A 288,358-nucleotide genomic window follows, 5' to 3' on the forward strand; every position below is an offset into this window, starting at 1 on the left:
TGTGCAAATGCAATTCCAGATACTGAGTGCAGCATTGGAAAACATTTTAAAACTCAGATTATATTATTCATAGTGTTTGTGAAATAATTAAAGCTAAAATATGAAAACCTATTTATGTGCATAAGTTAAAATATTTTGTTATACATAGAGGCATCAAAGAATTTCACCATATAAAAACATTGCTAGATTTTAATAACATAACTTAAAATTCAAGATTCAAGTTTGTTTATCATATTTACATCGAAACATACAGGGAAATGCATCATCTGCATTAACAGACAAAACACCCAGGCATATGCTGGGTGCAGCTTACAAGTGTTGCCACGCATTCTGGCACCAATGTGACATGCGAACAATGCCCAGCAGAACAACACAAAACGTAACAAAACACAACATAACAAGCAACAAAACAACAACAGTAAAACAAGCCCCATTTCGCCCTCCTACCCACACACATACATAGTGCTCTAACTCCAAGACAGACCTTGAAGCAGTAGTATATAGGAAATGCCTTTCACCATATTTTCTATGCACAGAAAGTCAGGAAGTACACACATTCATAAGTTTCTTATTAAGCTTCCATATCAACGACCACTGTCCATTGAGGGCTACATGAATCTACAAACAGACCATACCTGTAACTGCAGGCAACACACAAAATGGTGGAGGAACTCAGCAGGCCAGGCAGAACCTATGGAAAAAAATTATAGTTGACATTTCATGCCGAGACCCTTCAGCAATCCTTTTTTTCCATAGGTGCTGTCTGCCCTGCTGAGTTCTTCTAGCATTTTGTGTGTTGCATCTGCAGATTTTCTCCTGTTAGTGATTTATACCTGTAATTGAGTTATTCTTTCACAAAAAGCCAGGCATAGCGTACTTGTGCTTGTCCAGGTGGACTTGTTAGAGAGTTCACGAGCAGCATGAATGTCCACATATTTCCCATTCTCAGCTTGAAAAACGTGTTTGTGGAATCTCATGTCACGTTAAGCCAGTGCAAGAACAAGGCACCCATTGAAATGAATGGAGAAAATGATTGCTGAAGTAAAGATAAATAATGCTTTTATTTTCACCTATTAAGTTGATTTAAATGATTTTAAGTGTACACTTTTTGAAATGTTAAGAACTCTTTAAAGCATTTTTTAAAAAACTTTTTAAAATCCAGGTCCTAAATGATTTTTGAATGAACATCCAAGTTTAGGGTTGATTCTTACCAGCTTCCAAGCCATTATCCAGCCACTCACTTGCACTGTGTGAAGTCCAGAACTACCATGGGCTACAGCAGTGAGGTGTTAGTCAGCATTTCAGATGATGATTGCACCCTTCAATGTGTTGGAGAAGACCCAACGCACAGGTAAATAGCAATCTCAGAGGTGCAGAAGATATTCCCAAAATATTTTCCATATTTTTATTTATAAATTGCATTCACATGACAACCAAATTCTTCCAAATGGAGCTTTTGCAAATAAATTTTCCTTTATTGTCCTGCCAATTTCCAAGCACAGGAGAACATTCATCAAAAGGAAATTTTGGTTGAAGCCCAACATTACTTCATCTTTCCAGAAAGACCTCAGAAAGACTCTCTTCATTAATTCTGGGAATAGAAACATGATTGTTTTATCTGCTATCTCACCACATGTAACTGTCAGCAGGTGTTTCTTTTCGTTCACTGAATGAATGATTGATCCTTGCCTCCATACTTGAAGCCAATAAGTAGCTGGGTAAATCTCTTTAACATGACTAAGGAGTATTTAACAAATAGTATGTAGTTCAAGGTTAACAAGGTCCTATCATACATATTTATCATAAAGAAACTCAACTCAGTTTCTTGCTAATATTGAGCTTACCCTTCATTTTAGAAATCATGCTGCTAGTAATGCATGCAGGCATTAATTGTCTTGTCCAGGAATGAAATTAGCTGAATTTCTTGCCACTGTAAGAGGCAACTTAACCCACTGCATCAACTATGTTACCCACTTTCTTACTGATGCACAATACTGGCCTGTACCAACTTACTTTCACCTCTGCTTTGAACAAAGTATCACAAATTTGTTGGAGCACACTCAGTAAAAAACAAAATAGCTAATAAATACTAAAAGTGTTGGTCCACCGCATATTTATATACTTGATGATATTAGCTGGTGTATAAGATTGTTTAGGAACATACAGTAATTTGCTAGTTTCAATTGAAAGCATCATGTTAAGATTACTTAATATACAGAAATATAAAAAGGAATAGAACGTCTTGGCCCCTCAAGCCCTGACTTCCACTCAGTGATTGATCCTCAGTCCCACTTTTCTACCCATTCCCAATTAAATGTCAATTCATCAGTAGACCAAAAGAAAGTTGACTCTACTGTCCACCACTGACCACCTTTCTCATCTCCAGATGGTATCAGAAGCAATCTCCACTGTGTGCGAGTGTCCTTAATTTTTCCAAGTGCCCACTTTTGATAACCTTTGCGGTTTTACCAGGACTGCTTGTCCAGGATTGTAACATTGAACCTCCTTGTTTAAGGACCCCTCAATTTGTCTCAGCTGTTTGTCCTGCACACATTTTTTGGGATAGGGTTTGAAGAGATCCGAGCATAAATGCAAGGGATGAGCCAGGAACAGCATAACTGGCATGTTGTTGGTCGTGGAAGTGCGTTGTATTGCAATATGTAATGTGTAAATTGGTGAGCTTCTGATTCAGTGTCAGTGTAGTGTGTTCTGCTGACATTACTCTCAGTGCGTTCTTTAGACTCTGGCCAAACATTTCTGCCAAGTGATTGTGGGTGTGTGGTACAGTGCAGATGTAATATGTCATATCCCATTTCAGGAATGATTGAAATGGTTCCATAACGGTGCTCCATTGTCACTGACCAAGTGTTCTGGAATACCAGACCTTGAAGAGGCTTCTCAACACATCAACAGTGTAGATCAATGGTTGCAGAAGAGACCATTGGGAACACTTCTAGCTATTTTGTAACTGCATCCACTGCTACCAAGAAATTTGTGCCCATTACTGATTCAGCAAAATCAACATGAATCCTCTGTCAGGGCAATGCAGGCCATTCCTAGGAATGAAGAGGTGCTGCTTTTGACATCTTCTGGATGTGCTGGCATTCTGAACAGTGTATGGCAAGCTGCTCAATGTGTTGATTTATCCCAGGCCACCAGACAAAACTTCTAACCAATGTTTTCTTTATGACTATTCCCTGATGACTGGCATATAACTCCCCAACACTTTAGCTCTCAGCTTGGATGGTGCAACAACTGTCAATCCCCACATAAGGCAACTTCTGTCAAGGACAAGTTAATCATGGCGCTGGCATAAATGGGGGAATTGGGATCTCTACTGCTAGTTCTAGCCATTTTGGGTTGCTATATAGACCTGAGACAGTGTGTTTCTTTTTCAAGTTTCCCTTTGGATCATCTCTATAATAGGGAGACTTCCAATTTGCATTAGGGTGAGTGCATCAAAAGGAGTGTTCTCTTTTGTATAATTTTCATGTATTTTCTCTTCCAAGGGTAAATGGGACAATCCATCAGTATTTCCATGATTAGTTGTCCTCTTGAATTCAAACTTGTAATTGTGTCCTCCAAGAAACAGAGCCCATCACAGCATTTGTGCAGCTGCTGTTAGTGGAACATACTACTGTGGATTGAAAATGGACACTAATGACGAGTGTAAACTGTCTCCCATACAAGTTCTGGTTGAAACATTTTACACCCTATTAAGTCCTTTCTGTCAATCTGTGCACATTTTTTCTTTGCAGCTATAAGAGAACATGATGTGAAGGCTATGGGGCTTTCACTTCCATCACTCATAACATGTGAGATGACTGCACCTCTACCATAAGGCAAAGTGTCACAGGCAAGCTTCACTGGTAGATGTGGATCATAATGTGTGGGTGCAGTACCTAACGCCATCACTAACTTTACCTTTTTGAAAGAAACTTCACACTGCTTTGTCCATTGCCATTTCTTCTCGATCTGCAGTAATGAGTTCAAGGGGTGGAGCACAGTAGCCAGGTTTGGTTGGAACCTGTTATGGTAATTGACAAATCCTAACAAGGATTACGACTGTGACACATTCTTTAACCTGAGGGCATCCACCACTGTTTGAATTTTCTCAGCATGCTTTTGTAGTGCCTGGACATGAATGATGTAACCACAGTCAGTAATGCTTGATGTAAAACATTCACACTGGATGCATTTTGTTCTCAGCCCATAATCTTCTAATCTTTTTAACACAGTCTTGAGATTTTGGAGATGTTCCTTGTCATCCTTACCAATGACAATGATGTCATCTGGTTACACTGAGTGCCTGGGCAGCCTTGCAGCACCTGGGCTATGGCTTCCTGCCAGAGTGCAGTCGCAGATGCTACTCCAAAAATAAGCCTATTAAAATGATAAAAGCTTTTTGTGCATGTTTACGTTAAGATGCATTTAAGACTCTTCCATTGGCGTATGTCAGTGGGCCATAGCTAAATCCATTTTGCTGAAGCATTTCTCAATAGAAAGGTTGCAAAGGTATCGTCTATCCTGGGCAGAGGGTATTGATCTACTATAGGTTCTGGGTTGATGGTGACCTTAAAATCACTACCGATCTTGACAGACCCTTTCTTCTTAGCAGTTGGGACCACTGGCATTGCCCATGGGCTTCAACCTTGGAAAGAATTCCTTCAGCCTCCATACAATCTAGTTCACTGGCTACATTATCATGGATGGTATAAGGAACCAGGTGGACTTTGCAAAACTTGGGTGCGGCATTTTCATTTGACAATATTTTACCCTTGATATGTTTGAGTTTTCCAGTGCCATCCTTGAACACTGCTGTGGCATCATCCTGTACCTTTGTTAATTTGCTTTCAGTTGATGCTATCACAGGGGATGTGGCATGTAAATGATGGCTTGATCTCTAAACAAGTTGTAATTGTCTCAGTTAATCATGACCCGGAAATGCTGACCATCCTGCTTTTACTACATACAAATCCAATATGGCTTGTTGTTTGTCATATTTCACTGTTACAAATGTCATTCCCACAGGAGTTATCTTTTCTCCAGTATAAATTCTTAGTTGAATTTCTGCAGGCTTCAGTTTAGTATCTTTGAAATGATGTTCAAACTCATTTTGGGGAATGACTGAACCAACTGAGCTGGTGTTCAATTGCATTTTAATTAATTTGCCATTCACTTCTCATTTACCCATATTGCTTGTCCATTGTTACTTTTCATATTGTAAAATCTCAAGGCTACCCAGTCCTTTTCATCAACAGCCTGCAGATTAGTGCTATTTTCGACATTTTATCTTTTACTCTACCCCGTGCAGGCCATTTATTCCTGTCTGCCCAACATGCTCTTTGTATATGTCCTTTTTTTTTGCATATTTTGCAAGTTTCAACTTTAAATCTGCATTTGTGTGGTGTCACAACTGCCATAACAATAACACAATTTGTTTGGCCAGGCCGGTTTCTGTTCAGATGTTGGCAATTTTGTTCATGATCACTGTCATTACTGACTGCATCATCTATTGGCTCTCTGTCTGCTGTTTCCATTGAGACAGGTATTTCAACTGCTCTTTTAAATGTAGGTTGTGCTTCAGTTAGGAGGCATTTTGAATTCTTTCTTGTAAGATTCCACAAACTAAATGATCTCTCAATGCATTATTAAGCCCATCACTGAGCTGACAACACACAATCAATTCAATTCAGCCATGTACACTGAAATGGACTCCCCTTCCTTTTCTCTCCACTTATGAAACCTAAAGTGTTCTGCAGTCAGCAATGGTTTCAGTTCTAAATGTTCCTGCATTACTTTCACAATATCAGCGAAGCTCATTTCATCTGGTTTGTCAAACTTATAAGCAAATTGTATTTCTTTAAATCCAAAGCATTCAGCAAAATTGGCACTTGTTTCTCATTGTATATCCCTACTTACATACTGCCTGTTATGCTGGTAGGGCAGCAATGAAGGTTCTCCATCTCTGGTGGTGTTCAGGGCTTCCTTCATCATGTCAGTAGCTTCCACTCGGTTTTCAGTCCTGTCAGTCATGCAAGTCCCGGGGGGGGGGGGGGGGGGGGGTAGACTCAGGAGTACTGTTGCACTCGGATGTAGAAGAATTCTTCATTGCTGTTTCCATAACAATTTTGTTTTACCAGTCAGGATTGTTAGCCCTGAGCTGAACCCACAAACCTGGAGGACCAGTGGACCATCCTAAGTTTGGCCTCTACCCTTTGACCTGTTTGGCATGGGTAAACCTACCAAGAGCCCTGACTCCAGCCAATATGGCTCTTTGGATCATTGAGCCACACAAGCTTCCAAACCACGACAAGGTCGTGGTCCTCTTGTAGAATTGGATATTCCATTTACTTTAAAGCACTACTCAATCCACTCCGTATACAAAATCCAGTTATCTCACATGCAATCAAATATATCAACCATTCTGGTGTAGCCAATTATTTCTGCTCTTTTTTATGATTACATATTATCACCCAGTACTCACTGTTTATGAACCTGTGAATTATTCTGTTTTCTTCCACTTTTTTTTAACCCAGTCATCTCTATCTCCTTTTCTGAAAAGATGCATGCTGCTTTGTTTTACTCATCCATTTTGCTGCACTTTTTAAAAACTCGAATGACTCGCTGTGTTTCAACAGGTCAGCAGTCGTCTCGGTTCATTTTAAAAACGTTGCATCACCATTGTTACGATTTGAAACTCCAAAACATTAACATAATTGCAAAAAAAACACATGAGTCTGAGAGAATGGATCTTTATTTCATTTTTACTTTGAGCGATGCAGGCATGTATCACGTATTGGTGTGATTTACGTACTTTTACAGTTAACCGGCAATGCATTATATAAATAACAAAGAATGTTTAATCAAACAATATATTTACAATATTTTTCAAATATTACTAAATTATTTAATTCACAACAAGAACAATGAGTGAATGATTTATTGAAACATATAAGATCCTAAGAGGCATGACGAGGTAGATATTGAGATGTTTCCATGAGTGGGATTTTCTCAAGCATGGTGACATTGTTACAAGACAAAGGGGTAGTTATCTAAAAGTGAGATGCACAGGAATTTCTTCTCACAGAGAATGCTGAATAGCTACAATTCCCAAACCTGGATGGTTATGGAGACATGGTCATTGAAGACATTTAAAGAGGAGGTAGATACTTTCCTTCTGAAAGACTGGGGAATTCAGTGCTATGGAACAGAAGATATCTTTAGCACACAGCCATGAATGATATTGCATGGTTCAGCTTGCCTGAAGGGTCAGGTGGTTTAAATTTTACTCCTATTTTCTTGTGTTCATACATCAAAAATTACTTTTTGTTAGTTTTCAATGTTTTACTTAACACATCATGGCAGGAGAGGAGGCCATTTAAATTTTATTACAAAGAATTCTCAAAGAACTCAACAAATCAGGCAGCATCTGTGGAGGGGAATAAATATTTGATGTTTTTGGCCAAGACCCTTCATCAGAGCTGAAAAGCTAGGGGCAGAAGCCAGAATAAGAAGTGTGGGAGGGTTCGAGTACAGCTGGCAGGTAATAGGTGAGACCAGGAAGGTGGGTGGATGGGTGAGGGGTTATGAAGTTAGAAGCTGGGAGGTGATAATTGGAAGAGGTAAAAAGCTGAAAAAGAAGAAATCTCTTAGGAGAGGACAGTGGACCATAGAAGAAAAGGAAGGAGGACAGGAACTTTCATCAGTGTGTGGAAAGTCCCAATGAGAGAGCTTGTGATATTGGATCTGCTATTAGAGAATGAGACAGGACAGACAACTTAAGTTTGTGTAGGGGAATACTTGCATCCAGTGAACACAATGCCATTTATTATAAAGTAAATATGCAAAGAAGATAGGTCTGGTCCACGGGTGGTTATTCTAAATTGGGGAAAGGCCAATTTTGATGGTATCAGAAAGGATCTGGCAAGTGTGGAAAGGGACAGGCTGTTTTCTGGAAAATGTGTGCTTGGCTAATGGGAGACCTTCAAAAATAGAATTTTGAGAATTTTATTTTCAAAATATATGCTTTTATGTGCCTGTCAGAATAAAAGGTAAAGTTAACAAGTGTAGGAGCCTTGATTTTCATGAGATATTTAGACACTGGTTAAGAGAAAAAAGGAGGCACATAGCACATGTAGGAAAGTAGGAACAAATGAGGTGCTTATAGAGTACAAGAAATACAAGAGAACACTTAAGAAAGAAATCAGGTAGGCTAAAAGAAGGCATGAAGTTGTTCTAGCAGACAAGGTGAAGGAGAATCCTAAAGGATTCTACAGATTTGTTAAGAGCAAAAGGATTGTAAGCGACAAAATTGGTCCTCTGGAAGACCAGAATGGTAATCCATGTGTGAAGCCAAAGCAGATAGGGGAGATCTTAAATGAATTCTTTGCATCTGTATTTACTCAGGAGAAGGATACAGAGTCTATAGAAGTGAGGCAAAGTGGCATCAACTTCATGACCCTGTACAGATTACAGAGGAGGAGGTGTTTGCTACTCTGAGGCAAATCAGAGTAGATAAATCCCCAGGGCATGACAAGCAGTTCCCTCGGACCTGAAGGGAGACAAATGCTGAAACTGCTGGGGTCCTAAAAGAGATATTGAAATCATCCTTGGTGACAGGAGAGGTGCTGAGAACTGCAGGATAGCCAATGTTGTTCTGCTGTTTAAAAAAGGGCTCTAAACATAAACCAGGAAATTATACGCTAGTGAGTCTGATATCAGTTGTGGGAAAGTGATTGGAAGGTATTCTAAGGGACCAAAAATATAATTTTTTGGATAAACATGGACTGATTAAGGATAGTCAGCATGGCTTCATTTGTGGTAGGTCATGTCTAACCAATCTTGTACAGTTTTTCAAGGAAGTTACTAGGAAAGTGGTTGAAGGCAAATCAGTGGATGTTATCCACATGGACTTTAGTGAGGCATTTGACCAGGTCCTACATGGGAGGCTTGTCAAGAAGGTTCATTCGCTCGGCATTCAGGATGAGGTAGAAAATTGGACTAGACATTGGCTTTGTGGGAGAAGCCAGAGAGTGGTAGTAGAGGGTTGCCTCTCTGACTGGAGGCCTGTGACTAGTGGTGTGCCACAGGGACTGGTGCTGGGTCCTTTGTTGTTAAATGATCTGGATGATAATGTGGTTAACTGGATCAGCAAATTTGTGGATGTCAGTGAGGTGCTGCTTTTGGCATCAGCTGGAAAAAGAGGCTGAAAAATAGCAGATGGAATTTAATGCAGACAAGTATGAGGTTTTGCACTTTGGTAGAACTAACCAGGGTAGATCTTACGCAGTGAATGGTAGGGCACTGAGTTCTGTGGTAGAACAAAGGGATTTGGGAATATAGATCCCAAAGTTAATAAATTTCATGACACATGCCAGTGATAATAAACCTGATTCTGATTCCATTGTTCATTGAAAGTGGTGTCACAGGTAGATAGTGTCGTAAAGAAAGCTTTTAGCGCATTGTCTTTCATAAATCAATGTATTGAGTACAGGAGATGGGATGTTATGTTGAATACATAAGATCTTGCTGAGGCCTAATTTGGATTATCATATGCAGCTTTGGTCACCTATCTACGGAAGAGATGTAAACAAGGTTGAAAGAGTACAGAAGATGTTGCCGGGTCTGGAGGACTTGACTTATAAGGGAAGATTGAATAGGGCAGGACTGTATTCTTTAGAAAGTAGAAGAATGAAAGGAGATTTGATAGAGGTATTCAAAATTATGAGGGGTAGAGATAGAGTAAATGCAAGCATGCTTTTTCCACTGAGTTTGGCTGGGACCACAACCAGTGATCATGGGTTAAGGGTGAAAAGTGAGAAGGTTAAGGGGAACTTGAAGGGAAACTTCTTCAATCAGAGGGACGTGAGAGTGTGGAATGAGCTACCAGCATAATTTAAATGTTTAAGAGAAGTTTAGATAGGTACGTACATGGATAGTAGGAGTATGGAAGGCTATGGTCCCGGTGCAGGTTGATGGATGCAGGCAGTTTAAATGGTTTTGGCATGGACTAGATTGGCTGAAGGGCCTATTTCTGTGCTGTACTTTTATATAACTCTGTAACCAAAGGGACAAGAGAGAAGAAATGGACAGAGAGGGTAATCAGAATGGGAATGGGAAAAGAGAGAAGAAAGGAGGGGAGGCGTAATTACCAGAAGGTAAAGAAATTGATGTTCATGCTATCAGTTTGTAGGCTACCTATACGGAATATGAGGTATTGTTCTTCCAACTTGAATATGGCCTCATCATGGCAATAGAGGAGACCATGGTCAGACATGTCAGAATGGGAATGGGAAGGCAAATTGAAATGGGTAGCCACTGGGAAGTCTGCTTTTTGCAGCAGACAACATGAAGGTTCTTGATGTAGAGGTCTGCAAAACTGCATCAGTTCTCAACAATATAGAGAAGGCTGTACCAGAAGCATTGGATACAATAGTGGTGCCTGGCAGTCCTGATGAAGGATTTTGGCCTGAAACATTGACTGTTTATTCCCCTCCATAGATGCTGCCTGACTTGATGAGTTCCTCCAGCATTCTGTGTGTGTTGCTCAAGATTTCCAGCATCTGCAGAATTTCTTTTTATATTTTTACCTAAATATCTTGGAACTTAATTAGAAGTAGCATTTGAAATTTCAAATAAAGGATGTAAAAATCCTTAAAATTAATCATTGAACAAAATTAAATTTCTTCTTATCCTCAGATTACAGTAAATATGTCAGGACATAACTTATTGCCGATTTCAATTTGCTCAGAGAAGATGTCGTGATGGAACCACTTAGACCTTTGTAGTGATGTCACTCCCATTGCTGTTTAGCAGGGACAGCCAAGCTATTGATCAAATGAATTTGAAGGAATGCCAACATACATTCTGCATTAAAATTGTCTAATACTTGGAGGAGAATTTTAAAGTGTCAACGAACATATTGTTCTATTTTACTGGAAGGGGTGTAGACAGGGTTTGCTTGTCAAAGTAACCTGAATCCTATAAAACTAATATGTTGCAAAAATAGTGGGAGGGGTGGACGATAAATCTTGCCACACTTTGCTCATGTACTCAGATGGAATGTCATCAAATAATATAGTTAGACACTAAGAAGTTTAGGATGTAATTATAGAACTTAGAGCCTAAACAGGTGAATGACAGAGCTATTAAAATTCTGAATGCAGAGGAGGCGTAATTGGATGAACACTGTTATTTTGGAGGATTGTTCAGCTTGTAGAGGTTATGAGATATGAAAGGATAGGATTTAATGGATAAATTTGAATATTTCTTAATTATAAAATCAAGGCAGGAGTGTGATGACACTGGGATGATGTTGTTAAATATATTTAAAAAGAAGGTAGATGTATATGTTTTATGAGTGTTACTGTGGCTACAGCTCGAAACAAAGCCATAGAAAATAGAAGCAGAAGCAGGAGCAGGCAATCTGTACCTGTGGGCTTGTCCTATCATTCAATATTGTTATGGCTGTTCATGATTTATTTTCTTATTCTCCCCATAATTTGATCCCTTTAGCGTTAAGAAATAATGGGGAAGTTGAGGGAACACACAGCAGTTTTCATCAAGGGATCAGCAGTGGAAAGGGTAAGCAGTTCAAAGTTCCTGGGTATCAACATCTCTGAAGATCTATCCTGCGGATAACATATTAGTGCAATTACAACGAAGGCATGACAGTGCCTATATTTCATTAGAGGTTTGAGGAGACTTGGTATGTCATCAAAGACTCTTGCAAATTTCTACAGATGTACCGTGGAGAGCATTCTATCTGGCTGCTTTACTGTCTGGTATGGAGAGGCAGTGGCACATGATTGGAAAAAGCTTTAGAAATTGTAAACTCAACCAGCAGCATCATGCCTCCTCAGCATTTAGGACACCATCAAAAGGCGACGCTTCAAAAAGGTGGCATCTATTATTAAGGGCTCCCATTGCCCAGGATATGCCTTTTTCTCATTGCTACCATCAAGGAGGTGGTACAGGAGCCTGAAGGCACATGCCCAGCATTTCATGAACCGCTTCTTCCCCCACTGCTATAAGATTTCTGAATGGACGAAAAACTTCTGAACATGAACTCAGTATTTTAGTTCTCTTTTTACATTGCTTATTTTTTTTGATAATGGGTATATTCTTATTGTAATTTATCTTTTTTGTTATTATGTATTTCAATGTACTGCTACCATAAAATACATATGCTAGTAATATTAAATATTATCTTGATTCCAATTTTGAATCTGATAAATCTAGACCCTAGAGAGTGCAGATACTGCAATTTGGAGTAAAAAGAAACTGCTAGAGGAACTTAGTGGGTCAGGCAGCGTCTATAGAGGTTTCAGGTTGAGTTCTTGCTTCAGAAAAATAACTAGCTCCTGCTTTTGATGTTAATTGGTAGGAGACACAGTGTGGTAGAGACAAAATGATAGAGAATGTGTCCTTTTCAGATCTTTACTGTTAGAACTAGCATTTTCATAAGATTCAATGGTGGAATTAGTTGTGATGTGGAGCTTGGTCTCCTAATGTACACATGTACATGCTAATCTATGTGCTGTAATTTGAAGTTGGGGTGATCGTACTTCTGGAGCAGAGAAATACTTCTGATCTGAATTCATGATTTCAATTCCATCATTTGGAAAGAGAATATCTTGCAGGGGAACTTAGATGCTTTAATCATGCTCATTTTGAAGAAAGACGGCATCTGACTGTGATGATGATTGTAGAGGGAGTTTTCTTCTTGTCCATTACAGGAACAGTTGTAGCATGAATCCTCCTCATCTGCTTTCTATTATGAGCCAACAAGGTTCTTCCATTGAAACACACACTAAATGTTGGGAGGAACTCAGCACATCCAGCAGCATCTACGGAAATGAATAAACAGTTGAATTCTCGAGCTGAGACCCTTCATCAGGACTGGAAAGGAAAGGGGAAGATGACAGAATAAAAAAGTGGGGAGAGGGGAAGGAGGTCAAGCTAGAAGGTGATGGGAGAAGCGAGGTGAGGGGGAAAGGTAAAGGGCTGGGGTTGAAGGTTCTTCCATTGATCAAGAGGCTGAACTGAGCTTATCTTCACAGCACAATAAAACCAAGAGAATATAGGTCTTTAGTGAATTCACAAGCGCCTTTAACTCATTCAACCAAGGCAGATTATGGAGAATCCTTCTTCAATTTGGTTGTCTTCAAAGTCATTACCATCCAACATGTGTGACATGATGGTCCTAACCAACCCATCTACAAAAGACCCAGTGCCAGTGTTGTCTGAGATCAAGTAAGACTGTATCCCTGCATCAACATTCTCAATATTTAATCTTACCTCCAACAAAATCTCCACAGGTAAGGAATTAATCTGCAGGGTGAATGAAAAACTTTGTCCGCAATGACCAATCTTGATATAAAATATCTTTTAGTCTCGTCTCAACACGCCGGCAGTTGTACTTGTTCAACAAAGCTTCCTGACTCGGTGTATTATATGTAGATATTGCAAACACGCAGTTGTATCAGCAGGTAAAATAAAAGAACCTGTTCGGGAAAGTAGAAGCAGCAGCATCGAAAGGCAGCCAGTCTCGATTGCAGAGGGGAAATCTGGGCTGGCTGATGGGCTCCAGCTGGTACGAGGGTTGGTGGATGATCACATGATAACAATCCAGTGGGCAGGAGCCTGGTTCAAACCCGCCATTTTCCTGCAACTCCTGCTCCCTTTCAGCGGAGGGAAAGAAAGGAAGAGGATTTGAACCCTGGGTGGCGACAGCTGCCCAAACGCTGCCTTGCATGTTGTTTTAGAAAAGCCTGAGGCAGGCGTCTCTTCTTGTTCCTCCTTCCGGGGTTTTCAGTTTACTTTTTGTTGGTCGGGGGGTGGGTGGATGGGGGGGGGAGGGTTAGGGAGGGTGGTGTTTGTTTTTCTTCATCTGCCTGGCCGGATTGATCAGTGAGAGGGATTTAAAGCCCTTCCTCTCTGTGTGTGTTTGTGTGAGAGGAAAGAGAGAGAGTGTGTGAGAGGAAAGAGAGAGAGTGTGTGAGAGAGAGAGAGGGAGGGGAAAGACAGACAGAAAGAAAAAAGGGACAGGGAATCTGCTGTTGATAAGATGTCGGGCCAGAGTATCACGGACCGTATCGCCGCCGCTCAGCACAGTGTCACCGGCTCTGCTGTTTCCAAAACCGTCTGCAAAGCCACAACACACGAGATCATGGGCCCTAAGAAGAAACATCTGGACTGTAAGCGCTTCCTTTCACTTTGGCACTATGCAGCATGAAGCCGCGGCTGCTTTTTTAAAAATTCGGTTTGATGTTAACACCAGCCGCCTGCCGGGGCCTGTGCGTTGTCGGGGGAATGTTTCCGTGTTTTTTTGCGGCAACAGGCCCCTGATAACGCCCTTGGCCTTGATTTTGTTCCGTGGATGCACGGCATTTTGATGTAGAGTTTGATAGTCTTTTGTCTTTGTTGTATAGTAACTCGTTTTTGTGTGTGTAGTGCAGTAAGATTCGCTGCGAACTTGTGTGGGGAGTTGGTGTGTATTTCAGGGGTGGGGGAGATGTTTAAGTCTCAATACATTTCTGTGGTTTCATGTGATGTGGTAGTTGTGGTTACATTTCTGAAAGCTACCATTGAGAATGGAACTTAGAACTCACCTCAAAAACACGTTATAGTGAATCAGCAATATTCTATACTCTTGCATGACACTGATTTTTTTCTATTGTCAGAGACAATAAATTATTTTTGATTAAAGGCGTGGGATCTCGAGGACTAAACCGATAACTGCTGAAGTATTTTTAATTATATGTAATTTGTTATCGTTTAATGAGTGGAACGGAGAACAAAAGTTTCTCAGATTAATTCCTTCCGATTTAGAAAATCTGACTCCCGTGTTCTGAGTCAGTGTTCAGTCTTGTGGACCCTGTACCAATTCACGGTTCTGGAATTTGTGATGGGTTCACGCGTAGCGCTGGATGTAATATTTATGATTAAGGGAGTAATATATTCTAATTCACAAAGTTGTAATTATTAAATGTTTAATGAGCTTTTTGATTATTTACACATAGTACAGTAAAAAAAAATGCTTATTTTCTTTTTTATGGGAAAATACACCACTGTGCCACAACCAAATAAATGTGGTTATGTGGTACTTTTTACCATGGGGAAACTGAATATCCCAAAGCTTAATGTTACTATTTCAGAAATATTAATGTGTCAATAGAGATCTTTTAAACCATGGTACTCCTGAGAGCTGGTTGAATGGGCTCATGCTTTCATATGAAAGCACAATATGAAATAATGACTAGTTTTGTAAAAGTGAATTTAAATTGTATTAAATCAAGCAACGATTCTTTGACCATTGTAGAATCAGAATTAGAGTCAGGTTCAATGTCACTGGCATACATCATGACATTTGTTGGCAGCAGTACATTCCAATACCTAAACTACAAATTAAATCAGGAGTGCACAAAGAGCAAAAAAAAAGTGAAGTAGTGTGTATAGAAGAGAAAATAGAAAAAAATGGTGTGAAACTTGACATTTTTAAATAGGTTTGAGATATAAATCATATCTTGGATCTTCTAGTGGTGTACTTGTGACTTTAGAGATTGAGATCTAAATTCTTTCTCCATTCCTCAAGTGTACATTTCAGGATGACGCTGTTGTAGAACTAAGAGAAGACGGTCTCACTGCAATTATCAATTTCTTTTTCAAATTACATATAAAACCAATGTCCTCAATCCTTAACAGTCAAAAACTTTAATAATTCTGGATGGACTGTGGAGTATTTCTTCAGCCAACAACAACAAAATTGTTTTACTGATCATTGATTTAATTTGCTTTGTGCAAATTTGATATGTTAGCATAAGATTTTGACACTTCTGGTGATGTTGAAGACGTGAATTGTTTCAACTACCATGGGAAGTTCTTTCAGAATTGAGCTTAATATTACCGGCAGATGTCATGAAATTTGTTAACTTAGTGGTAACAGTACAATGCAATACATGATAATATTAAAAAAAAAGTAAATCAGTTACTCTATACGTATAAATTAAACAGTTAAATTGGAAAATAGTGCAAAAACAAATAAGTGTATTTAAAAAAAAAAGTGAGGTAGTGTTCATGGGTTCAATGTCTATTTAGGAATTGGATGACAGAGGGAAAGAAGCTCTTCCTGAATCTCTGAGTGTGTGCCTTCAGGCTTCTGTACATCCTTCCTAATGGTAACAATGAGAAAAGGGCATGTCTTGGGTGATAGGGGTCCTTAATAATGGATGCTGCCTTTCTGAAGCACTGCTCCCTAAGGATGTCTTGGATAATATGGAGGCTAGTACCCAAGATAGAGTTGATTAATTTTACAACTTGCTGAAGTTTCTTTCAATTCTGTGCAGTGGCTCCCCTCACCCCTTACCAGACAGTAATGCAACCTTTCAGAATGCTCTCCATGGTACATCTGTAAAAGTTTGAGTGTTTTAGGTGACAGACTAAATCTCTGAAATATAGCCACTGATTTTTCCTCCTTTATTGCTGCATCAATTTGTTGGGATGAGGTCAGTTCTTCAAAGATTTTGAACACCCAGGAACTTGAAGTTGCTGCTGACTCATTCCACTTCTGATCTCTCTGAGGATTGGTTCATGTTCTCATGTCTTGCCCTTCTTGAAGTCCACAATCAGCGTATTGTTGATGATGAGTGCATGGTTGTTGCTGCAAAACCACTCAACTAGCTGGTAAATCTCGTTCCTGTACACCCTATTTTCTCTGTGATTCTGCCAACAATGGTTGTATCATCAGCAAGTTTATAGATGGCATTTGACCTATACCTAGAGTCACAGTCATGGGTAGAGCAGTGGGCTAAGCACGCATCCCTGAGGTGCGCTAGTGTTGATCGTCAATGAGAAGGAGGTATTATTACCTATATGTGCAGATTGCAGTCTTTCGGTTAGGAAGTATAAGATCTAATTGCAGAGGGAAGTACAGAGAACCAATGGCAAGTCTTCTAATTCCTACCTCAAAATCAGTATTTTTGTTTTCATAAGTATCATTGTGTGTAAAGCTAAAATATTATTTAACTTTTGTAAATGCGTTCTTCCAAATTGGAAAGCGTCCTCATTGGGAAAAAAACTGAGGATGATTTCCACTTTATCCCATTCCTTTCATCCACATGTTCTCTTCATTCACAGTGGACTACTGCAGTCACCATAATAGTTCCAGTAGTTGTCTTCATTCCTTTTCTGCCACTCCTCTGTTTAAGTGCTTCAATTTTTCTAACCAATTTTTACTAGTTTTTTGCCAGTTCTTTCAAATGTTATGTATTCACCCAATTGAGTATATAAATGACAATGTGATTTGCAGTAAAAGTCATATTGAAAACTACCTCATTAATAGAGCATCAGAATCAATAGGAATTAATTTGTATACTGTATATAAGAAATTAAAATCATTGCAATGTAACTTCTGGTAGCTGCCTTTGCTCTGAACATGAGTGCTCATATCTAAGGTTAAATTTTGTGCAGAACATTGAACAGACTTCATCCAATGCAAATAAATTCTTATTGGGCTTTCAGCTGGGTACACATATCAGGGATGAAGATGGCAAGAGTTCGTCATCGAAATGTTGGTTAAAGTTGATACCTGTACCTGGCTGAAAGCCTTAAAAGAGTTTATTTATCATATATGCTGGGAAAGCACTAAATCCTCTTCTTCATCCAATACACATTTATCTTTTAGATACAATGATATATTTGGAGAAGTGTCACTTTCAGCAATTTGATGCCCCTTTGCAAGAGCTCTTTAACTGGTCTTGTGTTGAGATGTCTCTCATAATTTGCATGTGATGAGATAGCATGCTGCAATTTGCCTTTACAGTACTCGTTTTTTTTTTAACCTTTTCAGTTACTATTTAACATGCAGGTACCAGTTTAGCAAGATTAAGCATTGGTCTCACTTTTGATTTCTTGTCCGTGTATTTAGTGCTACCAGAGATGAGCAATCAGGTTAACCTAAATGACAATACTTCTGATGTCATTAAAACTTTCAAGATGGGAATTTGGCAGGTTGTTCTAAATTTCCCACCTTGATACAGAAACAACATTATACGAGAAGTATGTCTTGGAAACTGCAGGATGGTTTCCAGGTATGTTTGTTAAAGTTTTTGCTATTTATAAACATGCTTAATATAACTAGACTTTGTGTTGCTCCTGCAAAACCACAAATTTCATGGGATACAGGTAAATCCTTAAACTAGCCAATGGTATTGTGACATCAACAATAGATTTCAAGGCGAGTGGTCCTGGGTTCATAACCGGCTGGCTCTTTGCATGCTTTCCATCTGTGCTGGGTTGAGTATTGAGCAAGCAACTTGGCCTTGTAAAAAAAAAACACACCAGACAAAATACTAAAGAAATAGCAAGGTGCCCCCATTGTGCCACAGGGTGCAGAAAGGAATAACAACATAAGTAAGTGTTAATAATTCTGAAAGAGAGTGGGTGAATGATTTGACTTGGAACATGAATTGGAATTGAGATTCAAAAAGCTTCTGCTTTTTATTTGACTATTGGTGTCCATGTGTTCTTTTGTCTATTCTTCTCTGACTTGCTTTTGTGTTCAACTGAATCAAGGATTCAATATGTATTTTAGGATTTGGTTTTACTTGTTTTGCTGTTGGTCTGTGTATCTTTTATTCCTATGGTCAGATTTTGCTTTGATTAACTGTTTCCTGGCTTGTATATTGTAATAGTGTGAAGAAGCATGACTCTTGATTGAAGCCTCTGATTGGCAATATCATTAATAAACAAGATCTTCGTGCAAGTCATAGATAATCACAGCTGGGTCAGAAAAAAATCCTTTTTCTCTCAGTCCTTCAGTATTATACTTTATTATTATACTTACTCAGTATTATACTTTGAAATCCTCAGCCAGGGTGAGTTGATCTCTAGAATTTACAGGAAATGCCTTCCTTATGAACATATCCTTAAAACAGAAAGCAAGCTGCCTGTTTTGTTTTAAGTGGAGGGAAGAGCAATCTGTATCTAGTTGCTTGTTTGCTATTAAGCTGTCCCCACCCTTCCTATCTGAAGTTCTTTAATAGCAGCTAGTTAGCAAGCTCCAGGAATGCTCTCTTATGTTTATAAATGGAAATTGTTCTTTGGTAAATAAGCTACTTGTAGGACTTAAACTCTGTTTTTGATCTGGTGTTTATCCATTTCACCATATGGAGCATAGGAGATGCATTCCATTAACTGGTGTTGACTGAATGTTCCTCATTATGATGTCTGATGTTTGTGACATGAGATCTGGGAGTTGCCTATTCCCTTGCACGCTTACTACTCCTTCAGGCTAAACCTGAGTGTGCAGTCTAATCTTCCTTAAAAGAACCGTAAATTTCATTGTCTTGCACATAGAATGATCACTAATGTTAGTACAGTGTTGCCAACATATCTTGCATCACATGCCAACTGCTGCTAAAATAGTACTTGGACTTTTTGTCATCGTCATCTGAGTTCTGCAACGTAAACTACATGGCTTTTACTCTTGGTGGCATCTAACCTTTTTAGAAAATACTGCTCCAATATCTTTGGTATACAGAAGTCTGGCACCAGGCCCTACAAACTATGAAATTAACTACTTTCTTTTGCCATCTGCATTCTGTAAACTAATCCAAATCACTTGCTTGACGTTTACCTCTTTTTCTCAGTTATACTTCGACCTTTTGTATCTGAAATGATCAGCATTGACCTGGTTTTTAAGTAACCTTCACATCTCCTTTGCTTTGGTGATTTTTTTTTTTCCTTAACAACTCTCCCTTGAAGGCATTGGATCATTTAACCAACATTAAAAATCCTGTTCAAGCTCATTCTTTTTTTTTTTTGCAAGGAATATTGATTTTTCCACTATTGCTGGATTTTATCTGTTCCTTAATTGAAAATTTCATTGTGTGAATCTCATTCTGTCACAATAGAGTTGATTTATCTATCACAAATATGGAATGTGATGTTGCTATTAAATTGTTACGTTTACCTTCTAGCAAGGCCTTGGAATCTTTAGGTTACTGCGCTAGTAATTATGGAAGGCAGATTAAAACATAGTTGTCAACCATTGTACATGACTTCTAGGAGTTTGGATATCTTAATCTGGAAATAAATTGTTTATTTTGCATGTTTTAAAATGTTTGAAATTCTTGAATTTGTAGGATGATTACTACAAATTAGAAAAAGTATTTAAAAGCAATTTGATTTTGTGCATAAGATTTACTATTGTTCTGTAAATTATTTAAATTGATATGTAAATTAAAAATTTATCTAACTAAATCTTCTTGCCCAAATAGAGAGTGATCTCGAGACCAACCTGTTCATATTCTAGCCAAGCAATTGGCTCAAAGTCCCGCTTGTCATCTTGGTATAAAAATCAGAAAGCAAAGCTATTTTAATCAACCTTAATTCAGAAAATTATGACAACCAGAAAATTGAGGGAACCCAGTCTATTATCAATGTGGTGTCTGAACCTGGAGTACTGTTTGGTCCCAGTTGAACTGGACTTGGACTAACCATAACTGCCATTGGAAGGCTAATAATCAGAAAGACCCACATACACAAACACCACTTTATGTATTCTGAAAACAAAGCAGTTTTTATTTTAAACAAAAATATTGTGTACATTCCCAGTAGAAAGTGATACTTGTCCTTTCTCTTCAGATCCTGATAAACCTGCTGTGTATTATCAGTATTTATACTTTTTTCCATTTTGTAGGTTATTAGTGCAAAAATGCAAGATCTAAATGTGGAATTTGTTTTGTCTTTTATCTTTTGGACTTTGCTCAGAGTTGTGATCTATCTAACCTCTGAAAAGCACATTTTGTTGACAATGATGGTACAGGAACTGATGATAGGTACTGGTCTTCCTAATTAGAACATGCTCTATGCAGGCTAACTGTACTGAGCTTCAAGGACTGAAGTAGATATTTTCAGTATTGAAACATTTTTCCCGCTAAATTTATTTTCAGCATGGTCTTGCAGCGACTTTTGACCAGGTTAAATTCTCCACAGTCGATGACTTAATTTATAGGATATTGTGTGTAATGTAAATTAATTGGCTTTCCTGTACAATCATTTTATACTTTAATACTTTTAACGTGTGTATTTAGCTGTAAGAGGCATGTGTGCTGTTTTCTTAGCTTTTATGTTTTCTGAGAGAACGTAATAAGTTTTCATTTTACAGTGGACAAAAGTGTAAATTTATCTCTTCGGAAATTTGAGACTGAAGAATTCCATTCAATTAATAATGAATTTAGCACCTCAAGTCTGTTCCAACACTTAATACAATCAAAGCTGCCCAATTAAAACTTCAAATCTGCATTCTTATGTACCATTAGGATGAGAGTCCATTTTTACCTAAATGCATAAAATAGTGGGCTCAACCCACAAGCTGCTCTAAAAAGTTATCTCGTCGTCATTCCCTCTCCAGCACCAACCTAATTTCCCAATCTACCTGCATTTTGAAATTGCTCATCACTACTGTAGCATTGCCCTTGTGACATGCCTTTTCTATCTCCTGTTATAATTTGTATCCCATATCCTGACCGTTCAGGGGCCTGTGTATAACTCCCATCAGCGTCTTTTATCATTGCAGTTTAATTCTACTCACAAGAATTATACATCTTCCAAACCTATGTCACCTTTTTCTAAGGATTTTATTTCCTTTTTTTAAACCGACAGAGCCACCCCATCCGCTCTGTCCACTTGTATGTCCTTTTGATACAAGGTGTATCCTAGCTCCCAACTATGATCTTTCAGCCATGACTTAGTGAATACCCACAACATCATACTTGTCAATCTCCAACTGTGCTACAAGATCATCTACCTTGTTCTGTATACCGTGTGCGTACAAACATAATACCTTCAGTCCTGTATTCATCACCCTTTGATTTTTTTCCCCCATGTAACACTTTAAATCAGGGGTCGGCAACCTTTTTGCCTCTGTGGGCCGGATTGCGTATTATTGAGCGGACGGTGGGCCAGATAAATGCCATAAAAAAACTTGAAATATGGGAATTATCCATTTAAATACATCTAGTTATGTTTTGCTTCAAATTAATGAATAACGCATGCTAGAAAATCAGTTGTGCTTAAGCTGGCTACCCCCACTTTAAATCACACAGACTGCAATTTTGATGTCATCTGCTTGTCTTCCTTCACAATCTCACTACACACTGCATTTATTTGTATACCAATTGCCCCATCCTCAACACTATCACTCCCGTTCCCATCCCCTGCCAAATTAGTTTTAACCCCTCCCCTTCAACAGCTCTAGCAAGCCTGCTAGCAAGGACATTGATCCCCCTCAGGTTCAGCTATAACCTGTCCTTTTTGTACAGGTCATACCTTTCCCAAAAGAGATTGCAGTCATCCGGTAATCTGAAATCCTGCCCCCTGTACTAATTCCTCAGCCATACATTCATCTGCAAAATCGTCCTGTTCTTGATCATCACTGGCCATTGCAAGGTTACTACCTTGTAGATCCTGCTTTTTAGCTTTCTACCCAAGTTTCTACTTTTCTTTCTATCTTCTCTATTATATTGAACTATGACAGGATTGTCATCTTTGCTGATTTCATTATTCTTATTAATGACCTCTCGTATGTGAACTGTAATATAGCTGAATTCATGAACTTACCAGACAGCCTAGATCTTGTTCAGCATGTCCTGAGCCCACCCATTGACTTGGAACTACACTTGACTTAGTAATGACAAAAACATTAAATATTATTAGTATAACCAAGAGAAAATCTGCAGTTGCTGGAAATCCAAGCAACACACACTAAATGCTGGAGGAACTCAGCAGGCCAGGCAGCATCTATGGAAAAGAGTACAGTCGACGTTTTGGACGGACACCCTTTGGCAGGACTGCAGAAAAAAAGCTGAGGAGTAGATTTGAAAGGTGGGGGGATGGGAGAGAGAAATGCTAAGCGAAAGGTGAAACGGAGTGGGGAGGGTTGAAGCAAAGAGCTAGGAAGTTGATTGGTGAAAGAGACAGAAGGCCATGGAAGAAAGAAAGGGGGAGGGAGCAGTAGAGGGAAGCGAGTGGATGGGTAAGGAGATAACATGAGAGAGGGACAAAGGGATTGGAAATGGTGAAGGGGGAGTGGAAGTTTGAGAAATTGTGTTATTTATTATTAATACCTCTGTCTGATACCACTACCCCTCATAATTTTTGTGTACTTCTTGATGCCCTCCTGCCTGTAACCACAAAATGAATTACAGCTGAAAAAAATTTTTTTTGATACCGCAATGCAGCTTAAATTCTGAGTTGGCTAGTTTATCAAACCTATGTGACTTAAACTGCTCAGTAAATGGAATTGGTTGATTTTTTTTCAACAATAACTAGACATTTATTAAACACTCAAGGTTAAAAAGAAATCACATAGTTAAACAATTCCATCTGTGTGATCGAGTGATCTTGCAGAGTGTTGAGAGAAGATAGAGGAAGACAGGACTAGAAGTCTGCCATAAGTCTCCTTTAATGCTGCTAAAACTTCTGCAAGAAGAGCTGATTTCTCGCCCCCCCCCCATTGCTCTCAACAATAAACCATTTGTTGAACCCTGCCCTAACCTATAATGAATGTCCTCAGCCAAGCACCTGCCACAAAATGTGAGGAATTCAGTTTTTTTAATGAACAAAATTACTTCAATTGGGAATAGTATAGCTAGTTACTGGTAACCTCTATAGCAATCTCCTAAAAAGTCAGCAAACATCAAAATTTATTCATATTTCTGATTCAGAAGTCTTAGATGGTAACAGAAAGTAAACCGTTTACTGGTCTTGACCCTGTCCCTACCATACTTGAAGAACTCTTTAATAGTCTTTTCAATTCTGTTAGAAAAAGTTGTTAACATATACTTTGAAAATTGAGTTTTTCCAGATGCCTTCAAGATTACAGTTGTCACATCCCTATTTAAAAAGCCAAACTTTGATAGTGGGGTACTAACTATAGGCCTATATCAAATCTTCCCTTCCTAGGCAAAACTCTTGAGAACATCATTTTCAACCAACTCCCCAATATTCAAGAAAGGTTTCAGTCAGGTTTTAGAGCAAACCACAGCACGGAGACGACCTTTACTAAAATTGTCAGCGACTTTGGGCTCAGCACTGATGCCAACAGGATTCATTTCTAATTCTCCATGATCTAAGTGCTGCCTTTGACACAATTGACCACAACACTCTCCTAGATTGCCTTGGGACCTGGGTTGGCTTCTCTGGTAGTGTCTTTAATTGGTTTCTTTCATATATCTTGGAAAGAAAATCTTTTGTCTGTTTTGGAGACCAATTTTCTAAGAGATATGATGTACCATTTGATGTTGCTTAGGGAAGCTGTCTTGGATCCCTACTCTTTATGCATGCTCCCCTTGGGAGACATAAACTTGATTTCCTTGCTAATGTATATGATACACAATTGTTTCATCTTGGTTGAGCCTGCTGATGAAAACACCCCATCTTTGACTTCTAGTATGGCTGCAATAAACAAATGGATGAGCAATAATTTCCTAAAACTAAATAAAAATAAAACTAATACTTCTGGTTGGTCCCCAAGTCAAGAGAATAAACTTCTTTATAAACTTGGGAACTTGGCTCCCGTTGTAAAATCAAAAGTATCAAGCCTGGATGTTATCCTTGATTCAGATTTGAATTTGAATTGCCACATACAGAAAGTGATCAAAGCAGCTTTTCGACACACAAATATTGCAAAGATATGTCTGTTTCTGTCAAATAATGCTGAAAATCTAGTCAACGTCTTCATATTGAATAGACTCGATTACTATAATGCTCTTTTTACTGGCCTTCCAAAGTGACCTATTGACCAACTTCAACTCATTCAGAATGCCACTGATAGACTTTTAACTAAAGCACATCACTCCTATCAAATAACTCTGCTTTGGCTTCCTTTATCTTTTAGAATTGATTTTAAAGTTGTCTGGCTTGTTTTTAAGCTCTTAGTAGTCTGGAAGTGGAGTACATCGCAGAATCATGTTCATTTTACAATCCTGCTTGAACACGCAGGTAGTCTTCAAAGATTTCTAAAGGTGCATTTAATGTCAGAGAAATGTATACAATATACATCCTGAAATACTTTTTCTTTGCAAACATCTACAAAACAGAGGAGTGCTCTCAAAGAAGGAATGACAGTTAAATGTTAGAATCCTAAAGCCCCCCCCCCAGCTCCCCTCTCCTACTTGTAAGCATCAGCAAAACAAAGATCCCTCCCTCCCCCACCAGCAAAAAAAAGTATCATCACCCACTACCGAGCACTCAAGTGTGTAGCAAAGCAACAGCAAAGACACAGACTTGCAGTACCCCAAAGGCTACTTGTTCACCTGATATTCAATGTACCACAGGCTCTCTCTCTCCCTAATAAGGGAGAAAGGTGTCTCCATTTCACAGCAAGATGGGAGACATAAGAAACAGCACGCTGATTCATGATGTTAAAAGTCCATTGCGTTGCTTTTTTCCAAGCTCTGTGCCCAAAGAACTCTAGTCTCTGGGCCCACAACCAGCAGGCAGCTTGCTGCTTTTGATCTTCTGTCTCCCACAACACACCAGATTCCTGCAGAGGCACTGACCTTCGGTCCTCCTGTCTCCAGAGCCACGAGATCCTGGAACTCCGGAGGCAAGTTAATCTCCTTGGCCGCATCCCTGGCATACCCAATAATGGCCAGTTGTGAAACCCCGAGAGTGGGTCCTATTCCCGCAAAGAACCAAAGTCAACGTCTAACTCCAGGTTAGGGTCTTCAAAAGAACCCTGAAAGGGAAAAATAGAGATATTAAAGATAGAAATAAAGCTATTTCCGAAGATGCCAGTAAAAGAGTCACCATTAGGTGCCATTGACTCTCCTAAGCTGCTGCTCCTCCTGGTCTCTTAAATTTAAACAATCTCTTAAAAGATCATTGGCATAACAACATAAGAAATAGGAGCAGCAGTAGGCCATCTGGCCCATCGAGCCTGCCCCGCCATTCAATAAGATCATGGCAGGTCAGCATTTTTTCTGAACTTTTCTCTGAAACTTGGGAAATGCATACCTATATGGGATACAGACTCAGTTGACACTTTTGAACATGAGCTCAAAAACGATTTATTTAACCTTGCTTTTAACTAACGTCTTTTGGTCTTTTATTTATACTTTTTCAATTTATCCTGCTGTGAAGCACTTTGAACTACATAGCTTATGAAAAGTGCTCTTTAAATATTATTATATGGCATGCTTCCCTTTATTATTTGATGCATTTTGTTCATGAGCCAGGAAATTACATTGCAGTTTTATAAAATTTTAGATCGGCCATATTTGAAGTATTGCATTTACTTCTGGCCAATAAGAAGGGATTTGGATGCTTTGGAGAGAGTGCGGAATATGTTTACCAGATTGCTGCCTGGATTAGAGAGCATTTGCTAAAAGGAGAGGTTGAATAAAGTTGGGTTGTTCTCTCTGCAATGGCAGAGGCCAACTGGTTATTTGACATAAATTTCATAAAATTATGTGAAGCATTGATAGAAGAGACAGGTGTTATCTTTTTCCCAGAGATTAGACATTTTAGGGGAATGGAGTCATTCAATGAAGATATGCAAAGCAATTTCTTTTAACACCGAATGGTGGCACCTGGAATGTGCTGCCATGGGTGGTGGTGGAAGCAGATATAAAATAACATTTAATAGGCTCTTTGATGCATGCACATGCAGAGAACGGAAGGGTTTGGACCGTGTAGAGCAGGCGGGATTAGTTTAATTAGATGTCATTATCTTGATTAGTTCAAAACAACATAGTGGGCTGAGGAGCTTTTTCTCATGCTGTACAGTTCTGTTTATAATTCATCTTGTAAAGAACCCTGGGTGCTGGTATGTATCAATTAAGACCTTCCTAACTCTTCTGAATCCAGTGGATACAGCCTAGGTTATCTAACGTTTTCATAAATGTGTTCCTTCCAGGTACTAGTCTGGTAGAACGTGTGAAGTGTTTTCAATTGTACTCTATGGTAGTGTTTTGCCAGACGTTATTTCCTCATTGTCCTATGTACTGGAAATTGCCTTCCTAATTTATTGTTCATTTCTCCTTGCAATAAACGCTATCTTGCGCTTTGTCTACAGATACACCATTGACTGATTTGGGAACTGAAATATTGAATACAGTTGAAAGTGCTTCTTTTTCTCATTTATTTTCTGTTTCTCTTTCCTATGTTTATCCAATCTATTCTTGCACTACACACATTTGAGTGGAAGAGGTCATAAGTTCCAGCCAAATGTCATGAACGTTCAATGTGATAAGCGACAGATATCAGTTTTAGAATTTGCTCAGTGGTAAGTATACTGGAACCTATGATCTAGGATGGGTATAGCATTACATTGCTATACCCATCTTAAAGAAATGATATAATGGGGTCTTGCCTGTTGTTTCTGAATGCAAAAGACCTTATGGCAATATTTGAAGAGTAGAAAAGGATAACTGGCATAACGTTGTGGCTAAAATTGATAGCTTAATTCAGGTTATCTGTTCATTTATCTCATTGCTGTTTGAAACCTTGATATACACACCAGCATTGGCATCTTTCCCTCCAAATGTGTGAAGTCCTAAAGAGATGTCATGAGAGACCTGATCCTTTGTCTAGAGACCTTTTTTTTAGAAAGTAGCCACAAATCTTTTACAATAAATCTTTGTTGTACATTGTACAATTGAAAAGAAGTATAATAGAACAGTGGTTCTGAAGTGTACAAAATGGCCCTAGAGATGGGCAAGGATCTATTGATGACAAATGAAAATAAAACAAACTTAAACGTATCGGAGCCAACAGTAAATCTGCAATTTGTACATTACCATGTGGTTGTGCAAAGTAATTGCACCATTGGTCCTTTCTACTGTGTATACACTACACAATCATATTTTCTTCTAGCCCCCTCCCCATACAACTTTCTCCTTCATGTCTGTGACTTCCTTTCACGTTTGTTCTTGTAGTAAGTTCCTGTTCTAACCACCCCAATGGTAAAAAAAATTCTTCTTATTTTCCAATTTATTATATTCATGACATTCTTCAAAATCAATATCTTAGTTTTCTGAACAAATACATTGGCATATGATTCTCAATTGATACAGTAGCCTGAAGGATAAGACTTTTAAAGCAAAATGTGGTGTCTGCCTCAGTAAACAAAATTCAGATTCTAAAACTCTTTAATGATTCAGAGGAAGTTTGGGATACCCAGAAACTGAAACTACAGCTGCTGAAGACCACTCTTCATCATAAAAGGTCAGACCTAGGGATGTTATTAAGAATTTTTCTTTCCTTTCCATTGGCAGAAACTTTCCCCCTCTATGATGGAAATCATTGTGTTATTGAAGTATTTAAAGCCTGTGATTAACAAAATAAAATATTGCTAGCTTTTCATCTTGAGATGGAACATAATAATGTTCTTTGAATGCTGTTGTCAAGAAAAATAAATTAACTGAGTTGATGTGTCAGTGTGGGACCTCAACGTTCTCTGTCTAATAAAATTTGTAGGATTAAAAAGTCCATTATAGTTGGATTTGGTAAAATTGCTGAATTGTCATTTCTATTTCTTTTGAGTAATTAAGAATAATCTAATGATTGGAAAGCATTTATAGGAAATGCTGTAACTACATGGCATAACTAAAGTAATGTATGATGTATTTTGGTACTGAAGTGCTTTAACAATAGTGAGGTAATGCATAAATTATCATTCTATTAGATTTGACTGTGGCATTAACCTTGATGCCTGAACTTTGTAGACAGTTGTGCATTTGCATGTGTATATGTTTGCCTTTATGCGTCCAAATAAAAGGGCCTGTAAAATTCTCTTAATTATGTAATGCCATGCCAATTGTTTGCAATTTAGTAGACGGTAAACTAAATGTGGGGGAAAAAGAATGAAAAGTTTTTGTTCCATCTTGGAGGGGCTTCAGCTTGGGTGCTGGGGTGGGAATGTGATTTTTTTTTTGTTTTGGAGTTGGAAATTAGGGCTAGAATTTTTAATATGCTATTTAATTGATTTCTGCTTCATCTTAAAATAGTCCTTAAAATAATTGAACCTTTGACCTGCAGTTAATAAGACGTGATAAACATTTTTTTAATGTGCAGATACAAAGATTAATCTTACTGGTAATAAAATTATCAGACCTGTGAAGTTGACCTCTGAAGTTAACCTTTAGTCACATTCAGTGACTCCTTCAATTCAATTTGAAAGCAAATTTTGTTGGCTGTATTTTTTTAGGGTATGATGCCAGATCAACAATCAACCAATTGATACAAGTGCCCCAGCTGCCAACTCAAATGCCAGCAACAGTACAGATAGACATTGTTTGGCTTATCTAAAAATGGCCTTGTGAACCCAAACAACAGTATCTCAACTGGAAAATGTGCCAGTTAACAAAATGACGTAGCAGCATTTTAATGTGAGAAAATGTGCCAGTTATTCATGTGGTTAGCACTGACAGCTATTTACTTTTACACTGTAGAGATCATTCATTTCACATTAACAGGACAGGCTTTTTTCTTGATGGGGATAGAGTTGATCCAAATCTAACATTGGTATAAGTATACAGTTTCAATGCACCATTTCATGGGTCTTCCAATGTATAGAACAGGTGCAAAAGAGTAGAATTGCTAGTTGTTTATCTGCCAACAGTGCCTTCACAGCAGAAGTTGTTGAAGTCGCAATGTAAACTGAATGCAGATACTGCTGTGAAGAATACTGCGGGATCGAGATTAAATAGTCACTGTATCCTCTTTTTGTCATCTGTCAAAAGTTTTTTTTTGTATGGAAGAAAGCAATTGAAGATTGTACAGCCTCTTGACTAGGATTGCCGTCTTTAGTTTTATAAATGCTTGCTTGTTCTTCAATGAATGTGTCTTTCTCCTTTTTTGTTGCTGCAATTAAGTGATTGTCATATCTCATTTCATAAAATGTAATATTTTCTTTGAGCACAAGATGTTGTTATGTGATATGTCTTAATGTATTAATATTTAATTCATTGAAACATTTTAAAATCAGTTTTCAGAATGTATAGTGTCTAATAGTGTCTAATTTGCTGTTGATTTTATAATCATTAGCAATTGCATGCACATATTCCTGTCTTCTGCAAGTGACCCCCGGCAGACAACTTAATTTCACAAACTACAATAATGCTTGTACCTTGATGATTGATTTCATAAAAGATGAAGGAAATTTTCTGAAGACTCAAGATTTCACTTTAAACCCATCCTACTCATATTTAGAAATGCTGATTGAACTTTGGCCATGGTGGATTTCTTCCGGTAAGAAAGAAGGTGGTGGGGGGGTTAATTTCAGATTGTGAAGCATATTTTACTAATAGTTACACATGTTTTCCACTCATACGTTATTTGTATCCTTGACAATTTTTGTGAAAAAGTCAGGTTTAACTTGATAAGGAAGTTGTAATGATTTGGGTGGGGTTGGTTGGATGAACACATGACAACCCAAACAATCCATGTAGTATTTGCATTCCACATGAGAAAATTTGTAATCGTTTCCTCATTTGTCTTTATTACTTCCTCATTGATCCACATTACAAATCTATCTTGAATATTGATAGTTTCTTCCTTGGCCAGTGATCTTCAAAGTGAATGTCATGGCAACATAACTGAAGCACTTTCATATACTCTCAGATCCAAATCTCTTGTATCTGTGGTACTTGTCCCATTTGGTTAGTCTCTTGTCATACTTTCATCAAAGTAAATATGCCCCTGACCTCTTTTATCTATGCAATTGTCTCTATTAATAAATCCCCACTAAAATTTTACATTAATTATTCCCTTCATCTCTTGGCCTTTAAGCAGACATACAATTTGTTACCAGAATTGTTTGGAGCTATTCAGCCCTACTCTTATTTCACAAAGTGTCAGACTGTCCCATTTTTCCAGTTTCTTCTGGAATATGAATGTTATCCTAGCTAGTTTTTTCCACAACATACTATCTTAATCCCATTGTCTGTGCCCTTTCCACTTTCTAGAAACAACTGTGAAGAATCCATGATGGACAATAAGAATAAGATCATTTTCTACTCCTTCACCATGACCACCAACCTGCATTCTTGGTTTAAAGTTGAATATTTCTCTAATTTTTCTCCCATCTCTGCACGTCTGCACAGCCCAAACTGTCTTTTTGGCTGTACACTGGAATTTCTTGATTTTATGAAAGTATTTAATTTTTTTTTCCAAATGCAGTTTTAAGCTGAATCTTGTAAATAGCAAAGACTGGGAAAAAATGGATTTTGAACATAGTGTTCCTGTGGGCAGAGAGTTGTGTGCTATTCATCATAATGAAAAATAGTTCCTTAAATTGAAGCATGTATTCTATGGAATCATTCTGCGGTGAAAATTCATTAATGTTTTTTGTATATTAAAGAATACCATACTAAACTACTGACTGTCCCCCAGATTTTCTTCCAGGGTCTGATGTCAACTGAGATTAACTTCTCTTTGATTACTGTTCTGTTCCTCCACGCCATCTTTTCTAACTATTGTCCAAACTTCAAATTTGCTTTTCTCTTGACTGTGAATGTTTGTTGCATATTAAATTTGTTTCATGTATCACAAAACCCTTCAGAATCCTTCCAATCCAGCTCCCAGACACTTCTCTCCAGTTCCTTCCTTAGCTATAATACCAAAATGATTCTCATTAAAACCACCATTGTTACCATGTAATTATGAAAAATAGAAATTGCCTTATTCACCCTTAAATTGTCTTAGGCCTTACATAGTTAACCCTGCCAATGTCCCTTCCTTGATGTCTGGCTGGTGGGACTACATCCAATGTTAATGTTATGTTTGGAGTCCTGCAAAGAACTAATCTTGGCTCTCCTAATTTCCATGAGTTGGCCCATCAGGAATGTCATGAAACAATTGTATCTGTTTGCAGATTCTACCTAGTATTTCTTCACTTTTCTTTTCACATTCCATTCTGGCTACTGAAATGAATCTGACATCCAATACTGGAAGAACAGGGGAATAACTTTCCAAAAATGTCAGAAAGGCCAAAGCCATAATATTGGCTTCAAGCTTCTTTCCTTGACTACCCATTCTGTTCTTCTGCCAGGCACTGAATTGGACATTTTCTTACCTTGCAGTAATTTCTTGACTTCACAACAAACTTCAGACCATGTTTCCACCTTGTCAAATCAGATTATTTTAATCTTTGTAATGCTGTATACTGTCTGACCTTAAGACCTCTGTCTGCTGCTGGTGCCCTCGTCTGTCTTATTATTTCTAGGCTTGACAATTTCAATGGATTACTGTTTCTCGGTGTTTTGCCTCTTGTGTATCTGAAGTTATCGTAACTATTTATGTACTAACTTGCAACAAAATTTATATACCATCTTGTAATTAGGTTTGACATTTACTTGAGAAATTTTTCAATAATGCCTCTGGTCTTTGTGGCTAAGCACAACTCAAACATTTATGAATTTATCCATACTATCCCTTGGCCTTAACAGTCACATATTTACAAGTACTGTTTGTAAACCTGATCGTCTTCCTCAGGCACAAGTTAGTCAATGACATGTCCCCTCTTGAGACACCTCTTTATATCCCCTCTCAAGTGAGCAGGGAATGGGCGGAGCTTAATGCTCAGTCCTGATTGGCTGGATCTAAATTGCCTGTTCCTGATTGGTTTGTTTGAATGAATTGCTAATTTTTAAGGCCAAACCCTCTTTGGGAAGGTGTGGTCCCAGTCTGGAGCTATCTTTACCATAGAACATTACAACACAGCTCTTAGGACCTACAGTTAGGTCCCCCACGTGCTCCATCACAAGTGATTGATTCCCTAATCTATCTCTTGTAGGCATTTATCCTGTGCAAACATGGTCAGGAAAAATCAGAGGCATTTTTAACACATTTAAACAATCAGAACAAGCCCATACAGTTTACCATGGAAGTAGAAAGTGAGGGTTCTTCACCATTTTCAGATGTTATGGTAAAACAGATGGTAGACAAGCTGGAGTTAAATGTTACAGGAAGATTTGCACAGACCCGTACCTGAATTTCCAGTTAAATCATCCAAAGAAGATATTGCTTGGCATTGTGTGAGGCATGGCACTAAGAACCTTGTGCACAACTAGAGCTGCAAAGGAGGAAGCGTACAAGAAGATCAGAAAAGCATTCAAGAAAAATGGCTACGCAAATGCACATACTGAGAAAGGAATGGGGTGCAACACAACACCACAACAAAAAACCTCCAGATAAAATGGTTATTGTGCCATAGAGTGGCAGCTTAACTGAAAAGCTGAGACGAATTTGCCGAAAATATGGTGTCCAGTTAATAGCAAAAAGTGAGGACACAATTAAAAAAAGGCTAATCAAAGTGCCACCTAAAAGACCTTTTTTAAAAAAAAAACTGTGTCAGGGAATTATGTACTGTACTCCATATTTCTATCACCATGCCAAGAAGTACATAATGGTGAGACTGGAAGGCCATTGAAGACCAGGATAGCAGAACATAACTGGAATTGCTGAACAGTACCTATTGTGCTCATGTCGACCAAGGTTTGATGAGGCCGATATCCTTGGCAAGGAAGAGAATGCCTACAAAAGAAAGAAAGATCAGGAGAAATGGAGCATGTGGGGGACCTAAATGTAGGTTACAAGATTGGAGAGATAGCTCCAGTCTGGGACTACACATTCCAAAAGAGGGTATGGCCCTTAAAAAAGACCAATCAGAACAAGGTCAATTCAAATTAACCAATCAGGAATGGGCAATTCAGATCCAGCCAATCAAGATTGAGCATTAATCCCTGCCCATGCCCTGATCACTCAAGAAGTGTCTCCAGAGGACTGGTCTTTACTGTTGAAATGTTGCAATCAGTATTTGTAAGTATGTGACTGTTAAAGCCAAAGGATAGTATGGATAGATTTGATAACCAGTCACAAAGCTTCCATAGTCAGTTATTTATAAATTCACAGAAGACATGAGGCATACAGGACTGAGATAGAACAGCTAATTGAGTGGTGTTGCTGCAACAGCCTAGCACTAAATGTCATCAAGAGCAAGAAAATGATTGTGGACTTCAGAAAGGGGAAGTTGGGAGAACACACACCAGTCTTTGTCAAGGGGTCGGTGGTAGAAAGAATGAGCAGCTTCAAGTTATTGGATGTCAAAATCTCTTGTGATCTATCCTGAGCCTAACACGTTGATGCAATCACAGAGAGGAAAACTGGCATATCACCAAAGACTCTTGCATAGTTCTACAATTGTACAGTGGAGAGCTTTTAGACTAGTTGCATCACAGCCTGTATGGAGGCTCCTATGCCTATGGTTGCGAGAGGCTGCAGAGGGCTGTAGACTTGGAATCATGGCCACAACACTCCTCTTCAAGATGCAATACCTCAGAAAGGCAACATCCATCATTAAGAACCCTTGCTATCCAAGACCCAACCTCTTCTCGTTGCTACAGTCAGGGAAGAAGCATTGAAGAGCAATATTCAGTGATTCAGGAACAGCTTCTACCTCTGTCAGGTTTCTGAGTGAGCCATGAATCTATGAACACTACCTCATTATCCCTTTTTATTGCACTAGTTACTTATTTCTTTGGATTGTGATGTTGATAAGGCCCCTGTTGGTCAGGGTCAACCATGGATGTTGCATCCTAGCTATCTAGATACGCAAGCAAGGACACTATGATATGGAGAAAAAGCCACTGCCCATGTTGCAAATTCCCCTTCTCCATGCATCTGATGAGCCCAAAGGAACATCAGAGTCCGATACAGTTTGGTACCAACAGCATCGCAGGAGTTGCCAGTCAGTGTAGAACTCAATGTAGGACTGCCTTAGGGACTGCAGGTCCAGATTTTTCCCTCAAGGTTTACTCCTGAAACCTTCTCCATGAGTAGGTATAGCCGCAAGGCAGCAAAGGTTTGAGATCAGAGTTTTTCTTTTGGGTGAGCTGCCAGTCCCAGCCTTCTGCCTAAAATGACTGGTTAAGCTGCCAGTAGCTTGCCTTTACACCTTGCTCTGTCAGTAGAAACATTTCCACGGAGCTTAGTAGCTAAGCCACATGTGAAGACCAGGAGCTGGATTGGTTGTCAGAGGCTATTTGAGGCATATGCAATTGGAAGCAATGGCAAAGTGTGAGCTTCTACCCACTACCAACCCCAGCTATAAGCAACCTTAGGGAACCAAATGTGCTGCTACTACAAAACAACAAATTTCACATCATATAAGACAGTGATAATAGACTTCATTGATTTGGAGTGTGACTATTAACTTGCAAGGAATGAAGTGTGAAGCCCAACACGTGCTGCAGTTGCTGCTGTAAGTTGCTCATGGCAATTGTTTTCTAGTTCATTAGCAGTTGGTGTCTCAGACCAAGAATTGCGAATTAATTAATTGGCTAGATATCAAAATAAACCTTGTGCATTGCCAGCAGATGACTGTATAGTTTATTTTTAATTATCTGACCACTGTTTACCTTTATAATTTTGAAGAGGCCTGAAAGAAGGAAATAATATATTTTGTTTGTGGATGGAAATCCATAATATACAATCCATGGCCATTTTATTAGGTACAGGAGTGGAACTCCTGTCTTCTGCTGTTGTTGGCCATCCATTTCAAAGTTCAACATGTCTGTTCAGAGATTTTCTTCTGTACATCACTGTTGTAACACATGGTTATGAGTTACTGATGCCTTTTTGTCAGCTTGAACCAGTCTGGCCATTCTCTTCTGACCTCATTAACAAAGTGATACTCATTTATAGCACTGATTCTCACAGGATTTATTGTTTTTTTGCACCATTCTCTGGAGACTTGTGCACAAAAATCTCAGGAGATCAGTTTGAGATATCAAAACCTAATCATAAGACAATAAATGCAGGAGCAGAATTAGGCCATTTGGCCCATTGAGTTTGTTCTGCCATTTTAACATGTTTGATTCAATTTTCTACTCAGCCCCAATATTCTGTGTTCTCCCTGTATCCCTTCATGCCGTGACCGATCAAGAATATATCAACCTTTGCCTTAAATGTACTAAAAGACTTTGACTCCACAGCTGCCTGTGGCAAAGAATTCCACAGATTCAGCACTCTCTGACCAAAGAAATTCCTCCTCGCCTTTGTTCTTAAATGACACCCCTCTATTCTGAGGCTGTGTCCTCTGGTCTTGGACTCTCCCACCAGAGGAAACATCCTCTCCACATCCACTCTATCAAGGCCTTCACCATTTGATAGATTTCAATGAGGTTACCCCTCATTCTTCTGAATTCTGTTGAATATATGCTTAGAGCCATCAAATACTCTTCAGTTGACGAGGCATTCAGTCATGGAATTTATTTTCATGAACATCCTTTGAATCCTCTCTAGTTTCAGCACATCCTTTCTCAGCTAAGGGTCCCAAAACTGCTCTCAGTACTCAAAGTGAGGCCTCACCAGCTTTATAAAGCTTCAAAATTACATCCTTGCTTTTATGTTCTAGTCCTCTTGAAATTAATGCTAATATTACATTTGCCTTCCTCACCACAGACTCAGCAAATTAACCTTTAGGGAATCCTGCACAAGGATTTCCAAGTCCCTTTGCCCATCAGTTTTTGTATTTTCTCTCCATTTAGAAAATAGTCAACCCTTTCATTTCCTCTACCACAGTGCATGACCATGCACTTTCCAACAGTGTTCCATCAGCCACTTCTTTGCTCCTTCTACTAATCTAAGTCCTTCCGTAGCCTCTCTACTTCCTCAAAACTACCTGCCCCTCCACCTATCTTCATATTGTCTACAGACTTGGTAACAAAACCATCAATTCCATCATCCAAATCATTGACATAAAATGTAAAAAGAATTGGTCCCAACACAGACCCCTACAGAAGACCACTAGTCACCCGCAGCCAGTCAGAAAAGGCTCCCTTTATTCCCACACTTTACCTCCTGCCAATCAGCCACTGCTTTATCCATGCTAGAATCTTTCCTGTAATGCCATTTACTTTGGTAGCTTGTTAAATAGCCTCGTGTGGCATCTTGTCAAAGGCCTTCTGAAAATCCAAGTACACAACATCAACCAATTCTTCTTTGTCTATCCTGCTTGTTACTACTTCAAAGAATTCCTTTCTTTTTAAATCTTTTTATTAATTTTTAAACAAACATAAATGAAACATGAATACAGAGAGTTTGAGAGTACATAATTGTTTAAAGTATAAATACAAATAGATGATAATCCATATATAATAACCTCCCAAACTCATAGTAGTTATGAAAAATGGAGTATCTAAAAAAATGAGTTTTAGGCAAATTATATTTATTAGATAGCTGTTCAAAGGACATAAAACTGTTATCTAAAAATAGATCACGAAAACATGTTGTACCTTTTGTTTTCCATAATACAAAGGCTTGATCCATAAAAGAGGGCCGTAAAAAAAAAAAAGTTAGATATAATAGAGCTTGATAAGATAAACTTATTCAAGCCAAAGAATTTACGAAATTGAAACCATATTCGTAATGTATGTTTAACTATAGGATTAGTTATTTGTTTATTTAATTTAGATAAAGCAAAAGGAAGCAAAGATCCTAAAATAGAAAATAATGAAAAGTTTTGTACAGATTTATATTCTAAATTTACCCATTGTGGGCAAGATGCTATAATCGATTCTTGTGTCCAAAATATTAAATATCGAATATTAACTGCCCAATAGTAAAATCTCAGGTTTGGCAAAGTCAAACCACCCTCCTTCTTAGGTGTCTGTAAATATTTTTTACTTAATCTAGGATTTTTATTCTGCCACACATATGAGGTTATTTTGGAGTCAATAATACCAAAAAAGATTTAGGAATAAAAATTGGTAATGCTTGAAATAAATATAAAATATTTAATATAAAAATATAAAATATAAAAATACTATCCAAAGAATTCCAACAGATTTATCAGGCAAGATTTTCCCTTGAGGAAACCATGCTGGCTATATCCTATTTTATTATGTGCTTCCAAGTATCCTGAGAGCTAATCCTTAATAATGGACTCAATTCTTCCCAACCACTGAGGTCAGACTAACTGGGCTATAGTTTCCTTTCTTCCTTTCTCCCTTCTTGAAGAGTGGAGTAACATTTACAATTTTTCAGTCTTTTGGAATCATTCCAGAATGTAGTAATTCTTGAAACAACATTACTAGTGCCTCTGCGGTCTCTTCAGCCACCACTTTCAGAACTCGTACACCATCTGGTCCAGTTGACTTGTCTACCTTCAGACCATTCAGTTTCCCAAGACCCTTCATTCTAGTTATGGTAATTACACACTTCATGTCCCCTGACAACTGAAACTTCCACCATACCACTAGTGTCATCCACATAGAAGACTGATGCAAGATACTCATTCATTTCATCTGCTATTTCCTTGTCCCCCATTTCTACCTCTCCGGCATTGTTTTTCCAGCAGCTGATATCTAATCTTGCCTCTTTTACACTAAGTTTCTGAAGGAACTTTTCACATCCTCCAATATTACTGTCTGGCTTACTTTATTATTCCATCTTTACCTTAATGACTTTTTAGTTGCCTTCCATTGGATTTTAAAAGCTTCCCAGTCCTCTAACTTCCCACTAATTTTTGCCTTGTTTGGCTTTTACGTTGGCCTTGACTTCTCTTGTTATCCACTGTTATGTCATCTTGCCCTTCGAATACTTCCTCTTTGGGAGGTATATATCCTGTGCCTTCTGAATTGCTTCCAGAAATTCCAGTCATTGCTGCTCTGCTGTCATTCCTGCCAGTGTTCTTTTCCAGTCAATTCTGGGCAACTCCTCTCTCATGCCTCTGTAATTCCCTTTTATTCCACTGTAATACTGATACATCTGACTTTAGCTTCTCAAATTTCGGAGTGAATTTGATCATATGATTACTTGCTCCGATGGATTCTTTTACCTTAAGCTCTCTAATAATTTCTGGTTCATTACACAACATCCAATCCGGAATAGCTGATCTCCTAGTAGGCTCAAACACAAGCTGCTCTAAAAAGCCAACTCACAGGCATCCCATCCTGGAATCCAGCACTAATCTGATTTTCCCAAATTACCTTCATATTGAAATGACTATTGCAACATTGCTCTTTTGATGTGTTTTTAAATTTCCCATTGTAATTTGTAGATTACTACTGTTTTGGGTCTGTCTACAACTCCCATCAGGGTCTTTTTGCCCTTGCAATTCTTTCGCTCCATCTACAATGATTCATCTCCAAACTCTAGGTCACTCTTTCAGATGATTTGATTTCATGTTTTACCAACAGAGCAACGCCACCCCCTCTTGAATTTCTGCCTGTCTTCTCAATACAATGTATATCTCTGGACATTAAGCTCCCAGCTGCAATCTTCTTTCAGCCATGATTCAGTGATGCCTACATCATCTTACATGCCAGTCTGCAACTGTACTACAAGTCGTCTACCTTATTTCATGTACTGTACACATTCAAATATTACTCCTTCAGTTCTGTATTCACTGTTTTTGATTTTGTCTGCCATTTACATTGAAACTCATCCTACTGACTGCAATTACGCCCCTTCATCAGCCTCTCCTCACCACACATGGCCTCTGTAAACCAACCACCTCATTTTCAGCACAATCATCAGCCCTTCCTGCAATACTACTTACATTGAAATATATGCAGCTCAGGACACGTCGCACCATGCTGACCCTTTTGATTCCTGACTTTATCTGAGGTCTTACCAACATCTGCCTCCACAACCTCTCCACTAACTGCTCTGGCACTCAGGTTACCATTCCCTTATAACTCTAGTTTAAACCCCACCATGCAGCATTGACAGACCTTCATGCTAGGATATTATTCCCTTCCCATTAGTATATTAATTCCCCAGTGATCCAAAAGTCATATGCCCTCCCTCCTACACCAACTCCATAGCCACCTATTAAACTGAATAACCTTTCTAGCTCTGGGTTCACTAGTACGTGCCTCAAGTAGCAATCCTGAGATACAACCCTGGAGGTCCTGCCCTTTAACTTAGCACCTAACTCATTGAGCTCCCTCTGTAGAACCTCATCACCTGTCATACCCATGTCATTGGTACCTACATGGACCATGACTTCTGGTTGTTACCCCTCCCACTTAAGAATGCTGAGGACTCGATCCAAGGTATCCCGGACCCAGCACCCAGGAGGCAACATACTATCAGAATCTCATTCTTGCCCACAGATCATCCTGTCTGTTCCTCTAATTAACAGATCCCCTAACACCATGGCATGCCTCTTTCTTCCTGCCCCCCCCCCCCCCCCCCCCCCCACTCCTTCTGAGTCGCAGAGCCAGGCTCAGTGCCAGAGACCTGACCAACTGGCTCCTTAACCCCTTTCCTCCTCTTGACTGTTACCCAGTCTTGGGTCCTGCATCTTGGGGTGTAACTACTTCTCAATTTCTCCCATCTATTACCCCCACAGAGTGTTAAAAGTTGCAGCTGGATGCACTTCATGCAATTTCAGTCATCTGGGACACTGGAGGTCTGCTTTCCTTCCCGCATTCCACTGTTCTGCCTGGCAACTTTGCTGCTGTAATTAAGCAGATATAAAGGAAGAAAGGAGAAAAAGAAATTTAACCTTGTGCATTTTTTCCTGCCTTTTCTGATTGAAGCCTCAAGATCACCACTGACTCTTTATCGAGTAATTACTCCATGGTAAAAGTCACTTGGATCACATTTCTTCCCCCATTCTAAATCAAAATCAAAAAACATAGGATAAGATATTAATATCCTTTATGCCAATGGGTCATGAGCACTTACTCGAGACTGCCTTGATGTTGGGAGTGTCACAAAGTTAACATGCAGGGGTTTTCAAACGGGCACCCTCTTTCCTCGAAGTTTCATCGATTAGCCCAGTACATCTGAGGGCTTCTGTTGTCCCAGAGTCACCCCCCTCCCGATGTGTTTTCTCACTCTCTTAATCCTGTCTTGGAGCCCAGGAGAGATCTCTTCGCTTGATCCAAAGCCGATGACTGCTTCTTTCCACAGCCTCTGATGGTTTGCCGTAGAGCCTGACTTTGGATCCCTAGTCCTTCAGCAATTTGATGGTGCATGTGGCTCTCAGTCCCCTACAACCCACTTCCACAGTGGAAACATTGATTTTCCAGTCCCGTTGCTGAGCTTCAGCTGCTAGATCTGCATAGCATAGCCTCTGAATCCTCCCACAGGACTGAACAATAATTCTTGACCGTGTCTGTATGCTTTTATGCATTGAGTTGCTGCTACATGATTGGGTAATAAGATGTTTGCATGTAACTAGCAGGTGTACCTAATAAAGTGGCCACTGCTTTTTGACTAGTTGCTAGCTTTTTGACTATTAATAGTCTGACTGTTGTGCAGTGACTTGGTCTGTGAGATGTGTCTATCTTTAGCAAGGAAAAAGCTTGCAAATATTGAGTGCTTTATCGTAACTGCAAGGTCATGCAAACCACTTAACATACAATGAATTACTGAGGAGTAGAGTCATCAAGGAGGTTAGCTAGGTTTATTAAATAGTTCTTGTTTTGCAATTGCTTTTTTCAACAGCAGAAATAGATCACCATACACAGAGGGCTGGGATGAGATTTCATCTGCCTGAACCTGCTCTGAATCAACTTTGCATTCCTATGTATGTGCATTTATTGATAAATGGGTGCAATTGGTTCATAGATTGTTTCTACATTTTAAATCGTTGCGTTTTTGTGTGCTGCAATGAATTTTTGCAATATTTGTCAAATTCACTGATATTAAATTGTTCCCTTAAGCAGGTTGTCATCTTGGTTTAAGCATACTCTCCTTCCTATAAATCTACTTGTAGTTGTAATGAAGATGTGCCTTTTTTCCTTTTTTAGTTTAGTATCTTGCAGCCTGCGATCTGATGTTTTAGTCTCGTCAGATCTATCTCGCCAGAATAGCCAAGTTTGTCTAAACTGGTTGTAAATCATGATTCTGCGATACCGTTCTTCATCATAAGATGTATTTCTTGTTTATTCGTCTTATTTTCTTTGTCTTGACTTTGCCTTGTATTGTTGCTCTAAGTTCTACACCGTTGGTGCTTTTTTTGGTTACTTTCTTCTTTCTGTTATTCTGTATTTGCTGCTGCTTTAAAAATTTTTTTTGGTGTGTTCAGATAAAACTGTGAACCGATGATCTTTTAATGGTGCTTTCCATAGATCAGGGGTCACCAACCTTTTTTGCACCGCTGTCCGGTTTAATATTGACAATATTCTTGCGGACCGGCCGGTGGGGTGGGGGGGGGGGTTGTTAAAGATGACCGGAATACAGCGATAAGGAGGTTCCTTATGTCCAGTCTATTCCGCAATTTAGTTTATGTGGCTTTCAGCACTTGCTTCTGTCCCGCTTGTTCATGTTTTTTTCCGCTCAAAAAACTCAACGGGTTTGTCTTCAAGTGCAGGGTGCTTGGACTCAAGGTACCGAAGCAGTTTTGAGGGCTTCATTGCCTCATTAGACAGCCTCCAGGCCCGAACTCCAGCTTCCTGCCGACCTGCCGCCAGACGCCTTGACCAGGTGCGGCTGGTCATGGGTGGGGTGAGAGGACAATGTCAGGGTTGGAGGTCCCTGTGTCGAGGCTGCGGCGGTCACAATTCGGAGAGAGTGACCGACCGAGTGAGGAATGCAACAGGGCGCGTGCCTGCCCCCCCCCCCCCCCCCCCGGTAGGTAGGTAGGATCTATCGGTGGACAAAAGTTTGGCTCGAGGGATGATTTTCAGTAGATCGCAGCGAGGTAGCTGCTCTGCTACTTACGAAACCCTGAGCCCAACTTAGGTTGTCTGTGAATATTTTAGCACCGGGTTCCCCATGAACATTCGGTGTGCTAAACAGGTTTAGAGGCGGTGTCCATCTGTCCGCGCTCCAGGCTAGTAGCAACGGCTCTTCCCGCCGGCTGCGCGATGCCAACCAGTGATCCCTGGTGCAAGGGTATCACTGCGTTTAGGGGATTGATGACCTTGTGTGCATTCAAGTTCAACAGTGGGTGTGACAGGGAATGAGGAAAGGTGCAGCGGACACATAACGTTTCATATCGCCAAATCATATCGTTTCCTTGCGGGCCAGTAGCACATGCTTTGCGGCCCGGTGGTTGGGGACCACTGCCATAGATGATGCTGAAGAGTTTCACATTTATGAGATTGGATGCAAAATTTTATCCATCTGGTTCTATTAATATTGTGGGTGAAGAGATAATGAAGCTGGTGGCAAGGGTTTGTAGATTGTGGCAGGAGCTGAAAATGTTGCATGTGATGTTTTCAAAATTGAATTGGGCCATCTTTGAAAGAAAGTCAGATGAGTGGTCAGGTGGAGAATGTGAGGTGGGAGAAGAACTGTGTCATCAGCATAGAGGTTTTTATATGTCTGTTGCTAAGGATGTTGCATAAGTGAGCAACTAGAAATTCTGAGGAATAATCCCAGGATGTTAGTAGTACAGCAGTTATATTTTGAACAGTTTAGATTATTTGATGCAATGAGTTAAGAAAGAATGGAGCCAAGCAACTTTTGTGAAGCTTTGGAGGAATTTGGTGCGGGAGGAATATGGGGTGTTGATCCCTGTTTTTTAAAAACCCAGATGTCACCGTTACAAGGAATTTGATTAGAGCCATTTTAGTATTCTGGTGTTTGCTTGGACTTTATAATGTGTAAATATTATAAACTAATGGCTTGTCTTTCATGACATAACAATACAGTAGTTTTATTCGCAGTTGCAATATGTGAAGTGAGGTAACCAGTTTATCCATTATCATGACTCTCTCAAGTTGCAATTAAATAAATGGCCAAATAATTAGATTTCCTTTTACATTAATGTTGCTTCTCTTTGGGTATTGCCAAGGGATCTTTCAATTTGGTAAGGTGGTCAATATTTTCCACAGTTAGTATATTTATGTAAAGATGTCTTTGTTTTATGTTATTCATTCCAAGTATCATCTCATGATTTATGCTGATGCAAATAAGCGGTAATACCTTGAAAAAGTAGGTCAGGCCTGTCGTAAGATTTGCTGTAGCTGATATAAAATCTGGGAAGTTGTGTTTCTGCATTTTGTTTCCCAATTTCTTAAAATTTTTAGACCTATCAAGTGACACACATGAAACTTGGCTAAACTGATAGTTCCTTTCCTATGGTATACCTGTAACATTGACATTCCGATATAAGCATAAATGAGCTATTGCATTTTCTGTTCAAATAGTGATTACAGTCAGTGTTCCATTGAATTGCTGGAAAGTTTGTTGACTTAGTTTAGAATAATCCTTAAATATTGGATAATATTTTAGACAAGGAGATCTTAAATATTCTTTTATCTTAGGCTTGTTTATGGTTCATAATGTATAATTTTCACTTTGGGAAACTAATAATCTATTTATGCTGTACACTGTAAACTGCTGCAAATGTTTAACTATAATTTGTATCTTAATGCCATATTAGAAACTAAGCAATTATAATTCACAAGTATAATAGACAGTTAGTGATTTTTAAAAAATGGGACTGTGATGTATTGCAGATTTTATCTTTTTATTTATTGAGAGACAGCACAGAATGTGTCTTTCTGGCCCTTTGAACCATGCCACCTAGCAATCCCCCAATTTAATCCTAGCCTAATCACGGGACAATTTACAATGACCAATTAACCTACCAGCCAGAAAGTGTTTGGAGTGTGGGAGAAAACCAGAGCGCCAAGAGGAAACCCACATGGCCATGGGAAGAACATACAAACCCCTTTTAGACAGCAGCTGGAATTGAACTGGGTTTGTTTGTGCTATAAAGTATTGTGCTAACCACTATGCTACAGCACCGCCTCAGTTACAGGGTATTGGAGTTGCATTTTATCCTACTGAGCTCTTTGCCCTCAGTGAACTTGGGCTTAGTGAACTTGGGCTTGGAGTTAACAAGTTGGAATCTTAAAAGTTTGGGTATTACAGGATATTGGTAAGAAGGGGAAGTTGCTCAAAACTATCTTCCAAGAAGACCTTGTGTATCTGACATAAAACCGCTGCAAAGTTGGTTAATGGAGCAGAGTATGACGATGAGGAAGCCATTGTATGGGGGTGTAGGAGCTGGTGTTGGATGGGCCTCCATATTTATGTAGGCTGTCTTAGCAAAAGCTAGAACTGCAGGCATAGCTGCCAAATATTATCTGTTTGGAAATGGCAAAAAGCAGAATACTTTAATAGCTGAAGGATTTTAAGTGTTGAGTTGTCCTTGTGCACAAATCATTGAATTCTAACATGCAGGTACTGCAAAAATACTAGGAAGATAAAAGATACGTGATTTTAATTGCAGGAAGATGTTTACATTCAAAATGGAATAGCAGATTTTTGGATCAGAAAATCGCGGTATGTGGATTTTACTAGAAAGTGAAACAGACAGAAGATCAGTTTCACGATCTTAGCGAATGGCTCACCACGTGTGAGTGGGTGAATAGCCATTTCTTCTGTTTTTGTATCCTATTTTACGTGGAAGCTATAACCTGAGTAAATGTGATGAAGAAACTTAAATTTTAGAGTAATTTTGGCTTATATTGTACTACTAGAGTGTAATCTCAGACCATAAAATAACGCATTATGTCCAGATGATATCACAGAAGTAATCGGTGTTCATACTTGTTAATCAGGGAAGTGTCATTAACACTTTGGTTGAACTAGCCATGCAATAGAATTGAGCTATTGCCAATGTTTCTTGAGAATGCAGTTATTATCCTCCACCAAACGACCTAAATTTCTTGGTGATCTTTCAGAATGATTGTCTATGGCATGTAGAAGCTGTATATAGAGTTGTACTGGGAGTAAGCGATGTATAGAGTTGAACTGGATTCTTTCCTGGAAGGGTTAGCCTGCTTTCACAAGTGGGATAAGTATGCATAATTAGCAATTGATTTTCCTACATTTGCAAGAAATTGGGTTAAGTAGTGCCATACTTTTGTGCACTAATTAGTTTTTCATTAAAAATTAATGGTGATGTAAAATCATGGGTTTGGGTTGCAGTCTTCAATGTTCCTTCTGGATCTTGGCCTTGCATGGAAATGTGAAGTGACATCTGTAATCTTCAATTGTGCCTGTGTGGCATGCAGACAGCATGGACCACTTCCGTAAAGCACTTGACTTCTGCTTTAATGTTAGTCGAATCCCAGTCAATGTATTCAAGTACATATGACAAATAAAATATTTTGGCCAATTGTGACCAATGCTAGTTTCTTTCTCCCACTTCATACAATCAGTCCTCATTTGCTGTACTTCTGATTGCTGATACCCACCCTACATTTCATCTCATCACTATTCAGAGGAGAGTATGGTCAGGGTTTAATCTGTGCAGTCCATTCCCTGTGAATGTACTGTGTAATTGGATAGCATAGAATGAGCTTTGTTTTGCATCTAAAACATGTTGCAGGGTTGGGTGAAACAGCTAAAATTGAGTTTTTCCCTGAATTGAACCATTTGTACTTGGTAGTGCTTGAGGGGGTCGGTTGGAGGGAAATTTGCCCTTCATTTCACATGTGCTAGGCATGTTGTTGACAAAACATTTAGAGAAGTAGCTGTCAAATATCGTAAACCCCCCCCCCCGGGGGGGGAGGGGCAGTAGGAATTACTAAAGGGTGATAAACATAAAGGCGATGGGAGTGCTTGGTATCAAGGAGGCAGCTGAGGTGTTACAGACTTAATTTAAGAAATTAATTACTTATAAGCGTTTGGTCCGCAGTGCCTGAAAATTGATTACAATGATCATGTAATCACCTCATCTCTTTCAGAACCAGAAAACACTTCAAAACATGTTTTCTAGCACTTCATAACAAAACAGTGATTGTTGTTTGCCTGCTTCATACAGCATTTCATTGTTAAACCTGGAAGACCCCCTACAGTTGGCGGAGAACTGATTTTGTCACAGTAAAGGAGGTTCTGAGTATGGTTTTGCACAAGTTACTGTATCAAATAATTAAAGCAATCTGCTCAGCAACAACTCTGATCAAAGACAAATGGTTGAAATGTCTGAGAATATGGAAGGCACATTGTGCAACATATTTAGAACAATAGATTTTGCTCTGCTGGTGGATGGGTCAACTTTGCAGGCAATGAATCTTCGCTTCTTGGTTATATTCGCAAGGGGACTAGAAATAGATATGAAAGGTGAGTCAATAGTTTAGGTTGTTGAGTAACTTTTCAAAGAGAAGGATATTCTGCTCATCACCATCCGTGCAGCAGATGAGGCAGGGGCAATGACAGTTTGCCACCATGGGTTTATTTCTCTCATGAAAAAGCTGTACCTAACATACTGTTAAAAGAAAAAGTTTGTGAACCCTCTACAATTACCTGGTTTTCTGCATTATTTTCTCATAAAATGTGGTCTGTTCTTTATCTGGGTCACAATAATAGACAAACAATTTGCCTAAACTAATAACACACAATCAATTGTACTACTTCTCGTTAAAACTGAGTACGCAATTTAAACAAATCAGAGTTTTTGTTTAAAAAAGTATGTGAACCTGTGGGGTAACATCTTCTACAGAAGCTATTTAGAGTCAGATATTCCGATCAATGAGATGAGATTGAAGCTGTGGGTTGAAGAGGTGCCCTGCCCTATTTTTAAAAAAAAAAGACGCACAGTGCCAGGTTATGGACAGAGCCTGCTCTTCCCAAGAAAGATCTGTTTACGTGCACCATGCCTTGATCAAAACCAAGTTCAGAGGACCTTAGAAGAATTGTAGAGATGCATGAAGCTGGAAAAAGCTACTAAAGCTTAGATAGATAGATAGATAGATACTTTATTCATCCCCATGGGGAAATTCAACTTTTTTTTCCAATGTCCCTTACACTTGTTGTAGCAAAACTAATTACATACAATACTTAACTCAGTAAAAAATATGATATGCATCTAAATCACTATCTCAAAAAGCATTAATAATAGCTTTTAAAGATCTGAGTGTTTATCAGTCCACAGTAAGAGAAATTGTCTACAAATGGAGGAAATGCAGTACTGTTGCTACTCTCTCTAGGATTGGGTATCCTGTAAAGATCACACCAAGAGCACAACATGCAATGCTGAAGGAGGTGAAAAAAAAGCCCAAGGGTAACAGCAAAAGATCTGCAGAAATCTCCAGAACTTGCTAAAGTCTCTGTTCATTGGTGCACTATAAGAAAAACACTGAAGAAGAATGGTGTTCATGGAAGCACACCACAGAGGAAACCACTACTCTGCACACCTCAAGTTTCAAGAGACCACCTTGGATGTTCCATAATACTTCTGGGACAATGTTCTGTGGACAGAGGAGACAAAAGTTGAACTTTTCACCACTTTTTTTGAGGAAAAGACACTGCACACCAACATGAAAACCTCATCCCAGCTGTGAAGCATGGTGGAAGGAGCATCGTGGTTTGAGGCTGTTTTTCTGCCTGGGCTTGGACAGCTTGCGATCGCTGAGGGAACAAAGAATTCAAAATTGTAACAAGACATTTTACAAGAGAATGTCAGGGTAGTGGTCTGTCACCTGAAGCTTAACAGAAGTTGGATAATGCGACAAGACAATGATCTGAAAGACAAGAATAAATCAACAACAGAATGGTTTAAAAAGAAAAGTTGTTGTATTTTGCAATGGCCAAGTTAAGAGTGCAGGCCTTAACTGAATTAAGATGCTGTGACATGACCTTGAAGGCTGTTTGTGCAAGGTATCCCAAAAATATTGATGAACTGAAACAGTTTTGTATGGAAGCATGGTCTAAAATTCCTCCTTGCTGTTGTGCAAGTCTGACCAGCAGCCATAGGAAATGTTTTGTGGAGGTTATTGCTGCTAAAGGAAGTTCTTCCAGTTATTAAATACAAGGGTTCACATACTTTTTCCAGCCTGGTCTGTGAATGATTAAACAGTACGTTCATTAAAGACCTGAAAAGTACAATTGTGTGTAATTAGTTTAGGCAGTTTGTGTTTGTCTATTATTGTGACTTGGATGAAGATCAGACTACATTTTGTGAGTAATTAACGTAGAAAACCAGGTAAAGGCAAGGGGTTCACAAACTTTTTTCCTGCAGTTGTATGTTATAGGCTCACTACCATCAATATCTATTGCTATTTCAATCTATTCAACCTGGTTTCTACCTCCCTACAGCATCACAATGACAAAAATTACTGATGGAATCATACATCCTCTTTTTTCCCGACTTTCTACAGTCCTTACACAATTGATAGTTTCTTCTCATGCCTTTGCACCTCTTTGACCCAGCTTAATGGAATTAGTCGCACTGGTACTATCCATCATGATTTCCATATCTGCACTAGTGAGGGTGGTACAGTAGCATAGTGTAGGATAGCAATCTCTTTATAGTGCCAGTGATCACTGATCAGGGTTCAGTTGTCCGTAAGAAATCTGTATGTTCTTCTTTGACAGTGTGGGTTTCCTCCCACATTCCAATGTGTGTAGCTTCAGTTAGAGTTGTGGCTGTGCTCTGTTGATGCCAGAAGCTTGGTGACACTTGCAGGCTGTCCCCCAGTACAGTCTCCGGAATACATTGGACACGTAAACAAAACTTGTGACAAATAAAGCAAATCTAGTGGCTTGCTGTGGCCCAACTCCTTTGGAGCCATACTCGTATCTTGATCTCTGTCAATGTGTTTCCAAGGGCAAGAATTGCATTTTGAATCATGGATCAGTTTTTGCATGTTACCAGTGACACCCATTTCTACCTCTCTCTTTTGAAAAGCATAAAATTGCAGATGTTGAACATCAAAATAAAGGCAGCAAAAATAAAAACTAGGTACTGAGCAGATCTGGAAGCATTTGTGGTGAGAGAATGTTAATGTTCTGTGTTGCTTCTACAAGTACTGCATCTGATATGGCATGAACAATAGTTTCCTTTGGCTAATCACTGGGAAGAGCAAAGACAAAATTTAATGTAAATTCTATGTGCTTGCTGCAGAACTCCACTGACCTTCATGCCCACAGTCTCGGGTTGAACTACAGTAAAAAAAAACTCAGCTGTTCTTCTATCCTATATGGTAATCCTAATGTTTTGGCTCATTGCATGCTGATTTCAGTACTCCCTTGAAACTTAATGGGCTTGTAGGAAACTTTATTCTTCAGCAGTGGAAAATATGTTGGTTATTCCTGTTAATACCCTGAAAGTCCAGAAAATCAGTCAATTTGTCATTACCAGAGTCCTCAGCTTGATGGACTAGCAAACTTTTGCTATAGTTTGAGACTTTGGGATCCTACAAAATTAAGCTCTCAATCCAAAAGGGCTGTCTCTTGCTACTTAGTTCAGGCTCTTGCTTATCTTCGCACAGTTTTCTTTCATCTCAGTTTTTAAATGCTTGACTACTTTCTTAGATGACTACTTGTTCAATACTCTAATTCACAGTTTGCTGAAAATTCTGCTTTAAAAAGTAATTCTTCTACAAACATTGTTATCATTTGCCTTGCAGATCTTGATTGACTCTTGATCCTTCAAGCCTAGCAGTGTTCTTAAAATTTTGTCCTCCTTTCTCATGGACTTGCTTTGGTATTTTCTTTTCCAGATCTTTTCCATTTCTACCATCACCCAGAGTTCATTAAGCTTTGAATGCACACCTCTGTCTTTCACTTTACATTGGCAGTTCTACTATTACTCACTTAAGCCGCAGGTTTAGGAAGTTCATTCCAGAATTCATCAACAGCTTCCTCTTTTTCATGACCTGTCTTAAACATCCATTTTGTATTTTAGTTGCCCGTTTCTTTTTTGACTCTGAAGTACTTGCAGACTGTTAAAGGTAGGGAACAGATTTAAGTTATGTCTAGTAATTCTCATGTAACTCAAAAGCACACTTGAAACTTGAACGGAAATGTAGCATAATTTAATGCCTTTTGCTTAAAACGCTATCCGATAATAAATTTACTTTGATTTATTTCTTTAGAAGTACTTTTCCTATTTAAAAGTGTATATTGCCTAAATTTGGTGTGCTTCCTTGCCAGACAGATAAAGATTCAAATTTATAAAATTTCGTAATTTTCTAATTAAGTGAAGGCTGTGATATTCACAGTTGTATGATAATATCCACCTTGCATCCCTTCAGTAATGGTGTGAAAGTCTGTTAAACATTCTGAAGAAAAAAGCTTAGAGAGCAAATTATGCTCCTTAGTCAACATGAGTTAGGTTTTCATGTGCTGTTAATAGTGATTATATTTTACAAAAAAAAGTTGTTGGTAGTACTTTCTCTGCAGTCCTTAACGTATAGATGTGCCTGCATTTGGCTGCTTGAGAATTCTTGATTTTAACTTTTACTAGGCTGTGTTCTTCACCTTAGTTTTTCAAAATTTACTTTCCTTACCTTTTGTAACCTTTACCTTCTGTGGTTTAGTCTGTAATCTGAAGCCGTGACAGGTGGAACAAGGTGAGATGGGAAGTGTGAAGTATATAGCTGTTTTTATTTATATGTATGTGTGTGTGTGTGTGTGATATATTTAATATGCATGTGTGTGTATAACCAGATAAGGGATTGAAACTGGGTCCTTTTTACTTCCCCTTCCCTGTTGGGCTTCATCTGCCCATCATAATCTCTGTTTACCTGATTCCTCCTATTACCTGCTAGCTCCTGCCTCACCCTTCCCCCTTGCTTCTTGATGATGGCTATCGCCCCTTTCCTCCCAAGTCCTGAGGTAGTGTCTATTCTTGAGAGCCTCCAGTATTTTAATGGTTAAAGTGCAGAAATTTGTTAAGCAAAACACCTTTTGAAGTTTATTGCCTTCTAGAATGATTTTTTTTTCTGTAACAGTCTTGTTGGATTAAGTTTATATTCTCATTGCTTCTCATTCTCTCTTTACCACTACACCCCCTTCCTGACCACTTATGTGGTTGCAAGAGTTGAACTGTGCAAATGTAAAATTTGGCATCTGTATGTAGACTCCAGTTAACTTGTCTAAATGAATATTATTTGTATGTGAGCTTGAACCACTGAGTTAAATAGAAGAGAGGTAACACTAAGGTTGATCAGTTTGACATTTACTCTGAGGATTTCTGATTTGGTTTATTCCCCTTGCAAATGTGCTTTCTAGCTAATGTAACTTTGCTGGTCTTGCCAGTCAATTGAAGAGATCTTCATCTTGGGTTCTGTACCTTTAAAGAGCCAAGCTATAATTAGATTGTTTAGTTTTCATCATCCTCTTAATCTTATGCATTTAACTGTTCTGAAAGTGTTCTTGCTGTGTTTGTGGTCTTTATACATCCAGAATTCTTTGGTACAAAGTTCAATTTGATGTGAAGCTTTTCTAGAAGCAGGTTGTATTGTTTTCCAGTTATATTGTCAGAGTTACAAATTACACACTGTGTGCCTTTATGTACCGACTTTAAGCTGTTTCTAAAAAAAAACACGGTTATACAAACCATTCAATTTTGTTGTGTAAATCATTGGCTTTCAAATTGAGGTTTTTAAATCCTATCTTACAAATTTTGTATGTTTTCTTTGGGTTGCCAGACTTTCGATGGGGGGGGGGGGGGGAAGAACCTTGAAAAATATTTTTCTTTTGGGGTACCTAGGGTTGCCTTTCTCCTTATAATCTGGGACAATTCTTGTACTTTGGTCACTGTCAGATTTTCTACATTTGTGTGCGAGTCTGAATAATGAGTTGATAAATCATTATATAAACATATAAAATCTAAACTAAAAAAGGTGTAAATTTTGGTGGGGGGGAACTTCTTTCTATGCTTGTCATGGAGTCACACAGCACAGAACCAGCCCCTTTGGCCCAACTAGTCCATTCCAACCAAAGTTCCCATTTAAGATGGTCCTATTTGCCTGGTTGGCAGAAAACAGTGGGAATAAAGGGATCCTATTCTGGCTGGCTGCCCGTTACCAGTGGAGTCCCACAGGGGTCAGTGTTGGGACCGCTGCTTTTTACGATGCATGTCAATAATTTGGATTACGGTATTAATGGATTTGTGGCTAAATTTGCCGACGATATGAAGATAGGTGGAGGAGTGGGTTGTGTTGAGGAAACAGAGAGCCGGCAGAGAGACTTAGATAGTTTAGGGGAATGGGTAAGGAAGTGGTAAATGAATGTGTATGGTCATGCACTTTGGTGGAAGAAATAAACAGGCAGACCATTATTTAGAAGGGGAGAGAATTCAAAATGCAGAGTTGTTAAGGGACTCGGGAGTCCTTGTGCAAGATACCCTAAAGGTTAACCTCCAGGTTGAGTCGGTTGTGAAGAAGGCAAATGCAATGTTGGCATTCACTTCTAGAGGTATAGAATATAAGAGCAGGGATGTGATGTTGAGGCTCTATAAGGCACTTGTGAGACCACATTTGGAGTATTGTGTGCAGTTTTGGGCTCCTTATTTTAGAAAGGATATACTAACATTGGAGAGGGTTCAGAGAAGATTCATGAGAATGATTCCAGGAATGAAAGGTTACCGTATGAGGAATGTCTGGCAGCTTTTGGGCTGTATTCCCTGGAGTTCAGGAGAATGAGGGGGGATCTCATAGAAGCATTCTGAATGTTAAAAGGCCTGAACAGATTAGATATGGCAAAGCTATTTCCTATGGTAGGGGATTCTAGGACAAGAGGGCACGACTTCAGGATTGAAGGATGTTCTTTTAGAACTGAGATATAGAGAAATTACTTGAGTCAGAGGGTGGTAAATCTGTGGAATTTGTTGCCACAAGCAGCTGTGGAGGCCAAGACATTGGGTGTATTTAAGGCAGAGATAGAAAGGTTCTTGATAAGGGTATCAAAGGGTATGGGGTGAAAGCAGGGGAGTGGGGTTGACTGGAAGAATTGGATCAGCCCATGATTGAATGGTGAAGCAGACTCGATGGGCGGAATGACCTATCTTATGGTCTACATTTGGCCATATCCCTCCAAACCTTTACCATCCATGTACTTGTTTATATGTCTTTTAAATATTGTTAATATACTCATCACTTTTGGCAGCTCATTTCAACTACAGACCATCCTCTTTGGGTGAAAAGTTTGCCTCTTGGGTTCCCATTAAATCTCTCTCCCTTTACACCTTAAACCTATGCTGTCTGGTTCTTGATATCCCCCAACTCTGCGAGAAAGGGTAAGTTTTCACCGTCTCTGCTCCTCATGATTATGATTGTTGGAAGAGCTGTTTCTGCTTAAAGAAAACAAAAGTGGCAATGTTTGTCTTGACTTTATCTCAATAAATTTCCCCATGACGATTTATTAGGAAGGAGAATTAAGATTCCATAGATTCCAAATGTTCTCTTTTTAAAAATGTCTATTTACAAGATTGGTACAAGATTTAAAAGTACTAATGTGGAAGATTAGAGTGGTTTGGAGGAATTTTGAAGATTTTTATTAATACTGTTACACTTGCAGTGGATAGTCTATATTCATATGGTCACAAAAATGTTGAATATTGAGTCCCAATCACTATTTTCTTTGTCACTGTCAGAAAGCTAAACGCTCAGTTTTATCATTGTAAGTAATTACCCCTTTTCCGATCTTTCTGAAGGAGTTTACCATCTTCCTCAAAACAAAATCAGGCTCTTCCTTTCAGACTAAAAATGGCATTGAAACTTCCACTCAAGATCATGTTGATAATCATCATTTGCATCTATTTTGGCATACCTTTGTTATAAGATTATAAAAAATAGGAGCAGGATTAGGCTTTTTGACCTATCAAGTTTGCTCTGCCACTTGATCATGGCTGATCCATTTCCCTCTTATCCCCAATCTCCTGCCTTTCCCCCATTACCCTTTATGTCATGACTAATCAAGAATCTGTCATCCTCTTCCTAAATATACTCAATGATTTGGTGTACAGTCACCTCTGGCAATGAATTTCACAGATTCACGAAACTGCCTAAAGAAAATGGACATCCCTCTATTCTGAGACTGTGCTCTCTGGTCCTCGACTCACCTATCATAGGAAACATCTCCACATCCACTCTATTGAGGCCTTACAATATTCGATAGGTTTCAACGAGTTCCCACCTTATTCTTCTGAATTCCAGTGAGTAGAGGCTCAGAGTCATTAAACTCTCCTCAAATGACAAACCTTTTTATCCTGGAATAATTTTCCGGAACCTCCTTTGAACCCTCTCCATGTTAGCACATCCCTTCTTGGATAAGGAGCCAAAGTTGCTCACAATACTCCAAATGATGCCTCACAAGATCCTTATAGAAACTCAACATTATATCCTTTTATATTCGAGTCCTCTTGAAATGAATACTAACATTGCATTTATGTCCCTTGCTAATGACTCAACCTGTGAGTTAGCCTTTAAGGAATCCTGCACGAGGGCTCCCAAGTCTCTTTGCAACTCAGATTTTTTATTTTTCTCTCCATTTAGAAAATAGTCTATGCTTTTATTTCTTCTACTATACATTTCCTGACACTGTATTCCATCTGCCACTCTTTTGCCCATTCTCCTAATCTGTCCAAATCCTTCTGTAGCCTCCCTGCTTCTTCAACACTCTCTGCTTCCTCAACACTACCAAGCTTCGTATCATCCGCAAATTTGGCCTTAAAGCCATCAATTCCGTCATCAAAATCACTGACATACAATGTAAAAGAAGTGGTTCTAACACAGACCCTCATGGAACACCACTCGTCACTGGCAGTCAATTGGAAAAGGCTCCTTTTATTCCTACTCTTTGCATCCTGCTAATCAACTAATATTCTATTCATGCTGGTATCTTTCCTGAAATACCATAGGTTCTTGTTAAGCAGCTTCATGTATGGCACCTTTTTAAAGGACTTCTGAAAATCCAAGTACACAACATCTACTGATTCTCATTTGTCTATCCTGCTTGTTATTTCTTCAAAGAATTCCAACAGATTTTCCTTTAAGAAAACCATGCTGACTTTAGCCTATTTTATTATGTGCTTCCAAGCACCCTGAAACCACATCCTTCACAATCAACTTCAATGTCTTCTCAACCACTGAGATCAGACCAACTGGCCTATAACTTCCTTTCTTCTGCCTCTCTCCCTTGAAGAGTGGAGTGACATTTGCAATTGTCCAGTCCTCTGAAACCATGACAGAATCTATTGATTCTTGAAAGATCATTACTAATGCCTTCACAATCTCTTTAGCCTCCTCTTTGAGAACCCTTGGGTGTAGTCCATCTGGTCCTGATAATCTGGTCTATCATCTTGACATCGACACTACTTACATTCTGTCAGTTTGGCCTTTATTTATTTCAAAGGTTACCAATTTATTATAAATTCTAACTGTACCCTAGTTTGTCATTAAAATAAAACTCCAATTTCTGCATTTGCCACTTTGGTTTAACTATTTTAATATTATCTTGGCAGTCCTTAAACACCGTTCTTAAGAAGCCCAAGGTCTCTCAAAATACAATGTTTCAAGTTTCATTTACCCATTACCCTGTATGTGCTGATTTTTATTTCTTTCAGATACCACTGTGACTTATATTCAACATTGCCAACTTACTTAACCTTCATCCTGCTATTGGTTAATGGAGCAGTAGAATTTGGAGTTTCACTGACCGAATACAAATTTTCATCTGGACAGATTTTATTGTTTTGAAAAAATTCCATTGGAAAGGTCATTAGGGAAAGCTGAAAATTTCAGAACATATTTATCAAAAACAGTATTTACCTCTTTGTATTTTGCTTCCTCACCATTTCATACTCCTATTCTGACTTTTCAATGGCTTGCTTTAATACTCTACTGAACTAGGAATTCTCTTGAAGCAGTGTCAGGTGAGCATGATTTGCAATTTTGTGCCTTGTGAGCTGGGTAATGAGACCAGTGAAACAAAAAAATACATTTCAGAGAAGCTCAAATTGCGTATCAATTAGCATCTATGGAGGCAAAAGGATAGTTAACATTTCAGCCGAGACCCAGCACTGTATCTAAGAATGTAGGGAGAAGATGGCCAGTGTAAAGAGATAGGGAGGAGGGCTAGGTGGAGGATGATGGACAGATGGAGCAAGGCTGGGAGGATGGAGTTTATTGACGGAGGCTGGTGAGTAACAAGTAAAAACAATGGAGGCGAAGATGGGAAGATATAGGGCCTGGAAGGGAATGGGAAGCTAGAAATAAGGTTGGAGTAGCACCAGTGTTCTTTGTTCTTTGATCTGCTTCCATTTATCACCCGCCAGCCTCTATCTCTACCTTTCCCCTCCTCTCCCCTCCGTGCACTTGGTTCCAGGCACCCTGAAACCACGTCCTTTACAATTAACTTCAACGTTTTCTCAACCACTGAGGTCAGACTAACTGGTCTATAACTTCCCTTCTTTTGCTTCTCTCCCTTGAAGAGTTGAGTGACATTTGCAATTTTCCAGTCCTCTGGAACCATGACATTTGCTCTTCATCCCTTGTCTGATTCCACCTATTGCCAACCAGCCTCTGTGTCGCCCCCCACCTTCTCATTTCAACTTTATACTATTATCTCCATATGATCTGTTCTGATACAAGATCTCTATTCAAAATGTTAGCCATCCCGTTGCTTCCACAGATGCTGCTTGATCTGTTGAATCTTCCAGCTATTTTGATTTTTTGCTCCTGATTCCAGTATCTCTAGTGCTTGAGTCTCCAATGAAACTAGACTCCCTCACAGATGTGGTCAGGCAATGTCTAACAGAACAGACATCTGTGTGGTTTGTGAGGTCATAGATACTTCCACTGCGCATTCAGGGCTTCTTTGGTCTATATTCTGAGGCTGAATGTTTGTCATGTTGAGTCATGGGTAAAGGTTCCAAAGAGCCAGTGGAGATAAAAACGTAGAAAACCTACAGCACAATACAAGCCCTTTGGCCCAGACGCTGTGCCAAATGTGTACTTACTTTAGAAATTGTCTAGGGTTACCCATAGCCCTCTATTTTTCTAAGCTCCATGCACCTATCCAGGAGTCTCTTAAAGTACCCTATTGTATCCACTTCCACCACTGTTGCCCGGCAGCCCATTCCACGCATTCACTACTCTCTGCATTTAAAAAAAAACTTAACCCCTGACATCTCTTTTGTATCTACTTTCAAGCACCTTAAAACTGTGCCTTCTCATGCTAGCCATTTCAGCCCTGGGAAAAACCTCTGACTATCCACATGATTAATGCCTGTCATCATCTTATATAGCTCTGTCAGGTCACCTCTCATCCTCTGTCGCTGGTGTAATGCTATTTTAAAATACATCATGGCTGCACTTGGAGAGGACATCTTGGAGGGTTCACTTGTGAATAGAAAGGTGCATCACTATGAAGTAGGCCTGGAGAATGAGCCTGGCTGGGTGATTGAAGTTTCAGTGGGGAAAGCATGTTTAGAAGAGTCATCATAAGTTTTCAGATAGTCACAGATGAAAATAAGATTAAACCTTGCTTGGGTTAGGGGAGTTCTAGACTGGAGGAAGGCTAATTACAACAATATTAAGCAGAAGTTGGGAAGATTAAAACTACATCTTTAGAGACAAGTCCATGTCTGATGTGGAAAGCCAGCTGGTTAAAATCTGAGACCAGTGTGTTTCTGTGAGAATGAAAGATGAGGATGACAAACTTCGGTAACCCTCGATGATAGATGCTCTTAAGTTCAGACAAAAAGGAAAAGGAAGCCATCTGTGAGGTTTAGGATGCTGAAATCGGGCAAGGCTCATTAGGGAAAATAAAGGAAGCAGGAAAGAAATTGAATGGTACTGGGAGGCTTTAAAGGAACCATGAAATATACTTGCAGCTGGAATTAAGGAAATCCCAATAGGGAGCAAGAGGATACCTAAGAGAAGGGCAGGACTTCTGAAGGACAAAGATGGGAGTTTGTGCATGGAACCAGAGAAAGTGGGTAAACTCCTTTTGAGTAGTTTGCATAGGCATTTATTAAAGGCATAGATGATGAGATAAGGAGGTGTATATGTTAATACAGGTAGTCCCCGAGTTACGAACGTCCGACTTACGGACAACTCGTACTTACGAACCGAGGAAGGAGAACGCTGTCCACCATTTCAAGTCAGATCGTGACGTTGTCCACCATTTTAAGTCGGATTGCGATGCCGTCCGCCATTTTAAGTTGTTGCCGTTGACACTGTTGAGTGTGTAACTTTGTATTTGGCTTAAATTTTTCTTAGTAAGGTTCACCCTGACCCTGCCCCCCCCCCCCCCCCCCCCCCCATTCCGGTAGGCTGGTGGTGCAGTGAGATCAGGGCCGGGCTGGAGAATGGAGGTTTCCGAGTTCGATCTAGTGACAGACTGCTCCAGTGCCAGGTTGATGTCGAGCTCGCAACTTGACCTCGTTTAAAATTAACATACTGCCACCTCCAGTTTAAATTCCCATGTGGAATATTGTGGAGGATCAAATACCCAAACCCAGTACAGCCCCCACTTGTCCCATTTAGCCTGCCTCAGTGCGGTGCTCCTTAGGACCCAGCGGACCTCGGGACCCACCGCCAGCATGTTTCTGTTCCTTTGATGGGAAGCGATCGTGATTGAAAATAAAGTGGAAATAATAAAAGTTTGGAAAGAGGTGAAATGCCATCGGTCATTGGAAAAGCGTTAGGCTACAGTCGGTCAACGATTGGAACAATTTTAAAGGATAATGGATAAAGTGAGAATAATGGAGCATTTGAAGGCCCTGCCCTGATGAAAGCTACAATTATTACTAAGCAACCCAGTGGTTAAATTATTGGAATACATATGTTTTTTAAGTGTTTTATATGCATAGAAAGGTAAAATATATACTATATACTAAGACAAACGTTGGACTAACTGACGCTAAATAATACCGGATGTACTTGTTCTGACATACGTACAAATCCGACTTAAAGACAGACTCAGGAATAGAACTCGTATGTAACCCGGGACTGCCTGTATTCTACAGTATGTTGATATTAAGAACAAGGTGGTGTTCGGTCTCTAATTCCCTTCCCCTCCCCCCAAAAAAGTATGGATAAGACTTAAGGGCCTGATGGGGTCTATTCCACAATGCTGATGGAGGGAAAGGAGATTACTAGGGTCATGACAATCTTGTTAAGACCTGGGGATTTATCCATCCTAATTTGCCTCAAGACTGCAAACATCTCCTCCCCTGTAATTTTTATAGGGTCCATGACCTCACAGCTGTGTTGCCTCAGTTCTAAAGACTCTGTGTCTGTCACCAAAGTAAGTACAAATGCACAAAAAGAAGTCCATTTAAGATCTCCCCCCATCTCCTTTGGTTCCACCTCATGGATTATGATTCTTATTTTTCAGAGGACCAATTTTGTCCCTTGCAATCCTTTTGCTTTTGCAGATTTATTTTTTGATTTTGGAGGTTAAACCAAGAACAAAGTACATAGTAAATGCCAAGGCCCATAGGAACATTGTTGAACAGAGGGTTCTTGTGCAATCCATAGTTCCCTAAACAAGGCAACACATGATAAGGTGGTTTAAAAATGGCATGTGGCATGATTGCATTGATCAGTTGTAGCACTGAATGTAAAAATTAAGAAGTCATGTTGTTGCTACTTTTTGGACACATTTGAAGTATTGAGTACCAATCTGGTTGCCACAGTAGTAAATATATGGAGGCTTTGGCAATGGTGCAAAAGTAGTTTACTAGGATGTTGCATGGACTGGAGTGTATAAGGAGCTAATTAGCTGTAAGGGCATCTTTAGGGGGTGGTGTCTCAGAAAGGCAGCGTCCATTATTAAGGACCTCCAGCACCCAGGGCATGCCTTTTCTCACTATTACCATCAGGCAGGAGGTACAGAAGCCTGAAGGTACACACTCAGCGATTCAGGAATAGCTCTTCCTCATCTGCCATTCGATTCCTAAATGGACATTGAATCTTTGGACACTACCTCACTTTTTCTTTCCGTTTACAGTGTTTCTGTTTTTGCACATTAATCAATCAATTAATTATTAATTAATCAATTTATTAATTTAATAAATCTATTCAATATACGCAATTGATTTACTTTATTTTGTTTTCCTCTGCTAGATTATGTATTGCATTGAACTTCTGTTAAGTTAACAAATTTCACGTCACATGCCGGTGATAATAAGCCTGATTCTGATTCTGAGGAGAGGTTGAAAAAAGATGGATTGTTTTGGCTGGAGTGTCAGAAGCTGAGAGGACAAATGTGTATAAATTATGAGAGACATGGGGTGAATAGCCAGGATCTTTCTCAAAGGAGGTAAAAGTCAAATATTAGAGAGTATAGCTTTAAGGTGAAAGGGAAAACAATTTAAGAAGATTTTTGTGTTTTAAAAAATATATATATATTTATAGAATAACTGGTGCCTGGGATATGCTGCCACTGAAGGATGGATGTAGAAGCTGTTATGGTGATAGTTAAAGCATTTACATAGACACAGGGACAGGCAAGGAATAAAGGATATGGACCATGTGCAGACATGTAGAATTGGTTTAAATTGGCATCATGGTCAGTGCAGACATGGTGGGGCTGAAGAACATGATCAATGTTCTGTTGCTTATATTTGAAGCATCATTCAGTTATTGCTGCACAAGCATTAGCGCTCATGTGTTTTTAAAGTTAGAATTCTCAATTTTAAGTTGTTACTTTATAGTTAGATGCATAAGCGTTTGTTAAATAGCACAGATTTCAGTAACAGTTGAAAATTTTTGTTAACTACAACTATTTGAAATTTTGTGCTCTCCTTGAATTCTGCAGTGAGTGGCTTTTTCCTTAAAGGTAAAAACATTGTGTTTTGTTTTATTGGGATCATAACCAAAATTTTAACAAGTTCTATTTTAAACTTGAAAATGACTGGTGTAAGTCTTTAATTGTGAATTTGATTTCAATGTGGCATTGTGATATGATTGCTAAGGCCACAGCTCCCTTCAAGTGGCTGCACAGGTTGATAAGGTTCTAAAAGATAGCATGCTTGACTTTATTAGGCGATGCATTGAGTTCAAGAGTCAGGAAGTTATGTTGGAACTTTATACAACTTTGGTTAGGCCACATCTGGAGTATGACGTTCAGTTCTGCTCGCTCTATATAGGAAGGATGTGGAGATTTCGGAAAGGATGCAGAAGAGGTTTACCTTGATTCTGCCTGGATTAAATGGCATGTGCTATGTGGAGATGTTGGACAAACTTTGGTTATTTTCTCAATGAAGTGATGGAAGCCAGGTGGAGACCTGATAGAAATTCATAAGATTATCAGAGGCATCAATATACAGCTGGTGTATTTTTTTCCCCCAAGGTTATAATGATTAATACTGGAGGGCATGCATTTAAGGTGAGATAGGGTAAGTTTAAAGGAGATGTGTGGGGCAACTGTAATTACACATAGTGCTAAGTATTTTGAATGCACTGGAAGCAAATACAAAAGAGGCATTAAAAGGTTTGTAGATAGGCACATCAATATGCAGAGAATGGAGGGATATTGACCTTGTATAGGCAGAAGGGACATTTTAGTTAGATGTTTAATTAGTTCAGTACAACATTGTGGGCCAAAGAGCCGGTTCGTGTACTGTTCTAATCTTAAACCTATTGAAAATGCATTTGGGTGTCCACTGTTTGGCATTAATGTTATGACATTATTTTGCTTTGAGATGCTCTTCAATAACCGCTCTGTTCTTTTACAGATCTGATTCAGTGTACAAATGAAATGAATGTAAACATACCTCAGCTGGCGGATAGCCTTTTTGAAAGAACTACTAATAGCAGCTGGGTGGTGGTATTCAAGTCTCTCATCACAACCCATCAAATGATGGTTTATGGAAACGAGGCAAGGTTTTTAGAAAATGCTGTGGTTATAAAGCAAAATAGATATATGCTGAAATCTTCAGTTTTAATTTCTATGTTGTGTAATTAAAATTCAGTCTATTTTTGACTCATTAAACATCAGAAACATTATACTCTGGAAATGTTTATTTTTTGCACATTTCACGTCCTATCAAATATATCGCCTTTCATGTCTGAGATAATACAAAGCATAGACAAACTCATTAATTTTATTTGAAGATTTTGCTTTTTGTGGAAATCACATTAGCCCTAAATGAGGGAGATTTATTTTTGCTGAAGCTATTCAACCTCAAACCTTTTATGAAATGCCTCCAAAGTGAATATATTGTCTCTTGAAATTATATGCAGAAGTGTTGTCACCCCAGATTGTACAATTGTGGGCAAGTTTTCCCTACTGTTTACATTCCAATCACCTTGCCTTCTAAGTAATACAGATGCCCTGCCCTGTATTTTGGCCATTAAAATAATGGAAATTTGCAATTACAGAATTCACAAATCACTACAGAATAAAAGTTGGGATACAGGATAAACTTCACTCTTTTTTTTCAACATGTGTTTCTTGATGCAAACACAGGTGACACAGAAAATTGTGATGTAGAGTGATTAAATGGTTCTTGCCTCCCTCCTCGAGCCATAACATGGGGTTGCTTGTAACTGAAGTTCGAAGTAAATTTATTAAAGTACATTTGTCACCATATACTACACTGAAGTTAATTTTCTTGTGGGCATTTACAGTAAATACAAAGAAACACAATAGAATCAATGAATTACTACACTCAAAGACGAGCACACAACCAATATACAAAAGATAACAATTGTGCAAATACCAAAATTTAAAATAAAACAATAATAAGTAAAAATTGTTGAGAGCGAGTTGTAAAGTCCTTGAATGTGAGTCCATAGGTTGTGGAATCAGTTCAGCGTTGGGGTGAATGAAGTTACCCACTATATCTATGCCAATATGCTTTTCCTCTACATTGCCTGGATCTGTGTACTGCAAAACAGTTTCTCTGTTTAACTAATACTTTGCTTTTCTGTTCTTCTCTCCAAAGTAAATGTTAGTTTATCCTCATTCTCTGTTCTCTGTCCAGATTTTAGTCTGCTTATTTGTATCCTTTTTCAACTTCTCTCAACTTGCCTTTTTACTTTGCTTCATTTCATCAGATTTGTGTAAAATATTCACTTGTTTGATTTTAAAATAGATTGTGAATAGCTAAGGGTTCCAACACTGAGTATAGATGTTTGTAAAATCATTAAGGGAAATTGTGTAATAATTTCATAACTTGTAAACTTGCAACAATATGAAGAGATTTTTATGCATGTCCCTCTTTATAGAAAGTTATTAATGCAGTATTTTTTTTATTTGTTTAGCGTTTTATCCAGTACCTAGCTTCAAGAAACACCTTGTTCAACTTGAACAACTTTTTAGATAAAAGTGGATTGCAAGGTGAGTGAATTTCACTTTAGAATTCTCTTTTTTTTTCCTGTTTTCTTTGTATTTGTAAACAGAAATGTGCAATTAAACCCTGATAATCTGTCAACACTCTGGACTCTAATGTTGAATTGGCAGATTTTCTAGAATTTCTATCAATATCACAATGCTTTTAATTGATTTTTTAATTTAATAACTTTTCAAATGAACAAGGTATGCTTCAGAAAGATCATGGGGCCCTGAAAAGAAAGCATGTCTAACATCACTCAGTGATCTGAATTTGAGTAATCGGCTGCAACAAATAATCTACTGGAGGAACATAAGGAGTTAAGTAGCATCCTTATAGGGGAGAAGGAAGAGGGGCGGCGAAGAATTGTTGATAATTCAAGTCGAAATACAGGTAGTCCCTGAGTTACGAACGTCTGACTTACGAACGTCTGACTTACGGACAACTCATACTTACGAACTGAGGAAGGAGGACGCCATCTGCCATTTTAAGTCGGATTGCGACACCGTCTGCCATTTTAAGTTGTTGCCATTGACACTGTGTTGAGTGTTTAACTTTGTATTTGGCTTACATTTTTCTTAGTAAGATTCACCCTGACCCCCCCCCCCCCCCCCCCAGTTCTGGTCAGCTGGTGGCGCAGTGAGATCAGCGCCAGACTCGAGAACGGAGGTTTCCGAGTTTGATGCAGTGACGGACCGCTCCCGTGCTGGGTTGATGTCGATCCAGTGACTCCCGTACCATCCGTGCCGGGTTGATATTGAGCTTGCAACTCCACATCGTTTAAAAAAAACAGTGCCGCCACCAATTTAAATTCCCACACGGAATATTGTGGAGGATCAAATACCCAACCCCAGCACAGCCCCCACTTGTCCCATTTAACCTATCTCAGTGCGTGGTCCTTAAGACCTAGCAGACCTCGGGAGCCGGTGCAGCTCAGGACCCACCGCCCGCTGTGTTTCTGCTTCGTTGACGGGAAGCAATCACGATTGACAGTAAAGTGGAAATAATAAAGCATTTGGAAAGAGGTGAAACTCAGTCAGTCATTGGAAAAGCGTGAGGCTACAGTTGGTCAATGATCGGAACAATTTTAAAGGATAACGAATAAAGTGAGAATAATGGAGCATGTGAAAGACTCTGTCCTGATGAAAGCTACAATTATTACTAAGCAATGCAGTGGTTTAATTATTGGAATACATACGTTTCTTAAGTGTTTTATATGCATAGAAAGATAAAATATATACTATATACTAAGACAAACGTTGGACTAACTGACGCTAAATAATACCGGATGTACTTATTCCGATTTACGTACAAATCTGACTTAACTCAGGAACGGAACTCATGTAACCCGGGGACTGCCTGTACTGCATTAGGACTGAGGACTGACTTCCTCCAGCTGATTGTATGTTACTCCAGATTCCTGCTCCTTTAGTCTCTTGTATCTCTTTGAATACGTAATCAGCCAGTAGGGTAGAGTTTCACTCTTGGTGAATTTGTTTTAAACACGGTGAAGAAATAACTGTCTAAAGATGATTTTCCAGTTTTAATTAAACTGGTAAGCTATTATGCAAGAACATTTGATTCTTCTTTTTTTTCAATCTTTTTATTGATTTAAAAAAAAATGTATACAAAGAGGAGAATATCCCTGGTATTTATGTCAATAACAGTACATACAGAAGGTAAAATAAACAATATCAGAATAACACATAGTGTTGATCTACAAAGTATAAATTTGATATAGAATGTATAATTCTCATCAATTTATGAAGAAAGGAAGGTCTATTAGAAATTTTTATATAAAAGAAAAGAGGAAAAAAAAACACTGTTCTGAACAGGGGAAAAAGGACTGGGCAGTCTATCCTGAGAGAAAAACCAAGAGAAGAGAGACTCCCTGATCAAATCCAAGGTTCTGAAAAAATAGCTGGAAGAGAATCAGTACAAAAATCAGATCATATGAAAATATTGAATAAAAGGTCACTGGATTCCTTCAAATTTAAAGGATGTATCCAGTGTCAGACTTATTTTCTCTAGATTTAAACAGGACATGATAGAGGAAAGCCAATAAAAAGCGGTAGGAGGGTTAGGGTCCTTCCATTTAAGTAAAATGGCTTTCCTAGCCAATAAGGTTGAAAAGGCTATCATCTGCTGAGCGGAAGCAGGAATATATCCTGCTTCCAATGGAATAATCCCAAAAATAGCTGTAAATAAATTTGGTTGTAAATCTAGATCCAGTACTTCTGATAAGGTTTTAAAAACTTTCCAAAAATTCTTCAACTTTATGCAAGACCAAAACATGTGAGTTAAAGTGGCCACCTGAGTGTTACATTTGATTTTTCATTAGTTGTCTAATTTTGTCAAATTGTACAACCTACAAGAATTTTTTTGGTATTATTGAGGTACAAAGTTTTAGGATTCAATACGTAATTTGTTATGCACATGCATGCAACAGATTCAATCCACTGTAAATTAAACAACCATTATCTCGCTCCCTCACCCACAAACTTATATTAACTACTTGGTGTATTACATTCTGGTGTCACAATGTATATTTACAGAGGTGTTGCATTCCTAGAAAACTATCTTAATCATGATTTTCCATAATTTAAACCAATTTTTCCACTGAATCTCATATTAAATGTGGAGGTGCAACCTGACACAAGCTTTTCTCTCAACTATAATGCTGCTGTGGTTGTGTAGTGTATAGGCAAGGGAATTCTGATTGTAGAAGTGAAATTTGGTAGGCAGAAGAGAAAGAACAGTTTTAATTAAGTAGAAGCAAATGTTACATAGTTTGATTACAGTACAGTTGTAGAAGCATCAATAGAAGAAACTGTATTGTCACTTTCTAAAGTAGTTCTTTTAATGACCTCTGTTTTTTGTTTTAATCATGCATTTTCTATGTCAAATTATTTGGTAGTGATTTATGAATCACCTGCACTTCTGTAACAAGAGGATACACTGTATTTGAGAAAGAAAAGGACAGATTCTTTAGGATTCTACAGGCAGGCAACTGGTTCATGGAGGGAACATAATTTATCGCAAGCAAAGTTTTAGGCTGCAGTGAAACAACTAGAATGGAACTGTGCAGAAGGATTTACAAAATGCTAAATAACAATCGGAAGAGAATGATGTCAGTTGTGCTCTGAGGATGCAGAGGAAATGATGGATAATGCTGATGGATAAGGCATTGTATTGTTTGCAGTTTTAGGTAAGCTTGCTAAAATACTTCATGAAAGACAGTTCCATTTTTTTGTCTCTTTGAAGCTAATTTCAGAAAGAATGTTTCATTCATTACCTCTATTGCTTTATTTTGTGTTGCTGGCTGTAGTCTGATTTCCAACTGCAGATCTATTTATTTTATGCACCGGGGGTGGTGGGGGGGGGGGGTGAACTTGCACATCAGTATTTGGCAATTATTTAGTCAAGAAATAAATAGTCAAGAAAGTAAAGATTTTGCATTAGGTGCTATTTATTTCATAACATTGTGTTCTTGTGTTTAAGGTTATGATATGTCTACATTCATCCGGCGCTATAGTAGATACCTGAACGAAAAGGCAGTTTCGTATAGGCAGGTTGCTTTTGACTTCACGAAGGTGAAACGAGGGTAAGGACTAATAACAATCATGAATTGTTATGATATCACCCAACTTTTTATAATGTATATAGAGGTAGATGTTGTTCACTAAGGACTAACATGAATCATATTTCATTTGATCAATATCCACTTGGATGATTCTAATTGAATATCATACATAAATGATAGCAAACAAATCTTGTACTACTTAGCTGCTAGATTTCTCCCATTAATTGTTTCTTTTGCTTGCTAAAAGTCCTGGTTATTGCAGTGATTTGTCATCCCAACAGTTTGCTTGTGGGTGCTGGAGACAATGCATTTGCTGTTTCCACATCCATCCAAATAGAACACTGCTGTACTATGTTTATGGCTTTGAGAATCTTTTAAGAAAATTATAAGATTCAAGAAACACTTGTTCCAGAGGATTTTGGAGGACCTTGTCATCAGTGCCAGACTACACTCTCAGATGAAGTACACATTGAGATTTTTTTTTTCAGAGAGCCAGTCAGGTTCAGTTATGCATAGAAAATTGATGGCAGTAATTAAAATCAGTGCAGAATCTGGAACATGAGTCATTAATTGAATTTCTGATCTTGAAGACAAATAACTTTTCCACTGTTTTCAGCCAAGGTCAATGGGTAATGATCAGTATTCAAATATATGTATAGCTTGCACTCCCTATATTCCATCCCAGACTCCTAGGGATGCAAAGGTTATAAACAAACACCTCATGAATCAAAGATTGTTTTTATTAATCAAAAGGCATGTCTAGAGTGATGGGGGTCCTTAATGGGAGATGCCACATTTTGGAGGCATTGCCTTTTGAACATACTCTCAATGTTGGGGAGACTAGTGCCTATGCTGGAGCTGGCTGACTTTCAGACTTCATACACTTTTTTTCTGATCCTGTGCAGTGGTCTCTCCATACCAGACAGTGATGTAACCAGTTAGACTGCTCTCCACAGTATATCTGTAGAACTTTGCACACATCTTTGATTATATACCAAGTCTCCTCAAACTTCTAATGAAATATAGCAGCTGTTATGCCTCCTTTGTAATTGCAGCAATATGTTGGGCCCATGATAGATCCTCAGAGATAATGACACCCAGGAATTTTTAACTGCTCATCCTTTCCATTGCTGATCCCTCAATGAGGACTGGTGTGTACTCCTTCGTTTTTTTTTTCTCTCCCCACCCCCCTCTTCAGAAGTCGTTCCGGAAGACGCCCCTCTATCCTGAGGCTGTGTCCTCTTGTCCTAGCCTCCCCAACCATGGGAAACATACTTTCCACATCTACTGTCTAGGCCTTTCAACATTCGAAAGGTTTCAGTGTGATCCGCCATCATCCTTAAAATTCCAGCGAGTACAGACCCAGAGCCATCAAACATTCCTCATATGATAACCCTTTCAATTCTGGAATCATCCTTGTGAGCCTCCTGTGGACCCTCTCCAATACCAGCACATCTCTGCTAAGATGAGTCCAAAACTGTTCACAATTCTCAAGGTGAGGCCTCACCTGTGCTTTGTAAAACCTCAGCATCACATCCCCGCTCTTCTATTCTAGACCCCTTGAAATGAATGCTAACGTTGCATTTGCCTTCCTCATCACCGACTCAACCTGCAAGTTAACCTTCTGGGTGTTCTGCACAAGGACTCACAAGTCCCTCTGCATCTTAGATTTTTGGATTGTCTCCCCATTTAGAAAATAGTCTGCACATTTATTTCTACCCTCAAAAGTGCATGACCATGCATTTTCCAACACTATATTTCATTTGCCACTTTCTTGCTCATTCTCCTAATCGAAGTCCTTCTGCAACATACCTGTTTCCTCAACACTACCTGCCCCTCCACCAATCTTCGTATCATCTGCAAACTTGGCAACAAAGCCATCTATTTCATCTAAATCATTTATATACAGCATAAAAAAAATTGGTCCCAACACTGACCCCTACGGAACACCACTAGTCACTGGCAGCCAACCAGATGAGGATCCTTTTATCCCCACTTGCTACCTTCTCCAACCAGCCAATGCTTTAACCATGTTAGTAACTTTCCTGTAATACCACTGGCTCTTAATTTGGTAAGCAGCCTCATGTGTGGCACCTTGTCAAAGGCCTTCTGAACGTCCAAATATACAACATCCACTGCATCCCTATGATCTATCCTACTTGTAATCTCAAAGAATTCTAACAGGTTAATCAGGCAGGATTTTCCATTAAGGAAACCATGCTGACTTTGTCCTATCTTGTCCTGTGTCACCAAGTACTCCATCACATCATCCTTAACAATTGACTCTTTACATCTTCCCAACCACTGAGGTCAGGCTAACTGGTCTATAATTTCCTTTCTGCTGCCTTCCTCTTAGAGTGGAGTGACATTTGCAATTTTCCAGTTCTCTGGCCCCATGCCAGAGTCCCGATTTTTGAAAGATCATTGCCAATGCTGCCACAATCTGTAATGCTACCTCTTTCAGAACCCTAGGGTGCAGTTCATCTGGTCCGGGTGACTTATGTACCTTTTATGTTTTTCAGCTTTTTGAGCACCTTCTCCCTTGTAATAGTAACTGCACACCCACTTCCCTTCCTTCACACACCAGAACATCTGGCACACTGCTAGTGTCTTCCACAGTGAAGACTGATGCAAAATACTCAGTTAATCAACCATCTCCTTGTCCCGTTATTATTTCTCTTGCCTCATTTTCTAGCAGTCCTATGTCCACTCCTATCTTTTTTTTTTACATACTTGAAAAAGCTTTTACTATTCACTTTGATATTATTTGCTAGCTTGCTTTTATTCATCTTTTCCCTTCCAATGATTCTTTCAGTTGCTCTCTGGAGGTTTTAAAAACTTCCCAATCCTCGATCTTCCCACTAATTTTTGCTTTGTTGTATGCACTGTCTTTTGTATGAGCATTGTAAAGAGTTGACCAGTTCATAAACCACCTGCTCACCTGCCGTCTCTGTACTATTTCCTCTGTGGTTTTCTTGTTGGCCATATTTGCCACTTTGGAGCCAATAAAACAGAAGTGGAAGCACGTCGTCTTCAATACTGAGGGATATAATAGTTACTTAATAGTTTTGTGCAACTGGAGAGTAGAAGTTCCATAAATAAGTCACTAAAGCTGAACAATGTATGCAAGTTCACAATCACTCAAGCTCCAAGGAAAGAATAACTAAAAAAAATTCTGTATTTTATTTACTGGATTTGGAGAGAACAGAATATTTTGAATATAGTAAGTTTCTTCTATTACTGCCCTTTATGCTGTAAAAAGTGAAAGAGACATGCAGTTTGACAATAATTACTTGGAATTTTTGTATCCTGAAATGTTTGACCTGTTTTTGCCTTTGGCAATACTATATCAGTTTCGTACTGCAGAAGCAGCTTGTTTTCGGCAAATAAGTCCTCCTGGGGTCTTGTAACAGTGTGTTAGAAGATTGCCTATTATTTCTTAAAGAATTGGTTGGCTTAACCACAGCAGTAATATAGAAGCTTTAGCTATATTTCTTCAGGGGATTCCAGCTTGCACTGATTTTTATCGGATTAGTTAGTGTGCTCTTATTATTTTCTGCTATTTGGTCAAATGTGCTGAAGTACAGTGACCATCTTGTCTCCAGACTGTTCATACAGATGAAATCATTACATGGTGCATTGATATAGTACAAGGTAAAACAGTAACAGAAGGACGAATTAAGTACATAGTCTACAGAGTAAATGAACTCCGTGTACACAATAAAGTGCCAGGTCGTAACAATGTAAGATTGTGAGGTGAAGGGTCCATCTTGTCATGTGAGGTAACCCTTGAATGTCTTATTATAATTGGGTAGAAGTTGTCCTTCACCATGGTAGTGTGTGCTTTCAGGCTTTTGTATTTTCTGCTTGTGCGACAGGAGAGAAGAGAAATTTCAGGAGGAATGGGGTCTTTGATTATGCTGGCTACTTTGCTGAGTCCATGGAGGGGAGGCTGGTTTCCATGATGTGCTGAGTTATGTCTCTGCATTTTCTTTTGGTCACAGGCAGAACAGTTGCCAATCCAAGCCATGATGCATCTAGATAGGATGTTTTCTAGGTGCATTGGTAAAAATTGATGGGGACATGCCAAATTTCTTGAGGCTGCCGAGGAAGTAAAGGCATTGGTCATGGCATCTGAGTGGATGGACCAGAACCAACTATTTGTAATGTTCACTCCTAGGAACTTAAAGCTCTCAGTGCTCTTGACCACAGATTCAGTGATGAAGACAGGAGCCTGTACACTCCTCCTCTTCCCCCTCCCCGCCCTCCGGTCCATTTCCTGAAGTCAAGGACCTGTCCTTTTGTTTTGATGACATTGAGGGAAAGGTTGCTGTTATGACATCATGTTACTTGCAAACTTGTAGATGGAATTAAAGAAGAATTTGGCTGCACAATTATGAGTGGAAGGAGCAGAGTAGGGGCTCAGGATGCACCCTTGTAGAGCACCAGTGTTTAGAATATCTGTGATGGTGGTGTTGCTGCTTATCCTTATTGTGATCTGTTGGTCAAGAAGTTATGGATCCAATTGCAGAAAGTGGTGTTGACTCCCGGGGTGCACAGTTCTCCGTTAAATTTGCTTTGAATAATAATATTGAAGGTGGAAATGTAGTCAATAAACAATAGTCTAATGTGAATAACATACAAAAATTGCAGGAAGAACTCAGCAGGCTGGGCCCACTGAGATCCTCCAGCATTTTGTGTGTGTTGCTTGGATATCCGGCATCTGCAGATTTTCTCTTGTTCGTAATTAGTCTAATGTAGATGTCTTTATTGTCCAGATGCTCTAAAGATGAACATATGGCGAGGGAGGTGGCTTCATCCACAGGCTTGTTTCAGTGTTGTGCTACTTGCAGCAGTGGTTTGAGGCTGTCTGGGAGGCTGGAGCTGATGTGTGCCCTGACCAGTCTCTCAAAGTACTTCATGATGGTTGATGTCAGAGTCACTGGGTGATAGTTAAGGCACATTACCACCTTTTCCTTGGGTACTGGGATGATAGTGGTGGTCTTAAAGCAAGTAGGGACCTCGGATTGAAGTAATGAGAGATCTAAAAACATCTGCAAATACCCCTCACAGACAAGAGAAAATCTGTAAATGTTGGAAATCCACGCAACACACACACACACACACACACGCACACGCACGCGCGAATGCACGCACACACGGGGCTCTTTTCCATAGATGCTACCTGGCCTGCTGAGTTTCTCCAGCATTTTGTGTGTGTTGCAAATGCCCCTGGTGGCTGATCTGTACAGGACCTAAGGACATGATCAGGAACACCATTGTGGCCAGCTGCTTCCACAGGTTCACTGACTGGAAGACTGATCTTATGTCTGCAGTGATGATTGTGGGTTCAGATGCATTAGTGATATACCTATCCCCTTTTGTTCAAAGTATACATAAAATGTATTATGTTCATTGGGAAGATGTGTGGTGTTGCAGGCGATGCTCCCTGACTTTGTAGCCCATTATAGCATGTAAACCCTGCCTCAACTGTTGGCTGGTCTGGGACTCTGTTTTTGGATTGGTGCAGTATATCTGATAGCTTTACAGATAGTATATCTCAATTTTTTATACAGGCTCGGGTCATCTGATTTGAATGCTGCAGTCCTAGACTTCAGGAGGAAGTGGGTCTCCTGGTTCGTCTGTGGTTTCTGGTTTGAGAACACATGGATTGTCCTATTTAGTACACAGTCCTCAACACATCTGCTGATAAAGTCTGTGATGGTGTAACACACTTATCCGGGTCTGCTGATGAGTGTTAGAACATGGACTAATCCAGTGACTCAAAGCAGTCATGTGAAGCTCATCTATTTGACTATCAATGTACAATTTTAATTACTAGATCCTCACATTTCACCTTCTGTTTGTGTGCATTGATCCAGTTTGGAAGTCAGACTAGGTTGCTGCTTCACAACCTGATGAGCTTCGATGCCTTTTATCCATGCTTTGAAAGAGAGAATAACATTATACCTGTGCAAACCCTTATGGCATCCAGCTACCATGTGACCTCTGTTTTGGAGGCTGATGTCAGAACATCCTTCACGAGGGTGAATTCTCATTGGGTGTCAGATCTTGACAATGTTCCTGACTGGGAACTGAAAACCTGTGCTGACAAACTGGCAGTAGTGTTTAAGGACATCTTCAACCTCTCATTGCTGCAGTATGAGGTTCCCATGCATATCAGTGCCCAAGAAATGCAGGGTGAGCTGCCTCAATGACTATCATTGTAGCATTGAAGTTTACCATAACAAAGTGCTTTGAGAGATTGGTTCTGGGTAGAATTAAACTCCTGTCTGGTTAAGGACCTGGACCCACTCCAATTTGCCTACCATTTCAAAATTTGTACAGTGGATGCAATTTCAATGATCTCCATTTTGCTTTGGAGCACCTAGACAATACCAAAACATACCTCAGGCTGATGTTTATCAGTTACAGCTTGAAATGCAATCCCATCATCCTCTGTATTAATCAAGCTTCTAAATCTGGCCCTGTGCAACTGGATTCTCCACTTGCTCATCAGGAGACGACAGTCAGTAAGGATTGGTGATAACATCTCGCTGACAATCAAGATAGGTGCATAGGTGCAGCTCAGAACTTGTGCTTAGCCTACTGTTCAATCTCTTTGCATTCATAACTGTGTAGTTAAGTATTCCTCAAATGTAATTGATAAATTTGCAGATGTCGCTACTGTTTGTAAGATCTCAGATGGCGACAAGGGGAGAGGAGAAATACAAGAGTGAGATAACATCACTTGTTTTACAACAGCAATCATTCACACAGTACCAGAAAGATCAAGGAACCATTTGTGGATTTCAGGAAGTAGAAGGTAGAAGAATACAGTAAAGTGGTAAGGGTGAGCACTTAAGGTCCTGGGTGTCAATGTCCAATCACAATTCCCAACACATTGATGTCACCACAAAGAAGGCATGCATTGACTCTGTTAGGAGTTTGAGGAGATTTGGTAAGTCACCCAAAGACTCTATGCAGATTTGTATAGACATATAATGGAGGGCATTCTGACTGGATACATACCAGCCTGGTATGGAGGTTCCAATGCACCAGATCACAAGAGACTCGGCAAACTCCATCAAGGACAAGCTCTTCTCACCTTAGAGGATCAAAGAGGTGAGACCTTCATTAATGACCCTTGATGGAGTCTGAGACATGCTTTCTTATTACTATTACCAGGGATGAGGTGTAGGAGCCTGAAGGTGCATTCACAATCATCCTGAAACATCATCTTTCTCTCTGCCATCAGATTTCTGAATGTTCTATAAATTCTCAAATACTACCTCGTTATCCCTTTTGCACTATTTAGTTATTTTGAAATTTACAATGATTTTGTCTTTGCACTGTACTGTTCCCATCTAATAAGACAGTGATAATAAACCTTATTCTGATTCTGAATATACTAAGCTCCCCAAATTTCCCTGATTGTAGCCAAGATAGAGCAAAGGCATCACTGATTCAACCTTACTATTTTCCTGCTAGACTGCATTCATCTCAGATCTCTTCACTGTATATCTGATATTCAAACACACAAATAAGCATAGAAGTGGAGTTTCCCCTCAGACCTACTTTGCCATTCAATACGATGAGAATTGGTTTGATTTTTAACCTCCTTTCTGCTGTGCCTACATGCATATCTCCAATTACCATTTGACTCTTTTGCTTGACGAATTCATTCACTCTTGGCTTTTAAAAGAATAGTTTGCTTCCATTGCTCATATGAGGTAAAAAAAAAATCAAAGATTCTTGACTCCTGAGAGAAATTTTGCTTCTGCCTTTGATATGTAGAATTGTTTTGGCAACAAGTTTCCAATCTGCAGTTCATATAAACAATTTTAAAACTATTATGTTAGTAGGTTTGTTAAAACAAGAGTCGTATGTTTAGTTATATATAAACTTTCTTGTCCATAAGTTACTCCAAATTTGTTTTCGGTAAACATTGTACATTTAATACAGTTTATTTTTATCAGGGCTGATGGTGTGATGAGAACAATGAACACAGAGAAATTGCTGAAGACTATGCCCCTTATACAGAATCAGATGGATGCCTTGCTGGACTTCAATGTGAGATATGACTTTTTATTAATGTGCATTTGGGCACAGTATTTCTGGCCTTGTATTGATGTAAATGCATGTATACTGTATTTGAATCCATGTGTAGATAATGCCCATGTATATTGCTGAACTTTAAAGATGAGTACTTTCTGACAAACTTGGATTTTACAATTACTTAATCCTGCTTTCAGTTGTTTTTTTTTTCCCCCTATGCACAGGGGATATACAGAAAAATACTGATTCCTATTAAAGTTCCACTTTTTAAGTGTATTTTTCAGTTGGATTTGCCAAAGATTCCTTTAATAATAATACTTTCCCTGGAAGACAAGTCATGAACTGAAAGAGGCCACAACATTAAACAATAATTTAAGGGGTGCCTAAAACATAACAAGGAGGCATTTTCTTTTTCTCTTGAAATCATTGACTTGCTTACTGAAAGTTAAAGCAGTTACCAAAGTACACAAAATATTTTAGTTGGAAAAGTACTCTTAACAATATTTTTCAGTTGGCTTCAACAACCACCAAAATAACCTTTTATGTTAGTATTTGAGACATCTGCAATAAGAAAGTGAAGTAGGTTAACAAAAATGGCAAGTAGGTAAAAATTGTAGATTTAATAGTAAAAAAGTGTGTGATCAACTTGAACTCAATGGACAAATAGTAACGTAATTAGTTTCGAAAGATGTTGAATTACAGAAACATCCAAAGCAGAGTCAAAGAAAAATACAACACAGAAGCAGGCCCATCAGTCCACCTAGTCCACGCCAAGCCATATAAACTGCCTACTCCCATCGACCTGCATTGGGATTATAGCCCTCCATATTTCAACTTCTCTTGAGTGTTGAAATTGAGCTTTAATGCACCACTTGTGCTGGCAGTTTATTACACTCTCACAATCCTCTGAGTGAAGAAATTTCCCCTCGTGTTTCCCTTAAACTTTTCACCTTTCACTCTTAACCCATGACCTTTGGTTGTTGTTCCACTTGACAGTGGAAAAAAACCTGCTTGCATTTACCCTATCTATACTCATTATTTTATACACCCTTGTTGTACTCCTCTCAGTCTTCTATGTTGCAAGGAATGAAGTCCTAACTTATTTAATTTTTCCATATCACTTGGGTCCTCCATACTTGGCAACATCCTTGTAAATGTCCCTGTACTCTTTCAATCTTATCTACATCTTTCCTGTAGGAAGGTGACCAAAACTGCACACAATATCCCAAATTAGGCCTCAGCAATGTCTTATACAGTTTCAACTTAACATCCTATTTCTTGTACTCAATTTATGAAGGCCAATGTGCCAAAAGCATTTTTTAATGACCCTAACCATCTGCCACCAGCTGGTCCAGATCCCGCTGCAAGACATGATAGTCTTCTGTGCTGTCCACTACACCCCCAATCTTGGTGTCATTTGCAAGTTAACCATATTATCATTCAGATCATTGATATAGATGACAAACAACGGACCTAGCACTGATCCCTACGGTACTCCACTCATCACAGGGCTGCACTTGGAGACCGCTTCTGGCTTCTCCCACAAAGCCAATGTCTAATCCAATTTACTACCTTATCTCGAACGCCAAGTGACTGAACCTTCTTGACTAACCTCCCGCGCAGGACTTTGTCAAATGCTTTGCTAAAGTCATGTAGACAACATTCATTGCCTTGCCTTCGTCAACTTTCCTGCTAACCTCCTCAAAAAAAACCCAACCTACCATGCATATGAAGCCATGCTATCCATAATATGTCCCTGCCTATCAAATACTTGTATGTCAGAACCCTTAGAATACATTCCAATAACTTTCCTACTACTGGAACTAGAGACCTGTATCTGAAATAGGCAGCATTATCAAGAAAAACATAGTTGCATAAAAAATGGAGACATTTCCACATCCTTGCTGCAGACTGATGAAGTAAAACAATAAATGTTTCATGCTAGAATGAGTCCACTGCTAAAGAGCACACGAAGTTCTTAAAGTCTTCTTTCAAAGAGTGTAGAAGAGTTAGCATTCAGATGAACATTTGTCTCAATGGATCTGAAGGTTGTTTACTGGGTGTTTACCTTGAGAAACAGTTCAAGTTTGAAACTGTTACTTACTTTGAGCTTCATCAGCTTTAGTTCGTGTTTGCTATTTCCTAGACTTCTGGTAAATTTCCTATTATAGTGGTATACCTCTGAGGAAAATGCTGCCTTGAATTCAGATCTTGTGTGTTATCCTGTTTATCAAGTTGGATATTGTTTTAATGACATATTTGTAACTTGCTGTGTTTTGCAGTGTATGTAGATATAGTTTAGAAAGCACAGCAGGTTGTGCTAAAACTGAAAAGCATGATAATTAAGTCTATGGACAGAAAGAAGCTACAAAAGTAAGTGGTAATTTGAATACTGAAGCAGCACAGTTACGTGTTAATTATGTAAGTTGATACACTTCAGGATAAAAATTTAATAATCATTTGCAGAAGGATGGATCCTGTGGAAGAACAGAATGTTTTCTTTTGGTTTGAGACTCTTGTACATGAAAATCCCAGGAAATCAGCAGTTTCTAAGCTGCTCAAACCGCCCTTCTGGCACAACCATGGTCAAAGTCACTTGGATCACATTTCTTCCCCATTCTGATGTTTGGGCTGAACAACAACTCAATCTGTTGACCATGTTTGCATAATTTTATGCATTGAGTTAGTACCACATGATTGGCTGATAAGATATTTATTAATGAGCAGGTGTACCTAATTGAGTATATGGTAATGGAGATCATATCAACGCTTAAAAATAGTTCAGATGGTTAGCTACATGAAACAAGAATAAGGATGACTGGAGAAGGAGCAGCTAAGTAAATGTGAAATGCATAGATGATTAGTGGCAATGCTGGTGAATACAACCTGTTGTAGTTTTGTACATCTAAATAAAAATAAAATTATTTTTTTTCCTTTTTGTAAAAGTGAGAGTCTGAGGTCTTAAAACAACTACTTATCCTTCAACTTTTGGGTGGTTTTGTTGGTTATCATCTCAACATAAGGTGGATCTGTCTTGGGTCTACACATAAGTGTAACTTTGTTTGCTTGTCCTTGTTAGCCTACTTAATTAGTCAGTTTTTCATGATAGTTGTAATTTTTGAACATGATCTTTGTTGTACAGTTTTAGAGCTGGTATCTTGATTCACAGTTGCCCAAGTCTGATTAATTTTAACTTCGGAGTTGAAGTTCCTAACAAGGAGGAACTCAGTAGGTCAGTCAGCATCAATGGAGGGGAATAAACAGACAATGTTTCAGGCTGAGTCATTCAGCCCAAAACATCAACTCTGTATTTCCCTCTGTAGATCCTGCCTGATCTGCTGAGTTCCTCCAGCACTTTGCGTGTCTGCAGAATCTCGCATTCATAATAAGGGTACATCTTTGACTTAAAAATATCAAATTGTGCAAAATGTTTCCATTTCAGAAAGCATTGAAGATTCCCCCCCTATTTCATAGTTATTTATCAATATACTTGTGTTTTTAATTTAAGGAGCAAATTGAAAATTGTAACTTAAAATATCAATGTGCCTCTTCCTTTCTTTGTTCTATATTTACATATTTCACCCAAATCTTTAGAAAGCAAAACATGCCACACAGCTTCTTGATCTCCTACTACTCTTCTGATGAATGGCAACTGACTTGCCTGTTCTCCGTAATTTAGTTTGTAATGCCCCATTCATTTGCTTTTGCTTTTACATTGTCCATGCTGTTTAAGTCTTTGGTGTTCCTCTTTTTATATGCAGGTAAGGTTTTGTAAAGTAATTTTTAATTGAGACCAACTAATGTTTGTAACATACACTGAATATAAAACCCTTGGTTTTAAATGTTAATAGTTTGGTGAAAACCAGCGAAGGTGCAAGTATTTTCAACAAATATTTTGAATAACTTGTGGGAGTTCAGTATATGGGTTACCTTTTTGGACGCAAAGTTTCCAATGAAATTTCTGTCACACATACTAAAAGCAAAATAGATTTGAACTGACCATTTGACTTGTGAATATAGTAGCTTTAAGAATAAAACAAGATTTGTGATTGGTTTTGAAATAATACATGATGACTGCATTACTGAGAGAATACATAATTTTCACGTGCAAACTATTCTTAATGGCTTAATTTCCTAAGTTTTTTTTGCGCTCGTCTCTACTCGCGAAGCCCTAAAACTGATTTTTAAAATCTTATTCCACTGCCTTCAGTTAAGATGAATTATTGCAAAAAAAAAACTTCCTTAAGTGATATCCACATTCACTTCAGAATTGGAATAACAGCTAGATGAATATTTTAAGTCTGAGTTATAGTTCAACCCTTTTGGTTTTCTTTGTTATAGGTCAGTGCCAATGAGCTAACAAATGGTGTGATCAATGCAGCTTTCATGCTACTCTTCAAAGATGCCATTAGACTTTTTGCAGCATACAACGAAGGGATCATTAACCTCTTGGGTAAGTTATTTTTGTTTCAGAGGTGCAAATCTATCCTGTTTAAGGATGTCAGCTACTTTATTGCTGTGTATAAACCCTGTTACTCCCTACAGTAGAACTGGGAGAACACTGTCAGAAGATCAGTCTGTCACATTCTCGAGGGTAGTCAGGAAAGGGCATTAAGTGCTGGGTTTTTTTCCACTAGTGCTGATATTCCAAGAATCAATGTAGTCAAACTGTGATTAAAACATGGTCCAATGATTCAGAGATCCAGATGGTTCATTATCTGGCTCGGATAATGGCCCTTGTGCTCTCCACTTTCCAGGGCCCCACTTACCATACCTTGTTTAAGCTTTCCTGGTTCACTAGAAAATTTATTCTGTTGTGTAGCATCTAAAAATGAATTAAGTGAGTTAGCATTAATAGAAATCACATCCACTAGTCCAGAAAACCTGCTGGTTCAGCACCACAAATTCCTAACATGCTCGATTATCAGTTTCATTGTAGAGGGTAGTTTGATGTATCTTGTGTTGGATGTTCCAGAAAAACATTATATTTTTTAACTTCCATCATTTTACTAATGTTATGTTCTTGGATGAATGCCGTTTTATCATTATATGCATTTTTTCAGTGAGATTTATTAAGAATTTCAATAAGGCAAAATCAAAATGGTTTGAGGTGAATGGCCAACACATACCTTGGTACTTTATGAATAAAGTATCAAATGTTACCAGTGCACAACATGGAAATGCCTATTTTAAAATAGAAATGATTTTTTAATTGCTATCACTTAGAATGCTGGTTGTTTTTAAAAACAATTTGCATTTATTTTCCCCCTTTACTGACTGTCATTCTGTCACAAAATAAAGTTCATTAGTGTTGTGATATTTGAGATTCAAGGTTATTGACACCCTTGCATCATGGACAAGTATGGGATCAAATTCCAAGTGCCTAAGTTGGCAGAGTAAGTTGAATGTAAAAGGCTACTTGTATTTCCAATTCTGCTTGCTTTGCTCAAGTCAGCTGGTGTCAAATGCTTATTTTTTTCATTAAACCTATCATTATCCAGTTGGTGCCCTTTCTGTAGTGTTGTTATAGTCGACTGGTAACACTATTGCATCAAGTTCAGAAGATTGGCAATTTTCTCATCTCAGCAGTGACAGCATTGTGCTGTGTAATATGCCAGCCTATGGATGAGGCATTAAACAGGGTTAACTTTATCTTCTCGGACAGAAGTACAACATCACATGACTTTTAAAATGAGGCAATTGGTTATCTTCGCTGCCCTGGATGTCATTTAAAACCACATTGGTTATCATTGCCTATGAATATAAATTGATTGCAGCCCTATTTGTTTATGAACATTTCCTGAACTTCATTTCTTTTTCCATTAACTGTAAAGAGCTTTTTGGGCAATCAGGAACCAAGTTGGATACCATTGCAACAGGTTATCTATCATCATTTGTTCTGCGCTCAACAGTGCTTCATTTTGCTTGACCTATCAAACTCCGATTGCAGCTTATCTTTGTTTTCTCTCATTGTGTGAAGCATCAAATGTTACAGCAGAAGAAGATACTTAATGTTTAGGACTATTAATTCTTGATTGCTACACATCTTAATTTATTATCAATTTGGATGGAAAATTATGGATTATAAAATGACATTATCCAACCAGATTGTTTTCTGTCATGGAACTTCTGAATTTAAGACACAAATAGATGCTCTTTCTCAGGAATATCTATAACTCCATGGCAAAATAGCCAGTTCTGTCTTTCAGAAACTTTTGTTGCAATTACTTTTTGTAAATGTTAATGTAAATCCTTTAATGTGATTGATGAAATCCAGAAATGAATGGTCCTCTATTGTGGAAGACCTAATGATTCATGCTGGAGATACAAACCATATCTTTTTTAAATATATAAATTACTTTATATTCTCTTTTGGGTATTGTATTATAATTTTAATACTTTTATTTTGGGTATTGTAATGTAAAAACTAGTGAATGGTTAGACAATGTTACCTTAATCTGATTAGTTAGTTTTATTGGGATTTAAGCTAATTACTATACAGCATTGCTAGAAGTTCATTAAATGCTGTGTCAGCTTGACTAAACTTTTTATATAGGCATTGAATTTAAACAAAGAATAATGTAAGAATGACTTAGTCCAGACACTACAAAGCAGAAGCAATAATTTTGCAGTGTGGACTGATTGACAAAGCTTCCACAATAACTGAGCTATTAGAGATTTTATTTGTCATCAAATTTGCATTTGATCTTGAATCTAGAGTTGTTTTCTGATGATATTACTTAACCTGCTTGGGATGTAAGTTAGAACAGTACAATACAAGAACAGGCCCTTCAGCCCACAATGTTGTGCTGAACCATGTAAGTTAGTAATCAAATGACTAACTAAACTAATTGCCTATGTCTACAAATGGCCATATTCCTCTTTTCCTGATGTTCATGTGCCTATCTAAACATCTCTTAAAAGTCCATAATGTATCTGTCTTCACTACTACTCCATGCAGTGCATTCCAGGCACCCACCACTTTGTGTTTTTTTTAAATAAAGAGAAGTTGCCTCTCATATGCCCTTTAAAATGACCCCATTTTACATTAAAAGCATGCCCTCTGGTATTAGACATATCAATTGTGGGAAAAGGATGCACTCTGTCTACTCATCTAGACCTCTCATAATTTAAAAAAACTTCAATCACGTAGCCACTTAATCTCCCCCGCTCCAGAGAAAACAATCCAAGTTTGTCCAACCTTTGATTATGGCCTCTACTCCAGGCAGCATCCTGGTAAATCTCTTCTACACCCTCTCCAAAGTCTCTAATTTCTTCCTATAATAGGGTGACCAGAACTGTATGCAGTACTCCAAATGTGGCCTAACTAGAGTTTTATAAAGCTGCAGCATAACTTCCTGACTATGGAACTCAGTGCTTTGACTATTATAGACAAGCAGGCCATATGCCGCCTTAATCACACTATTAACCTGTGGAACCACTTTCAGGGAGCTCTTTTCTCGCTTCTTTATAATCATCCAGAGCTCTGTTTGATTCTAGCTTCCTAAATTTTACATACTTTTTCTTTTCCTTGAGTAAATTTGTCACCTCTCTCAACATCTAAGGTTCTCTTACCTTGCCGCCTTTGTCCTTCCTCTGACTGGAACATGCCTGTCCTGTACTCTGAGTAGTTGGTCTTTAAACATCCTCCACGTCAGATGTGGCCTTGCCCAAAAACAGCTGTTCCCAATTAGCTCTTGCTTGTCTCTCTCTCTCTCTCTCTCTCTCTCTCTCTCCCTCTCTCCCTCTCTCCCTCTCTCCTCTCTCCTCTCTCCTCTCTCCTCTCTCCTCTCTCCTCTCTCCTCTCTCCTCCCTCCTCCCTCCTCCCTCCTCCCTCCTCCCTCCTCCCTCCTCCCTCCTCCCTCCTCCCTCCTCCCTCCTCCCTCCTCCCTCCTCCCTCCTCCCCCCTCTCTCCCTCTCTCCCTCTCTCCCTCTCTCCCCCTCTCCCCCTCTCCCCCTCTCCCCCTCTCCCCCTCTCCCCCTCTCCCCCTCTCCCCCTCTCCCCCTCTCCCCCTCTCCCCCTCTCCCCCTCTCCCCCTCTCCCCCTCTCCCCCTCTCCCCCTCTCCCCCTCTCCCCCTCTCCCCCTCTCCCCCTCTCCCCCTCTCCCCCTCTCCCCCTCGCTCTCCTCTCCCCCCGTACTTTCATAATTTGCCAGGTCCATGTTTATCCTACTTGTAGCTATCTTCAAACCTAAGGAGTTTCCTAATTGTTCACCCACTGAAAGGTCAGTCACCTGGCCAGACTCATTACCCAACACCAGGTCCAGTACAGCTCCTCCTCTTGTTGGACTATCTCCCTAATAATTTAAGAAACCCTCTTGAACACACCTAACAAATTCTGCCCCATCAAAACCACTTGCACTGTGTTGACCTCATTTATCTAGTACTTTAATGGAATTTTAATGGTATACCTGTCCTACAATGCTGGGATACTCCTTTCATCATTTTTTTTTACTAGGAACTGCCTTACTGTTAGCAAGTCAGCATAGGCTTCCCTTGATTTCTGAATACTATTTCGAGGGGAAGTGTATTCGGTCAAGTAAAAGGTTAAAGCCTGAGGAACTCTGGGTGTTAGGCAGCATCTATTGGAGGTAAATGAACAGTCAACATTACCTTAAGATGATTGCAGTTTTGTCTTTTGAGGAAAGCCATTGGAGGGATCATAATGCTGGAAAAGAAGTCAAATTCTTAATCATTAGACTAGCAGAATGTAGGTGAGAAATGACAGATGGAATTCTGCTGAAAGTTTAAGATTTCTGCTATTGCACATGTGCCCTGGAACTTGCCAGTATTGGAGGTGAATAATGCTAGCTGTTCAAAATGGAATTGCTAGCGAGATCTGTCAGAATTTAGACATCAGTCGCATTTTGGGAGCAAGTCATAATAGTGGGCAATCTTAAATCTGTATTTGGACTACAAATTTATTGTAAATTTGCTCTTATCATTGCAGCTTTCATATATTATTGGAAGGAAAGATAATTACAGTTTGAAACAAATATTCTATTGCACTTTCAGATGATGTATCTTGTTATTAGTGTTACTTAAAATTATTTTGGCCCTGTATTTCTCAAATACCTTTTAGTAGGTAGATTCATACTGCAGTCCTTATGCAGAAATTTGTAATATCAAGTTCAAAATCTCAAAGTTCAAAGTAAGTTTATTGTCAAAGTATATTGTAGTTCACTATATACAACCCCAAAATTTGTTTTCTTAAAGGCATACACAATAAATAGTTAAAAATGAGTGGGAAGTCTGCAGTGCTTAGTTTGGGATATAGTATTGTATTGGCTGAAAATAGTAAATGGTTGTTCCCTTTGAGATGAAAGTTTTCTCAATATCAGATCTGTCTGTCTAGTAACCTGGCAATGTAAGTTGAACAGCAATACCTAGCCATGGGTACTTGTCAAGTCTACGATCAGAGTTTGAAATGATGAGCTGACAGGGAAATAGCCAACTGTTGAACATTTAATTGTTAAAATGTTTTGTATTTGCTAGAGAAATACTTCGATATGAAGAAAAACCAGTGCAAGGAGGCTCTTGATATATACAAGAAATTCCTTACTAGAATGACAAGGATCTCCGAATTCCTTAAGGTTGCCGAAGTAAGGTTTTCTGCGTGGTAAACTACATCTTAAAATATTTTTAATATTCAAATTGTTTGTTGTTAACCATGTGTATTTTTTGTTAAACACAGCAAGTTGGAATTGACAGGGGGGACATACCAGATCTTTCTCAGGTAGGCATCTTTCTATGAATTGGGTGTACTTGCTAATGTCTAGTTCTAGTGTTCTAGTTACAGATGACCCTCATTTTCTTTTTGTGAGAGTTGTGGGGTTGCATTCATAGAAAATGGTCAGTATCGTGGACTTTAGTAACATGAAAATGTGTCATCTACACAAGAAAATAGTTTTTTAAAAAAAATACAAATTCCATGAGAACAAATTTTATTCTGTATCTCAGGTTTTTGAGTAGTGACTTAATTTTTGTAAGAGTAAGTTTCCATTACCCAATTGGCTGTAAAATTGGATTGCCGGTATTTAGTTACTAAACTTATTGTGATACTTCACAGTTGATATGACAAAAAATATAGTTTATCCTTGGCCTTGAAAGATCCCTGTGATGTTTTGCAAATGAGTGAAGAATGTTAGAGAATTTGCATTCAACTCCTCTTGGGTTTTTGACAAATTGCATTCTAATTTTAAGTGCAAATGCTTTGAGCAGCTCCTGCATACTAAGCATACCATTTCCTTGGATGAATTGACAGGCATGGAGTTTCTACTAATTATACTGCTTTGCTGGGCTTCAAGGTACTTTATAAATTATGCTGGGTCTTTTGTGTAGAAGGACTTAATAGGTATGAAATTGACAGAACTGATCTACCTAGATTTAATCAGAACATAGAACTATATACTTGTTAAGCTATTTCAAGTAACATAAAACTGGTAAAATACGGTGTCAGCTGTTAAATTAACACTATTTTAAGAGTTTTTTAAAATGTTAAATCCGTTTCCACCCACATCAGGCTTGATGAGTTTTCTTCACAGTTACCCCTCTTAAACATTACATAGGGGAACATTTAAAGGACTTAAAAAAATAAGTTTTAACATCACCACCTTTTTGTACTGATTTATAGCAGATTTTACATTTAAAACATGAAAGCATAAGAATTGGGAGAAAGAGGCTATATGGCTCTTCAAGCTAGTTCATAAAATCATGATTATTCTAAAGTGGTCTGGGTTCCATTTTCCTACCATTTTCCCCATAAAGATTGCAAGTCGACTGTTTGTTCATCTTGGCAATGAATGCATTCTGTGATTCTGTGTCCATAGTTCTCTTGTAGAAAATACCAGAAATTCCCAACCTTTTGTGAAAAGAAATCCCTTCTTACCAATGGCCTTTGTGATCTTCCATTTTGAACTTGCACCCACATGTTGCAGATCTCCCCAGAGCAAACAGCTCAATTTCTCCTTTAAAATAATATCTTTAAATAAAACCGTCCCTTTTGACCTCCACTTAATGTAGGTATGATTTTGCTCTTATGATTGCCCTTCATTCCCAGGAATCTGCTAAAGAGGCAAGTGAGAAAAGGTTCAATATTGTAAATGCTTTGTGATTACAATCATTTTTAAAACGTAATCATCATTATTCTGGAAAATCTTTAGAGTCTCTTGGAGTCATTTAAACTTATGGCGATTGAATGTATTGCCCATTACAAGACAGGAAAACATAGGAAATACTGAGCTGGTCAGGCATCATCTGTGGAGAGAAAAGCATTTCTGGTCACTGACTTTCCAAAGTAGGATTGCTCTGTTCATTTCTCTACATGCTAAAAATTTTCAGTCTTCTCAGATTTTATTTCAAATTTCCACATCTACATTTCTTTGGTTTGTGTATATTTGCTTAACTGCTAAACAGCCTTTTTTTTGCCAACCCTTTGCAATGGAAAAAGTTACTTTGAGCAGGCTGGCTGAAGTAAATGCTGATTTTTTTTTTCTTGCAATTTCAAAGATGTATTCATCTACCACTTTATTTTGTACATACTGAAGTATTCATTCCATCAATATCCCCTTCGTTTCTTATTGTGCGGCCTGTTTTTGTTGACTCTTCAGATTTGGTTTCTGCTCTCATTTAGCCCCACTTCCATGTCATTGCCATTGCAAAATCTTAAAAGAAATGACTGTACTTTTCATAAGGAAAAACAAAAGATGACACATTTATTTTGAATTGAAACAGGAGATAATAATTGCTCTTGAAATTACATATTTCAGAGGTTAAAATTTTAGCCAGATTTTTTAGACCATAAGAATTAGGCCATCTGACCCATTTGAGTCTGCTCTGCCATTCAGTCCTGGCTGATTTTTTTTCTCCTCCTCAACCCCAGTTCCCGATCTTCTCCCCGCAACCTTTGATGCCATGTCCAATCAAGAACCCGTCAATCTCTGCCATAAATACACCCAGCGACCTGACCTCCACAGCTGCACATGGCAACAAATTCACCACCCTTCTATTTTATGTTGTAGTAGCATATTCATGTAATAAAGTCATTAATGTTGCTTTCTATTTAGAATTGTGTCAACTAAAATAATGAAAATGAAAAGTATATTCCAATCATGCGAATACTTATTTAAATTGGTTAAAAAAAACTGTCCTTGGGTTACGAGTGCCCAGCCTATAGAATCCCCTAACTAAGAATAAGCTTCTAGAATATTAAATGCACAAGTCTATCATATATACATATGCTTATTCCTACAAATGGCTGAATTGTTTTTTGTTTGTGACCACCCCCCAACCCTCACCTCAGATTTTGGTAATTATTCCTCCTTAAGTCACACAAATGTTTTTGATGCCATCTATTGCAATACTACAGGTCTATGATTAGTGTAAAATAATTACTGTGCATTTTCTGATTTACAAGCAAAATCAATTTGGGGACATTTTTGAAGATGAAATTTGTTTGTTATCTGGGACAGGCTGTATATTTAAAGTTAGTATAAAGGGAAAATCTTTGTTTTTGTTTTCCATTGCATTTTTAAAATTGGAAGCATTTCCTCATGATATGACTTAGCTTGGATTTTCCAGTGCCATCCAGATGACACTTCCTTACATAGTTTCTCTATTGAGGCAAATATCTTCAGCTGTGGTGTATTGAAAATGTTCAATTTTAAAATTGTGTTATTTCCAATCGCTGCCAATTCATGTTTGAAATTTACAAATAATAGAACTAAGCATCTTTCCAAAAAAAATGTTTAATATTAGTTAATTGCACAGTGGGGTTTCTTAAACCAGTGAAGTGCAACCATATGGAAAATCAAACTTACTTGGCACAGCCAGTAACAGAACTTGACTAATTTTCATGATCAGTTTATAATGGCTGCCATCTTGATGGAATGACTTATTTTAAAATGTTTTTCCAGAACATTTCCTGGCTGAAGGAATTGAAGTGTCCTAATTTGTCTATGCAGAAGCATTTTTGCATTCAAAGAGCTTTGCTTTATATACATTTCACAGAACTGAAACTAGTCACTTAATTTTGAAGATAATTCTGCCCAGTAATTGAAGGATTGAAATTCTGGTGCAGTTTAACAAAGCATAGCCATCTGCATATTACCCCTCAACCATCAGGCTTCTGAATCGGAGGGGGTAACTTAATTTGACTTGCTCATCAACTGTTTCCACAACCTTTGGACTCACTCTCAAGAACTCTTCATCGCATGTTCTAGCTATTTGTTGCTTTTTAAAAATTTATTATTAGTTTTTGTTTCTTTTTGTATTTGCTCAGTTTGTTGTCTTTAGCACATGGGTTGTCTGCCCTGTTGGTGCGGTCTTTAATTGATTCTATTATGGTTATTGGATTTATTGGGTATGCCCACAAGAAAATGAAACTCAGGGTTGTATATGTAGTTTGATAAATTAACTTTGAATCTTAATATTACAGTTTTTTTCCCCCTTTGCATCTTAGGCACCAAGTAGCCTCCTTGATGCATTAGAACAGCATCTAGCTTCATTGGAAGGAAAGAAAGTTAAAGATTCTTCAACAGCTGCTAGCAGGTAATTTGCATTGAGTTAGACTACTTATTAAAAAGTCACAATGAATGTGAGAGAATATGACGGTCCATCTCTCAGGATCCATTATTTCTCCCTTTATGATGCAGGTCCAGGAGCTACAGTTAGTAATGCAGAAAGGGATCCTTTGATGTAAACAAGACTGTCAGAGAGTTGAGATGTAAAGTTCTCAGACTCCGTCTCCACTGGCATTGCAAATTTAGCTGATCCTGTACAGTAACGACAGGCCATTTGATTGTTAAAGTTACAATGTTTTGTTAGTAAACTTGCATGCTGTATTAGTCCCTTAATTCCAGTAAAGTGATAGTATGACTAAAACCTCTTCCACTGTTAATTTAAATAGGAACTGAGAGAGAAAGATAGATAGTGATAGATACACGCTGAGTCCTTTAGGCTTGCTATTTACTTTCAAAATTCAAAACTCCAATTATTTTGAATGGCATTCTATTTAAGGCTTTGTACATATGAAAGCTGCAGTTTGTATCTGAAAAGACCAGCCCATCATTGAATAGCAATGCATATCCATAAAAATATTGATATCTTTTAACCACTTGGTCTTAACTGATGCAGAAGAACTGGTTGGGAATTTCCTAGGGAGCTTATGAAGTTCAGCTTGTCAGGTGGTGACCAATGGTAGTTGATGCAATTGTCTTTTAGGAAAAAAATTGAACAAACTTCTTTAGCTTTCTGAAGGAGATTGGATTCAGGAAACATTTATCAGTTAAGCATAGTAAGGTATTACAAATATAATTATGTTGAAGTGACTTGCATAATTTTTCAAAGTCTATCTCATCATTTGTTACTGCACTTTCACTTTGAGCTTTAGCATTGAAATCTACTTCACTATATATAGCATACTGTTCCAGGTTAAAATAGCTCCATTGCAAAGTATACAGTGCCTTGAAAAAGTATTCAGCCCCCATACTACTTTCATATTTTACTGTCTTTGTTTTCTACATTTAAAATGTGTTGAGTAGAATTTGAGGTAATATGCAAAACATTGTGCATCATGTCAAATCAAAAACAAAATTCCAAAACCTGTCTACAATTTATTTAAGATTAAAAGCCAAAATTGTGAGGCTGCAGAACTATTCGTCCCCTTAGTAATTAGATTTTGACAGACCAAACAAAAATGAAGACAACAGAGCATTCAAGATGAGTCAGGGAAATGATAATAGAGAAGCACAAATCTGAGAAAGAGTACAAGATCATCTCAAAGGCATGGAACACAACTTTGAGCTCAATGCAATCCATTGTGAAACCACAGCCACACTGCCTAGATCAGACTGCTCCTCTAAGCTTAGTCACCAGAAAAGAATGCCACTTGAAAGAGGTGAGCTGCAGAAGTCATTGGATGCAACTGGAGGTGAAGTTCATGGCTCCAGAATCTCTAAGGCCTTGCACATAAAAGGTGTTTATGGAAGAGTGGCAAGGAATAAGCTCTCTTTTTATTTATATATCAAACATCAAACAAAACTGCTTTAACCAGTATATACCATTATATAGAGCTAAAGGGAAGTAGTCATCCCTAAGTTGCAGAAGGTAGGTACCTGAGCGACTGTCAGGAAAGGTAAAGGGAATAGGCAGGCTGTGTAGAGTACTCCTAAGGCCGTTCCCCTCTATATTGGATACTGTTGGGGAGGGTGCAGGGGATGAATGATCTACCAGGGGAAAGCTGCAGCAACCTGATCTCTAGCACTGAGTCTGCCTCTTGTGTCTCAGAAGGGAAGTGTTGAAGAGAAGTGCAGTAGTGTTAGGGGATTTCATAATTACAGGAGCAGACAGCAGATTCTGTGGACAAGAAAGAGATACCCAGAGGGTATGTTGCAACCCAGGTGCCAGAGTCAGGGATGTCTCAGGTTGGATTCACTGCATTCTAAAGAGGGAGGGTGCACAGTTGGGGGTTGTACTTAGTGGTATTAATGACTTGGGTAGGAAAATGGAGGTTTTAAAGAGAGAATATAGGGAGTTAGGTAGGAGCTGAAAATCAAGACCTACAGGGTAGTAATCTCTGGATTGCTGCTTGTGCCATGCACCAGTGAAGGTAAGAATAGGATGATTTTGCAGATGAATGTGTTATTGAGAAACTGTTGCAGGAGGCAGGGTTTGAGATTTCTGGATCTTTAGAAACTCTTCTGTGGAAGGTGTGGCCCATATAAAAAGGAACAGATTACACCTGAGCCCAAGGGGAATCAAAATCCTTGCAGGCAGATTTTCTAGAGCTGTTTGGGAGGGTTTAAATTTGGCAGGGGAATGGAGCAAGAGTGATCAGGTAAGGGTGCGGCAGTTGGTATACAACTAGATGCAGTATTTAATGAGACTGTGAGAAAGGACAGGCAAAATTTCAGTCAGTTGGATGAGCTGCAATGTAGAAGGAGGACAACATCGTAAAAGGTGATGAATATTGGACTAAAGGTGTTATATTTGAAGGCATGCAGTGTACGGAATAAGGTAGATGATCTTTACAGCAGTTAGAGTTTGGCAGGTATGATATTATGGGCATCACTGAGTCATTATTGAAAGAAGATCATAATTGGGAGCATAACGCCCAAGAATACACATTGTATCAAAAAGATAGATGGGTTGACAGAGTGGCTCTGTTAGTAAAAAAAAATAAAATCCTTAGAAAGAGGTGACATTGGCATAGAATCCTAGTCAGTGGGGTCATGAAACTGCAAGGGTAAAGTGGCCCTGAAAGGAGTTACATACAGGCCTCTGAGCAGTAGCCAAGATGTGAGATATAAATTACAATGGGAGACAGAAAAAATGCATATCAAAAGGGTAATGTGATAGTCATGGAGGATTTTAATATGCAGATAGATCAGGGAAAATCAGGTTAGTTCTGGAACCCAAGAGAGGGAATTTGTAGAATTTCTACGAGATGGCTTTTTTAGAGCAGCCTGTGGTTGAGCCCATTTGGGGAATGGCAATTCTGGATTTGGTGTTATATAGTGAGCCAGATTTGATTAGGGAGCTTAAGGAAAAGGAACCCTTAGGAGACAGTTATCATGATATGATGGAATTCATCCTGCAGCTTGCAGAGAAGCTAAAATCGGATGTAGCAATATTAATGGAGTAAAGGGAATTAGATGCATCAGAGAGGATCTGGCTAACGTTGATTAGAAGAGGACACTAGCAGGGATGATGGTAGAACAGCAACAGCTGTAGTATCTGGGAGCAATTTGGAAGGTGTAGGAAAGATGCTGTACATCCCAAAGATGAAGTATTTTAAAGGGAGGATGAGGGAACTGTGCAGGACAAGGGAAAGCATAAAGGCAAAAGGGAGGTCATATAATATAGTAAATATTAGTGGGAAGTTAGAGGATTGGGAAGCTTCTAAAAATCAACAGAAAGCAATTTTTTTAAAAAAGCATAAAGAGATGAAAAATGAAGGTAAGATCGCCCATGGTGTAAAAGAGGATACCAAATGATTTTTCAGATATAGAAAGAGTAAAGGAGAGATGAGAGTGGCTATCGGACTGCTAGAAAATGACGCTGGAGAGGTAGTAATGGGGGATAAAGAAATGGCAGATAAACTTAAGTGTTTTGCTTTAGTCTTCATTGTGGAAGACAAAAGCAGAATGCCAGAAATGTGAGTGTGTCAGGGAGCAGAAGTGAGTATTGTCGCTATTGCTAAGAAGGTTCTTGAAAAGCTGAAAAGTCTGAAGGTAAGTAAGTCATCTGGACCATATGGAGTACACACTAGGATTCTGAAGGAGGTAGCTGAAGAGATTATGGAGACATTAGTAATGATCTCTTAATAATCACTAGATTCTGGAACAGTTCCGGAGGACTGGAAAATTGCAAGTGTCACTCCTCTCTTCGAGAAGCAAGGGAGGCAGAAGAAAGGAAACTGTAGGCCAATTAGTCTGACTTCAGTGGTTAGAAGAAGTTGGAGTCTATTATTAAGGATGATGATTCTGGGTACTTGGAGGCACTTGACAAATTGGCCAAAGTCAGCAATGATTTCCTTAAGGGGAAATCCTGCCTGACAAATCTGTTGGGATTCTTTGAAGAAGTAACAGGCAGGATAGACAAAAGGGAGTCAGTGGATGTTGTTTATTTGGATTTTCAGAAGGTCTTTGACAAGGTGCCGCAAATGAGGTTGTGTAACAAAATAAGTGCTTGTGGTATTAGAGGAAAGATGAGAAGATGGATAGAGATTGGCAGGAGGTAAAGAGTGGGAATAAAGGCCCTTTTCTGTTGACTGCAGTGTGCCGCAGGTGTCAGGTTTTTTTCCACATTATGTGTCACTGATTTGCCTCAAGGATTTGATGGCTTTGTTGCCAAGTTTGTGGATGATATGAAGGTCGGTGGAGAGGCAGGTAGTGCTGAAGAAGCAGCGTGCCAGCAAACAGACAGACAGGTTGGGAAAATGGGCAAAGAAGTGGCAGATGGAATATAGTGTAGGGTAGTGCATAGTCATGCAATCTGGTAAAAGGATTAAAGGTGTGACCTATTTTCTAAATGGGGAGATTACTCAAAAATCAGATGTGCAAAGGAATTTAGAGTCCTCTTGCAGTTTCTACAAAGGTTAACTTGAAGGTTGAGTCAGTCTTAAGGAAGACAAGTGTAATGTTAGCATTTATATTGAGGGGACTAGAATATAAGAGTAAGGATGTAATGCTGAGGCTTTGAGGCATTGGTCAGACTACATTTGGATTATTATGAGCAGTTTCAGGCTCCTTGTTTAAGAAATGGTGTGCTAGGATTGGGGAGGGTCCAGAGAAGACAATAGACAGTAGGTGCAGGAGTAGGCCCTTCGGCCCTTTTAGCCAGCACCACCATTCACTGTGATCATGGCTGATCATACACAATCAGTACCCCGTTCCTGCCCTCTCCCCATATCCCTTGACCCCGCTATCTATAAGAGCTCTATCTAACTCTCTCTTGAATGCATCCAGAGACTTGGCCTCCACTCCTTCTAGGGCAGAGCATTCCACATATCCACCACTCTCTGGGTGAAAAAGTTTTTCCACATCTCTGTTCTAAATGGCCTACCCCTTATTCTTAAACTGTGGCCTCTAGTTCTGGACTCACCCATCAGCGGGAACATGCTTCCTGCCTCCAGTGTGTCCAATCCCTTAATAATCTTATATGTTTCAATCAGATCCCGTCTAATCCTTCTAAATTCCAGTGTATACAAGCCCAGTCGCTCCAATCTTTCAACATATGACAGTCCCGCCATTCTGGGAATTAACCTACGCTGCACTCCCTCAATAGCAAGAATGTCCTTCCTGAAATTTGGAGACCAAAACTGCACTCAGTACTCCAGGTGGGGTCTCACCAGGGCCCTGTACAGCTGCAGAAGGACCTCTTTACACCTATACTCAATTCCTCTTGTTATAAAAGCCAGCATGCCATTAGCTTTCTTCACTGCCTGCTGTACCTGCATGCTTGCTTTCATTGACTGATGTACAAGAACACCTAGATCTCATTGTACTTCCCCTTTTCCTAACTTAACTCCATTTAGATAGTAATCTGCCTTCCTGTTCTTGCCACCAAAGTGGATAACCTCACATTTATCCACATTAAACTGCATCTGCCATACATTTGCCCACTCACCCAACCTGTCCAAGTCACCCTGCATTCTCATAACATCCTCCTGACATTTCACACTGCTACCCAGCTTTGTGTCATCGGCAAATTTGCTAATGTTACTTTTAATCCCTTCATCTAAATCATTAATGTATATTGTAAACAGCTGCGGTCCCAGCACCGAACCTTGTGGTACCCCACTGGTCACAACCTGCCATTCCGAAAGGGACCCGTTAATTGCTACTCTTTGTTTCCTGTCCCCTAGCCAATTTTCAATCCATGTCAGTACTTTGCCCCCAATACCATGTGCCCTAATTTTGCCCACTAATCTCCTATGTGGGACTTTATCAAAAGCTTTCTGGAAGTCCAGGTACACTACATCCACTGGCTGTCCCTTGTCCATTTTCATAGTTACATCCTCAAAAAAACTCCAGAAGATTAGTCAAGCATGATTTTCCCTTCATAAATCCATGCTGACTCGGACTGATCCTTCTACTGCTATCCAAATGTGTCGTAATTTCCTCTTTTATAATTGACTCCAGCATCTGTCTCACCACTGACGTCAGGCTAACCATTCTATAATTCCCTGTTTTCTCTCTCCCTCCTTTCTTGAAAAGTGGGACAACATTAGCCACCCTCCAATCAGCAGGAACTGTTCCTGAATCTATAGAACATTGGAAAATGATTACCAATGCGTCCACGATCTCTAGAGCCACCTCTTTAAGTACCCTGGGATGCAGACCATCAGGTCCTGGAGACTTATCAGCCTTCAGACTCAACAGTCTATCCAACACCGTTTCTTGCCTAATATAAATTTCCTTCAGTTTATCCTCTACCCTAGTTCCTTTGGCCACTATTACATCTGGGAGATTGTTTTTGTCTTCCCTAGTGAAGACAGATCCAAAGTACCTGTTCAACTCTTCTGCCATTTCCTTGTTCCCCATAATAAATTCACCCGTTTCTGTCTTCAGTGGCCCAATTTTGGTCTTAACTATTTTTTTGCTATTCACATACCTAAAGAAGCTTTTACTATCCTTCTTTATATTCTTGGCTAGAAGGTTCACAAAATGATCCTAGGAATGAAAAGGTTAGTATATGAGGAGCATTTGATGGCTCTGGGCCGAAACACACAGGAGTTTAGAAGAATGATGTTCTCAGTGAAATTTGTTGAATATTGAAAAGTCTGGCTAGAGTAGATGGGAAGAGGATGTTTCCAGTTGCGGGAAGTCTAGGATTAGAGGGCACAGCCTCCGAATAGGGAAAGGCATCCATTTATAATAGGGATGATATTTTCTTTAGCCAGAGGGTTAGTCTATGGAATTCATTGCCACAGATGGCTTTTCAGGCCAAGTCATTGGGTATTGTTAAGGACATGTACTTAATGTGTTTTTGGTTCATCAATAGTTATGAAGAGAAGGCTGGAGAATGAGGTTGAGGGGGATAACAAATCAGCCATTTTGGAATGGCAGAGCAGACTCGATGGGCTGAATGGCCTATTTCTTTTCCGATGTCTTATGTTCAAGCTGCGTCCTCTAGGCTGGTGTTGAGAATCCCATCACTTTGTACTTTGTAGGTGGCAGAGAGGGTTTGGAAATTGAGAGTTGAATCACCTGCTAGACTGTTTAGTGTCTGGTCTGGCCTATTAAGAATTGCCACATCTATTATGAGGAGATGCACAAGAATGTTGAAGATGAGGAAAGTGTTACTGTGTATCCCATGGGGAGTTGAGTAAATGGCTTGCAAACATTTAATCATACTTGGCATGTGACATCTGTTCATGCCAAAGTTTCATAATAGCATTTAAAAATGAGTGTAAGTTTTATATCCACATTTTTGTTGGAGTGGGTTAGACTTACAAATGCATGTATTGATTTGTTACATTTGCTCATTAAATGTAGGTGTTTCTTCGAACTCTGAGAAACAAATTCCTCTCATTTGGGTTAGTTTTTTCTCATCATGGATTTGAAGGATTCAGTCCTAAAATACAGGTTCCTTAATTGTACAAAATATGGAAGTTATTATGTTGGATTTGTTAAATCCTGAAGACCTGTTATTTGATTTGCATCACTACTTTCAGTTACTCATTTTTATACTTTCTCTTTATTTCTCAGGGCTAGCACCCTTTCAAATGCAGTCTCATCACTTTCTAACACTGGCATGTCACTTAGCAGAGTAGATGAAAGGGAAAAACAAGCCGCTTTGGAGGAAGAGCAGGCCCGATTGAAAGCACTCAAGGTGGTGTGTTGTGTTTTTGCTTCTCTTCTACTTTAATATTGTTCCAGCTGAATTAAATTTGAGGTCATGTTACTTAGAACTTGTGTACTTATAATGTTCAGACATGAAAATGATGTGTTGCCTTTTATGAATCCATTGTACATTCATTTTCAATTCAATATACTGTTTTCCTTAGCTTTGTTTACCAGGCTGAACCCCTTGGCCCCACTACCAGGCTCTACATGACCAACCCATTTGTTGTGTTTCAGCCCTCTCTCTTTGTGTCCTCCAAGTTTATTCTGCATAAAATCTATTCCTACTCCTGTGACCCCGCATCTTGTTAAACTACAGACGACTGAACCAATCATTTTTTAAAATCTTAACTATTGTGTATATCATAGTAGATAGATAACAAAATCAGTATTAAGTGATTTACCTTACGTTGATGTGAATTGTTGTGAAATGTAAAAGAGTTAAGAAGATCCAGAGCAGCAGACACAAAATGCTGGAGGAACTTGGCAGGTCAGGCAGCATCCATGGAAATGAAGAAACAGCTGACAGTTTGGGCCAAGACCTGTCTTAAGAACATCATACATTTAATATAGAGAATTGTTCTGAAAAATTTCCTGTTGTCCAATTGCATATAAGCCTACGTGGAACAGCTGGTTTTTGTGATTAGTTTTGGCTGATTAAAACTTATGTCTGTAAAATAGTTGGAGTTGTTTTCTAACAGGAGCAGCGTTTGAGAGAACTTGCAAAGACATCCTATCCATCTTCTGGAACTACAGCAGCATCACCCAGTTCTACTTCAGGTGGAAGTATCAACACAACAGCAGCCATAGACCTCTTCTCTACCCCTAGCTCTTCCAATAGGTATGAAGTTAGCAGCTGCAATTTTTTTTTTTGAAGTTTAAAGGTGGCTGCTGAATTTGACTGAGGAAGTAAAGTTTACAACAGAACTTAATATTGCAAATGCAAAAATATGGCTGATGCTGGCAAACTGAAATAAAAACAGTGTTTAATTACTCAGCAGTGCAGACTGAATTTGTGGTGTGAGAAACAGTTACTTTATCAGATCTTTTGTCAGAACTGGTAAAAGGAGATCAGTGAGAGAGTTAGAGGGGGAAATGTCAAAGTGTGAGATTTAGAACCTGCTTGTTGGAAATCTGAAATAAAAGGGAATACTAGACATACAAGACAGATCAGGGTGCTTCTGTGGAGAGAGCCAAACAGCTGAATTAATGCTATAGGTTCATGACTTTGGAAATTTTCTTTAGAGTGCAGTGTGATCTCAATTGAAAAATAGACCTGTACTGTATTGGCAAAATTCTAAAGTTGCTGAAAAGCCAGGCAAATTAATATCCCTAGCTTTTAGGCTTGAATCACTCTTATTTGGCTATATTGTGATTCACATAATTGATATCAAATTCAATAAATTAGTGCGGTAATTAGAGCTCTTGTCATGGGAGGGGCTTACCCTCGGGCAGAGAAAAGATTCAAGGATATGCTCAGTTTCTTTTTAAGTGCAGCAAACCCTTGGATCCTGTGAAACTGAAAAGGCTTTCTCAGTTGCCTTTTGCCCATCTGCAAAAAAAATCTGCAGTTTCCACGTTGGTTTCATTGTATAGGATGGTGAATATCGGTAGATTGGGTTGAGGAGTTTGATTTTACGGTGTTCACCAAGTTTAGCGATTAGTTTGCAGACGTTTCGTCATCAGTCAAGGTAACATTCTCAGTGTGCAGTTGTTGGTGTTTCTCTCTGGGAGTGCTCACGTTTATATAGCCCACCTGTTGCCTCTCCTGTTTGGCTACCCCTTCAATTGACCTTTGAATTCTACTGGCTCGTGTTTCTTTAGCTCTTATGGTTTTGTAGATGGTGTCTATTTCTATCCGTTTGTTTACGGGGTTATCAGAAGAGAACCATGGTTTAAAAAATTCTCATGCCTGCTTCGTGTTTGCCTGTGCCAGAACCACCACGGTGTCCCAGATAAAGTGGTGTCCTTCTCAGTCTTCATGTACCGATATCAGTGACAGTGGATCATGTATCCGCACTGACAGTTTGTATTCCTGTAAACAAGTTGAGAATTTATGTTCTGTCTGGTTGACATAGTTCTTGTTGCAATCTCCACTGGTGATCCTGTACACCACATTGCATTTGTCAGTTGTTTTTACTGGTACTTCGGTTGTTGAGACAAGCTTCCTTAAATGCGCTGTTGGTTTGTGAATGATTGTGATAATGTGAGGTTCGAGAATTCGACCTGTTCTGATATATTCTTGATCTAGGGTAAGGTCGTGCATTTCATTAAGTAAGGTCTGCACGACTTTCTCTCCTTGTGCATCTCCTGATGAAATTCTGTGGGTAACCATTGTTCTGGAGGTCTTTGAATAAGTGTTTCTCTTCCCTGGCCTGAAGTTTAGTGGTGCTGCAGTGTGTTCAAATACAATTTGGCGGTATGGAGACATGATCCACTGTAGCTTATCTCAGTACATGAAGAGCAAGAAGAACATCACTTTAACTGGGTTCTGGTGCAGGCAAACATGAAGGAGAGACACAAGAATTTTTTAAAGTGTGGTTCTCTTCTGATAACTTTGTAAACAAACCTATCGAAATAGACACCATCTGCAAATCTCTAACAGCCAAAGAAATGTGAGCCAGTAGAATTCAAAGGTCAACTGAAGGGGTAGCCAATCAAGGCTGAGGTGAGCGGATTGGTGGGAGGTTAGAATAACGTGAGCACTCCTAGAGAGAAACACCAACATCTGCGCACTGAGGATGACACCTCAACTGGTTTCATTGTGTTACTGCTCCATAACAGTGTTGTTGTTCCATAATTGGAATTCTATCTAAATTAGGCCATTTATGTTCACTATTAGGATTGGCATCTTGAGATGGAAACATTTACATTCCTGATCAATCAATAGTCAGTTGGAGGCAGATGTGTAATCTCCATATTCATTTATGTTGATTTGATAGATTCTTTTCACCATTTGTTTGCACACTATTTTTAAGGAGTTTTTTTTGTATTTTTTTTCCCAAGTGGAATGCTTCTTGGGGGTGAGTGGTACATTTGCAATTACTCTGAACTGATTAATCTTATTATGCTTTAGTTTTCCTGAACTCTCTTCTGACTAGGAGCACCAGACTTCTATCCCTTTTCCACTGAAACATGCTTATTGATTACTATCTCATCTGAACTGAAGCAAATTTTCTAACCATAATTGAATTAAAATGCTAAATAGGTTTAGAAATTTCTTTGTGAAAATTACCATGTTGGATCACTTTGTGAAATCCAGCATGATTTGAAACTTTAAATACTTCACATCACGTAAGATTTAAGTTTTGTTTTAAATTTTACAGTACGTCCAAACTGCCAAACGACTTGCTTGATCTTCAGCCAACATTTCAACCGTCCATGCATTCTGTTTCAGCAGTACCACTGGCAGCTAATACATGGGGAGGTAAGTTGCTTCAAATACCTTGAGGTAGCAAAAGAAAGTATTCATCATTTTAAATTAAAAGTTGGTCAAGTTTATCGTCATATGCGCAAGTACAATGAAAAACTTGAAGCAACATCACAGCATTTGTTGATGTGCATTGTGTTTCCATTTATATAAGTTGGATCAGAATCTAAAATAGATTTTAAAATTGTTAGCGTTGAAATTGAAACTAAATTAATGAATATGTTAATGTTCAAGTAAATTATGTAAAATGTGAAGCATTTCTAATCTATAACTGAACTAGAAAGATCAAATTTGGGGAGGAAATAGAAGCAATGTCTGATACGTTTACACTGCAAGGTGTTTTATCAATTTATTGGCTTTTCCCAGCTGGGTCACCTGGCGTTGGCTAGAAGAGTCTGCATTGTAGTAGGTAAAGATTTTTTTTTGAGAAAGTGATTTGAGAATGACCATAATGTACTTCAGATTGGATTAGAAGGAAGTGCACCATGAGGTGTGGTTGTGTGAGAGGTTAGCTCTCTGGGCTGGAACTAACCAGTACCATTCCTGATGTAGGGCAGTGAACTCAAGGTATTTAATGATCTTTCCTTGCATCTGCGAAGTTCCCCGAGAGCAGAGGTGCAATAGACTGCAGTTAAAATTTAAAGCAGGACCATTTAAAAAAAAAATCTGTAACTTCCTGAGAACAGATGAGTAATTTGGTATTCGCTGTTCCTAACTCCTTCAAAACTGGAAGTGAGTCTCTTCAAGGTCGATTGGAATAAAGTTCCAAGTGCACTTTTTCTTTTAAAGCAATTTTTAATTTAATTTTTGAAATTTTAAAAGCGATTTTGGAAGTTATCAATACGAGTCCCATTAATGATCTAATGTTTGGCTTTTACTTGTCTATCTGTCATCTCAATGCTGCACATGGGCAAGATCACCACTGTACATTGGCTCAGCTTCCACACATGCAGATAATAAGCCTTTTTATTGATAAAGACAAGGTTGCCCACAGCTTTTACTATCAATATATTCAATTATCAATAAACATTATTGGGGGGGGGTGGGGATGAACAAGGCTTGAGCGAAAGAAACAAATTTTATGATTAGTCTCTCATTAATGTGGGGCTCTAAGATTTGGGTGTGCAGCCACTGCATCACTTGGGTTGTAAGTCATAGTAGAGTACCTCCTTTGCCACACCCTTGCCAGTCTGAGGACTTGTGAAAACATACCTTGGAGTGCAGTGCGGTTGAGCTTTTTCTTTGGACTGCAAGGCTGATAGATTAGGAGAGGGTTTAAGAATTGTGAGTATTAGGGAAACGGATGGGATTTAGAGAGAGTGATTCCTGGAAAAAGGTGGTCAAGGAAGGAGTGGGTGGTGTGTTGTAATGGTTTCAAGCACGGTGACTCAGTGGAAATAGAGTAAATCCTAACAGAGTATCTTAAGGAGGTGGCTGCGGCTCCTGCAGCTCCTCAACACATGCATGCATCAGGGAAAATACTTTGCAGATGAAGAGCACAGCAGTGCTGCACTGAGGTGTCTGTTCACAGATCCCTGGATTGGAGAAGAGTGGCAAATAAGGGACTTGGCTGTGTCTGCCAACCTAATCGATACTGATGTACCTGTGATGCTGCTGCAAGAATTTTTTTTATTGCACCAGTTATATACATGCACTTGTGCATATACAATATATACATGTACATATACTGTATTATTCTGCATTTACTCGACTGTAATGTCATATGTGAAGTTTATTGCTCCACGGTATAAATTGACTCAATAAAAAATTGGCAACATTTTGGTTAATTTGAATTTGTATTTACTTATTTGTTCTCCACCCCCACCTCCCAACACAAATTCCCTAAGGATGATTTTTTTATTCTACATGTTGAACTTTTGGGTTGTACCATATACATTCTGTAATGGTGAATATCCGTAACTTGAATAGCTATAATTCGAGTTGTTACCTGTAAAGACAGTCAGGTTTTTTTCCCCAAATACCTTGAACAATTTTGTTTAAGTATATCCAAAAGCTATACTTTTAAAAATTAGATATACACTATTTGACCAATTTTCATCTAATTATTATGGAAAAACTGATTGCCAAATGTAAAGGAGAGTTTTAAAGATGATTTGGGCTGTCAAAGGTGCAGTAGCACTTTATTCTGAAGAATATTGTGATTTTATTTCAGCAGTTTATATCACGAAGGTCCTATATTGTCAAAAGATTCAAAAGGCTTTTGTCTCATTTGAAATAACTTTGGGCTATAAACTGTATTTCAGAACTCTTGAATATTATTAGTTTGTACGGTTTAGCTGGCCAATAGCTTTTGATTTAACTAGTTGTGTGTTTGCAGCAATGTTCTTTGGGGGGAAAAAAACTATTATTTTTTTAAAAGCCTGCATCCAGAAGATGTATTTGGGTGCATTAACTACAGTAAATTACAGAAATAATACATTAATGCAGAAAGTATAGTAATGCATTGAAAAGTAAATTAAGTTCTTTAAAGATTATTTACACAGCAGTCCAAAATTCTAGCGCCATACTGTATTATAATTATGTCTACATGCTCCTGTCAATGAAAAAGTTTATAGTTTAGAAGTCTTGAATCAGGAAAACAGATCACTAGTGTAATTCTCATGCGAAAGTGACGAGTACTGTAATAAGCATTAAATAATTACTTGCCTTTTTCAGACAGCTTGCATTACCTTTTGCTTCTATGTTAGCTTCTAGTGCTTCTATATTAGCTATGACAAGGTTCCCCTCATTATCCTGGGCCAGTAAGGCAATTGTAGTTTAAAGTGTTCATTCATTTTGCTTCCTGACATTTTTTTCAGAATCTGTTTTTTGACATGTTTATAATGTTAATTACAGAGAAAAACAATACACTTAAAATGTTGAAGCTCTTATTCATGATTTGATTGTATTTGGGAAGACCAAAACATTGTGCCTTTGAAGGAGCAGGATATCGCTAGTGATTATTTACCATGTTTAATGATAAGTGTATGAATGTTGGAAGAGGCTACCAGTTTACTACATTTATAGTATGCCAGTTCACTGGCCATTAATAGAACATACATACCTGGACTGCTGGAAGCATTCATGTCAGATGCCATTAGAAGATAAAATTTCTGTTCAGTTTGAATAACTCCATAGGATTGAAAGACAAAGCAACAAGCTGAAGGGGAGGAAAACACAAAAAAATTATCATCAAAGTATGTACTAGATATGTCACCATAAGCTACATTGAAATCCATTTTCTTACAGGCATTTACAGAATATAAAGAAATGCAATTGAATTTATGAAAAACTATGCGTAAACAAAGACTGACAAACAACTAATGTGCAAAAAGATAAATTGTGCGAGTAAAAACAATAAATAAACTGAGAACATGAGTTGTAGAATCAGTGCAGTCAGTTCAGAGTTGAGGTGAGTGAAGTTACCTGTGTCGGTTCAGGAGCCTGATAGTTGTGGGGTAATAACTATTCCTAAACCTGGTGGTGTGAGCTCTAACACTTCTGTACCTTCTACCCATTTATAGCAGTGAGAAGAGGGTCTGGATGGTATCCTGGATGATGGATACTATTTTCTTGTGGCAGCACTTCTTGTAAATGTGCTCAGTGATGTGGAGGGTATTGCCTGTGAGGGACTGGGCCGTGTCCTTTTTTTTAGGCATCTGTTAGTCTCGTGAGACCATGGATTTGCGTCTTGGAAGGTTTCCAGGACGTAGGCCTGGGTGGGGTTGTCTGGGAGACCGGCAGTTGCCCAATCTGCAAGCCTTCCCCTCTCCACGCTACCGATGTTGTCCAAGGGAAGGGCACTAGGACCCAAGCAGCTTGGCACCGGTGTCGTCACAGAGCAATGTGTTGTTAAGTACTTTGCTCAAGGACCCAACATGTTGCCTCAGCTAAGGCTCGAACCAGTGACCTTCAGATCACTAGACTAGTGGCCTTATCCACAAGGCCACGCATCAACACAGGCCATGGGCCGTATCCACCACTTTTCCATTCCTGAGCTTTGGTGTTTCCATACCAGACTGTGATGCAACCAGTTAGGATACTTTCCACTATGCATCTATAGAAGTTTATCAAAGTTTTTGATAACATGCCAAATTGTTGCAAACGTGTAAGACAGTAGAAGCACTGTCATGTCTTTTTTATGATGGCACTTGAGGATTGATCCCAGGATAGATCCTCTGATGTGATAATGCCAAGGAATTTAGAGTTACTGACTCTCTCCACCTCCAATCCCCCAATGAGTACTGGCTCATAGAGCACCAGCTTTTCCTCCTGTAGTTGATAATCTGCTCTTTGGTTTTGCTGATACTGAGTAAGAGTTTGTTGTAGTGGAACCATTCAACCAGATCCCTGCTATGTGCTGATTCATCACCATCTTTGGTTCAGCCAATGTCAGTGGCATTGTCAGCAAATATAAATATGGCATTGGAGCTGTTCTTAACCACATATTCATAGCTATAAAGTGAACAGAGCACACGTCCTTGTGGTGCACCTGTGCTGATGGTGATTGTGGTGGTGATGTTGTTGTCAGTCATACTGACTGGGGTCTGCAAGTGAAGAAATCAAGGATCTAGTTGCATAGGGAGGTACTGAGGCCTTAATCTTTAAGTTTAGTAATTAGTTTTGGGAGGCTAATGGTGTTGATTGCTGAGTTCTGTCAGTTAAGAGCATTCTGATAATATGCATCTTCATTGTCCAAGTGTTCTGGGGCTAAGTGAGAGGCCAATTAAATGGTATCTGCTGTTGGAGATGGTAGGCAAATTAGAGTAGATCCAGGTCACTCAGGCAGAAGTTGATATTTATCTGTTTATTAAGATGCAGTGAGGAATAGGCCCCTCCAGCCCTTTGGGCCCCACCACCCAGCAACCCCCAATTTAAACCTAGCCTAATCACAGAACAATTTACAATGTCCAATGTAATGTCTTGTAACCATGGGAGGAAGCTGGAGCACCCAGAGAAAGCCTTACAGACTCCCTACAGATGACATGATAATTGAACTCCAAACTCCGATGCCCCAAGCTGCAATTGTGTCATGCTAACTGCTGCACTACAATGCTGTCCAAAAATGAAATCAGCCAAGATTGTGTTGGGCAGTCTGCAAGTGTCCTCGTGTTTCCAGCGGCAACGTAGCATGCCCACAATTCTCTAACCCTAACTGTACACCTTTGGAGCATGAGAGGAAACTGAAGCTTCGGAAAGATTCCCATGTTGTCACGGGGAGAATGCACAGACTCCTTGCAGACAGCAGCAGGAATTGAACCCTGATCATTGATCATTGGCTGGCACTGCAAAGCAATTGCTCTTAACTGCTTTGCTACCATGCTGCCCCGTGATGTGCTTCATGACCAGCCTCTCAAAGCACTTTGAAATCGAGTGGAAGATGGGAGTGTTTAGATGACAAAAGAGACATTGCTAGTGGGACATTTAAAGCTATAGAATGTGTGGCTAACTCTCTAACTGAGAGTAATAGCGCAATGCAAGCTGTTCATTGAGGCCTTGACAACCCTTCTGAACTCACTTTGAGGCCTCTCACTAGAGAATAATGTATTAAGGTGGTTTGATCGCTGCATGCAAGAGTTCATGTGATGAGCTCTTGCGCATACTGATGATGCCACCGTGTAATTCACAACCCAGAATGTTTTTCTTTCAAGTTTTGATGTAGAAGGGAAATAGAAAGGAGAATGATGGAGCATAATAAGAGGTTGTAGACACTTGTGAAAAACAACACAAATCTCCAATATATCAGTAATGCAGAATGTAAAAATTAGAGCTAAAATTGAGCAAGGTGTAATAAGTAACTCACCAGCTTTAAGTTTTATTTAATAGCAAACATCAGAAATAATATCAGCAGTGAACAACGCTAGCCTAATATTAAACTTTGGACATGAGCCAACCCCAAGTTCTTTAAAAGGCAAAAGCAGTATTTGTTTCACTTTAATCTTTAAAAGAATGTAGATGAGAATCTGCGGATATATCTACCCTAATGTGCACAAATACTTTATTTTTAACTCTTCCTCTTTCATGACATAGACACACTCCAGAATATCAGCTTACCTCTCCTTTACTGCTCCATTCTCCACATCCTTCTTCCTGTTGAATACTGATGACAAGTATTCCTTGAGGTCCTTGTGCATATTCCCTAGCTCAACACATAGGTTGTCATTTTGATCCTTGACCAAGAAACTGATTATAGACTTTAGGAGAGGGAAACCAGTGGTCTATGAGCCAGTCCTCATTGGAGGATCAGAGGTGGAGAGGGTTAGCAACTGCAGTTCCTGGGTGTTAATATTTCAGAGGATCTATCCTGGACCCAGCACGTAAGTGTAATTGTGAAGAAAGCATGGCAACGCTTCTACTTCCTTAGGAGTCTGTGGCGATTCGGCCTGATTTCTAAAACTTCGAAAGTCCAATAGATGTATAGTGGAGAGTGTATTGACTGGCTGCATCGCTGTAACACCAATGCCTTTTGAACGGAAAGTCTCACAAAAAGTAGTGGATTCGGTCTAGTACATCACAGGTGTAATGCCCTCCTAACCATTGAGCACATTTACATGAAACGATACCATAGGAAAGCAGCATCCATCATCAGAGATACCCACCACCCAGGCCATGCTGTCTTCTCACTGCTGCCATCAGGAAGAAGATACAAGAGCCCCAGGACTTGCACCACCAGGTTCAAGAACAGTTACTACCCCTCAACCGTCAGGCTGTTGAATAAAATGGGATAGCTATGCTCACTTGCCCTATCATTGAGTTGTTTCCACAATCAATGATCTCACTTTAAGGGCTCTTTATCTCATTATCTCATGTCTCATTATTTATTATTATTTATATTTGCATTTGCACAGTTTGTTGCCTTCTGCATTCTGGTTGATCTTTCATTGATCCTGTTAATAGTTACTATTCTATAGATTTGCTGAGTATGCACACAGAAAATGAATCTCAGGGTTGTATATGGTGATATATATAAAAACTTATGTATTGCAATGTACTGCTTCCACAAAACGAAAAATTAATGACATGCCAGTGATACTGAATCTGCTTCTGATCATTAGCTGCCTTCTTGCTTCTAATCAACATGAAAGGTTAATATAAAAAGTTTTGGGATTGTCTTTAGTCATACTTGCTAAAGTCACTTGATCTTTACTGGAATTTACATTTACAAGTAAAGCTACATTTTCAGAACAGTTTTCATACTATTGGATGTTGTTTTATTAATACTCTATATATATATATATATAAAATTCAATTTTTAAGATGAAATTGCACAGTTACATTTTGGTGAATTCAATAAACTTAAATACTGAAAATAGAGTCACGCAAGTTTCATGCAAAAGTAACTAACAGGACTTTGGAGGAACTCAACAGGTCAGGCAGCATCAATGAAGGGAAATGACGGTCAACATTTTGGGTCAAGACCCTTCATCTGGACTGAAAGATAGAGTAGAGGTAGCCAGCATAAAAAGCTGATGAGTAACTTAAGGATCTTGTGTTTAAATCAAGTCATGTCTCATTTCTCTCACCTCCAGTGGATTATAGTTGTCTAAATTTGCCTTGCAAGACAAATCTGCTCCTTCCAGTTATTAGTCTAATAGGTCTTCTCAGAATTATTATCAACACATTAATATATTTTCTTGCAAAAAGGGATCAATACTGTATTTGATACTCAATTATGGTCTTGCCAATGCTTGATGTAACTGAATTATCACATCTGCACTTTTTGTATTCCATTCCTCTAGCAATAAATGATCTGCTGTTAGCTTTCAGAATTACTTGTACTGATATTCTGACCTTGTGCAAATCTATGCACTGGAGCAGCAAGATCCCTCTGCATTTGAGCACTAATTTCTCACCACAATTAGTTTCTTGTGAAAGGTTCAGTTTTACATTTTCCCACATAGTCTCTTTCCCATATCTTTCCCGCTTACTTAATGCATTCGTAACTTAGGATCTATTCATAGAAATATAAGCAGCCACGTCTTCCATCTGAGTTACTTGTATAAATGTAGAAAGTTAGAGGTCTCATTACCGATCCCTGTAGCATAGCTGAATTGCATCCTGCCAAAGACAAAGAAGCTTCTAGTTAGCTAGTCAATATTTAATCTGTACCAAAATATTGCTTCCGGTACAATTATATTCCATGAGAACCTTTGATCTAGCATGTCATTGCTTTCTGCTAACAAAAAAAACATTCACTGGTTCCTCTTTTGTCCAAAGCTTGTTTACTTATTTAATGAACTCCAACAAATTGGTTAAAGATCACTTTCTTTTCACAAAGCTATGTTGACTTTGTCTGATTACATTGAATTTTTTTCTAAGTACTGTCTCTTATGGTCTTTAATTATAGCTTCTAATGTTTTCCTTGTGTCAGATCATAACGAACTGGCTAGTAGTTTCCTTTTTGTGCCTTTCTTTTTGCACAAGTTAGATGCCAAAAAAGATGAGAATCGGGTGCAAGAGAGGATTTTCCAAGTTGTACCTCTCTGTTAAAGGGCTGTAGATGCCCATTGCCAGTTCTTATTTCACTTGCTGCTACATTATTTTATTAGGGGAACTTATCACCCAAAATCAATCTAGCAGTTAGTGGCAACTGGTTCATAATGTTTGAGAGCCATTCTGGTTTTGAAAGAAAAGCAATGTTAATATTTGGGTTTGAAAAAGGCAAAATACAGGTGAAATTGTTTCAGATTGATACCCTTTTAAGAAAATCTTAAAAAAAAAATCAGACTGAAATTACTTAGGATTGTTGTTAACTTTTGCTGCCAACAGCTTTGTATTTTTTGGCCTGCGTCCCTTTTGCCCTCAATCCCAGTAACCCTCTACCTTTGCAGGTTCTCATTAAGCCAGTGCTCTTGCATAATTAAGCTCTCCGCAACTGGCAAAAACAAAATAACAGTGGAGCCTAGGTCACTGCAAGAAGAGCCCATGAGTTGACATTTTGGCTTGTTGGCTCAGTTTCCAGTTGCACCAGTGAACAGAAGGTTGACAGTCTGTATTAGTCTGCTCATCTGCCCACTTTCCAACCTGTGAGATATTGGTTGAAAGCAAAAATACTTCCGAGTTAATATAAATGGACCTGGAAAATTATGGCAAGTATTTGGTATTGGGAATGCTGGTTGTAATTCAACAACTGTAAAAGGCATTCCTTATTGCTTTTTTTTTTTTTGAAGCTTTATTGTAGCTTTCTTTTAAATTGTGAAAGTTTTTGATAGTTAATGAAGATAGCAAATGAATCAATTCACTGTAGTTTTCAAGAGAGCAGAAATTTGGATGAGAATGCAGAATGAAACTCCTATTGGCCCAGGAAGATGTAGTCCTGCCATGTTCTGTAATCATGATCGCCTTGGTTAGCTGCTGGTGATGAACTGATAATGCATAAATCTTTACTTAATGTTATCCTATTTGTCACTTCCTTCCTACAATAAATCATTGGAACTGTAGATTAGACATTTGGAACTGTGGATCTAGCTGGAATCTTTTGTAATTGGATGTTTTCAAGATGCATGGAAATTGACCACCATTTGACGGAAAGCTTAACCAAAACAAATGGAATGCAAAAATAAGGCATAAGGAATAATTATTAATGAATTTGTTGCATTTATGTGGTGATTATGCAGCATAATTGCTGCTTTCAGCACTTCAGTATTTATAATCCATTTATTTCACAAGGCTGGTTTCTGTTTTGGTGGATTTATCATTCAATTGTGGTGGCTTTGGACTTCACTACAGCTTGTTATATGCCAAATGATAAATTCGCTGTACATTGTTATAAATTGTTTGCTGTGTTTTTATTAATATCAATTCATAAGATTTGAATTTTATGTACAAGATTCTAAGTCTGCATCATCGATTGTGTTGATTCTGTCTAAGAACCAGATGTTCATATATATATATCACTGGTGAAATGATGCAATTGTTTTGTCTGCTGCTCTTATTTTAGAAATGGTCTTTAATTTACAGTCCTATTTCCTGACTAGTGGGAAAGAGAAATGAGAGTAATTGCTTCCATAACCTTTCCCAAAGAATAAGGGGAAGGGAGTCAAATGCAATAGTGAAGACACATTCAATGCTGACTGTTTTATCCCAGTGTTCTTTGAGGGAGGAGAGTTCCTATTGAATGTGATTATTTGGAATAAAACAAAAGGAGCTGCAATAGTAGTAGCATGTACTGTTAGTGTCAAATACGCCCTTCTATGGCTAGGCATTGCATAGAATTAAAAACATTTGATTTATTTGCAGAAATATTTTAAGTTCTTTGGAAAGAAGGGTAAAATGTCTACAAATGCCACACAGTTGGCTGTATAAAACAGAGCATACTTATTAAGGCGATTACTGTGGGGAGAGGGAACTTTAACTCCTAGCAAATAATTTTATAAATTTAGCAGGAGGAACATAGAATCAGCAATGGGCTATTTGAACTGATCATCTTAAATAAATTAAGTCCTTAATTGAATAATTGTCTTTTGACCTGATGTTCCTTTGCTTTTCTTGTTATTCTTTCTGCTTTATTTACCGTGCTGTTTCTAGATCCCTTCTCCACTTCTGATGCTGCTGATGAAGCCATTCCAAGCTTAAATCCTTTTCTCACGAAAGCTGATGAAGTTCTAAATACCACTGTCGCCTTCTCAGATGGTGTGATCTTTACTTCTAGGACACATAGCCATGAAATGTTTGGTAAAAAGTTAACTTTTTATATTTTCCATTAGGAAATTTAAAAAATATCTTTAATTATTGAAACTTACTTCAGTGCACTGAGATTATAGATCTATGAGCATGTAATTTCTTGATTCTCTAGATCATTTCAATCCTTTTGCTAAACCAAATACCTCTGCTGCTTCAAAATATGAGTATATTCCTTGCATAGACCATGGAAATACTTTCCACTATTGAGCCTATGTTTTGTCAACATGGAAGACGTAGCACATTTTAAAAAATAATTACTAATTCTAAGAATTATAGAACATGCACAAGGTAATTGATGCATGCTTGTTTCTCACCAGTGAATGAATAATCCAGCCTCTTTATACTGAAGTAATACACTATGTAGGAACCGGGCCAAAACAAAAATCAGCTGGTAGGTCATTTTAAGAATTTATCCACATTGGATAAATTGATAATCATTCATTTATTGATCAATCTCGTACATTTCACCTTGGACCAGTTTTTATTTCTTTGGGTTGTTAAAGCTGTATAATTAATTGAACTTTATTTCTGTAGGAAAAACCTTGAAATCTATATGCTTTCCTAGTTGATCTGATATAGGTATCCAAATAGCAGTATTTCGTTATCATCTTAATCAAACTGCATGACATCCAACTTGGGATAAAATATCATGCATGAACCGTTTTGCACAAATCACATTCTGTCCCGATTAATGACCTTTGTCATTTGATAAGCACCGGTAGCTGCACTCAATGAAAGATAAAATGGTGCTAGAAGGTTTCTGAACCTTGTAGAATTTCTCTATTTCTGCGTAAATACGACCTAAAATGTGATCAGATCTTCACATAAGTCCTGAAACTAGATAAAGAGAACCCAATAAAATAATACAAAAAAAACATTATACTTGTTTATTTATTTATTGGGGAAAAATGATCCAATATTACATGTATTTGTTGGAAAAAGTATGTGAACTGTTGTTTTTAGTAACTGGTGTGACCCCCTTGTTCAGCAATAACATCAACCAAATATTTCTGGTAAGTGTTGATCAGTCCTGCACATCAGCTTAAAGGAATTTTAGGCCTTTCCTCCTTACAAAACTGCTTCAACTCTGGAATGTTGTTGGGTTTCCTTACATGAACTACTTGCTTCAGGTCTTTCCACACTACTTCTATGGGATTAAGGTCAGGGCTTTGACTCGGCCATTCCAAAACAAAAATTTTCTTTTTTTTTTAATGCATTCTGTTGTTGATTTACTCTTATCTTTTGGATCATTCTCCTGTTGCATTATCCAACTTCTATTAAACTTCAGGTGATGGATTGCTACCCTGACATTCTCCTGTAAAATATCTTGATACAATTTTGAATTCATTGTTCCCTCAACAATTGCAACCTGTCCAAGCCCTGAGGCAGCAAAGAAGCCCCACACCATGATGCTCCTTCCAACTTGCTTAACAGTTTTGGTATTGGTGTGCAGTGCCCTTTTTCCTCCTAACATAGCACTGTGCATTTCTGCCAAAAAGTTCAACTTTTGTCTAATCGGTCCACAGAACATCATTCCAGAAGTGTTTTTAGATCATCCACGTGGTCTTTTGCAAACTTGAGACATGCAGCAATTTTTTTTTTTAGCATAGTCATTTCCTCCGTGGTGTCCTTCCATGAACACCATTCTTGTTCAGTGTTTTTCTTATAGTGGACACATGAACAGAGACTTTAGCAAGTTCTAGAGATTTTTGCAGATCTTTTTCTGTTGCCTTTGGGTTCTTTTTCACCTCCTTCAGCATTGCACGTTGTGCTCTTGGTGTGATCTTTGGAGGATGCCCACTGCTAAGGAGAGTAGCAGTAGTGTTTCCTTCATTTGTAGATGGTTTCTCTTATTGTGGGCTGATGAACGTGCAGGTCTTTAGAAATACTTTTGTAGCTTTTTCCAGCTTCAAGTATCTCTACAAATCTTCTGAGGTCTTCTGAAAGTTGTTTTGATTGAGGCATGGTGCATGTAAACAGATTTTTCTTGAGAAGAGCAGAATGTATATTTCTATGTCTTTTTTATATAGGGCAGGGCACCTCTCCAACCCACAGCTCTAATCTCATCTTACTGATCAGAACACTTGACTCCAAATAGATTTTGTAAAAGGCATTATCCCAGAGGTTCACATACTTTTTTCAACAAATACATGTAATATTGGATCATTTTTATCAATAAACAAATGAACAAGTATAATGTTTTTATTATTTACTTAATTGGATTCTCTATATCTAGTTTTAGGATTTGCGTGAAGATTTGATCCCATTTTAGGTCACACTTATGCAGAAATAGAGAAAATTCTAGAGGGTTCACAAACTTTCTAGCACCACTGTAAAGGAGCATGATTGAACTCAAATTTCTGGAAAATTCTCATGCATTAATATAGTTCTTCTATTTGGATGCCCCCTTTGTTTAACCTCTTATTCAGCACATCTCCAAGTAGTAAAAGTAGGCCAACAACATTGATAGTTCAAGCAATAGGTGAAAATTGTGATGATCATCAGGAATACTGTATTTCTCCACTCTGAACAAGAGCAAGCAAACCTAAATTTGATTTAATTCTTTAAGCTATGTTCATGCAAATACTGGTGATGTGAGGATATATATATTGTAGAAATTAAATGGGCGATATCACTTTATTTTGGCTCAATTTTCAGTGAAAACTTTCAATATTTTCTTGTTCATTAGTCAAGTTTTTGCTCTTTCCATTGCCCCAAATGAAAACCACTGAGGTCACTACTATTATTTTTTCCATGGTCTAACATCTATTTTTCGTGTGTTGTTCATTATTGTAAAGTTGCAGAGAAGAAAGCCATTTGATTAGTTGCTAGAGAAACTCTCCTCATCTCACTACCAAGTTCTGTCTTCGTAGCTTATACTTGTGATTTCAAATGTTCTTGCTTTGAAAGATACAATAATATCTATTGCAATGCTTCCTATGCAACAGCATTGGTACATTACGAAATTTTACATAATTCCAATCAAGTTCATTGACTGTAGAACAAAAGGAAATCTTACCCCCCACCACATTTCCAAGACTGAAATCTTCATTCATTTTTAAAATCTCTCTAAATTTCCCCATAGCCTCCTTTTGGTACAAAGGAAATTGTCCAGTATCTTAATTTTTTTTAAAAATTGCTGTGACTTGTTGTCCCAGTGGATCTATGCTCTGGTCTCAATGGCATCAGTCATCTAATAATGCATCATACATCAAAGCTATTATAAAGAGATCTGCTGTATTATAAGAATGGAAATAGCGGCTTCAAGTTTTGCAGTTGTGCACAGATATGATGTGCTTCACTGTCCTCCTGTGTTGCAAATACTGATGACATTTACAAAGGAGCACCATGTGGATTTGCCAATGGTCAAGTCTTATTTGCAGATGTTGAAGATAACTGGAAGAGAACTTTGACAGACTGAATAAAATATGTGAAAACTGCAACATATTATGAACTTAAGAGAGTAGAAACAATGTCAGTGTGAAATAAAGAATCTGTAGTCCATTTATTTTAAGAAATTGTTCAAATACTGGGGCCACCACCAAATCACTGAAGAATGGAGAGAGAAGCAGAAGTGAGTTATGCAAAATATATAATAAATGTCACAAAACTGGATACATCAATCAATGCCCATCTGCACCTAGAATAACCTGATACAAACGATCTTAATAGCTTGCTACTACACGAGTCTTGAAACTCAACATAAAACACTGCAGTAAGCCAGTGACAAATGTACTAGAATGGCTAAAAAGAAGAATGTGGTGATGGGAAGGGACCACAACATCAACAGACCAATAATAAGTTGCCAACAAATTCTGCATTACCCGAAGTTGTTTGATTTTTGGCACCTTGCAGTAAAGAAGGAAGAGTGGAGCATAAAACTAAAGGAGAAATGGATGTACAGCAAAAGGCCATCCAGAATATTAAGAGGTGGTCAGAAGAACTCGCTCTCCAACAAGAATGGGAAATTAGGAAAGCATTTCCGCTTTGTACCATCGTGTGGGAGGATAGAAAAAGAATAAGATGTATTATTTCCTCTATCCAAACCCTTAAATTATGCAACTATATGACATGCTGATTCTTTCTCTTGCATAGTTGGTGCTCACACTTACAGATTTAAAAAGCTATAAATATTTTGTATATACTGACAATTTCAAAGAGCATAATTACCCTCTTTCTAAAATTGGTCATTTTTTGTATGTTACCTTACACAGAGATTACTTGGCCCAGTATATCTTTGGCATCTCTGATCATCCCCATTCACCCTTTTTGTCCCACTTGCAGTATTTCCCTGTAATCTATTCTGTCATACATGTTCATTAGCACCACCAATTGTCTAAATATCCATGTAGGCTAGTGGCAATTAATCTATTAACCCAGGTGTTTCTGGGCTGTGAAAGGAAATGATATGGTCAGTAAATGTTCAGACTCTACACAGATAGCACCACTGGTCAGATTCTAACCCAAGTCACTGGGGTCATGAAAGAACTTTATGCCATTCCAGTTCTCATTGTAGGATTCACAGGCAGCTTATTGGCCAACTTTGGATATGTACAGTATTTAGTCCTCTTGTAGTTGTTCTATGAAACTGTCTTAGCTACTGATTTATCTGTAGCAGTAGTTTCTCATGTGCATTGTTGCCTCCAGCATCTTCTCGGCATCCATTGTTCTTATCCATTCATTTCTTCACTTTTTTCTGCAAATGGTATCACTGAAAGGAAGGAGGTTGACTGTCACAAGTATGCTTTAATGCCTGGTTATTTTGAATTTAATTACTTTAGTGTAATGTCACACCCAGTCCTAGATTTGTTAATAAATTCGACATAACTTTACACCATCTTTTATTCTTTGACCTACATTGGATCACCTCACTTAATTTCCCCTGTGATTTTCTTGCCTTTTTTACCATGCTTATTTGTGAGACACTTTGTAATGTTTCTTCTGTTAATACAGTTATAAAACTACATTACCATTTATAACTTCCATATGGAAAAAAGGAATGACCTTGTATTTCAACATTATTTCCCTATCATACTTGCAATAGAAGAACATAAATTGATTTTGAATTCAGGATTGCTTAATCTCTATGAAAGAAGACTGAGCTATGTAGTGTATTATGCTATAATGTAATGTTATCGCTTTTGCCTTTTTCCTCATCCAGTGTCTCCTTATTTGTTTTATGCAATACACACAGGAAGATTGCACTGTTGAATTTTAGATATTCCATTACCACCATTTAAAAAAAAAATCAACAATTGATTATCATGTAGTACGTCAATTATTTCTACTCTGGACTTTGGCGATTGTTTGGGTTTCATCTGTTAGAAATAAATTGTGTTCTTGAAATTCCTCTCAATGTACCAATGGGCTCAGAAGGTTTAATCTGGCAGATGATGTATGATCTTAAAGACTAAGTGATGGATGGACAGCTGAGTTAAACTAATGGTCTTAAGTTTGATAATTCAAAGGAAGACTAGAAATAATGTTTAAGAATTGGTCATCAATATGATTATCCTTGTTGCATGTTGTAGTTATGGGATAGTAAGCAATTGATTAAAAAAATCAAGAATGTACTTTCATGAAATTTCTATATACTATTTCTGTTTGTTTAGACTTCAGTCCTTGGCTCAGTAACTGCTGCTTATCTTTCTGATCTTCTCTTTGCACAATTCATCTGTCAGATTCCTTCTGTGGTCCTCCAGCCTATTCTAATACTTCCCAGTTTAGAACAGAGTCCCCTGCTGTAGCTGGTCTATTTGCAGGTAGGTTTGATTCAGTTTGTTCCGTAAGTGCTGTTAATCAAGTTAAATAATTGTTGTCCTGCACTGGATTACTGAGATTACATCATCTATTGCTTGTGAAATAGTTTAAAGTAGGCAGGTTTACTACACGTGTGTGTGTGTGTGTATGCATCTACATCCATCCATACCCAAGACTATAGTAATTTTATGTATTGCATTGTACTGCTACCACAGGAAAAAATTCAAGACGTGAGTGATGATAAACCAGATTTTGATATGGGTCTCTATTGTGGACTGAGAGTGGGAAAGGGATTGGGAGAACAGAATCATGGTTAGGAAAAGGGGGAAGGGAGAGGAGAGGGAGCATGAAGCACCAGAAAGACATACTGTAATGACCAATAAGCCAATTATTTGGAATCAAATGACTTTGCTTGGTGTCTCGGGGCTGAGTGTATGTGCACCTGTATCAAGGCCCCTCCCCCCACAGCACTCTTTCCTTTTCTGCCACCTGAACACCCCCCCTATGGTGCTCCACACTCACCATTCCCAACATCATTAGCTCCTGCCAGATTTACAAACGAACTCTCCACTCCACAATCACAAATACTCCATGCAAAACTCTTACGCACTCTAGCAGTATATATGTGCTTAAGACTTTTGCACAGAACTATACATTTAGCAATTTGATGGTTAATTATGCCATCTGCCAGACTGGAGGTTGCATTATTTTACCTACAAAAAATGTCATTAAGTCTGTATTTTATTCAGTGTAAATCATCTATTTCACACATTTTACTGTCAGTGATTTACTCAAGTCATGTGTTTGAGCAACAGGGTTTAACAATACTTGACAGGTCACCATGTAAACATGTGAGTGGCAATATGTTCTGTTAAACTGGAAATATCCATGTTCATACCTTTTCCACATGATGCACAAAGATACTTTATTAGTGTTAATGTGGATATTTCCTCCTGTATCTAATTTGGTATGGCAATTGCAAAAGAAACGTATTGCATATAGCATGATTTCTGTGGTGACTGACACCTTGTGATCATTGGGATTTTCCTTCCAAACTTATCAAATTGTATCCGTACCCACCTCATATTTTGAGGTAATTGAAGCACTGAAATTTCTTCATTTTTTTGTAATAGTTTCAATCCTATACAATGGTAAATCTGAAGTTTTGTTTGTAATCAATATTTCAGTAATAGCAATAAATAATTTTGATTCAGCTAAATTTGAAACATGGTAGAAATGGAAGTGAAACAAGAACTCAAAATAGGTTTCCAATTGATTGACCTCACCAATTGTAAAAGACTTCAATTAGTCTTGAAAAGACTTTGTGCAACTATGAGATGGTGATGTCAGACCTGCTGTTTGGGACTTGACTGGACAGTATTCCCTATTTCTACAATTGACTGGTAAGAATTAAGAGTTTTAATTCTTACATTAATATTTGAAATATTTTAGTCTGTAAGCCTTCAGAGTAATTAATCTTTCCTGACTAAGGTGACTCGGTAGCACAGCTAATAGAGCTGCTACCTCACTGGCTTGGGTTCAGTCCGTTGCAGTCTGGCTGGCGTTTCCACATTTTCTCTGTGACCACACATTTCCTCTGAGGTGCTTCATTTTCCAAGAGTGTGCCGATTGATTATGAATTTGATTGGTATATAGATAAGTGGTGGTAATGAAGGGTGTTGATGTGAATTTGTGCTGAATAGACAGGTTAGGTTGAGGTTAGTGTAAAAGTGGGTGCTTGGTAGTCTTGATTGATGACCTGATGGCGCTGACAGTGACTGTGGTGTAAAGCAATTTAGGTTATGAATTATTATTGAAATGAGAAAGAACTCTTGATAATGAAACATTGAATTTGTCCAGGAGTTGGATCATAGCACCATGACTCCTGACCCAGCTAGTCCATTCTATTGTTTATACTCTGCATGGATTTTTTCTACTGGCTTAACCGAAGTCCCTATTTTTGCTGAACTTTCTTACTATTTTTCTTGCTGCCTGATGTACTTAGCTCTTTTCAGCTATTTACTTAAAGTTCCATCATGTTGTAGAATTGGAAGTGTTATTTGCAAAGAGTGCAAATCAATAATAACAATTGTGTGGGCGATGTCAGATTTAACCATAGTGAAAGTTGAGCAAATACATTTTGGGGATTTCTGATGCAAACAGTCCATCCCTTTAAGCATGGAGAGGTACTGCAGTTTTACTCATTGTATTTAGAGAATGTATACTGATATCATTTACAGTAATTGATAACTTGTGTACGCTTTTTACTGGTGGCAGTAATATACCTACCTAAAATACATTGCATACATTCTGACATTACAGATTCTGCATCAGAAGTCTCATTAATTTTGCTTCTTTTTAAATTGATTTTACTTGCTGTGTACTGGAAGTGGAAATTCTGAACAGAAGTTTTTTTTGCCTCAGTTTGCAGTAGCCTTACTATTTTGAATAACTAAACAACTTTTGAAGGAAAAGAATAAGGAGAAGCTGGAAACAGTAGCCAAATTAATTATTCACTTAAAAATTTGGATTGCCTTACCTATCAACTTAAAACTGAATTCTGATTGGTAAAAGAATCAATGAGGTTTTTCCTCACTCTTTTTGCATTATTGAAGGTAACCATGTTTATTTTATATTTTTTAGGGTTCACTCCTTCACCAGCTACTCAGACACTATCTTCATCAAGCCTTAATGTTGACTTTGAGTCTGTATTTGGAACTAAATCAGCTTCCACAGCCAATAGCGTCATGGATTCTGATGGTAAGAATATCCTATTCCATTGGGGAAGATGTCATTGAACAACAGTCATTTCATTTAGAATGCCACAGGGTATTCAGATCTTGTATTTATGTCAATGAAATCTAATACTCTAGTATAACTGAGGCAGTGGCTAAAAGTTTCCCAAATTTGGTCAGTCCCTATAGTTAATAATGCTTACTTTCATCTATGGCGGGTAGTGGGGTGGGAGATCCCACTTCTTTGAAGAATTGTATACTTTATTAACTTTGTGCTTTTCTGAATATGGAATTAGACTGTCTGAACTGCTATTCTGGTTTTTGAGATGTTTTAAGGTTGGATTTGCCAGTAAGTGATGCATTGAACTATATAAACAAACCAGTAAGGTTAGTGTAGCATTGATATGGGTATGATGAGTCTTTATTGCATATACCAATAGCCCAGAAATAAGTTCTCTATTTGACACTAAAACATGGTGTCAAAGTAAAATGATTGAATGTTCTATTAAAATATTCAATTAACTGCTTAGTTGGTCCATTTAGCTTTGTGGTGTTTTAAATATTTGACAATTTTTTACTGTCAGTGTTGGTTAAAATAGGAGACTGGGGAGAAAATAATCTGACTAGATATAACTCTGCATTTCTTGGAATTGGTAGCCTTGGGTGATTTCCCATTCCATGTCACCATGAATGACATGTATCCATGTGTAATTTGTTCTATCATGCAGGCCATGATTCATATTCTTGAATTAGCCTCCCTGCAATATGCACATACATCACAATGAGACTAAAGGCGCTGTCATTTCCCAGTGCATGGCCAAAATGGAGGCAGTATATCATCTGAAAATTGTCCAGAGTAGATATTAATACAACCCAAGCTAAAATCTGTTTTGAGCAATAACTTTTATCATGTTTTATTTAGTTAGCTGTATTAATAAAATGTGAAAATTGTGATTTTAAATTTTAAAACAAGCTTTATTGCTAGTTCTTTCTACCAAGTTGGCATTAATTAGTTTTGTTTTCTCATGTTATCAGTTTGTTGGCATTCGAGTTCAAATAATTGTTCAAATAAAAAAAACATTAATCTTGTTTATTTGCTGCCTTGTTTAACTGTTTTAAGGGAATTCAGTGGTGCTGCACATTGTGCAGGTATTTCACAATTACTGGCCTAGGTTCAATCTTGACCTCTTGGTGTTTCCTGTGTAGAGTTTTGTCTCTTCTTCCCGTAACTGCGTGGATTCTCTCATGCACTTTAGTGTCCTCCCACATTTCCTGAAAGGTCTGCTGGTTGTTTGGTTAATTGACTGCTGTAATCTTCTTCTCGCATAAGTGGTTGGCAAGGAAATCGGGGATCGTGTTGATTGTAGGGGTGAGGGAGAATAATAAGAGTGAAGTAAATGCAGGAATGAGATTGAAATTGGTTTTGAGAACTGATTCCTTCCATGTCTGAAGGAAATATGACAAAACAAATTTGAGAAATGTGAAAAAGCAGTGTTTATCAATGAAGTATTCATGTCTCAACTTTATTTTTGAACGTTAGATAGCCCTAAACATTCAAAGCACCTGTGCATTTGTTACAATTGTATTTGAAATATACTCGTATTTGATATGTTGCTTGCAAAATTATGCAGGAGTTTCCAATATATTTTAGCTAAATGTTTTTTCCCCTGCATGCAGCAAAGTTGGCTTATTCCTGCATGTTATGTTTTTATATATAAGGTATAATTGAAAATGTATACATTTTATTAGGTAATACTTTCTAGGTCATCTTTCATTGATATGCACTTAGTAAATATGCTTTAATTACATTTCTGGCTTGTTCTGTAAACATATTATTCTAATTTTTTTCCATTATCCATACCTATGGGCACTTGGCTATGCTTGGCATGCTTGAATGGGTGAGTTGGGACTTTAACATTTTGATCTTTATTGGCAAAATATTAGTGATGTCCCTGCAAAATTTTTGTTTCGTGTTGCTCTAATTATGATGCATTACTGACCTCCAAAGACTTTGATGGATTAGGTGGACTGCTGAAACCAACTGTAGCTCTGCAGAGTCAGACCCAACCATCTTCAAAGCCGCAGCCAAACAAGCTAGTAGGAGAGGATTTGGATTCATCATTGGCCAATCTTGTTGGCAGTAAGTATCTAACATACATGGTTGCGTTTTAAACTTTTTTTCTCTCTTACTGCTAATCAAGTAATGCAAATCGCTTTCTTGTATTTCAGACTTGGGAATTGGAAATGGATCTGCTAAAAAGTAAGGACCAGTCATTCATGCATATTGATTAAAGTAGTTAAGACTCTATTTTCCCAACAAGATTCTTCTTTGTATACATTCTACTGAAATTATAGCATATTTTCCAATGCCTAATAATATACTGTGTTTTAAAATGAGAAATTTGATGATAGCACTACTTAGTGAAACTTAGAAATCTTTAAACTTGGTCCTTTTGATTCTTCAGAATCATTGTGTAGAATGCTTTGTAATATGTGAGCTCCGGGTATAATTTGTAATTGTCAATGTATTTGTTACCTCTACAGGAATAAAAATATTAAAAGTAAAAAATTAAAAATTTCAGGTGACAATACAACTAATGTGAAAAAATGTGTCATAAAGTAGGGATGTGGTCTCTTTGACTGAACATGTTTAATGACCCAAATTTCAATACATCACTTTTTACTGCTGGGATGTAACTATGTCAGTTCCACATGAGTTCAGGTTTTGTTTCTTGTTGCACATATTTCACTAAGTTTTTGAAACTCGATGTTAAGTTTTTACTTGGATGGCTAGTAACCTTGAAGGAGTAGAACTAAGCAGTATAAAACAAAATAGTTTAGTCTCATTTTCATTATATTTAAAATATTATGGCATTAGTTGTGGTGAGAGTATCTAAGATTCTCATTGGCCAGTTTTTTAAAACCTATGTTTCTCTGAATGTATTATGTCCTGGCAATTTGAATCCTGTGACTTGCCCATTTCTACCAATTAAATTTGCTAACATTAAATGTTCAAAGGATGCCTAGAAGTGGATCAATCAAAGAAGGGCTATTGTGTTTGTGTAGCACTTCCCCAGGATTCCCAATTTATCCATAAATTACAGAGCAGTAGCAGTGAAGATTTGTTACCAATATTTTTATTAGTTTCTACATAGAAGAATACAGAGTACACAAAAGTGTATATAAAAGGTCAAAACAGAGTTTTAAAAACTACCAGGTACATTATATCTGTTCATAATGACAATCTCATTACCCCGTATTCATGTAAGTTCATTAATAGTTATATTGAAATATATTAATTTATTACAAAAAAATCTAAGCCTTACCAAGACGGAATCTGTTCATTAAGGAGAAAAGAAGGTAAAATACCTTCTCATATAATAAAAATTAATAATAGCCACATCTGAGTTTAAACAACGAATTGAAGGTTTTGAAAATAATTTAGAGAAGGTGCCCACGATGTTTGAAAGTCTTGATGAGATTCAGAAGTTGAACAATGAATCTTCTCTAAATCTAAGCATGACGTAACGTCACATAACCATTGAGCATGAGCAGGAGGAAAAACATCTTTCCATTTAAACAAAAGCATCCTCCTAGCTATAAGAGAGCTAAAGACCAAAATATGTAAATCAAATGCCTTCAGTTTAATATCTTGTCCTGCAACAATACCAAATAGGGCTGTCAGAGGGTTAGACTTAAAATTGACTTTAAAATGTAAGGAAAAAGTTTGAAAAACTTCCATCCAATATTTTTCAAGATTCGGACAAGTCCAAAACATATGAATTAATGAAGCTTCTCCGTTATTACATCTGTCACAGTAGGGAGATATATCCAAATAAAAACGAGATAGCTTATCCTTAGTCATATGAGCTCTACGTACCACCTTAAATTGTATGAGGGAATGACAAGCACAGCGATGAAGCATTAACCAGTTTAAAAATTGGTGAAGTTTCAGATCTATTTAAATACAAATCTGCATCAGTTGTCTTTATTGTTTTGGCAGATCAACTTAATGATTGAATGTGAAGACGCCAAAACCATTATTATGTTGCAGTTTATTATAACTGCATAGTTTGGCTTTACTTTGGTTCAGCAGTATAGTTTCTTTGGTCTGAAGCTCTATGGCTATTCTTAATTTTAATTTGTTGTTTGGCTCAGTTGGACAGCTTTGTATTATAAATGTGCTGTTTGCAATTAGTGCACAGAAAGATTAATTAAAGAATCTTTTGCCTAAGAAGTGATCTTCATTGGAACCAGCCTGGGGAAAAGAAACTAACTGGAGGAACCAACTGGCAACCCAAGGTTGCTCCTACTACAACCTGGAATCCTGCTACATTGGTGAGTTAATTTTTTTTGCAAGTTTCGAGGAATATTTCTGTTTGAGTAAGGGGTGATACGTGTAAAATGTCTCAGGTTGAGCTCATTTGTTGTACTGAAGTACAAATTAACTCACTGAAGATTGATTCATATTTCTAAAAAACTGCTTTTACTATTTTGTCATGTTAGTAAGTTTTTAAATTCTAAATACACAATTAAATTGTGAATTTCTTATGCTATAAGAACAGTTCTTTCTCCTCTATTATGCCATTCAGTGAAGCATTGCATGTGCAAGATATTGCTCCTGTTAGCAGAGGATTTGGCTCCATTCATTTGAAAATTATTTACGACTTGTTTTTACAGCATAATCCTTAGCTTGCATAGTTCTGTCAGTACACTTTGTAGCTTTTCAAATATTCATCTACATACCTTTATAAAATTTAAGTTTTGGACTCTTTTCCCCCACACCCCTACTGGTTTATGAACTTTTCCTTCCTCTGTTCTCCTCTAAACTTTCTGCCATCTAGCTTAAATCTATGCCACCTAGTTATCTACTACTACTTTCATGAGAAGAATGTCCTTTTCTGCTCACTTACTGTAGATTTATCATAATTGTGTACAGCTCAATCAACAAGGATGGTGCATTGATTTTGGTTGGGCTTTGAAGTGCCACAGGGTAAGGATGCCACAAGTCCATAGATTAAGGCAAAGTAACTGTTAAAAGAAGAATTTCTATGAATTATACTAGAGCACTGATAAAATAAATGCAGACATAAACAATTGAATACATTCCTAATTACCTCGTGTGCTTGTTCCTTTTGTGTTTGATTTCCTTTTATGATGCTGCCTTGCCTGTTGCTACTTGGCTGTAATCTAACCACTGGAAGATTGCTCTCTCAGTCGAATGTGACTACGAGCAGCTCTGGGCGAATGGCCCAGCTTCAGACCGTAGCATTCCAACATGAACGGGCTTAACCTGGGTCATATGACCTGAAGGCCAATTGCAAGGTTACTTTTGCAGTGGTAATGAGAGAGCAGTTACTGTGACCCAGAGAGATGCAGTAGATTTTTTTGTATCATGGACTTATTGGCACTTTCCAAGGCAAACTGCCCTTGCAAACTGTCACAGATTACATTGTCACTGGGGCCTGTTTAATTTGGGGCCAGGATGGCCTTGGACTAAATTTCCACTGCAGTGTTCTGATGATAGAATGCCTTTGCTTGTGCTTCTGTTTACATTTTTAAAAAAGCATGATCGTGCCAAAAGAGAGTTGAAGGGAAGAAGGTGCTTAGCAGACTTACTAGTGACAAGATGTAGCATCTAGTGGAGTGCCAAGAGGTCCAGGGCACTAATTCCTAGCCTCCACCTTCTCTATGGGAAATAAGTGAGGATCTCAATAGATTTAAGTGATGTTTGCTACAGGTGTAGATACACTATCAATGTATGGTATATGAGTGCTGGAGCTGAGAATGAGAATCGAAGCTGTGCTGGTTTTGTCAGTAACTGCTAACCTTGACCGTCTGAGCAAGGTCATTGAATTTCTTTTGACTCTGGAAATGGGTTTGTGGTTTGTCATTCCTGGTGTAGTAGTATACTGCCTTTTGCTTCATTTCAGCATTGTGGTAAATTGCTAATTAAATCACAAAAGGAGTTTCCAAGTATTCATGGTTTAAATTATCACCCAACAACTATGTACCATAATCCTTTCACAGGAATGTCATAGTTGCCATCACTGAATCTGAGAGTTTCATTCCCACCACAGTTGAAACGACCGGTAATATAAATACAATGTTTCTCAAAGGTTTATGGTAATGGTGTCAATTGGAAAACTTCCCTTGAGAACTGGAGATCAGTCATTCATGGATGAGTTGTTTACCTATACAGGCAGGCTCCTGATGTTCCACAACTTAGTAAGCACTTGGATTCTTCGTACTTGGTTAAAGTAACTCACCAACCCAATACCTTGATAGGTATTGTAATATTCTGCATAGTTTTAGATTGTTAAAATCTGATAGATTTAAGGCTACTGAAATTTCTTGGCTTTTATGTTGCCTACGTAAAAGTTTTTTTGTGACTGGGCAGCAATCGAACAAAGGAATCAGTCAGACATTTCCTTGGTCATTTGACAAATACTGCTTAGAGGTATCAACAAAACCTTGGAATTAGATAGATGCAATAACATTTTATAAAGTGGAAAAAGTGAGGATGTGTGTGTGACTTTTTTAAGAATGATCAAGTAGTTTAAAATTAAGTATAGTTAATGACTAACTTATTTTTTATCTTTAACATGAGCAATGTATAAACTAATTGTAAGAGTGCAGTCTGACTAAATATTTGATGGTTTATGCAATTGTTTCCTTTGAAAAGCAGAATGGCATGCATTTCCCTCAATACGTAAGTGAAATTGTTTTACTTTAAAAGCTGGCATGCTGTTGTCATTCGCTACTGATCTGAAAACTACTTGCAGCTGTTACATTTTTCACCCGCTGGAAACTTGTTTGAAACTTGCTGCTGCCATTGCCTAAGTCTGTCCTCTAAATATCACTCTGATGACAGCATGAAAGCAAATTCAAATTTATTCAAGAAAACTTCCATATAAATTGATATATGGAACCTTCCCTCACCCCCGCACAAACACCTTTTTCTTTGTTCTCCTAGTCAGATGTGGTGGGCAAGTCTGTGGCTTCATGAACTCTTCTTCTTGGGTGAAGAAACTGCCAAAGTAGCCTGTAATGCATGAATTCACTACTTTCTTTTAATTATCTTCTTTGGCAGTGGTTTGACAAAATGTTAATGGTTAATTTCTGAAGCATACACCACCTATGCCTGATATGCCTAAAATTTAAAATTGTGCAGTTTAAAGCATGATTTGCTTTGGAGAATTTCTGACTCTATTTAACTTTTAGCTATATTCAGATGAAACATGTCGCTCACTGATAAAGTGGAGAATCTCCTGTGATTTGTTAAAATATTTTTGTAGTCTTCATAGTAAATTAAAGCTGATAACAAATGTTTATGGAATAGTTTCATGTGACTTTTATAAGTATTGACCATAAGCAGAACTACACATTAGATTTAGAGACTTACAGCATGATAACATGTCCTTCCAGCGTGAGCCCAGTTATACCCATGTTACTGATTAACCTGTTAACAGGTACGTCATCAGAATGTAGGAGGAAACAGCTCATGGAGGAAACCACATGCAGTCACAGGGAGAGCTTAAAAACCCTTACGGGCAGAGGAAGGGATTGATGCCATGTCACTGGTGTTATAAAGGTGTTTTGCTAACAGCTATACTAACGTGCTGCCACACCCACCCCTCTCCCCAACACTATAATCATTTTTCCCAAGTTTGTTTTGAAACTTGAGTATTTATTCTTGCACATGGCACAGTCCTTATTTTAAATGAGAGATTGGTATGGGAACTTCACTATGAAGTCAGAAATAAAAATAAGCAGAAGATATTTAGCAGGGCAGGCAGCATCTGTGAAGGGAGAAATAGATTTAACATCTTGGGTCACTGACCCAACCAGGAAAGGAAAAATGAGAATATAACTACGTTTCAGGTTACAGAAAGAGAGAGAAAGTTGGTGTGAGCAATGGAAATGACTGTGATTGGTCAAATATAAAGATTTTGTAGCCAAGAATGAAACTGTTAATGCTGTTTGAAAAAGGCAATGAAAATCGGCACGCATGGTAGCGTGGTGACAAGTGTGGTTTTATTACAGTTCAGGGCATCAGAATTCGGTGTTCAATCCTGGTTTCCTGTATATGAGTTTGTATGTCGTCCCACAGGAATATGTGGGTTTGCTCTAGGTGCTCTGGCTTCCTTCCACAGTTGAAAGACATTTCAGTTAGTAGGTTAATTGGCCATTTTAAGTTGTCCCATGATTAGGCTAGGGTTAAATTGGGGGATGCTGGCGGCACAGCTCAAAGGACTGGAAAGGTCTATTCCACAGTGTATTTCTAACTGAGCCAAATAATAAGTAAAAAGTTGTTAACCATAGCTGACCTTTCTAAAGAAATGGAATTGAGATGCAGAACACAGCTATTGGAGGAAATCTGAAATAAAAGAGAATGCTGCAAATACTCAGGACAGGTAGAATTGGAGGTCTGAAAATAGAGGGAGAGAGAGAACAATTTTTTTTTAAAAAGCAGAAACAGAACATTAACTACACCACAATAATAGCTGAAATGAAGGCGATACTCTAAACCAAAATATGAAACAAATCAGAGATTCCCTTTGGTACTTTTGTACAGGGTGTTGGCAAGTACGGGACACATTTCTGGTCTCTTACGTAAGAACAACTTTGGAAGCATTCTAAGAGGGATACACCAGGCTAATTATGATCAAGACAGTTGTCCTATCAAGTGAGTTTAAATGAGTTGGGTCTGATTTCTTTAGAATTTTGGAAGACTGAGTGCTGATCTTACTGAAATATAAGATGCTAAGGTGACATGACAGATTTTGCTATGTTTTCACGAGCGGAGGAGTCTCGAACAATGGGAGCATAGTTTCAGGATAAGGGTTGGTCATTTAAAACTGAGGTTTCTTGGAGACTGGTTAAACTCTGCAATTGTCTGACCCAGAGAGTTGTTGACGCTAGTTCATTAAAACTATTTAAAGTGGAGGTAGATTGGGAATTGAGGGTTGTGGGGATTTGGCACAAAGGCTTGGAATGGAGCAGCCTTAATGATGTTGAGGTTGGCTTGGGGCGCCACGGTAATATAGTGGTTAGCGCAATGCTATCATATCTCAGGGCGTTGGAGTTTGGAGTTCAATTCCAACGTCATCTCTAAGGAGTCTGTACGGCCTCCCTCTGGAATGCGTGGGTTTCCCCTGGGTGCTCCTCTAAATAAAGGCTGTGTGACTTTCTGTTATTGTGTTTATGTGTGCCTGGCTGTCTTATCCCAAACATTTAGTTGGAATATGTGAGGAAGGGTGAAATATAGTTAAAGTTTAGCTTGATGAACCACACCACTTTCTATCACCTGCCTGGCTATTGAAATCTAAAAATTTGTTTTATCTGAGATGATTATCAAATTATTCAAAGTAAAATGCCTCCTTAAATTATTGACAGAGATGGCATTAAAGCTTTTCCACAGATACATATGATTACTCAATTCATACATTTTGTATCCCTTAAATTCTAGTTAATTTTACAGTGGATTTTGTAATTGTCAGTACAAACTTTTTACTTAAAACTTCATTTTTTTTTCCCAAACCAGATTGGCTTTGAGATGATGCTGCTCAGCTACTTTAACTCCCAGAAGCCCATGTAATGAGGGAGTGTTGTTTGGGAGTTGCAGGATTTCTCCTGCAGCATTCAACATTCGGAATGATGTGTGGTCTGAAGTGGACCATGCTGAAGAGGTTTTGCTCCTCTTTTTTGAAGGCATAAATGTTCATAGGTTTATTTGGTGATATGAGTGATGCATTTCCGAGTTGCTGCAGAGCTTCATTTTAATTGTACATTGTAGCCATAATGGGGCTGCAGAGGAGCTATACTTATTTAAGGTGATGAATGGAATGCTAGTTAAGTAAATTGCTTTGTTCAGGATAGTAATAAGCTTCTAAGCATTGTTAGAGTTGCAAGAGAATATTTCATTACATGTTTTACAGGGTGCAAAGGCTTATAGAGTGAAGAGGTTCTGAACTATTCTATTCACACACTACAGGTCTGATTCAGTTAGGTTTCTGGACTGTATTCATTCAAGATGAAGGAGAATCTGTGATGTTAGTGCTATTAAACATTAAAGGCAGAGGTGAAGACTTTTGGAATTCATTATTATCTGGCACTTAGCTAAGGTCTAAGTCTTACTTGTTACTTACCAGTCCAGAGTTTGTTGCATTTGTTTATAGACTGTCTCAGTAGTGATTAAGGTTTATTTGATCCCATTTTGACAAATATTGTGTTACTTTTTATGAGCAGTATTTACATCACACATTTGGTTCCTTTTGTTTTGAATGAGAGCTGTAGTAACTCTTTATCCAAATGGTCCTAATATAACTTGAGCTTGAGAGTTTGCAGAAATAATGCTCTCGATGATACTTTGTTGAACATTGAAAATAAACCATAACTGAGCAATTCTTCGTTTGTTGTTGGTATATAAGGATAACTCGGCTGGAAGCACTACTATTTCTGGCAAAAGTTTTCAGTACCATAATTAGGATGTTGTCAGAGACCTGTGGCCTTTTAACTATCCAATGTTTTCAGTTGTTTCTTGATGTCATGCAGAGTGAACAATTAGTATTGTAATGTTGGGATCTTCCAGAGTAGAAATAGGTGGATCATTCATGAAATTGTTCAGGATGTGGAAGGCTAAAAAAAAGCTTTCTTTTTGTACTGGGCTTGGTTATTATTGAGTGTGGAGCTAGAAGTGAAACTTGTTTTCCTATTCGGCAAAATTGAGTCCAAGTCAGCATAAGCATTGTCATTCCCAATCCCCAACTTTTTTTCCCTGTAACCTCTTTCACATGCTCATTAACACACCCAATTTCTCCTGTCACCTAACTACAAAAAGGCCAATTTACAGCAGGCAATTAACTGACAAATCAGCTTGCGTTCTTTGATGCAGGCAGAAATCAGAGCACCCAGAGGAAACCCACAAAGATATTCAAGAAACATGCAATCTCTACACATACACCATCCAAGATCAGGATCAAACCTGGGTCTCTGGTGCTGTTTAGCTGCAACTTTCACTGTTTTGCTACTGGTTGTGTCAAACCTGGAGACGTTTATTTTGATCCTTCAGTTCTGAGTGGTCTCTGTCTTCGTGTGTGTCTCTCTTTGTGTGTGTGTGTGTCTCTGTCTCCCTCTCTCTCTCCTCTCTCTCTCCTCTCTCTCTCCTCTCTCTCCCCTCTCTCTCCCCTCTCTCTCCCCTCTCCCCTCTCTCTCCCCTCTCTCTCCCCTCTCTCTCCCCTCTCTCTCCCCTCTCTCTCCCCTCTCTCTCCCCTCTCTCTCCCCTCTCTCTCCCCTCTCTCTCCCCTCTCTCTCCCCTCTCTCTCCCCTCTCTCTCCCCTCTCTCTCCCCTCTCTCTCTCCCCTCTCCCTCTCCCCTCTCCCCTCTCCCCTCTCCCCTCTCCCCTCTCCCCTCTCCCCTCTCCCCTCTCCCCTCTCCCCTCTCCCCTCTCCCCTCTCCCCTCTCCCCTCTCCCCTCTCCTCTCTCCTCTCTCCCCCCTTAAGTATGTCTATAGCCCTTTGGTGTCTCTTTGGGTGTACCAGTTCATGGTTGTTTTTCTATCTTCATTTAGCCAGGATTAATCCTTAAGATTGAATTGAATGATGGAGTGAAATGCTTTGAACTACAGTTGTGCTGCTATCATTGACCCAAAGTATAGCCTGATTGAAAAGTAATGGCATTGTTAATCTGCCACAGTACAAATCCCATACAGTGATGCTTTATGTTCCCATAATGATGGGACTTTTTCTGCATTGCAGTTTCCAGTCACTCTATCATATGTTCATGGACTCTGAAAGATAAATTGACATAGGCAAGTTTGAGTAGGTTTTTCTAGCTTGTATTGGTTTTCTCACCTCCAGCCATTAGTTGTAGTGGTTTGATAACATTTGAACTCACAATCACATTATTAGACTGGATCTCTGGTCTACCATTCCGGTAGCACAGATATTATGTTTGTGTATCTGTTTTGTGATTCCAATCCTGTGTTCTTTTTTAATGAAGCTTTAAGGGGTCTTTTTCCAATTTCAAACCTGTTGTGGAATTTTGAAAAATAATTAAAAAAATTCACTTTCTTCTATGTATTGATTTGTTTGCAGTTCTGTGTGTTCAATATTTGACTGCATTCCATTGTAAAACATGAATTTCTTTATCTTTTCTGTACATTTTGCAATTTACAGTGTACTTGACTGCATAACTAGAGAACATATTGTCTTGGATTTGAAGATTATCTTTAAATGTATATTTGAAATTGTTGCATCTTCTTGCTATCTTGTAATAAAGTGATTCTGATCTAGGCTCCTCCCATTATGGCTTACCCAGCCACAACGCCAACAGCAGTGATGGGATATGGCATGGTAAGTATTCAGAATGGCTTTTTTAAAAAGATTTTATCTGATCTTTCACTCCTCATTGCACAACTTTTTTATATACTGAGCAGATGTTTGTAAAAAAAAATTAAAACAGTCTTCATTTCACTTGAAGTAAATGCTATTTTAACAAAAAAACAAGTTGCCACTTGTCCACATTACATGTGCAATGTGTATCTTGTAAACTGGGTATGGTGTGAACTTGGTTCTCAGATGTTGGTGGTTCTCCTGTTCACCTGTGCTGGCCAGTGATAATTGTATTATCAGAGTATTCCTACTGTCTAAATCAAGACGTTAAGCTTTTCTCATGATCAAAGATTCGCATTCCTATTTGATGAAAAAAATCAGTGGGGTGTCATTGGATGTTTTACTGAATGAGTGAATCCTTAAGTGAGACTTTCTAAACTTAAGTCTGATTAAAATACTGGATGTATTTTGTATATTTTGTAATTAAAGTTTAAGCAATAGAAAATTTAAATATTCTAAGTCAAGTAACTCCTGTAAAACAGGGGAATTTGTTCACTGAAAGTGGTCCATATCAAGATTTTAAATTACATGAAGCTGCGTCATCTGCTTATGCCTCAATAACCTCAAGTTGATTTTTTAAAATTATTTTTTCATGTTAATTCTTTGAGAATTAATTTTATTACCTACTCAACTTTTTTAGGTAGTGATTTGTGAATTCTGTAATGGCTTATTTCCATTGCCTGAGTGGCTGTAATGCAGGGATCACCAGTAACCTTATCATTGTGTAGAAGGTGAAACCATTTGCTTGAATTGTGATTTTTTTTGTGTGTGGTCATTGCCTCTCTAGGCACCTCCAATGGGAGCTATGCCTTTGATGACACAACCAACGATGATGTACACTCAGCCAGTCATGAGACCATCTAACCCCTTCAGCTCTGTACCTGGTGCCCAGGTATTTTAGTTTTATGTATATAAAATAATCCTTCAAGCAAACTGATCTATTTGACTATTTACTTAGTATTGACATGCTACAAATGCCAAACTATTGTAAAGAATTTATTTGACAATATCCTGTTTAGAATGTTGTAACACTGTACTTTGAATTTATCAGTGATGGAAGAAATGGAAATAGTTACATGGCAACATTGTGCTTTTACTTACTATGAGACTGGGTTGATAATTTTAAGTCTGCTACAAAGCTGCAAATTGTAAGGGTCACTTTTTAAAAACTTAACTCTTCATAATTTGTTAATTGCTAATAGTAGCTGATGAAATCTCAATCTCAATTTCATTTTCATTTTGTAAGATTCTGAGTTTTAAGAGCATCCAGTTCCATAATTCTGTATGCTTTCCCATGTAAGCAAATAACCAATGGCTATTTGAATACTCCAGTATTTATTGTGTAATCTGCGGTCTTCATACAGGGCACTTTTATAAAATGCAAACTGTGGGGGCTGGTGGTGGGATGTGTGAAAGCTATCCTTCCACATGTTGGAACTTTGTATGAATATTTCAGGACATGAGAGAGTGGTGATCCGAGCACTGGAGAGTGGTACAGGGAGTGGGGTGATTATCTGTAATTTTCCAGTTGTGAATTTCTGATCTGTTCCAAATTGTGCCATGAACTATTCCAAATCCTTTTACCCTGAATTGTCTGTCTGCTTTAGTCATTGACAGGTTTTACTGTCCTTCAAGTGCAGCTGCCTGTTTTGCAGGTCATATTGAAATTGGGTTATTATTTCTACAAATCAAACCAGAAAGTAAGCAGTTGAAGATGGAACTTAATGCAGGCAAGTGTGAGGTGTTGCACTTTAGTAGGACCAACCAGGTTTGGTGTCTTGCGAGTTGAACGACAGGGCACTCAGAAGTGTAATTCATTGAAGGTGACGTCACAGGTAGATAGGGTCATAAAGAAAGCTTTTGGTGCAATGACCTTCATAAATCAAAGTACTGAGTACAGGAGACGGAATGTTATGTTTGAAGTTATTTAAGATGTTGGTGAGGCCTAATTAGGAGTACTGTGTGCAGTTTTGGTCACCTACCAACAGGAAAGATGTAAATAAAGTTGAAAGAGTACAGAGAAAATTTACAAGGATGTTGCCAGGACTGGAAGACCTGAGTTATAGGGAAAAATTGAATAGGTTGCGACTTCATCCGTGAAATACAGAAGATTGAGAGGAGTTTGGTACAGGTATACAAAATTATGAGGGGTATAGATAGTATAAATGCAAGCAGGCTTTTTCCACTGAGGTTGGGTGCAACGAACTAGAGGACATAGGTTCAGGATGAAAAGTAAAATGTTTAAGGTGAACATGAAAGGAACTACTTCTCTCATAGTGGTGAAAGTGTGCCGTGATGCGAGTTCAAATTCACCGTTTAAGAGAAACTTGGATAGATACATGGATATTAGGAGCATGGAAGGCTGTGATCAAGGTGCAGGCGAAAGTAGGCAGTTTAAATGGGTAGGCATGGACTAGATGGGCTGATGGGCCATTTGATGTACTTTTCTATGACTCTGACTCTCTAATGTTAAAGTAGAAATTTTTTTGGGTGGGGGTGGGCTAGCATTAAAGCCCAACTTAAACTAAATGCAGAAACATCTGTTCCTCACCTTCTGTTTTCCCACAACAAAGTGTGAGGCAACAGCTGGTTGAGAAATTCCTTTTCAAGTCATTCTAATATCAGAAGATGCAATAGTGGTATTTCAGTATTTTCTTACAGTATTGTCTGTTGTCAGGATTTAGAAACATACATGGAAAACCTACAGCATAATACAGGCCCTTCAGCCCACAATACTCTTCTGAGCATGTACTTGCTTAGAAATTTCCTAAGGTTATCCATTGCCCTCTATTTTTCTAAGTTCCATGTACCTAGCCTGGAGTCTGTTAAAAGACCCTATCGTATCTGCCTCCACCACCGTCGCTGGCAGCCCAGTCCACGCACTCCCCACTCTCTGCGTGTATAAAAAAAAAACCTGCCACTGACATCTCCTCTGTACCTACTTCCAAGCACCTTAAAACTGTGCCCTCTTGTGTTAGCCATTTCAGCCCTGGGAAAAAGCCTCTGACTATCCACACGATCAATGCCTCTCATCAACTTATACACCTCTATCAGGTCACTTCTCATCCTCTGCTGCTCCAAGGACAGAAGGCCGAGTTGACTCAACCTATTCTCATAAGGCATGCTCCCCAATCCAGGCAACATCCTTGTAAATCTCCTCTACACTCTTTCTATAGTTTCCACATCCTTCCTGTAGTGAGGTGACCAGAACTGAACACAGTACTCCAAGTGGGGCCTGACCAGGGTACTATATAGCTGTAACTTTACCTCTCAGCTCTTCAACTCAATCCCACGGTTGATGAAGGCCAGTGCACCATATGCCTTCTTGACCACAGTGTCAACCTGCGTAGCAGCTTTGAGTGTCCTATGGACTCAGACCCTAAGATCCCTCTGATCCTCCGCAGTGCCAAGAGTCTTACCATTAATACTATATTCTGCCATCATATTTGACCTACCAAAATGACCCACCTCACACGTATCTCGGTTGAATTCCATCCGCCACTTCTCAGCCCAGTTTTGCATCCAGTCGATGTCTTGCTGTGACCTCTGACAGCCCTCCACACTATCCACAACACCTCCAACCTTTGTGTCATCAGCAAATTTACTAACCCATCCTTTCACTTCTTCATCCAGGTCATTTATGTAAAAAAAACATGAAGAGAAGGGGTCTCAGAACAGATCCCTGAGGCATACTACTGGTCACCGACCTCTGTGCAGAATATGACCCGTCTACAACTTTGCCTTCTGTGAGCAAGCCAATTCTGGATCCACAAAGCAATGTCCCCTTGAATCCCATGCCTCCTTACTTTCTCAACAAGCCTTGCATGGGATACCTTATCAAATGCTTTGCTGAAATCCATATACACTACATCTACTGCTTTACCTTCATCAATGTGTTTAGTTACATCCTCAAATTCAATCAGGCTCGTAAGGCACGGCCTGCCTTTGAAAAAGCTATGCTGACTATTCCTAATAATATTATGCCTCTCCAAATAGTCATAAATCCTCATGATCTTTTCCATCAACTTACCAACCACTGAAGTCAGACTCACTGGTCTTTAATTTCCTGGGCTATCTCTACTCCCTTTCTTGAATAAGGAAACAACATCTGCAACCTTCCAATCCTCCGGAACCTCTCCCGATGATGCAAAGATCATTGCCAGAGGCTCAGCAGTCTCCTCCCTCGCCTCCCACAGTAGCCTGGGGTATGTTTCATCCAATCCCGGAGACTTACCCAACTTGATGCTTTCCAAAAGCTTCAGCACATCCTCTTTCTTAATGTCAATATGCTCAAGCTTTTCAATCCAATAAGTCATCCCTACAATCACCAAGATCTTTTTCTGTAGTGAGTACTGAAGCAAAGTATTCATTAAGTATCTCTGCTATCTCCTCTGGTTCCATACACACTTTTCCACTGTCACACTTGATTGGTCCTATGCTCTCACGTCTTATCCTCTTTACTCTTACCTGTAGAATGCCTTTGGGTTTTTCTTAATCCTGTTTACCAAGGCCTTCTCATGGCCCCTTCTGGCTCTCCTAATTTCATTCTTAAGCTCCTTCCTGCTAGCCTTATCATCTTCTAGATCTCTATCATTACCTAGGTTTTTGAACTTTTTGTAACCTTTTCTTCTTGACTAGATTTTCAACAGTCATTGTACACCATGGTTCCTATACCCTACCATCCTTTCCCTGTCTCATTGGAACGTGCCTATGCAGAACACCATGCAAATATCCCCTGAACATTTGCCACATTTCTGCCATATACTGCCCTGAGAACATCTGTTCCCAATTTATGCTCCCAAGTTCCCGCCTGATAGCTTTGTATTTCCCCTTACTCCAATTAAACACTTTCCTAACTTGTCTGTTCCTATCCCTCTCTAATGCTATGGTAAAGGAGATAGAATTGTAATCACTATCTCCAAAATGCTTTCCCAGTGAGAGACCTGACATGTGACCAGGTTCATTTCCCAATACCAGTTCAAGTACAGCCTCTCTTCTTGTAGGCTTATTTACATATTGTGTCAGAAAACCTTCCTGAACACACCTAACAATCTCCACTCCATCTAAACCCACTTTGCTCTAGGGTGTCTCAATCAATATTTGGGAAATTAAAATTTCCCACCACGACAACCCTGTTATTATTACACCTTTCCAGAATCTGTCTCCCTATCCGCTTCTCGATGTCCCTGTTACTATATATGTAAAAGAAAATACCCAGTAGAGCTTTTGACCCCTTCCTGTTTCTAGTTTCCACCAACAGAGACTTCATAGACAATCCCTTGATGATTTCCTCCTTTTCTGCAACCGTGACACTATCTCTCATCAGCAGTGCCACGCCTCCACCTCTTTAGCCTCCCTCCCTGTCCTTCCTGAAACATCTAAAGCCTGGCACTCTAAGTAACCATTCCTGCCTCTGAACCATCCAAGTCTCTGTAGTGGCCACAACATCATAGCTCGAAGTACTGATCCACACTCTAAGCTCATTCGCTTTGTTCATGATGCTTCTTGCATTAAAATAGACACATCTCAAACCATCGGTTTAAGAGCATCCCTTCTCTGTCACCTGCCTATCCTCCCTCTCACACTGTCTTCAAGCTTTCTCTATTTGTGAGCCAACAGCCTCTTCCGCTGTCTCTTCAGTTCAGTTCCTGCCTCCCCCCCCCCCCCCCACCCAGCAATTCTAGTTTAAACTCTCCCCATTAGCCTTAGCAAACCTCCCTGCCAAGATATTGGTCCCTCTCAGATTCAAATGCAACCTGTCCCCTTTGTGCAGGTCAAGCCTGTCCCAAAAGAGGACCCAGTGATCCAGAAATCTGAATCACTGCCCCCTGCTCCAATCCCTCAGCCACGCATTTATCCTCCACCTCACTCTATTCCTATACTCACTGTCGCATGGCACAGGCAGTAATTCCAAGATTACTACCTTTGAGATCCTGTTTCTCAACTTTCTTACTAACTCCCTGTAGTCTGTTTTCAGGACCACCTCACTTTTTCTACCTATGTCATTGGTATAATTATGTACCACGACCTTTGGCTGTTCATCTTCCCACTTCAGGATATCGTGGACGTGATCAGAAACATCCCAGACCCTGGCACCTGGGAGGCAACTTAACTCCTGGTGGAGTCGTCGGGGTGCCGTCATGACAAGATTTTTGCACTGATCTTTTTGGTAATTGCTCATCGTACGATGTGACTTGGGCATCTGAAACCTGGCGGAGCCCATCCCCCTCCAGGTTTTTTTTTTACGAGGTCGAATTAGTAACTCGACACTCAACCCAGGCACGGATGGAGAGCATGCAAGAGAGCCAGCTGGATTTGAATTCAGGACTTCTCGCCCCGAAGTCCAGCCCTGATGCCACTACACCACCAGCCGTCCAGAATCACCTGTCTGACCCCCTAACTATAGAGTCCCCTGTTACTGCTGTCTTCTTCCTTTCCCTACCCTTCTGAGCCACAGGGCCAGACTGTGCCAGAGGCGCGGCCACTGTTGCTTCCCCCAGGTAGGTCGTTTCTCTCCCCCCCCCCCAACAGTACTCAAACAGGAGTACTTATTGTTAAGGGGTACAGCCACAGGGGTACTCTCTAGTATCTGCCTCTTGCCCTTCCCTCTCCTGACTGTTACCCACTAATCTGTCTTTCGAGTCCTCGGTGTGATTACTTGCCTATAGCTCCTCTCCATCACCACCTCACTTTCCCTGACCAGACGAAGGTCATCAAGTTGCAGCTCCAGTTCCCTAACCCGGTCCCTAAGGAGCTACAGCTCGATGCGCATGTGGCCTTCAGGGAAGCTGTGAGTCTCCCAGACTTCCCACATCTGACAGCCACTACAGAACACTGGCCTCACAGACATACTTCTTGTTTCTATGCTTCACCTAGCTGGACTCAACCCATTATCATGGAAGCTCGGTTGAACCAAAGCCTTCCTACTCTGTTGCCCTCTACTCCCCTGCCTGCTCTGTAAAGCTCTCTCCTTTTAAACTTCGCGCCGGTCTAACTCGTTGATGTCCACGCACTTGCGCAGGCGATCTTGATCAAACCGCTTAAGAAAAATCTGTCCTCTTTTAAACTCTTCGTGCGGGTCTAACTTGATGACATCCACACGGTTGCGCAGTCGTCCCTCGATCTTTGATTTCTTTCATTCCATTCTCTTCTACTGCTTATCATAAATCTGCACTCAACATGCAAGCTGAGAATTTGTGATGGAAGCTTTGCTGTTAGTGACGCTGCAGGGTAGGGTAGAATACATAAGTACCTGGACTACTTTTATAAAGAGAAAACTGGAAGGTAATTAATACTGAAAAAAATATTCTGGAGATTGCATATGACAATATTTTTAGATAATCATCTCTGGATTTTTTATTTTGTTCAAAAAATTAATAGCTCTCTTTTACTCTGAAGAAAATTTCCAGCGATGTCGAGGCTTGTGGCAGAGATTTCTATTATCCTAATGTCATTTGATTCCTTGCATCAGCTAAAGGAATTCAGTGTTGTCAAACAGGTTTGAACTGACTGTTTGACCAAAGAAACTTAAGATAGTAAATCAGGAAGTAAAAATTGCCACTAAATTTGGATATATTTCACAGAGAGGGATTTGATCTTTCAAAACAAAATGACCATAAATATGTGATTAGGGTAGAAGGTCTGATATAACATCCGGGGAATACTTTAAATAAATAATTGAAAGAATTAGATTCCATATTGAGTTAGATTATGGAGTCACTACTGTATACAGGCCGTCCCCGAGTTACGAATGTCTGACTTACGAACAACTTGTGCTTACAAATGGAGGAAGGAGAACGCCGTCCGCCATTTTAAGTCTGATCACGATGCAGTCCGCCATTTTAAGTTGTTGCCATTAACACTGTGTTGAGTGTGTAACTTTGTATTTGGCTTAAATATTTTTTAGCAAGATTCACCCTGACCCCCACCCCCTCACCTTTCCTGTCAGCACCGCCCCCACTTGTTTCATTTAACCTGTCTCAGTGCGGGTGGACTTTAATAGACAATAGACAGTAGGTGCAGGAGTAGGCCATTCGGCCCTTCTAGCCAGCACTGCCATTCACTGTGATCATGGCTGATCATACACAATCAGTACCCCGTTCCTGCCCTCTCCCCATATCCTTTGACCCTGCTATCTATAAGAGCTCTATCTAACTCTCTCTTGAATGCATCCAGAGACTTGGCCTCCACTGCCTTCTGGGGCAGAGCATTCCACATATCCACCACTCTCTGGGTGAAAAAGTTTTTCCGCATCTCTGTTCTAAATGGCCTACCCCATATTCTTAAACTGTGGCCTCTAGTTCTGGACTCACCCATCAGCGGGAACATGCTTCCTGCCTCCAGTGTGTCCAATCCCTTAATAATCTTATATGTTTCAATCAGATCCCCTCTCATCCTTCTAAATTCCAGTGTATACAAGCCCAGTTGCTCCAATCTTTCAATATATGACAGTCCTGCTATTCCGGGAATTAACCTTGTGAACCTACACTGCACTCCCTGCACTACTCTGCCCCCAATACCATGTGCCCTAATTTTGCCCACTAATCTCCTATGTGGGACTTTATCAAAAGCTTTCTGGAAGTCCAGGTACACTACATCCACTGGCTCTCCCTTGTCCATTTTCATAGTTACATCCTCAAAAAACTCCAGAAGATTAGTCAAGCATAAATCCATGCTGACTCGGACTGATCCTTCTACTGCTATCCAAATGTGTCGTAATCTCCTCTTTTATATTTGACTCCAGCATCTTTCCCACCACTGATGTCAGGCTAACCGGTCTATAATTCCCTGTTTTCTCTCTCCCTCTTTTCTTGAAAAATGGGACAACATTAGTCACCCTCCAATCAGCAGGAACTGTTCCTGAATCTATAGAACATTGGAAAATGATTACCAATGCGTCCACGATTTCTAGAGCCTCCTCTTTAAGTACCCTGGGATGCAGACCATCAGGTCCCGGAGACTTATCAGCCTTCAGACTCGACAGTCTATCCAACACTGTTTCTTGCCTAATATAAATTTCCTTCAGTTCATCCTTTACCCTAGTTTCTTTGGCCACTATTACATCTGGGAGATTGTTTGTGTCTTCCCTCGTGAAGACAGATCCAAAGTACCTGTTCAACTCTTCTGCCATTTCCTTGTTCCCCATAATAAATTCACCCGTTTCTGTCTTCAATGGCCCAATTTTACAATTTTTTTGCTATTCACGTACCTAAAGAAGCTTTTACTATCCTCCTTTATATTCTTGGCTAGTTTACCTTTGTACCTCATTTTTTCTTGGCGTATTGCCTTTTTTGTTGCTCTTTAAAAGCTTCCCAGTCCTTCGGTTTCCCGCTCATATTTGCTATGTTATACTACTTATCTTTTATTTTTATACTGCCCTTTACTTCCCTCATCAGCCACGGCCGCCCCTTACTCCCCTTAGGATCTTTCTTCCTCTTTGGAATGAACCGATCCTGCACCTTCTGCATTATTCCCAGAAATACCTGCCATTTTTGTTCCACTGCCTTCCCTGCTAGGGTATTATTCCATTGAACTTTGGCCAGCTCCTCCCTCATAGCTCCATAGTTCCCTTTGTTCAACTGTAATACTGACACATCTGATTTTCCCTTCTCCTTCTCAAATTGTAGGCTAAAACATATCATACTATGGTCACTATCTCCTAATGATTCCTTTACCTCGAGGTCCCTGATCAAATCCGGTTCATTGCACAACACTAAATCTAGAATTGCCTTCTCCCTGGTAGACTCCAGTACAAGCTGTTCTAAGAATCCATCTCGGAGGCACTCCACAAACTCCCTTTCTTGGGGTCCAGTACCATTCTGATTCTCCCAGTCTACCTGCATGTTGAAATCCCCCATGACAGCTGTATCACTACCTTTGCGACATGCCAATTTTAACTCTTCATTCAACTTACACCCTACATCCAGACTGCTGTTTGGGAGCCTGTAGATAACTCCCATTAGGGTCTTTCTACCCTTAGAATTTCTCAGTTCTATCCATACTGACTCTACATCCCCAGATTCTATGTCCCCCCTCGCAAGGGACTGAATATCATTCCTCACCAACAGAGCCACCCCACCCCCTCTGCCAGTCAGTCTGTCCTTTCGATAAGATGTATATCCTTGAATATTCATTTCCCAGACCCTGTCCGCTTGAAGCCATGTCTCAGTTATTCCCACAACAGACCCGGGGACCCGGGGCAGCAGAGGACCCGCGGCTGCTGCTGAATCTGCAGTTTTCTTTTCCGTTGACGGAAAACGATTGCGATTGAAAATGAAGTGGAAATAATAAAGCGATTGGAAAGAGGTGAAACGCCATCAGTCATTGGAAAAGCGTTAGGCTACAGTCTGTCAACAATCGGAACAATTTTAAAGGATACAGGTAAAGGATAAAGTGAGAATAATGGAGCATGTGAAAGGTCCTGCCCCTATGAAAGCTACAGTTATTACTTGTGTTTTATATGCATAGAAACATGAAATATATACTAAGACAAACGTTTGACTAACTGACGCTAAATAATACCGAATGTACCTGTTCCGAATTACGTACAAATCCGACTTAAAGACGGACTCAGAAACGGAACTCGTTCGTAACCCGGGGACTGCCTATATCTTGGAACTTGTATGTACAACTCAGTGAACATAATGTAATATGTTCAGGATTTTGTCTACTGGTTCTGTTACTGGAAAAAATGCAGCAGTGCACACTATGGATGAACAAGGAACTGCTAATATCACCTATGGGAAACTCGCACATTATGGGGGGGGGGGGGGGGGCGGTCAGCGTTTGATTCCTAGAAAACTCCAAATATTACTTTCTGTAATGTAAAGCTGCATAATCTGTGCATCCATCAAGAAATCTGAAGTGGGAAATTCTTTTTATTCTTTCATGAGTTCCATAAGAATAAATTTTATACCATGTCTCATTGTTGGGGTAATTATTTATAAATTCTGTAAAAGTGAATTTCTGTTACCTGAATAACTTTAATGTGGGGGTCACATGTATTGATTTTTCATGATTAACATGACGTGGCTGTCATATTTCCCAGATTTAGAATAAAATTTTGTCACTTCAAATCATGACTGATTATATCACTGATAAGGCAGTGATTGTTGATGTGAAGATGGGTAAAACTGGGTATTTTTGGGCAGGGCTGATAGTTTTCTGCTTGTGTTCCTCTTTTTTTAAAAATAAACATTTTTAGACATATTCCTGGTTGTTGTTCTTCAGCTACAGAATTAAAAATGTTTATTCTCTTTCTGATTTTCTTTGACCCCCTTGAGTAATGCTTTACTATGTAATGGATCTTTCCAGATGCCTGTCAAATGTGTTAAACAGCAATGGTGGTGCTAAGTTCTGCCTCCTACTTTTCCTGTGAAATACCTGACGGGAAATCTGTAACTTTTTTTTTAGCAATGAACCAGGGTATTAATGTGCTGCATAACCATCACTTATCTTTTCAAACAACGTCTTGGAGAAATGTTAAGCATATTTAATTTTATTTGTAACCTCTTTTCCTTTATTTCCCTTTGTCTAGCACCCTAAATACATCAAAGACTTGTACAGTCTTTTTCAAGGATGAGTGGCACAGTGCAGTTGTGAGTGTAGCAAAAGTGAATTTCAAGAATAGTCAAATGAGTATTATGATATTGTCAGAGATTGAGGGGAGACTTCATAGAAGTTTATAAAATGTGTATTTAATGTAATATTGCAAATATATTTGATTAAGTATTCTTTGTCTAAATAATTACAGGTTGTATGTACAAACAAATTTCATAAAGTATTGTATAGTATAGTATTTAGCATAGTATGTGTATAGTGCTTAAAGTAAACAACAAGTTAGCCTCTCACTTCTTGGGCTCCTCTCTTTTTCTCAAATTAATTTTATGTTTTGGAGTTGCAAGCTGTAACAGATAGATGGGGTAAAAAGGCAGAATCTTTTCCCAGGGTATGAATGTCAAATCCTAGAGGGCATAGGACATACAAAAGGCAAGCGTGAAAAGTTTAAGGGTGATGTGCAAGACACGTTTATTTACACAGAGGATGATAAATGCCTGGGATAGATTGCCTGGGGTAATGGTGGAAACAGGTCTAATGGTGACATTTAGAAACTTTTAAATAGAAACACAAATATGCAGAAATAGATGGATATGGTGCAGGCATAAGGGACTAGTTTTATTGGCATCGTGTCAGCTCAGGCACAGTCTGAAGGACCTATTAGTGTACTGTTATGAGTACATTTGGCAGTAGAAATCTTGGGGTTGTCACCCCCCCCCCCCCCCCGCCTCCCAGCTAGGCATTTCTATTGCCCCCAACTGCTGTCAACTTTATTATACACCAGCAATTGAGCACTTGGCCACTTTAGTAGATTCACTGTACACCTGATTATTAATAAAAATATCAAATCACCCAATTATTGGCAGCAATACCATCCATTAGAGCAGGCAGATGTGGTCAAAAGTTTCAATTGTTGTTCAGACCAGACATCAGAATGAGAAAGAAATGTGATCTGTGTGACTTTGGCTGTAGAATGATTGTTTGTGGCAGACAGTGTGGTTTGAGCATCTCTGAAATTACTGATTCCCAGAGATTTTTGAGCACAATAATCTCTAGATGTACAAAGAATGGTGTGAAAAACAAATCCGGTGAGCAGCAGTTCTGTGGGTGCATCTTTGAATACACAACATGTCGAACCTTGACGTGGATGGCTATAGCAGCAGAGGATCACACTGAGTTCTACCTGTATCCCTGTTGCATTGATGGTGAGGACCTACATGTACCTGGATGACTGAAGCACCAACATAAAGGCTGTGTACAGAGTCGCCTCTGCTTCCTGAGGAGGTTGAAGTCCTTTGGAGTATGTAGGTCTCTCCTTCACATGTTCTACCAGTCTGTTGTCGCCAGTACAATCTTCTATGCAGTGGTATACTGGGGCAATGGCATCACCACAGGCTGCCAACAGGCTGATTAGTAAGGCTGGCTGTGTTTATCGGAGTCAAACTGGACACACTGGAGGCTATGGTAGAACAAAGAACCCTACGGAAAATCGTGGCAATTCTAGGCAATGTTTCTCACCCTCTGCACGCCACCTTAGTTGAACAGAGGAGCACTTTTAGTAATAAACTAAGCAAATGGTGCTGCTCATTACCCTCAGTCATTAGACTCTATAATGAGGCTGGGGAAGTGATGATACCCTCCAGTTAAGATTGTTTGTGGTAACTTTTTTTATTCTTTCCACTTCTCTTCTAATATTTATACCTGTGCACTTGTAATATGACTGTGACATTGTAATTTTATGTGGAGAAAAATAAAGTATCTATCTATCTAAAGAGGGTACTGAGTGTGCATGGCCTTTATTAACTGACAGATTAGTGGAGTCTGACAGTTGCATTTAAATTCTAATTATACAAAGTCTCTGCTTTGTTTTTGGTAAAAGATGTGACCTGGTAATGATCTTGAATTGTGTTTTGCAGAGTTTCTATTTTTTGGCCAATGTTAAATTTCGCAGTCTTCCATTGACAAGAATGGAATTTGTTTCGTGGAGAGGAAAGATTGCAGATGCTGTAATCTGGAGCGAGGATCAATTATCAGACCATTCAAGGAATTCATTGATCAAGCAGCAACTGTGGAGGGAAAGGAACTGTTGATGTTTTAGAAGAGCCTTGACCCCAGACCTCAACTTCCCTTTGCTTTTACAGCTGCTGCTTGCTCTGCTGAGGTCCTGCTGCAGCTTTTTTTCAGATTACAGCATTTGCATTCTGCTGTCTCTTATCATTACTTGGGTTGAATTTATTCTACAGTATTCTATAGAAGTCTTAAATTGCATATTTCTCAGAGTAAGTGCTAATGAATCTGGCTGTGCTTTCAGTCCTGCACAAATCAGTTGCTCCTACTTGCATTTATGAGTCAGTATTCCCTTACAGTAAAATTTGACCTATTGTACGATCACAGGGCATGCAGAGCGGAACAAACTGTAAAGAGGATAGAGTGCAAGACAGATGTTTGAGTGGAGGCTTTATCTTTGTAAGGTACTTGGAGATTAATTTTCGTGCTCAACTCAGAGGTTTACATGTCAGGCGATTGCACATTGTAAAGGGCATTTTCACTAAGATCAAGCTAGCCTTGTCTGGCATCCCTCTGTTGATAGTTACTGATTGAAACTATGCAACATCGACCATCGTGTTGATGACAACTTCTCTCCTGGAAAGATGGGCCAAGCACTGGGACTTGTGCAGAGCCACTTAAGTGCTGGATTCCTCAATGGTTCTACACATTGAGCATGGGCTTTCTGATGGATGCATTAAGCATTTCATTGTGCATAGTCCTCTAACCAGCATGAGATTTCTGTGGTAAACAATTTTATAGATGCCTTTCTGAATGGATTATCCTATCTTTTGCCCTGGATGCTGAGTATCTGTAACCCTCATGATACATCTCAGTTCCATACCTTTCAATAACAATGAATATCAGTAGCTGAGCTGATGGCTGAGCATGAGGAATCAAGTGACTGAGTTTTCATTGTTGATAATATTTCAATCTGGCTTTTCTAAGTTTGAATTCTTTGATATTTAAATAGAGAAAAGCTATCTTTGGTGTGTACTGTACATTCCTGCTGCATCTCTACAGAATAGACCTTTATGTCATGCACAATAGTTAAGGATATAGGTTTCAAACTTTGTCTTCCACACTTTGCATTGGGGTTATTTGAACTACAGGTTATTTCTTACTGTTTTCTGGTTGCAAAGTGGCCTACTTTTTGTCTTGTGGAATAAAAAGCAGTTTATAAAACTGGGGATTTTTCAAGTAATGTTTTCCTGAAATTCACACCCCCAAAGTTGGAGCAATGTACACAAGTGTAATGTACATGGAATTTGAAGATAGTTATTAGTAATGGGACCTGTATGATAAAATGCTGGTAGGCAAATGATGGGGTATAATGAATTGAGCAGAACAACATCCAGTAATGGTAGGATAAGGCATTTGAAGATGGAGTCACAGGCAATGCTCAGTTGTGATAGATCGCTGAAGAAGTTGTGCTCAGCTTATGACAGTGGCTGCTGGGGCTTCTGCTTCCACTGCCTGTTGAATGTATCTCCGAATTAGAGTTGAAATACCTAATATAGAAGAAGGCCTTCTATAAATTGACATTCTCCTATTTTTGAAGAGGTGCAATGTGGGTCATTCTAACTAGAATTGATACTGACACTCTGGTAACATATCAAATTACGACTAACTGCACTATTGATAGATGGATAATGAAGCAATTATAATGCCACACCATTAACAACAGCCTACCCTGTGATCACTGGATGCAAGTTAATAGTTTGCTGTGCTTGCTGTAGGCACTATCTGAATAAGACTTTCAGCCCCCTCACTCAAATTCCCAAATTGTTCCATGTAATTTGTTCAAATACGAACACTTGCCACTTTGGGTAGGCAGACAGTGTGTATATTTCAGTGTTGAAATTATTTGCTATTACCTGAGTGGGCTACTTGTTTCTCTCCTACGGATTAGCACCATGCTTTCATGAATTTGAATTACAAGGCTATGTACCAATACCATAATATGATTGGAAATTGTGATATGCTTTGGCTTACATTGAGGTAAAATCCCACACAGATCCATGCAGGAATGTTATAACTGTATGGAGACACTTCAGCTTTGTTGAAAGTGATAAAGCATAGTAGTGTGAGGATAAATTTATTCAAAACCTTAGCTAGACCATGAATTGTTGTTATTTCAAATAAAGCAGTTATTGAGATTTACAGAAATAAGTCCACATTCTGTGATTTTAATAGCAATTGATGAAATTTTGTTTAAAAATTGAATTATATTTTAACCAGGATGATGAGATTTGAATTGTTATTACCATAAACAATTTTCATTGTATTAGGTGGTCTTTTATCAATTGCATAGTTGTTGCTGAGCTGCAGATTCTTCCAACAATTTTGCTAGAGATTTGAAGTAATGCAACATGGTTTAGTGACAATATACACTTTTTGAGTTTATTGTCATATGTTCATGAAATACAGTATAGAGTGTAGAATCTCCTGGGTGATGGTGCATAGCCAAAATTTGAATTGGTAGGTTAAAGGTATAAAAACACATGTCAAAATATTTATTCAAGGGATTGATAATGACCCATTGAGAGTCCTCATGTATGGAAGATGTAACACCAGTAGTTACAGGTATAAGCTTTTTTCCCCAAACCTCCCAAGAAATAGGATTGCACCAAGCTGTACAAAAAAGCTGGATGAACTCAGCAGGTCAGGCAGCATCTGTTGAAAGAAGCAGTCAATGTTTCAGGTCGAGACCCTTCATCAGGACTAAAGAAGGAGGGGGCAGGGGCCCTATAAAGAAGGTGGGGGAAGGGTGGAAAACCAGTCAGAGGAAAGATCAAGGGGTGGGGGACGGGAAGCAGGGAGGGGATAGGCAGGAGAGGTGAAGAAGGAATCTAAGGGGGAAAGCACTATGGGTAGTAGAAGAAGGCAGAGTCATGAGAGATGATAGGCATTTAGAAGAGGAGACGGAGTGAAGGTGGGATGGGGGAAGGGAAAGGGAGGGAATTACCGGAAGTTGGAGAATTCAATGTTCATACCAAGGGGCTGGAGACTACCCAGACGCTATATGAAATGTTGTTCTTCCAACTGAAGTTTGGCCTCATCATGGCAGTAGAGGAGGCCATGTATGGACATATCCGAATGGGAATGTGAAGGAGTGTTGAAGTGAGTGACAACCGGGAGAACCACCAGATGCAATAGATTACCACAGCAGACTCACAAGTGAAGTGTTGCCTCACCTGAAAGGACTATGTGAATTAATAAATTATCAAATAATTCATAGAATTATTTCTCTTCATATGCCATTAAGTGTTTGTATTGTTCAATATATTGTCTAGTCTGCTAAATATGCCAAGAACAAATTAAATACTTTAAAATATTTTCTTCAATTCTGAGAAGGAATCAGCTGAAGGTTTCATTTCAGTATAACCATTTTAACCACTACATGGTCTTTAAATGAGTAGCATATCTATAATAAAAATAAACAATGTTGAGGATACTCAGCAGGACAGGTAGCATCTATGAATGAAAAAAGTCAGTGTTTGAGTACAGTGAGCCTCCATCCTGATTTTTAACTTTCAGATTTCCAGTATCTACAGTACTTTGCTTTCAACAATTTTTCTTATTTCCATTCCTAGTTAATATATGATTATTTATCTTCCCTTGTCCCATGTTGAAAATAGAGGGAGATAGTAGAATGGGAGAATGAGCTAATTTAGAACAGCCACTTTCATCTGCAGCACTTCCCACCCTGCAACTAAACAATTAGTAGACCAGAGCTATAATTCTGGCTTCCAACATAGATTCCATTCATTTGCTACTGATTCCACCTCTCTACTATCTGTTCTTTTACATTCTGTTTTCTCAATCGCAATAACTGCTCACTTTCTCCTCTGAGATGTAGCCTATTTTAACAGCTTTGCAGTCCATTGATTGCTGAGACTGTCTCCCTTCCCTTTACTGATGCCTATTAATTAGTCTTTTGCTGATTTTGTTTCCATACACTTCTTTGAAACTACAGGTTTTATTTGAGGACCTATTGAAGATGCTGTGCAAGTTCCAGTTTTCTGTTCCCTTCATTAAACAAAGTAGATTTTATTACCTGTGAAAAGATGATCACTTACTGACTGGGAATGTTCCACATTACTTTCCTACTTTTGATTTTGTTCCTTTTTGACAAACTGTAGCATTTATCATTCAGAAAGATGGGCAACAGATGTCTCTGCAGTCTACCTGTTTAAATTTCATCTTTCCCTTTTATCCCTCCATGTAAGGAAAGCCATGGTATTAATCGGATGATTTTTCCGATTTTAGTATCTTTTATAGATACTCTCTTAATCTTTTTTAAAAGTAAATAATGTACATTAAATATGAGAAAACACTTCAAATATATATTTCATGCATTCAGATGCTAAGTTGTAAGAATCTGTCATACAAGTTTTATCAGGAAATAACATTTTGAATTGTGTATTGCAATAGTATTTTGATTAACAAAAGCTTGCCACTTCTATGTCATCACCTTATGGTGATGATTTTGTTGAGAAGTTAACTCTGCTAAAACCTTAATTTTAACCGTAATCTTTTTTTAAACTAAGTATGCTGGCACAAAAATTGATTCCTTGAAAAATCTTGCTGTCATTCCTAAAATGTCAGTGGGTTTTGGCATTGCTGTCACTGATTTCCTTGTTCTTTTCTTCACATTTTCTGCTTCCACATTCTTCACTTTCTGAACTAGTTATCTACAGCCTCAAGTCCTTCTAGTCAAAGTCCTCCTAGAGCTCCTGGAAAGGATCCATTTGCAGAGCTCTCTCTCAAGGACTTCTTGTAAAACAGACAAGGTATTCATGGCGTGATATGTATGCTTCTGTATACTACATTCAGCAGTGAACAGAATTGTTTCTAAAACTATCAACGAAGCTGCTACATTAGCATTGCTGTTAAAGTTTGCTGAAATATTTAATTATTTTGCTAGTAATGTTATTGCATGGATATTGTGGTGTAGTTTGGTGCAGTTGTGCTTTGTCGCCATGTATAATGTTGATTTACTTTTGTGAATAGTGCATGTACAAATTAGCATGTAATGTTTTTATCATGGAGTTCTTACCTCGGCAACCACTTCAACAGAAGTGGGTCCTGTTACCCAGTTTAAACATGCGTCTGTGTTTAATTTTCCACTATAGAAGTTAATTTCCTGTCACCTGATAAAGTTTGAAATGTACTTCACAAAATGATGCAAAGGATTTTCAAGTACACATAATGTCAAATACTTTTATAGTAATAATATTATTACTCAGTTTATTACTGCAGTTTTGGATAATCAGTATGACCATGTATTCTGGTCAGACATTGTATTTTAAAACAAAATCTGTTTGATCTTGCTTGTAATCTTATGTGGAGTATATTATAGTTGCTTCCATTCTTCTGAGTTTCAGAAGGTCAAAAAACTCATCAGTGTTGATAATTGAATCAAAATCATTTGAAGTTCAACTAAACTGTAATGGAAGAAAATTATTTTGTGAGATATACTTTTAGGGTGAACTGCACTGTACTTTTTAATTAAAGAATAAAACAATTTCTGAATGGCAGGAGTGAGTTTGCCCAGTAATTTTTAGCTGAAAATAACGTGCTGTTTTTCATTTTGTTTTGTTTTCAGATGCAATTTATGTAGTGGTATCAAATGGATAGATTCTGAGAAGATGAGTGCTAAGCAGCAAATTTTTATTCTTCATGCAAAATATTCGCTGTTGTGAAACTATCTTCCATAAAGATGACCTCAGTAAGGAAGTTAAAACAAGGCAGAATGATCAAGATGGGACATTTTCTAGAAAGCAAATGTTGATGGACAAACTTCAACAGCAGAGGGAAAGGCTTTTGTTGGAGTGATGACTGATTTAATCAGGATTTTAATTGGTGCAACCGATTATGCTCCACAGTACAACATTTTGTTCCATTGTTGAGTCAAACCTCTTAATTTAGAAATGGTGGCTTGAAGAACACGTAGGATCTACAACTATATGAAACAACTGCTGGAATGTAAATTATCAGGAATTGGTGAGGTATTCTTTGAAAAGCAGCAGTAAATTATGTAAACTTCTGTTAATTTTTTTCACAATCATGCTAAAATTATTAATTCATAATTTTACACTTTATTCAAGTTTTGCAGTAGACATTCCTTGTGTACTATATTTATTTATGACTGTCAGATTAAGTAACAAAATTGCATCAGATGCTTCCCGTGAGGATTAATATAGATGTGCATGATTCATCAATTGGATGAAAACATGTTTGAATGAAAAATACAGTTAATTGAAAGATGAAGCACTAATTATTCTACAAATCAGTTTACTTATTCCTAGTACAATTATTTGTAGCCAGAACCAAAATCTTCAGTTTATATGGAATTTAGAATGAATAATGTATTAATCAATGTAGTTAATTCTGTGCCTAGGAGTTTGCGAGGGAACAGTTATTGACATGCAAAGCTCGACATTTGTATTTTGGCATTAGCATAAATGGGAAGGCCATTTTTATTACTCCATGCTCAGTTTATCATTATTTTACATCCAAGTTTGATGCTGCCTTTCCTAGAATGTAAGGAATTGCCTTCAGTTCACAAATATCCTCTACCTCCAATGGACTCCAAATCATTTGGAGATCTCAGAACACTAGAAAAATTTGTTTAAATGTCCACACATGGTGTCTTCACTGGTTCTGAGAAGATTTGTTTACACATAGTTGGATATGAGAGAATAGTTTCTGTGTAGATTTTTTTTTTGAAAAGTAACACAGTAAAGCACTGTTGATCGGTGCTTCATTGTATATAACATAAATTCTGTCCACATTAGTGGTGTGAAGGGTAGTTTGAGCTTAAGGCAATTCAGTACATGAACTTAGCAAAATTTTGCTGCATTGTCTTTGCAGAATATATTTTGTTTAAAAGAAAAATTGTATGTAGGAGAAAATTGGTGGATTTTCAAATAAAGAGCAGCTTTCACTGAAATTTTGTTACCAGCTAGGTCCAAGTTACATCATCTTGATTACAAAAGATCCTGTGCATGGATGTAACAACTCTGCATTATTTAATAAAAGAATTAAGCTGTTATAGGTAAGCTGTCATGGCATCTCAATCTTTTACAATATTAGAAAGGCTCTGTGTCAGAATTTTATATTTGTGCTCATTTGTAATGATCTCAAGCTTTGTCTTTTTCAAGGAAATAATAGAAACCACATAAGGTATTTATCATCAGTAGTTACAGATAGCAATAATTTTCATTTTTGTATCTATTTGTAAGGAATCCCTTTTTAATCACCTTTTTTTAAAATCAAAAAACGAGACAAGGTTTGGGTGATACTGACTGCAGGGTGTGCAGAGGAAAGTAATTTACGGTGGACCTTTTACGTTAAAAATAATTCTCTTAACATTGGCAATCTTCTGTACAAACGTGTTCTTTAGTCTAGTGATCTCAGTATGTTTGCTCAAGGGCTGCTCTTGGGTTGTGAATTTTTGACAAGGCAAGTCGTATCTGGTTGATACAAATATTTTGAAAAAATGTGAAAATATTAGTGTCTATAAATATTCTCTATAGGGACATGCAGTAGATATTTAACAACGTTCTTGGCAGATTAGTACGGTAATAAAAAATGAAACTTCAATTAACTATCAGAGATTTGATTCTTTGGTGATGGCCCCGTACTTGTATTACATTAGGGCAAGTTTGAAGGTTGTCCAGATTTTGCTACACACGGCACAAATTTCCTCACTACTGGATTTGCATATTGAGCTGACCACTGCACAATCATTGACAAACATCTTCCCCATCATGATTTTGACATATTAACTATTGGTGGAGCCTACAATATTGTTCCAAGGAGCTTGTTCTGCAAAGTTCTGGGTTTTAAATGACTGACATTCAATAATAGCTATCTTCTGTGTTGCTAGGTATGATGTCAAGTGAATGTTTGTCCTTTAGTTCTATTTTATTAAAATGATAGTTTATCATGAATGCTCAATGGCAATTAACATGTAAAGGACTTTAAGCAGACTGACCACCATACGCAATCAAGGTACAAGGATTTTAAAAGCAAATAGATTGTTCACTGTCTCCTCAGGTTATAGGAGGGAGTAGTGATCCAGCTGTTCTGAGCCCTGATCAGATACTACTTGGAGGGCTACATTCTGATTTAGGCCCTTACATTCAGTAGAGATACCTCAGTACGGATTATTCAACTAGATACAGAACTTGGGATAAACTGAAGTTACGCTTCCAAAAAAATTGAGATTTTTCTCTTCTTCAGACCAATTATTGAAAGGGGGAAATAAAGATTGTTCTTTTGTGTGAAGCTCAAGATGAAGAATTGAAAATGTGAACTGAACCACTGGTATGTGAAATCAAGAAGCAATTTTTCAACACAAAGTTAGTTATAATGTGAAATTCTCTCTTTCCAAAAGCTATGAATGCTTGGTCAATAGAAATCCTATAACCGCAGCTTTTAGTATATTTGTTAGATAACAGTCAAGAAAATAGAGCAAAGGGGGAAATAATTGTCAAGGCACAGACCAGACGTAATCTTACAGAACAGTGGCGTAGCAGTTAGCGTGATGGTATTTACAGCTTGGTGGGGTGGGGGTTCGGTGTCTAGCTCCTTCTGTAAAGACTTTGTACGGTCTTCCTGTAGAATGTGTAGGTTTTTTCCGTGTGCTCCAGTTTCTTCCCACAGTCCAAAAATATACCAGTTAGATGGTTAATTGGTTATTGTAACTTGTCCCATGATTAGACTAGGGTTATATTGGGTTGCTGGCAGTGTGGCTCAAAGGGTGTGTATGTATATATGTGTGTGTGTGGTTTTTTTTTTTGCTTTCCTTTTCTGGATCTCTCTGTCTCCACCTTGGGATAGCTACTGATGTCCATTACAAGCCAATCATCTCCCACAGCTACCTTGATTTTCCTTCATTCCTCCCTATCTTCTGTAAGTACTCTATTCCATTCTCATAGTTCTTCTACCTCAATCATGCTTGCTCCAGTGGTGAGATTTTCTATGCAGGTGCCCCTGAAATCCCTTCTTTCTCTTTGAGTCATGAATTTCCATTGTTAACAAAGCTTTTGACTGAATCTCATCCACTTCCCATGCCTCTGCTCGCAAACTCTTCTCCAGACAGAACAAGGATGAGATTCCCATGGTTTTTGCCTTCCCCACCAATAGCCTTTGTATTTAATAGACCATTCTCGGCATTTTCCGCCACCTTCAAAGAGGTTCCACTACCAGAGGCTTACCCTTTCAGTACTTCGCAGGGATTGATTCCTTCAGAGCTCCCTTGTCCTGTCCTTTCTTCCATTCCCACCAACCAGCCCCCTTCTTCCCTTGCATTCGCAGTCTATGCATCACTTGTCCTTTTGCTTCTTCCCTTCCTACCATCAACGGACCAAGCAGTCTTTGCAGGTGAAGCAGCAGTTCACATGTACTTCCAATCTATTGCATTACATTCCTTGTTCACAGTGGCCTCCTGTACAATGGTGAAACCAAACAGTCTGGTTGAATGCTGTGCAAGCACCTGCTTTCAGCTCATTTTTGTTCTCCATTCAACTCCTACTCTGACCTATCAGTCTGTAGTCTCCTGTAATGCTAAAGTGAGTCCTAAGGCAAGAATGAGGAAGGGAACTTTATTTCCCATTTAGGTGCATTGCAGCTTCTGGATGCCTATGTTGAATTCTACAACTGAAAGTAACTTAACTTTTCATTGTATCAGTTATCCATCTGTAATTTTAGCTCAGTTTTATTTTTCTTTCTAGGAGTGGAATACATGACCAGCCTGACCTGCTGGTAATGTTCCTTTTACATTTTGCAAGCCCTTTGAACTTCTTTGGGGTTTTCTTTTCATCTAGGTTTTCAGTCTCCAACTGCTTCCATTCACTCATTGGCCAGACAACTTTGTTTACAGTTTATCCCCATGGCCACCCTGGTTGTATTCCATCAGAGATGCTGTGCTCCCCTATCCTCCATGTACCAAGTTTCTTTTCTCCTTCACTGTTCAGACAGAAGGTTTTGATTTGATGCTTACTGCCCACAGATGTAGCCTGACCTGACATCTGGACAATGGAGATGTATACATCAGGCTGCTCTTCAATGACAACAGCTCCACGTTCAATACTATCAACCCCTCAAAATTCAGTAAGCTCCACGACCTTGGCATCAGTACCTCTTTGTGCAACTGGATCCTTGATTTCCTCATTTGTAACCCCAGTCAGTTCAGATTGGCAACAACTTCTCCACAATCATGATCAGCACAGGTGCTTAACTCCCTGCTTTATACTTCTGACTGTGAGGCTAAGTACTGCTCCAATGCCATATTTAAATTTGCTGACAACACCACTGTTGTGGGCTGAAAGTGGTGATGAATCAGCATATAGGAGGGAGATTCAGGATCTGGCTATATGGTGCCATAATAACAACCTCTTACTCAACGACAGCCAAACCCAAAGATCTGATTATTTTTTTTCATTGGTTTTATTGTCTTTTTTTTCTATTTACCATGAATATCTGCAAGAAAATGAATCTCAGGAGCTCCTTCAGTTTTTAATTACAAGTCCTTCCCTTGTCATTGCAAGATCCCTTTCCTGTGAATTATTCATAAATTGAACAGTTGGCAAGTCAAAAGGTGGCAGTGAACAGAGTTCTGAAGTAGTTCATGATACTTGCATTATTCGTCAAACTGTGGTGGAAGTGATTCCAATTAAAAAGGGCATTAATAGGAGAAAGGCTGTACCATGGTGGACTGAGGAATCTGCAGAGGCATTTAGAGAGAGAAATAAGGCATTCAGGAAAGTTGAGAAATATCACTCTGAACTTTTTAAGTATAATGATACAGGCTGTGGTGAGGAAAACGGTGAAGGTTGTAAAAAAAAAAAAAAAGGTACAAACAAGCTGGATGAACTCAGCAGGTCGGGCAGCATCCGTTGAAAGAAGCAGTCAACGTTTCGGGTCGAGACTCTTCGTCAGGACTAAAGAGTGGGGGCAGGGGCCCTATAAAGAAGGTGGGGGGAGGGTGGAAAACCAATCAGAGGAAAGATCAAGGGGTGGGGGAGGGGATAGGCAGGAGAGGTGAAGAAGGAAGGGGAAAGCACTATGGGTAGTAGAAGGCAGTCATGAGAGGTGATAGGCAGCTAGAAGAGGAGACAGAGTTAAGGTGGGATGGGGGAAGGGAGAGGGAGGGAATTATCGAAAGTTGGAGAATTCGATGTTCATACCAATGGGCTGGAGACTACCCAGACGGTATACGAGATGTTGTTCCTCCAACCTGAGTTTGGCCTCATTGTGGCAGTAGAGGAGGCCATGTATGGACATATCCGAATGGGAATGTGAAGGAGAGTTGAAGTGAGTCCACCACAACAGACAAGATCTCCCGGTTGTCACTCACTTCAACTCTCCTTCACATTCCCATTCGGATATGTCCATACATGGCGGCCTTTACTGCCATGATGAAGCCAAACTTCGGTTGGAGGAACAACATCTCGTATATCGTCTGGGTAGTCCCCAGCCCCTTGGTATGAACATCGAATTCTCCAACTTCTGGTAATTCCCTCCCTTTCCCTTCCCCCATCCCACCTTCACTCTGTCTCCTCTTCTAGCTGCCGATCAAGTCTCATGACTCTGCCTTCTTCTACTACGCATAGTGCTTTCCCCTTAGATTCCTTCACCTCTCCTGCCTATCCCCTCCCTGCTTTTCCTCCCCCACCCCTTGATCTTTCCTCTGATTGGTTTTCCAACCTCCCCCCCCCTCCACCTTCTTTATAGGGCCCCTGCCCCCTCCTCCTTTAGTCCTGACGAAGGGTCTCGACCCGAAAAGTTGACTGCTTCTTTCAATGGATGCTGCCCGACCTGCTGAATTCATCCAGCTTTTTTGTACGTCTTGATTGGACCACAGCATCTGCAGTGTACTTTGTGCATATAAAAAGAAGGTTTACTGGAGATCATATTGGAAGGAATATTAAACTTAGAGATGTTTGGGGAAAGATTAAGAAAATGGGGTGGGTGTGATTCTTTGGACTCTTAACATTCCAGTATTGATTAAAGAAGGTAATAGTATTGTTACTGACATAGAGAGGGTTGAGTTCTTGGCTCAGTCATTTGCTGCAATTCATAATCGAGAGAATTGAAGTGAAAAGGCTAAATAATGTAGGGATAAGACTCCAAGTGAATATCCTGATATGTTGGAAGCCAGCTGTAGCAATTATAGTATTAATGATGTACAGTTTTCTTTGTGTGAATTTAAGAAAGCTATTAATAGTACAAGTCAGGTGGCTCTAGGGAGGGATGATATATGTCATATGTTTAAACATTTGGCTGACAACTGTCTTAAGATGATATTTAAAATTTTGCATCATATTTGGAGTTTAGGCCATCTTCCCTCTTCATGGAAAATGTCAGTAGTATTGCCTATTCTAAAACCTGGGAAACTCTCCATCAGTTCATTCTAGTTAGTTATAGACCGATATAATTAATGTCCAGTTTGTGTAAACTTATGGAACATATGGTAATAGAGCAGTTGAACTGTATTTTGGATATAGTATTTTATCAGCAGATTTCAGAAGGGTAGAATGACATTGGATTCGCTTTTATGTTTGGCAGATGATATTAGGAAAGCACAGGTAAATAAAGAAGTTATAATAGCAGTATTTTTGAAAAAGCATATATGTTATGGAGGGAGGGTCTTTTGATTAAATTATGGAAGTTAGGAGTGAGAGGAAGGCTATTTAGTTTTTCCTGAGTTTCTTATTTGGATGGTCAATGCAGGCAAAGGTAGATGAGATGTGTTTGGGCTTTTATGTGGTAAAAAATGGGAACCCACAAGGCAGTATTTGTAGCCCTTTATTGTTTAATATTATGATTAATATACAGATAAACAGATAGAAAATACAATTCATCTGTATATAGGATGCAATTAGCGATTAATAAGGTCAAACAGTGGGCAAATAGATGGAGTTTTAAGCTTTCAGTAGCTAAAACACGTTATGTTTTTTACAAAGAGGATTAATAGACCTGCACTTGATTTGAAATTGTATGGTCAAACTCTTGAAATGTAAGTGGTAAGATTTCTTAGCATATGGCTGGATAATAAGCTGACATGGAAACACCATATCAGTAAAATAATTGATAAATGTAAAGAGCATTAAATATCCTTGGATATCTATGCAGGTATTCTTGGGGTGCTACACGAAAATCTGACTGTTTATTTGTTTAATTTGGTCTGCACTTAATTATGGCTGTGTGGCTTATGGATCAGGTTCATCTTCAAATTCAAAATGTTTGTTGTGATACGAGCACGGGTTTTAAGACTGTGTGGTGTAGGAGGGTCATCTCCTGTTTCAGCTTTACTGGTTGAAATGGCCCTTACAGTCACAGAGACTGAAATTGATGTAGCATACTGGATTAATATGAGGGGGCAGATAAATTATCAGTTTGTTAAAATGTTTTGGAAGACTGTTAGGAAAATGACAGAGTGTCTTCAGTTTTGGGTGGCTGGGTACTTGCCACCCTAAGAATATAGGTTTGCTGGATTATGCACTAGACTAAATTACTGGCAACTTGAAACATCACTTTCATCTTCACATGAATTAATGATTCGAAAAATGTAATGTAATGATTCTAGAAATGTAATACCTATGAAATAATGGATCTCAACATTGTGCTTGTGACAGGTCATCCCAGTTCCACTTCACGTGGTTCTCTTTGTTCGTTTTTCTTTCTTTGACCAGTTGCTCAGTTGCTTGAAGCAGCATAGCTTGGCCCTTTACATGCAACGTCCTCTGCTCAAATGCACCACACTGTAAATACTTGAGGCAAATTAGAAATATTTCTCTCAATTATATGATAACCTTAAGATTGTACCAAATTCCAAATAGTCTTTGAACATGATGATCTGACCAAAGCCAGCAGCTTCTCCATACTTGTAGTCCTGTAAAACAAGATTGAGCTGGAGGCCAGCCTGCCACAGTCAGATTATTGGACACATTTAACAGTTCAAATTCAAATATTTTAAAAATAATTTTAACATAGTCAATGCAATTTTAGTACTTTAAGATGAAGACAATGTAATATATGAGAAAATAAACCCTTTATCAATCAAGTGCTTATAGTAAAGCTGAGAGGGCTTAATTTTCGTTTGATATAGAACTAGTAGGGGTTTTATTTCCCAATTCTCTACACCATACTCCAGTTGGTGGTGGTAATGCACTTTTAAGTTGGACTGCCAACCACCATTAAAAGTCCAAAGAAGATACTTGCACGATTTTAGCAGCCAGCAAATGCATACTGCCAGTCTCATTCATATATACGGGCTATACATAAATTCGATGTTTATAATCTGGGGAGGATCCACAGTCTCATTGCTAATTGCAACAGATTAGAAATATGCAGTACATGAATGGCTAGTGGCCACTTCACTTTTATGCACATGTTCCACTTATTAATTCAGGTTATTGAAAAATGAATATTTTCAATATGTTTAATGAATAAATCATTTAACACATTTTGGTCTGATGATAGAGGACTATTCTTGTTTGGTTTTACAGGTATGTACACCAGAACTTTACCATTTAAAAGAATTTTTGCATGCATGTATTGTTAATCTACTGGTTAAGACTATGAATTCTGAGTTGGTTCGCAATCTGTCCCAAAGCTGTGTATATTAACAATACAAAAGAGAAATAAACTATTTGTCAGTTTTCTTGAGGAAGTGTTTAATCTCCATTTTATGCTTCCCTAGTGATTGAGTAGTGGTATATGATTACAAAATATTTACTTTAACTTTCTCAAATGATTTTAGAAGGATCACATGAATAATTTCACAACATGCTCAAATGAGTGCCTCTGCCCTCCAAACCTTATGGTTGTCAAGCAGTACTTTGGAACAAATGTTTATGGGCATGATGCCACTTAGTTAATGAATTATGGCACCAACTGAGTGAAAAAGATAGAGATATTTTTGTATTTGGTTCATTGTACACTCAGCAGCCACTTTATTAGGTACAGGAGTGGACCCAGTGTGGTCTGTTGCTATTGCAATCCATCCACTGCAAGGTTCAATGTGTTGTATGTTCAGAGATGTTCTTCTGTACACCACCATTGTAACAGGTGGTTATTTGAGTTAATGTCACCTTCCTGTTAGCTTGAACCAGTCTGGCCTTACTCTTTTGACCTCTCATTAATAAAGTGTTTTTGCACACACAACTGCTGCTCACTGAATTTTTTTGTTTTGGTTTTTGCTTGATTCTCTGTAAATTCTAGGGGCTGATGGGTGTGAAAATCCCAGGAGATCAGCAGTTCTTGCGATACCCAAAACACCACTTCTGGCACCAACCATCATTCCACAATCAAAGTCACTTAAATCACATTTCTTCCCCATTCTGGTGTTTGGCCTGAACAACAACCAAACCACTTGACTATGCTGCATACTTTTATACATTGTGTTGCTGCCATGTGAATGGCTGATTAGTTATTTGCATTAATGAGCAGGTATACCCTATTAAAGTGGTTACTGAGTGTATGTTAACTAAAGTTGTCACATTTAAAGAAAAAATGTATCTTGAATTTCAAAAATGTATTATCTAACTAATGGAAATGACATTTGGTTTAAGTATGGTTAGTATTCTTCCAGCTGTACATCAGAAAGATGAAATAAATGGGTAAGTGTTGCCTTTCTCTGCTTAATTGTCCATTCCTCTTAGCATATTGTCAGGTTTGTCATTGTTTTTTTCATGATATATTTCCAATTATGACAGCAGAATTTCTCCATGTTCTCAACATGTCTGTAACAAATTACTTTGGAGGATTGGAACTAAAATGCATGATTTGGTCTCTGGCACAATGCAAGCAACTAGATATAATATTTTTATGTTTGTATGTACGTGACCTTGCACTTGCAGTTAAATCATTAGGGCCGTTTTTTAAAAAAATGTAGCATCATGATTGCCTGATTTAATGTGGAAGTATCATCATATTAATTAAACAGCATTGGGGGTTTGAGCTGTCATAATTGTGAATGTATTAAAATTTAATTTATTCTGATTACTTAATTTCTTTTATCCACAAAAATTAGTCAAAATAGTATTCAGCATAAACATTGTGTACCTAATCATTTGGTCAAGGTGGATTACCTCCTGAGCATACTAATCTTTGCTATAGTGCTAATGGTTTTTGATGCATTCCCCTACCCCTCCCATCAATTTCTCAAGGAATAAAATAGGGTCGTTAGTGCATTACATAAAATTTGGTTGTTCATAATGAATGCATCTATAGCTTCATTTATATAAAAGTGTTCCATCTACGGCACACTAGAAATTGTGCCAAACAACCCATGTGTTTTGATATGGTAGCAAAATGTAACTGGCCATCTCAACAAAACTCAGAAATAAGAACAGAATAGGCGTGTTAGAACATTGCATCACCTGAAATTGCCATTTGAAGTATCTGTAAGTTTCCACTTCACTGAGAGCATGTGGATGGTTCTGGCTTTTCACGCCATTTAGTCAGGCAGGAAGATCTGAAAGATGAATAGGCTACATCTCTTTTTAAACATCACCGCACCACCAGCCCAAACACTGTTGAAAAGCTTCATCTTCTTTCAAAGCTGCCATGGAGTTTAATAGAGCTTAACTGTATGATTTTAAATAATTTATTAGGATTTTGAAACAGCCGAATTAAAACAAATTTTTGTTTGAAGGAAGTGGTTACTTTCTCTTTTTGCCTTCCAATTGACAATTCTAGAATCCTAATTTTAGCAAATAGCCAGATCTTCTTGCTGCAGAATTTGAGAAGTGGTATTGTTTTCCTTCCTCCATTATCAAAACCCCAACCTCCATAATTCCCTTGAGTTACACTGGGTAACCCAGCTCTGCTATTGGGTTCCAAGGTTAAGCAATACTGCATAGATCCAGTTCTGTGAAACTGTCAATAAGTCCTAGATTCTTCAAATGCTTGGACAACATTATTCTGGCTAAAGTGCAAGTTTCAAGCAGAATCAATATCTTTTTATTTTCTCCTCCAGAGATGTTGGCTACTTATTGATGTATGGTTTCTTTAGGTCTGATAGCCTATTGATATCATCCTTATCCTTTTCTCCAGGACATAAAAAATATGACTGATTAGTTGCAGACAGGATATTGTATCCAAGACTAATGTTGCTCTCTCCAAATGTATTTCTCCAAGCAACAGACACCATAAAATTATAATTAAACAGAATATGCAACGATTTCAAAAACTAAAATAGGGTGAGCTTAAACAATAGTTCTATAAGATTTTAATTTGTATTGATACAGATTGCCCAGTCATGACTGCACAATTGGCTCAGGGACAACAGTTACTGTACATATCAGAATATACTTTAGACCTGATCTGTAACTAGTGGATCAAGATGGATGATATGGGACAGCTTTCAGGTGTGTTCCTTTTGTTGCTACTTTAAGCTTCTCATATTGTTCTGGCAAGGCTGTAGAATCCAACTTGAAATTACCTGCTCTTGCAGATTCTGCTCCATGTCACCTGCTTTCATGGTAGATTTTGGAGACAGGGAAGATGCCCCCAGAGCAGTCATAGATCTGGGTTCACTAATTGACTTGCAATCCTATTTTGAAAAGACGTTTTTAATCCAGGCATCCACCTCAAACCTCTACTTTTCGTACCTAGCCAATTTTTGATAAGGGTTAAGTGCCCTATGTTATGTACACGCAACGGTTTAAAATAACTGGCAGCAATAGAATACACCTGGAGTCTGGTTTTGCTGCTAAAAACCACTATTTATTAGTAACTACTTAATATAGTAACTTAAACCAGGTAGCATCCACAAGGTCAGCCCTTCTACACACCGCTGATCGATCCTCAATGCACCCTTGTGGGCACTCAAAAGTTCCATCCAGCTGCAACACTGCCTGTGTGCTGAAAGTGTCCTTGTAAAAATACAAACACGCTGTAAGCATCTGTAAACATCACTTGTCCATCTTATAACTCCACCTTCTCTCTTTGTAGCAACTCAGAATCCGGCAGCAGTACATAGTCCATGTGTGTGCCTCTCTCTCTTTCTTTTAAAGACACAGTCCATGTCCGTCACACCTATGCCAATCCTTTATCATGCTATCTGTTTTCTGATCTATATCCTTGTTTCACTATGAGCTGAGTAATGAAGACCTGTGCTGACCAACTGGCTGGTGTTTTCATGGATATCTTCAACCTCACACTCTGGCAGCATGTGGCACCCATTTGCTTCAAGCAGGTTTCAATCATACTGACGCCCAAGACAAGCATGGTAACCGGACTAAATAACTATTGCCCAATGGCACTTGGGTCCACAGTGATGAAGTGTTTTGAGAGGCTGGTGTTGAAGCATATCAGCTCATGTCTGAGTGGTGACTTGGATCTACTCCAATTCACCTACTGAAGCAACAGGTCTACAGGAGATGCTATTGATGCACCATCAATAACTCTCAGAGACATGAGGTGAGATATAGGCTTTTATTGGCTGGAAGAAAGAACAAGCAGCAAATGACCACCACACTACATCCTGGAGACTGAGGCTGGGGCTGTGTCTCTAATCGCCTTTATACCGGGGTCTGTGGGAGGAGCCACAGGAGCAGTCAGCGGGGGGATGTGTCCAGATAGGTATATGTAGTTCACCACAGCTATCTTGTTGGCTCTTCACACAACCCTGGAACATCTGGACAGCAAAGATACATAAGTTAACTCCCAAGACCTGGGCCTCAATACCCTTCTGTGCAATTGGATCCTGGATTTCCTTACTTGTAGATTTCAGACAATTCAGATTGGCAAGAACATCTCCTCCACAATCTCCATCAGACCAGGAGCACCACAGGGATGCATACTTAGTCCCCTGCTCTACTCGCTTTACACCTATGACTGTGGCTAAATACAGCTTCCACACCATATACAAGTTTGCTGAAGACACCACTATTGTGGGCTGTCTCATCAGGAGTGATGAATCAGTGTACAGGAGAGAGATGGAAAACATGACTGAGTAGTGTAATAACAACAACCTCTCACTCAATGTCCATGAGCCAGTAATCATCAGAGAATCAGGTGGAGAGGGTCAGTAACTTTTAAATTCCTGGGTGTCACCATCTCAGAGAACCTGTCTTAGACCCATCATATAAATATTATTGTGAAGAAAGCACGACAACACCTCTACTTCCTCAGCAGTCTCTAGAGGTTTGGCACATCATCGAGAACCTTGGCAAACTTCTATAGATGTGTGTTGGAAAGTGTATTGACGGACTGTTTTACAGCCTGGTATGGGAACATCAATGAGAGGAGAATCCTACACAAGATAGTGAATTCAGCCTAGTACATTACGGATAAAACCCTCCCAAACATTGAGGGCAGCTACATGAAACATTGCTGTAGAAAAGATCCTCACCACACAGGTCATGCTCTTTCCTCGTTGTTGATGGAAGAAGATACAGGTGCCTCAGGACTCACACCACCAGGTTTAAGAACAGTTAACCATCAAGCTCTTGAACTAAAGGGGGATAGCTAAACTCCTTTAAGGGCTGTAATGTTGTTATTTCATGCCCGTTACTTATTGTTACTTAGTTATATCTGCATTTGCACAGTTTGTTTACAGTTCCTGATGTTTACAGCTTAGTTGCTGTTCCATAGATTTGCTAAGTATGCCACAGAAAAAGAATCTTAGGTTTGTATGTGGTGATAATATATATACTCGGATAATAAATTTTACTTTGCACTTTATATTTACAGGATCTTGGGGGCATAGCTAAAGTAGGTAGTTTGCACAGTCATGTTGCATGATGGCATGTAAAATAAATTACCTATTTACATCCAAACCTCCAACGTCTTGCCTAGTTTCAGCACTTAAAAGCCTATTGCTTTGACTTAGTTTCTTAGTTTTCAAGTTCTCTTTACATAGACAGGATTAGATTCTCTGAGCTTGAACATAACCTTGCTGTTCTGTAGATTGAGATTCCCCATGAATTAAGTGAATGGGTGATGAGAGTAGAAGTTTAAACATTTTGCCAAGATGAAGGGAGATGAGCTTCAGTTTGCATTTGAGATTGGCTGCCATCTCTCCAACAATCCAGATGGGAGGTACTATAGCATTAGGACAAGAATTGTTAGGATGGGAAACAGATTTTTCCCTCAGGCTGTAAGACTACTGAACTCCCTGCCACCAAATAGCTCTTACAATATATGAAGTGTCAGTAGTGTTGTACAGTTCACTTTTTAACTTGTGTATTCACTTTATTATTTATCAATTTATTTGTGGTAATATTACTTTGTGTTGTGTGTCAGAATCAGAATCAGGTTTATTATCACCAGCATGTGATGTAAAATTTGTTAACTTAGCAGCAGCAGTTCAATGCAATACATAATCTAGCAGAGAGAAAAAAAAATCATAATGAATTAAAAATAAAAACATAAATCAATTACGTATATTGAATAGATTAAAAAGCCATTCAAAAACAGAAAACTGTGTATTTTTAAGGAAGTGGGGTAGTGTCCAAAAATTCAATGTCTATTTAGGAATTGGATGGCAGAGGGGAAGAGACTTCCTGAATCGCTGAATCTGTACCTGCTACCCAGTGGTAACAGTGAGAAAAGGGCATGCCCTGGGTGCTGGAGGTCCTTAATAATGGACACTGCCTTTCTGAGACACTGCTCCCTAAAGATGTCCTGGGTACTTAGTAGGCTAGTACCCAAGATGGAATTGACTATATTTACAACCTTCTGCAACTTCTTTCAGTCCTGTGCAGTAGCCCCTCCGTACCCGACAGTGATGCAGCCTGTCAGAATGCTTTCCATGGTTCATTTATAGAAGTGTTTGAGTGTATTTGTTGACATGCCAAATCTCTTCAAACTCCTGATATAGTCGCTGTCTTGCCTTCTTTATAACTGCATCGATATGTTGGGACCAGGTTAGATCCTCAGAGATCTTGACACCGAGGAACTTGAAGCTGTTCACTCGCTCCACTTCTGATCCCTTTGAGGATTGGTATGTGTTCTTTCATCTTACCCTTCCTGAAGTCCACAATCAGCTCTTTCGTCTTACTTACGTTGAGTGCCAGGTTGTTGCTGCAGTATCACTCCACTAGTTAGCGTATCTCACTCCTGTATGCCCTCATCAGCACTTGAGATTCTACCAACAATGGTTGTATTGTCAGCAAATTTATAGCTAGTGTTTGAGTTCTGCCTAACCACACAGTCGTGTATATAGAGAGTAGAGCAGTGGGCTAAGCACACACCCCTGAGGTCGCCAGTGTTGATCGTCAGCGAGGAGGGTATGTTATCACCAAATTGGACAAATTGTAGTCTTCCAGTTAGGAAGTCGAGGAACCAATTGTAGAGGGAGGTACAGAGGCCCAGGTTCTACAACTTCTCAATGAAGATTGTGGGAATGATGGTATTAAATGCTGAAGTATAGTCAATGAATAGCATCCTGACGTAGGTGTTTGTGTTGTCCAGGTGGTCTAAAGCTGTGTGGAGAGCCATTGAGATTGCATCTGCTGTTGAGCTATTGTGGTGATAGGCAGATTGCAATGGGTCCAGTCCCTTGCTGAGGCAGTTCAGTCTAGTCATGGCCAACCTCTCAAAGCATTTCATCACTGTAGATGTGTGTGCTACCGGGCAATAGTCATTAAGGCAGCCCACATTCTTCTTAGGCACTGGTAAAATTGTTGCTTTTTTGAAGCAAGTGGGAACTTCCACCTGTAGCAATGAGAGGTTGACAATGGCCTTTGTCATAAAATTTGTTGTCATGTGGCAGCATTACAGTGAGAGGTCTTGAATACTCTCACTAGTTGATTGGCACAGGTTTTCAGAGCCTTACCAGGTACTCCATCAGGACTTGGTTTATATATACTGTGTTGTAGTATAAATGCATACAGTTGAATGGCAATAAACTGAACTTTAACTTTTAGTTAAACTGTTGCTGTATCTCTGCTTCTATGGCCATTGAGTCAATATTATGTGTTATCTCTAAACCCCTTTGCACTGCAAATAAGGAAAAAATTCAAAACTCTGCTTGAGCACAATTACTATCTTTTGTGATGCTTGTGTGAGAGAAATTATAAAGCTATATGTGGTTCTTAGACCATAAAATAGAGGAGCAGAATTAGGACATTTGGCTCATCGAGTCTGCTCCGCCATTTCAACGTGGCTGATCCAACTTTCCACTCAGCCCCAATCTTTTGCCTTCTCCCCATATTCCTTCATGCTCTGACCAATCAAGAATCTATCCACCTGCGTTAAATATACATAAAGACCTGGTCTTAGCAGCTGCCTGTGGCAAAGAGTTCCACAGATTCACTACACTCTGGCTAAAGAGCTTCCTCTTCATATGCATTCTAAAAGGATTCCCTCTATTCTGAGACTGTGTCCTCTGGTCTTAGACTCTCCCACCATAGGAAACATCCTCTCCACATCTACTCTAACAAGGCCTTTCACCATTTGATAGGTTTCAATGAGGTCATCCCTCATTCTTCTGAATTCTAGTGAATACAGGCTCGGAAATATCAGACACTCTTCATATGACAAGCCATTCAATGCTGAAATAATTTTCGTGAACCTCCTTTGAACCCTCTCCAGTTTCGGCACAGGGACCTCTCCAGGGACCCAAACCTGTTCACAATACTCCAAATGAGGTCTCACCAGTGCTTTACATAGCTTCAACATTACATCCTTGTGTTTCTATTTTAGTCCTCTTGAAATGAATGCTAACATCACATCTGCCTTCCTCATCACGGACTCAACCTGAAAATTAACCTCTAGGGTGTCCTGCACAAGGACTCCCAAGTCCCTTTGCACCTCAGATTTTTGTATTTTCTCTCCATTTAGAAAATAGTCACCCTTTTCATTTCTTCTACCAAAATGAATGACCATACACTTACTGACACTGTATTCCATGTGCCATTTCTTTGCCCATTCTCCTAATCTATATCTTCTACAATCTCTTTCCTCAAAACTACTGCCCCTTCACCTACCTTAATATTGTCTCCAAACTGTGCAACAAAGCAATCAATTCCTTCATCCAAATCATTGGCATATAATGTAAAACAAAATCAGTCTCAACACAAGCCCTTGTAGATCACCACTAGTTCCCTGAGACCTCATCCTTAGCAATCAACTTCAACATCTTCCTAACCACTGAGGTCAGACTAACTGGCCCATAGTTTCCTTTCTTCTTCCTCTGTCCCTTCTTGAAGAGTGGAGTGACATTTGCAATTTTCCAGTCTTCTGGAACCATTCCAGAATCTAGGGATTCTTGAAATAACATTACTTGTGACTCCATGGCCTCTTCAGCCACCACTTTCAGAACTCTGGGCTGTACACTATCTGGTCCAGATGACTTGTCTATCTTCAGACCTTTCAGTTTCCCAAGAACCTTCTCTCTAGTTAATGTAACTTCATGTACTTCATGCCCTGGACACTCGAAACTTCCACCATACCGCTAGTGTCTTTCATGATGAAGGCAGATGCAAAATACTTGTTCAGTTCATCTGCTATTCCATTGTCCCCCATTACTACCTCTCCAGCATTGTTTTTTAGCGGTCAGATATCCACTCTCGCCTCTCTTTTGCACTCTGTGTATCCAAAGAAACTTTTGGTATCCTCTTTAATATTATTGGCTAGCTTACTTTCATATGCCATCTTTACCTTAATGACATTTTTAGTTGCCTTCTGTTGGTTTTTAAAAGCTTCCCAAACCTCTAAATTCCCACTAATCTTTGCTCTATTATATGCCCTGTCTTTGGCTTTTATGTTAACCAATGGTTGTGTCATTTTTCCTTTAGAATACCTCTTCCTCTTTGCCTTCCAAATTGCTTCCAGAAATTCCAGCCATTGCTGCTCTGCCTTCATCCCTGCCAGTGTTCCTTTCAAATCAATTCTGGCCATCTGATCTCTTGTGCCTCTGTAGTTCCCTTTACTCCACTGTAATGCTGATCCATCTGACTTTAGCTTCTCAAATTTCAGGGTGAATTCAATCATATGATTACTTGTCCCTATGGGTTCTTTTACCTTAAGCTCTGTAATCAATTCTGGTTCATTGCACAACACCCAATCCAGAATAGCTGAACCCTAATGGACTTGGCCATGAGCTGCTCTAAAAAGCCATCTCGTAGGCACTCGAGAACTTCTCCTCCTTGTAATTGATTTGCATTTTTAAGGCAGCAATTTAAAATACTGTTGTTATTCTGTACTATGCTACTATAAAAAGGAATTCCCTTGGCTATGGGAACAATGGCTTATATACTGTAATTGACAGAGGCTACTAATTATTCTTTGCATTTCCTTTAAAATTGAAATAGTCTCATATGCACTGCATTTAGATAATTGCCTTAATGTTTCTTATCCATTTGTCATTTGAATTGTACACTAGAAAATTAATTAAATATGAATGTTCCTTATCATATAAATGACAATCTTCCTCCCATTCCAACAATAGAACCAACTTTCATATCTTATCTAAGCTAATTATGGCTTCTACAGTAACATCAAACTAATTTATATCACAAAAAGCAGGGGTCCCAGCATCAATCCCTACAGAACACCACTGGTCACAGACAGTAATATCCTCTGCCTTCTATTACCCAGCTGATTTTTGAATCCTGTTCTGTCATACTAGTGACTAGTGGGGTACCGCAAAGCTCAGTGCTGGAACCCCAGTTGTTTACAATATATATTAATGATTTAGACGAGGGAATTAAATGCAGCATCTCCAAGTTTGCGGATGACACGAAGCTGGGCGGCAGTGTTAGCTGTGAGGAGGATGCTAAAAGGATGCAGGGTGACTTGGACAGGTTAGGTGAGTGGGCAGATTCATGGCAGATGCAATTTAATGTGGATAAATGTGAGATTATCCACTTTGGTTGCAAGAACAGGGAAACAGATTATTATCTGAACAGTGGCTGATTAGGAAAAGGGGAGATGCAACGAGACCTGGGTGTCATTGTACACCAGTCATTGAAGGTGGGCATGCAGGTACAGCAGGCAGTGAAAAAGGCAAATGGTATGTTGGCATTCATAGCAAAAGGATTTGAGTACAGGAGCAGGGAGGTTCTACTGCAGTTGTACAAGGCCTTGGTGAGACCGCACCTAGAATGTTGTGTGCAGTTTTGGTCCCCTAATCTGAGGAAAGACATTCTTGCCATAGAGGGAGTACAGAGAAGGTTCAACAGATTGATTCCTGGGATGGCAGGACTTTCATATGAAGAAAGACTGAATCGACTAGGCTTATACTCACTAGAATTTAGAAGATTGAGGGGGGATCTTATTGAAACATATAAAATTCTAAAGGGATTGGACAGGCTAGATGCAGGAAGATTGTTTCCGATGTTGGGGAAGTCCAGAACGAGGGGTCACAGTTTAAGGATAAAGGGGAAGCCTTTTAGGGCCGAGATGAGGAGAAACTTCTTCACACAGAGAGTGGTGAATCTGTGGAATTCTCTGCCACAGGAAACAGTTGAGGCCGGTTCATTGGCTATATTTAAGAGGAAGTTAGATATGGCCCTTGTGGCTAAAGGGATCAGGGAGTATGAAGAGAAAGCAGGTACAGGGTTCTGAGTTGGATGATCAGCCATGATCATACTGAATGGCGGTGCAGGCTCAAAGGGCCGAGTGGCCTACTCCTGCACCTATTTTCTATGTTTCTATACACACAGTTCTCAAGACAGGATAGAAAACTGCTATTTAGGTAACTACATAAAGTGCATTTGGAAATGCATGGGAGGACTCCAATTGTGAGCTCCAGCCTCTATATTGTCCAAGAGAGATCTCTCATAAAGGCGTTATGGACCCCATTACATTGCTCTCATTGCTACCATCAGGAAGATTGTACAGAAGCATGAAGGCACACACTCAACATTTCAGAAACAGATAAATGTCCCTGATAATCCTCTCAACTGTTATCACAGTCCTTTGTTGGAACTTCTGGTCCTAAGCTCGACTGCTCCCTTTCCAGATGGAGATGCAGCTTGTCAAGGACACTCATGTTGCTCCTGTAAAACACTGTTAAGATGGGGTGGAGGTGCAGTGAAGCCTTGCCTCAATCTTCTTCAGAAGTGGAAGCACTTTTTTGTGTTCTTGTTCAAGGAGGTAATAATAAGGGACCAGGTGAGGTCATCCATGATGTGAACTCCTAGGAACATGGTGCACTTAACTCTACAGAGGAACTGTGTATTCGCAGAAAGGGATGGTTCATCTGCACCTTCCTGAAATCCACAATGATTTCATTTGTCTTCTCCATGTTCAGGCTTGGGTTGTTCTTCTCACATCAACCCACCAGCCATTCCATTTCCTTTCTAAACTCCGTTTCGTCATCATTCTTGATGAGGCCAGCTACTGTTGTGTCATCCGCAAACTTGATGACACAGTTTAAGCTGGATCTTGCAACACAGTCATGCGTCAGCAGTGTGAACGGGCTCAGGCTGAGCACGGCCATGGGGCGAGGACGCCAGTGCTCAGCATAATGGGATGAGAGATGTTTCTGCCCACACAGACTGACTGTAGTCTTGCTGTTATGAAGTCCAGCGTGCAATTGCAGAGGGAGGTGTTGAGGTCCAGTGAGGACAGTTTCCCCACCAGTTTCTCGGGTACGATGGTGTTGAATGCTGAATTGAAGTCTATAAACAGCAGTATGGCATATGAGACTCTATTTTCCAGGTGTGAAAGGACAGAGTGGAGGGTAGAGGCTATTGAAAGGGTCCAATGTAGCTGGGAGAAAGACTTTAATGTGTTCCATGACAAGCTGCTTCAAAATATTTCATAATGGTTGATGTTAATGCCACCGGATGATCGTCATTACTGTTGCCTTCTTTGGCACCTTGAATAATGGTTGCCCCCTTGAAAACTGAGGGGAAAATGCATTGTTGACTATATCCATGAGCACCTGTGTCAGCTGGTATATTATCCCGACTTGATATTTTATCAGGCCCTGCAGCTTTGTGTGGGTTGACTCTGGCTGGGGTCTTCCTCACTTCTACTTCAGCCAGACAGTGTGTCTGCTCACCTGGGGGAAGGGGACCTTCCTCGCCAGCACTTTGTTCTGTGCATCAAAAAGGGCATAGAAGACATTCAGCCTCTGAGGGAGTGAAGGATCCTGGTCGCACAGCGTAGACTTGTAATCTGTAATCCTCCGAGTTCCCTGCCGCATGTGCCTCGTGTCACTGGTATGGTAGAAGTGGCTGTAAATTCTCTGAGATTTTCGCCCTCCGGGTGGAGTGGGAAAACACAATTCTTGCTTTCCTGAGAACTGATTCCCAAATGGATATCAACCATTTGGTAAATTGTCTAAGCTTGAATTTCTTATTTGCAAGATCATTCGCCATTCACAATAGAGTTGTTCAAAGCCAATTGAAACTTCAAGCTGACAACCAATGATATTTTCAAATGCCAGCAGTCCTGCTGAAGGGTTTCGGCCCAAAACATCTACTGTACTCTTTTCCATAGATTCTGCCTGGCCTGCTGAGTTCCTCCAGCATTTTGTATTGCTTGGATTTCTAGCATCTGCAGATTTTCTCGTTTGCACTGGCAGTGTCTTTTGGGATTATGTCTCTGGCAAATCATACAGTTGCTGCTACTCTTCTTGCAATGGTTGAGAATCCCCCATTTTCAATTATACCTATCATCGGCTTTTATAGTCTTGCACACAGTGTTTAGTCCATAAAGTCCTTTCAGCCTCAGATGTAACTGCACTCAGATTATCAAAGGAATTTGGAAAGTATTGGCAGCCTGATCACACTGAAGTGCTAGGTGGCAATAAAGATCTGCTGTTGCTGCCTTACCAAAGGAGGCAGCTCATTTGTTCCCTCTAATTATTTCATTCTTTCCATTAGTATGAGCCACATAGTTTATAACAGCTATTCAAGTAAGTAATTGAAAAGCAGGAAAAGATTCATAGTTAGTTCACTGTTTTATTGGAGTTCCGAAGTGAGAAACACATGTAGTTTCCTGAATTGTCCATTGTCATGTGCTACACCTAAGGAATAATGAGATTTGGTGTAATTCACTGTAATTATTTACAGCAGCACCAACTAGCTGCAAGGATGTAGACATTATTATCCTTTGTCTGTTCTTTCTGTGCCTTTTCCTCCTTTAACTTTTGCTCACTTTCTCTGCTTTTTTTTCACAGGATTCGTCTTTTTTTTGCATTTCACATCTGCATTGAACAATCACAGACTTCCCTGCAGTCTTCTCACATTTTCCTTTCTCTAACAATGCCTGCAGACACTCACTTAGTCCATTTCACCCAAACAAAGTTCTTCTCAACATACTTAATGCTTTCTGGTCCATTATGTACAAGCATGGATGCTACCAGAGTCCTTTAGAGGTCCTAGACAAAGAATTTTCAAACCACACAGACACACCTTTCCTAATTCCTTATCTTAACAACACACTTACCGAATTTTCCTGTGCTTCGTGAGGGAGAAAACCTGGACCATGTCAGACTCCGGCAGGAGACAATCCGGATCACATCAGCTTCTTTTAATGCTATAGCTTTCCTATGTTGACGACCTTGACTAGGTGTTGGCATAATTCAAGTACCCCACATGGGAAAATTTGTGTGTCAGCAGCAGGCTTGGCCCCTTGCTGTCTGGAATTTAGGGGTGATTGGCTTCCGGAGCCGAATTCCTTTCTACCGTATAATGAAGCCAAGGATTAGCTCTCTCGGTAGAATCTCCAAGTAACTTTCGTCACCAATAAAATAATCGGGCCAGAGCACACAGACATTTATGACTCAAATATAATTATTTTACTTGAGCACAACAAGAACAGTGGCCCCTGTCACCCATGCTGTTCTCAAGCCAGGACTGAAAACTGTTATTTTTATACAGAATCGGTTTATCTGTTATGGATATTGACTATTTGGTAAATTGTTTATGCTTGAATTTCTTACTTGCAAGATCATTCACCATTCACAAGAGTTGTTAAAAGGCAATCGAAACTTCAAGCTGAAAAACCGATGATATTTTCAAGTTAGTATTCCTGTCTGGTGTGTTCCGGTACCCCTACTGTGCAAAGTTGAAGCTATACTCTTGTAGGTTTATTAAGCACTGCCACAGTTATTCTTGCCCATCTGTCTGCAATGGGCAAGATTGGCTCCAGTGGTCTCCTTTCAAAGGTCTCCTTGGTTTGGATTTGACTACACACCACTGCATTCATCCTTGCCTGCGTGTTGTCTTTGACCCTTGCCTTACCACAACTTTCACACTTCCCTGGGGATTTATCAAGCTTTATGCATTTCATAACATTTAAAACCTTCTTAGTGTTGATCTGTTCCAGATTATATACCTACTTCTTCCTGAGCTCTTGATCTTCAGTATCGTCTTTGGAATCACCAAATTTTGACAAACTTCTATAGATGTGTGGTGGCTACATCACAGCCTGGTATGGAAATATCAATGCCCTCAAAGAGAAAATCCTATTAAAAGTAGTGGATATGGTCCATCAAGGGTAAAGCCCTCCCCACCATTGAGCAAAGCAACCTAGTGGTTAGCATAACACTTTACAGTACCAGTGACCTGGGTTCAATTACTGCCACTCTCTGTAAGGAGTTTGTATGTTATCACTGTGCCTGCAAGAGTTTCCTCCAGGTGATTCGGTTTCCTGCTATATTTCAAAGACATACTGGTTGGTAGGTCAATTGGTCATTGTAAATAATCCCATGATTAGGCTCAGGTTAAATCAGGGGATTGCAGGGTGGTTGGCTCGAATGATCGGAAGGACCTATTCTCCGATGCATCTCTCTATCTCTCCCTCTATCACTCTTCCCCACTCTCCCTCCCTCCCTCCCTACCCCCTCTACCTCTCCCTCCCCTCCTTCTCCCTCCCTGCCTCCCTCACTTGCTCCATCACTGAACTGTTCCCACAATCTATGGACTCACTTTCAAGGATTCTTCATCTCATGATCTCGGTATTTATTGCTTATTTATTTATGATGATTTCTTTCTTTACGTATTTGCACAATTTGTTGTGTTTTGCACACTGGTTGAATGCCCAAGTTGGTGCAGTCTTTTATTGATTCTATTATGGTTATAATTCTATTATGGATTTATTGAGCATGCCCACAAGAAAATGAATCTCAGGGTTGTATATGTTGACATTTATGTGCTTTAATAACCAATTTAGTTTGAACTGTGAAATTTACTACAAGACGCCTGACTGTGTGTTTTCATTGTATGAGCCATTTAGCTGCAACTATCATGGACTCTGTTCCATGACATAGTGTTGAACTCTACCCAGAGTGCTCTCACACCTCACTCAGAGTTCATTTAAAACGGATGGATTTCTGTGCGATTCTGCATTTAACTTTATGTTTCAATGTACATGTGATAAATAAATCTGAATCTGATATGAATTAAGTGATAGAGATGAGAAAAATTGTAGAGGTTGTTCAGCCACAATCTTGCTGAATGGCAAAGTAGATTTTAAATGTTTACCCCTGCTATTTCTTTTGTTCTTGTATTCATTCTCCAGCTGCCTCTGAAACACTGAGTAAATGAGATGAAGACGATTTTCAGTATTCATGGGTAGTTGTTGACTTTACAGTTATGGATATGAATTTCCTTAATGATTTCACTCTTCCAAGTTTTGCATGCAACGAGCATTTTATTTCCTGTAAAATTTATCACTAAGTTTAAATATTGGTATACATATGGTCACACATCAAGCTCATTAAAATAAATTAGTTTCAAGTAGCCAAGACAGTCTGATGCATATATTTGGAACAATGTGTATCAACTTCAAGTTTTAATTATAAAGTTCAGTGGAGTTGATGGAGAATCCAGATGTCCTTGTTTGTAGAACCATTCTTCAAACTGAAGCTTGGTTCACCTAGCTGGGCCTGATTGGGAGAGAAATAAACTAAATTACTGGCAACTTGAAACATCAGTTTGTGATGCAGTAACGCTTCACCTTCACATGAACTAATGATTCTAAAATAAGAAATGTAATACCTATGAAATAACAGATTTCAACATTGTACTTGTGACAGGCCATCCCAGCTCTGCTTCACGTGGTTCTCGTTGTTCATTTTTCTCTCCTTGACCAGTAGGTTGCTCAGTTGCTTGAAGCAGCATAGCTTGGCCTTTTACATGCAACTTCCTCTGCTCAAATGCACCACACTCTAAATACTTGAGGCAAATTAGAAATATTTTTCTCAATTATATAATAACTTTCTTAAGATTGTACCAAATTCCAAATAGTCTATGAATATGATAATCTGACCAAGGCCAGCTGCTTCTCCATACTTGTAGTCCTGTAAAACAAGACTGAGCTGGAGGCCAACACAAGGAAATCTGCAGATGCTGGAATTCAAGCAACACACACAAAATGCTGGTGGAACGCAGCAGGCCACGCAGCATCTATAGGAAGTACAGTTGACGTTTCGGGCCAAGACCCTTCGTCAGGACTAATAGAGGCCAGCCTGCCACGGTCAGATTATCAGACACATTTAACAGTTCAAATTCAAATATTTTAAAAATAATTGTAGCATACTCAATGCAATTTTAGTACTTTAAGATAAAGACAATGTAATATCTGGGAAAATAAACCCTTTATCAATCAAGTGCCTATAGTAAAGCTGAGTGGGCAAATATGAAGTACATCTAGACTTTGAGCTCAGGATGTTTGTTCTTCAGTCTTGGATGAAGCCTAATGGAGGAATGGGAAGTCCAATGTACTGACAGGAAGATGATCTATAATTTTGTGCAAAAAGCCCACTTAGCTGGCAGAGACACGGGTGTGATGAATTGCGCAATGTCTGAAGCCGGTTCCTATTACAGCCTTTTAAGATGCTTTCATTGATCTTGTGCATCGAATGGAAGTTAGAAACAAGCTGAGCTCAGTGGAGGTTGTTGATGGATCTATGCAACAGTGGGCGAAATGCAATTTCATTTAGGCCCATTAGGGTTGATGATTGAAAGTTATTTGAAGTGGGTACCAAAAGCCTGTTAAAGGAAAACTGGACTGTTTCGGGAGGGAATTCTAGCCCTGGGAGATTCAGCAAATGAAGGCACACTGCAAATTGTGCAGTGTTTAAATAGGGGATGTATATGGGCAGAATTGGTGCAGAGGCTCACCATCAGTGGCATCCCTACTAGTGGAAGAGCAGAAATAAACAAGGCATCAGTATTTACAAAGTAAGCAGTCATCAATTTAAGACAGATGAGGCTGGGGTTCTCTATGTGGTGACATTTGAACCTTTTTCCTCAAGTTGGTGGAGCCAACATTTGAATAATCTTAAAGCAGAATTAGATTAATTCTTGATAAGCAAGGAGACAAAGGTTATTGTGGATAGATAGAAATTCAGAGATGAGGATACAATTGGGCCATTTGTGATCTTATTTATTTATTGTGATACAGAATAAGGGCCTTTCTAAGCCTTACAGCCATGTCGCCCAGCAACCCCTGATTTAACCCTAGTTTAATTATGGGACAGTTTACATTGACCAAATAACTGACCAACTGGTACATCTGTGACTGGGAGGAAACTGGAGCACCTGGAGGAAACCAACACAGTTGCTGGGAGAACATACAAACTTCTTACAGTCAGCGATGGGAAATAAAGCTGGGACTGAGCTGCTGTAAACCGTTGTCCTAGCCATTACGTTACCGTTCTGTCCATATTAAATGGTGAGGACATAAAGGTCTTTGACTGGTATGTATTTTCTGGGAATTAATGGAATCTGGGCATGAGGGAATAGGACAGGGAAATGGTGCTGAAAGCAGAAGAACAGCCGTGACTTTGCTAAACGGTGGAGCAAGCCTGTCCTCTTTGCCATTTCCTAATTCACCATCATCTACAATTATCTTATGACTTACATGCCACAGATAATGTAAGAATGCACCACTTACACTCCACTTCTGCCAAATTTCAATCATCCTTTTTTTTGGTAGACAAGAACATACATCAGATGTTGGTTTTACAATTGGTGTAAAGGTAGAGATTCTGTCACTCCCAATTTCCATGTTCTGATAATGTATGCCAGTTAGAGGATAGCACAGATCAGCATAAGTATTAGTGGAATACAGCCAAAGCACCAGGAAAGATTATCATAGGCCTCAGCCACTAGAGTGCGGTGTTACATTGCATTCAGTGAAGAGATTTAATGAGACAATCTTTAGAAGATTGATATATTTGAATAATGTAAGGCAAATGAAACAAAAAGAGAAAATGCTAGGCATGTTAGCAGGTCAAACAATACCCATGAAAAGGAAATAGAATGAAAACTTAAGGCCATGAGCCTTTGACAAAACTAGAAAGGTGAGAAAGTGTTTGAAGTTGCAGAAAGAGCAGTCAGACATAGAAAAGAGAGTACATCTGTGATAGAGTGGAGATCTAAGCTATCGGGGCAGCCATTACTTTTAAGTACAAGCAATTAGAGACTGGTGTAAAACAAAGGAACAAATGAAAACAGAAATTTCCTGCTTCGTCTGTAGGGGGCAATATAATGGCTATCCAAAACTTGTATTAAGTATTGAGTGCAGAATACAGCAATGTGCTGCTCCTTAAATTTATAATGGATATCACTGTAAATAGTAAGATGGCCAAAGAGAGATCAAAGTCTGAAAGTGTAGGTGACACAAAGCTCAACCACTTAAGAATAGTCAAACAGTAGAAGTTTCTCATCTCTACTGCAGTGAGACCAATATACAATTAACATGAATGAATTTATCCGTATTTCTTCAAAGGAGAAACAATACAGTGATCCATTTTGACCTTCTAAAAAAATTAATTGCATTTTGATCTTGTCTATATGGAAAAGAATAACATTCAGAAAATTGATTGAGCTTGAAAGGCATGTAAAAAGGGCAATGCTATGAAAATTGTGGGGGATTTAAATATGGAGGTAGATTGGTGCTGGATTCCATGAGAGGGAATTTGTAGAATGCTTCTGAGATAGCTTTTAAGAACAGCTTGCGGTTGAGAATGGCAATTCTGGATTGGGTATTATGTAATGACCTAGATGATCAGGGAGCTTGGGTAAATTAACCCTTAGAAGGTAGTGATCATAATATGACAGAATTCACACTGCAGTTCAAGAGGGGAAAGCTAAAATCAGATGTATCAGTACTGCAGCAGAGTAAAGGGAATTACAGAGGCATGAGAGAGAAGCAGGCCAAAGTTGATTGGAAGGGGACCCTAGCGGGGAACTGTAATGGCTGGAGTTCCTGGGAGCAATTTAGAAGGCACAGAAAAGATGCACCCCATTGATCCCAAAAATAGTATACTACAGTTAAGATGAGACAACTGTGACTGACAAGGAAAATGCAAGACAACATAAAAGCAAAACAGAGGACATATAACAGCAAAAATTAGTGGAAAGGCAGAGGATTGGGAAACTTTTAAAAACCAACAGAAGGCAACTAAAAAAGCCAATAAAGAGAGAAAAGATGGAATATGAAAGTAAGTTAGCCAATAATATGAGAGGATACAAAAAGTTATATAAAGAGTAAAAGAGATACTGGAGAGATAGTAATGGGGCACAAAGAAATGGCAGATGAACTTAAGTATTTTGTGTCATTCTTCATTATGGAAGACACTAGCAGAATGTCAGAAATGTGAGAGTCTGGGGGCAGAAGTGAGACTAAGGTAAGGTAGTCTGAAGGTAGGTAGTCACCTGGACCAGATGGACTATACCCCAGGGTTCTGAAAGAGGTGACTGAAGAGATCGTGAAAGCATTAATAATGATCTTTCAAAAATCACTAGATTCGGGATTGGTTCCAGAGGACTGGAAAATTGCAAATGTCACTCCACTTTTCAAGAAGGGAAGGAGGGAGAAGAAAATAAATTTTAGGTCAGTCATCCTGACTTCAGTGGTTGCAAAGATATTGGTGTCTATTATTAAGGATGAGGTTTTTGGGGTACTTGAAGGCACATGATAAAATAGACCAAAGTCAGCATAATTTCCTTGAGTTTAAGTTTTAAGTTTTTGAGTTTTAAGTTCCTTAAAACTTGCCTGACAAATCTGTTGGATTTCTTTGAGGAAATAACAGGCAGGATTGACAAAGGAGAGTCAGTGGATATTGTTTATTTGGATTTTCAGAAGGCCTTTGACAAGGTGCCACACATGAGGCTGCTTAACAAGATAAGAGCCCATAGTATTATAGGAAAGGTACTAGCATGAATTGAAGATTGGCTGGCTGGCAGGAGTCAAAGAGTGGGAATAAAGAGGGCCTTTTCTGGTTGGCTGCTAGTGACTAGTGGTCTGCCACAGAGGTTGGTATTTGGGACTGCTTCTTTTCACGTAATATGTCAATGATTTTGATGAAAAAATTGATGGCTTTGTGGTCAAGTTTGAGGATGATACAAAGACAGGTGGAGAGGCAGGTAGTGTTGAGGAAGCAGGGAGTCTGCAGAAGGACTTAGACAGATTGGGAGAATGGCCAAAGAAGTGACAGATGGAATATAGAGCAGAATGCATGGTCATGCATGTGGCAGAAGGAATAAAAAGTTGTGGACTATTTTCTGAGTCAGGAGAAAATTCAAAAATCAAATGTGCAAATGGACTTCGAAGCCCCTACGCAGAATTCTCTAAAGGTTAAGTTGCAGGTTGAGTTCGTGATAAGGAAGACAAATGCAACATCAGCATTCATTTCGAGAGGATGAGAATACAAAAGGAAGGATGTAATGCTGAGGCTTGAAGAGACATTGGTCAGACAGCACTTGGAGAATTGTGAGCAGTTTGGGCCCCTTACCAAGGAAACGATATGCTAGCATTGGAGAGGGTCCAGAGTTGGTTCATGAGAATGATCCCAGAAAAGGTTGACATATGAGGAGTGTTTGATGGCTCTGGGGTGTGTACTCTCTGGAGTTCAGAAGATTGAGGGGGGAGTGATCTAATTGAAAACTTCTGAATATTGAAAGGCCTAGTTAGAGTGGATGTGGAGAGGATGCTTCTTATATTGGAGGAGTCTCGGACCAGATAGCGCAGCCGCAGAATTGAGGGGCATTCATTTATAACAGAAATGAAAAATATATCTTTAGCCACAGGGTGGTGAATCTGTGGAATTCATTGCCACAGGTGGCTGTGCATACCAAGACTTCAGGTATATTTAGGGCAGAGGTTGATAGGTTCTTGATTAATCAGGGTGTCAAAGGTTACAGAGAGAATGCAGGAAAATGGGGTTGAGAGGGATAATAGATCAGCCATGATGAAATGGCAGAGCAGATTTGATGGGCTGAATTTTCAAATTCTGCTCCTATGTCTTAGTGTATTATACATTTTATTCTCTTTATAGCTTAGAAAATGAAAAACATGACAAATATGAATAATTTAATAGTGTGGGTTAATGATGTAGTTAGAACTATTTCCCAAAATGCTGATTTCTTAGCAAATCAAGAACAAACAAAAATATAGTCTTTTGCAAAATTTTAATTATTGTTTCATATACAGTAAAACTTGGGACTTTTGTATTGGACTGGCAGATTTTGCAGCCTATTAGATGTTACTAATATTAAAATTCCAACCCACTTTTAATTGTTCTTTTATGCAGTAATAAACTAACTTTTACAATGCACCAGGTGAGTTTAAAGAGATTGCAAAGAACAAAACCTGTTGAGTTTAATGGCAATACAAGAAATGGGGCCCTGTTGAATTTAAAAGAGTGGTGGGAAACCATACCCGTTGTGATAAATGGAGTGCTACCTTCAGGGCCCTGGTGAATTAAAAAGGAATTTGCTGATGAGAATCATTGAGTTTACTAGGAGTATCAGAACAGGGCTCCAGAAAGCCAAGTCTGAACCATCAAATTTCCAGACAATGGGATATCTTATTGTAATGTGTTTACTCCCCAAAGCATTGTGAGTTGACGCAACATTGAAAAGCATGTCACTATTTGTAAAATATGCAATGAAAACAAAATGCTGAACACACTCAGAAAGTCAAATAGATATTTGTATGCATTTTGAGAATTATAATGTTTCATATTCCTTTCAGATTTTTAAGTATGAGATGATACCAATATAAGAAAATGAATGTGGACAATGGAAAACTGGTTAAAGTGAGGCCACTTATCACTATGTGCAGGTAAACTGTCAACAGGGAATTAAAGTATCTGTTCAGGGCAATGGATGTTCACAATACATTTCCCCATTATATAATGATGGAATTATATTCTAACTTGTCCAGATTTGTATTTGTGTTACGACCCATTTTAACTTTTCCTGAACAATAAATCAATATTTTCACTTAACATTAACTGGTGTACTTATAAGAATGTATTCAAAACTGGGGTTCCCAAGTATTCTACATAATATGAAAATTAATCTTGAACTATACTGTATAATGCATCTCTATCACTAATGTACTCTGTGCAGCAGTGCTGATATGGTTATTTAAAAATATTTTGATTTATTTAACTAACCTCCAAGAAATTTTCATCTTCCTGCAGCAAATATGTGAGATTCTGCGATACAGACTCGCTTAACTGGAACTGCATTTCTTCATCACTTTCTGTCTTTTCCTTTTTTGAAAACAGCTGCATTGAGGAAATTTCCTTCTCTACTTGTGGGACTGTTTTGCTCTTCAGTTTTGGTAGTTTAAAGTTGATATCAATTTCTGCAAGAGCAAAAAAGAAATTTAACATTTTTTTGTTAAGTTAAAGGCAGTGGTGGAAACAGTTGCTGTTAAGATGATGAGCTTTAACTCATGTATAGTACTAGTGAGGTAGTATGTCTCAACCTGACTTCAGGTGGTTTTTCCAGCAGGTTTCAATTAATCTGAACTCGTGCCTCTAAAAATGAAAACATCTTCCCATGTACATTTTCAAACCTTCCCTGCTTTTTAAAGACTTCTATAAACTCTATCTATATCTTTAGATTAAAAAGTGGCCATGGTCTGCTCAGAGTATCAATCTCATTCTATAGATTTTTTTCTTTTGTAGATCGTAGCTGAACATAGAATTCTAAATGTGGTCTAACCCAAGCAGTAAATAGTTAATATTACAATTCAGCTCTATTTCTCTAGAATTGGCTGAGCAAAGAGCTATTAATGGTGGAGGTGCACTGTTTGCCTATCTCATAGTTTATTAACTTGGTTAACTAAACTACTTCTAGTGATCTGTTTATCAGTACATGTAGATCTCTTTGAATCTCAACCTCATTTTAGGAGTAGCTAGGCTCTTATTCATCACTTTTAAATACCACACCTCATTTGTCTATATTGAAATTAGCTTATTGTTTAAGATCCTATTCTACTAGTTTAACAACTTCTATTTTGTTGCAGTTGTCTTCTCTGTATTTCCTAAAATTGGTGCCAATCTTTAAATCCTATTGTATACATCTGGTTTCATAAAAACTTAATGCAAACAGTGAAAATTAATATTCCTAAATACAAAGCACTATGGATGCAATTTTCTACTCTTAATCGGAGCTGGATTTTTTCTGCACTGTATTACCTCCTCTGTGGATCCACTGATCTAATCCTCTTATGAGTTTATTTTCTTTTTCCAACATCTGTTCTGCATCTGCAGCTACTTGCTCAGAAATAGTTATTATTCCTATGATGTGGGTGACACTGTGGATAATCTAGAAATGTGAGTACGAGTCAAGCAAATTGTTCTAATTGGTATAAAGTCAAGCATCTCGAAAGTTGATTTGGCCATATCCATCCATTTCAGGGTTCAGTTTTCCTTTCAAGATGGTTAATTGGTTTTAAGGTTTTGGGAGGGGAATCACTTTGCCACAGTGCACTCAGGTTTTGTCCTCTTACACCAAAATGTTGCTACAGGTGGTTTATTTCTTGTCAGTAGTTAGGTGAAGATAGCTGACTTGCCTCTTGTTTAGAGGAAGTTGAATTACATGATCAGAACAATGTTTATGCCTTAACTAGTTTGAGTGGATAAACTAGCCTTGATTCTATTCTCCTACCTATCCTTTGTTGAGAAGCTCCACGAGAGATTTTGTTTCTCAAGTTTTGTACTATTTAATCCCAGCGTCTTTGGGATCTGTATTTGATTATTCCCAATTTACCATCTATATATAGCTCTGGTGCCATCCCATAGATAGGACCACTTTCAACATTTTGGCTAATCATACTTCTATCAATTCATTACTACCTCATTAGTTTTCTCTTAGTGTTAGATGAGGAAGTCATGACTTATTCAGTACTGAATGCAATACTTCCACCACTGTTTTCATCTTTAGCCCCATTATACACCCATGCTTGCTTCTTTTCCACCAACTCATCCTCGGTGTTTTAAAATTCACCTCTTGGATTAAATGTTCATTCCTTCCTCCAGTAATTCACTGATCTTTTTGCTTCCCTCAGAACCTGACCGATTCAATCTTGGAAATTGCTCCTTAGTGTACCACTTGCCAATAGAGTGCCACAACGTCTAATAAATTTCATAATAAAAGTAATTACTACTTTCACTGTCTTTATGAAAAATGGCTAAGATAAATCAATTAGTGAATTCAAGGTTAAGCAGGTTATTTCTGTGACTGGCTTTTTGTAATGTGACGCTGCTCAATTCAGTTCTTACACTACTAATTAGATCTCTATATATCACCTTTGGCAAAAAATAAACCTTGAAGGTACTCAAAGCAATTCAAGTTTATCAAATCCATTATCACATTTCCCACCACTGGGAAGAGGAACCTCAAACATTGAAATCATGATCATTTTTGAGAAATAAGACAAGCCTAACAATGGTAACTATGGAGGGGTTTACTTGTTGTCTGCCACAGGGAAAATCATCATCAGTTCTCTATCAACTATCTCACCTCAGGGTCTAAAGAGCTGTATCCTTAATCATAGTGTCAATTCCATCTATCTCAAAGCAAAATTGATATGTTCTTCTTTGATAAATGTACTCCAAGATGGAACAACTCTAAGATAAATGTAGATTGCAGCAAGTCACTCTATGTGCCTGCCTTCAACCTCAACAAAGCCTCCAACTTCATTAATTTGAAGGACTAGGGAGCACCTCTTCAAATTCTTGAACTTGACTCATGGTAACATGCAAGCTAAAATACCAACCAATCCTGGTGAAGAAAGTGTCAGACAAGCCTTTGCCATGCCCCAGTACTATTCTAAATGTTCCTTTCTGTAATGCTATGTCTAGTTTCCAACAAACATCCCCATAAATTTGTTAGAGGTGAGGTGCAACATTTAAGATATTGTTCAACTTAAGGTGACTATGTTCAATAATCAAAGTCACTGAAAACGCAGTAGCTGATCTACAGTATGAACATAAGAAATAGGAGCAGGAGTAGGCCAGCTGGCCTGCTGAGCCTGCTCTGCCATTCAATAAGATCATGGCTGATTTGGCCATGGACTCATCTCCACCTATCTGCCTTTTCCCCATAACCCTTAATTCCCCTACTATGCAAAAATCTATCCAACCTTGTCTTAAGTATATTTACTGAGGTAGCATCCACTGCTTCAGTGGGCAGAGAATTCCATAGATTCACTGCTGTCTGGAAAAAGCAGTTCCTCCTCATCTCCGTCCTAAATCTATTCTCCCGAATCTTGCAGCTATGATTCCTAGTTGTAGTCTCATGTATGAGCAGAGACAACTTTCTTGCCTCTATCTTATCTATCCCTTTCATAATTTTATATTGCCTCTAAGATTGCCTTTCATTCTTCTGAATTCCAGAAGATGACTCTTGTATTTATGCATTCATGGAAGCTTAACTACAGAAAGTCCTTTTTGTTCACCAGGGTTTATTAGAGGATGGGTATTAAACTCAACATTCTCAACTCTGTGGTTTTTCGAACACTGTCCTTCAACAATAAAGATTGATGATGACACCCAGGAAAATATGCACCTCTTCCCATATCAATGATATTTTTTTCCACAACATTCAATATGCTAGCACAACCTTGTTGAGGGAAAAGGGTATTTGTACATCAAGACTTAAGATCTGGTCTGAAACCAATGGTATGTGGGGCATCAGTGATCCCTGACCAGATATATGCTGCTTAGACATTGGCCTACCTACAGCAGACATCTCAAACCACTGCAAAATCCTCAATTTTCTGGAGGGATAACCCAACCAACAGCACAGATCAACACCTCTAACACTATCACTCTATTGGTTTTGGTGAGTTACCCATATAAAATTTTCAGTCCTGAAAACACTCATGAAACAGACCCTCATTTATAAAATCTTATCATGAGAAGAAATTATCAAGTGCACAAAGCTCAAAGCTTCTTTCAAGATTTGCAACTTCCCCACCAACATTTAACCCATGGCCACTCAAAGTAGAGGAGGAGTATTTGTGATGGTGTTGAGAACCTCAAAGGAATGCATCAGGAATACATTATGCCTGCTTCAGTGATAAAATAGTTGTGCCATTTTCCATGTTCCTCACCCACTTACTCCAAACTGTGGAACAGTCTATAGTTCCATAATGTCCCCATCAGCCACCTCAGAAACCACAAAACCAGTCTGGAAGCAAGTTATCACTTTTCCTGAGAAACTACTCTAACAAGGAGATGATATTTCAAATGAGTATCCAATCCATCAGTTTTTCGTAGGGTTGGAAGAGAAATCCTTCGTACTTGGCTGTCCTTCTACCTGCATACAGGCGGAGGCTAAAGAGTAAAGTTCTAGAGATAAGGACAACAAAGAGGTGGTCATGGGAGGCAGAGGAGTGGCTACAGGATTGCTTTGAGACAGTTGACTGAGCCATGTTCAAAGACTCAACTGTGATTCTGAATGAATACATCATGGCTGTCATGGACTTTATTAAAATAGTTGTACATGAGTATGTCCCCACAAAATCATTCAGAGTCTTCCCCAACCAGAAGCCCTGGATGAATCATGAGATCTGCAATTTGCTGAAGGTCAGGTCAGAGAAATTACAGTACGGTGACCAAGGAAGTTGCAAGGAGTCCAGGTACAATCTCTGGGAAGCCATCTCATGGGCAAAGAGACAATTTCAGACTAAACTTGAATCAATGAAGAATGGTCAACAGTTGTGGCAGGGCTTGAATGCTATCAACCCTTCCAGGGCTTCTCTTCCAGATGAGCTCAATGCCTTCTATGCTCGCTTTGACTAACAAAATATGGAGGAACCATCACAAACTCCCGCAACCGCCGATGCTTCTGTGATTTCAATCTCTGAGGCCAACGTGCGAGCAGCCTTCAGGAGGGTTAAACCTTGAAAAACATTTGGTGCAGATGGGGTACATGGCCAAGAACTGAAGACCTGTGCTGATCAACTGGCTGGAGTGTGCACTGAGATCTTTAACCTCTCGATTTGACAGACTGAAATACCCACCTGCTTCAAGCAGACTTTAATTATGCTGGTGCCTGAGAAAACCATGGTAACCTGCCTCAATGACTATCATCCTGTAGCACTTGTATCCACAGTGATGAAACATATCAACTCCTGTCAGAGAAGTAACTTAGATCCACTCCAATTTCCCTAGCAGAGCAACAAGTCCACAGCAGATGTCATCTCTTTGACTCTTCACTCATCTGGACGGCAAAGATGCATACGTCAGGATGCTCTTTATCGACTACAGCTCGGCATTCAACACCAACATTCCCTCAAAACTAATCAATACGCTTAAGAACTCGGTGTCAATACCTTCCCGTGCATTGGATTCTCAATCTCCTCACTTGCAGACCCCAATCAGTTTGGATTGGCAACCACATCTCTTTCACTATCTCCACCAATACAGGTGCACTACAAGGCTGTGCTTTACACTTGTGACTGTGCGGTTAAGCATAGCTCCAATACAATATTCAAGTTTGCTGGCAACACCACAGTCATCGACCGAATCAAAGGTGGAGATGTTTCAGCATATAGAAGGGTGATTGAAAATTTGGCTAGATGGTGCTATGACAACAACCTCTTACTCAATGTCAGTTAGACCAAGGAGCAGATTATTGATTTCTGGTGGAAGAAACTAGAGGTCCATAGGCCAAAGCTCATTGGAGGATCAGAAGTTTTGAGGGTTAGCAACTTTAAGTTCCTCAGTGTTATCAATTCAGAGGACCTGTCCTGGATCCAGCCTGTAAAAGCAATTACAAAGAAAGTACAGCAGCGCCTCTACTCTCCTAGTTTGCGAAGACTCGGCATGCCATCAAAGAGTTCCCCTCCCCCCATTGAGCGCATTTACAAGCAGTGTTGTTGCAAGAAAGCAGTATCCATCATCAGGGAGCCCCCACCACCCAGGTTATGCTCGCTTCTCACTGCTACCATCAGGAAAAAGCTACAGGAGCCTTAGGACTTACACCACCAGGTTCAGAAACAGTCATTACACCTCAGCCATCAGGCTCTTGAAGCAAAGGGAATAACTTCACTCATCTTCACTTGCTCCATCGTTAAAATGTTCCCACAACCTATGTAGTTACTTTCAAGGACTCTTCATATCATGTTATTGACCTTTATTGCTTATTTATTTATTATTAATATTTCTTACTTTTTGTATTTGCACAGTTCATTGGATTTTGCATACTGGTTGAACAGCCAATCTGATGCAGTCTTTCATTGATATTATGGTTATTATTCTGTTATGTATTTATAGAGTATACCTGCAATAAAATGTACCTCAGTGCTGTATGTGATACAGTATGTCGTATAATCAGGATGTACAAGTCCCAATGAAAGCGTGTGCAATACTTGATCTGCTATTAGGAAATGAGATAGGGCAGGTGACAGAAGTTTGAATAGGAGAACACTCTGCATCTTGTGATCATAATGTCATTAGTTTCAAAATAAGTATGCAAAAAGATACGGTTTTCCATACAGTTTTCTGGCAAAAATGTACTTGGTAAGTGGGAGACTTACAAAAGTAAAATTTTGAAAGTACAGAGCTTAGATGTGTCTGTTAGAATAAAAGGTAAAGGTAATAGGTGTTGGGAACCTTGTTTTTAAATAGATATTGAGGTCCTGATTAAGAAAAAAAAAGGTGCATAGGTAGGAATAAATAAGGTGCTTAAGGAGTATAAGAAATACAAGAGAACACTTCAGAAAGAAATCAGGAGGGCTAAAACAAGGCATAAGGTTGCCCTTGCAGATAAGGTGAAGGAGAATCCTGAAAGATTCTACAGATATGTTAATAGCAAAAGGATTGCAAGGAACACATTTGATCCTCTGGAAGATCAGAATGGTAATCCATGTGTGGAGCCAAAACAGATGAGGAGATCTTAAAGTATTTTTTTTTGCTTCTGCATTTACTCAAGAGACAGGAACATAGAACAATACAGCACAGTACATGCCCTTCGGCCCACAATGTTATGCCGACCCTTAAACCCTAACCATATAACCCTCCACCTTGAATTCCTCCATATACCTGTCTAGTAGTCTCTTAAATTTCACTAGTGTATCTGCCTCCACCACTGACTCGGGCAGTGCATTCCACGCACCAACCACTCTGAGTAAAAAAACCTTCCTCTAATATCCCCCTTGAACTTTCCTCCTCTTACCTTAAAGTCATGTCCTCTTGTATTGAGCTGTGGTGCCCTGGGGAAGAGGCACTGGCTGTCCACTCTATCTATTCCTCTTAATATCTTGTACACCTCTATCATGTCTCCTCTCATCGTCCTTCTCTCCAGAGAGTAAAGCCCTAGCTCCCTTAATCTCTGATCATAATCCATACTCTCTAAACCAGGCAGCATCCTGGTAAATCTCCTCTGTACCCTTTCCAATGCTTTCACATCCGTCCTACAGTGAGGCGACCGGAACTGGACACAGTACTCCAAGTGTGACCTAACCAGAGTTTTATAGAGCTGCATCATTACCCAGCAACTCTTAAACTCTATCCCTCGACTTATGAAAGCTAATACCCCATAAGCTTTCTTAACTACTCTACCTACCTGTGAGGCAACTTTCAGGGATCTGTGGACATGTACCCCCAGATCTCTCTCCTCCTCCACACTCCCAAGTATCCTGCCATTTACTTTGTACTCTGCCTTGGAGTTTTTCTTTCCGAAGTGTACCACCTCACACTTCTCCGGGTTGAACTCCATCTGCCACTTCTCAGCCCACTTCTGCATCCTATCAATGTCTCCCTGCAATCTTTGACAATCCTCAACACTATCCACAACACCACCAATCTTTGTGTCGTCTGCAAACTTGCCAACTCACCCTTCTACCCCCACATCCAGGTCGCTAATAAAAATCACAAAAAGTAGAGGTCCCAGAACCGATCCTTGTGGGACACCACTAGTCACAACCCTCCAATCTGAATGTACTCCCTCCACCATGACCCTCTGCTTTCTGCAGGTAAGCCAATTCTGAATCCACCTGACCAAACTTCCCTGGATCCCATGCCTTCTGAGTTTCTGAATAAGCCTACCGTGTGGTACCTTGTCAAATGCCTTACTAAAATCCATGTAGATCACATCCACTGCACTACCCTCATCTACATGCCTGGTCACCTCCTCAAAGAACTCTATCAGGTTTTGGGGTTAGGCACGATCTGTCCTTCACAAAGCCATGCTAACTGTCCCTGATCAGACCATTATTCTCTAAATGCCCATAGATTCTATCTCTAAGAATATTTTCCAACAGCTTTCCCACCCCAGAAGTAAGGCTCACTGGTCTATAATTACCTGGACTATCCCTACTACCTTTTTTGAACAAGGGGACAACATTCACCTCCCTTCAATCCTCCGGTACCATTCCTGCGGACAACGAGGACATAAATATCCTAGCCAGAGGCTCAGCAATCTCTATCGAAACAGTCGATAGAAGTGAGCCAAAGAGGCATCAACTTCATGGACCCTATACAGATTACAGAGGAGGAGGTGTTTGCTGTCCTGAGGCAAATTATCGTGGATGAATCTCCATGGTTTGGCAAGGAGTTCCCTTGGACCCTGTGGGAGGCAAATTCAGAAATTGCAGGAGCCCTAGCAGAGGTATTTAAATTATCCTTCATGACAGTAATGTACCAGAGGATTGGAGGATAGCCAATCCATAATTATAGGCCAGTGGGCCTGACATCAGTAGTGGGAAAGTTATTGGAAGGTATTCTGAGGGACCAGACATATAAATATAGACATGGATAGACACGGACTGATTAAGGATAGTTAGCATGGCTTTGTCTGTGGCAGGTAATGTCTCACCAATCTTACAGTTTTTCAAGGAATTACCAGGAAAGTTGATGACAGCAAGGCAGTGGATGTTGTCTACATAGACTTTAGTAAGGCATTTGACAAGGTCCCACATAGGAGGTTGGTCAGGAAGGTTCAGTTACTAGGCATTCAAGAATTGGATTAGACATTGGTTTTGTGGGAGAAGCCAGATAGTGGTAGTAGATAGTTGCCTCCCTGACTGCATGCCTGTGACTAATGGAGTGTTGCAGGGATTAGTCCTGGGTCCTTTGTTGTTTGTCATCAATATCAACAATCAGGATAATAATGTGATTAACTGTATCAGTAAATTTGCAGATGACACCAAGACTGGGGGTGTAGTGGATAGTGAGAAAGGGTATCATGGTTTGCAGCGAGATCAGGGCCAGCTAGAAAAATAGCAGATGGAATTTAATGCAGACAAGTGTGAGGCCTTTGGGAGGACCAACCAGAGTAAGTCTTACACAGTGAATGGTAGAGCCATGAGGAGTGCTGTAGAACAAAAAGGCTTGGGAATACAGGTCCATAATTTTTTTAAATGTGAATCACAGGTAGCTAGGGTCATAAAGAAAGCTTTTGGAATATTGATCTTCATAAATCAAAGCACTGAGAACAGGAGAAGGGATGTTCATTTCAAGTTGTACAAGACATTATGAGGCCTAATTTGGAGTATTGGGTGCAGTTTTGGTCATCTACCTACAGGAAAGATGTAAATAAGGTTGAAAGAGAACAGCAAAAATTTACAAGAATTTTACCAGTCTAGAAAACCTGAGTTATAAGGAAAGACTGAAAAGGTTAGGATTTTATTGCTTGGAACATATAAGATTGAGAGGAGATTTGATAAAGGTATACTGTACAAAATTTTGAGGGGTATAGATCGGGTAAATTCAAGCAGGCTTTTTCCATTGAGGTTGGGTGGGACTACAACTAGAGGTCATGGGTTAAGTGTGAAAGATAAAAGGTTTAAAGGAACATGAGGGGAAACTTATTCTCTCAGAGGTTCGGGAGAGTGTGGAAAGAGCTGCTAGCACAAGTAGTGCATGCAAGATAGATTTCAATGTTTGAGGTATGGAGGGCAAAGGTCCTGGTGCAGCTTGATGGAAATAGGCAATCTAAATGGAGAAGATGGCATGGAGAAGATGGGCTGAAGGGCCTGTTTCTGTGCTGTACTTTTCTTTGACTAAGACTTATATACTTAGGTAATTTACACTGAACTTTGATCTTTGAATGGTGACTAGTTTCGTGATATTCAAATACATGACGTTGGTAGTGGATAATCTAGCACTCTCAGATGAGTTCAATGCCATTTATGTACACTTTGAAAGTGAGAATAATAATTACAGATATGAGGATCTCTGCAGTCCCTGGTAACCCTGTGACCTCTGTCTCAGAGGTCGACATCAGATTGTCTTTCAAGAGCATGAACCCTCGTAAGGTGATAGGCCCCAATAGAGTACCTGGTAGGGCTCTGAAAACCTCTGCCAGCCAACTGGCCAGTGTGTTCAAAGGCATTTTCAATCACTCATTGCTACAGTCAGAAGATCCTAACTGCTTCAAAAGGGCAATAATCATACCAATGCCCAAGAAGAGCAGGGTGAGCTGCTTGAATGACTTTCATCTGGTAGAATTCACATCTATGGTGATAAAGTGCTTTGAGAGTTGGTTATGGCTAGAACCAACTAGTTCTAGCCATATGATTTTGGCTAGATATCATCTAGTGGATGATTTTGTTGGCTGTTCCTGCAGACTTGGACCACCAATTAATACTTCTGTCAGGATGCAGTTTATTGACTTCAGCTCAACATTTAACACAATTTTTCCTACAGTTCTGATCAAAAAGCTCCAAAACCTGGGCCTTTGTACTTCCTTCTGAAACAGGATCCTCGACCTTCTCATCAGAAGACCAGTCTGTGTGGATTGGAAATAACATCTGCACCTCGCTGATAATCAACACTGATTCAACTCAAGGATGTGTGCTTAGCCCACTCCAATACTCTCTCTACATCCATGACTGTGTGGCTAGGCATGACTCAAATGCCATCTATGAATTTGCTGATGACACAACCATTGTTGGCAGAATATCAGATGGTGATGAGAAGGCTTAGAGAGGTGAATAGATCAGCTAATTGAGAGGTGTTGCAGCAACAACCTGGGACTCAACATCATAAGACCAAAGACCCAATTGTAGACTTCAGAAAGAGTAAGATGAGGAAACACACACCAGTCCTCATAGAGGGATCAGAAGTGGAAAGAGTGAGCAATTTCAAGTTTCTGGGTATCAACATATCTAAGGATCTATTGTAGGCCCAACATATCGATGAAATTCCAAAGAAGGCAAGACAGCGGCTATACTTTATTAGGGGCTTGAGGAGATTTAGTATGTTACCAAAGGCACTTGCAAATTTCTACAGATATACTGTGGAAAGTATTCTATCTGGCTGTATCACCATCTGGTATGGTGGGAGGGGTTGCTACTGCACAGGATGGAGGTAAGTTGCAAAACATTGTGAACTCAATCAGCTCCATTGTGGGCATTACTCTCTGTAGCATCTGGGACATCTTCAAGGAGCGATGCCTTAAAAAGGCAGCATCTGTCATTAATGATCCCTATCAGCAGAACATGCTCTCTTTTCATTCTACCATCAGGGAAGAGGCATTTGTGCCTGAAGGCACACATTCAACGATTCAGAACCAGCTCCTTCCCCTCTGCCATCAGATTTCAGAATGGACACTGAACCCATGGAAACTACTTACAACTTTTTTTTGCACTACTTATTTAACTATTTTATATATAACTTGTATATTAGTGATTCAGTTTTAATTATTATGTATTTCAATATGTACTGCTGCCACATAACAACAAATTTCACGACATGCTGGTGATATTAAACTTGATTCTGATACTGATATTCCATAACAGAAGCAAGCTTACCTGTTATGGTATATCAGTATCAGAATCAAGTTTAATATCACCAGCATGTCGTGAAATTTGCAGAAAAAAAATTCCCTTAATGTCTTGAAATATCAGATTCCTTTAGTTCCCAGGTCTCAAAAGTAATTGGAGATAACTTTTTGAAGAGCATTTATACAAATATGGTGGATTATGTTTAATTAGGGCACTGCTTATTTGGGACAACTCTTATAGAATAAAAACAGATGGATTTCCATCGTTTATTTGGGGGAAAATGCTGCTTTATTGAGGCAGGCGACTTCTGCCAAACATTTTCTAACTAGTGTCAGTTGCACATGTGTCATGTAGCTATTGTTTGTGCTCAAAAAGCAGTGATTTTTGTCACTGATAATTGATGAGTAATAAACAGTAAGACAATTCAGAAGTGTTTTGTTCACTGTGGTTTGAAGCATTCAGGCTTGCAGATGCCAGAAACGGTTGGGAGTGAAAATGAAATAATTTCTCTACTTCAAGTACAAAGAATTTGAAAGTATCAACAATCATCTTTAATGCTATAATGAAAATGAAGATTTGGAGAAGTCATCAAAAGCACTGTTTGAAGGCAGTCTACTATATGCACTAGGTTTCTGTGCTGATTCTGTGATTCAGCACCACATCCCGACGAAGGGACCACCCCTCCACGCCCGCGCTTGAAGGATCCCCCCAGAAAAGCTCCGCCTGTTGGAGGAGGAGTTCAAGAGGATGGAGGAATTGGGGATCGTACGGAGGGCCGACAGCCCATGGGCCTCTCGCCGCACATGGTGCCCAAAGCAGCTGGGGGTTGGAGACCATGCGGCGACTACCACAGACTGAACGAGGCTACCACTCCAGACCGCTACCCTGTGCCGCACATACAGGACTTTGCAGCAAACCTGCACAGGGCAAGAATATTTTCCAAAATAGACCTCGTCCGGGGATACCATCAAATCCCGGTGCACCCTGAAGACATCCCCAAAACAGCACTTATCACCCCGTTCGGCCTGTTCGAGTTCCTCTGAATGCCGTTCGGCCTGAAGAATGCCGCACAGATGTTCCAGCAGCTAATGGATGCGGTGGGACGTGACCTGGACTTTGTGTTCATCTATTTGGACGACATCCTTATAGCTAGTCGCCAGGAGCATCTGTCCCACCTCCACCAGCTCTACTCTCGCCTGAGTGATTTCGGCCTCACGATCAACCCGGCCAAATGCTAGTTCGGTCTCGATACCATCGACTTCCTGGGCCACAGGATTACCAAAGACGGGGCAACACCTCTGCCCGCCAAGGTAGACGCCACTTTACCCGGCCCAACACTGTCAAAGGCCTACAGGAGTTCATTGGTATGGTGAACTTCTACCACCATTTCCTCCCCTCAGCAGCCCGTATCATGCGCCCTTTGTACACCCTGATGTCGGGTAAAGGCAAGGACATTACTTGGGACGAGGAGGCCGCGGCCGCTTTCGTTAAAGCCAAGGAAGCCTTGGCAGATGCTGCGATGCTGGTGCACCCCAGAACGGACGTTCCGACCACCCTCACGGTGGACGCATCTGACACAGCAGTCAGTGGGGTGCTGGAGCAACTCATCGAGGGGCGCTGGCAACCCCTGCCATTCTTCAGCAAGCACCTACGACCACCCGAACTCAAGTACAGTGCTTTCAACCGGGAGCTGTTGGCACTGTATCTGGCAATCCGGCATTTCCGGTACTTCTTAGAAGGCAGGCCGTTCACCGGGTTCACGGACCACAAACCGTTGACCTTCGCGTTCACGAAGGTGTCCAATCCCTGGTCGGCCTGCCAGCAGCGACATCTGTCCTACACATCCGAGTACACGACGGACATCCAGCATGTCTCGGGAAAGGACAAAGTCCTGGCGAACGCACTCTCCAGACCAGCTATCCAGGCCCTGTCCCTGGGGGTGGACTATGCAGCACTGGCGCAGGCGCAGCAGGCAGACGACGAGATGCCCAACTACAGGACCGCAGTCTCGGGTTTGCAGCTGCAGAACTTTCTCGTAGACCCAGGTGAGAGGACCCTCCTGTGCAACGTGGCTACTGGCCAACATCACCCCATCGTCCCGGCAGCCTGGAGGTGGCGAGTTTTCGACTCCATACATGGTTTGGCGCACCCATCTATCAGGACAACCATCCGGCTGGTCTCCAGCAAGTTCACGTGGCACGGACTTCGCAAGCAGGTCAGTGAATGGGCCAGAACGTGCGCGCAGTGCCAAACAGCCAAGGTGCAGCAGCTCACTAAAGCCCCGTCGCAGCAGTTCGAACCCACCCACCGGAGGTTCGACCACATTCATGTGGATATCGTGGGCCCCCTACCAGTGTCCCGAGGAGCGCGGTACCTCCTAACTATGGTAGACTGGTTCACGAGGTGGCCAGAGGCGGTCCCGCTCACTGACACATTTGCCGATTCCTGCGCCCGAGCACTGATTGCAACCTGGGTAGCACGCTTCGTGGTTCTGGCCCACATTACCTCCGACAGAGGCGCCCAGTTCACCTCCAGCCTGTGGTCGGCTGTGGCCAGCCTGTTGGGAACGCAGCTACACCACACTACTGCCTACCACCCACAGTCGAACGGACTAGTGGAACGCTTCCACTGTCACTTGAAGTCGGCTCTCATGGCCCACCTGAGAGGTCCTAACTGAGTGGACGAGCTTCCCTGGGTCCTGCTTGGAATTCGCACAGTGCCCAAAGAGGATCTGCATGCCTCGTCGGCCGAGTTGGTGTACGGCGCACCCCTGGCCGTCCCGGGAGAGTTCATACCAGCCCCAAGGGGGCAAGAGGAAGAACCCGCAGCAGTCCTGGACAGACTATGCGAAAGGCTCGGCAACCTGGCCCCCATACCGACTTCACAGCACGGATGGACCCCGACCCATGTACCCAAAGACCTGCAGAACTGTAAGTTTGTGTTTGTACGAAGGGGCGGACACCGGGCACCGCTACAGTGGCCGTACAAGGGGCCATTCAAGGTGATCAATAACAACGGGTCCACGTATGTTCTGGACATTGGGGGGAAAGGAGGTTTTCATGGTGGACCATCTCAAACCAGCCCATGTGGACTTGGTGCAGCCGGTCGAGTTTCAGGCACCGCGGCGCAGAGGCAGACCTCCCAAACAGAGGCTGATCCAGACTGTGGACATTGGGGGGTGTATCGCCGGTTCTTGGGGGGGGGGGGGGGGGGGTTATGTGGCGACCCATTTTCTGCGCAGGCGAACCGGCTCACAAATAGCCAGCGCGTGGGGAGAGACTTTGGTAATGCACCTCTGACGTCATTTCCGCCCGGAGAGGGTGGGCGCTAGGGATTAAATGCCAGCGCCGTGAAGTTTGAATAAACTAGTCTCGAAATGACTTACCGACTGCGTGTCGTCTCTAGTTCTGTATGTAGTACATCGCTACAATACATAATTTGTTACTCAGTTAAATGGTAGTTTATCTTTTCTATACCTTTTTAACTATTTCTATTGGTGCAGCTGCTTAATTGTGCCAAAATATATTGGTCTGGATGTGTCCAAATTAACTGAAATCTACTGTAGACCTTTATGACTGATTGGTTTCCCTATTTAACAAAATATTCTGTGGAGCAGAAATTTGACATTGGCAGCAAGTGCTAATTATATATGACAGTATTTAAGAGCTGGTTATAGTTGTCTTCTATGATGCAGTTCTGTTTGAGTAAATGACACAAGTTAGTGAATTATTAGTTAAGACTTAACTTGAAAATTTAATAAATTATTAATCAAGTTGATTTCACATTAACCACATCAGCTGGGCAAATTATATATTTCCTTAAAAAAATTAAAATGCACAGAATACATCGACTGCATTGGCGCTGCCTCCTGCACGCATGCTGAGCTCATTGACTTCATTAACTTTGCCTCCAACTTTCACCCTGCCTTCAAGTTTACCTGGTCCATTTCCGACACCTCCCTCCCCTTTCTTGATCTTTCCATCTCCATCTATGGAGACGGCCTATCTACTGACATCTACTATAAGCCTACTGACTCTCACAGCTACCTGGACTATTCCTCTTCCCATCCTGTCTCTTGCAAAAATGCCATTCCCTTCTCGCAATTCCTCCATCTCTGCCACATCTGCTCTCAGGATAAGGCTTTTCATTCCAGGACGAAGGAGATGTCTTCCTTTTTTAAACAAAGGGGCTTCCCTTCCTCCACCATCAACTCTGCTCTCAAATGCATCTCTCCCATTTCATGCACATCTGCTCTCACCCCATCTGCCTGCCACCCCACTCGGGATAGGGTTCCCCTTGTCCTCACCTACCACCCCCCCCAGCCTCCGAGTCCAACGTATAATTCTCCGTAACTTCCATCACCTCCAACAGGATCCCACTAACAAGCACATCTTCTCCTCCCCCCCCCCCCCCTTCTGCTTTCCGCAGGGATCGCTCCCTATGCGACTCCCTTGTCCATTCATTCCCCCCCCCCCATCCCTTCCCACCGATCTCCCTCCCGGCACTTATCCTTGTAAGTGGAACAAGTGCTACACCTGCCCTTACACTTCCTCCCTCACCACCATTCAGGACCCCAGACAGTCCTTCCAGGTAGATAGATAGATAGATAGATACTTTATTCATCCCCATGGGGAAATTCAACTTTTTTTCCAATGTCCCATACACTTGTTGTAGCAAAACTAATTACATACAATACTTAACTCAGTAAAAAATATGATATGCATCTAAATCACTATCTCAAAAAGCATTAATAATAGCTTTTTAAAAAGTTCTTAAGTCCTGGCGGTAGAATTGTAAAGCCTAATGGCATTGGGGAGTATTGACCTCTTCATCCTGTCTGAGGAGCATTGCATCGATAGTAACCTGTTGCTGAAACTGCTTCTCTGTCTCTGGATGGTGCTATGTAGAGGATGTTCAGAGTTATCCATAATTGACCGTAGCCTACTCAGCGCCCTTCGCTCAGCTACCGATGTTAAACTCTCCAGTACTTTGCCCACGACAGAGCCCGCCTTCCTTACCAGCTTATTAAGACGTGAGGCGTCCCTCTTCTTAATGCTTCCTCCCCAACACGCCACCACAAAGAAGAGGGCGCTCTCCACAACTGACCTATAGAACATTTTCAGCATCTCACTACAGACATTGAATGACGCCAACCTTCTTAGGAAGTACAGTCGACTCTGTGCCTTCCTGCACAAGGCATCTGTGTTGGCAGTCCAGTCTAGCTTCTCGTCTAACTGTACTCCCAGATACTTGTAGGTCTTAACCTGCTCCACACATTCTCCATTAATGATCACTGGCTCCATATGAGGCCTAGATCTCCTAAAGTCCACCACCATCTCCTTGGTCTTGGTGATATTGAGACGCAGGTAGTTTGAGTTACACCATATCACAAAGTCCTGTATCAGTTTCCTATACTCCTCCTCCTGTGAGTCAGCTGGTGTGGTATACTGCGTCTGGTGCGGCCTTTTATATATTGGTGAGACCTGACGCAGACTGGGAGACCGTTCCACTGATCACCTATGTTCTGTCCGCCAGAGAAATCAGGATCTCCCAGTGGCCACACATTTTAATTCCACGTCCCATTCCCATTCTGATATGTCTATCCATGGCCTCCTCTACTGTCAAGATGAAGCCATACTCAGATTGGAGGAACAACACCTTATATTCCATCTGGGTAGCCTCCAACCTGATGGCATGAACATTGATTTCTCTGACTTCCGTTAATGCCCCTCCTCCCGTTCTTACCCCATCCCTTATTTATTTATTTATCTATCTATCTATCTTTCCTTCCCCCCCTTTTTTCCTCCCTCTCACAATCACTCTTTGCCTGTTCTCCATTTCCCTCTGGTGCTCCCCTCCCCCTTTCTTTCTCCCTAGGCCTCCTGTCCCATGATCCTTTCCCTTCTCCAGTTCTGTCTCCCTTTTGCCAATCACCTTTCCAGCTCTTAGCTTCACCCACCCCCTCCTGTATTCTACTATTATTTTGGATATCCCCCTCCTACTTTCAAATCTCCTACTATCATTTCTTTCAATTAGTCCTGACGAAGGGTCTCGGCCTGAAATGTCGACAGTGCTTCTTCCTATAGATGCTGCCTGGCCTGCTGCGCTCCACCAGCATTTTGTGTGTGTTACTTTCCTATGCAATGATTCTTTAAAATTGTCTCAGAATGTGGGTGTCAGTGTGTGGTGAACTAGATATACCTGTCTGACTGCTCCTGTGGCTCCTCCCAAGACCCTGCTGACTACCCCTGTGGCTCCTCCCACAGACCCCTGTATAAAGGCGACTGTGGCCTGCTGCTCTCCCTCATTTTCCCCAGGATGTAGTGTTGTTCTTCAGTCAATAAAAGCCGATATCTCTCTTCCTAAGTCTCGGCGTGAGTTATTGATGGTGCATCACAGTGCTTACTGCAGCATTTTATGCCAATCCATAATCACAATCAGGAAGCTGGTAGTTCCATGACTTTGATTCAGAGATGATGAAAGATAGATTTTCAAGCCAGAGTCAGAGGTGACTGTGATAAAGCTTGATTGACAGTGACATTGCTCCTTCTGCCTTCGTTCTCCTAGCTTAAGGGTCACATATTGGAATTCTAATCACTACTCCTGGGAAGGTAATGGGGAAATTTAGTGATGTTGAAGTTTTTGAATGTTATATACAGATGTTTAAGACTTTCTTTTAATAGATATGGTCATTGCCTGGGGCTTGTGTGGCAATTATTATTTCTTGCCGCAAGTAAGGATAGGGCACTTTGTTTTCTGAAAAGCTGTAAATGAAATTGAAAGCTATGCATTCAAAGAGGATTTGAGTTGTTGCAGCACATTCTGTTGATGGTTTGCAATCACTCTGTAAGTATGCGCAGGGATGATGGAAAACCCTCAAGCAAGTTGTTTTTGTTTTGGATGGTGTAAAATTTCATTAGCATTGTTGAACCTACAAATATCTAGATATATGGTCATTATTTCATCACATTTCTCATGTATCTCTGAGATGTTGGAAATAAAGTTAAGGAGTCAAATTTGAAATTTAAAATTTAAGTGAGAAAACTGTGCTACGTGGTGATCACGAATCTTTTAGATTGTTGTTCCAGTGAAAGAACTCCAGCACACATGCCTGATTTAGGCTTCTGTCACTCCAGGCGCATTAGTATTGTTAATTTCTAACTGTCTCCTCAGCTTGAGAACAATTAGGAATGGACAATATTGCCAGCGATGTTCTCATCCTGTGAATAAATAAAAATACAGACCTAAAACCCTGTGTTGCAATTTCAATTAAATTAGATCCTTTCATTCTTGCTTTCATTGGCATAGAGGAGACAGATTTATACATGACACCAGACAGCAAATGCAGCAGAATCAGAATCAGGTTTTATTTCACTGGCATATGACATGAAATATGCTGCTTTGCAGCAGCAGTACATTGCAATATATAAAGACTATAAATTATAATTATATATAAAAGCTAAAAAGTATTGCAAAAAGAGAACAAAAAATTGAACGTTCTCCATTCAGAAATCTGATTGCAGAAGGGAAGAAGCTATTCATAAAACATTGAGTATGTGCCTTCAGGCTCCTGTCCCACCACCTTGATGGCAGCAATGAGTAGAGGGCATGTCCTGAGTGATGGGGGTCCTTAAAGATGGATGCTGTTTTTTTAAGCCATTGCCTTTTGAAGATGTCCTCAATGCTGGGGAGGCTCGTGCCCATGATGGAGCTGGCTGAGTTTGCAAATTTCTGCATCATTTTCCAATCCTGTACAGTAGCTCCTCCATACCAGATGGTGACGCAACCAGTTAGAATTCTCTCCACTGTTCATCTGTAGAAATTTGCAAGAGTCTTTGGTGACACACCAAGTCTTCTCAAATTCCTGATGAAATGTAGCCACTGTCATGCCTTCTTTGTAATTACATTAATATGTTGGGCCCTGGATAGATCTTCAGAGATGCTGACACCCAGGAACTTGAAACTGTTCACCCTTTCCACTCCTGATCCCTCAATGAGGACTGATGTGTGTTCCCCTGACTTCCCCTTCCTGAAGTCCACAATCAATTCCTTGGTTTTACTGACATTGAGTGCAAGGTTGCTGTTGTGCACACAGTCATGGGTGTACAAAGAGTAAAGCAGAACAATGGGCTAAGCATGCATTCATGAGCGCACAGCATGAGTGTAAGAGATGTGATGCTATTTATATAAATTGTTGGTTTGTCTGTACTTGTATTCTGCACAAGTTCCGCCTGCCACAGTATAGGAAGGATATGATTAAGTTAGGAGATACAGAAAAGGTTTACAAGAATGTTGCTTGGACTGGACAACTTGACTGTTTTTCCTACATTAACTTTATGAAAGTTTATAAAATTGAGAGGCATAGAAAGGGTAGATAATTACAGTCTTTTTCTCTAGGGTAGAGGACTCTAAAACTAGAGGACATGTATTTAAAGTAAGAGGGGATAGAATAAAAGGGTATCTGAGGGGAAAGTTTTTCCACACAGAGGTCAGCGGTTAAAATGAGCTGCTAGAGGAGGTAGTAAAGGTAGACAGAATTACAATTTTTAAAAGACATTTGGGCAGTACATGGATGGTAAAGGTTTGGAGAAATATTGGTCAAACACAGGAATTGGGAATCATATAGATAGGTACCTTGGTTGGCATAGATGAGCTGCGCTGAAGTTGGGTTTCTGTGCTGTATAATTCTGATAGAACATGAATCATAAGATGAGTCACTCACTGCAAGATACCTAGACTCTAATGTGCTCTTGTGCCTGGTCCAATTAAGTTTTTAATCACAATTTCCAGGATGATAATAAGAAATATGGCAAATCTCTGAATGTCAAGTGAAGGTAGATAAGACTTCTTTTTGATAGAAATGATCCTTGCCTGGTTCTTATGTGACTCTTATCATTTATTGCTGCATGTAAGGATAGTGTTTCATTATGTGAGAGCTACAAATAGTAGTGAAAACTGTGCATTTATCAGCAAATATCCCCACTTCTAACTTTAGGTTGGAACTGCAATTTATATGGCATGTTCTTTCTTTCTGGTTTTCCCCAGAGTCTTGGACAAAGAAACAATGACCAGGTACATAGAAAGTCCTGGCTTTTTTTCTGGTGGAATTTATTTTTCTTTTGAAAATTCAAGTCCAACCACATTAAGTAAAAAAGCAACTCTTCTTTTATGAAATGTAACATCCTATTAAACGACGCTTCTTTTAATAAACAAAACCTGCCAGCATCCAACTTGCAATTTCTCTATCAGTCCAGGCTGGCAACAAAAATCAATTCCAGACTATTGAGCTTTACATTTTTGTGAATAAGTAACATACACCGCTTATCTTGCATCTCCATATAATATGCCTGAAATCAGGGCAATAAGTCAATAGCAACAGAAGTTCGAAATAAATTTATTATCAATGTACGTATACCACCATACACTCCTCTGAGATAATTTTCTGATGGGCATTCACAGTAGATACAAAGAATCACAATAGAAGCAATGAAATACTACACACAAAGGTGGACAAACAAACAACATGCAAAAGTTGACAAGCAGTGAAAGTACAAAATAATAATAATAAAGTTATAAATAATATTGAGAATTATTCAAAGTGAGTCTACAGGTTGTGGAATCAGTTCAGTTTTGAACTGAGTGAAGATATCCATGTTGATTCAGGAACCTGATCGTTGAGGGGTAATAACTCAACGAACTTGGTGTGGGACCTAAGGCCACTATCCCTCTTTCTTGGTGGCAGCAAGAGAAAATGAGTATGGTTGGAACAGTGGGGAATCTTGATGAAGGATGCTGCTTTCTTGTGGTAGCACTCCTCGTAGACGTGCTCAGATGTGGGTACGGCTATGATGGACTGGGCTTTTTGTAGGCTTTTCTATTTTTGGGCATTGGTGTTTCCATATCAAGCCATGATGTAACCAGTCAGGATACTCTCCATTGTGCCTGTATAGAAGTTCAGCAAATTTAGATAACGTGGCAAATCTGTGCAACCTTCTAAGAAACTAGAGGCACTGCCATGCCTTCTTTATAATGACACTTAAATGCTGATTCCAGGACAAATCCTCTGAAATGATAACACCAATGAATTTAAAATTACTGACCTCTCCACCTCCAATTCCTTGATGAGGTCTGGCTCATGGACCTCCAGTTTCCACCCCCAATGGTCATTAATCAACTTTTTGATTTTGCTGATATTGAGTGAGAGGTTGTTGTTGTAGCACCATTCAGCCAACAGTGGTGTTGCCAGCAAACTTAAATATGGGATTAGAGCTGTACTTAGCCTCACAGTTATAAGAATAAAGTGCACCTGTGTTGGCAGTGATTGTGGAGGAGATGTTAATGCCAATTCGAACTGACTGTGGTCTGCAAGTGAGGAAATCAATTATCCAGATGCATTAGGAAGTTTTGAAGCCCAAGTCTTGGAGCTCATTGATTAGTTGTGAGGGAATGATTGTGGAATGAAGAGTTGTAGTCAATTAAGGGCATCCTGATGTATGAATCTTTACCATCCAGATGTTCCAGAGTTGAGTGAAGAGGTCGATGTAACAGCATCTGCTATTGACCTGTCATAACCATGTACAAATTGGAGTGAATCCAGGTCACTCAGGTAGAAGTAGATACGTTTCATCACCAACCTCTCAAAGCACTTCATCTTAGTGGATGTAAGTGCTACTGAACAATAGTTATTGAGGCAGGTTACCACATTCTTCTTGGGCACTGCTATGATTGAAGCAACTGGGTACCTCAGACTGTTGAAGTGAGAGCTTAAAGATGCCACTTCATATGTGAGATAGCTTTCCAGAAGCCATGCCTGGGCCTCTTGTACTTTCCTTGGTTGCCAGACTTGAAGGCAGCAGATTGCAGCTCCCTTGACTCATCCAGGGCTTTTGGTTGGGGAGGTCACTAAATGATTTTGTGGGGACACACTCATCCACGGGTGTCTTTATAAAGTCCATGCCAAGTGTGGCATATTCATTCAGATCCTCTGAGTCCTTGAACATGGCCTGGTCCCACCAGCTTGAAACAATCCCATTGCTGCTTCTCTGCTTCTTGTAACCTCCTCTTTGTTGCCCTTACCTTTGGTGCCTTGCTCTTCAGACTCTGCCTGTATGGGGGTAGGAAGAGGACAGCCAAATAATCAGATTTCCCAAAATGTGGTCTAGGAATGGAATGGTAGGCATTCTGTAATGTAGCAGTAGTCGAGTGTGTTGGGATGCCTGGAGCTGCAGGTGATATGATGATAATTGGGCAGATTCAAGCAAGCATGATTGAAGTCCCCAGCAAGGATGTGAAAGGCATCGAGTAGCCTGTTCCTTGTTTGCTAATCATGGCATTCAATACATCAAGTACTTGCTTAACATCTGTCTATGGTGCTATGTAAACTATAGTCAGCATCAAGATGGAGAACTTACTTGGTAAGTAGAATAGTTGGCACTTAATCATTAGATGTTCCAAGTTGGGAGAAAAAGAGTGCCACAAGACTGCTAGATCCAAGCACTATGAAGTTTATCATGAAACACAGCCCCCCACCTCTTGCCTTGGCTGAATGTTCTGCAATTTGATCCACCTGGTAGATTAAGAATTGCCATATCTGGTGTGTCTGGAGTGAGCCATGTCTCACTGAAACAGAGAATACAGCAATCCCTCATTTCACTCTGATACATCAACCTTGCTCTTAGGTCCTCTGTTTTGTTCTCCAGTGACTATATGCATCAGTGAACAAAATGCTAGGGAGTGGTAGTTTCATATCCTGATGAAGTCTGGCATGAAGTCCACTCTTACAGCGATGGCAACCTCTGTCCGCTTCAAGATGCTGTACCTGCATTCCTGAGAGTCAAGTTTGCAGAGCCCTTCAGAATACTGTAAAATCACTACTTTGTTTAGACTGTTCAAAAGTATGTGTCTTAAAAGGAAATTACAAGCTGCAGATTGCAGTAATAGTAGTTTTATACGTCTACAGTTCTAAACTGTGTATGCTGTCAAATTGGGGTGTAACTTGTCAATCCAAAGTAGCACATGTCCTTTCTTTTCATAAATAGACTGCCCAGCCTCTGACTGCTTTTCATTCATGAGCTTTTCTGATAGCTGGATGATCTGGTCCTTCTAACCACTGTTGCCTGATTATTTTGTTGTAACTTGACTGCATTTGTATTGGGATGATTTCTGTTCAATAAGCACAGACTTATGGACATGGCTCAGCACATCACAGAAACCAGCCTCCCTCTATGGAGTCTGGGCTGTAGTATTCTGTGTTCTCACTGCATCAGTAAAGCAGTAAATCAAAGACTCCACCCCGGACATTCTCTTTTCTCCCCTCTTCTGTCATACAAAAGATACAAAAATCTGAAAACATGAACCACCAGGCTCAAGGACAGCTCCTACCTGGCTGTTATGAGACTATTGAATGACTTTCCAGAATGACAAGTTGGACTGTTGATCTCACAATCTAACTCGCTATAATCTTGCACTTTATTCTGCATTGTCATTGTTTTACTTGGTTCTACCTCAATGTACTGTTTAATGATCTGATCTTTATGAACAGTATGCAAGACAAGCTTTTCACATCTGACAAAACAAACCAATTCCAATTACTTTTCGAGGAATTCAGCAGGTCAGGCAGCATCTATGGAAATGAATAAACAGCTGAATCCCCAGCCCAAAACGTCAACCGTTTATTCAATTCCATAGATGCTGCCTGACCTGCTGAGTTCCTCCAGCATTTTCTGTGTGCTTCTCTGAATTTCCACCATCTGCAGAATCTTTTGTGTTTAAAATTGTTTCGGACCTGTTCAGAGTGAGAATGCTAAGCAATAAATTTCCAAACTGTGTTGGAATAGATAAAAGATGAATAATGATAAGAGATGTTTTCAGTGTAAGGCATGGATTGTCTCTACATAAAGAGACTATACTGATTAGTCAAGGTCTCTGAGGACCTTATAAAGAAGGCAAGACAGCACAATACTTCATTAGGAGTTTGAAGAGATTTGGTATGACAACAAATACACTCAAAAACTTCTACAGATTACTGTGGAGAGCATTCTGACAGGCTGCATCACTATCTGGTATGGGGGGGGGGTGCTACTGCATAGGACTGAAAGAAGCTACAGAGGGTTGTAAGTTTAGTCAGCTCCATCTTAGCCTAAAAAGTACCCAGGACATCTTCAAGGAGTGGTGTCTCAGAAAGGCAGCGTCTATTATTAAGGACCTCCTGCATCCAGGGAATGCCCTTTTCTCACTGTTACCATCAGGAAGGAGGTACAGAAGCCTGAAGGCACACACTCAGTGATTCAGAAACAGCTTCTTCCCCTCTGCCATCTGATTCCTAAATGGACATTGAACCCTTGAACAGTTCCTCACTTTTTTATATTATTTCTGCTTTTTGCACAAATTTTAATCTATTCAATATATATAAATTGTAATCTATTTATTTTTTTTCTTCTATATCATGTATTGCATTGAACTGCTGCTGCTGCTGCTAAGTAAACAAATTTCACAACACATGCCAGTGATAATAAACCTGATTCTGATTCTGATTCATGACAGTGTTTATAGAATGGTGTATCTACAACAAATAAGTAGAGAGTGAAAAAGTTCAGTATATTTTTTCTCTGGTTGTTGCTTTTATAACCTACCTCAGGTCCATACTGAGGACCCTTCAAAACTCAGCTGATTTAGATGCCATGAAGCTACGATTGATGGACTTTGAAACCCTTCACTCAGAATACATACTCTATTCTTTCTCACTGAGCTCCTCTTCTTAGTGTTGTCCAACACAACAAAGTGTAGATCCATTAGCTAGAGTGGTAGGTGAAAATCAATTCCTTTCCCTTTGACTAGATCCCAAATGATTGTATTTTGTTTTTTAAGTGAAATGGTGGTAACTGAATATCAAATGTGCAAATATTGTTGATGTAAAAAAATTAATGAATATCTAATTTTCAATTTTCTAACCCTGTGCTTGTTTTAAAGTTGTTATATTTTCTATAATTCATTGTAAAACACGACAGTGCAAATTTTATTAAAGGTTGATTTTCTACTTTAGAAGAACACTTGTGTGGTTTAGAAATGCATGCTTTATCGTTATTACCTGAGGTTTCACCTCTGCGATCTAATTCAGTGGAAGCACCTTCCAATAAGCTGGTGTCATGGTCTTTAGGTTGAACTGCACAAATCTCAATCAAGTTCCTAAGTTCAACAGATATAAAGCAAGGTAAGATGACTAAAAAGTTTAGGAAGAAAACCAAATCAATTGCTCCATGAATATTTAATTAATAATAAAAATGAAATTGCATCCTTTGAAAAATGCTATATTTTCCAAAACATTCAATAAATAGTAGAATGCACAGCACAGATCGGGACCATTGGCTCATCAAGTCTGTCCCACCTCAATATATGAGGAACCAAGCTCATCTTAAGCCACTAACCCCTTCCTGTAAACAGCGCTTGTTTAATTTGAACAATTATACACACAGTGGCCAGTTTATTAGATACCTCCTGTACCTAATAAAGTGACTACTGAGTGTATGTTTGTGGTCGTTTGCTGCTATGGCCCATCCATTTCAAGGTTCAAAGTGTTGTGCATTCAGAGATGTTCTTCTGCATGCCACTTTTGTAATACATGGTTATTTGAGTTACTGTCACCTTCAAGTCACCTAGAACCACTCTGACAATTCTCCTCTGACCTCTCTCATTTAGAAGGCATTTTTGCCCACAGGCCTGGTCACTGGCTATTTTTTGTCTCTGATTTTCACAACTTGCTTGGTAAACTCTAGACTGGTGCATGAAAATCCCAGGAGATCTGTAGTTTCTGACTAACTCAAACCATCCTGTCTGGCACCAACAATCATATTGTCAAAGTCACATAGATCACAGTTCTTCCCCATTCTGTTGTTTGGACTGAACTTCTTGACCATGTCTGCATGCTTTCTTGCATGAGCTGGCTGATTAGAAATTTATGTATGGTGTACAGATGGATCCAATAAAGTGGCCACTGAGGATCCAGTTCTCTTTTGGGTACCAAAATTAATCTGCTTTTAGCTTCATTGCTGATCAGCTTCACTATACGTTCTTAATCTTTCCGCCAGCAGGAATAGTTTCTCTCTATCTCCTGTTTAAACCCTTCATGACTTTAAAGACTTCTATGAGCTATCTACTTATTCAATTCTGAAACAAGGAGAATCACACTATTATCACCATTCCGTCTATATAACTGAAATTGTCTCTTCTGCACCCTTTGTAAGGTGTTTACACTTTTCCCTTATAGTACGGTGGCCAGAACTGGACACAATGCAAAACTGTACATTTTAAAAGTTAATTTATTCAATACTATGATTTATAAAGCACAGATCCTGCATGCATATATAGCTACTCAATTTTTCTACCAAAACATAACATTTAACAATTTCTGCATTTAAATGATAATCAACAAAGAGTTCAAAAATTAAATATATATATTCTTAGCAGTATTGTTTGGCCCTTGTTTTGTGCAATTTTCATCAATTCTACTGTATTTCTTCGTATTTACTGTGACTGCCCGCAAGAAAATGAATCTCAGGGTAGTATATGGTGACATATGTACTTTGATAATAAATTTACTTTGAACTTGGAATTTTAACTTTGAACATTAAGTTCACAGAAATACTTTACGCTAGTTTAAGGCATATTACTGAAATTTTAGCTAGTAATTACTACAGCAATGATATCAAAGTTTTAAAAAGATTATGGTCCAAAAATGGATATACTGAGTGTAAGGAGTTAGCAAATCAATCTATATTATCTACTTTAGATAAGGTGAGAGAAATTTAAGTGAACACAAGTGTTACCTGTATTTATTCAAGTCACTGATCTGACAATCAAACAATTGACTCAAAATTTCTAGATTTTCCTCTTCAACCTTCTGAACAGCTTGTTCTATATTAGCAACTTCCATACTGTATTGTTTTAGCTCCATAACCAAAAAGAAAGCAAATTAAATTAATAAACATCAATAAATTTACTGAAAGGTCTTTTAATACAATGTTATTAAACAAATTCATTCTGACCTAGATAATACAGAATTCAATTTATTTCCCTGGAAAATCTGTATTGATACCTAGAACTATCATTTGGAAGATTACACATGCATGTGGTTTCTCATGTTCAGAAAAACAGGTATATGGAAAGAATTTTGGACAGCAAACTTTAATCCTTTTCATGTTTTCTTAGAAACAATTCATTCAGATTTTTCTCTTGGAAAACACGATAAAAGCATACCAACATCAATTTGTTGTCAAACTCCCTCATGATTTTAGAAAAGAATCCTACCCAAATTTTCTCAAAGTAATAAAAATTTAAAGATCTGCAATATTAAATGTGAACAAATTAATTAATTAAAAATTTCCCCAAAATCATTTGTTCATTCATTTTCTTAAGTTTTTTTATACAGTTGTATTTTAAATGAAGCTCTCAACCTCTTGCAAAAACATGAGTGTAGATGATATTTTTGCCTGAATAGTTGTTGTCAGATTCTGCAACTTAATTTGAACATTTTATAGTATCCAATCACTGTCATTTGGGCTAGTCAATTCAGAGAATACTTCTCCCTGTGTTGCATGGTCCCTTGTTTCAAAACTATTTAGGAAAATAGTGAAGCTGAAATCTCATGCTAATTCTTGAGACAAATTTGAAAGTAAATAAACCCTTTCATTTTCTCCTGTGTGTTAAGAATCAAGATAATACAGCACCGAAACAAACCCTTTGATTCAACTTGTTGATGCTTACCAAGGTGCCCACCTAAACTAGATGCATTTGCCTTTGCTTAGCTGGATCCCTTTAAACCTTTTGTGACAGCATTGTAGAGTAGCAATTAGCATAACTCTTTACAGCGCTAGAGATAGTGGTTTAATTTCCGACACTGTCTGTAAGGAGTTTGTGAGTTCTCCCCGTGACCATGTGTGTTTCCTCTAGGTGCTCTGATTTCCTCCAGGTGATCAGGTTTATTCCCACTGTTGGAAACCACTGTTGTTTTTTAGTAGTACTTTTTATATGATTAATATTTTTTAACATACTCATGTATTTTTCACACTCACTGGCAGCAAGTGGTATAATCATTTATCATCCTTCTCATTTTTCATTGGCTAAGTATTAGCACATTACCCACATGGTGTAATTGTTTTAATTATGTAGCCTATTAATTCATTCCTGTCAAAGGAATTTCTTTTATCTTATCTATAAAAGTGACAGATTTTCCAGAAATGCCATCTTTTCTTTATTTTATTCTTTTATTCCTTTGTCTTTTCCCTCTCAGCATTGTTTCTCAGCTCTTTATTTAATTTACTTAGTATTTAATTGTTTATTTGTACTCTAAAATAAACTGAAATCTTGGAATTAAGACTCCTCGCCATTCTTGACTCCTGAAGAGTCCTGAGGATCAGAAATTAAATTGAGATCCAACACCACATTCCAAAGATGTATGGATTAGTAAGAGTTAGTAAGTTGTGGGCATTCAATTTTGGTGTCAGTAGCATGGTGGCATTTATGGGTTGTCCCCAGCACATATTTGGACTGTGATTTTTGATGCAAATGATGCATTTCAATATTGTTTCGATGTACATGCTACAAATAAATCTAATCTTTACCATGTAATTATCCAAATGAATCTTGAACCTTGTTATTGTACCTGCCTTCTTAAGAACATGAAACATTACAATAACATAAGACCCTTCAACCCACAATGTCTAGGCTGAGCACGATCCCGGATTAAAATTAATCTCTTCAATTTCACGACACATGCTGGTGATAATACACCTGATTCTGATTCTGTATATGATCGATATCCTTCTGTTCTCTGCATAGATATGCTGGTCAAAAAGCTTTCCAAATGCCTGTTGTTTGTGATATGTAAATAACTTGTATGAAAACGTAGATGGGTGGGTTAGTAAGTTTGTAGACAACACACTTGCACGCTTGAGTGCTTGGTAGAGGGTGCAGATGCTTTTTTGCTGGTGGGGGAGGGGGATCGTTACTTTGCTGCTGCTTACGTATGGGTGGGGGAGCTGAGGGGGGCTTTGGGGTTCTAACATTTAACTGTCATTCATTCTTTGGGGCACTGTTTTCATGGATGGTTGTGAAGTAAAGAATTTCAGGATGTATATTGTATACATTTCTCTGACATTAAATGTACCTTTGAACACAAAGTTTGGTTGTGTTGTGGACAGTGTTGAGTACTAAAAAAGGATACAACAGAATATAGATTAATTATAGCTATCAGCAGAGAAATGGCAGATGCAATTTAATCCATGCAAAGGTGAGTTGTTAAACTTTGGGAGGTCTAATGGATGGGGAAAATATACAGCTACTGGCAGGACCCTTAACAATATTGATGTACAGAGGGGTCATGAAGTCCAAGCTCATTGCTCACTGTAAGTGGCAATTACAAGTAGATGTGTAATAAAGAAGGCATATGAGTAAAGGTCAGAGCAAAGATTAGCTTTATTTTTCACAAGTAAATTGAAACATGCAGTAAAATGCATCATTTTGTGTCAATGACCAACATAAGTAAAAAAAAAGGATCAGCCATGATTGAATGGCAGAGCAGACTGGATGGGCCAGATGGCCTAATTCTGCTCCTATGTCTTATGGTCTTATGTTAAAAGGATTATGCTTGGAGCTGTCTGTAAGTGTTGGCACACCTCTGGCACCCACATAACATGCCCACAGCTTTCTAACTCTAACTGAATGTCTTTGGAATGTGGGAGGAAACTAGAGCACCCAGAAAAACCCCAATTCTCATGGGGAGAATGTAGAACTGAACTCCGGTTGGTGATCACTGGCACTGTAAAAGTTTTGCATTAACCACTAAGCTAGCGTGCCATCCCTTTGGCATACTTGCCTTCATTGGTTGAGGCACTGAGTACAAGTGTCAGGGAGTAAATTTGCAGCCATAGGAAACATTGGCTAGGCTGCACTCGGGAGTTTTGTGAACACTTTCCAGTCATCCCATTGCAGGAAGGAGGCTTTGGAGGGTGAAAGAAGAGATTGATCTGGACGCTGCTAGGATTACAGAGTACTAGCTATAAGGTTGGACAAACCTGAGTTGCTTTCTCTGGAGTACTGGAGGCTGAAGGGAAATCTGAATGAAGTTATAAGATCATGAGAGGCATGTACAGGGCAGACAGTCAGAATCTTTTAACCGGGATAGAAATGTCAAGTATTAGAGAATGTACATTTAAGTAGAGAGAGAATGTTCAAACAGAATCTATTGGGCAGGTTTATTTTCTTCCATAGAGAGTGGTAGGTACCTGGAAAAGTCTGCCAGGTGGTAATGGTGAAAGCAGCTACAATAATGGCATTTAAGAGACTATTAAGATAGTCACATCAATATGCAGTGAATGGAGCAGAGGAGAATTATTTTAATTGAGCGTCATGTTTGGTGCAGACATTGTGGACTGAGGGCCTGTTTTTAGGCAGTACTGCTCTATGTTCTAGTACCCTCACCAGAAAGACTGCAGCTGTCCAAGGTGATGCTCACTGCCACCTTCTTAAGGAGATTTAGGGATAAACAATAAATGTTTGCCTTACCAGCAACAACCAGAGTTTGAAAAATAAATAGACATTTCTACAGAAGGGCAATCAATTAAAAATTGACACTAAAACGGAGGTATTAAGAGAGATGGTTAAGCATTGTTAAAGGGTCAAATTTTAAAGGAATTAAAGTAGTGCTTTAGCAGAGGGAGACTTGGAGCTTAGCTGACTGAAGGCACAACAAAAAGGCAAAATGGCATAAATGTTTCAATGCTGCAAAACTATCCTAGTGCCTAACACCCAAGGTTCCTTTCTGTTTACAGCCAAGAATGGAGGAGAGCTATCAACGATGGAGAGGCAGTCAGTACCTATTGGAAAGTTTATCTGAAAGGACCAAAGTGCAAGGGCTCTTGACTCCATCTCACAGCACACTAGATTGTCTTATTCTCAGCCCAAATTGACAAGAAGTTGACAATCAAGAAAGAACAAGCCTTAGAAGCAGGGACAGTGGCTTGCAACAGTCATTGTGCTATCACTTGCTCAAAAAGTGATGCCTACTTTGTTATTTAAAGGAATGAGGATTCTCCCAGAACTGTTGCAGGGGAGTTAGAAGATGGTGTATGTCCTCAGTAGATCTCTTTTCTCTTGGCAATTGCTTGTACTCTCTTCTCTCCCTTCTGTTGACCACATGAAACACTATAACTTTCTTACTTGACAAATTACTTTTAATTCTTCTGATCTGCTACCCACCTCAACCTCTTTAAGTAATCTTGACAGAACCTGCCTCTCAACTTCTTAATCATATCTCCTGTTGTCTCTCCCACCTCTACCTAATCCCAAACTTCTCTTAACAGAAAGCTGCCTAACTAATTTTCTCTCTAAGGTTCAATCTCTGCAACTGTAGGAGCTTTTGGTTAAAATATCTTTACAATAAGGTTTAAAGTGAATATCTAGTTCCATCATGCAGAGTTCCAACAAATTTACTTCTATTAACATTTATTATTTATTCAATATTATGTCTGGATAGCAGATTGGCTATTATCTAACTGATATCTGCTCCAAACTACTTTTGTTGTGAGGATCAATATACAATAAATACCATGTTATTAAGAAAATGGTTGTTTGTGAAACAACTTAAATAAAGCTTTAAATAATTGAATATAAATAATAAGTCAATTTAGTGCTAATAGAATGGGAAATAGAGCTTTATACTGTATAACCATTAGTGAACGTCCATAATTCTGACTACCTAAACGGGGGATTATGATTTACGAAGAGGTAGCAAGGTGGAGATATGCCTCTACCAACAGAGGAGTAAGGCACTCCTTCCCTCCACTAGCTTGTAGGTCACCCTTGGGCAAAGTGTAGCACCCATTTAGCCCCTCCCAATCAGGGTCACGTGAAGCCATGGGAGCAGGGGGTGGATGGTCATATGAGCAACTGGTGCATATCACAGGTCCTGGTTATGCAACCACTGACACCAGGCAGACAATCTGAAGAATATTGATAACAGCTGGGTCACCCATCTTGTAAAGACACTGCCTAGAAGAAGGCAATGGCAAACTACTTCTGCAGAAAAATTTGCCAAGAGCAATTCATGGTCAAGACCACGATCATACAACGTGGCACATAATGACAACGATTATGATGATTATTTACAAAACATCTGTAAGCAAGTAGGTATATGAGACTACCTAGAGAAACAACTGTTGGGACTAAGATAATTGATTCCTGACAAATACAGCTCTTCATCTGTGTGCTCTTTGAGATTTCCCATGCACTCAATGAACCAGTGCTCTTGATCAGCATTCAAGAAATGAAACAGAATTTAGAAAGCAGGTAATCGTTTGATTGGCACTGCTCTCAACATTTACATTAAAGGGGCAATCATTGCACAAGAGATCAGTTTGTATTCAATGCTTTTACATTTGCCATTGGAACATTCAACCTGAAGCAAATAATATGCAGTAGGATAAATCCAGCCACGTTTTTTATACCTCTTTCCTTAGCCATTCATTTTCTTTCACTTCTTGTCGATTGTGTCTTCCCAAATAACTTATTGCTTTCTATGAAAAAAATTTAAAAATTACATATTTAGTACTGAAGCATCTATAAAGTAATATAAAACAAGGTTCTATATTACTACTTTGAAAAGCAGGAGAACAAACAGCTATTGCCAAAATTTGAAAAATAGAGACAGCATTTAGCAAAACAGTAGGGCTCCAATGTTTCGGGACATTGCAGGTAATTCCAAAGGAAATTACTGGAATGAGTCGGATTCTTGAACCCAACTGTTGTCTGATGAGTAAGCTTTATACTTCAAGTAGACCTCAGGCAGTATATCCAGACCTCCAGCTCTGTGATGCCCTAAGTAATTTTAATACCAAGTATAAAAGGACTTGTTAATAGTTTTTAAAATGTCTTTAATGGTAAAAGGCATTTAAAACTAATATAACACATTAGGGCAATTTAAAATTATTTAAACCATTGAAATTAAAAAAAGCAAAACAAAACATTAAGAAATACAGGAAGCTTTTGACATTATCCACATTTATTTTCTTCTGGTTCAAGAAATGTTACTATCCAACCATAGGAGTTCCAGGAAATTACGGTGTATGTTAAATATACTAATTTTAATGGCATACCAGAAAGTATCCTTCCACTAAAATCATAGTTTTGGAGGGTTGCCTATAGCTCAGTATTGCATGGGATTTCCCATAAGGGAATCATCATGCAATATCTGTTGGGGCTTCAGTAGAGATGAAAATACCTGAGACAGCCACAACCCCTTAGAAAGGAATGAGGAGATATTGACACATCGTGTGTTGATGCCTGGAACTAGAGCTATGGTTAAGACAAGTAAGGATTCAACCAACACCACTGTTCTCTTGGATCTTGACTACTCAGATCTGATATTTCTTTAGGAGAGGATACTCAGTTGCCAAATGTGGTCACACCTGTGTCCTAAATACAAAAAATCTGCAGATGCTGGAAACTCAAAGCAACACACACAAAATACTGGAGTAACTCAGCAGGCCAGGCAGCATCGATGGAAAAAGAGAAACGAGTCGATGTTTTGGGCCAAGGCCTTTCATCAGGATTTTTAAGAAAGGAGAGAAGTCAGAATAAGAAGGTGGAGGAAAGGGCGGAAGAAGTACAAGGTGGCAGGTGATAGGTGAAACTGGGAGAGGGAGAGGGGGGTGAAGTGAAGATTGGTGAAAGAGATACAGGGCTGGAGAAAGGGGGAATCTGACAGGAGAGGACAGAAGACCATGGAAGAAAGTGAAAGGGGAGGAGCATCTGAGGGAGATGATTGGCAAGTAAGAAGAGAAGGTGTGAGAGGGAAATGAGAATTGGGAATGGTAAAAGGGGAGCAATTATTAGAGTTTGAGAAAGCAGTGTTTGTTCACACAATCAGTTTGGAGGCTACCCAGATGGAATACAAGGTGTGGCTCCTCCAACCTACCTACAGCCTCATCCTGGTTGTAGAGGCGGCCATGGACTGATATGTCAGAATAGGAATTGGAAGTAGAATTGAAATGGGTGGCCACTGGGAAATCTGGCTTTTTCTAGTGAATGGAGCTCGGCGAGGTGGTCTCCCAATTTATGTCAGGTCTCACAGATACACAAGATGCTACACCGAGAGCACCAGATACAGTATATGACCCCAACAGATTCACAGGGGAAGTATAGCCTCACCTGGAAGGACTGTCTGGGGCTCTGAATGGTGGTGAGGGAGGTGCTGTAGAAGCAGGTGTGGCACTCGTTCTGCTTGCAAGGATAAGTGCCCCGAGAGAGATCAGTGGGGAGTCACATAGGGAATGATCCCTGCAGAAAGTGGGAGGTTGGAGGGAAGGAAAAATGTGCTTGATGGTGGGTTCCCGTTGGAGATGGCTGAAGTTACAAAGAATTATGTGCTGGATGCTGAGGCTTGTGGGTGGTAGGTGAGGACAGGAGCCCTACACCTAGTGTGGTGGCAGGAAGATGGGGTGAGGGCAGATGTATACCAAATGGAAGTGATGCATGTGAGGGAAATGTTGATGCTGGAGAAAGGGAAGCCTCTTTCTTTGAAGAAGGAGGTAATCTCAGTTGTTCTGTAATGAAAAGACTCATCCTGAGAGCAGATGCATTTGAGACAGAGGAACTGAGAAAATGGAATATCATTTTTACAAGTGAGAGGGTGGGAATCGGATTAGTCCAGATAGCTGTGAGAGTCAGTGGGTTTATAAAAGATGTCTATAGATAGACTGTCTCCATTGATGGAGACAGAGAGATCAAGAAAAGGGAGAGAGGTGTCAGAAATGGACAAAGTAAATCAGATAGCAGGGTGGTTGAAGGCGAAGTTGATTAAATTGATGACCTCAGCATGGGTACAGGAAGCCACACCAATGCAGTTGTCAATATAGCGTAGGAAGTCTTGGGGAGCAATGCCTGCATAGGCTTGGAACACGGACTGTTCCATGTAGCAGACAAAAAGGTAGCCATTGCTGGGACCCATGTAAGTGTCCTACACCACCACTCCCTTCCGTCTGGTGGAACTGGTCCTCACCCTCAACTGTTTCTTCTTTGTCTCTTCCCACTTCCTTCAAACCCAAGGTGTTGCCACAGGCACTGTAAAGATGTACACAGTAGTGTCTATCTTCCTGATTTAAGGAAATGGGAAATGATCATTGTCTGAAATAGGTGATAACAGCTAAAGTGTAGTACCTTTGTGACCTTCTGTTATATTGTGGGTCTTTGTATAATTTTTCCCTTTAGAACAGCATGTTCTCACAGTCTTCACTTGTATGTCGAAATACATTGTTGGCAATCCTACTGCTGACCCTTATTTAAAAATAATGACCATTGAACATTTATGGGACTTGCGCTTGTAAAGGTTAGTAATGAGTGATGAATTGAAAGAGGTAGAAGATTAAAAAGTTATTGTACAATGATTCCATTATGGAAGAATTATACCTCATTATAGAAACAATAGCCTATAAATTAATGTTGAAGATAGTCCTAGAATAGAGTCAAGGTTATACGAGTTGAGGAAATTTGGAATCCATAGTTGGAGCAAGGTGCCTCTTGTAAATGGAAAAAATGTTGTCATACCAGCGCCAAAATTGGGTGACTTTAGAGAAGAAAGGATAAAACTGAACAAGTAATAGAGACTTCTGTGAAGACCAGGGAAAAGCTTATGCTCTTTCTGGTTTCATTCTTAAAAAAATAAAATCCTTCTTGATTTTATTTTTACAGCTTGCTTGGAGGTGGAGGCTGCATAACCTGCTGAAAATCTGATACCTTAACTGATTCTTGATGGGGTGCTTCTACAGACTCATTCACTGATATAGGCATAATAATACCCACTTTAGACTTTTCCTAGCATTCCAGATGAAAACCAAATAATTGTAACAGTCCAACCACAGCCTACAATGGACCCATTTTATGCACAATAATTATGTACAAACCTTACAAATTCTAATCATATTCTCACTCTTACACGTGGAATTAATCTTCCAGCTTAAGTAAAGACCGGATAACATTAAGGTAGCAAATTCCTGAATATTGTGTCCTGCTCATTTTCACCATTACTATCAAATTTTAGAAATTAATTTTTTTCAGTAGGGTAACTGCAATTATCGTGGCAAAAGAGAAACAATTATCAATTAAACATTTCAGTCACCTGTGTAGCGATTGCCTTTTTTTCATCCATTTGCTTCTTTGCTAATTTATCTGTTTCTTCTTTTGCCCTTTCCAAGGTTCTAGAAAAGTGATCTATTAAAACAGACAAGAAGAAAATAAAACTGAATAAAAGAGTCACAGCTGTCCCAATTATTTCAGGAAAATTAGCAGCACAATTAATGTTAAAGTAGAAAGCTAAATAGATCCCATATAGCAGTCCCCTGACATCCTGAATTGGCAAATGTCACCATGAGTAATAAATGCTGCAATTAGCTTTCATGCATTAAGATTTCAGAAATGACAACTGACATGTCTCTCCATCTCTCATTATTTACCATCCTTACGCATGAAAAGTGATTTGCTAGTCTAGATTTTCTTGGGGTAACTCCTATTTGTAAAATCACACATTATCTAAAGTCAAATCTTTAAGAATAAAATTGCAACATGGAAACATAAACTAATATTCACTTGACAAATTGTAGCAAAGAGGGAAAGAGTGAAATATTAGACAGGACTTACATAGTAATAGGAAGCATTATTAGCTTACATTTCTATAAGCACAGAAAAACTCTACTGATCTGGCTTATTTGGGCTTTTGGTGGTGCCAGACTAGCAAACTGTCTGGACAGTTGGATCTTATTCATAGCGGTTAGTGTAACCCTGTTACTGCACGAGCAACCCAGGTTCAATTTTGCTGCTGTCTGGAAGCCGTTTGTACATTGTCCCAGCGACTGTGTGGATTTCTCTCTCTCTCTGTCTCTGTGTCTTGTTTTACGACGGTTGGCACCCAGCTTAATGGTGCATTACCGCCACCTTCTGCTCCGGAGTATGCGATGGACTCACATTCTAAATCCCTTCACCCAATCGCACACATACACATACCCTAACCTACACTTTATCCTCCCCATCCTAGTACCCTATTTCTGTTTATCCATCATATCCTATAAAAAACCCCTGTACCCCTTAAGAAAGCTAAAAATACCCTGACCTGTGTTCTCTCACCCATGCCCAGCAACCCTTTTAATGTGAATTCCTGCATCCCCAATTCCCTTAGATTAATTCTCATCATCTCTCTCTGTATCCCATACTTCCTGCAACTCAGAACTACATGCTCTACTGACTCCTCTTCCTGACATTCCTCACACAGTCCTGTCTGGTGTTTCCCTATCAATTTCAGTGTTTGGTTTAGTGCACAGTGCCCCAGCCTTAACCTAGTCCACACAATTTCCTCTCTTCTGTATCTACTTCCTACCCTAGTACCTGCAACACTTTTTTGTATTTGATATAAATGCCTCCCTTTCCCCTCCCTGTCCCATCTTTCTTGCCACATTTGGTTAATTTTTTCCCAGATTACACACTTAACCTCTGCTTTACTAATACTAATGTGCATTTCTATATTTTCGTTCTTTATTGCCCTCTTTGCCAACTCATCCACCCTTTCATTGCCCTTCACCGCCACATGAGCTGGAACCCATAGAAATTTAACCTGGCCTCCCTGATTTACAACTCTTGTGACTGACTGAAGGACTTCATGAAGTACATCTTGCCGGCTGTTTGAGTGAGAAGACCTTAAACTTGCCAGTACTGAAGATGAATCTGAGCATATCAACGCTTTGACTAGTTTAGTTTTCTCCACCCAACGCAACGCAATCAACACTGCCATCATCTCCACTGTATACACCGCTAACTTATCAGATGTTCTTCTGCTGATTGCAATTGCTTTTGCTGGTATAGCCACCCCAAACCCTGTCACTCCTGTCTCAGGTTCCTTAGCACCATCTGTATAGACCTGAGTATAATCACTATACTTTTCCATCACATAACAGTTAAATGCACTTACCAAATCAGTTTTATACTTTCCTTTCCTTTTTACCTCTAACAAATGCCAGTCTACATCAGGCCATACCAGCTTCCATGGAGCTACAACCGGATAAACTACTGAAGGACTTATCCTTAGATCAAACACTCCACATGATCTAGCAATATCATTCACTACCCGACTAAAGTTTTCCCTCTGAAACCTCCCATTTCCCCAGGACTCCTGCAACACTCCTTTAGCAGGGTGAGAATCATTGTGTCCCTGCAAATTAACCCAGTAGTTTGCCATCAATTGCATCCTTCTTAATTCCAAAGGCATTGTTCCCATTTCTACCTGCAGGGCTGATACTGGTGATGTTTTAAAAGCCCCACTGCACACTCTCAAAACTTGAGCCTGAATCACATCCAGTTTCCTTATAAGAGACCTAGCTGCTGATCCATATGCTACACTTCCATAATCCAACACAGATCTTACTAAAGCCACATACATTCTCTTTAATGCTGAACAACTTGCTCCCCATTCCCTACCACTCAAACATCTCATCACGTTTATTACTTTTTTACATTTCTCCTCAACTTTCCAGATATGGTCTGCCCATGTTAATCGTGAATCAAATATAACTCCCAGAAATTTAAATGATCCAACCCTTTCTAATTCAATCCCATACATCCTTAACTTCTTCCCTACTTCAGTTCTTTTCCTAGTGAAAAATACAGTTTGAGTTTTTTCCACTGAAAATCTACATCCCCAATCATAACCCCACTCTACCACTTCATCAATTGCTCCTTGTAGTTTCCTGATTATATGCTCCGTGTTCCTGCCTCTTTTCCACAAGGCCCCATCATCCGCAAACAGTGACCTACCTATATCCACCGGTACCTTTGTGAAGACATCATTGATCATAATGATGAAAAGTAACGGGCTAATCACACTACCCTGAGGTGTGCCATTTCCCACTATGTACTGCTTTGATAATTCTGATCCAATCCGAACTTGAATTTTTCTACCAAACAAAAAATCTTTAATCCAATTAAAAACTCTCCCCCCAACCCCCATCTTGTGCAGTTTAATTAATAATCCTTCCTTCCACATCATATCATAGGCTTTTTCAATGTCAAAAAACACTGTAACTACTGATTCTTTATTTGCTTGGGCCTTTCTTATTTCAGTCTCTAACCTTATCACTGAGTCCATGGAATTCCTTCCCTTCCTAAAACCACTCTGATAACTTGCCAGCATTCCTCTCTTCTCAAGATCATATGATAACCTTTCAGTTATCATCCTTTCCATTACCTTACATATATTTGATGTTAGTGCTATTGGCCTGTAGCTAGTGGGTTTTGACGGATCCTTGCCAGGTTTCCTTATTGGAATTACTACTGCTTCTTTCCATGCACTTGGTAATCTTCCCTCCTCCCAAACTCTGTTGTAAAAATGCAGTAACTTCAAGAGCGCTCCTTCTCTTAGATTTTTTAGCATAATGTAGCAAATTAGATCTTTCCCTGGGGAGGTTGGTCTCGATCTCTTTATTGCTCTCACCATTTCTGCCAAAGTAAATGGATCATTAATTATATCATCTGTTTCTTTCCTCCTGTTTAACACACCTGGGTATTGACTCATTGTTCTTTCCCTTCTCCCTTCTTCAGACAAATTTTCTGAACTATGTATCTTTACAAATGACTTGGCCATGATCTCAGCCTTATCCCTGCTGGAGACTGCTGCTTCCTCCTCAGATATCATTACTGGATACTCCCAATCCCTTCTATCTCCCCCCCATCCTCTTAATCATTCCCCATACCTCTCCCATAGGCGTTGTTCTTCCTATTTTGTTGCAAAAACTCCTCCAACTTGCCCTTTTAGCTTGACGTATCGTTCTTCTCACCACTGCCTGTGCCTTCTTATATTGAATCAAATGCTGCATATTATGGGTTCTTTAAACTAGCCTGAATGCTCTATTTCTGTTTTTTACAGCCTGACAACATTCCTCTGTCCACCATGGCACTATTTTTCTATTCATCCTATTTTTACTACTGGGTATTGATCCTTCTGCTGCCATAATAATTGCTGAAGTCACCTGACTGTTTAATTCATCTATATCTCCAGAAATGTCAATCTTTGTCAATGCTTCTTCACTTAACTTCTGGAACTTACCCCAATCTACTTTTCCAAACACCCACTTTGGGACTCCCCCACCTGGTCTTATTTCAACTCTTTCACCCACTGAACATAAAACTGGGTAGTGATCACTGCCTACTGTTGAAGCAGTCCAAACTCCCCAGTTACTGATGCCAGCCAAGACATTAGACACTAACGTAATATCTAATACCCACTCAGTTCCTGTTGTTATGTTTATCCTTGTTCCTCTACCATCATTCATACATACCAAATCCCTTTCTTCCATCAAATCTTCAATTACCGTTCCATTTGAATCTGTAATCGGATCCCCCCCATATTGTGCTGTGAGCATTGAAATCTGCACACCACACTACTTTATGTCTATTTTGTATCCTTAGTAGGCTGTCCAAATCCAACCTTTTACATGGATTGTAGTAGTTAATTATAACCACTCCCTCCCCTCTCTCCCATATTTCCACCACTATGTATTCCTGATCGTCTCCTTTTTCCAGTACTCTATACGGTATATCTTGCTTGATTAACATAGCACAACCTCCTCCTCCCCCTAGATTTCTATCTTTCCTTATCATTGTATACCCATGTACCACAAAGTCTAAAGCTGGTTTCATCCAAGTTTCCTGAATACACACTACATCCGGTTTTACAACCATTTCCTTAATAAATTCCTTAAATTCCTGGCCATTGGCCAGTAAACTCCTTGCATTCCATTGCAAAAGTATCACCATAATGAGTACTAACCAACCTATGACACTTCCTGGCTTGACTGATTAGTGAGGTTCTCCCTCACTTCTTCCCACGTCAGTCCTACTAACCCTAAATGGTTTACTGCTGCTTTGACCACCAACTGAATTTTGTCACTTTTTGACTTTACCTCTGTCGTACTATTAATGACTCCTGCAATGAATGTTACCAGAGCTTTTTTTTCCACATAAATCCTGTCATTTACTCTTTGTTGCATCTCTTGCATCCCTATTGCTCTCTGGTCATTAGGAGCATTATTCTGTTCTCTTGACATTCTTACAGCTTCTGCATAAGTGATCTTTCTTTTCACTCTTATTTCTTGAATTTTATTCTCCCATCTCATAACCTCACACCCGCTATATGCCACATTATGAGCTCCTCCACAATTACAGCATTTTGGTTGCACTCCTGTTCCGGACTTTCCATATTCATGATCACCCCCACATCTAGCACATCTCCTCTGCCTTTTACAGTTTTTAGCTATGTGTCCAAACCTTTGACAATTATAGCACCTCAATGGCTTTGGCACATATACCCTTACTGGGTAACTCATGAAACCCAGAAACACTTTCCTTGGCACTCTTTCTTCTTCAAATTCAATCAATACTGTTTCACTTTCCTTTTTCATTCCCTCCTTTGTTGTTTTCAGTCTTAGAACATTAATTACTTACCCCCCTTTGATATTCCTCTTCAACTCCTCCATGTTTATACTCATTGGTACACCCGTGATCACTCCTTTACGACCACCATTTCGTGCTCCCACCCTCCCTGTATATTCCACCTTGCATTTTCCTATCTCTTTTAGCTTGAGTGCTTTCTCAAGTTGTTCCTCATTCGCACATCTTACCAATAGATTGCCATCATTAAGGATTTTTGCAAATACTACTTCCCCTATCTTATTTGCCAGAGTTGTTGTTAGCACAAATGGGTTAATTTTCTTCATGTGTCCTTGCGCCTTCTCATTAAACCTAATGAGAACACCTTATGACAACACCTCCTCTCTGAACTTGTTCATCTTCCTCACTTTCAGAACTCTCTCCACTGTCATTTCTTATTCTTTTATTCCCTTTGTCTCGGTTTTCATTCATCCATCCCCTCACTATCTCCTTATTCCCTTTATTTCTCCCTTCACAATAATCCATTTCTCCCCAGCTGCCTACCTCTGATCCCAAATCCCTATCCCGCTCCTTCTCCACTCTCTTTCCCTCAGCCCCTCCTCTCACCTTGACTGCCATTACCAGACCCAGGCAACCCCCTCCCAGCAATTCCCGCTCCTTCCCCACTCTCTTTCCCTCAACAAGTTCCAAACCACATTCACACATGCACCACCATCTTCCAAACTCTCAGCCCCAGCCCAGCTGTGTGGATTTCCTTCAGGTGCTTTGATTTTCTCCCACATGTGAACGTATGGGTTAGTAGGTTAATTGGTCACAAGGTGTAATTGGGTACTGAGTGCTCATTCAGCCAGAAGGGCCTGTTACTTTGCTGTATCTCTATAATAAATAAAAATAATAATCCATTATCTTTAATTATTTTCTTTTGAGAAAAATATGTTACAGAGTAGAATGATAAATGTTCCAATGAACACAGCATATTTATAAAAATCATGGGAAAAGATTCTGGCAAATTCCAAAGGAGGGCAAGAAACAGAACCAGATAAGTTTCAAGAGAGAGTGGTAAATAGATCCAATGAGTTTCACAAAAGCACACAAGCCACAAGTGGAAAGTGAGAGTAGAAAACATTATCTGCTGAACTGGATTCCAAATCAGAATTTCTTAATAGCCATGCTGAATGATCTGTATTTTATTGTTGATAGATTATCAGGCCTAGATGAAATGTATGCTATGCTATTAAAAGATGGAAGGAAGAAAATTGTGAAGGCTCTAATCATTTTCACCTGCTCTTCAGCTATTGGAAAGGTGCAAGAAGATTGGAGGATTGCTTATACTGTCATTAAAATAATGTGAAATTATAAGCCAGTTAACTTAATTTCATTTATGGTAAATTACTACCTTCCATCTCACTGAAACTTTTGGCCATCTCAAGGAGTTCATTTTCTCCAGACTCAATAATTTTGCCATGTTCAACACTTCCAACATTTTTGTATTCTAGCCAATGCTTTTTCACTTTTGTCACCTTCAGGATATCTTGCTCCACATTGGCTATCCAGGTCTGTATGTCTACTCCAAACAGAAAAATTCATAAAACATTGATAAGAATTGTAAGCATGTTTAGTACATAATGTGCCTTAATAATTGACCTCAATTACGGCAAAGATTTTCTTAAGCTGCTGTCCTAATTTTCATATAGGATGCTTATTTCATTAGGTCATGTCTTCATAACACCTATCCTCATATAATAAGCCTTGATGAAGTGCTTCAAGAGGTTGGTCTTGAAGCATATCAACTCCTGCCTGAGAAGTGACCCACTGTAAATGCGCTCCATTTTGCCTACCGTCACAACAGGTCAATAGCAGATGATATTTCATTGGCTCTTCGCTCAGCTCTGAAACACCTGGCCAATGAATATGCATATGTCAGGATGTTCTTCATTGATAAAAGCTCAGCATTCAACACTATCATCCTCTCAAAACTCATCATTAAACTCATAAACCTAGGCCTTGGTACATCCCTGTGCAAATAGATCCTCAATTTCCTCAGTGGCAGACCCCAGTTAGTATGAATTGACAACAACATCTCCTCCACACTCACCATCAGCATAGGTGCACATCATGTCTATGTGCTTAGTCCCGTTTACTTACTTTACACCTACTATATGATTGTGTGGCTAAGTACAGCTCCAATGCTGTATTTAGGTTTGCTGATGACACCACTGTTGTTAGCCAAATCAAAGGTGGTGACGAGTCAGCACACAGGAAGGTGATTGAAAATCTGGTTGAGTGGTGCCACAACAACAACGTCTCACTCAACATCAGCAAAACCAAAGAGCTGAGGATGAAGAAGCTGGAGGTCCATAAGGCAGTCGTCATTAGGAGAATAGAGGTGGAGAGAGTCAGTAGCTTTAAATTCTTTGACATTAACATATCAGAGGATCTGTCCTGGGGCCAGCACCTAAGTGTCATCACAAGGAAGGCACAGCAGCACCTCCAGATCCTTAGAAATTTACACAGATTCAGCATGTTAACCATAAATTTTTACAAACTTTTGTAGATATACACTGACTCTAATCCATTATCCAACTGATCTGCAATCCTTACTGTTTGGCTTATGGGGTGCTGTTTCCCACACTCCCTCTATCACACCTGGATCCTGGTTCCACATTTCCATACTGTTTCAGATCAATGATCCTCAGCAGAATGGAAAAGTGTGAAAACAGGTGTAGTACTTGAAAAGGGAAGGGGTGGAGGAAACAAAGGTAATGTCTCTGATAGCATATTTTAATTGCAGCCTTGTTAAGCAGAACTTCACTTGCCCTTATCTAATCTAGTGTATTCAGAGCTTTTGATCTGGTTTCATTTACACACACACCCCATTCCAACTCACCTGTATGCAGGTAGATATTTTACAAAAACTTGACTAAGTATGAATATTAATACCTTGCACTTGCTGTTCATTTTGTTTAATTAGATCAATATTTTCTTTCATGGCTTGTTCTACTTGTTCAGTGTTGATTAACTCTTTGCGTTCCAATTCTTTCTCTTGTTCTTTGGCCAATTTAAATAAACTTTTGATGTGTTCCTTCTGTTCCTTCTTCAACTGTTCATTCTTAAGGAAGTCAGAAAAATCAGAATATTTAAGAGTATTAGTACTGCACACACAAATGAAATGCATTTTCTTCCACTATAATTAATTATTGCTTAATTGGATCAAACATAAACAACATCACTCTAAAATAAATTTTAAGTTCAGTTACAAGAATAACCTCTCCGTCACAGAAAGGGTAAAAGCAATTTTAGGAATGACATAGCAAATGTTCATGCGGTGTGGCACAGTTAGATTGGATGTGAACTGATGCCATTTAATTACCCACAAGACACTGTAAATCAGAAAAATATGGTTTTTAAAAATATATACAAATTATACATCAAAGATTAATGTTCCTTTGTGTTGCACAGGGATTTGGTGCCATGAAAAAACCTCAATTGATAGCATCTTTGACAGGGCAGTACTCTCTCAGTGATGCACAGTAAGAATTCTGTGCTCATTTCTGGACTGAGATTTGGTCCCATAAGTAATTCATGGGTGAGAGGTCTAAGAACTAGGTCACACTTGCAAGTAAACATAATTAGGTGCAATGTAAGGGGAAAACTAGTGAAATAATCTCAGCTGTTCCCCGTTTAAAAATTTAAGCCAAATCAAATAATGGCAGTTGTAAAAGCTTAAATTCCTATCTATACTATTCATGCATGGATGTGAGCTTGGCAGTACGGTACACAAATTCTCATATTACTTTATAATATCTCACTGTAAACAATAGCTACAAGCTACAATATCTAATGAGGCTGCAGCTGATAACTAAATCAAATCATTGTCATAATATTACCAATCTAAGGAACACTTTTTTAAAACTTGTAACTTACTTGTTCTCTGTATCGTGCATTAATTTCTTCAAGTTGTTTTAATTCATTTGTGAATTTTTCAATAGCTGTCTCCTTTACCTGAAATCTGAGTGCAACATTAAAATTTAACAAACTAATAGTTATTGATCAATATTTATTTTTTCCTAAGGTAGCACTGGGACTAAAATTGGTTCGGAAATTGCACCACCTCGGATTGCAAGACCCTGCAGCAGATAGTGAGGTCAGCTGAGAAGATCACTGGGGTCTTTCTTCCTGCTATTACACACACTTACACCATACACTGCATCCGCAAAGCAAACAGCATTATGAAGGACCCCACGCACCCCTCATACAAACGCTATGTATGCTTAGCCCAATGCTCTACTCTTTCTACACCCACAAATGTGTGGCTAGGAACAGCTCAAATATCATCTATACATTTGCCAATGACACAATTGTTGGCACAATTTCAGATGACGAGGAAGCAAACAGGAGTGAGATAGATCAGGTGGTTGAGTGGTGTCACAACAACAACCTTGCATTCAACATCAGTAAAACCAAGGAAATGATTGTGAATTTCAGGAATGGGAAGTTGAGGAAACACACACTCGTCCTCATTGAGGGATCAGCAGTGGAAAAGGTGAGCAATTTTAAGTTCCTGGGTGTCAACATCTCTGAAGATCTATCCTGAGTCCTACATATTGATGCAATTGCAAAGACACAACAGCAGCTATATTTCATTAAAAGTTTGTGGAGACTTGGTATGACACCAAAGACTCTCACAAATTTCTACAGGTTACCATGGAGAGCATTCTACCTGGTTGCATTATCATCTGGTATGGAGAGGCCACTGCACAGGATTGGAAAAAGCTGCAGAAACTTGTAAACTCAGTCAATACATCATGGGCACTAGCCTCCTTAGTGCTGAAGACACTTTCAAAAGCGATGCCTCAAAAAGGTAGCATGTATCATTAGGGACCCCCATCATCCAGGACATGCCATCTTCTTATTGCTACCATCAACGAGGAGGTGCAGGAGCCTGAAGAGCAACACTCAATGTTTCAGCACCAGCTTCTTCCCCACCGCCATCAGATTTCTGAATGGACAATGCACTTATGAATACTACCTCACTTTTTTTTGTTCTCTTTTTCCACTACTTATTTAATTAAATTTTAACATGTATTTCTTATTGTAATTTATAGTATTTTTATTATATATTACAGTGTATTGCTAACGCAAAATAATACATTCATATTTGCCACTTTCCTATTTACACTCAGTCTTCAATGTGATTGGTTAAGGCAAGAAACAATTTATTGCCTCATTTACTCATGATCCAAAGTCCCTTGAAGAAACATAGAAACATAGAAAATAGGTGCAGGAGTAGGCCATTCAGCCCTTCGAGCCTGCACCGCCATTCAGTATGATCATGGCTGATCATCCAACTCAGAACCCTGTACCTGCTTTCTCTCCATACCCCCTGATCCCTTTAGCCACAAGGGCCATATCTAACTTCCTCTTAAATATAGCCAATGAACCGGCCTCAACTGTTTCCTGTGGCAGAGAATTCCACAGATTCACCACTCTCTGTGTGAAGAAGTTTTTCCTCATCTCGGTCCTAAAAGGCTTCCCCTTTATCCTTAAACTGTGACCCCTCGTTCTGGACTTCCCCAACATCGGAAACAATCTTCCTGCATCTAGCCTTTAGAATTTTATATGTTTCAATAAGATCCCCCCTCAATCTTCTAAATTCTAGTGAGTATAAGCCTCGTCGATCCAGTCTTTCTTCATATGAAAGTTCTGCCATCCCAGGAATCAATCTGGTGAACCTTCTCTGTACTCCCTCTCTGGCAAGAATGTCTTTCCTCAGATTAGGGGACCAAAACTGCACACAATATTCTAGGTGCGGTCTCACCAAGGCCTTGTACAACTACAGTAGAACCTCCCTGCTCCTGTACTCAAATCCTTTTGCTATGAATGCCAACATACCATTTGCCTTTTTCACCGCCTGCTGTACCTGCATGCCCACCTTCAATGACTGGTGTACAATGACACCCAGGTCTCGTTGCATCTCCCCTTTTCCTAATCAGCCACTGTTCAGATAATAATGTTTCCCTGTTCTTGCAACCAAAGTGGATAATCTCACATTTATCCACATTAAATTGCATCTGCCATGAATTTGCCCACTCACCTAACCTGTCCAAGTCACCCTGCATCCTCTTAGCATCCTCCTCACAGCTAACACCGCCGCCCAGCTTCGTGTCATCCGCAAACTTGGAGATGCTGCATTTAATTCCCTTGTCTAAATCATTCATATATATTGTAAACAACTGGGGTCCCAGCACTGAGCCTTGTGGTACCCCACTAATCACTGCCTGCCATTCTGAAAAGGTCCCGTTTACTCCCATTTTTTGCTTCCTGTCTGCCAACCAATTCTCTATCCACATCAATACCATACCCCCAATACCGTGTGCTTTAAGTTTGCACACTAATCTCCTGTGTGGGACCTTGTCAAAAGCCTTTTGAAAATCTAAATATACCACATCCATTGGCTCTCCCCTATCCACTCTACTAGTTACATCTTCAAAAAATTCTATAAGATTCGTCAGACATAATTTTCCTTTCACAAATCCATGCTGACTTTGTCCAATGATTTCACCTCTTTCCAAATCTGCTGTTATCACATCTTTGGTAACCGACTCTAGCATTTTCCCCACCACCAATGTCAGACTAACCGGTCTATAATTCCCCGGTTTCTCTCTCCCTCCTTTTTTAAAAAGTGGGGTTACATTAGCCACCCTCCAATCCTCAGGAACTAATCCAGAATCTAAGGAGTTTTGAAAAATTATCACTAATGCATCCACTATTTCTTGGGCTACTTCCTTAAGCACTCTGGGATGCAGACCATCTGGCCCTGGGGATTTATCTGCTTTTAATCCCTTCAATTTACCTAACACCACTTCCCTACTAACATGTATTTCCCTCAGTTCCTCCATCTCACTAGACCCTCGGTCCCTTACTATTTCCAGAAGATTATTTATGTCCTCCTTAGTGAAGACAGAACCAAAGTAGTTACTCAATTGGTCTGCCATGTCTTTGTTCCCTATGATCAATTCACCTGTTTCTGACTGTAAAGGACCTACATTTGTCTTGACCAATCTTTTTCTTTTCACCTATCTATAAAAGCTTTTACAGTCAGTTTTTATGTTCCCTGCCAGCTTTCTCTCATAATCTTTTTTCCCTTTCCTAATTAAGCGCTTTGTCCTCCTCTGCTGGTCTCTGAATTTCTCCCAGTCCTCAGGTGTGCCGCTTTTTTTTGCTAATTTATATATTTCTTCTTTGGACTTGATACTATCCCTAATTTCCCTTGTCAGCCACGGGTGCACTACCTTCCCTGGTTTATTCTTTAGCCAAACTGGGATGAACAATTGTTGTAGTTCATCCATGCGATCTTTAAATGCTTGCCATTGCATATCCACCATCAACCCTTTAAGTATCATTTGCCAGTCTATCTTAGCTAATTCACGTCTCATACCTTCAAAGTTACCCTTCTTTAAGTTCAGAACCTTTGTTTCTGAATTAACTATGTCACTCTCCATCTTAATGAAGAATTCCACCATATTATGGTCACTCTTACCCAAGGGGCCTCGCACGACAAGATTGCTAACTAACCCTTCCTCATTGCTCAATAACCAATCTAGAATGGCCTGCTCTCTACTTGGTTCCTTGACGGGTTGGTTCAGAAAATCATCCCGCATACATTCCAATAAATCCTCTTCCTCAGCACCCTTACCAATTTGGTTCACCCCATCTATATGTAGATTGAAGTCACCCATTATAACTACTGTTCCTTTATTGCACGCATTTCTAATTTCCTGTTTAATGCCATCCTCAACCTCACTACTACTGTTAGGTGGCATGTACACAACTCCCACCAGCGTTTTCTGCCCCTTAGTGTTGTGCAGCTCTACCCATATCGATTCCACATCCTCCAGGCTAATGTCCTTCCTTTCTATTGCGTTAATCTCCTCTCTAACCAGCAATGCTACCCCACCTCCTTTTCTTTCCTGTCCATCCCTCCTGAACATTGAATATCCCTGGATGTTGAGCTTCCATCCTTGGTCACCCTGGAGCCATGTCTCTGTGATCCCAACTATATCATATTCATTAATAACTATCTGCACATTCAATTCATCCACCTTGTTACGAATGCTCCTCGCACTGACACACAAAGCCTTCAGGCTTGTTTTTACAACACTCTTAGCCCTTATACAATTATGTTGAAAAGTGGCTCTTTTTGCTTTTTGCCCTGGATTTGCCTGCCTGCCACTTTTACTTTTCACCTTACTACTTTTTGCTTCTACCTTTGTTTTTCAACCCTCTGTTTCTCTGCACTTGCTCCCATCCCCCTGCCAAGAGATGTAGCCCTGAAATGACTTATCTGTTAAAGAAAAATTCAAGTTCAGGAATCCTAAAAATGGCCTTTGAGCAAGTACCATCATGTTAATTCATTACTGAGATAAAAATTTGGCTCAGTGAAGCATAGTGTATATAATGGATTGTTGACATAACATGACATAGCATTTTCACTAAAACTTAAAATTGACAAGGTTTCAAGTGAAAGCCAGGTATTCATCTAGGAATGGATAAAGGACACTTTTGTCACTCTTCTACTTTGGATGTAACGGAGCTTTCACAATTATTTATTTGTATGAAACAGTTGGTACTTACAGTGGCCATGGCTGATACGTACCTGGATTTATCATCCTGTAGAATCCATGCTAGCCCAAGAAAACAGAATTCTGTCTTTAGTGTCTTTCTTAAAATGTTTCTACTAGCAACACAATCTTATTCAGTTGGGTGTCACAGATAACATAATTGAGCTTTTTTACTGTATCTTTATCCATAAACTTCTGATGTGCCCAATTGTAAACTTTTCAGATTCTTGAACTTTGTGATTAAATGTACAGAGATAAACGATTTAAAAAAAAAATCCCCCAAACAGCACTTATTCAGACTACAAAAACTGAACTTATTTGAAATAGAACATGGAAGGGCACAGCACAGAAACAGGCCATTTGGCCCACAATGCTATACAAACCATCTAAAAGGCAAATCAAGAACACCCAAACCTAATCCGTACACCACGTCCATATCCCTCCATCTTCCTTACATCCATGTCCCTATCTAAATGTCTCTTAAAAGCCTCTAATGTTCTTCCCTCTACCACCATAGCAGGTAATGCATTCTGAGCATCCATGACTCTCTGAATAAAAAAACTTAACTCTCAAATCTCCTTTGAACCTATCCCTTCTCACCTTTGATGCATACCCTCTGGTATTAGACATTTCAACCCTAGAAATCAGAAAAAAATCTGCAGATGCTGGAAAACAGTTACTCTCTGTCCACTCTTATCTATGCCTCTCATAATCTTGTAAACCTCTATCAGATTTCCCCTTGGCCTCCAGCACTTGAAAGAAAACAACAGAGAAATCTAACCTCTCATGCCCTCTAAACCGACAGCATTCTGGCAGACCTCTTCTGCATGATGTGGGAGCTGGTGGACCCCATTGTGGTTCCTGGTGACCACATCTGCAGCAAGTGTTGGCTGTTCGAGGAACTCAGACTGGAAGTTGTTGACCTGGAATCTGAGCTTCAAACACTGAGGCACATCAGGGAGGGGGAGAGTTCCTGGATTCCCTGTTTCAGGAGGTAGTCACACCCTCTAGATTAGCTGCCTCAAATTTGGTCTGTGCCCAAGGACATGAGGGTGTGACTGCGAGTGAGGCAGGTAGTGGGATCCAAGAGACAGAGCTTGAGGAACCTCAGCCCTTGAGCTTGTCAACAGGTCTGAGATTCTTGCTCCGTGTGGATGAGAGTTGGGGGCTGTAAGAAGGATGGGCAACCTAGCTGTGGCACCATAGTTCAGGGAACCATTTAAGAGGGGGGTGAGAAGAGAAATGTAGTGGTAACTGGGGATTGTATTGTCAGGGGAATAGGCAGAGTTCTCTATTGCGAGGATAGGGCATCCCGAAGGCTGTGTTGCCTGGGTTCGAGGCATTTGCAGTGGGAGGGGAAAGATCCAGTTGTCGTGGTCCATATGGGTACCAATGACATAGGTAGAATGAGGAAAGAGGTTCTGCTGAGGGAATTTGAGCAGCTAGGTACTAAATTTAAAGGCAGAACCAAAAAGGTGGTAACCTCTGGATTACTACTTGAGCCACATGCAAATTACCATAGAGTCAAGAAGATTAGAGTTACCGGTAAATACGCGGTTCAAGGAGGGAGCTGTACCAATGGGATGGGCTCCACCTGAAACCTGATGGGACTTGAATCCTGGTGAATTGCTTAACTAGGGCTGTGGATAGGGCTTTAAACTAAATAGTGGGGGCGGTGGGTTCAACAGATTGGAGAAGAATGGATAAAGTAAAAGAGAAAAATGTGGATAAAGATTAAAAAAAAGCAAAAGATAAAAAAGCAAAAAAGTAAGAGTGGAGTAAAGAAAGGTCAAGTACAAAAGAGAAAAAGATTACAAATTTTAAAAGCACCATCAGTGTAAGGGCACTTTATCTGAATGCCCGTAGAATTCGAAATAAGGTCAGTGAACTTGTGGCACAAATCAATACAAAGGACTATGATTTAGTGGGCATTACAGAAACCAGATTACAGGGTGGAGAGGATTGGGAATTAAATACCCAAGGATATCAGGTAATATGGAAGGATAGACAGGAAGGTAAGGGAGGTGGGGTAGTGCTCTTAATTTAGAACGAGATCAGGGTTAGAGTGAGAGACAATATAAGATCTAAGGAGCAGAATGTTGAATCCATCTGGGTAGAGATTAGGAATAGTAAAGGGAAAAAAAATCACTAGTGCGAGTTGTCTATCGGCCACTGAATAATAACATTACAGTGGCACAGGCTATAAACAGAGAACTAGATAGTGCACATAGATTCGGTGAATCAAGTTGATTGAGGCAGTCTTGAGGAGGACTTCATAGAATGCATCCATGATGGCTTTCTTGAACAACATGTCACTGAACTTACAAAGGAACGTGCTATCTTAGATCTGGTCCTGCGCAATGAGACAGGTAAAATTAGTGATTCTTGTATTTAGGGACCCTCTTGGAAAGAGTGATCACAGTATGACTGAGTTTCTCATACAAATGGAGGGTGCAATAGTTCAATCTAAAACCAGCGCATTATGCCTAAACAATGGAGACCAGTGTAGACTGGGAACACAGGGTATATGGTGGACTCAGCAGGTCAGGCAGCATCCATTGAAATGTGCAGTCAACATTTCGGGCTGAGACCCTTCGTCAGGACAAGATCTCGGCCTGAAACGATGACTGCACATTTCAACGGATGCTGCCCGACCTGCTGAGTTCATCCAGCTTTTGTACGTGTTGATTTGACCACAGCATCTACAGTGTACTTTGTGTTGGGTATATGGTGGGACGGTTGAGGAACAGTGGAAGAATTTCAAAGAGATTTTTCATGGTGCTCAACAAAAGTATATCCCAGTTAAAAGCAAGGTCAGTAAGGGTAGGGAGAACCAGCTTTGGATAACTAAGGAAATAAAACAAACTAAAAGCTTATGCGTACAAAGTTGCCAAGAGTAGTGACAAATTGGAAGATTGAGAAAACTTTAAAAAGCACCAAAGATCTGTAAAATGAGCAATAAAGAGAAGGAAGATAGATTATGAAAATAAACTAGCATAAAATATAAAAATGGATATAAAGTGAAAAAGGATGGCTAAAGTGAATGTTAGTCCCTTGGAAGACAAGAAGGGGGAATTGATATTGGGTAATGAAGAAATGGCCGAGGCTTTGAATGACTATTTTGTGTCGGTCTTCGTGGTGAAGGACACATCTAACATGCCACAGAAAGATGTTATGGATGTGATAGGGGGTAAGGACCTTGATACAATAGCTATCACTAAAGAGGTAGTGCTGAGCAAACTTGAGGTCCTGAAGATAGATGAGATAGATGAGTCCCCTGGTCCTGATGGATTGCGTTCCAGGGTACTGAAAGAAATGACAGAAGTTATAGTAGAGGCTCTGCTGATAATTTACCAAAATTTTCTGAACTCTGGGCAGGTCCTGGCGGATTGGAAGATGGTGAATGTCACACCACTGTTCAAAAAAGGATGTATGCAAAAGGCAGATAACTATAGGCCAGTTAGTTTAACATCTGTAGATGGGAAAATGCTTGAAGCTATCATTAAAGAAGAAATAGTGAGGCATCTGGAAAGAAGTGGATCCATCAGGCAAATGCAGCATGGATTCAGCAAAGGCAGGTCCTATTTGACAAACTTACTGGAGCTCTTTGAGGATATAATGAGCACAGTGGATAGATGGGAACAGATGGACGTTAACTACTTGGATTTCCAGAAAGCGTTCGATAAGGCGCCACAATAAAGAGTTATCCATAAGATAAGGATGCATAGAGTTGGGGGTGATGTACTAGCATGGATAGAGGATTGGTTAACTAATAGAAAGCAGGGAGTTGTGATATATGGGTGTTACTCTGGTTGACAATTAGTGATGAGCAGTCTGCCACAGGGGTCGGTGCTGGGCCCGCAACTGTTCACGACATACATGAAAGATCTGGAAGAGGGGACAAAGTGTAGTGTATCTAAGTTTGCTGATGATACTAAATTGAGTGGAAAAGCAAACTGTGCAGAAGATACGGAGAGTCTGCAGAAAGATATAGATACGTTAAATGAGTGGGCAAGAGTCTGGCAGATGAAATACAATGTTGGTAAGTGCAAGGTCATCCACTTTGGAAGGAAAAATAGAAGAGCAGATTATTATTTAAATGTTAAAAAATTGCAGCATGCTGCTGTGCAGAGAGAATTGGGAGTGCTTGTGCATGAATCACAAAAGGTTGGTTTGCAGGTGCAGCTTGATATCAAGAAGGCAAATGGGATGTTGGCCTTCATTGCTAGAGGGATTGAATTTAAGAGCAGGGAGGTTATGCTGCAACTGTACAGGGTAGTGGTGAGGCCACACCTAGAGTACTGCATACAGTTCTGGTCTTCTTACTTGAGGAAGGATATACTGGCTTTGGAGGCAGTGCAGAGGAAGTTCACCAGATTGATTAAGAGATGAGGGGTTACAGGGTTAGACTATAAGGAGAGATTGAGTCACCTAGGACTGTACTCACTGGAATTTAGAAGAATGAGAGGATACATATAAAATTATGAAAGTGGTAGATAAGATAGAGGCAGGAATTTTGTTTCCACTGATAAGTGAGTCTAGAACTAGGGGACATAACCTCAAGTTTCAGGGGAGTAGATTTACGATGGAGATGAGGAGAATCTATGCAATTCCCTGCCCAATGAAGCAGTGGATGCTACCCCAGTAAATATATTTAAGACAAGGTTGGATAGATTTTTGCACAGTATGGGAATTAAAGGTTAGAAAGAAAAAGCAGGTAGGTGGAGATGAGTCCATGGCCAGATTAGCCATGATCTTAGTGAATGGCGGAGCAGGCTCAACGGGCCAGATGGCCTACTTGTGCTCCAATTTCTTATGTTCTGCAACCTCTCCAAAGCCTTAACATCCCTTCTATAGTGGGGTGACCAGAACTGTACACAATACTCCAAATGTGGCTTAACCGGAGTTTTATGAAGTTGCAACATAACCTCCTGACTTTTGAACTTAGTGCCTTGATGAATAACAGGAAGCATTCCATAAGCCTTCTTAATTACCTTATCGACCTTTGTAGCCACTTTCAAGAAACTATAAACTTTGATCTTAAGGCCTCTCTGCTCAGCAACACTGTTAAGGATCACACCCTTAACAGTGTACTGTCTCCTTGCATTTGCCCTACTTAAGTGCAACATCTCATATTTATGTGGATTAAATTCCATCCACCATTTCTCAGCCCATTTCTGCAAATGATCTCTATCGTACTATATTCTTTGCCAGTCTTCTACACTATCCACAATCCACTAATCTTAGTATCATCCTCAAATTTACTAATGCACCCATCTACATTTTCATCCAAGTCATTTATATACATCACAAATGACAGAGGTTTCAGCACAGATCCCTGCGGAACACCATTAATTACAGACCTCCAGCCCAAATAATCCCCTTCAACCGCTACCTGTTGTCTTCTATGCACAAGGCAGTTCTGAATCCAAACAGCCAATTCATCATGGAGCCCTTTGACTAACTGAAATCCTTCAAACATGCTAGTCTGTAACGTAGTTTTATTTTACTTCCTCACAGAACATTGATATCACTGTCTAGGCCAGCAGTTATTGTGCATACCCAATTACTCCTAAACTGAAAATGCAGTCAATAATCAAACACATTGCTGCATCTAGAGTAATATTTTGGCTAAATTTACTTTCCTGAATGACATTAGAGAACAAGATGGGTTATTAACCACAATCTGTGATATTTTTGGACACCACTTTTGATACAAGCTTTCTAACATCAGCTTTCCTAATTCCCTTGCTCGCTGGTGAGGTTTGAACTTTGATCTGAATTGAAGGTTCATAACTCTGGTCCAGTAACTTAATGACTACCACACAATACCAGCTGTCTTCCACATTAAGGTTCTGATATCAAGGTAATGTTGTGGTATAAACATGTTGCACTGTAAGTTATATTCTACCAAAGCTAATTAGTTATTCAGTGATTGTATGACCTGTGATTACTACAATTATAATTCAGTTTGCTTTCCATTGTAAGCAATTTTCAGACAATATCTCAAACACCAATTAAAATTTGTATTATTTGGCAGTGCTGCCATTTCCAGTGCTTTGTTTTAGAAAATAGCTCTCCATCCTAATCAGGAGTGGAAGTATTGGGGTGGAGGTTGGAGGGGAGGCATTAAGTCACTTTTTCAACTACCTGACATGACAAGTGTTTAAGAGTACTACAGATGGTCCTTTTTGATCACCACTTGGAATGTTCACAGTAAGTAATGGTATGGCATTTCCTTTCAAGACCACATATTCTTGCAGAAGAGCTACTTATCATTACATTTAGAACATTTTCATCCTAGAAGTGACTAGCCTCAGGATAACCTTGAGTATCTCTTGGCCTAGAATACTCAACTGCAGACTACCAAATTTTGACATGGCTAGCAACAGAACTGTCTGAGTGTTTTGACAAGTAATATCAATGGCACAGACAAACTGGCAGTAGTAGAAAGACGACTGCAAGCTTTTCTAAAATAGTACAGCAAGCTTGTGCCCTGCAAAACCAATGCCATTCCTCAAGGTGGCATTTTACCAATCCTACTACTATAAAACTTGGCACAGCTCCTTAGTAGAATAATGATGGTAACTGACAAGTACTCATATGAAATCTTTATGTTAAGTACTGAGTATTTGGTTGGGTGCAGCATCGTGGTCAGATTTCCTTGTGCTAAAAATGTGACAGCCATTGCTAGACAGACTAGACTAAATTCTGCACAAATCACTGCCACATTGTCACTTGACTCCATATTCCACAGCACTGGAATCAGATTTCTTTGCAGACTTCTCAATGTACTATGCATTTCATTTGTGAATACATAATCAAAATTTCTGTAGCTGAAGCACTGCATAGCATTGTCTTCCACGGCTGGCAATGGAGCTATTCCCTGACCTCTATCTTGAATGTTGTTGTTGTTTTGTATGGCAGGTGTATTTCTCTTCACACTTCTAATTGGTTTTTGTCAAGATGATGAAGTGTGGTCTGGTAGGGGCAGATGTGAGTGTCCATTTAGGAGCTGGGGTTTGGATCAATCTTCATTTAGCATCTTGTGCACAGCCATTCCAACATAGGTGGCCTTGAGATGACATTGCCGGATGGAGTCCTTGAAGCATGCAAACCTCCATAAGATGTCGATGTGTTGATCCTCCAATAAATCTCTGCCACTTACGCTCTATTTCACCATATGCAGATCCCACTTCTCTATTATCCTCAAAATTATGTATAAAAGTCAGTATGCAGAATATTTATGAACGAGAAACCATGGAACTGTTATGGTCCAGTCTGTGAAGTCTGTGTTCTGGCTCATGGTTCGGTCTGTGCACTCCAGACGCCGGGTCTTCCGGCGTTCCCTTGTCTCATTTGGGCTTAATCGTAGGCACCTGATTCTTGTCTTGGGGCCAGGAATATAAGTGGATCTGGGTTCAAGGGTGGTTGCTGGTTTGTCTTGTCAGTATCCTGTCCTTGTTTCTGTGGGGTTTGTCTTGTCAGTATCCTGTCCTTGCCTCTGTGTGGGTTTGTTCCATTGGTATCCTGTCCTCGACTCTGTGGTGTAAGTCAGGCTGTCCTTGCTGTTACCCTACAGTGGGATCTGTCCTTCCTGGTCCTTGCCTCTGTTGGGTAAGTCAGGCTGTCATTGCCGTTACCCTGAGGCTGGACTGTTCCCTTCCTTCCCTCCAGAACCTTGCCCTGCAACCTGTGCCTGGGGTCTTGCCTCGCCCTTTTGGAACTGTCTGTCCGTGTCATGCCTTTGCTAGGTAGGTCCAGCCATTTTGCCGCTACCTAGCGTTGGGAATTGCCTCTCCGTGTCCACACCTTCACTAGGTAGGTCCGGTCATTTTGCTGCTATCTAGCGTTGGGAACTGCCTCTGCATGTCCACGCCTTCGCTAGGTAGGTCCAGCCGTTTTGCCGTAACCTAGCGTTGGGAACTGTCTCGTCGTGTTCAGCATTCTGTGTAATGAGTCCCGGCCCTACATCCTGTATCCAAGGAGGGGTCCCGGCTCTGTGTTCTGTGTAATGAGCTCTGGCTCTACGTCCTGTACCCAAGGAGGCTCTGCATTCTCATCTTGTCGATGTGCCTCGCCCAGTCCAGGAGTACCTTGCCCAGCCCGGTGCTGGGATTCCCTCGTCCTGAGCTGGGATTCCCTCGTCCTGAGCTGGGGATCCCTTGTCCTGTCCAGGAGTATCACATCCAGTCCTGTGCCTCTCCTCGTCTTGTCCGAGCCTGGTTCTGGAGTCCGAGCCCGAGTCAAGACCCAGGTTTTGGGTCCTTGTCCAGTTTCTAGCTCTGAGTCCAAGCCCAGGCTCCTCGTTCCCAGTTCCACGTCCTGATTCCACGATCCTTGTCAAGTCTTAGCCCAGGCCTGGAATCCTTGTCTCGTCCGGGGCCTGTGTCATGTCCAGCATCCTTTCTTCCTCACTTCCCTTGCTTCCTTCTTATGCCTAGTCCTGTTCCTGGTTGTTCAGTGTCTGTGTCTTGCTTTTGGGTCCACTCCCACCACCCACATTATGACAGGAACATTTTGCTTTAATTAACACAGGTTTTGTCTCTGCTGAACAAATCATAGTGCATGGTATCTGAAATAAATAATGACCAAAGGACAATTTTCTGATGGGAAGGGGAAGTAGGAGATGGATCTGGACTGTGACATCGCTTTAAAACCAAAAGGTAGCAATAATGGCGAGGGAAATGTGCTAGTTTTGACCTTAGCAGCAAGCTTCCCAACTTAACATTCTTTTGATGTATATGATGTAAAGGCTCCCTCATTCCAGTATGGCTCCTACTGTCTCAGTGTTGTGTCACCTTGTAAGAGCGAATTATGTCAGTGACCATCTTGTAACTTGTTTCGATGATAATGGCTTCATAACCGAATAGATAGCAGCAAGTGCAATCTGCGTGTGATGACATAGAGATGACAGAAATTGTTGATTGGTGAACTTTGTGGGTTTATAGTAAATTGAAAAGTGACTGTAATTAAAATTACAAATGGTAGAATATGGCATTTGCAGATCTATTTACTGACTTTCGGCTCTGCATCTAGTTCTAGGCACAGTGACCACCAGGGTTATTTGGTCCTCAGACCAAAAGTGGACACAGTATGTTTAATTTTTTTTGTATTATGTATATTACGAATATTTAGAATGAAAACTGAAAAAATCATTCTTTCGATCTTATGTATTAATTGAAAGGCATAATGAAATACTGTACAAAGAAAATCTTTAACATTTCATAAACATTTTCTCAAATGCCTTTAATAAATATCCATAGTCTATAAATGCTATCCAGATTAATTTCACATCCAGATGAAAGACATGTTTTAATCCTCATTAGATCATCCAAATGTTCCACTTCTGGTCTGTTTCTGGATTTACATTTAATTAAATTAATTAGACTAAATTCACATTCACAGTCAGCACGAGAAACTTGAAATGTTCCAACAATGTTAACAAGAATTAAGAGTTCTTCAACTTAGTCTTTTCTAAGCAAGTAGTTCAACACATCAGTGAACATCTTAATTGAAACAATCTTAACTTTCTCAGAAATTTGAAATTTGAAATCACAGTATTGCTGTCATATTTCTTAACAGTAGGTGCATATTTTTTGTCCATTGTACAATATTCTCTTTTTCAAATTCAAAATTAATTGTGTTAGCAATTGTAACAGGAACAAAAGCTTGCCATTCTCTGAACTCATCATCAGGAAATCTATTACCCAAGTGATTACACACATGTTGAGTGAATACCATTAATCTCTCCAAGCATAACATATGTCCTGTCTGACATAAACATCGCCATCTTTTGAAAATCAAAATTTTTGTTGATTTAAAAAAAAAGTTTTATCACTATTGTCAATGCAGTAACATGCAGCAAATTTCAAAATATCCACAAACACAATTGTATAGGAAATTTCATTTTCTGGTCCAAACAAATTTTTCTGTACAGATATGTCTGTATTTTCATCCACAATTAATGTATAGAAAGCAGATTTCTGTAATCTTCCATTATCTGTTTCTGAAGCACAAAGCCGATGTATTCAACGAAGTCCATGGTTCTTGCTGCATAACTATGGCAATTTTACATATTTTACCACATGCATGATTTTCTTGTAAGAAATGCACAGAAGCATTAATTTTAATTGTTAAGTTAATGTTATTGATTACCACTTTGACCATATTAGAGTTGACTTCTTTTGTGCAACTGTTTCACTCTTGCTTCACGCTCTTTTGGAGTTTCAGTTAACATGCACAGAATTCCACATATCTTCTGGTTGCATAATTTGGCAACTGCAGCTATATACATTCTCTGGTTAAGATGCAGTTTTAAGTAATCAAACTTCAATTCTTCCCATCTTTTTCCACTACTGAACTCAGCCCCAACTTTCACTTCTGCACAAGAAGTGCAAACAATATTACATCTTGAACTGTAAAAAATACCTCACATTTTTATTTTTTGTTTTTGATTCAAAAGACTGTCATTCAGTATCTATGAGTTGTAAAATCAATTCTACCTTAAATTTTATACAAGCTTTGTTCTTCAAAGCATTTAACTCTTCTGCTTTTCTCTGCAACATCCTTAGGATACTAATAATAATCATCATTATTTCAGAAAACAAAAATAATTATTATTATTTGAGAATTCAAAATAATTATTATTTGAAAAATGTAACAAGTCCAAAAATTATAATTTTAATGAAGTAACCACGAGCATGCAAACAATTCTACAGAAATGAATTTTTACTGTATTTTGTTCCAACAATTTTTTAATTTAAAAATTCTTATTAGATTATGATTTTTTGAAAGATTACTTACCAAAAAAGTCAGAGTATAGATTTTTAAAAATCAAACAAACACAAACCACAACTCACAAGTAAATTATGTTAGGCAGTCGAAACAACAGACAGGAACAATGGCAAAAATTGAATGTTTTACGCAGATGGCAGTTTATTAAGAATGAGCTACTGACTTCCATGCTGTGTTTATTGTTACAATTTGTAACTGTTGTAACTTGAAACACTGACAAAAGTACATTAAACCTCTAAAATGTTTTGAAGTAAAAGTTGTGGTACATATATTATTTAGAAAATGTATGGATTATATTCACTAACACTGAATTAATTGCAAGGGTATTTCACAATTATATTAGCATTATATAAAAGAAAATTCCATCTGGACAGCAACAAAAACTATGTACGTGGGAGCAGTTCAGTTACTGTGTGGGTGCACACCTATGCAGCTTAGAGGGAACAGAGCTAGGTATAGAATCCAAATTCCTTAGAGGTCCATATATCATAATCACCTGAGGAATGACAGCAAACTACTCTATCCATGATGCATCTCTTCTTTAACAGAGGTAACTAATTGCTACAGAGTTGATTTCAGAACCATAGTTAGCTTTGAACAATATGAATTATTGAACTATTTACAAGAGAGCTAAAAATTCTAGTTGTGATCAGCTGCGAAAAGTGGGTAAGAAACGTTAAGTAAGTCATTACCATGCAGATTTCTAAATTTCACCCATTGTCTATGAAATTGCTACAGGAAAATAGTCTTATAGTGCCAAGAGAAGGACATCTTTATCACCCAGAAAGATTAGGGAAAGTTCCTTCTGTTTACTCGCCAGGCAATTTATGCACTTCCACTGGTTCTAAGGGTTTTCATAAACTGTATGGGCAATGCATCCATCAAATGTGCCAAGTGTGTAACCATAATGAAGGTCACACTGGTCTGTACCAAATTCCCCAGGAGCATTTCAGAAGTGTCCATACAAAGTTCACCTTACACCTCTTATGTTCAGAGATGTCATAAACTGACAAACTATTATTTTGCAAGACAAGAGCAGCATATTTGGAAATTCCTTCATTTTTCCACAGTGCATCCAAGTTCCAATCTAGCACAACCTAGATGTAAATATACTTTTCTTCATGGTGATGGATCCAAATACTAGAATAATATTCCCAAACACTCTGTATCTTCAGTTCAAACTGCAATGCAATGGTTTAATGCAGTGGCTCATCACCATGCTGCTTCTGTTCTGTTAACCAGAAGACTTCCAAATTTTATCTATGCAGTGACACTTTAAATAGAGCAGAGTTGCACCATGGGTTATTATAAATAATTGTACATTATGCCTATAACCATATAACAATTACAGCACGGAAACAGGCCATCTCGGCCCTTCTAGTTGGTGCCAAACACTCACTCTCACCTAGTCCCACTAACATGCACTCAGCCCATAACCCTGCATTCCTTTCCTGTCCATATACCTATCCAATTTTACTTTAAATGACAATATCGAACCTGCCTCTACCACTTCTACTGGAAGCTCATTCCACACAGCTACCACTCTCTGAGTAAAGAAATTCCCCCTCGTGTTACCCCTAAACTTTTGCCCCCTAACTCTCAACTCATGTCCTCTTGTTTGAAACTCCCCTACTCTCAATGGAAAAAGCCTATCCACATCAATTCTATCTATCCCCCTCATAATCTTAAATAACTCTATCAAGTCCCCCCTCAACCTTCTACGCTCCAAAGAATAAAGACCTAACTTGTTCAACCTTTCCCTGTAACTTAGGTGCTGAAACCCAGGTAACATTCCAGTAAATCTTCTCTGCACTGTCTCGATTTTGTTGATATCTTTCCTATAATTCAGTGACCAGAACTGTACACAATACTCCAAATTCGGCCTCACCAATGCCTTGTACAATTTTAACATTACATCCCAACTCCTATACTCAATGCTCTGATTTATAAAGGCCAGCATACCAAAAGCTTTCTTCACCACCCTATCCACATGAGATTCCACCTTCAGAGGACTATGCACCATTATTCCTAGATCACTCTGTTCTACTGCATTCTTCAATGCCCTACCATTTACCATGTATGTCTTATTTTGATTATTCCTACCAAAATGTAGTACCTCACACTTATCAGCATTAAACTCCATCTGCCATCTTTCAGCCCACTCTTCTAACTGGCCTAAGTCTCTCTACAAGCTTTGAAAACCTACTTCATTAGCCACAACGCCACATATCTCAGTATCATCTGCATACTTACTAATCTGATTTACCTCCCCATCATCCAGATCATTAATGTATATGACAAGCAACATTGGACCCAGTACAGATCCATAGAACACTACAGCACAGCACATGCCCTTCAGCCCTCCATGTTGTGCTGACCCATATAATCCTTTAAAAAAAGTACTAAACCCACACTACCCCATAACCCTCCATTTTTCTTTCATCCATGTGCCTGTCCAAGAAGCTTTTAAATACCCCTAATGTTTTAGCCTCCACCACCATCCCTGGCAAGTCATTCCAGGCACTCACAACCCTCTGTGTAAAAAAACTTACCCCGATGTCTCCCCTAAACTTCCCTCCCTTAATTTTGTACATATGCCCTCTGGTGTTTGCTATTGGTGCCCTGGGAAACAGGTACTGACTATCCATCCTATCTATGCCTCTCATAATCTTGTAGACCTCTATCAAGTCCTTCTCATTCTTCTACGCTCCTAAGAGAAAAGTCCCAGCTCTGCTCCCTGAGGCACACCACTAGTCACCGGCCTTCAAATTTGACAAACAGTTATCCACCACTACTCTCTAGCATCTCCCATCCAGACACTGTTGAATCCATTTTACTACTTCAATATTAATACCTAACGATTGAACCTTCCTAACTAACCTTCCGTGTGGAACCTTGTCAAAGGCCTTACTGAAGTCCTTATAGACAACATCCACTGCTTTACCCTTATCAACTTTCCTAGTAACCTCTTCAAAAAATTCAATTAAGATTTGTCAAACATGACCTTCCACGCACAAATCCACGTTGACTGTTCCTAATCGAACCCTGTCTATCCGGATAATTATATATACCATCTCTAAGAAAACATTCCATTAATTTACCCACCACTGATGTCAAACTTACAGGCCTATAATTGCTAGGTTTACTCTTAGAACCCTTTTTAAACAATGGAACAACATGAGCAATACACCAATCCTCCGGCACCATCCCCGTTTCTAATGACATTTGAAATATTTCTGTCAGAGCCCCTGCTATTTCTACACTAACTTCCCTCAAGGTCTTAGGGAATATCCTGTCAGGACGCGGAGATTTATCCACTTTTATATTCCTTAAAAGCACCAGTACTTCCTCCTCTTTAATCATCATAGTTTCCATAACTTCCCCACTTGTTTCCCTTACCTTACACAATTCAATATCCTTCTCCTTAGTGAATACCGAAGAAAAGAAATTGTTCAAAAGCTCCCCCATCTCTTTCGGCTCCACACATAGCTGTCCACTCTGATTCTCTAAGGGACCAATTTTATCCCTCACTATCCTTTTGCTATTAATATAACTGTAGAAACCCTTTGGATTTATTTTCACCTTACTTGCCAAAGCAACCTCGTATCTTCTTTTAGCTTTTCTAATTTATTTCTTAAGATTCTTTTTACATTCTTCATATTCCTCGAGCACCTCATTTATTCCATGCTGCCTATATTTATTGTAGATCTCTCTCTTTTTCCGAACCAAGTTTCCAATATCGCTTGGAAACCATGGCTCTCTCAAACTTTTAACCTTTCCTTTCAACCCAACAGGAACATAAAGATTCTGTACCTTCAAAACTTCACCTTTAAATGACCCCCATTTCTCTATTACTATCTTCCCATAAAACAAATTGTCCCAATCCATCCCTTCTAAATCCTTTTGCATCTCCTCAAAGTTAGCCTTTCTCTAATCACAAATCTCAACCCTGGGTCCAGTCCTATCCTTCTCCATAATTATATTGAAACTAATGGCATTGTGATCACTGGACCCTAAGTGCTCCCCAACACATTCCTCCATCACCTGACCTATCTCATTCCCTAACAGGAGATCCAACACTGCCCTTTCTCTAGTTGGTACCTCTGTGTATTGCTGCAAAAAACTATCCTGCACACATTTTACACACTCCAAACCATCTAAAGCCTACTAAAGTCTCAAGGTGAAAAACCTAGAAGTGAAAACTAATTTGTACAGTTCAGTTGCTATTGCTATTTCTAACATTTTCATTTGACAAATAGATTTTCTGATCTACACAATATATTCAGCATGATAGAATATGTTAGAATAGACCAACCAAATTTAGTGCATGGTAAGAACAAAAATGGAAATATGAAGAGTATATGTCCAACAAAGGCTGTCTCAAATTGAGTTGTGAGCAACTTGATGCATACATACCGAAATCCCAGAAAAGCTTCTGCCAAGTTCATTTTATCTTCATTACTTCCTCTTTTGCCTTTCTTTTTTTTCTTTGCCATTTTCAGTTCAAGATGATTAGAGCTGCAAAACATTTTCAAAGTAATAATGTTAATTGAGGAATAACTTTGACAAGTCATATGTGGCATGAGCTTGTGTCATTCAAAAGGCTGATGCATGAACAGTCAACTACAATGGCCAGATACATTAGTAATTGTTAGCCATTCGAGTGACTAGAAATATTTATTGAAATGATCGGTTTCCCCAACAGAAAACTGACTGCAATGCAAAAAGAAACAGAAATATGAAAAGGGTACCTAATACAAGACTTGTACATTGCATCTCTTAACTACTTTTATTCACACCACCATACAAATGCAAAACTTTTCATCTACAATCATTGGATTTCAACATCCAGTCATAGTAGCACACTTCCTTCCATCTCCTTCTGTTGCTACTGTAACACTGTATCTTTTACTCTTCTCACCACAACTTTGAATGCTGAGCATATTATTCAAACTCGGCATTCAATGTCTTGAATATGCTCATTAAGTTAAAGATTGCATGTCAGATTGACCAAAATATGAAGGAGCAGAAGGATAATAAAAGAATCATTTACAAAATACTCCTTTGGAATGTTGTAGCAAAAAAAAGTGATGAATTATTAAGGGGGACGTAATTCAGGGTCGATCGAATAAGCCTGCTTATCTTTCTTGCTGAATAATTTTATTGTGCACCTAAAAATAATATTACATTAAACCTTTAACAGAAGTTTTGGAAGAGCACAGATTACCAAACCCAATAGGATACGAATAATACATCTTATTGGTGTCAACAATATATGCTCCTGAAAATGCAAACAATGTGGTGCTCAATGCACAACAATAGTAGTACCTTCAGTACACCTAATACACATAAGATTCTTGCAGCTTATTATTTTTTAATTCACCAAAAGAATTACTAGGTACAAGGGTAACACTGAGGTTTGGTCAACAGATTTAAATACCCTAGCTGAAGAATTTCCTCGTACAGCTAATCAGTCAATATCAGAGATCTTACTGCATGAAATTAAATATTTAACAAATTAATTTATTTAACAAATACTTCTTGAACAATGTTTCAATAATTGTAGTAAATCCCTGCTAACCAAAAGAAAAATGCTGCAATCAATCTCATTGTTTTGGACTCAAAATTTCTGAATTAAATCTACACCCTTATTAACTGAGTTTCTCAACAATACTTAGTTCAAGAAATTTGGAAAAAATGATTTAGTATGAGATTCTTTATTAGCTGGATTTATCTGACAGTTCAAACTTGTACTCAAATTTAGGCCCAATAATACAAGTACACTACTGATGTAAATCGAATAACAAAACATTATAATGAATACCAAAGTCCCACAGAAAACAATAAGAGCCATAGTCAGATTATTTACTTTTAGTAATACTGGATGACAAATTCAGGCTAAGACATTGGAAGAATTCAAATGCTCTTTTTCAAATACCGTTTGCATTTGACACTACATGCAAAGACTTCTGCTACCCACAAACAAAAGCAGGGCTCTTACCGCTTTAATTTTTGAACTAATTGGTCATACTTTTTTAATAGTTCAATGGAAAAAAAGTCATCAAAAATGCATTCTCCCAAGAGCAACAAGGCTATAGCTGTAATGCATCAGAGTCATAAAAATATGGAAAACATGCAACAGGTTATTTACCCAATTTGTCTGTTCCAGTTTAAGAAAAATCCATGGACCAGCAGCTCAGACAAAGGTTCAAAGGTTCAAAAGGTCCAATTTAATGTCAGAGAAATGTATACAATATACATCCTGAAATACTTTCTCTTCACAAACATCCACAAAAACAGAGAAGTGCCGCAAAGAATGAACGACAGATAAACGTAAGAGCCCCAAAGTCCCTCCAGCAAACTCCCCTCCTGCGCGGAAGCGGCAGTGAGCAACAATCCCCGCTCCCCTCACCGGCAAAAAAAAAAAACAAGCATCAGCACCATCACCAAGCACTCAAACATGAGCAAAGCAATAGCAAAGACACAGACTTGCAGTTACCCCAAAGGCTTTGCGTTACACCTGACATTCGACATCCCACAAGTTCTCTCTCTCTCCCTAATAAGGGAGAAAAAGGTGTCTCCATTTTCTCAGCGAGCGGGGAGACATAACAAACAACTCACTGGTTTACAATATTAAAAAAGTTGAAATGTTATAAGTCTTTCGACTTTTTCAGACATCTGTCCTCCTGTAGTCTTTGCCCCACCAAATAGAACATTTGCTATGCCTCTTGAACCAGCTTAACAACATTTTTTCTCACCTGTAAATTAGCTTTGAACATCCACTCCGAAGTTCCTTTATAATACCATCATTTATATCCTGCCATTTATTTTATATTCCCTTGCAAAGATGCACCTTCCCAAATATTTTGCCTCTTATGTTTTGTAACTTCAAATCATTAAACTAATTCAAAGGAAGACACTGGAGTCCAAAGTATGAGTCTAACTTTATGGTTTACTTTAAGTGAGGTGCACCTGTATCACATGGTAGCATGATAATGTATACAATTCATGTATTTATACATATAGCTCATAATGAACTATTTAAATGAACAAAAATACATACACAAGATTACTCAAATATTAAATACACAACACTCCTCCCTGCCTAGCTATAAACTCCAACTCAATAGAGAATGCATCTCAACTATATTCAGAGTATACTATATAATTCAACTATAATTCAAATATAATACACAGGCAGCCAGAACTTTGTAAAATTTAAATTACCCCATTCAGGCCTAAAGATTTAATCACTGTGGAGGATTTCCTACTATTGTGGGATAATGTCTTTCCTGACAAGAGAGATCACCCTACTTGGCAGGTGAGATTTGTGGCTGTGAAACAACCTCTAATGCCTCCTCATTAGTGGTTGTAAGAGTTGACTCTGAGACTGCAGGAAGTGGTTCTGACAACTCTGGACACCTTTCTTCTCCTTCTAGTTTGTGCATCTTGATCTTCGGAAGTTGCATTTAGTTCACTGGAGTATTCTCTTATTAATTCTTCTATTGCTTCCTTCACAATCTGATCTCTCCTCTTGGTTTTCTCATCCACATCATCTGACAAAATCCTCTGTTTTCGTATCTCCATTGACTCCTTTCTTTTTTGCCTTCCATTAATCCAGATGGGCTTTGGTCTTTGCATCTACTTTTACCAGTGGCTTTTCTGTCTCCCAATTGAAGTTCATGCAATAACCTTAATGCACACAGAGTAGATTCTGGTTCTTTAAACTTACAAAAGATGAATGCTTGCAACTTTCCTGAAACTCCTTGAACTCTCTTCCAGCTTAAAACAAAGCCATTTTTTGTAAGTAACTGCCTGATTACCACATCAGAAGCTTTCTCAGAAACAATGTCTACAAAAAGTGTTGTAGTCAGACCACTGTTTTTGTCATTTTCACAATTCCTCTGAGCAGCATGATTCTTCCTTAGTCCAATATGATTTCCAAACAGAGGCACAGAGGTTAGCACCAACACCTGTTTGACCTCTGTTGGGCAAAGGTTGATGGTGTTCAGCATGGAGACTGTTGAAGCATCATCCAGTACCTTTCATAATTCACTTTCAGTTGACTTTATTGTAGGGGATGAGGTATGCAAATTGTGGATGGATCTCTAATCAAGTTGTAGTTGTCTCAGCCAATCACATCACTGCAACTCTGGCCCTGCTATTCGTACCACATACAAGCTCAATGTGGCTTGTTGGTTGTCGTATTTCACTGTCACGAATCTCATTCCCACAGGAGAAATCTTTTCTCCAGTATAAGTTCTTAGTTGGATATCTACTGGCTTCGGCTTAGTATCTTTGAAATACCATTCATACTAATTTTGTGGAATGATTGAAACAGCTGAACCGGTGTCCAATTCCTTTTTAATTAATTTGCCGTTCACTTCTGGCATAAGCCACAATGCTCGTCTGTTGTTAAGTTTTCACATTTTAAATCTCAAGGCCATACAGTCCTGTGTCACTCTCACCATTATCAGATTTTTCATAAACAGCATGCAGATTAGTGCTTTTTGAAAATGCAACTTTTTACCTTTTTCTCTTCTCTATGTAGTCCACTTATTTTTGTCTGCCCAACATACTCCTTGGTATGTGTCCTACTTTGTTGAATTTTATGCAAGTTTCACTCTTAAATCTGCATTGATCCCCTGCCACAACAGTAACACAATTTGGTCGGCTAGGCCAGTTTCTATTTAGACCTTGCACTTTTATTCACACTGACTTTCACTCCTGACTGCAACTCAATTGCATCTGTCTGTGATTTCAAATGCTCTTCTAAGTATGAGTTGTGCTTCTTTTTGATTCTGCTTATGAAACCTAAAGCATTTTGCAATCAACAATGGCTTCAGTTTCAAATGTTCCTCCATTACTTTGACAATATCAGCAAAACTCATTTCTGCTGATTTGGTTAGAGAGGTCAAACTTTGAAGCAAACTGTATGCCTTTAAACCCAATACAATCAGCAAAATTACTACTTGTTTCTCATTGGCTATTTCATTTATTTCAATGTTCTGTTTGTTCAGTACATAAAATCCAGTTATCTGTTGTATTATCAAAAGCGTCCATCTTTCTGATATTGCCAGCCATTTCTGCTTTTTTTAAATGATTATTATCACCCTGTACTTAATCATTATGAACCCATAAATACTTAAGTTTTCTGCCATTTTTTAACTGGACTATCTATGCACATGCTGCTCTGCTTTTTAAAAAATTCAACTGTTCTTTATTTTGTTTTAGTTTTATTATCTTGCTATGCTTCAGCCGGTTGGTAGCCATATTGTATTCATTTAAAAAAACACACCATCACCACTGTAATGTTTTGTAATCTCAAAACATTAAACTAATTCAAAGGAAGTCACCCAAGTCCAAAAGGGGCACCTAACTCTGTGTCTTACTTTAAGCAAGGCATGCCCATATCATGTGATAGCGTAATAACATATGTATAAATATGTGAACTGCATACAATTCATAATGAATTATTTAAATGAACAAGAATGCTTAATCGACCTATTTTATGTTGTTATGTACCCCGTAACTGGGTCACTTACCAGCAAAGATAGGGAGGTCCGTTGAAGTCTGATGGTACTATTTTTAACAGTATTTATTGATAAAAATACACAAAAATAATATCAATGCAAACATACAGATAATATACGTCGTCAATACTAAATCTAAAAGCGTGGGTATAATAATAATCAATAAGAAATAGCTCTATCGTTGTCTAGGGGATAATGTATTGTCCGATGGAAATATAAAGGTCACTCAAGTTCATTCAGGCTGCAGCTTTTGGTTGGAGAGAGAGACGGATTTTTAGAACTTGCCCGTTTTTCCTTTTTATGATGTCGATCCTTCGAAATGTTGTCGGTGGTGATCTCTTCTTTAGCTAAGCCGTCTTCTGTGGTAAGGCCCCAATCCCGGGCAACGGGAAAGGACACACGTGGGCCCTCCACCGGCTGTCGCTATTAAACGCTGTCACAGGATTTCTAGCGTTTCTCCTGGTGCATCTAAAGGGGTTGTTCCCCAGACCTTCTTTTATCCTTACTCACGGGGTCTCAGATGTCAATCAGGTTGGAATGATGCCATCCCTCAACCAGCCCACTCTGGTCATTCCCTGAGGGCTTCAAATAGTACAGTACTCAATACACAATTCCGTCTCCAAGAGACAATGGCCGTTTTCCGTGGCTTTGTATCGCTGAGGGGCCAGGACATTCCAAACCCCTTGTGGATTCTGCGTGTCCCTCTCTCATTTCCTGGGTCCCAGACCTGCATTAATAGCGATCTTGCGATTCTCAAAAAGGAAGGGGCTACTTTGTACCCTTCGGCCCCTCAGAGTTGGGGCACAGTCGTAGCAATGTATATACACACACACACACACATAAGATTACTCAAATAATACTTAAATATTAGAGTCATAGGTTCCGGTGACATCATCATCCAGAATGGCAGCTTAAATCTATAGCTCCTGTGGAAAAATGCATATTTTGCCCTGTTAATCCATCAAATATAAGATCTTTCGAAAATAACTGAATTGATAAGGGGGGCAAGAATGGGGAAAAAGAATGGAGGTTAAAAAAGCGTCACTGCGGAGCCTATGGACGAGAAAGGTGCAGCGAGCAGCTCTCCTACCCAAACGCGTGGAGGCGAGGCTGACGATGGGCCTCGCTCAGGCAAAGCGGCAAATGTGATCAAAATTCTGGAAGAGACACAGGAGTTCCAAAAAGACATAACACAGCAACTAAATAATATCAAGTTAGAGCTCGCCAACGTCAATCAAAAAATAGTGGTGGCAGAAACAGGAATTGAGAAGGTCAAATGCAAAACGTGGAACAGATACTAAGTAAGATGATAAAAATATTAAATCAACAATAAAGTAAACTGATTGACCTGGAGGGAAGATCACGACGGAAAAATATCAGGATATACAATGTTCCTGAAGGAGCGGAGGGTTTGTCTATGACAGAGTTTGTACGTAAGTTGCTGTGGGACGCGCTAGAGATTCCTTCGACTATGGAGCTTGAAATTGAGAGGGCGCATTGTGCGCTCACCCTGCGGCCTACTGGAGACAGAAAAGATAAGCCACGTTCAATAGTAATTAGATTCCTTCGATCCAATACCAAGGTGGAGATTCTACAAAGGGCCTGGGGTAAGAAGAGGGTGTTTTGGGATGGTAAGTTAATATATTTCAATCAAGGTTACCCCCCGGCGGACCTGCAGAGACGTAAAGAATACTCTGAAGTAAAGCGAATATTAAAGCAAGGGAAGATTAGATTTCAAACCCCATACCCTGCTAAACTTCGAGTGTTTTTTGAAGATGGGATCCAACTATATCGGACAGTGTAAGAGGCGACTACAGACATGAAGGCCAGAGGGCTGCCCGTCAGCAGGATCAAACCGAGGGAAAGCCTGGCTGAGCAGCTATTCTGCTCTGCTTGGGAAATAGTGAGAAAATCGAGAAAGCAGGGGGCGAGAGAAATATATCAGGAAGAGACTGGGAGTTTTCCGAAGACAGCCCTCATCTCCTCCAGAAGAGCCATAAGGTTTGGCTAACTTTAAAAGTGTTGAGAAGCTAAACGGAAGCAAAAATAGACAGTGATATACCTATCTCGATAAATACTTATTACAATGTGGATTTTTTTATTACTCAATTATTCATTCATTCACTCCTTTTTCCCCACCTAAATGAGTATATATATAGGAGGAATACAAAGGGAAATCTTTTTTGTGTAATGGATATAGATTTGTTCACTTACTTTTATGGGTACTGCAACAGGGGCCCTCAACTGACAGGTAGGAAGGGCTATCCCCCACAGCCAGATATTTCCTCTAGCTCAACCCAGGGTCATCTGCTAGAGACCTCAGCCTTGGAATCACACCATGTTGTCTTTTTTTAATTATTCACATTTCTTGGTTCTTAATTGTTTAGGGAGTAGATCGATTAAGTTTTATTCTGCTAATTTCAATGATATATTGACAGATAAATACACATGGCTAAGGACAAAGTAAAATTCATTTCTTTTAATGTCAATGGGCTGTTAATTCCAATCAAATGTAGTAGAATTCTATCCAAAATGAAAAAACAAGCCCATGTAGTATATTTAAAAGAAACTCACTTAAGTGATAATGAACATGGAAAACTAAAGAGAATATGCTTCACTAATTTGTTTTTCTCCACATACAAATCAGGACATAGGAGTGGAGTTGCTATTCTTATCTCAAGCAAGCTAAATTTTGATAAAGTATTTGAAATGAGAGATAAGGAGGGCAGATATATTCTGTTAAGGAGGAATATTGACGGAAATTGTTACTCTATTGAATATATACGCACCCCCAGAAGTGATATTAGTTTCTTTCAGAAAATTACTAATATTATGGTAACAGAAACAGAAAGTCTCCTGATATGTGGGGGAGACTTAAATTTACAATTACAACCAAAGTTAGACTCTTCCAACAGAAAAACCTGTGAAACAAAATCCTTACATAAGAAAGTTAATACACTTTTTGAGGATGTTGGTCTACATAGAACAGAACACAGAACAACACAGCACAGTACAGGCCCTTCGACCCACAATGCTGTGCCGACCCTTAAACCCTGCCTCCCATATAACCCCCCACCTTAAATTCCTCCATATACCTGTCTAGTAGTCTCTTAAATTTCACTAGTGTATCTGCCTCCACCACTGACTCAGGCAGTGCATTCCATGCACCAACCACTCTCTGAGTAAAAAACCTTCCTCTAATATCCCCCTTGAACTTCTCACCCCTTACCTTAAAGCCATGTCCTCTTCTATTGAGCAGTGGTGCCCTGGGGAAGAGGCACTGGCTGTCCAATTGATATATGGAGGGACCTTTTCCCCGACAGAAGAGATTATACTCATTATTCTGCTCCCTATTCTGTATACACAAGAATAGACTATTTCATAACATTTGGAAAAGACAAAGACAAAACAAACACCTGTGGAATTGGGACAATAGATGTAAGTGACCACGCACTTATATATTTACCTGTTGATTTTGACCTACAACCAAAGAATACTATTTGGAAACTAAATTCAAGTTTACTCAATGATCCCTACTTTAAGGAACAAATTAAAAAAGACATTGGTCTTTACTTAGAATTCAATGATAATGGAGAGTTTTCACCTCCCATTCTATGGGATACTCTCAACGCTGTTTTAAGAGGGAAAATTATAGTGATATCTTCATATAAGAAAAAGTTAAGGAATAAAACATTAGAGGGATTAAAAAATAGGCTGAAGGAACTAGGAAAAAAAACACAAATTGAATTTGACACAGGATACATTAGAGGAAATTTTAAAAATTAGGAATGAAATTAATAGTTTGGCTACACAAGAAATCAGGAAAAATTTAATGTTTCTGAAACAGAGACATCATGAAAGTAGATCTAAGTCTATGAAAATACTAGCATCGAAACTGACAAAAAAGATAGCAGAAAATACAATGCATAGAATTAGGAATCCAAGAACAAAATTGATTTAAAAAAAAAGCTTAGTGAAATTCAAGAAGGTTTTGAAGTGTTTTACAAAACTCTATTTTCCAAAGTTCCAGGGGGAAGCATAACTCAAATTGACACCTTCCTGAATTCTCTAGAGTTACCCACTTTAAGCGAAGAACAACATAGAATGATGACTGTTGACATAACTGAAATTGAACTAACAGCTGCAATAAGTAGGTTTAAATTAAGCAAGTCACCAGGATCAAATGGGTATATGGCAGAGTGGTACAAAGAATTTAAAAATGAGTTAATTCCTGTCTTACTCCCCACACTGAACTGGGCTCTAAAAAAGGCACAAATCCCACCCAGCTGGAAGGAAGTGATAATCTCAGCTATACCAAAAGAAGGCAAGGATAAAATGGAATGTGGGTCATTTAGACCAATATCAGTTCTTAATGTAGTTTATTGATTATTTACCTCCATCGTGGCCAAACGATTAGAAGAGTTTCTACCCATACTGATACATAAGGATCAGACAAGTTTATACAACAATGCCAAACACAAGACAATATACGAAGGACACTTCATATTATGGATTACGTACAAAAAAATAAAACTGAAGCAATAGTGGTAAGTGTGGAAGCTGAAAAGGCATTTGATTCGGTTAATTGGAATATTCTCTACACAGTTTTACATAGTTTTGGTTTCCATGACACAATTATTACAACTATACAGGCACTATATGACAACCTTACTGCTAGGATTAAAATCAATGGATATTTATCAAATAGTTTTACCCTAGAAAGGGGCACGAGACAGGGTTGTGCATGGTCACCGCTACTCTTCGCATTATATCTGAAACCATTAGCTCAATAAATCAGACAAAATGAAGATATCAGGGGAATTACTATTAAAGGGACAGAGCATAAATTGACTGTTATGTGGATGACATTTTGATCTATCTAGGGCAACCATCATGCTCCTTACCTAAATTGATGCAATCCTTTGAACAATATAGTCAATTATCAGGATACAAGATCAACATAGATAAAACCCAATTACTTTCATATAACTATAGCTCACCAAGAGAAATTGTAAGTAGATATCCCTGGGCATGGCAAACAGAGTCTTTCAAATATTTGGGCATCATTATGCCAAAAGATTTGGCAAAATTATCAGAATGTAATTATCAGCCTATATATAAAAAATTAAGGAAGCTATAACAAGATGGAACCTAATTCCTTTTTGTTTTAGTTTCAGTTCAAGGATTGAATCTATTAAAATGAATATACTACCCAGACTATTATATCTCTTTCAGACCCTACCAATAGAGATTAATCAAAATCAGTTCAATGAATGGAACAAAATGTTATCAAGATATATTTGGCAAGGTAAAAGGCTTAGAGTTTGTCTCAAAACTTTGCAATTAGCCAAGGAAAAGGGGGTATGGGGCCTACCATAGAGATTATTATTTTGCAGCACAGTTGAGAGCTGTGATATGTTGGTGCAACCCATCATATGACGCTCAATGGAAAAACATTGAGGAGCGGATACTTCCCATCCCCATACAGGCAATTTTGGCTGATAACAACCTATAAAGGTATACAAATACTATTGATAACCCATGGGTGAAATGGACTCTTAAAATATGGAAAACTATTATAAAAGAATATAAACCAGAGGGAGATATTGCAATTCTTAAATGGTGTGCATATGACTCGGATTCTACGGCAAATAAACTGGATGCTAGATTTAAGGACTGGACAGCTAAAGGAATAACAATTCTTTGCAATATAATGAAAGAAGGAACACTGTTCAGTTTTGAAATGCTTAAAGAGAAACATTTATTAGAAAAACAAGACTTTTATCGGTATTTACAGATGCGACAATATGTTAATAGGATGGTTAAAAATGTAACCAAGGCAAGTATATGTTTGATAGAGCCATTTAGAAAAGCATATAATTCAGATAACGGTAGTAGAATTATTTCAAGCGTGTATAAGGGTTTGTCAAATCTTAAAACACATTCGACATCATACATTAAAACAAAATGGGAGAAGGAAGGAGGGATAATTATATCTGAGGAAGAATGGACAATAATATGGAGGTATCAATGGAAGTCTACCAGTTCACAGAACTGGAGGGAGTTCGGATGGAAAAACTTGATAAGATATTTTATTACACCCTCTCAGAAATCCCATTATGATAGTAACCTCCCTGTTTGCTGGAGAAATTGTGGAAACCAAAATGCAAACCATTATCATATTTTTTGGGAATGCCCCGTTATCAAAGACTATTGGAGCGGGATACACAGTGCCCTACAAGGCATCTTTAAATGTGAAATACCCTTAGAAAGTAAAACCATATATTTTGGGTATACACCTCAAGAACGGTTGAAAAGAGATAAATATTTAATGAATATACTGTTGGTCGCTGGTAAAAAGACTCTTACTAGGAAATGGTTATCACAGGAGAGCCCAACCTTAAATGCATGGATGAAAATTACAAATGGATATTTACAAAATGGAGAAGATAACAGCATCTGCTAATCATCAGTTGGAACAATTTAATTCATACTGGGGAAAATGGTTTAACTACATAACATCTCATAGGCCTGATTTTATTCTCACAAATCAATATGTTGTAAAAAAAAGTCATTCCCTACTTGTACATAGATTTCTCCTTTCGCTTGTTCTTTCTTTCCTCTCTTTTCTATCAGTGTATACTTCAGATAAATATTACGTGGAGATTTGTGGCATATATGGCTATATGATATATATGTACAATATCTGAAATACATCTTATGGAAATGTTTGTTTGATGATGAACTTCAATTAAAAATAAATTACAAAAAATAATTAAGAGTCATAGAGTCACAGAAAAGTACAGCATAGAAATAAGCCTTTTGATCCATCTAGTTGACGCTGAACCATTTAAACTGCCTACTCCATTGACCTGCACCGGGACCATATCGCTCCACACCCTTAGCATCCACGTACACATCCAAACTTCTCTTAAACATTGAAATCAAGCTTATATGCACCACTTACGCTGGCAGCTCATTCCAAACTCTCATGACCCTTTGAGTGAAGAAGTTTCTCCTTATCTTCCCCTTAAACTTTTCATCTTTCACCTATTACCATGACCTCTAGTTGAGGTTCCACCCAACCTTAGTGGAAAAAGCCTGCTTGTTATACCCCTCATAAATGTGTATACCTCTATCAAATTGCGCCTCAATCTTCTGTGTTCCAAGGAATAAAGTCCTAACCTATTCAATCTTTCCTTATAACTCAGGTCCTTCAGTCCTGGCAACATCCTTGTAAATTTTCTCTGTACTCTTTCAACCTTATTTACATCTTTTCTGTACATAGGTGACCACACATGGATTATGATTCTGATCTTCCAGAGGACCAATTTGGTACCTTGCAATCCTGTTGCTCCTACGTATCTTTAGGATTCTCCTTCACCTTGCCTGCCAGGGCAACCTCACGCCTTCTTTTAGCCCCGGTTTTCTTAAATTCACAACACCACACCTGTGTGGTTTAAAACCCATCTGCTGCTTTTCTGCCAGCTATTTCCTTGAAATCGAACATCATGCTTCCCCATGCAAGGCTCCTTCAGAATGTAAGGGGGTATGGGATCCAAGGAGACCTTGTTTTGTGGATTCAGAATTGGCTTGCCCCCAGAAGGGAAAGGATGGTTGTTGATGGTTCATATTTTGCCTGGAGGGATCTGTTATAGGACCCCTCCTCTTTGTGATTTTCATAAATGACCTGGATGAAGGAGTAGAAGGGTGGGTTAGTAAGTTTGCTGATGACACAAAGGTTGGGGTGTTCTGGATAGTCTGCAGGGTTATCAGAGGTTACAGTGGGATATCAATAGGATGCAGAACTGGGCTGAGGAGTGGTTGGTGGACTTCAACTCAAATAAGTGTGAAATGGTTCATTTTGGTAGGTCTAAACTGAAGACAAAATACAATATAAATGGTAAGACTCTTCGCAGTGTGGAGGATCTGAGAGATCTTGGGGTCTGTTTCAAAAGGACACTCAATACCTTAAATAAAAAGTCCCATTCCAATCTATCAAATGCTTTTTCTGCATCCAAAGCAACTGCCACACTCATTTCCTCCTTCTTTTGTGCCAGATGAATTGTGCTAAGTAACCGAGTTACATTATCCGCCGATTGTCTATTTTTAAATACGCCTGTTTGATCCATATGTATTAATTTTGGTAAATATTTAGATAATCTATTAGATAAAATTTTTGCTATTATTTTATAATCCGTATTCAACAAAGAAATAGGCCTATATGATGTTGGTTTTAAAGGATCTCTATCTTTTTTTGGCAATACTATTAGGATCGCTGTTGAAAAAGATTGTGGAAGTTTATGTGTCCTTTCCGCTTGATATATTAACTCCATAAAGGGAGGGACTAATAAATCTTTAAATTTTTTATAAAATTCAGGCGGAAAACCATCTTCTCCAGGAGATTTATTACTCTGAAGTGATCCTAAAGCTTCTTCAACCTCTTTTAATGTAAAGGGCATATCTAATCCTTTCTGTTCTTCTGAATTCAATTTTGGAAGAGTTATTTGTGATAAAAAAAATTCTATCTCGGCAACCTCATTTTGTGATTCTGATTGACATAATTTGGAGTAAAATTTTTTAAAAGTTTCATTAATTTCTAAAGGTTTATAAGTAATTTTATTTGCACTTGTTCTAATTGCATTTATTGTTTTGGAAACCTGCTCTATTTTCAACTGCCAAGCAAGAATCTTGTGTGATCTTTCACCTAATTCGTAATATCTCTGTTTAGTTCTCATAATTACTTTTTCTGTTCGATATGTCTGGAGTGTATAATATTGTAGCTTCTTATTAACAAGTTGTCTTCATTTTTCTTCTGTCATATATATCTTTGGGATTCTTTTTCTAATTTTGTAATCTCTTTTTCTAATTGATCTATTTCTACCATATATTCCTTCTTAATTTTAGAAGTATAACTTATTATCTGACCCCTCAAATATGCTTTCATCGCTTCCCATAATATAAATTTATCATCAACTGAATATGAGTTTGTATCCAAAAAAATTGGATCTGTTTTTTCATAAAATCACAAAAATCTTGACATTTTAATAAAATTAAATTAAATCTCCATCTGTAAATAAATTCCTCCTTATCCATCATTATCATTGTCATTATCAAGGGGGAATGATCTGACAGTATTCTCGCTTTATATTCTACACTTTTCACTCTATCCTGTATATTCATTGATAATAGGAAAAAATCAATCCTTGGATAAGTTTTATGTCTATTTGAATAAAATGAACAATCTCCTTCTCTTGGATTAATTCTTCTCCATATATCAATCAAATTTAAGTCTTTCATCAATGATAAAGTTAGCTTTATTACTTTTGATTTTGTAATAGCCTTAGTTGACCTATCTAGAACAGGGTATAAACAAAAGTTAAAATCTCCACCTATTAATATTTTATCATGTGCATCGGCCAATTTCAAAAAAACTTCTTGTTTTTATTTATTTAAGGTATTGGAAAAATATGGGTTAGGAAAATCTTTTATAAAATGGATTAAAACCTTAACTACTAGTCCCAAAGCTGAAGTTGTGACAAATGGTCAAATTTCAACATCATTTCAGTTAACAAGGTCAACTAGACAAGGCTGTTCATTATCACCTGCCCTATTTGTATTGGCGATAGAACCATTAGCTGAATTAATTAGAACGGATCCAGATATTGTGGGCTTCAGAGTTAACCAGGAGGAATACAAGATTAATTTATTTGCTGATGATATTCTGATTTATTTAACAAACCCATTGCATTCGTTGCATAAATTATCTTTCAGATTGGAAGAATATGGGAAAATATCAGGGTATAAAATAAACTGGGATAAAAGTGAAATTTTACCCCTTACTAAAGGAGACTATAGTCAATGTTGATTAGTAACTCAATTTAGATGGCCGACAAATGGTATAAAATATTTAGGTATAAGAGTCGATAATGATATAAAGAATTTATATAAATTAAATTATTTGCCATTATTGAAAAAAATACAGAAGATCTTAATAAATGGATGATGTTACCAATAACATTAGTAGGTAGAGTTAATGCTGTAAAAATGAATATATTTCCCAGATTACAATATTTATTCCAAACATTACCAATACAACTGCCCCAGAAGTTTTTTCAAGAGTTGAATAAATGTGTGAGGAAGTTTCTTTGGAAAGGTAAGATGTCAAGAATATCGTTGGAAAAATTGACATGTAAATTTGACCTAGGAGGGTTACAACTCCCAAATTTTAAGAATTATTATAAAGCAAATCAACTTAGATTTATTGCATCTTTTTTTGATGAAGAAAAACCGGCATGGATTAGAATAGAGTTAGATAAGATAGGAGAAAATATACCAGACGATTTTATATATAAATGGGAATCCAAATGGATACGGGAAAAGAAAGAATCTCATATATTAAAACATTTGATCGATTTATGGAATAAGTTAAATGTGGATGATGAGATAAAGAAATCTTTATTAGCAAAGAGAACCCTAATTCAAAATAGACTTATTCCTTTTACAATGGATAATCAACTTTTATATAACTGGTTTCAAAAAGGGATCAGATATATAGGTGACTGTTTTGAAGGGGGTACATTGATGTCATTTGATCAATTAAAGAATAAATATAAAATATCAAGTAATACACTTTTCTGTTATTTTCAATTAAAGGCCTATTTAAGAGATAAACTGGGTCAAACAATGTTAATGCCAAAACCTAATGAAATAGAAACTTTAATTCAAAAAGGAAAAATTTAAAAAATTACATCTTGTATGTATAATTTGATTCAAAAACGGACAATTAAACCAGGAATTCGTAAGTCAAGACAAAAATGGGAAACTGATTTGAATATTAAAATTGATGAAAAAAATTGGTCAAGACTATGTCTTGATAGTATGACAAATACAATAAATGTCTGACTTAGATTAGTACAATACAATTTTTTACATCAATTATATATTACACCACAAAAAATAAATAGATTAAACCTAAATTTATCTGACCAATGTTTCTGATGTAATCAAGAAATCGGTACTTTTTTACACTTGTTTTAAAATTCAACCTTTTTGGATAAATCTAAGACTTTTACTGGAACAAATTATTGCAATACAACTTCCACATAGCCCAACATTATTTTTATTAGGCGATATTGAAGGGATAATACCGAAACCTAAATTGAATAAATAACAGAAAAAAATTATAAAAATTACATTGGCAGTAGCCAAAAAAGCTATTGCAGTTTCTTGGAAATCAGATTCATACTTAACTATGGACCGTTGGAATAATGAAATATATAGCTGCATTCCACTTGAAAAAATTACATATAATTTAAGAAATGAATATGATATATTTTTGAAAATTTGGCACCCCTATCTACAAAAGATAGGATTAAATATATAGGTCCTTTGAAGATAAAATTATTAGTTATTTGGGGAAAAAATAAAGATATATACTAAAGTTATTTTGAACTCCATGGTGCATGTGGGGATCCTCCAATATCCAGGCAATTCTTCTTTCTTTCTTTTAGACAGGGATGTTAAGGGGGGGGGGGGGAAGGGTTAAGGGGAGAGGGGAGGGCTAATATTAATTTTCATTATTATTCTATTCATTGTATGTAATTCTCTTAAAAATTTAATAAAAAATATATTTAAAAATAGGACACTCAAAGCTGCTGTGCAGGTTGACAGCATTGTTAAGAAGGCGTATGGTGTGTTAGCATTCATCAACTGTAGGTTTGAGTGCAAGAGCCGCGAGGTAATGTTATAGCTATATAGGACCTTGGTCAGACCCCACTTGGAGTACTGTGTTCATTTCTGGTCGCCTCACTACAGGAAGGATGTGGATATTATAGAGAGAGTGCAGAGGAGATTTACAAGGATGTTGCCTGGTTTGGAGAGCATACCTTATGAGAATAGGCTGAGAGTATGTGCCCTTTCCTCCTTGGAGCGATGGAGGATGAGAGTTGACCTGATAGAGGTGTATAAGCTGATAAGGGGCATCAACTGTGTGGCTGGCCAGAGGCTATTTACCAGGGCTGAAATGGCTAACATGAGGGGGCACAGTTTTAAAGTGCTTGGTACCGAGGGGATGTTAGGGATAGGTTTTTCACACAGAGTGGTGGGTGCATAGAAAGCACTGCCAGCCCTGGTGGTGGAAGTGGATACAATGGGGTCTTTTAAGAGCCTCTTAGATAGGTACATGGAGCTTAGAAAAATAGGCGGCTATACGCTGGGGAAGTTCTGGGCAGTCTGTAGAGCAGGTTACATGGTTGGCACAATATTTGCTGATGATACTAAGCTGTGTGTCAGTGTGACATGTGATGAGGATGTTAGGAGAATTCAGGGTGACTTGGATAGGCTGGGTGAGTGGGCAGATACTTGGCAGATGATGTTTAATGTGAATAAGTGTGAGATTATCCACTTTGGGAGTAAGAACAGGAAGGCAGATTATTATCTGAACGGTGTAGAGTTAGGTAAGGGAGAAATACAAAGAGATCTAGGAGTCCTTGTTCATCAGTTACTGAAGGTGAATGAGCAAGTGCAGCAGGCAGTGAAGAAGGCTAATGGAATGTTGGCCTTTATTACAAAGGGAATTGAGTACAAGAGCAAGGAAATCCTCTTGCATTTGTACAGAGCCCTGGTGAGACCACACCTGGAGTATTGTGTACAGTTTTGGTCTCCAGGGTTAAGGAAGGACATCCTGGCTGTAGAGGAAGTGCAGCATAGATTCACGAGGTTAATTCCTGGGATGTCTGGACTGTCTTACGCAGAGAGGTTAGAGAGACTGGGCTTGTACACGCTGGAATTAAGGAGATTGAGAGAGGATCTGATTGCAACATATAAGATTATTAAGGGATTGGACAAGATAGAGGCAGGAAATATGTTCCAGATGCTGGGAGAGTCCAGTACCAGAGGGCATGGTTTGAGAATAAGGGGTAGGTCATTTAGGACAGAGTTAAGGAAAAACTTCTTCACCCAGAGAGTTGTGGGGGTCTGGAATGCACTGCCTCGGAAGGTAGTGGAGGTCAATTCTCTGGATGCTTTCAAGAAGGAGCTAGATAGGTATCTTATGGATAGGGGAATCAAGGGATATGGGGACAAGGCAAGAACCGGGTATTGACAGTAGATGATCAGCCATGATCTCAAAATGGCGGTGCAGGCTCGAAGGACCGAATGGTCTACTTCTGCACCTATTGTCTATTGTCTATATTGTGGGCCGAAGGGCCTGTAATGTGTCATAAATTTCTATGTTCTATGTCTCCTACATTTAAATCTAACTTGGGGAGGGCTATTAAAATGTAACAAGTACCAACGACTTGTGGGATCTCACTACTGACAGCCTTGCCGTCCCAAGAACCTCATCAACCCTTGCCCCATGCTTCCTGACACCCACACAGATTTGGATCAGTTTGTAACTCTGTGGGTGAACCATCATCTTCAATAGCATAAAATGCTAAAACAAGCGACTTTCATGAATGCGGATAAGGGGTCAAATACAAGGTGCACCGAAGCAGCGATCCGCAGAGCCCAGTGACACCATAACTTGGAATGAACTGAGTCAGGGACACAACTGTCACCGGCCGACCAACCTGTCCGAACTTCACTTTGCCAGCCGGGAACATCAGCCTTCCATTCTGCTCACTCCAATTCGCGGGTGCCGGCCTTCACTCCAGCGCTCCGTTTATTTGCAGGAGCGAACGACGCAGTAACCAGGGGCAAAACAAGGCGCAACCTGATTGGCCGAACAGTCTCATCCCAGGACGATCCGTCCAATGCTGCCGACAGCGACCCCCGGCGGTGGAACTCGAAGACCTCCCTTTCTGGACTGACCGAGCGTGAGGATCGGAAACGTGAGGGAAGTAATTAGCTTCCAGCGGGCGTCTAGTTTAGTTTTATTGCTGGAAGAATCAAACGGCCTTTAACAAATAAGGAGACTGTAGACTGATAGTGAGTTCACTAATCCAGTAATCATTTGGGAATTGTTGGGCACACTTCTCGAAAAACATAGGTAATTTAATTGTACCTGATTAATGATAGTAATATATATGTTGGTTGTCCGTCGTACCAAACAATGGTGTGAGACGGTGCCGGAGAGTTTTTAAAGTGTAAATGCGGTTGTACTAGGGTAGTTCCACTCTTTTAACCTCGATAGACCGTAAACGCGTACTTACTACAAACTGGGATCTTCCTTGCTTGCAGGAGATGACCATGACTTCTTCTGTGCTTTGTGACTTTCGCTGTCCACAGAGCGTTGAAGAACTGCCTTCCCGGCCTTTGGATTTCACAATTGTTCTCGTTTTCCCAGTCCCGCCGGAGGCTGGGGCAGGCATATCCCTATCTCACCGGGTTATGAGGCCCGCCGGCTACCATCAAATAGTTTAGCCCGCCTAGTACAGGGTTATGGCCGTTGTCGCCTGCAAACAGCTACTTCAAAGTACAAAATAGATTTATTTTCAAAGTGCATGTGTGTCACCATATACAACCCTGGGATTTATTTTCTTGCGGGCATGTTCAATAAATCTAATAACCATAAAGTGAGTCCATAGGTTGTGGGAACATTTCAGTGATGGGGGAGTGAAATTATCCCCTTTGGTTCAAGAGCCTGATGGCTGAGGTGTAATGACTGTTTCTGAACCTGGTGGTGTGAGTCCTGAGGCTCCTGTACCTTCTTCCTGATGCCAATGGTGAGAAGAGAACATGTCCTGGGTGGTGGGGGTCCCTGATGATGGATGCTGCTTTCTTGCGATGATGCTCAGTGTAGGTATGTTCAATGGTGGAGAGGGCATGCGATGGGCAGGGCCGTGATGGACTGGGCTGTATCCACTACTTTTTGTAAGATTTTCTAGACAAGGGCATCGGTGTTTCTATACAAGGCTGTGAAACATGCAGTCAATATACTCCCCACTGCACACCTATAGAAGTTTGTCAAAGTTTTAGATGTCATGCCAACTGTTCACAAACTCCTAAGGAAGTAGAAGTGTTGCCGTACTTTCTTCACAGTTGCACTTACGTGCTGGGCCCAGGACAGATCCTCTGAACTAATAACACAGAGGAATTGAAAGTTGCTGACCCTATCCACATCTGATCCTCTGATGAGGACTGCCTCATGGACCTATAGTTCCCTCTTCCTGAAGACAATAATCAGCTTCTTGTTCTTGCTGACTCAGGCAGGAATTGATATGCTTCAGCACCAACCTCTCAAAACACTCCATCACTGTGGATGTAAAAGCTACTGGACAATAGTCATTGAGGCACATTACCACGTTCTTAGGGACCGGTATAATTCGAGCCTGCTTGAAGCAGGTGGGTACCTCAAGCTGTTAAAGTGAGAGGCTAAAGATTTCAGTGAACACTCCAGCCAGCTGACCAGCACACGTCCTCAGTCCTCGGCCAGCTACCCTACCTGGGCGTGATGCTTTTCATTGGTTCACCCCCCCCCCATGTCATCCTTAGATACTGAAATCACAGGATCATTGGGTGCTGTGGGAGTTTGTGAAGGTTCTTCCTTGTTTTGATAGTCAAAGCGAGCATTGAGCTCATCTGGAGGTTTGCCCTGTGGTTGTCTGTGTTGCTTGATAGTATTCAAGCCCTGCCATAACTGTCGAGCATCCTTCACTGATTCAAATTTGGTCTGGAAGTGCCACTTTGCCTGTGAGATGACTTTCCAGTGATCATACCAGGACCTCTTGTAACTTTCTCGGTCACTAGACTTGAACACCTCTGGTCTGGCCCTCAGCAGATTTTGGATCTCATGGTTCATCCAGGACTTCTGATTGGGGAAGACTGAATGATGTTGTGGGAACACACTCATCTAGAAATGTTCTATTAAAGTCCATGACAACCATGGTGTATTCATTCAGATCCACAGATGAGTCCTTGAACAAGGCCCAGTCCACCAACTTAAAGCAATTCCATAGCCGCTCCTCTGCCTCCCATGACCGCCTCTTTGTTGTCTTAATCTCTGGAGCTTTGTTTGGTAGCCTCTGCCTGTATGCAGGTAGGAGGACAGCCAAATGATCAGATTTACCAAAATGTGGTCTGGGCATGGTACTCAGAGCCACTGGTGAGAGCTGAGTGTCCGGTGGGGCCCAAAGGGCAGTGACCTGCCCCAGAATGGACACAACAGGCCTCTTCACCAGAGGTGCTACCCGTCCCTGGGCACCCCACATGCCATATTTAAATAGTATATATCAATGTACTGGTCCTAGTTAACCATGAAGCAGTACATTTTGGCCCAATCAAGAGACTAACCCAAGCCGAATTTTCATGGCAATATTTTAAAAGGTATTAAGGAATATACCATTTAACTGAATAACGAATTATGTATTTCAATTAATATACAGAATAAATTAAAACAGTATCAATACTACTAAAAAGTACTATAAAACTGTGTATTAATCCCTAATAGTTATAGAATGGAATTCTTTTTATGTACACTACCCCATTCTTTTGATTGATTATAAGTAAATAAATTCAGCACAGACACCTAGTGCAGATAATGGACTGCCTTCATTTGCCGTCCTGCATCAGGCAATGTGAAGTAATCCACCAATAAATTACTGGCATCAGCAGATTAAGTTTTTCAGTTAGTCTCAATTTTTTTTTGTGGCATCTTGGTAAGGGTCTGAAATACTTGAAAAGCCAAATAAGAAACTTTTGCCTTTGGAATCAGCATCCATCACCCCAAATGGCTAAGACAGCACAAGCACATGCAACTGATGCCATTTAAAAACTCTTAGCTCCAAGCACGATGTAGTGTCTAATGGCCCCATAGCGCATGCAACTGGTACTAGTTAGAAACTGTTCTGCAATAGTCTCATACCCTAAATAAGCATCATAGTGTTCCAAGTAAACAAAGGGAATCCTGATGAAGAAACTCAGCCTGAAACGCCAGCTGTTTACTCTTTTCCATAGATGCTGCCTGGCCTGCTGAGTTCCTGCATCATTTTGTGTGTGTTGTTAAGGGAATCCTGGCTCTTCTCTTGAATTTTTTTGTTCTTTAAGAGTTGTCCCCAAAAAAGCAGCTGCCCTGATTAACTCTGAATCTCTGAATTTACGTGCTACCAGTAAGCAGCCTTTGTCTTACATTCCTTACACTTGTTCATCACACATATCTGCTGATGCAGCAGATTTTCATCAGCGATAATCTTGGCAAGCTCATCGATGAATTTCCCTGCTGTTTCATGATCAGCAGATGCTTACTGCCACATATTTTAAAAAATTTAATGCCATGCCTTTTCTTAAATTTTTGCAACCAACCTGCTGAATTTTCACAATTAGCTTCAATTTTCAGTTCGTGATAAATCTGTGCTTGTTTCATGATCAGCATACCATTAAACGGCATACGTTCAGTTTGATGCTGATGAATCCTCTCTTTCAATGCAAGAATAAGACATTGAGGCTGTGTCCACACTACACCGGATAAATCTGTAACCAAAGCTTTTTCTCTTCGTTTTTACCCTTCGTCTGCACTAAAATGGCGTTTTCGTCCCCCCAAAACTGGAGCTTTTCAGAAACGCTCTCCAAAGTGTGTATTTTTGAAAACACCAGATTGGCCGGAGCAGTGTGGATGGGGTAACCGGAGAAATCTGAAAATGCTGTCAGACGGCAGTGCGCTATTTCATTGTTTTCTTGAACGCAACCTAACAATTTCAGAACAGACGGCAACGAAACTGACGCCAGAAGAGTTAGAAATGTACTCACCAAATACTTTGACCCATAACTTACTGAATAAATAAGTATACTCACTTTGCCCTGTTTTCTGTCCTTGCTCGTATGAAGGTGGTTTACCTATTTATGCAAGTACTTCTCTGACAATAGATGTGTAACAGTCTAATGTAACATTGTATGGAAATACAAGATAACACTGATGCAGACATGTTTTATACATTTAACAAGGTGCTTTATTAATGGAACAGAGTTAGTCAGTTTTTCAATGTTTGTCGTCAACCGGGTCAATCTGTCCATGAACTCCCTGTCGGTTGCCTCCGTACACTCCAATATTTTTTTTACTTTTAAGTTCTCCTGCGCAAAAGCCAACAGCTGTCCGTTGTTTTAAGTTTTTCTAGTCTGTAACTACAGAAACACGCACTTTTACGGCGAGATTCGACACCAAACGTCGCTTGTTTTTGGTAGATGTGTCTTGTGCATGTGCAAGTGGAGAAGGTTGGCCGAAATCTCTGTTTCAATGTGGATGGAGATATTTTTAAAAACGCATAGTGCGGATGCCTATCATTTTTACGCAAAACCGGCATTTTCAAAATTATTCGGTTTAGTGTGGACATAGCCTCATTCTTCACTTTATGCAGTGTTTTTCTATTTTTCATTAACTAATGTTCATTACATAGGTGAGGTCACTTCTCAAAATTGTCTGTGGTGTACAGAGATGTGCGTATTGCCAGGGATCCTACCCAGCATCTTCTGGAATTACCCTCTTGTGATGTCATGATGTCAGCGCTCAAAGAAATTTCGGATTTTGGAATTTTGTATAAGGGGTACTTGGTCCATTCAACCTGTATAATAAATATAAATAAGTATTATATATATTACACACACACACACATATAATATTTATATACAGGTTCTTGTGTTGAAAGAGTGGCATCAGAGTGAACATATGCTGCTTAACACTATGCTGGTCATGAAACAAGCAAAGATCTATCATGATAAACTGAAAATTTCAGGTAATTGTGGATATTCAGCAGGCTGTTTGCAGAAATTTAAGAAAAGGCAAGGCATTGTTGAAGTAGTGAAATCATTTCAGTTTCACTCCCAGCCGTTTCTGGCATCTCCAAGCCTCAATCCGTGAAACCACAGAGAGCAAAATAGTTTTGAATTGTCTTACTGATTATTTCTCGTCAACTATCAGTGAAAGAAATCACAGCTCTTTGAACACAAACACACACAACTGACACTATTTAAAAACTGTTCACTTGAAACATAATGCACGGGTGGACCCAAATGCAGAACACAAACACGTTTTGTAGTGTTAACAAAATAGGGTTTATTAATAATTACAAGGAAAGCCTAGAAGCAAGGATTGTTCAGAGGGAAATCAAGGAGTAAGCAAAGCAGAAGCGGGAATAAGCGTGGTTGGACTCAGACTCAAGTCCAGGACTTAAACTGGGACTCAGGGCCTGGGCTTGGACTTGGATCTGGGGCCCAGACGTGGACTGGGACTCTGGACTAGGAACTTGGGACCCGGACTTAGACTTGGACTTGGAACCTGGGACCTGGACTTGGACTTGGAACTCGGGACCCGGACTTAGACTTGGATCCTGGGACCTGGACTTGGACTTGGATCCTGGGACCTGGACTTGGACTTGGACTTGGATCCTGGGACCTGGACTTAGACTTGGAACTCGGGACCCGGACTTAGACTTGGACTTGGATCCTGGGACCTGGACTTAGACTTGGATCCTGGGACCTGGACTTAGACTTGGATCCTGGGACCTGGACTTGGACTTGGAACTCGGGACCCGGACTTAGACTTGGATCCTGGGACCTGGACTTGGACTTGGAACTCGGGACCCGGACTTAGACTTGGACTTGGATCCTGGGACCTGGACTTGGACTTGGAACTTGGGACCCAGACTTGGAACTTGGGACTCAGACTTGAGACTCGGACCTCGGAACCCGGACTTGAAACTTGGAACTCAGAACACAGAGCCGGGACTCTTCATTGGACACAGAACACAGAGCCAGGACTCTTCATTGGATACAGGACACAGAGCTGGGACTCTTCATTGGATATAGGACACAGAACCAGGACTCTTCCTTAGAACCAGGACTCTTCCTTGGATACAGAACACAGAGCCAGGACTCTTCATTGGATACAGAACACAGAGCCGGGACTCTTCCTTGGATACAGAACACAGAGCCAGGACTCTTCATTGGACACAGAACACAGAGCCAGGACTCTTCATTGGATACAGGACACAGAGCTGGGACTCTTCATTGGATATAGGACACAGAACCAGGACTCTTCCTTGGATACAGAACACAGAGCCAGGACTCTTCCTTCGATACAGGACACAGAACCGGGACTCTTCATTGGATATAGGACACAGAGCCAGGACTCTTCCTTGGATGCAGAACACAGAGCCAGGACTCTTCATTGGATATAGGACACAGAACCAGGACTCTTCCTTGGATACAGAACACAGAGCCAGGACTCTTCCTTCGATACAGGACACAGAACCAGGACTCTTCTTGGACGCAGGACACAGAGAGACAGAATTCCCCAACTCAGACTTGCAGCAAAATGGCCGGACCTACTCAGCAGAGAGGAGAACACGAAGAGACAAAACCACACAACGATAGACAGTTCTTTATCTTGACATGAAATGGCTTCAAGTAGCGGCAAGCCCTCGACGCGGCCTAGGAACTACAGACAGCGGCTTTTGTCTCACTCTGGCAGGTTAACTTGAAGGACCCACATCGGTGAGGTAGCTTAGCTGCTCGCTCAGGCGAGGTAACTTAATGGGCTGGCTGCAGGGAGGAGAGGTGACTTGCTGGCACTCGCTTTGGGGAGAAGACTTGGTTTGCTCCAGCAAGGTGACTTCTCACACTTGCTTCGGTGACGTCTGGTGACAGTCTAGTGCCGAGTAGCCGTAAGCCTGACAATAAATACTGCTGGTTCAGCTGAGAATCAAGTGCCTTTAATTAAAGAGCCTGAGAAACACAGGGAAACAAGGAATAAAGGAAAACAAGGAGTCAACGGTCCCGATCGTGACACAAACAAAGGAAATTTAAAGGAACCAGGGAATCACCAATCATGGCCGTGACATAGCATTGTGCTTACATAACTATATGTAACCGGAAATCCCTTCAGTTATTTTGGACACAATGCCACTTAATTTGGACAGGACACTGTTGATGAATAGTGTCTAACTAACATCAGTCATGTGCTGGTGCATAGTTGGTAGACACAACACTGTTATGTGTGTTTGCGTTCAAGGAGCTGCGATTTCTTTCACTGATTGTTGGCGGAAAATATTTTGCGGAACTATTTTGCTCTCTGCGGTTTCACAGATTGAGGCTTGGAGATGCCAAAAATGGCCGGGAGTGAAACTGAAATAATTTCCCTACTTCAACAGATTAGGAACTATGAAGAATTTGAAGGTATCATCAATCATCTTGAATGTTACAATGAAAATGAAGATTTGGGGAATGCAGTTGTCAAAAGCATTGTATGAAGGCAGTCCATTATCTGCACTAGGTGTCTGTGCTCATTTTGTTAATTTACAGTCAAAAGAATGTGACATGGATGAATTCCTCCATCAATAATTATTAGGAACTAATACACAGTTTTATAGTACTGCAGTAATATTGGTTGTGTTCTTTTTTTTAAAATTCTGGACAGCACTTCACTGGAGCACCAGATTTACATAAGGCACTCAGTCCTTCAATCAAATCGGTTGTTTTCTAATTTGTTCTGTATTTCATTTAAATACATAATTTGTTACTCAGTTTGTCTTTCTTTATGCCTTTTTAACTATTTCCATGAAACTTTGGCCAATTGGGGCAGCTGCTTAATTGAGCCAAAATGCACTTGTCACCATTGATTGTTTTACACTGCTGCCACAAAACAACAAATTTCATGAGGTACGCTAGTGATATTAAACCTGATTCTGATTCTAGGGGCACTTGGAGCGAACTTTATAAACACCGTTGTTCTCTCAGCCATTCAACAAACAAAACAGAAATTGTCCCCAATGAAATATAAAGACAGACTAACACATTGACTTTGGTTCCCTCTACAACTTTAGTTCCCTAGGACTGGCCATCTGCTTGACTGAAGCAACACAAAATCTGCAGGAGGAACTCAGGAGGTCAGCATTGGAGGGAGGAAACCCTGCAGCAGTATTGAGTGGAGAGGTAAGATGGCCAGCACAGAGGTGAAGGAGGGGGCAAGAAAGGATTATGAGGCAAATGGTGGATAGAGAATGAGTATAAAATGACAAAGAGGTGGTGTTAGTGAGGAAAGCTGAGTTTGGGGTGTGAGGTTGAGATATTAAGCGCTGGAGCAAGATGGGAAAGGGAAGTGTGAAGATAGGAGACAGATTAGCAAAAGGCCACCAGAGCTGGAACAATAAAGCAATAGAAGTGAGAATGGGAACAATTAGAGAAGGGAGAAGTGACTGACTGTTGGAACCATATTGGATTGGGAGAGTAGGGAAGCTGTTTGTGAAGTGGGTGGATGGATAGAGCCAGGGTGGGTGGGGGAAAGGGTCAAAGATATTCACTCATCTTTGCTCTGGGGAGGCAGTGGGGTAAGTTGAGAAGGGGGACAAAGTGTGAAGATTAGAGTATCAGAAGGAGATATGAGAGGGGTGAGGGAGGAAGAAGTGTGAATGTGGGGTACCTAAAATTGGTAAACTGCATTCATTCCATTAGTTTGTATTTGACTCGGGCACAATATAAGGTACTGCACTTCCAGTTTGCATTGGGCTTCGTCCCAAAATGGCCTCCTCAGCGACAGTGTAGAGTCCGCAACTGTTTTGCAGAACACCTATGCTCAGCTCACAATGGTCGTTGTGAGTCCTGACTCCTGATTTTTATATCTTTTGCTATCATATATAAAAAATGGTGCATGCAGAAAGCAAGTTCTTTGTGCAAAGGGCCTACAGGAACCCTTTATTGCTACAGCCCATTGCTACTGGCAGGAAAATACATTAAAAATTTCTACAAGCATAAGAGTGTTGTATATGATTTCCTTCACTTTGGGGAAGCATGCATTATAGACGAATGTGCAAGCTTTCTCAACCTATCAGAGTTTGTTGAAGGTGATCTGGATGAAGTCTTCTCTCCTTAAGTATGGAATCTGTGTAATCCTGAGACCATTCCTGTTCACATCCAAACTTTGGTTTAAAGATATATGAAGCAGATGCCTGTCAGTTTATTTAGAGTTGTAGAAAAATACAGCACAGAAACAGGCCCTTTAGCCCATCTAATCCATGCTAAATCATTTAAACTGCTTATTCCCATCAACATGGACCTGGACCATAACATTCCATAACCCTACCATCTATATATCTATCCAAAATTCTCTTAACTCGAGAATTCTCTTGCACTTGAGCCACTTGGACTGGCAGCTCAATCCACACTCTCATAACCCTCTGAATGAAGAAGTTTCCCCTCATTTTCCTCTTAAACTTTTGACCTTTCACCCTTAGCCCATGACCTCTAGTTGTAGTCCCACCCAATCTCAGTGGAAAACGCCTACTTGTATTTACCCTATCTATACCCCTTATAATTTTGTATACCTCCATCAAATCTCTCCTCAATCTTCTACGTTCCAAGGAATAAAGTCCTAACCTGTTCAATCTTCCCTTATATTTCAGGTTCTAAGGCATCATCCTTATAAATTTTCTCTTTCAACCTTTCCTTGTCCTGCCTGAAGGTGAATGACCAAAATTGCACACAATACTGCATATTAGGCCTCACCAATGTCTTATACAACTTCAATATAACATCCCACCTTCTGTACTCAGTACTTTGATTTATGAAGGCTTTCTTTATGACCCTTTCTACCTGTGCCACCACTGCCAATGAATTATGGATCTATATTCCCAAATCCCTTAGTACTAACACACTCCTCAGTACCCTGCAGTTCACTGTGTAATACCTATCCTGGTTAATCCTACTGAAATGTAACACCTTGCACTTGTCTGCATTGAATTCCAGCTGCCATTTGTCAGCCCAATTTTCCAGCTGGTCCAGACCCAGCTGCAAGCTCTGATAGCCTTTCTCGTTGTCCACTACACTCCCAAACTTGGTGTCATCCTCAGATTTGCTGATCCAGTTAACCACATTATCATCCAGATCATTGATATAGATTACAAATAAAAATGGACCCAGCATCAGTCCCTGCGACTCTCAACTAGTTAAAGGCCTCTGGTCAGGGAGGTAACCATTTACTACCACTCTCTGGCTTCTCCCACAAAGCCAATGTCTAATCCAATTTACTACCTCATTTTGAATGCCAACCGATTGAACCTTCCTGACCAACCTCCCATGTGGGACCTTGTCAATACCACACAACATGCACTTTGTATTCATCAAATCTCTTGGTAACTTCCTTGAAAAACTCTATAAGATTGATAGGCATTACCTACCATGTTGGCTATTCTTAATCAATCTATGCCTATCCAAATACTCATATATCCGGTCCCTTAGAATACCTTCCAATAACTTTCCCCACTACTGATGTCACGCTCATCGGCCTATAACTTGTTCATTTATTTTCAGAGCCTTTTTTAAACAGTGGAACAGCAATAGCTATCCTCCCACAAAGTACCTCACCTGTCGCTAAGGATTATTTAAATATCTCTGCTAAGAACCCTGCAATTTCTGCACTTGCCTCCCACAGGGACCAAGGGTAGACCTTGTTAGGTCCTGTGGATTTATCCTCCCTATTTTGCCTCATGACAGCAAATACCTCCTTCTCTGTAATCTGAATAGGGTCTATAACATTGCTGCTGCTTTGCCTCACTTCTATGAGCTCTGTGTCTGTCTCCTGACTTAAATGTGTCCATTTAAGTGTGACATTTATGGCAGCAATTTCCAGTGAACAGCCCTCCTTTATTGCTTAAAAACAGAATGGAATATTAATGCAGGCAGTTCGTAATGACTCCAAAGAAAATAAATAATATGAAAATTGAATAATGAATTTTAAAATATTCTTAAAGATGGAATTCTATTAAAGATAATTAATTTTGATACAGTTAATTAGAGGATTAACTTTTAATTTATTTTGCCCACTTGTCTCTAGTCAACTGACAGTCATTTGATACTAGTTGGCGCCTGATGTCAACGGACTGCCGAGAGGGCATGTATATTTATTCAAGAGAGTTCCAATTCAGTTGCAGTATTTTTAATAAATATGTTTGGGGAATTATTGTGCAAACAAAAAATGTATGTGAAATAAAAGCTAAAAATAGCATATTGTTCATTGTTTTTAAAAAAGGCCTGTTATTAATTTTTAAGCATTTGCTCTTGTGTTAGGGGAAAATTATAATGCTTGTTAGGAATCATCTCCTCTGAAACTGGAGTTGACACAATAACGTTCAAACTCTTAGTGTTGCAGGCTCTACAGTAGTTATTCTATTAATTAAACAGTTGGTAAATTTCGCTGTTGAGGGCTACGGAGTAGACTGACCGTTTACCTGACCATCTATCATGCATTGTGAATACAGTATCATCAAATACTGTATTCATGAATGAGTAGCATTATACCTGTGAGCACTTCATGTGGATGAGAAGTAAATGATTTAGGAATTCATTGTGCTGCTCAGCTATAAATCTTGTTTTTCATTTTAGGAAAATAAACTTCGAGAAAGTATTAAATGAACAAAAATAAATCAAAGTTGAATAGATTTTTACCAAAAGCTAACTGTAATTTACATAAAATTTGGCACAATTTTGATTTTTACTTGGTTTCTAGTCTCAAAACACTAGAGCTAATTACATTCATCTCAGGGAAGAGGAGTGTACAAATTCTTCACTTGGCTTAAAATAGACTAATGTCATTCTTTCACAATATTTCCTTATAGGTTATAAACAGGCTTATCAGCTACTGGGAGAATGAATGTCATTATATGCAAATTCTAAGTGACTAGGTTTTGTTAGGGCTGGTTCGGCTCTGTTGAAGAATTTAAAAAACTACTTTACTAATATTTCTTGTAATAGTGTTTTTATAATGTGAAAAGTTTGGCCTCGTATATAATGATTGAATATTGCTACTTTGCTTCCTTGTTGAGAGAGAGTCCAAGGTTGATACTAAAACATGACTCGCATTTAAAATCTGTAAATGGTAATCAAACAGAGCAGAGCAGTCAATAGAAGGAAAACATTATGATATGCATCACGGCGCGGTGCTTTGTACCTCTGACCTCATCCATGTGATGTGCGTGATTTGAAGTTTTATTTTGCATCAAAGTTGAAAACCTTCTGGAAAAATCTGAAATAATGAATTAAGTCGGTAATTATGTGAGCGTAATTAAATCAAAACTTTGCTTTGTTTTAAAGCTTTTGTCAGATGACAAATTGCATCCCTGTTTAAGAAGGTAGGATGGCAAAAGATAAGAAACTGTAGACTGGTTAGCCTGACCTCAGTGGATAGCAAGAATTAGAGTCCATTTTTAAAGATGAAATTTTGAATCAGTTTGAAGTAAATGATTCAATAGGGCAAAGACAGCACACTTTCAGCACTGCCTTGTCTGATTCATCTGTTAGAAATCTTTGAGGAGGTAATAAGCAGGTTAGACAATGGAGAGTGGGTGGATGCTATTCACTTAGATTTTTAGAAGGCACTTGACAAGGTGCCAAGTGTGAAGCTGTTAAACAAGGTAAGAATCCACAGTATTAGAAGCAAGATACTAGTATGGATAGAAAATTGGCTGACTGGTGGAAGTCAGAGAAAGGGGATAAAGGAGACATTTTTAGATAGCTGCCAGCTTCTGGAGGAGTTCTACAAGGGTTAGTATTGGGATCACAATTTTACACTGTATACATTAATGATCTGGATGAAGGCACTGATGGTATTGTGGCAAGTTTACAGACAATACTATGATAGGTGGACATGCAGATAGTGTTGTAGAAGCCCATTGAATCTGCTCTGCCATTTCATCGTGGCTGATCCAATTTTCCTCTCAGCCTCAATCTCCTGCTTTCTCTCCATATCCTCCACAACAGTATCCAAAGTGATAAATCCTGTTATTGAGGGGGATAGCCACAGGGGAACTCTGCACTGGCTCCTTAACCCCTTTCCTCTTCCTGACACTCACTCAGTTTCCTGTGTCCTGCACCTTGGGTGTAACTGTCTCTTAATACATCCTATCTATCGCTGCTTCAACCTCCCGAATGATCCAGAGTTCATCCAGTTCCAGCTCCAACTCCTTAAAAGCACACACAAAATGCTGGAGGAACTCTGCAGGTCAGGCAGCATCAATGGAAAAGAGTACAGTTGACCTTTCGGGCCGAAACCCTTCAGCAAGATGGATGCTGCCTGGCCTACTGAGTTCCTCCAGCATTTTGTGTGTGTTGCTCAGATCTCCAGAATCTGCGGATTTTTTCTTGTTTCCAACTCCTTAGCGTGGTTTGTTAGAAGCTGCAGCTGTTGTCTTCAGGGACACTGGACATCTCCCTGCCTTCCCACATCCAGCAAGAGGGGCATTTCGCTATCCTGCCTGTCATTCCTACTGTCCCTAGCTGAAAAGGTATAAAGAGAAGGAAAAAAACAAGCTTTTCTTTGCTTTCTCTGAGTGAAGCCTCTCCTGGCTGAATCCTCGAAGAGCTAAAGCCTCAAGATCACCACTCTGACTATGTCCACTCAGCTGTGACTACATGTTAAGAGCAGGTCTCCATAACATGGTTTGTGAGTGCCACCAGAGGAGTGTGAACTTCAATAGCACAACTTCACAGTTATTGTTATTTAGACCAGAAGGTGCAATCCCTAAAGGGACATATCACACTGCAAACAAAGTCCCTCCAGCCATTCAAGAGTTGCTGTTAAGTGAATGGTTGCTGCAATGGTGGAAGATGTTTCTTTAAGGTCATCATAGCTTGGTGAGGTAGTGGGGATAAGCCCCACAAACTATTAAATACTGCAAATGACTTAAGTCTCAAATAACCTCTTACAATCAAGTCCAACTCCTCGCTTTCATGTGTGGCTTAGCTACTAAGCCCCACGGAGCCATTTCTACTGACGGGAGAAGGGGCAAAGCTGGGTTATTGGTGCCTTAAAACAGTCTCTTCAGGCAGATGGGGCTTGTCAGCTGAGGTTGGCAGCTCACCCAGGAGAAGGAAAATTCAGATCTGAAACCTCCATTGCTTTGCAGCTATACCCACAACTGGGGAAGACTTCGGGGGTAAACCCCAATGAAAAATCTGGAGCTGGAATCTCTAAGGGAATCTTACTTTGAGTTGGATTCTGACTGGCAACTCCTGTGACTCTGCCAGACGGCTGCAGTCTCTGTCATTCCTTTGGATTCATCAGCTGTGTGGAGAGGAGGAGCCTGCTGCGTGGGAAGAAACTTGCTCTCAATATAGTGCTGTCCTAGTTAGTGTACTGGCTTACCTATCCTATAGACAGCTGGGTCGCAATATCCATGGCCAACCCCAATCAACGGAGGGCAGAAAGGACCGTGGTGGAGTAGTACTCCCTGAGACTCTGCGTGATCTGGACAGGCAATTGAAGAACAGTGCTTGCAGAAGGTGTATTCTTCATCAAAAGGAGTCACAGAGACTCCTTAGGGACAGAGGTCCCTGCACAGACATGGCTGCAATCTTTAGATGACCATATTTAGGAAAGACCTCCAGAGGAAGAACATTCCAGGCATCATGTGAAGCTGTATTTGAGATCAGAAAAGGCCTTTTTGAGGATGATAGGTTTTGAATTTTGGCATTTTAAATAGAATGGTTTCATGAGAAATATGATTAGAATTTAAGTAATTAAGACCTAGAGTGTTTTTCAGATCAGTGAGGCTGAAATCTCACTGATGATTTATATTGCTTGTGGAGTTTTATACCAGAAAGCAACGTGAGGCAAACAAAGAGAATTGTGTAAAAAGTAGCTCTACCCTGGGTTAGTCTACCCATCAGAGTTGTCTGAGTACGATTAGAACATAGGGCTGGGAATGATGGACTGGAGTAAACAGTCTGCTACTGTATTGTGGTTTAGCTTCACTCCAGCAGGAAGCCAGTAAACTAAAATGATGGAGATACAAGAGACTACAGATAATGGAAACTGGAGATGAATGGTGGTGATGAAGCTGCATACATGAGGGAGATTGAAAATTTGACTGAGTGGCGTAATAACAACAATCTCTCACTCAATGTCAACAAGTCTAAGCAACTTATTGTAGTCCCCAGGAGAGGGAAACCAGAGGTCCATGAGCTAGTAATCATTGGAGGATCAGAGGTGGAGAAGGTCAGTAATTTAAATTCCTGGGTATCACTATCTCATAAGACCTGTCTTGGACCCCTTATATAAATACTATTGTGAAGGAAGCACGACAGCACCCCTACTTCCTCAGGAGTCTGTGGAGAGTTGACATAACAATCTTCTGTAGATGTGTGGTGGAAAGTGTACCAACTGGCTGCATTACGTTGCTGTAGAAAAGTAGCATCCATCATCAAAGATCCTCACCACCCAGGCCATGCTCTTTTCTCACTGCTGCCATCAGGTAGAAGGTACAAGAGCCTCAGGACTTGCACTACCAGGTTCAAGAACAGTTACTACCCTTCAACCATTAGGCTCTTGAACAAAACGAGATAACTATACGCATTCTATTTCTGGTGTTCCCACAAACAATTGGTCTCACTTTAAGGACTCTTTATCTTATTATTTCATGCTTTTGTTATTTATTGCTATTTATTTATATTTGCATTTGCACTGTTTGTTGTTCATTGATCCTGTTTACAGTTACTGTTCTATAGATTTGCCAAGTATGACTGCAGGAAAAAGCATCAAAGTGTTGTATGTGGGGACATTTATGTACTCTGATAATAAATTTTACTTTGAGCTTTAATCTGCTGGGGAAAACTCAGTGGGTCAAGCAACATTTGGGCGACTAAAGGAATTGCTAATGTTTTAGGTTCAAACCCAGCATCAGGACTGAGAGTTGAGGGGCAAGATGGTCACTGGGAAGAGGAGAAGGGGAGAGGCGATAAAGGATTCTAAGGTGATTGCTAGATTGAGGAGGAGTGTAAGATGACAGGCAGGTTGTTCCAGGTAGGGGAGGTGAGCGGGTTAGAGTTGGAAGGATACAACAAGTGAATAATAGATATAGGTAGATGAAGAGAAGGGAAAAAAGAAGAAAAACATCACAGATGGAACAAGATGGGGTGAGGGGAGTGTGAAGATGTAAGACAGCTGCTGGAGGGAGATAAGCAGGAACACGAAGTGCCACCAGTGTTAGATTTGGATAAGTTAAGGAGATGAATATGGGAATCATTAGGGGTGAGGTGAACAACAGTCAGAACTACAATGGTGGTGGGGGAACCTGTGTGTAAAATGGGCGGATGGAACCAGGAGGGAGAAAGAGGGGAAGAGGGATGGGGAGAAAAGGGTTACCTGAAATTGGCAAACTCAATATTCATGCCTTTGCTTTGTAGATTACCCAGGAAGAATATAAATCATTGTTCCTCCAGTTTGTGTCTTGCTTCATCCTAGCAGTAGAAAAAGGCCAAGGATGGACGGGTCAGTGTGGGAATGGGAAAGGGTCTTGAAATAGTCTACAACTGGAACTCAGGATGGCCAGTAAGAACCAAATTAGAAATTATATTCTGTTACTTAACTTAGAAAATTAAAAATAAAATGATCCAGTCATATTTTTGTTTGAGGTTGTTAACATTAAGTTTGTACATGTTACTATTTAAAATATTCATGCTATTTTTTTTTTCTTAGGGCTAACCGGATTGATTACTATGTAATATGAGATAATCAAATTTCTAAGATCACTAAATCTTCACCAAACCAGTTTTTCTAGTATTTAGTATTCACTGAACTATTCCTTTAATGTGATTCTAGTTCAAACATCTTTTTGTCCGACCCAACCTATCCGGTATTAAAGTAGTTAATTTAGTCAGTTTATAGACGTAGCGTGTAGATTCAAGTGTGTCCATGGGTTTTGAACATCCACAATACATTAAAAATTAAGTACAGTACATACAAGTTATGTACAGTACATGCAAGTAAATACAAAGTAGCATCTTCTCAATAAGTCTCAAAACTGCATATATTGTATTCCTCCTTTTTGCATTCTTAACATTCCTTCAGCTCACACAGGTCACACCCTGAAATATCAGAGATATAGATTCTTTTGAAACAACAAGCATCTTTACAGTGTGCTTACATTCTTTATTCAATGGAAGAGTATTCAAATATAACAATAATTTTGTATTTTAAGTGTTCATTACAACGTTTGTGGGTTATGGGAGAAAACCCAGTGCCACTCTGCATGAGATGAAGTATATTTTGTGCAGGGCTCCTGCGCTTTTGCACGTATTAGCTGATTTGCAAAATAGATTTTTCTTCCAGCATACCTGTGATAGGGCATGTTGTGCTAGGCCTGTATTGTGCAACTTACCTAGGTGCCAAAGAAGAGCCAGAATCAATGATCAGACAGAACTCAACAGAATCCTGTATCTAAAAAATGAACGCAATAAACTGCTGGAGGAATTTAGTGGCTCAGGCAGCACTGGTAGGGGGAATTGGAAGTTGATGTTTGGGTTGAGACTCTTCATGTGGACAGTAATTTCCCAGTCTCACCCTCTAAAGAACCAATGTTTACTTCAGCCACTCTCTTTTTAATACTTTAGAAACTCTTACTCTTCTCTTCATATTTATTCATTGTTTATTCTTAAAACATCCTTTTCACCTTTATTATCTTTTTCATCACCCTCTTTGGCCAGCTCCACCTTTCAAAATATCCTGGTCCTAGATTCTGTCAAGGTTTTCTTCAACACTGATCTTGGAGTTTATTTTCTCACTTCATCAATTTCAAAGGTGTTACTTTATCCAGAAAAATTGCAAATATATAACACAGAGACTTTGTATGTCACCATTTTTAGTTTTGGCTAGGCCATTTATTTCACATTACACCAATTCACTCATTTGTTTAGCTAACAGCCCAACTGACTTTAAATGGATTCCGTCCCCTCGGTGAACACTGGCAGCAGAGACTTGAACCTTGGCCTTTCTCCATGGAGTATTTGTGACCGCAATACCAAGCATCAACCTGTGAGTAGAGTGAGGATGAGCAAACCTCAGACGTTGCTACATGCTGATATTCTCACTGTGGAAAAGGATGTGACTGGACTTGTTGCCGTGGAATGTTTCTTTCAGCTGGACTGTATTATAGCATCCGTCTCATGGGAACGCCTACGATCAGTAGTTAATCAGACAGAGTGCCCTCCAGGCTCTGCTGCAAGATGAGATGGTGGATCCTGTTGGTTGATCCCGAGCACATTGTCAAATTATCTGTCATGAGACCTTATTGTAGGGCAGTGTAATTGGTAGAAACGTACAGAATTCACAGCTACCGACATTGAGTTGAGATTCACTTTAAGAGGCGGATCTGATGTGACGAGGTAATTATGTAAAGGACATTTGGCGCACTATGTGTTCAATAAGTCAGTTACTACGGCTTTTCTGAACCATAAAATGCCTCCTTCATTTTATTTGTGAAAACCTACATTATCACCGTCAACATAAAGGGCTTTGTGGTTAGAGGAGCACTCCCTGGTAGATCCCTTGTGCACAGCTGTGGTCTCATTGCCAATCCGCACTGACCTTGCGCTGGATGTGATGGGGATGAGGCTGTCATCCATCTCCTTCAGTAATGCAGATTTGCTCAAAGAGTCTTGAAAGAAATGCAGAGGTTTATCTTGAAATTCATCTTGAACAAGTGCATACACAGGAACCTGTGGCCTAGGGACGCACACTGAGACAGACCTCAAATTCTGCTTGAAGAGTATCAATTTAATAAAAAAAAAATCCTTCTAATCTCCCAAAAACTCCTAGTTCAGGGAGCTGTTCATGATATGTTGTTGTGGACTAGCATGCTTCCTGTTCCAAGATTTCATGCTAAGGGTTATACTGAAGTGATTATTTTGAAGATTCTGTTGTTTTTAAATTTAAGTCCACCTGCTCATATTCTTTCAACATTACCTTTTTCCTAATTCTACCTACATTGTTGGGATCCATATGGACTGGAACAACAGGGAATTTCTGTCCCATTTCCTGGCTTCTCACTAACTTTGCAGAGATATGCTTAGCCCGAGAAGGAAATGCAGCATTTGGGAGTTGTGATTGCAGCTCCCAGAAGTATCTATCCCCTTAACTTTATTGGCCTTTACCTTTACTACATTCCTGACTGCTCCCACAGCTTGAATGCCCCCCTGCACCACAGTGCTATGGTCATTTAATTCAGCTGAACTCATCTCACTCATATGGTCGGCAAGAACCTCATATATGGTCAACAAGTGTAAAGGCTGAATCACCTTCACCACTATCATCTGAGTTCCTTTCCCTGCTTCACTATTGGTCAAATCCTTCTGACACAAACCACTAATTACTAACTTAAGTGGTATAACTGCCTTTTGGAAGAAGTATACAGGCAATTTTGTCACTGTGATACATTGTAAGGTCAGAAACTTGGACACTAATACTTCAACTCTGAACCGAAGATTCTCAAGCTGCAGTTATTTACAGGAGCAGCTGCTGCCAATGGAAGTGTTCTCTGGTATTTTTCATCTATCACAGCCCTGTTTTATAATTACCACTCAACAGTATGCCTCTTTCCCCTTTCAGCAGATTTTAACTTCTAGGGGTCCTGGTGTAGAGGATTTCTGGGAGAAGGGCAGAATTGTCAGAGAAGTTGCCAGACATATGATCTTACACTCAAGGATGGGGTTGCCAATAGTCCTGCAGTATCTCTGAAAGAAAAATTCTCTGTACTATATCACCTTAATATGGGATATAAATTTACTTGTAAAGCTTGAAGAAACCATAATACAGTGGCTGGGAATTCGTCAGTGAGTTATAGAACAGCACAGAAACAGGCTCTTTGGCCCATCTACTCTATGCCAAACTATTAATCTGCTGCTGGCAGTTCGTTCCACCCTCTCACCACCTTCTCATGTTCTCTTAAACATTTAAGGTGGCACCTTGATGTTATTTATTTTAAGGTGAGGTTTGGATGGTTTGAGCACTGGGCCAGATTGAGAAGGTCAGACTGCCGGGGCCGGAGGCGAGGGATGGGCCAGTTCAGCTCGCTGCTCCATGAGATGACTTGTCTCTCTGCTGAACTGAGGCTGTGGCCTGCAACTAATAGGCTCCTGAACCGGCTGCAGTGATGACTGGCTTCATGTCCGTGGACTCACTTTCATGAATTTTAGTTCTAATGCTATTTGCTTACTTTTATTGTTTGCATGATTTGTTTTATTGTCTGCACATTGGGTGATTGAGGGCCTTTTTTAATGGTTTCTTTTGGGTTTCTTTGTCTTGTGGCTGCCTATAAGGAGATGAATCTCAAGGTTGTATATATTATACGTACATTAATAAGTTATTGAGCTTCAGTGCCAAATGGGCCCACCTGGCCCTCCGAGTTGCGCCACCCAGTAATCCCCAATTTCATCCCAGCCTAGTCAAAGGACAACTTACAATGACCAACCGGTACGTCTTTGGACCGTGGGAGGAAAGCAGAGTGCCTGGGGGAAACCAATGCTGTCACGAGAAGAGCGTACAAACACCTTATGGGCAGCGGCGGGAAATGAACTCAGGTCACTGATACAGTGAAGAGTTGTGCCGCCCCAAAGATATAAATGTACTTTGAACTTCAAATATTTCACTTTTCACCCTTAATCCATGAACTCTGGTTTTAGTCTCTTCAAGTTTATTTGAAAAAGCCTGCTTACATTTAC

The 288,358-nt window shown here is 39.4% G+C and overlaps 2 protein-coding genes and 1 long non-coding RNA gene across 36 annotated transcripts; 2 read left to right on the forward strand and 1 right to left on the reverse strand.

The window, feature by feature from the left end:
• Positions 1 to 13,865: 13,865 nt before the first annotated feature.
• picalma (phosphatidylinositol binding clathrin assembly protein a) lies at positions 13,866 to 152,666 on the forward strand. Of its 32 annotated transcripts, none has more exons than XR_012098700.1 (23): positions 13,866 to 14,201; positions 62,408 to 62,550; positions 63,939 to 64,014; positions 67,508 to 67,610; positions 75,569 to 75,662; positions 79,989 to 80,100; positions 85,143 to 85,249; positions 85,342 to 85,383; positions 89,107 to 89,195; positions 96,860 to 96,986; positions 97,696 to 97,835; positions 100,321 to 100,421; positions 110,952 to 111,098; positions 116,789 to 116,869; positions 119,511 to 119,627; positions 121,611 to 121,742; positions 121,832 to 121,862; positions 123,838 to 123,940; positions 126,288 to 126,314; positions 131,899 to 131,958; positions 132,785 to 132,889; positions 142,181 to 142,377; positions 151,211 to 152,666. XR_012098700.1 is itself a non-coding variant. In XM_073043379.1 (23 exons), the coding sequence occupies exons 1-22, from the start codon at positions 14,072 to 14,074 to the stop codon at positions 150,383 to 150,385; spliced, it is 2,160 nt and encodes a 719-aa protein (XP_072899480.1). In that variant the 5' UTR covers positions 13,866 to 14,071; the 3' UTR covers positions 150,386 to 150,395; positions 151,211 to 152,666. The 32 variants fall into 32 exon arrangements, 31 of the variants coding, with proteins under 31 accessions (XP_072899480.1, XP_072899484.1, XP_072899496.1 ...); XM_073043379.1 differs by lacking the exon at positions 142,181 to 142,377 and adding an exon at positions 150,293 to 150,395; XM_073043383.1 differs by lacking the exon at positions 142,181 to 142,377 and adding an exon at positions 150,293 to 150,395 and having other exon boundaries at positions 123,841 to 123,940.
• LOC140726689 (uncharacterized) lies at positions 22,900 to 31,386 on the forward strand. The gene is made up of 3 exons (XR_012098699.1): positions 22,900 to 27,295; positions 28,173 to 28,236; positions 29,219 to 31,386. It is a non-coding gene; the product is annotated as an uncharacterized lncRNA (long non-coding RNA).
• A 23,495-nt stretch (positions 152,667 to 176,161) lies between the features above and the next one.
• On the reverse strand, positions 176,162 to 268,185 carry ccdc83 (coiled-coil domain containing 83). Of its 3 annotated transcripts, XM_073043424.1 has the most exons (12): positions 267,517 to 267,642; positions 248,826 to 248,927; positions 228,916 to 229,000; positions 227,932 to 228,100; positions 226,388 to 226,555; positions 219,680 to 219,771; positions 216,012 to 216,080; positions 210,336 to 210,457; positions 208,601 to 208,698; positions 182,942 to 183,135; positions 176,529 to 176,705; positions 176,162 to 176,416 (listed from the first exon to the last, which is right to left on the reverse strand). In XM_073043424.1, the coding sequence occupies exons 2-11, from the start codon at positions 248,903 to 248,905 to the stop codon at positions 176,529 to 176,531; spliced, it is 1,254 nt and encodes a 417-aa protein (XP_072899525.1). In that variant the 5' UTR covers positions 248,906 to 248,927; positions 267,517 to 267,642; the 3' UTR covers positions 176,162 to 176,416. The 3 variants fall into 3 exon arrangements, with proteins under 3 accessions (XP_072899525.1, XP_072899526.1, XP_072899527.1); XM_073043425.1 differs by lacking the exon at positions 267,517 to 267,642 and adding an exon at positions 268,099 to 268,185 and having other exon boundaries at positions 176,162 to 176,705; XM_073043426.1 differs by lacking the exon at positions 226,388 to 226,555 and having other exon boundaries at positions 176,162 to 176,705.
• Positions 268,186 to 288,358: the final 20,173 nt, after the last annotated feature.

This window comes from Hemitrygon akajei, chromosome 4 (genome assembly GCF_048418815.1).
Source record: "Hemitrygon akajei chromosome 4, sHemAka1.3, whole genome shotgun sequence".
Classification (NCBI taxonomy): Eukaryota; Metazoa; Chordata; class Chondrichthyes; order Myliobatiformes; family Dasyatidae; genus Hemitrygon; species Hemitrygon akajei.

Bases quoted from the DNA above. Each gene is read 5' to 3' on its own strand.
- picalma (XM_073043379.1), top strand. From the start codon at position 14,072: ATGTCGGGCCAGAGTATCACGGACCGTATCGCCGCCGCTCAGCACAGT. The intron at 85,250-85,341 runs GTAAGGTTTTCT...TGTTAAACACAG, and splicing joins AATTCCTTAAGGTTGCCGAA to CAAGTTGGAATTGACAGGGG. The intron at 89,196-96,859 runs GTAATTTGCATT...TTTATTTCTCAG, and splicing joins TCTTCAACAGCTGCTAGCAG to GGCTAGCACCCTTTCAAATG.
- ccdc83 (XM_073043425.1), bottom strand. From the start codon at position 248,905: ATGGCAAAGAAAAAAAAGAAAGGCAAAAGAGGAAGTAATGAAGATAAA. The intron at 219,772-226,387 runs GTAGTAATTTAC...CTGTTTTAATAG, and splicing joins AAGTTTCAGTGAGATGGAAG to ATCACTTTTCTAGAACCTTG. The intron at 176,706-182,941 runs GTTAGTTAAATA...ATTTGCCTCAAG, and splicing joins AAGATGAAAATTTCTTGGAG to TATTTAGAGTGTGGTGCATT.